General features: G+C 42.8%; 11 protein-coding genes and 1 long non-coding RNA gene across 41 annotated transcripts; 5 read left to right on the plus strand and 7 right to left on the minus strand.

Annotated features, from left to right (window-relative positions):
* Positions 1-24,688: 24,688 nt before the first annotated feature.
* Positions 24,689-31,170, minus strand: SRSF3 (serine and arginine rich splicing factor 3). The gene is made up of 6 exons (XM_028734003.2): positions 30,973-31,170; positions 30,062-30,269; positions 29,227-29,361; positions 27,157-27,195; positions 25,757-25,843; positions 24,689-25,548 (listed from the first exon to the last, which is right to left on the minus strand). Exons 2-6 carry the CDS (start codon positions 30,265-30,267, stop codon positions 25,521-25,523), a joined length of 495 nt encoding a protein of 164 aa, XP_028589836.1. The 5' UTR covers positions 30,268-30,269; positions 30,973-31,170; the 3' UTR covers positions 24,689-25,520.
* A 5,388-nt stretch (positions 31,171-36,558) lies between these two features.
* Positions 36,559-44,246, minus strand: LOC144327812 (uncharacterized). The gene is made up of 2 exons (XR_013392951.1): positions 42,970-44,246; positions 36,559-40,252 (listed from the first exon to the last, which is right to left on the minus strand). It is a non-coding gene; the product is annotated as an uncharacterized LOC144327812 (long non-coding RNA).
* Positions 37,543-42,716, plus strand: LOC114599218 (parathyroid hormone 4-like). The gene is made up of 2 exons (XM_028734010.2): positions 37,543-37,640; positions 39,961-42,716. Exons 1-2 carry the CDS (start codon positions 37,552-37,554, stop codon positions 40,349-40,351), a joined length of 480 nt encoding a protein of 159 aa, XP_028589843.2. The 5' UTR covers positions 37,543-37,551; the 3' UTR covers positions 40,352-42,716.
* Positions 44,247-44,383: 137 nt separating the features above from the next.
* STK38 (serine/threonine kinase 38) lies at positions 44,384-63,504 on the plus strand. The gene is made up of 14 exons (XM_028734002.2): positions 44,384-44,529; positions 46,672-46,807; positions 48,891-48,942; positions 49,334-49,456; positions 50,280-50,363; positions 52,329-52,452; positions 53,660-53,814; positions 54,673-54,775; positions 55,393-55,454; positions 56,503-56,620; positions 57,340-57,463; positions 58,611-58,706; positions 58,887-58,981; positions 59,756-63,504. Exons 2-14 carry the CDS (start codon positions 46,677-46,679, stop codon positions 59,884-59,886), a joined length of 1,398 nt encoding a protein of 465 aa, XP_028589835.1. The 5' UTR covers positions 44,384-44,529; positions 46,672-46,676; the 3' UTR covers positions 59,887-63,504.
* A 643-nt stretch (positions 63,505-64,147) lies between these two features.
* KCTD20 (potassium channel tetramerization domain containing 20) lies at positions 64,148-81,250 on the minus strand. Its single transcript, XM_028734011.2, has 8 exons — positions 81,084-81,250; positions 74,640-74,842; positions 73,376-73,646; positions 72,020-72,122; positions 70,909-71,029; positions 70,309-70,506; positions 69,093-69,203; positions 64,148-68,024 (listed from the first exon to the last, which is right to left on the minus strand). Exons 2-8 carry the CDS (start codon positions 74,827-74,829, stop codon positions 67,732-67,734), a joined length of 1,287 nt encoding a protein of 428 aa, XP_028589844.2. The 5' UTR covers positions 74,830-74,842; positions 81,084-81,250; the 3' UTR covers positions 64,148-67,731.
* A 3,625-nt stretch (positions 81,251-84,875) lies between these two features.
* ETV7 (ETS variant transcription factor 7) lies at positions 84,876-96,998 on the plus strand. The gene is made up of 8 exons (XM_028734012.2): positions 84,876-85,184; positions 88,790-88,913; positions 90,033-90,197; positions 90,743-90,865; positions 91,442-91,675; positions 92,471-92,613; positions 93,599-93,699; positions 94,419-96,998. Exons 1-8 carry the CDS (start codon positions 85,179-85,181, stop codon positions 94,534-94,536), a joined length of 1,014 nt encoding a protein of 337 aa, XP_028589845.2. The 5' UTR covers positions 84,876-85,178; the 3' UTR covers positions 94,537-96,998.
* Positions 96,999-98,763: 1,765 nt separating this feature from the next.
* Positions 98,764-115,476, minus strand: NFYA (nuclear transcription factor Y subunit alpha). 18 transcript variants are annotated; one of them, XM_028734015.2, is made up of 11 exons: positions 114,862-114,970; positions 113,354-113,407; positions 111,525-111,643; positions 110,466-110,552; positions 107,508-107,654; positions 106,068-106,199; positions 105,799-105,904; positions 104,500-104,666; positions 104,077-104,250; positions 103,123-103,224; positions 101,988-102,166 (listed from the first exon to the last, which is right to left on the minus strand). In XM_028734015.2, the coding sequence occupies exons 3-11, from the start codon at positions 111,597-111,599 to the stop codon at positions 102,098-102,100; spliced, it is 1,059 nt and encodes a 352-aa protein (XP_028589848.1). In that variant the 5' UTR covers positions 111,600-111,643; positions 113,354-113,407; positions 114,862-114,970; the 3' UTR covers positions 101,988-102,097. The 18 variants fall into 18 exon arrangements, with proteins under 18 accessions (XP_028589859.1, XP_028589855.1, XP_028589856.1 ...); XM_028734026.2 differs by lacking the exons at positions 101,988-102,166; positions 113,354-113,407 and adding an exon at positions 98,764-100,510 and having other exon boundaries at positions 114,862-115,019; XM_028734022.2 differs by lacking the exons at positions 101,988-102,166; positions 113,354-113,407 and adding an exon at positions 98,764-101,828 and having other exon boundaries at positions 110,466-110,549; positions 114,862-115,018.
* On the plus strand, positions 115,434-159,121 carry OARD1 (O-acyl-ADP-ribose deacylase 1). 11 transcript variants are annotated; one of them, XM_077928882.1, is made up of 7 exons: positions 115,626-115,644; positions 116,218-116,278; positions 118,666-118,810; positions 119,157-119,215; positions 120,497-120,609; positions 157,060-157,146; positions 158,973-159,116. In XM_077928882.1, exons 2-7 carry the CDS (start codon positions 116,252-116,254, stop codon positions 159,004-159,006), a joined length of 465 nt encoding a protein of 154 aa, XP_077785008.1. In that variant the 5' UTR covers positions 115,626-115,644; positions 116,218-116,251; the 3' UTR covers positions 159,007-159,116. The 11 variants fall into 11 exon arrangements, with proteins under 11 accessions (XP_077785003.1, XP_077785005.1, XP_028589868.2 ...); XM_077928883.1 differs by lacking the exon at positions 115,626-115,644 and adding an exon at positions 115,705-115,723; XM_077928884.1 differs by lacking the exon at positions 115,626-115,644 and adding an exon at positions 117,369-117,489 and having other exon boundaries at positions 115,734-116,278; positions 158,973-159,121.
* APOBEC2 (apolipoprotein B mRNA editing enzyme catalytic subunit 2) lies at positions 124,780-134,819 on the minus strand. Its single transcript, XM_028734032.2, has 3 exons — positions 134,444-134,819; positions 126,604-127,151; positions 124,780-125,149 (listed from the first exon to the last, which is right to left on the minus strand). The coding sequence occupies exons 1-2, from the start codon at positions 134,596-134,598 to the stop codon at positions 126,611-126,613; spliced, it is 696 nt and encodes a 231-aa protein (XP_028589865.1). The 5' UTR covers positions 134,599-134,819; the 3' UTR covers positions 124,780-125,149; positions 126,604-126,610.
* On the minus strand, positions 144,938-151,943 carry TSPO2 (translocator protein 2). Of its 2 annotated transcripts, none has more exons than XM_077928888.1 (4): positions 151,688-151,943; positions 149,847-150,061; positions 148,343-148,481; positions 144,938-146,661 (listed from the first exon to the last, which is right to left on the minus strand). In XM_077928888.1, exons 2-4 carry the CDS (start codon positions 150,017-150,019, stop codon positions 146,482-146,484), a joined length of 492 nt encoding a protein of 163 aa, XP_077785014.1. In that variant the 5' UTR covers positions 150,020-150,061; positions 151,688-151,943; the 3' UTR covers positions 144,938-146,481. The 2 variants fall into 2 exon arrangements, with proteins under 2 accessions (XP_077785014.1, XP_028589877.2); XM_028734044.2 differs by having other exon boundaries at positions 149,847-150,069; positions 151,688-151,942.
* Positions 159,122-162,152: 3,031 nt separating the features above from the next.
* BAK1 (BCL2 antagonist/killer 1) lies at positions 162,153-200,347 on the minus strand. 2 transcript variants are annotated; one of them, XM_077928889.1, is made up of 7 exons: positions 200,194-200,313; positions 184,278-184,365; positions 183,629-183,743; positions 169,613-169,748; positions 169,372-169,515; positions 165,598-165,778; positions 162,153-165,179 (listed from the first exon to the last, which is right to left on the minus strand). In XM_077928889.1, the coding sequence occupies exons 3-7, from the start codon at positions 183,708-183,710 to the stop codon at positions 165,072-165,074; spliced, it is 651 nt and encodes a 216-aa protein (XP_077785015.1). In that variant the 5' UTR covers positions 183,711-183,743; positions 184,278-184,365; positions 200,194-200,313; the 3' UTR covers positions 162,153-165,071. The 2 variants fall into 2 exon arrangements, with proteins under 2 accessions (XP_077785015.1, XP_028589866.1); XM_028734033.2 differs by lacking the exon at positions 184,278-184,365 and having other exon boundaries at positions 200,194-200,347.
* A 1,433-nt stretch (positions 200,348-201,780) lies between these two features.
* On the plus strand, positions 201,781-214,141 carry LOC114599226 (uncharacterized). Its single transcript, XM_028734045.2, has 6 exons — positions 201,781-203,496; positions 204,940-205,052; positions 206,094-206,194; positions 209,849-209,958; positions 212,545-212,641; positions 213,832-214,141. The coding sequence occupies exons 1-6, from the start codon at positions 203,021-203,023 to the stop codon at positions 213,841-213,843; spliced, it is 909 nt and encodes a 302-aa protein (XP_028589878.2). The 5' UTR covers positions 201,781-203,020; the 3' UTR covers positions 213,844-214,141.
* The last annotated feature ends 22,045 nt before the right edge of the window (positions 214,142-236,186 follow it).

Raw genomic sequence — 236,186 nt, forward strand, 5'->3', positions numbered from 1 at the left:
CTCGCTGCTACTATGCACTGGTAGAAAAGACACTTGTTGAAAATCTGCATGCCGTGCAGCTAGGCCCTCACCTCACTGAGAAAACCCAGTCATGGTTAATTGTATCATTTCCAGAGTGGCCAAAAAAGAAAAAAACGGGTTGGGGGGGACAGAGGTTTGCATAAAGTGTATATACTACTTTCTATGAAGAGATGCAATTTTAGAAAGAATTACTGTAATTTAAACAGAAACGCATCTCACCATAGTGTTGACCTGTGTGACTGCTCAGTCTGCTGTCCAGCTGCTAACAAACATCATCGTTGCTGACCCTTATTAACTGCTCTTTATCTTTAAAATAGACTTGGCCAGGCAATGCTTCAAACAGAGGATGCCTTCAAACAGAAGACAGCCTTCTGCAAAGTATGGCACAAGGTCACACTAAATACTTTTTGTCTAGCAGCCTCTGCATTATTATTTTTTTAAAGACAGCATTGGAGTGGGGGCAGAATTTCTAACTGCGCAGGACTCTATTCTCCACTGTGGACTGGGATGAGGTAAGCAGCAGAACTATTATCTAGACTGCTTTTTCCATATCTAATGCAACATTGGTTCATGGCTAAAGAACCCCATTATCTTCTATTTCAGAATACGGGGGAAATCAATTAAATCAGCTGGTAGCCAGATTTTGAAAATTGGCTTCCAGGGATAAAAAGTGAGCCTTCATAGTAAAAGTGCCTGGATAAGCAGCTTTCAGAGCGAAGTGCTCTAACAAGGAACATGTTTGGGCATGTTATACTAAGGAGGCTGCATCCTGATGAAGTGGCCTTCTTCTGAGTTAATAATAGTCCTTGTTTCAAAAGTAGAATATGCTGCTATGATCACAGCATCCAGATAAGATGCTAGACTAGAGTTGCATTGATTGTGGCACCTTTGTGCTCATCAGCTGAAATTAGGGCTGCACATTAAGGGTTCGATTTACCATACCTGAGCCTGTGTGTGCTTATTTGTGGGTTGATGGGACAGCTACTGCTGTTCTCACATTTGTTGGCGGCACAGCACAGCCCCTGTGTGTTTAACAGCTTGATGACAGGTAGAAATCCGACAGATGCAGCATCCTCTATCATTGCAATTCCTTTAAGATGTGGCATTTCTGCCTGCTGTGCAGCTTTTCTTGAGGCACAAGGGTTTGGCCAGGTGCTAATTCTATTAATGTCCAGGCTGTGTAGATGAAGAGAGACTTGTGGTCAGATTGAAGTTGGCCATTACCATCTTATAACAATTACGGCAGGATGCAGCTAACAAGACCCATCAGTGGAAGTCCTGGGCAAGCACTTCCACTTGGACAGCAATGCTTTCCCCCCTTTCTTCCCCCTTCATGTCTAACCACCCCCCCACACACAAATTGGGATGGATGTGTTAGGTGAATCCCCAGAACAGGATGTGGTGGGTGGGATGTGGAGGGGAGGGGAGGGGAGGGGAGGGGGATTTTCCATCTGGCAAGTTGAAATGCTCATGCAGTCAAAACGTTCGTCATAGTGCGAGATTGAACCCCGCCCATAGATACTACATGCTGTGGAATAAAACCTAGCAGGAACTATTCTCCTTAGAGCATTTCAGGCCTGTGAAGTGTCCCCATTATTTCTCCCTTGCATTTAAGTTTTTGATTTGACTCAGTCAGTTTTTAATGGGCAAGTTAAAATTCCAAACCCAGCATCGTAACATGCATAGATTGCACGGGTACAAAGAAAGAGGCTTTAAGACCAATTAAATCTCTGCATCCTTTGCATTTAATAACTGCTCAAACCCCACTCCGTGACTGGCTCCTTTTTGGTGCTGCTGCTGTAGGACCTCCCCTTGGCACAGGGCCCTGTGGAATAGAGCAGTGTTTCCCAAACTTTTTTGGGCAACGGCACACCTGTTTACTGAAAAAAAATCTCGCGGCACACCACCATTAAAGCCCCGCCCCGTGACGTCAGCGCGCAGCGTCACGCCGGGAGGGACGCACGAAAGCTATCCTATGTAAATACGGATTTAGCCTCGGTTTGCTCTGGCTTTGAAGCTAAAGGTTAAAGGGGGGGGGGCAGAGAGACGTGTAGACCCGTTTGCTTAGAAGTAGGTCCCCAGTGTTTCCCCATGGGGTCCCAAGGAAGAGCGGCGCCACCCGATTGGATTTCCTAAACTCCCGCCCTGAGCGCTGGAGTTCCGCGTAACCCAAATTAAACCCGGTTGCTTACACTCTGTCCAGGAGGACGCACAATCCCCGCTTGACGGATGGGTCTGTTCCAAGGCTGGCTCCGCTGGCAAAGCCGGCTTGCTGGACGCCTCTTGGCAGGGAGAGAAGCGGACGGACGAGTTTTAAGAGGCTCTCCGTCGCTCCAGAAGAAGGCAGGGCGAAGATTTCAAGGGGCATCGCTCCGGCTGCTCCCTCTCCCGCCGCGCAGGAGCGATGCCTCTCTCTGGCTCTCCCTCCGCGCAGGCTGAGGGAGGGAGGGAGGGGCGCGTGTGACCCGTCTCTGCTGGGAGACCAAACCCAGCGAGGCAGAGTCGCGCGGAGGCGCCCAGGCAGCGCTGCCGGCTGCGAGGAGGAGCGCCAGGCAGCAGCAGGAGGCGCGGCCTCTCCTCGCCGCCGCCGCCCCGCCTCTCGCCGCCCGACTCGCCCGCCTCCCTCCAGGCATCTCGCGGCACACCAGCCGATGTCTCACGGCACACTCGTGTGCCGCGGAACACCGGTTGGGAAACACTGGAATAGAGTTCCCTTATTGTGCCCAGTCAGTGCCCTCTCACTCTGCTAAACAGAGCAGAGAAATTACGCCTTAAAATAAATTAGAGTAGAGGGCATGGGAAAGTGTTAATTTCATGCCAGAAACTCTTGCTACTACAAGCTAGCAACAAGGGATATTGTTGGTATTATCATTATTATTTCACACCATTTGAATGCTACCAACAAAGTCAAAACTCTTATGTGTAGAACAATAGCAGGTGCTGTCCTGTTTTAACTTTTAAGAAAATAATATTATCACATGCCTAGGACACATTGTGTACTAGAATGTGGGAGATGTGCTGCTTTGAAAAACTAGGCCATCTGAGCCAGATCTACCCACTGCTCACATATCCTCTTACTCCCAGCTGCTCCATGGTGACTTTATCTCTAGAGCTGTGGTTCTTAAACTGAGAGGCAGGCCCCCACCCCTCTTGTCTGTGAGTCCTGGAAGACCTGCTCCTTGCCCTGCAAGCCTTTCTCCACCCGGCCTTGAAGGACAGGACCGTGACTGACTCCAGCTGCAGAAGCTGAGGTTGCTGAAGACTTTTTGACTGGGGTCATTTGTTGTTGCTCTTTTAAATTTTCTTCCCCTTTGTTTCTTTATTTTAAATATTGTGATTTATGTGAAAATATTTCAGTCTGCTTGTGTACTTTTAAATGTTTATGACTCATTTCGTTATGTTGCTGTTATGTGATGCTTGGTTTTTCAGGTTGTAATCTGCCTTGGCATGGCATACAAATAACATTATGTGTGCATGTATGGTAACACAAGGCATTTGAAGGCAGGCAAATAATTCAAGAAGGGAGAAGCTCTCACAGTGGGCCCAGCCAGATACCTCTTTCTATCCAGCAACGGAGTTATGCCTGACAGTCACTCAAATAAGGCAGGCCAAAGGACAAGATGTCGTGTGTCCCCCACCCCCATTCCACTTATAGATGCCAACTAGCCTAGCTGTTGAATATCCAACCAAGAGGAATGACTGCCCTCCAGTGTCTGCTGCCTGAGGCACTTGCCTTGTGCCACCTGATGGTAGGGCTGGCCCTGCACAGCAATTCATCCCATTTGTGATTCCAGGCAACCACTGTTTAGCGCAGGGGTCTGCAACCCACGGCTCCAGAGCCGCATGTGGCTCTTTTACATCTTTGCCACGGCTCCGGGGCGGATACTAGCGAGGGGAGGAGGCGCATTGTGCGCCCCGACACTCCTCACTGTGGCGGGCGCTGTACTGGCTGTGACGTCGCATGGGGGCGGTGCGTGCGTTAGTCACGCACCGTCCTGACATCACCTTCCCGCCCGCTGTCAGATCGCGGCTCCGGAGATATATTTGTTTTAAATGTCGCAATGGTTTTGCGGCTCCCAGTTGTTGTTTTTTCTTCGGAAACGGGTCCAAGTGCCTCTTTTTGTCTTAAAGGTTGCAGACCCCTGGTTTAGCGGCATATTGCCTCCAACAGTGGAGGCAGTATGTAGCATTTGTGGCTTGTGGGCCATGGATAGATTTATTATCTTCCATCAATTTGTCTAATCCTTCTTTAATGCTGTCCAGATTGGTGGCCCTCACTACTTCTTGTGGGAGCAAATTCCATCCTTTAATGATGGGCTGTGTGAATAAGTACTTTCTTTTGTCTGTCCTGAATCTTCCAGCATTCAGCTTCCTTGAATGTCTGCAAGCTCTTTTGTTATGGGAGAGGAAGGAAAACTCCTCTCTACCCATTTTCTCCACACCTTGAACAATCTTAAACACCTCTGGAGGTTCAGCGTTTGAAAGCAGATATATCACCCTGTGGTGAAAAGAAGCCCTTGTCTGCTGTGTGTATTGTCTACTTGTCCCTGTTAAAGCAATCTTAAAATGTACATTCAGAGGTAGAAAAGGCCTGTTGCTCACAGATAAGGAATCAAGGCATATTTCCTCTAGCTTAGAGCCCAGGGCCATTTCCTAGTCAATTACTTGTTGGGCTATAAATGAGCTGGGGTTTGGGGGGGGGGGGGAGAGACACTTGTGTATTCCCAGTCACTTTCTCCTCCCTGCTGAGAATTTAATCTGAATACAAAAGAGGCATTGTTACATGTAAGAGGCATGCTAAGCCTATCTACTAGACAGCAAAAAAAGTCACTACAAATTGCAGGATGGGTTTATTGTTATAAGGTGTTGAGAAGTTATCTTTTCCTCATCCTGGAGTTCTTTGCCTATTTAGGGCAGCACCAAGGCCTTCTTTTTGTCTTCGCTTTCACATGTTGTGGGCAGCATGGATTGTTTGTAGCTCTGCCAGGTCACAAGCAGCTGCATAACTAAGTGTCTGGTAGTTTGGGAGCCTTTCATACTATTCAAACAGTTCACTTCCATGTTTTTTAGACCCTGTTTGCCATGTCCCTGTCATAAAGGTCTCACTGTGAGCATTTTTGTATTTTTCTTGCTGCACTGTTATGAGTTATCTGGTGACTGATTAATTTGATTGGCTATTAATATGCAGTGTTTCTATTCGCCTGCTGTTCTATGACTAGACTATTTAAACTCTGTTATAATTGGTGAATTATAAGAGTGAAATTCTGGAAGTTGTAAACTGCTTTGAGCAATGTTGCCATGGAAAAATGGCATACAAATAATCTACCATGATGACAATGCAAAATAGTGTGTTTATATCCATTTCCCCAAGACAGGGAAGTCCTAGGGTAGCATTGCATAAACCTCTGAGCCTCTTGGGTCGGCGGTTCAAATCCCCAGGATGGGGTGAACTCCCATTGCTCTTTCCCAGCTCCTGCCAACATAGCAGTTCAAAAGCACGCCAGTGCAACTAGATAAATAGTTACGGTAGTGCTGCGGTGGAAAGGTAAACGGTGTTTCCTTGCACTCTGGTTTCCGTCACAGGGTCATTAAACATTTTTTTTTAAAAAAAACTTCCCTATACAGGACTGCCTTCAGACGGCTCAGGGGTCGGATAACTCTGTACCCTCCAACATTTCTCCAATAGGGGCATCCTAAGGAAAAGCGGGACATTCCGGGATAAAATCAGAAACTGGGACAGCTTCTCTAAATCAAGGATGTCCCTGGAAAATAGGGACACTTGGAGGGTTTGTGGGCAGGGTGGGGTAAGTAGTTGTGGGACTATGCCTTGCAGGTGCCAAAATAAGTTTAACAGTACTATGACTTTACCTCTTAATTTGGCAAGGGAGGACATTTGCTACTCTACCATAGGCAGTAAAATGTCTCAGCTGGTCCCCTGCCTTAGATAACCAAATATTAAACTCCTAATATTAGTAAGGAGGAAAAGAAAAGAAAAATCCTAAATGTCATATTTTAGTCCTGGCCACCACAGAAGCCAGTAACAGCATTTGTGTGACGACAGTCCATAAAGTTTCAGTCCATAAAGTTTGGTTCTTCTCGACTTCAGATTATTTGTTTGATTGGGCTTGTGTAAATTTACTCACTGGAGAGATTAGCATGGGATTTAAAAGGCAGCCTTCTGCAAGAACAGATCGGATGTGGAGATCTGCAGTCAAGCCCTTATGCAAGGTTAGATTAAACGGACATTCCAACATCTCAGAGGGAACATAGCAATCTCAAAGAGACAGAGGCAGAAAAAGGCTTTGTGGATTCATTCTGCCAGATACTTTGCAAATCTTTATTAGCGATCGGAAGTAGACCTTACACAACAGCTCTACACCCTTGCCCAGGTTGTTAAAAAGGCTTGGCCTGCTCATGCATAGAGCAGGGAAAGGGAAACTGTAGCCTCCAGGTTGCTAGACTACAGCTGCCATTATCTGTGTCTATTGGCCATGCTGGTTGGGGCTGATGGGAGTTGGAGTTCAACAACATCTGGGAGGGTCATGGATTTGCTCTCCCTGGCCTAGAGAGATCTCTGGCTCATGAACTTTCAGGACCACACTGACAGCTCAGTCTTGGGCTTCAGTTTCAGTTCAATCCTATGCTTCGGTTTCAGCTAATGCCAGGAGCCTTGGAGATCTTAAAGAAGAAGGACTTCATGCTGGCATACTACAGGGTTACACCAGCGCATTTATTATGGCGGTGTAGCCCTACTTGCTGACGCAATTCTGCTGAGGCTAAAAGCCAAGGGACTTCAGATCTTAAGCTCTCTTTCACCTTCAAGATGATGTCACATTACGTGTTTGGCACTGTAAGTATATATGTCCCATAATGTGTCTACAATATATGATAATACAATGCATACCTGAATGGAAGCAACTGAGCCAAAACTGATTTTGGCTCTGTGTCTTGTTTTCATTTCATTACACTTTGAGTTGTTTAAAATGACCAGACTGTGCCATTGTCAATACTGTGCTCACTCTGAACGCTATCAGTGAAAAAACCATGTAACTGATACCTGACTTAAACAACTGATTTTTTCCCACTCAACTGTGGGTTAGGTTTACTGTCTATCTTTCCATCCAAATGCACGCTCAGAGTAGGGTGGCAATATGATGATGGGAAAGAAGGCCTCTGCAGCTTTCACTGTTGTGTAGAAGAGGCATAGTTTAGCTGCTGAAATTCCCTCTTCTACACAACCATTAAAACTGCAGGAGCCTTGTCCTCCCCCATCAGGGCAGCCTAGCTCAAAGTGGGATGCAAAGTCCAAGAAAAGCAACAACACCACAAAGTGAGCCATTTGGAGAAGCCAGTAAACTACAATCCAAGGAAACAAGTGAGTAGCAGCAAATGTCAAATGCCTGCCTGAATATGAAGGCCAATTCTGGGTACTAATTGCTCATCTTTCATGCAGACACTCCTCCTGAGATGAAGGTGGAGATCAGCTGGCAAACCAGTCAACCTGGAACCCCACTTGCCATGCCTGTTTTTTTTGTTTTTCATTACAGTGACTGTGTAGAAGATGAGTAATCCTCAGCTCAGCAAGAAGACAGTCCTGGAGGGTGGTTCTGCACCAGAGGAAAAGAAGATTCATTGGGAGAGGAGGATTCAGTCAAACATGTCTGAACATATTCCTTTTGCCCCTTGGATTCTTCTAAAGTTTTGGGTCATTTTTAAAATAAAAAAACAACAACAAAGCTGCAAGTTTTTAGACCAAACAGGATGTATTGGGACTGAAGGAAGCTTTGGTGAATTTTTAGTAAGAGTCCTGCTGGATCCACTGAGTCCAGCATCCTGTTTTTCAATCAGCTATGTGCCTCTGCAAAGCATCAACACTAAGAATTGTTGTCAGTCCAAGGTGAAATCCGGCTGCCCACCATGTTCTATGTGGCACTTGGTCATGTGTGATTTCAGTACCTGCACAGCCTTCATAGGCAAGATCCCCTTCAACAAGGCAAGCAAGTACAGTGGTACCTCGGGTTACAGACGCCTCAGGTTGCAGACTCCGCTAACCCAGAAATAGTACCTCAGGTTAAGAACTTTGCTTCAGGATGAGAACAGAAATCACGCGGCGGCGCAGCAGCAGCAGTGGGAGGCCCCATTACCTAAAGTGGTACCTCAGGTTAAGAACAGTTTTAGGTTAAGAATGGACCTCCAGAATGAATTAAGTTATCAACCTGAGGTACCACTGTATTAACAGCCACAGATGGAAGAGACAATATATCAGGATGGTTCAGGGCCCATGAGGTAGGGTGAAGTAGCCGCCTCAGGTGGTGAAAGCTCAAGAGGTGGCGCCCACATGGGAGGCCCACCTGCTCCACCACTTTCATCACTGGCAGAGAAGCAGCACCAGCAGTGGTTTCAGGCAAGATTTTACAACATTGCTCGAAACCACTGCTGCTGCTGCTGCTCCTACCTTGCAGGTGCTGCCGCACAACCTAGGTAAAGGAGGTATTGGCAGTAGAGTGGCACGGCTAAACAGGACATTCCCTTAATAACTATGTGGTAAAGGAAAGACTGAGGGAAAATATCTACCCACCACCTTGCAGGACATCTTTGGGAGCAGAAAAGGCTCAGGAGTAAACTCTACACATATCCAGAGTAGAGTTCTTAAGACAGTTGGATGGTGCCTTGTACGCCTCCAGTGTAGTGTAGTGGTTAAGAGCGGTGGACTCGTAATCTGGGGAACCAGGTTCGCGTCTCCGCTCCTCCACATTTGGGCTAGTCACACTTCTTTGAAGTCTCTCAGCCCCACTCACCTCACAGAGTGTTTGTTGTGGGGGAGGAAGGGAAAGGAGAATGTTAGCCACTTTTATCCTTTGGGTAGTGATAAAGCAGGATATCAAATCCAAACTACTACTACTCTTCTTCTTCTTCTTCTTCTTCTTCTTCTTCTTCTTCTTCTTCTTCTTCTTCTTCTTCTTCTTCTTGAAACTCATGCAGCCCAGCTGGTGCCAAATGTATTGCTCTGCTTTCCTTTGGACCAAATTGACAAATCCCAGGACCTCCATACACACTGCCCAGGCTTGCGACCCAGAGAGGTCCCTTCAGTGCCGCCAAGACAGTAAAAACAACGCAGGATGCAGCAGTTACGAGTTACCGGTCTCTGCAGCCACAGCAGGCACTGTGAGTCTTCATTGGTTTGACTTCACACACACACACACACACACACACACACACACACAGCCCAAAGGCACATTCCATTGTCTCTTGAGACAGATGGATGCCAACAAGAACAAAAAGGAAAAACTCAAGTAGAACTTCCTCAAGTAGAACTTCCTCAGGTTCTTTTATCCCAGGGCAAAAATGTGTGGCGTCAGCCAAGAATCAAAAGCTTAACTGGATGGTGCTCTACAAGGCCTTCTTCATACGTAAAGCAGTGGTCCCAGCACTACTGTGTGTACAGAGTTTGCAAGCATGTCAGCATTCAGTCCTCCTGGGCTGTGGATCACTAGTATTCCAATCCTGCCCATGTTGGCAAAGGAAGCCAGTTTAAACCAGAAATAAGCACCATAAGAAACTGCATGGATATGTTTTTCTCACAAGTCAAGCATCACATTAAAATCAGACTCCAGTTCTGATTTAACATGTGACTGTGTGTGTGATATATATAAACATAGTTATAGTTAAAAATGCTTCTGTCAACAATTCTGTAACCACAGAGAGTACCGTAACTACAGCTTACTGGGAATCGAGAATGGAGTTACGAGGTCAGAAGGAGTTGCTTGTAAACAGGCAGAAACTTCTCCTTTTCCACATTTACCACTGGGGAATAAGAGTACACTTGATTTTATTCAGTACTGCCTGCATTTAAAGAGCAAACCTAAAAGAAAACCAAGTCATTCCTAGAACCACCTGATGAATGGGGCCAGGCTGTACTGTAGCAACTGATTGAAGAGGCATATAAAATACATTTTTTTTAAAAGATTTTGAAACTATAGTTCACAATTCCTACGGGCTGCTATGCAAAGGAACTATAGCCCTGGAAGTGTGTAATTGTGCAATACATTGAAATAATCAGTTCAGTTAGAAAACAGATTATTAACAGAGTGGGGCCTTTTACACTTAGGGTCTATTTTACAGTCCTCTATCTGCAGTTAAGAACCATAAAAAAGGAGAACGGGGGACGTGGAGGTGCCTGCCAATAATTTGATAACACCTTGATAGCTGCGATGATGAAATGGATTGTATTTCTATTTTTAAAATAGTACTTATTTCTAAATTTGTATCAAAGTATACACAGTAGCCTTCACAAAGTTTTTGTAAGTCTTTGTCCTCTTATTTTGCAATTCTTTAAGTAGCCACCCTGTTTACATTCAGAAATTGGTGTTCCATGGCGCTCTGTAAGACTTTAAAATCCCTATTCTTGAAGAATGACCCATCTACACCCAAGAAGAGGTCATGCACCAACAGGCTTGGGGAAATTCCCAAGGTTTGCAGAAGTATGACCAACGTGTGGGGGTGGGAGTTTAAAACCCACAAATTTGTAGGAAAAAGAATCCTAAGAAAGAGGACATAAAAAACCACACAGTCCAGTGAGAACTGGGTGTGCTTAGTGGCCACGGAATGCATACAGGTGTGTGTGTTTGTGTTGAAAACTAGGAGAGAATGGAACGAAGTAGCCTGGGACAGGATATGGCTGGCTGAAACCCTGCACAGGAGCACTTATTCACTCAGATTCTGTGACTCTCAAAATATATCCAACTATATGTGAGCTGCCTACTGCCTTCCTTCCGTAAAAGATATTGAAAGATGACATTTCCATGTACCCAAGCAAGAAAACAGCATAACAAGGTTCCAGACAGGACTGCCCCTGCCCCCTGCTTTTCCTCAACTTCTGGTAGGGCAAGGATCAGAATGGCTTGCTGGGGGGAAATTGTCTGTTTAGCTTGGCAGTACAAACTCCTGTATGCCCCCAACCACTAAAGCACCTCCCCTTTGAAACTCCCTGCATGTTGGTATTAGGCAAGCACCTTCACTGTGTTTTCGGTGTCTACTAAAATCTTTTTTGCTTAAGCAAGCCTATCCAGACATGTAAAATTTGACCTGTGTTTTAATATGTGGTTTTATTTTACAATGTATATATTTCAAAACAGCTGATTTTATCTTTTAGAAAAATAGGCTAACCTGTTTTTTAATTGTCAACCTTTAACGCCTATTTTAATTAAACCACTTAAGGGTTTTTTGAATTCGGTCAAGTAAGATAATGGAATTGTAGAAATGTAGCGTGGGAACATGAGGGTCATCTAGTCCAACCCGTTGCAATGCAGGAATCTTTTGCCCAACATGAGGCTCGAACCCACAACCCTGAGATTAAGAGTCTCATGCTCTACCAATTGAGCAAAAAATAAATATAATTAGGACAGGGGTGGGGAACCAGCAGCTTTTCAGCTCCTACTCCCATCAGTCCCAGCCAGCATGGCTGATAGTCAGAATTGAAAACAGTTGCTGACCTGGGGGGGGCACCTGTCCCCACCCCACTTTAGGACAAAGCTGACAGGATGTGATCCCAGCACATGTATGTGAAGAGACTCACTGAAGTCACCAAGACGCAGAGATGAGATAAATGTGTACTTCCTGCTCGCGAAACTGGTCTCAGGAAATTACCACTCCTTACGAAACGGTATTGACTTGGGAAAGTAGCAGTAAAACTGTGTCTTTAGACAGGATTTACCAGCTGGTTCCAGATTTGATCTGGATATCATTCAACCAGTTAAAATCATGTGTCAATTGCCAGCAGTGTGATCCATCCACAGGAAGCCAGCAACTATTTTGTGGGTCTTAACCTGCCATATATGAGTTTCACTAGCTGAAAACCCTCTTTATTTTGAAGGTTTCACTACCCCGACCTGAAATGCCCAAGAGAGTATCCTGTATCTTTTTTCCGAAGAGGGAGAGAAAGGCTTCCTGCTAGCGAATCTAATGTTTCACACCTAGTCTGCCAAATCCATGCATAATGTGATACTGTCAACAGCGGGGCTTGGGCTCTTAAGGCTGCAATCCTAGGCACATTTATCTGTGTTCCAGCCCCATTGTGCTCTGTGGGGCTTACCTCCAAGTAAACACGCAGAGGATTGTGGCACAATTCTCTGGTGGAATTTGTTATCTCTACTGACAAGCATCTTTTCTGAAAGCAAGGAAACGTGAACTCATGCTTCAGCAAGAGCCTAAATGAATCCAGTGTTCGGCTGAATGGTGCTTACATCCGAGGGAAAAATGTTTCCCAGTCAGCCCTTTGAAGCGCCTCTATTAAGTGATTTTATACTAATAGGATTTTCCCATGAAAGAAAGACAAGAATGACAAAGCACTGAATGCTTGATTAACTCTGCCCCTCTAACTAATTTGGATCATGTTAATTGACTCCCTCCCTGCTTGGCCATATTCAGCCATTGTCTGCTCCATTTATGAAGGCAGCTTGATGAGACCCAAAATGCACCAGTGTGTAAACAGAGTTCTGCCAAACACAGGGTGGATGAGACATTCTCCAAAGCAAGTTTTCTTGGCTCCTGGTGACATTGCTGGACCCAGGCAGTCTGCTTTATGCATCCGCTGAATTGCTCATTTCATTCTTACCTCCCTCCCTTTCTCCCCATTCATTTTCACCCAAACTTGTTTCTGGGCTCATTCACAGTCATTAACGTAATTGCTCCGGGAACTTTTTCTTCTTCTTCTCCCTGTTTGTGGCTGGCGGAGATTTTTGGCTCGCAGAAAAGAAATGTCATTGTTCCTGCATTCAAAAGACAGCAGGGACTACCTGGGCTTTTCTTTCAACATTTTTTTTTCTGCTGACTCACTCCAATTGCTGAAGTTTAATTACAGCTAAGCATATTGGCTGCACCTGTCCCATTCACAGCTGAATGCTGGGCGCCAGAGGCTGCGGCCACGTGGCTGGGGGTTCCCTTTTGCCCTCCGCATCACCAGCTTGTGAAAACTGAGGGGCTTACGCACCAATAGGTGACCACAAAATTGCAGCCACAGTTGCTGAATGACTCCTAGGCTGCAATTCTATCCTCACCTGGGAGTAAGTCCCCTTGCACTCAGTAGTGCTTACTTCTGATTAGACATGTATGGGCTTGTAGATTGCAGCTTGTTTCAGCTGCCACGTCAAGCCAGAAAATCCCATGAGAACTGCCATAAATCACACAACGAACACTTTTATGGTGCACAAATTACTGTTTTAATATTGTGTATGTAAAAAAAAATGTAGAAACAGGTCCCTGAAAAATTAAAATTAAAGGCAACCTGTCTCATGAAGAATCCGAGAACAAAAAGCACCAAAACCAGCAATTTTAAAATTAATGTAATTGTAATAATAACAAACTATTATTTATAGTTTGTCATATACCCACCAATTCCAGAAGATGTTGCTTCCCAATCAGGGTTACAGTCTTTCAACCATTGCAAATGGAGTTAGACTTTCAGGTTTTTCTTCATCACTTAGCCTTAGCCAAGGGGCAGTTTTATATTTGCACATCAGGCTAGATTCAAGTAATGAATCCTGCTAGAAGAAGCCTGTGCAGGACTTCCACTAGTGCAATGAATCCTGCTTCCCCTGTCCCCGCCCCCCGCCCCCCAGATCAGCATTTGGAAGTAGAAGAGGGGGAATTGTTCCTTCTGGGAAGTTGAAATGCTCGCACTGACAAAACTACTACCATAGCAAAGGTAAGGTAAAAGGTAATGGACCCCTGGATGATTAAGTCCAGTCAGAGGTGACCATGGCGTGCGGTACGGTGCTCATCTTGCTTCAGGCCAAGGGAGCCGCCCTTTACCTTCCCACCACAGCGGTACCTCCTATTTATCTACTTGCACTGGTGTGCTTTCAAACTGCTAGGTTGGCAGAAGCTGGGACAGAGCAACGGGAGCTCATCCCATCACATGGATTCGAACCGCCAACCTTCCGATCAGCAAGCTCAAGATGCTCAGTGGTTTAGACCACGGTGCTACCCGCATCCCTGCTACCATAGCACTATGTTGACAGGGTCTCTATGCCTTAATACAGGGATGGCACTCCAGATGTTGGGTTCCCAACTCCTATAAATCCTAACCAACATGGCCAATAGTTAGGGATGCTGGGAGTTGTAGGAGGGCTATGCCCAGTCATACAGATATTAAAAGGCGCAAAGAAAAAGCTGACCATCCTTGAAGCCCAATTTAAATAAGTGTAAGTGTGTGTGTGTGTGTGTGTGTGTGTGTGTGTGTGTGTGTTTGATTATGACTTACCTGCTGTGTTTCTAAACCTTTGGAGGTATCAGATATAAATGAAATGCATGCAATAGGAGCACATCAGTGTAGCATACATCCCAGCACTCAGTAAGCCGCTGTGACCAGATTGCAGAGCTCTTCATGGGTAAAAATCACTCACATCTGTTCCAATTTGGACATCATGTTAGCAGTAGTTTCAGATGTACTTTCCAGTTTGTATGAGAATAGGATCTTTGAAGTGTTTAGGGCAGTCACCTGCACACTCAGTCCTCACCCATCAGAGAACAGCTGGCCAAGTGCATAAGAAAAGTGTGATCCAATGGGCTATGGTACCTTCAGTGGGTGAATAGTTCTACCAGAAAACTGTTGAAGAAGATTGTTGTAAGATTGTTGAAAGGGCCCTGTCTGATTGAATTCACCATACTGGATAATTTCTGGCCAGTCACCAATTTATCTTGGGGGCAAGCATGCAATGGTGTCTCCCTGCCAAAGGTTTGTGGAGGATCAATATAAATTTCAATCTGATTTCTGGCCTGACTTTGGTACTGAAATGGATTTGGTGGTTCCCAACTCTTTTTTTTGCCCTCGAACCACTTGAATATTGCTTGACAGGCTACTTAATGATTATAATGTTGTAGCAATTATAATGTGCTATGCTAGATGCTGTATGATTTTTAATTTTAATTTTACCAACACTGCGTAGACCACCTGAATGAAGCTCACAGGCCACAGTTTGGTTACTGCTCTAGGAACTAGACCCAGGGAGTCTTGTCTCTGGAGGTCTGCTGGACCTGTCAACAGCTTTCAGTACTATCCACCACAATATGGTTCTCATGGACCTGCCTGGGATAGACTCCGCTTGCTTGCGGTTCCAGTCCTTAATGGAAACACACAGTTCTGAAAGATGGTGCTGAGGACGACTGCTCATCTTGTCTCCCATGCTGTTTAACATCTATATGAAACGTATCAAGATCTGAAGATTTGGAGTTCACTGCCATCAGTATGCAGCTGTTGCTCAGCTCTCGTTTCTTCTTTCCATCTTAATCAAGGAAAGCCATGGAGATTCTGAATCACTGCCTGGAATCAGCAATGTTGAGCAAAGGTTAACAAAGCAAACGGGGGTTAACAAACTGAAGATTAATCCAGACAAGTCAGAAGTGTTCCTGTTGATAAAATAACCAATTTTGGATGAAGGAGCACTCTCCTTAAAGTTCGCAGATTCAGCGTGCTCCTAGAAGCTTTGGTGGCAGATGTATCCTTGATCAATTTTGCCTAGCTGAATCTGGTGCTCCAGCTACATGGGGCTACCATTGCAAAATGTTCAGAAACTTGTACATAACATTGCTGTGAGACTTCTGACTGGAGCCAGTTATCAGGAACATGCCGAGCCTTTATTTTTACCTTCATTGTAGTTTGATTCCAGGTCCAGTTCTAAACACTGATCATCTACAGCAGTGTTTTCCAACCGGAGGCCATATTGCCCTCTGCCCACCCCCACCCCCCGGATATTTCAAGGGGGCCACAGGTGAAAATCACATAAATGGGGGGGGGGGGGCACAGCACAAGGCTAGGAGACCACAGAAGGAAGTGGGAAGTGATGGGGGGAATATTTTTTAAAAAATAAAAAATCCTGATTGACTGGCTATCCACTTGGCCAATCACAAGCGGGTACGGGGGTGACCCTGACACTCCTTTTTGCCATGTGTGTTTTCCTGGAGCAGTCCTGGTTTCTTTCTGGTGGGAGAGGGCAATTGCTGAGGTTCCCGTTTTGACCAGTAGAGCCAGCAATCCAGAACCCCCAGGTCAGGTAAGTGCGGTGGTGGGGTGGCAATGGGCAGAGCTGGGAGAGCTGCTTGTTGCTGCTGCCAGTGCTGGGCCCAGTGGCAGCCTGGGCCTGACTCTGCAAGGTGCAGGGTGCAATCTACCCAGCGCCTAGCAGAGAGGGTTGTCTGTTGCTGCTGACTTGCATCTAGTAAATAACTAAGAAAGCTGCACTAAGTTCAGTGGGCCTCACTCCCAGGGCTCCTCCAGATGGCAAGATCTTTTTGCACCAGTTCAGTGAAGATCACTTGCTTTTTAAAATTCTCCCATATATACGGAACTCCCTGTGCACCTTTTGGACTGTATCCATAGGTTTCCCCCTCTGTGTCAAATAACTGGGGTCAAATAAGTGTTCTTTCTTTTTTTTATAATACATTGAAGATGGCTCTCCCTTGGGAGATTCTGGACTCTCCTTCCCTGGAGGTTTCTGAGCAGAGGTTGGATATTTCATGGATATTTTAGCTGAGTTTCCTACATTGCTGACCCTTGGGGCCCCTTCCAGCTCCATGATTCTATGTTTTTATGCTTATTTCATTATGCTCTTGTCATTTTACGTAATTGTATTTTGTATAAATTATAAAAAATATAAAGAAAGCATGCTCTCTTTACAAACAAAATATTTAAATAGCTATCTTTCTACCGGTAGGACGGGGGGGGGGGGGGATGGGCGTAGCCAGGATTTTTGTTGGGGGGGGGCAGAACTTCAGATTTGTATTGATGTTTTCTTATTTGGGGGAGCTGCCCCCCTTGCCTACGCCCATTGGGGGGGCACAGGGTCGGAAGGGGGCCACAGTCGGAAAAACAAACATGATCTACTAACTGAGCTCCGTGCAGTGGCGTAGCGTGGGGGGTGCAGGGGGGCCGGCCGCACCGGGCGCAACATCTGGGGTTAGGGCAAATCCATTGGTTAGGGGGCGGAAATTACTTGCCTTGCTCCAGGTGCTGACAACCCACGCTACGCCACTGGCTCCGTGTCTTGCTGATAGCAAGGGGCTCAGTCAAAGAGGACAGAAGAGAGAGGGACAGAGGGAAGAAAAATAATTATCTTGCCAAGGCAAACAGCGACTCACAAAAACTGAAACATCTATGTTGCACAGTCATATGCACAGTAAGTTGCCAACCACTCCATCCCTCTGCTTGGCTTCCAAAGTCTGAGAAAAGGAACACATTAAGGTACGGTTACCAGATTCTTTTCAATGAGTCCGGGGACACCTTTTTTTGTTTTTAAGCTGAGTGGCAACAGGGAGTCAGTAGTGGGGATGGTGAGGCAAAAGACCCTGGGCCCAGGCACACATGCATATTGTATAAAGGTGCAAAGCCCTTCTTTCGTACCCTGTGACAGCCGCCTGCCCATGACTCCTGAGCCTTCCCCGATCTGTCAAAACAAAGGGGAAAGGAGATCTGTACCGCCAGACATCCCTGGTGGCGGCGGCAGAGAGCAACTCCAGAAGCCAGCCAGAGCCAACTGCACTACCAGGCTGGCTCTGGGCTGCTGAGGAGACGGGATTTGTCTGGGGACAGATTTGCAAATCTGGGGACTGTCCCAGGGAACCGGGGACATCTGGTAACCCTAGATTAAGGCCTTCCAATTTAAAGTTCCAAAAGGATAGGCACTAAAGTTAGGATAGAAAAATCTCATTCTGCAGTTTGTAGGTCTTAAGTTGGGAGTGCAGGATGGGTTTTGCAGACTTAATTAAATTGCCCTGGGTACAAAACGTGTTCCTGCAAGGACTAACCTTCCCCATTCTCTCCATTTTCCATCCAAGCTGGAGAACTTGAAAGCTTGCTCAGTGAGGAAAATGACTTAAGGAAAATGACTTTCAAGAAAAAATCCCTCTATCTCTGGACCACTGGCCTAGTTTAACCAATCCAGAACAGCTGTTCTGTGATGTTTCAAGCACCTCTCAAATACACAGGACGGAATTTCCCCCTTTGATGGGTGTATCAAATGTAAATAAGAAATCTCTCCTAGTTCACATCTCTTATTTTTGTACCTTCTTGGGTTGTTGTAAAGTATTAATGGCTCAGCTTCCTTGGTGGGGAACCTGTCTCTCTCCAGATGTTGACAGACTCCAGCTTCCACCAGTCCCAGCGAGCATGGCAATGGGAGATACAGTTCAACATCTGGAGGGCCCAAGGTCCCCTGCCCATGTGGAACGCCATGCCCCACAGCGTTCAAAGATGGCCCATCATAACTACAATGGGTACATCAAATTAAAAGATACTCTTGCCTCTCCTCTGAGTATTTGGATAAAAATTGAGATGATGTCATCCTTTCTGTCTATTCAGGTATCTGCTATTGAATATCAAAGGTGATCCTTCCCCGTTAAGAGTTTCTGTCTAGAGCCGGCTACTTAGGGAGCAATGTGTTTTGGTTTTTTAAATAACAAGGGTGGCGCTGTGGGTTAACCCAGAGCCTTGCTGATCAGAAGGTCGGTGGTTTGAATCCCTGCGACGGGATGAGCTCCCATTGCTCTGTCCCAGCTCCTGCCCACCTAGCAGTTTGAAAGCATATCAAAGTGCAAGTAGATAAATAGGTACCGCTCCAGCAGGAAGGTAAACAGCGTTTCCATGCGCTGCTCTGGTTTCACCAGAAGCGGCTTAGTCATGCTGGCCACATGACCCGGAAGCTGTACACAGATTCCCTCGGCCAGTAAAGTGAGATGAGTGCCACAACCCCAGAGTCGTCTGCGACTGGACCTAATGGTCAGGGGTCCCTTTACCTTTACCCAAATTCTTCAGTTTGTTTTTTTAAAAACCGAATGTATATTCCAAGGAATTATCCCATGTGTGCTATACCTCTTTGCACTACATGCTTTAACTAAGTGCAGGAAAACAGTAAAACAGGCTGAATTTGCCCAGTGATAATTGGGGATTTAACAGGTAATTGCACCATCTCTAAAGGAAAAATAACACCTAGTTCTTGGGAATTCCTCTCTCACTTAAGAATTAAGAATTTAGAGGTGTTGAAATTAGCAGGCTGGAGTACTGCAGCTGACTACGCCTAGGGGATGCTGGACATTTTCCGTAAACGGACCAACATGACTACCTATCAGAGGTATATTTATTTTATAAATATGTGTCTGCATTGGTTAGTTGCAGTTGTTCCTAGGAGACCAGGTTACATAGAGGTGTTTAATCCCAGCTGTTGTTTGCTGATCACCACAAACACGAAGAAACTACCACAGATGTGTCTTACGTGACCAGAACAAGCCTGCAATTTTCCTTCTGTTACTCTAACTTCCAGGATCATGTTATGCCTAAGGCTGTGTCAACAGCCAAGCTTATATGTAAGAATGCAGCTGACTGTTTTAAATTGTCTTTAGTCTGAAGTTAATGGAAAAACTATGCTGTCTGCTTTCTATGATGCACCCAGACTCCCCAGGTGGCAGAAAGGAAATTTCGTTTCTAAATTAGGAACTGTGGCACATTAATAGATCTGTAAGCGAGTGAACTGTAACTGCATGGCTGTCCGAGACACGCAACATCCTTCAGCACCTATGAGGGACGCAATAGGGTACACTACTGTATTGATGCCTGGTTGAAGTGGACACTAATCCAGGCAGCTGTTTCTGGGAGCCAATCGCCATTATAAATCCCCACAGTAATTTAAAAAGCCATCTTCAGTGCCATTTTAATTTGCCACAAAGCCTTGCACCAATGCTATGTGCTAGGTAGAACTGCCATTCAAGTTCATAATCTTGCATCCCACCCCCACCAAATATAAACTGGCATGTCAGCCTCCCTCCCATGATTTCATGCCACGTTAAGGCTTTCAAGGAGCAGGTAGTATGAATAGAGCACACAGACTTGATGCCTTTTGAAGGTGTTTTAATCGTAGTGAATTAAACAAAAAATGACCACTATCCATATCCCATATACCGATTTAAATGAAACAAGGTGCTCACCAAGATTTTGTCTTTTTAAGTCAGCGACTGCAGTTTTCATGCTGCTAGGAGCGCTCCTAGCTGCTTTGAAACAAGTGAAAACCAAGATATACATTTCTTTAATAACTCAACAGGGAGCTGTGAAGATGTGGGTGGAGTATCACTTCCCATTTGGTCCAGGCACCTGCGATGCTCCTCAGACGGCTTCTCCCATCTCCAGTGACAGCCAGGTGCTCCAGTTCAGAATGCCAAGCACTAGGACTCTATCACTTCCTTTTGCAGTCACAAATATGACCATTACCTTGCTAGAATATGTGCGGGAAGTGGTTAAGCCCAACTGATTTTAGAGTAGCAACACCACCGTAGAGTTCTTTTGTCAAATTTATGAAGAACGTGTTAATATTTGAGGTTAGTGAAAACTAGCAGCTGTTAGCATTCCAACTGGATGCCTCAAGCAACTACTCCTAACAATGGTCTTTTACAGTATCTAAGATGGTGGCAGCTACTATATTATATTGCATTAGTAGAAGAGTTTAGTCCCAACAGCAAAGTTGCAGTAACTAGGCAGCCATGCAATTTCATTTGCCTAGTGCCTCCAGCAGTGCCTGGGTAAGGAGATAAAAATTCTTAAAGGACATCTCACTAGATGGCCTTAAAAGAGGTTTCTCAACATATTTGACTCACCTCTGATATAGATGAATCATTTTTTCTTGTCACAAGGGGCTTAATCTTGGGAGATTTCTGGTCTGTGACCATAATAAATCCATTCATTCAATCTTGGGAGTATTCCTTCTCTATTCAGCACTAAAACACAGCTAGTTTTTTTAAAAAAAGAAGTATCCTGCTAACAACTGTCCACTGCAGACTGAATTCAGCATGGAAAGAGTATCCTCCTGTTTGTAACAGGAGACTGCTTTTCACGCTGTCGGTAAAATCCACTGTGCCACTCCACCCCTACATATGAGCTGACTGGGTTCCACAAATTATCACTTTGGCTTACTAGCCAAATCTCAATTTTTCCTTGATTCCTACAAAGTATCTATTCTAGAGGAAAAGGAGTTGTTATCTTGTTTCACTAGTGCTGGAGACATGGATAAACCAGAAGAAATGCCTGCTTTTTCATATTCAAACCACAAGCACATGCAAGCAACTCCTAAATTACTTGGGATTCTTCTTGGCAGAAGGCAAGGGACACTTACATAGGTTTCCCATATCCAATGCCAAGTGTATCCCACACAACTATAAACAAGCTTATACTGTATCTTTATATTACCAAAATATTAACACTGAAAGCAAATACACTAAGTCATGCTTTTATTTAAGAGATTTTAATATTGCAGGTAGTTCACGTGTGCTTATAATGTGTCTTTCCTGGCAATCTGCTTAGAGTATGGTATTCAAAGTGTGTACACGCATACCCAACAGAAGCTGATCTAATTAAATATCTTAGTGTTATGGTACTGATTTATTGATACTAGAAGACCACAAAGAATTAATTGACTAGTTTCAATTAGCATGTAGCATATAAAAGAATGTAACCCCACTGCAGTTTATCGTAGAAGCCAGAGGAAGCAGAATTGTTCCATGCAAGGTCCAGGAACTTCTTAGGGACTAGTCTTGGAAACTCAAAAGCCTTTTTCTCAAGGCCCATCTATCTGCCCTTCACACAAATTCCTGAATCTACTTACACTGCCCTCTAGGATTTATTATCTTCAAAGATTTGCAACCCACTAGTATCTCCTTCCCAGTCAGCTTTCCAGCCCTGATTCTTCCTTCCCCCAGGATGACATTTTAATCCCATTCTCACAAAAACTGTGATATTGTTGACACTTTGTTCTGTGACCATTTGGAATGTTTGCCACCAGAATCTCAACCTCCATTGGAGGCTTCGGCGTTGTAAAGTGCAGTACAGATGAAGTAAAGTGCAGATGGTAGTTTGTTCAGTCAATATTCATCCAGTCACATGGTTTATGGTCTTCTTGCTCTTGATTGTACTGAATCAATGATTATTCAAGCATGAAGGGAACCAAGGAAAACAGCACTGGAAGCTCTGGTGAGTGTCCAGACAGCTTGTCAGTTCCTGCTTGTGTACCATGACTCTTACCTGCAACCACATATCCTCCCCAAATCCACACACACACACCCGGTGTTGGAAGAACCTCAGTACAGACTCATGGGGTACTGGTGGGGGAAGAGTTCCATTGCTCAAGTGTATATCCCTAGTTCTGCACTGGATACAAGCCTCCATATTCACACACCAAGGACATTTCTCTTAATTAGTGAACTTCTCAGATTTTGCCATTTAAACTTTACTACCTTGTTCCCTCTAACAAAAACAATTAACTGTTCTGGAAAGCTATCTACAAAGAAAATGTAATTTGACCAATGTCAAGAGAAACAGGCAACCTAATTACGCAGATTATGCCTGCATTCTGTCAAGATGACCAGAAATTGGTCCCCTTACTGGTTAAAGGTTTTAGTGCATTTGTGGATGAATTCAATAACCAATTCAACCTGAAGCTAGAACTTCAGATAGCAATATTCAAGTTGTGCCTACACGTCTGTCAATTGTTAAAATATGCATACATTACTTTGCAATCACAGCTAAGGTTTTTATATAACCTAAAAAGCCATGTCATTAGCTTCCTACTCACAGTATTAATTCAGTATCAAAACTCACCATTTTCAATGTCCGATATAGCAATTTAATTTTCAAAAAATTTAGTCCCACTAAATGTATTCCACCTCACGTTACACCTAAAAGGAGATTTAAGGTTCCAGCCTATGTACCTAATCACCAGTTAAGAGCTTTTTATAATGGGTTTTGTTTTAAGCACACTGCTTGTAATAAATCACATGGTTATGAAGTTAACATCGTTGTCTCCTCCACATATGTAAGAGTAAGGCAAGCCAGAAAGGTATGGATAGGTTACCACTTCAGGAATTCTTCTGTGGCAACATTCTTTGGGTTATAGCGCCAGGGCATACCTACAGCTATATAGCACAAAGGCTTGTCATTACAATTACTTTGCATGTTCTACTAGCAAACATTACTGCTGTAGGCTGTCAAGTAACCATTTTTCAACCACAGAGTATCTCTTAGCTACTCAGTAGGAGCCCACAATAGCAATTTTAGTTTATTACAACTTTATGATGCATATCCAAAGAAACCAACTGCTGCCATGTGCCTAGGGCAAGAGAAAGCAAACATCACTTGATGGTACAATTTCTTCTAAAAGTAGAATCAACTGTTTGTATACTATTGCCATTTTGTGAAGAACGATGCACTTCTCTGTGGACTTAAATTGCCTTGACAATGAGATGTTGAGTTACATTGAAGAGTACATGTGCACCTCTCATTATACCCCAAACTCCCTTAAATTTCAATACCAATTTGAGAATGTGACTTCTTCCCCCTTTGTATGCTTACACCAGTTGTTTTGGACACAGTGGGAGTGGGAATGCACAATTCACATCCATCATAGGTACCTGCACAGATGAGCATCACCAGACCCAGATGCAAGATTGTCAGGCAAAGGAAACATTTGTACTGCACGAAGAATAAAAAGGGGATCAGGAAGCCACCAGAGGTAATCATTTTTAACCAATAAATTTACCAGGAGGATTTAATGTGCAACTCTTTTGGGCTGATACTCTGCAGTCCCTCATGCTCCTCACACAGGTTTCAGAACCTCTATGGTACAGGGAGCTTACACACTAAAACTACTGAGCTGGATGTTTACTACATGGCATAGTGCAGGCACTTCTAACTGTAATTTGACATGCTTTAACTATATCCCTTCCTTCACATTTTCCAGCAAGGCTTCTGATACCTGGGTTACATGTGATATGACCCATGTGCAAAGGTTCAAGGTAGTACATAAAAGTGACTCATGTGGAGTCTTGAGTGTTGTTTTCATAGGGTTTAGTTCGCAATTGCCCCCTCCAAGCCTGTCTCCCCAAAAAGACACCTACTTCAACAGCTCATTCTGCTGTGAGTTTGTTTTTTTACAAATGCTTTATCCACATAGGTTGACAAGGCACAATGGAACTCTGCAAGACAAGTCTTTAATGAAGCGTGCATTTCCCCTTTTTGAAGCCGTTTAGGATAGAATATTAAACATTAACAATCTTTGGATGTCCATGTAATTTTCCTTAAAAGGCTAGATAATGAAATTAAACCAAATGTTTTCAAGTAGTATGGATTTAATCTAAAATTCACAAGACCAATTATTTTCTGGGCACAAGACCAATGGATAAACGTTGCATGCAACATTTGTTTTAATGCAGAGCATTTAAAGCTTTGTCGGCATTACAAAGCTTAATTTTTATGCTTAACTTGAATCCCTGCATAGCAAGTTCACTTTTGGTATACAAGTTTGAGTGCTTCATTACTAAAATGAATGCTCATTGGAGTGCAGCATGCTAAGCCAATCATTATTGTAACTTGTTGTGAATGTGTTGTAGTAAGTAGCCATGTATTACCATAGATGATGACTGAGACAATTGCCTCTAGGTATTTTAAAAGGAACTATGTGTGGTCTGTTACTTACATATGAACGTTCTCTGAATAGCTCTTTATCCAAACATTAACACAGTGAAATTTGATTATGGCTTCAAATTCTTCACAATAACAGATTTGAATTAAACTGTACAAGTCCATCTGAATGTTATATTTGCACGAAAGTATGTCAAAATACGAAAGTTAAATACTTAGAACGATTTGTAACCAAAATTTTAATCCAAAGATCTCAAAGAGTTTACAGTGACATGACAACTTATGCACAATAAGAAAATTTCGCATCTACAATGTACCCTTATGCACCCAAATCCTTTAAGCTAATCATCTGTTCTTTTGGTCTGCTCTATAATGAACAGATTAGGCAGTTCACATTTCAGCAGTAAGTACTGATCCACACAAAGATACAAAACTTAATCTACACTTTTACATGGTAGAAGGTAGTTCTGACTAAACTGGTATAAATCAGAACTTGTAAAACAGTATCAAAAACATAGCTCCTACAAGGCTTTCATAACCCCTTTGCTTACTATTGGTTTTATCCTGTCCATTAACCCTGCTCTCACCTTGCATAGATTGCCCATTTGTGATTGTAGCAAATGCTCAGGATTAAAAGGTCATGTGTGTTGTGTACTTCCTTTCAAGTTAAATCCTGCAGATTCCAGAACACAATATTTATACGAAGAACATTTGCCACTTGCATGGCTTTTGAGGTTTTATTTGGTAAGTCTATGCAAAGGTTATTAGCTAAACATTAATACAAATCAAAGTTATGCTTAAGGGTACATTGTAAAGCAACAAGTTATTACACTTCATATGACCTGCTCAGAACCATATACAGATTCACAACTGTTACATTTGTCACCTGTTACAAGAGACAAGAAAAACAAAATTTGACAGCTAAAACATTTTAAAAATGCACCAAGCTTATGAAGTCTTAAAAGAAAACAATGTTCTGTACATACTCCTTTCACATACTCCTTTCTTCAGATCTAATATGACTTCCTGTACACTTGCTGTTCCTGAAGTTCTATTTCCTGTCATTTGACCTGGAACGGCTAGAGAGAATATACATTGAGATTCTCAGTCAAACAATGGAAGTAGCTCAGTATTGTTATTTAAACATACACCTGAAATTTCAACTAGACCAATTGACCTATTATAAGGCTTTTAATTAGTGCACTAGTGAAAATGACATTTCTCTAGTAAATATGCTACAGAATTAAACTCTGTATTCAGACATTAAGGTTATGGAAGTGTTCTTACCTACGAGATCTGGAAAATGAACGGGAAGGCTTATGATTTCTCTCCCTTGACAGTGATCTCTCTCTCCTTCTATCTCTAGAAAGGGACCTATAAAAGGAATAATCAGGATTTCAAGAGAATATATTTTTCATGCAATTCTTGAAAAACAGCATACTCAAATCTCACTCCTTGAATAACCTTTTTCTTGTAGCTTAAATTCATATTTTTAAATATGTTGCAAATTAATGGCTATAACATACTAATGTATGTGTACAGGTTTTACTTTCTATTTGAGCAACATATGGTATCAATGCATTAACTAGTACAGTGCTTGTAAACATGCTTGAAAATCTTAATTTATGAGGCACATTTTAGAAGAATATGTAATTCATCATTGATACTGGATTCAAAACGAAAGGTATTTTAGTTTATCACAACATTTGATGGCAGAAAAAAAAACTTTTAAATTGTTTAAAGCTGAATTCAGGTTGTTGTTGTTGTTGTTTAGTCGTGTCCGACTCTTCGTGACCCCATGGACCAGAGCACACCAGGCACCTCTGTCCTCCACTACCTCCAGCAGTTTGGTCAAACTCATGCTGGTAACCTCGAAAACACTATCCAACCATCTCGTCCTCTGTCGCCCCCTTCTCCAGGTGCCCTCTTTCCCAGCATCAGTGTCTTCTCCAGGGAGTCTTCTCTTCTCATGAGGTGGCCAAAGTACTGGAGCCTCAGCTTCACGATCTGTCCTTCCAGTGAGCACTCAGGGCTGATTTCCTTAAGAATGGATGCATTTGATCTTCTTGCAGTCCATGGGACTCTCAAGAGTCTTCTCCAGCACCATAATTCAAAAGAATCAATTCTTCGGCGATCAGCCTTCTTTATGGTCCAGCTCTCAGATTAGACTATACTTTAATAAACACATTTGGCATGCATTTTACACAGCATACTGACAACTGTGCTGGCTAAGTACACTTTCAAAGGAGTCAGAAATTTATGGCACTTCAAGCGTATAATTCAACTATCCTTTGGGCTATGAAATGTCACACCTGTGCCATCTGCTTAAGGGGGTGGGGAGTCCCTTATTCTATAAGCACTATCTAGGCCAGGGGTCAGCAAACGTTTTCACCAGGGGGCCAGTCCACTTTCCCTCAGACTTTGGGGGGTGGATGGGTGGACTATATTTTGAAAATAAATAAATAAAAAATGAACCAATTCCTATGCCCCACAAATAACCCAGAGGTGCATTTTAAATAAAAGGACACATTCTACTCATGTAATAACATGCGGATTCCCGGACCATCCGTGGATTCCCGGACCATCCGTGGGCCAGATTTAGAAGGCGATTGGGCCAGATCCGGCCCCTGGGTCTTAGTTTGCCTACCCATTATCTAGACAACCCAAATGCTGCACCAATAGTTTACCTGCTGCGGCTGCGGGAGAAGCTTCTCCTTCGTGGAGATCTACAATCAAAAATAGAAAAGTGAGTATTTTCATCAATTCAACATTAGTGGAGCGAGGCAATTCCCAACTTGTCAAGTCACTGTTGGGCCCAGTGAATGTGCCAAATAACATGGCACTCATCGTCCAGCAAAATGGAAAGATTCAGGCATTAAAAACTCAGTGTGATCAGCACGCTTCCAACCATGAGTTTGCTTTAACTAACACCATGTCATAAGCAAACCTGTCCAATGCAGCACTTCCATCTCAACTAAATCCACTGCCTAGAACACTATACTAATGTCCCACAAGTAGTCCCAAAATTGGTATAAACCAGTATTTTGGAACCCATGCAAGGTAAAAGTCCGCAACAGGACACAAGGTACCAAGTGAAAGACTAACGCACACCGTGACAAAGCCATTAAACACCATTAGAACTGCATATTTGTGAATGTAAAAAATTAAAATGTCATAGTGTGTTTAGTCTAAAGAATCTTAGTTTGCCCAGTTTATCCCAAAAGTAATTGTTCCGAAAACTGTTAGTAAAACAGTTTAAAGGTGAAAGGAGTTGGCAGATTTTTGCAAGGAAGAACTAAGTTAGCAATTAAATGTAGTTTGCCATCTCGCATGCAAATATACTGCAGTTTAGTTTCTTATATTAAGTTTCCTTAACACCCTTAAAAGTTTTATTCAAGCAACATATGTATGTTACCACGAAATTATGCACAGCCAGCCTTTGATTGAGAAAAAGTAATTACTTATAAGCCGCTTACTCCTTATTTTTACCAGCAGTAAACTGTATAAGCAGGAAAAACTTACTAGTTTTTGGTTTCAACAAGCTAGAAATGGTGAGGTGAGGCTGCCGGACTGACTGCCAAGAAGAATTTGCTGAAAAGGTTTTGCCAGATGTTGCGTTGTATTTAGTTGGTTGGCGAAGGGGGTGTTGTGGATTTTTCCTGCTTTTTTGTTAGCCGAAGGCTGCTGCTGTAGTTGTTGTGAAGACATTTGGTAAATAAACAGCTGAGCTGATTGGCCGGGAATGTGTGGGCGGTCGAGGTGGCTGCTGCCGATTTGGTTAAGGTTGGAGAGAAGGCTGAGAGAAAACAGCATGCTCGGGAACCAAAGGGCGGTGCAACCTGACGACTGGCCATGCCTGGGTCATGTGAAACGACACCAGCCAAGCTGAATGGGGCGCGCTGGTCACATGACGCTGAAAGGGCTAGTTGACTGGCTAATGCAGACTCAGAGGGTGGTGAGAAGAGACATGATGGTGACTCTGTAACGGGTTCATTTTTATTAATAGATGGACCAAAAAAAGCATAAAAAAATGAAAAACAAGCCATCAGTACAACCATCTATTAGCTAACAAATACTCCTATTGTGTTCTACAGTGAAAGGGAACAGATTTCACTCTCTTATCTTGTATGGACTTCATTTACCTGAAACAGGCTAAAATCAGCCCTTGCAGATATAAAGACCTTAAGTACGACTAATAAACACCCAACCAATCTGTCAGGGTCAGAGAATGCATTACTTGTAAAAACCTGCTTTATTTTGAAATTTATTCCTGCATAACTCAAAAGTTGGTCATATTTCAACAGATTTACTATTGTCAGATTTAGCTAAGCAACTGTTCATTGCTTCAGCATTTTTAAAACAGTTGCCTGCCTGGCATCATTGTGCTAAAGTTGAAAAATCTCAAGTGGGTGAAAAAGCCAAGCTGTTGTATGCAATGTTTACAACAATGGTGTAAAGAAAAGCAAAAAAAAAACCAAGTTGGAATACTGGGAAGAAAAAGAAAGTGACTAGAAGATGAACAGACTTCAGAAGGAAAGATGATAATCCGTGTTAGAGGGCACTATCAACTGGTATAGACACCTAAGGATAAAAGTCAGTGTTCAACACAATGTATCCCTCTAACACATATTCAATGCTTTAAAATTCTGTGTCTGGGTAGGTATAGACAAGCATATATATATTTTTTTAAAAAAGTCTATTATGCCAAATGGTAATACTGCCAAATATTACTATACAAGTTCTTTGCTCCTAAATACCTGCGGCGAGGTGGAGGACTTCTCCTGCGATAGTCATCTCGAGGACGTCTACCCCATGAGGGAGGTGGACCACGGTTCCGACTACGTTTTTCACCATTGGAGAGTTCCACCCTGACACGACACCCACAAAGTGTTCTAAAAGAAAAAGGGAAGGGTTGTTAGTTCTAACAGCCTAATAAAACTAAGCCAGACACTTCAACTAGTGCCCCTGTATTTCCCTAGTTATTTAAACTTCAACACAAAACCATACCAAGTCAGTCTAATTTTGTTTTGTTTAACTGAAAATTATAATGGGGACCAGTATTTCACTCCTAAGAAGCAGCCAGCACTTAAAATTGTTTTGATCATATAGAACGCATATTCAGCTTCAGCTATTATAGATGTCAAAATAAAAATGTTTTTAAATCAACATGAGTGAAATTCAGCTACAGTCTGAGCCATTAAGAGCCTGCAACGTTAAGCATATTTCCATTTAAAAAAAATATTACATGTTTGAAACAGGGCACTAAGAATACAAGAGCTCACAACCAGTGTTTCCAAAACTTGGTAGCTGTGCAAAATCTAGAAGCTCAGGAATAATATGCAACATGTTTTAACTGTACTCAAAATAAACACAAGCAAAAGATTACATTTCACACAAATTTAACAGACTGTTAGTAAGAATTACTTCCCAGCCCCACTAGCCCCCACTGAAAATCAGTTCTATTTCTTTTGGATCTCCAAATACAGAAGCCAGGCTATTTGTGACCAATTTTCTTTTCAATCAAAGCAGCATATTACATTAATAGATCAAAGTATACACACAAGCTCAACCCAAATGTAAATGAATTTTTACCTCCCATCTAGTTCTCTGACTGCATCAGCAGCATCACGTGGGTCTTCAAATTCAACGAAAGCAAAACCAGGGGGGTTCCTAGCAACCCACACACTACGTAGTGGTCCATAGTAGCCAAAAGCTCGCTCCAATTCAGTTTTATTGCCATTGTTCCCAAGGTTACCTACATAAACCTTGCAGTCCAGTGGACACGAATCACGATGCATCTCTGGAAGACATGCAAGGAAAAACTTGTTTGCCTTCTGTTCATATTTATTAGTTAGGGAACCTTTTGGGTTATAAGGTATTTGAAACAGGCTCATAATTTTGAAAATACAGTGCAGATGATTTGACTTACAACGCATAACTATTCATACATTTAAGTCCATCTTATAATCTACTTTAGAAATATAATTCATTGTTCCAAGGTACTAATCATCTTATATTGAAGACCCATACTCCGGGCCCTTGAAACACAAAAGCGAAGTCAAAATTAAGAGACCTCGATTTGAGGGCATCCAGGGGTTGACAACTGGTCTTGGAAGGGCGTGTTGTGTTTAGATCCCCAAAGCAGGTCTCCTTCAAGGCAGCCTGTGGTGATTTGAGCTGGGCCTCAGGTTCCTCGCTCACGAGGCGGCGAAAAGGGCTTCTTACGCCTTGGTAACTGGCGCGCCTACTACTGAGAGGTTTCCCGCCCATCGCGGCGGCCTCCGGCCCTCACAATTCTCCCTCGGTTCGACTCGAGCTTGCGCATATAATACCCACCACGCCGCCCCTCACGCTCAAGCAGTCCGCCTCCCCTTTCATCTCCTCCCCGGGACCAACATCCCGGCGGGAGACCTGACGTTACTTCAACCACACAAAATGGCGGCGGCTCTTTGTCCGCTGCCGCAACCGCGAGGCCTTCCATCCCGACCAAGCCCCTCCCTCACCGGCTGCCGGGCCAGGAGTGTGACCGACTCTCGCGAGTAACCGCTACACGGTTTTATGATTATTAATTTTCGGTCGGCTCCGCAGTCTCCCTCGCTTCTCGCCCCTCAGCCACCGAGCTCGATCGCTGCGTCGCCCGTTTTCCCGCCAAGACTCGATTCCGCCGCCTCTCCCACTTCGTCGCACTGGACAAAATGGCGGAAGGCGCCTACACACCCCGAGTTTATATACGTCCTGCCCATCTAGCACGTGACCAGGATTCTCACCAATTGCACGTCGCTTCTCCGGTGATCGACGGTTCCTTGCGCCCTACCCCCTTTCTCAGAGAGATGGCTCCGCCTCAAGGAGCGATCCTTCCTGACGCTTCTTGTTCGCTTAGTAGTGCCTGCTCCTATTGCCCAGTAGGCCGGGCCACTGTCACCGTGGCAACCAGAGAATAGGTGGGACGGGGAGGGGGAAAAGAATGGGGCCGACAGTGCCTCTCGGAGGCTCAGGGCTTATAGTGGAAGCGTGTGGGGCGGGAGGTGTCCCAGTACTGTATTTACTAAAGGCCGTTGGGGTTTCGCTCAACTGCTCCATTTCCACTTCGACGCAACCGCTTTTCAAATTTCCCGGATGAGCTCTTTGTATTAAAGGCCGTCCCTATTTTAGAAGCGCGGCATCTCTCGCTTCAGCTTTAACCTGAACCCGCACTGGATTGTGGAGGGAACCCATCTCGCCATTAATCCTTAAACGGGAATTTAAGGCGGCCTCAGTTCTGATTCTTTTCTCCTAACGATTTACAAAGTGGGGCTTGTTTCCGAAGAGCTATGTTTTCCCTTTGCATAGGTGTTGCCCATCCCAGGTGCTGTACGAAAAAGGCTATAATTTTGCCAAATGTGCTGTGACTTTGTTCCTAGAGGGGTTGCTAGATAAGGACCCCGTTCCCACACCTGATCTGGCTTCAGCTGGATTCAGAATAAGAAGGAAAAGGAACCGGATGCTGTCGGAGCGAGTGGTACCTCCATTCTGTGTTCGGTTAGGTGGGATGCAGGCCCTAAAGGCAAGTGTGGGATGGTTATTGCCCCTCCTGTGACAGATGAGGCAGTCCGTTGGCTGGCAAGTTGTGCGGAGAGGTGATGAGGGCAAAGTGTTTTGGGATGCTACCTGCCAACTCCTAGGAGCCGAGGTCCCCAAGAGAATATTTCGGGGGCACCACCCCCGCAGAAAGTTGATGGGCATTGCCCTTCAAATAGTGTGGGTGTGCCCCATTTAATTAATTATGTGGGGAAGGGCTTACCTAGGTCCCCAAATATTTCATTCAAGTTGGCACCCCAGTAATCTGACAGTTTTTGGCCAGGTATACAAAAGATGAGTGAAGCAATTTTCCCTCAGTGGGGCTCAAAATCCCACCTGTTTCCCAACCCTGAGTCCTGTGTAGGGCACCACTATGGGATAGTCCTAGCAGTGTGTGATAGTGTGTAGCTGTGGTTCCCCTTTTCGTGTGTCCTCCTAATAATAATAATATTCCCTGAGCGTATTAAACAGGTAGTAGTATGTGTGACCCTGTCGGTCTGCCACCTAGTGGCAAGCAAAGAAACCTGTCTGCTTTTCTGGAGATAAAAGCCTGTCTTAACTATTTCCCCCCACTTTTCTATCCGAATAATCCATAGCTCCTCTGCTATTTTGTCACCCACACAGGAGTGCTTTCTGTTGTAGAGTAGTCTGAAGTTATTCTAGGTTAAAACCCCAGAAGGCCACAAGGCCTATAAAGATATCAGACATATGGAGGCAACTAGTTTTGTGTTTCGCATGAATGCTATGTAAAAAGCTGGACATGTCACATGCTCTTAATATAATTTTACGAGTTAGGTGGGGTAGGTTGTATGCCTGAACTTCCTTCTAATTCCTGGACCCAGCATTGATTCAATTTCTGGAATAACCAGGTTAGGTTCCTGGTGAGGTAATGGCTCATTAGGTAACAAAGGAAGTGGTTCTGTGCCAGATAACAAATACGTGGGTCCCCCACTCCCTTTGTCGGAAAGACAAAAGCGAGAATTGAGAGTTGAGTGATGTAAGCTAGAAGCTGGAAGACAGAGCTATGCCTGATTTCTGTCTCAGGCACAGGTTGTTGCTTTGTTATTGTTTAGTTGTTTAGTCGTGTCCGACTCTTCGTGACCCCATGGACCAGAGCACGCCAGGCACGCCACGTTGTAAATATGTAAATAAACCATTGATCCTAAAGACACCATAGTCTCTGCTGTCCCTCATTCCAAGGAAACTGAAACTTGGGTAAGCACTTGGTCATTGAAATGTACATCAAATGCAAAACATTTGGTAGAGAAAGGGAGGCATTTTCTTTATTTGAAAGAAAAGCATTAACAATTTAGAGAAATATACATACCATTTTAAAAATAAGAAAACACTGATTACGTAAACGCTCATACCTAGAAAGCTTATACTTAGTTGGTCTTTAAGGTGCTACTGGAACATCTTTCAATATATATTTTTTAATCTTCCATCGTTATTTATTACGACAGACCAACATGGCTACATTACCTGAATCATTGATTACGTACGTTATATCAAACCATAATATCTTGCTACAAGTTCCCTTACATTGCCAGAGGCTCATGTTCTTTGGTAACTATTTAATAAAGTTGATGTGCATAGCATAGAAATTGTCTAATTATTTTGATATGCCGACACATAATGGGCCAGTTTCTCGTTCAAAGCCACACAAGTTCCAGAGCTGCTGCTGCCAGTCCAACTTAAAGTTTGCTTTCAAAATCCTCTACAGCTTTTCTGTGGTGGATTTAGCCACAGTTCATATAATCACATCTTTATGGAGTCTTCAAAGATAAAAATGGAGGGCAGGTTTAGGATTTAGCATGGATTTTTTTGTCCTGCAATATGCTCCACATCTTTAGACACTTTTATCCAATCCTGGGATACTCTTGAACCCAGTACTGGAAGCCAGCTTGTAACCATCTGGTAACTGTATTATTCAGTGAAGGCCAGCACAGTTTGAAGCTTCCATAAGTACTACTGCGGGAGTTAAAAATGCTGCTGGATGCAACACCCATTCTCTAAAAGTAGAGCTGCTGAGATATTTCCTATAATGCAATTTCCCAAGGGTAGTGGAATTGAGTAGCCATGGCAGCACACTTTGTCTATGATAGAATGCTTTGTCATTCAATGAACATCTTTCAATTTCTCTGGCTGACATTCACTTGCTCAGACAAATGGAATCATAGTTCTTATGATAATGGTAGTTGCCCCTCAATTACATAAAGGTGGCTATAAAGATCAGATGTTTTAGACTTGGCTATGGCTAGTGCTTATTAGCCTGGAAACACGTAACTAGAAAGCTCTGCTGTGGCAGACACATCATTTACGTTAACTTTTTGGGTGTCCTGGAAACTAAAAAGAGATCACAAGAGGTTAGCAACCAATTTAGCAACCTCAATTTAAATCTTTAATTGGTTACAAGTTTTGACCTTTTCAATAAATGGCTCTTACGCCAGGAACAGAGTTGTTACAAAGCTAGAAGCCTGTAGTGATTATCTGATGAACACAATGGCTCAAAATAAACAATTCCAGCCCCAGATGGTACAAGGCAGAACCAGTTAGGTCTGTAGATTGGTATTTGGCTAAAACTTTTTATGTTATTAACATCATGAAAACAATCCTACATTTAACTGTAGCTGCAATAAGGCACAAACAGCTATACCAATATGACTGCATAGAAAATATATATGACATTCAATGGTGTCCATATGCTATCAAAATGGGCTTTCACCCATGCTTTCCTGTCCTCTCACCCTCACCTTTCAGCTCCTGCAAACTCCCAGAATCTGTGTTGGACACTTTGGGAATCACTGAGTAGATGGGCAGTGGGCAGGCACAGAGGAAATCCTGTTGTGTCAGCAGAAGTCCAGGTTGTGAAGTACTGGCTCTGTTCAGGCTCGCTTAGCTGCTGGTATTATATTATTTGCTCTGCATTTCTGTTGTCTTATTTTATTTGTGCCGTAATTCTTGAAAGGTGCCTTGGAAATCCAAATCTGAGAGGCAATACTGCAAGTGGCTGCTGGTGATGTCCACTCTCTGCTGACTCTGGCCTAAATGGAAGTAAACTTGTGCCAGCCGCAAGTGGCTGTGCCATGCATATGCTGTTGCCTTCACCACTGGACTATAGAGGGGGAAAGCAGCCAGCAGAGGAGGGACAGGCCTCTGATGCACCCAGAGAAACTCACCTTTGCCACAGGGAAGAGACTGATGTGGGCTTAAAAGCTTCAGGAACAGGAACTTGCTCTGAAAGGGTACTGTACTGGGAAAAGAAGCAGACTCATTTACCTGGCAGTGCAGTGGAGGTTGGGGCAAGGGGACAGGAACCAAGGGGAAATAGAGCTGTGATTTATTTATCTATGAAGAGAACCCTGTCATGGGAGGAATGAGGGGTTTGGGGAGCTCTGAAGGTGCTGCTTTGAGCCTAAAATCCACTAGATCAGGCATCCCCAAACTCGGCCCTCCAGATGTTTTTTGGGACTACAACTCCCATCATCCCTAGCTAACAATACCAGTGGTCAGGGATGATGGAAATTGTAGTCCCAAAACATCTGGAGGGCCAAATTTGGGGATGCCTGCACTAGACAAACAACTATAAAGAAGGAAAACTGAGAACGTCAAATAAACAATAGATGAAGGCAGTAGAATTCTTTTCTGTGCAAGACTGAGAGGCACATATGTAAGATCAGTTCTGATGTTCAGAATAGCAGGCTGCTGCCTTATATCAAAGCTCAAAGAAGAGCAGGCCTGCCAAGATAGCACCGCTGGGAAAGTATTTAGGTGAGCACGCACAGCCCTGCATCTTCTGACTCTAGCTATGCCCCATCTCCACACATTTCTGATCTGTGGATGGGCAGTGACATCTGCTTATGCAGCATCTGGGGAAAGTGTTGCATGTATAACAGCAAAGCCCCATCCCGTTACGCCAGAGAGATATTATGGGTCAGTTTGCAAGTTACTGTTGGTAACTTGCAGGAGACTTCACTGGGAGCATCCTGAATATTTGTTTGCCATTGAGGCTGCCATAGTTCAACCAAGACTGATAAACATCAACCCAAAATTTGGGGTGGGCTGTGTGAAGTATGTCTTTAATTTCTACTGAGCAAGAAGTTTTATTTATGCTTCTCCATTTTTAGTTGAATATATTAATATCCCACTTCATATTTCCAGGCTGAGCCCTGGCACTGAAGGCATATTGTGACCATGAAACCATTGTAAATCCTGGTCCAATTCAAAATCTGACAATAACATGTCAAGAAGAGGAAGATTCCTCCTTGCCTTGTTCATATGCTCAGTTCTCCACTTCTCCAGCTGCCTTCTATAAAAATCAAGCTGATTCTTTCCTTAAAAATGTGGTGCTGATCCAGAAATTATATCAAAAGTTATCCAGCAAGTAATGGCTGGAATAAGTTCCCCAGTGATAAAAAGTCTCCAATTCTTCAGCCTTGCTATTGATCCCAACCTCCATAGCATGATTTTACGATCCTATGAAAATGACAGGGTGAGAGATATTTCAAAAACAGGAGGTCCCAGTGTCTTAATCACTAGCCAAATAGTAAACTTTATTGTCCAAGGGTGATTGTCTCTGGGAGAAGTACATCTTTCATTTATACAAGGAGGAAAAGATCTTAGTCATAGAATATGATGCGCAGCTCATCCTATTGTTAAGTGCAGCTACAGAACTATAAAAGAAGCTAGGAAGGCGCACACTGTCATTGCAGGAGGAGGCTCACTAGAGATCTGCTAGCAACAAGTAAGACTCCACAAATCAACTTTACCATACTCCAATACAAGAAGAAATAGTAAGTACTCTACATTACACTGCTATTTTTAACCTGTTGGGCTTAAAACTCTATATACACTTACCAGGACATAAGCCCCATTGAACTTATTTCTGAGTAGACATGTATAGGGTTGCACTGTTAAATATTTTCTTTCAACTAATATTTAATTAAGATATTGTCGGTTATATGTAGCTATACAAATATATCTCAAATATATTATTGACAAAATCTGTCAATAAGTGATTACAGTACTGGAAAAACTGAACCAATGGCTTGTGCCATTCAGGATGTATTTTGTGTATTCACATATTTCTAGAAAACCAGTTCTGGTTCAGAACAGAATATTTGTTTTGTTCCCTCCAAAAGCAAACAATTTTATATACATATTATGCTATTGATTTTCATAGGCTATACTACCCTGAGTGAAGATTGCAGTAATATATTTATGACAGGAATATTTGGAATACATATTTAAAAGATGGTTTTCTACTGTTTCAAATTAAAACCTTTTGTGTCCTAATATACAAATAAAATACACTATGGGATTATTTGGCTTTTGTTGTCACAGTAAATATGAAAAGGCAAAGAATAATATTTTTTTAAAAAAATATATATTTCAGGCCAATACTTCCTATCTGCCACTATGGTTTAATTTTACTATCCATTATTTAAGTGGAATATGTTATAGCTGCAAGTTGTATTTCAATGTCCATCTTATTTCATCTTGTTTAATAGTTTACAAGACAGAAGATGCTTTTGTCCCAAAGATATCTACAGATGGTAACATTTTTGTCCATTTTTTTTCTTGTTTGGTTTGCAACATGTCAAGAAACAAAAACGTAAGAATATTTGTTAGTTAAATTTTTGATAAGCTGTATTTTACTATGATGGGTTTTTTTGGGGGGGGGTTTACTGTGTTGACTTTTGGATGCAAAATGATAACATTGCAGTAATGCTTTACAATATAATGTATTTTTCTGAAGGAGATCACTGTGCAAACATATGTTTAGCATCGTTTGTAATTTTTAAAATGATTTTTCTTTAAAATGTGATACATTTGGAAGGTGCTTTTAAAAATAAGATTATCCTGTACTGAAAGTCACAAGATAGCAAAGGGAAAGGACAAAGTCTTCTTGTTGTTAGAGCTTTCCAAGATGGTTCCGAAAACCATAAAGTGATCTTCTGTTCATTCCTAGATAGTGATGATAAGGGCGAGAGAGCTACCTCTTTTAACACGTCAAAGCACAAATCCATAGCAAAATCAGAAACAATGAAGACAGCTACATATGTTATTCACATGTCTGTCCTGTTCACATATATTAGCCTGGTTTAGACATAATGGGAAACCCGTTGCTCACCACATGAGTGAGCCCACATGAACCTCAGGCTCACATGGTCTGCTGGTCATAAGGTTAGTACCTCTTGCTACAATCTCTCCAGCTTGGGCATAAAGAGGAACTGCGGCTTGTTTAAAAATGGAAGCTTCCAATCTCCTTGTGGCCACAGGAGATACATAGAAACCTGAGACTCATACAGGCTCTTTCATGGAGTAGGAAATCATGGTTTCCCCTTATGTCTGAAACAGGCCAAAGCATGTGATAGTCTTGACATGAAAATGGTTGCATGGAGCAGGAAATTATGACTCCCCCCCCTTTTTTTTAACCTCCCTGCACTCCATCAGTCCAGGCACTTTTCTCCTAGCCCAGTTTATGGAGCAGGGAGCACACCACAACTTTATTACAAAGATGGAGCACACACACAAATACAGTGGTACCTCTGGTTATGAACTTAATTCGTTCCACAGGTCCGTTCTTAACCTGAGGTACCACCTTAGCTAATGGGGCCTCCTGCTGCTGCCACGCCACCGGCGTGCAATTTCTGTTCTCATCCTGAGGTAAAGTTCTTAACCTGAGGTTCTACTTCCGGGTTAGTGGAGGCTGTAACCTGAAGTGTTTGTAACCCGAGGTGTTTGTAACCCAAGGTACCACTGTAATAAAGAAATGTGACTGCCATCATCATGTCTAACATAGGACACAGGAACATATTTATAATGAATCTGACCACTGGTCCATCCAGCGAAGCCCTAACCACTCTCCAAGGTTTCAGGCAGGAGAGAGGTGAGGCAGTGGGGAGGTCGGCGTGGTTCAAATGCACTGGCAGAGCCAATCCGATGCATTTGGTGGTGTGTTTGCACTGCACTGACCTCTATGCCACTCTACCCCTCAAACACAGATGTTGGGAGGTCTGGCACCATCCCCATCCATGCTGTCCATAGAAAGTATGGGCCTCAGTGGGCTCTCTTTGGTAAATGGTACTATAATGAACAGACAGGATTTGTGAATAATAGCTAGCTATACCACCTTCATTTTACACAGCAAAAAAGTCACTGGATAGAAACTATAATGCAAGAACCTGAAACAGCCATGTGAACAGTGACAATGCTAATATGCTTGTACTGTAATCTGTCTTTTCATATATTAGGTTAAAGTTGGTTGTGCATTTACCAGTGACTAATCTTTACTGAATTTTAGGTTTCCCAGTTTGAAACAAAACTCCAAGTTCAACATTGAAAACTCATCTAATATTTGTGAGAGGGTAGCCATGAAAAGAGTTCTTAGCAAGAGATAGGGAAATAAGAAACATCTGTACAAATTCAGACATGAAAAAAATCAATTCCATTGAATTCAGTGGAACATATTCCAAAACAAGCATGCATAGAACTGTAGCCTTACAGTCCAATCCTATACGCCTACTTAGAAGTAAGCCCTACTGAGTTCAATGGAACTTATTCTGAGGTAGTGTTTATAGGATTCCAGCCTTAAAGAATTACAAATAAAGGCAGATGAGGAGCTGTGGGACAATGACTTTGGGGAGCTTTGGGGACTGTCAACTTTGCATTGATCAGTCCAATTCTACAAAGAAAATAATGAATGCAGATGTCAAACGTCTGAAGTGGTCGGCACTGGTTCAGACCCCAGGAATACCACACACTACTTTTGCAAGCACTTAGATGGCACCAGATAGTTCAACAAGATTGGACACAATCCCTTAGTGATCTTGGTTTCTTCATCTTTAACTAATATACTTGAAATGTTTTCTTCCTTTGTTGTGAGTGTGTTTCTGCTTCTCAAGCACAGTACTGGCTTTTTCACATTTCAGTAAGAGAGGAGTGGCAGAATTCCAGTTCTTGCATAACAAAGGAAATCTGCGTGAAGAGTTAAACCGACTGATTTGGCTCCACCAAGCTATGGGAGGAGTGCACACAGCCGTGGGCAGGGACATCCCGCAGGCACACATTGTGTGGACCTCACCAAAGAACCAAGACCTCTCCGATCTCTCTGATGGAACTGGCAGAGAAGAGTCTCTAGAAATGATGAAGCAACTGCTGCTGGGATTGCTGGAGAAGGAAGAGCCTGTAGCTGTCCTCAGGAAAACAAATGTGTTGCAGTATCTAAAGAATGTAAAGGGTAATCAGGACCGGCAAGACCTTTCTGACATATTTCAAGGGGGAGATCAAGATGGCAAAAGAAATCTCAGCACCCAGACATAGATTTCCTGACCGAACCTATTGCAGTCCATCTGCTACTTGAGATATATACACTGAGGGAGATCAAAAGAAAAGTTGATTAACAAAGAAAATGTGCGTTTGTGCCATTTACTACTCCTTCGCATTGTTGAAAGGCCAGAACATTTCCCCCTTATTCCGATTATTAAACAGGAATGTGCAGGGCTTAAAATTTTCCCTTCTAGATAGCACAAATATTTTATAACTGTTAGCAATATTGCCAGGGGCTATATATTATTATTGCTACTTCACTCCTTTGCATTTGTTGAACAATATTATTGAGGTATTTGTGCATGCAGGTTCTGCTGGGGTACGTGGAAAGTATTCACTCTTTGTCCCTTATACTCATTTCCTGCTTCCACCACCTATATAATTACTTGAGGTCTTTTGTGCCTGTTCCCCTTTAGCAATGTGGGTTTAAGTTATAATAAAGCACATGGCTGAGAAAACACCTAGGCTGGAAAGCAAATTCAAATGCTCTATAATACATTTTTTTTCATGTAAAAATGCATACTTCTAAATATGCACCCCTGGTTCTTTGAGCATATTAATGTTGTCTCCTTACTGCAGAAAGAATACGTCTTACAGTAAGATTGGAATCTTAGGCAAACAAGAATAAGACCCATTGAACACCATGGGACTTACTTTTGAGTAAACATGCATTGGATCAGGCTGCAGCAATTATGACCTACTTAAGGTTTTCAAAAGGAATCAAGTCATCCAGAATAATGCCTCAGCCTATCACCCACATCTAGCTGATTAGAACACTTAGTAGAAAAGCCCAAATATACATATTTTCAAATGTAAAAACATTCTGCTGCAACTCTGAAGATGTGGAATTGAAGCAACCATTGCAAGTAACTGGTTAGCTGCTTGAACAAAATATTTCAGATACTACATACCTCTGGAAGAAGTATGCTGAGGGTTCCCACTTTCCAGAGGGATGCAAAGGTTTTGTCAGAAGAGTTCCAAAGTCTATTGGGCTCAGTCAGGAGGGCATCAGACTCTTAATCTCAGGGTCGTGGGTTCGAGCCCCACATTGGGCAAAATATTCCTGCATTGCAGGGGGTTAGACTAGATGACCCTCATGGTCTCTTTCAACTCTACAATTCAATGATAGATAAGAGGTGCAGATTGCGTACCTTAAACCTAAAACACTGTGATGTGTGAGAACTAAATGTTGATTGTTCTGTTAGGTTCCACACAAGTGTTGGTAATGCAATTGGCATTAAAAGCGGGTTAAATACAGCTTCCCGGGAAGTCTCTTAACAGCCCTGCATCCAGGTTTCTCCTAATCCTAGGAAAGTAGGTAATTATAGGGGTCAACTTTCAGAGACAATGCTGTTAATTTACTCTACCAGAATACAACACAGAAACCATATTACACAGATGGTGAATGTAACAATTTAAAATTGGCTCTTACTGATGCACAACATGAAGTTCTGTTGTACACCACTGACATTCAGTGTATAATCAACGTTTGGCCATGAGCAAATCGCAGACTGGTTAGATTTTGGTTGTCCAGGCACCAGATACTAAACCACCTTGCAGATTTTGTTTTGGGGGACTCTGCCTGAGCGTCTTATTACTTAATGTGGGACAAGTTTGTTTTTTCTTTCTTGCTTGTTTTTTTCTTTTGCAAATACATTTGTATTTTATATCTCAACTTCCCTCTGGAAAATCTCTGAAGGCTATCATAAGTAGAGGCTGGATCTGGCCTTCACATACCATTTTTGTCATGAGCAAGGAGACTGGTTTCTTAGTTTCTAATGCCATATTTCAGATCTAAACTAGTTTGGGGAAAACATATACAAAATTCTGAATGCAGAATTCTAAATACAATTATTAGCAAATAAGTCCCATTGAATATTCCCAAGCCAACAAGTGCAGGGCTGAGATGTTATACAAAGCCACCTTTGTGCATTCCAAAGGAGTAATAAATGGCAAGAACACATTTTGTCCTTCATATTTAATAATAATATGTTAAACAATATGTACAAATGCTAAAATACATATGTAGTATTGCTATAGCTTTGTTATTCGGGTCACCGAAAATATTCAAGGTCTCAGTTACTTTAAATATAATGCTTAAGCTGTCTTAAAATAATCTTTTGATAATAATACAATGTTGATAGATCATATTTTACAGTGATCCATTTTCAACAAACTGTCCATCCTCAGTGTTATGGAACGCATTAAGATACATGTTTTTTGCATGAAATTTATCAAAATGTTGCACATCATTAATGCTGGAAATCTAAATAAAATAAAGCAAGATTATATTTTGCTAATAGCTATGCATTTTTGAAGAAAATGGAAAAGATATTAAATGCCATTAAAATGAAAAAAACACTGGATAGCTATGTTGGCAACAACAGGGACTTCCACAGCTATGTACAATTTGCTGTCACTGTTCATCTGAGTTATAATATTATCCTGTAAGTGGATTTAAAAGTAGAATTGGAATTTTCATTTGAGGCTATATACAGATTAGCAGCTTAAAACACAGCAAATTTGTTCTCCCCACTCCCCTTCAAGTCACTTTTATACATTTACATCCGAGAAGGGGCAGGGGTGTCTTCACTCTATGCATATTACAGTACCTGTTTGGTTTCCCATGCCTGCAGCTTCCCGCAACTCCTATTCATGAAGCTGTCAACTCTGCATGTGCAACAGCAGTCTCAAATATACACACCTCACTTAACCACAAAGTGGTGGTTGCTTATTTTAAAATTCAGTCTTTAGGGCATCAATTCATGGATATTAACGAGTAGGGACCAGAGGTTCTTCATAGGGTTAGTAGACACAGAGTATGGTTTATGGTATTTATCCAGTCTTCTATTAGTTGCATAAATCCTTCCATTGTCTATAGTCCTTCCCTCAAGTGTCTGTCTCAGAAGATAGATCATCAGGACAAAGAGAGAGCTGAAGTAAAATACTGCCCTTTGCTTTTTAAAGAACTTCCATGTTTTTTTAAAAAAATTCAACAGAGGTGGCCAGGCTAGCCTCTTGCAGGAAAAACAAGTCCTTTGGCACTTTACGTACAAATTTATTTTGGCATAGGCGTCTGACAAAGTGGGCTCTAGTCCACAAAGGTGTATGCCGAATAAACCTGGCATATGGTGTTTTTACAGTGCCACAATACAAGCAATAAAAGCAAACGTTTTTGGTGTGATCTGATAAAACTAGTGAGCATCACTATTTCCCTAATTGTGCAGTTCCAATGTCTGGAAAAGCAGGGAAAAGCCAAATGCAAGAACTGTACAATGATCGGGAACAAGGCAGGTTCCTGTCTCTTGAAAAGACAGCATAAGAACTCGGATCTTTTGAAATTAATACAATCTTTATGTGGATTTGGGATTGTGGAAAAACACCCTGAGGAACCAACGAACCTTCCTGACCTGCTTTCCACATATGAAAGCGTCGATTCATCCCTAACTGTGAGCTCTGTGGGTGGAGTGTCCTTAAAACAGATATTTTTTTCCTCTTCTGAATAAACGTGCGTAAGCCCAGGCTCGACGGTGACCGTCCAAAACACCCGCGCAGTGCGATCCTAAGCGCGGAAGCCAACATACTTCCCAGCAAAGCCGCTAAAACCCCGCAATCCTCCCCTTCCCCTCCCCTAACTTGGGGAGCAAACGCCCGTCGTGCCGCGTTTACTTCCGCGTAAGCAAGCGGAGGGCGAGGCGGAGGAGGAGGCCGCCGCCTTGCGCCGCCCGGGAAACAGTTGCCGACTTCCTCATATGCCGAAGGAGCGGCGCGCAGCAGCCACGAACCTCCCGGCCCGCTCGCCGAGGCGCTAGAGCGGCAGCCGGCGCATGCGCAGCGCCGGAGGCTAGGCAAAAGTGCGGCGGCCCCGCCTCCTGGGGCTGCGGGCGGGGAACGGGCCATCAGGCGAGCCTCGCCCCTTGAAGAGGGCGGCGCCGCGGCTGGGAGAGAGAGAAAGAGCTCTTCTGCGCATGCGGGCTGTGCCAGAGTTTCCAGTCGGCGCTTGTCCGGTCGCGGGCTCCAGCTTTCCTTTGGGGTGGGGGCGGCTGAGCGGGGAGCAAGGGGCGGGGCTCGGCCTCTGGGAACTGCTGCTCCCCGTCTCTCTCCGGTGTTGGTCGGCTGGGAAGGCGTTGGACGGCGGGGGCTCCTCGGCGCTGCTCCCAGAAGGGGGTCTGGTAAGCGTCTTTTCCTCCGGTGTTTGCTCTTAACCCCCCCCAAAAAAAGTTATTCCTCCCCCCTCAGGCTGAGCTGCCTCCCGGGGCGCCATCCTGTCCCGCCCCCTCTTGCCAGGTAGGTACTTTTGTAGCATCCACAGAGGGGAGGGGAGACGCCTCAAGTTGTCCCGTCCTCCTCTTGAGTCTCCTGCCTCCCCCCTCTTAACCCCCCCCCCATTTTATTCTTCTTGACCACATAGATTCTTGCTAGGTTTTTAGCGTGACGCCTGGCTCTGCCTTTCCTTCCTCTGTTTACACCTGCTCGCCTCTTCCCCCTCGCAAACTTCTTCTGTGGAAAATGGACCTCGTGCTCATTTTCCCTTCTTCATCTTCTCCTTGTCGTTTCTGCTGGCGAGTGAGGCTGACTTGAGGAGAGGGAATTGCTCCCGAGTAAATGTGCCTAGGAGTGGAGCAGCTCCTTTATAGTTGTCTCCTGGGATTCTAAGACATTGTATAAGCCCTACATGTAAAAAGCACAATTCTTGCCCCTTCCCGCCCCCAAAGCTCTGGGAACTGTAGTTTGTTAAGGGTGCTGGGAATTTGCAGCTTTGGGAGGGGTAAGTTGCAGTTGCCAGGATTCTTTGGGGGGGGGGGAATGTGCTTTGAATGCTTTGCTTTGAATTCTAGTAGGCCCCACCTGTGCTGTATAAAGCTGTACCATGCCACTTTAAAACATCTGTGGTTTCCCCCCAAAAGCATCCTGGCAATTGTGGTTTGTTAAGCATGGTCAGAGTTGTTAGGGTACCCCTATTCCCTGCACAGAGCTACAATTCCCAGAGATCCTGAGAACTGTAGCTCCTTGAGAGAAACAGGGGTCTTCCTAACAACCCTTAATACCTATAACAAACTTTGTGGGACGCCATGGCTGTATCATGTGGCATGATCCTGTAACTGGCATGATAGGCTAGGTACACTGCAGATGAGCCATAGTGACACTCTGGTTCTTGGGGATGATGATAATTTTTCTAATGGGAAATTTCAACTGGCAAAAAGGAGCTGCAGTTGCCTAGTATCACAAAGAGATAATTTATATTTTGTACAGCTTTTCTTGGAAGGGAGTGCACCATAAAACGATTGCATTCAAAGAGCCATGCGAGCAAAATACTCTAATTAGTTCAAAGAATTATTTTATATAACCTTTGTTTGGTTAGAAGTTCTGATGAAATTGGGAAGATTTTAAAAGCAGTTACAATTGTTAACTAAAGCAAACGTGTAAGAGCTAATTGGTTCTAGGTCGGCTAGTTACACTGTGAAGAAAATAGGAACAGAAACTTTTGTCTCTGCTGTCACACAAAGGAAAAATACTGCTTGGGCTATAGTCAATGAACACTTGCTTGGAGGTAAGCTCCATTGAAGTCACTGGGACTTATCTCCAAGTAAATTTGAACTGAAAATTACTGATTAGAATCTTAGTTGGAAGGATTAAAAACCATCTAGTCCACTTCTACTTAGGTATATTATCTGCTACTCTAGTTATCTGCGATAACTAGGTGGCCATCCATCTTGTGCTTAGAAACCTCCAACAGTTCTTTACCTTGTGTGGTAGCCTGTTCCACTGTCTAGCAGTTCATATGGTCAGGACATTCTTTCTTTCCAAAGTGTAATCAATATTCCCTTTCCCTAGGCTCTAGAGCAACAGAAACAAATTTGCTCAGTCTTTGTTGACAGCCCTGCAGATATTGTCTGTTACTCAATAGAAGCAAGTTCCAAGGAAATAAATGTGGCTTGTGCTGTGTTTGTAAATACTTTTACATGGAAATACGTACTATGATTGGTTTAAAACATGTTGGTAGAATTTTAATTGACTGGAGATGAAAGTAATAAGAGACTTATCATTTGTAATGTAACCTGAAAATGTCACTCAGAGACTTAGTAGTTATCGCATTTCTTTCCTCCTTGTTCATAACTTATGTAGAAAAACAGGAAGTTTTGCAACATTGTGGCCTTTTACACTTGTCGCTTCCAGTTTGGGCATATTGCGTTTTGCAAAGCTTTTGTTTATTTTTAAACTGGCTGCTTTATTTAAATTTAAGCCATCATGTAGTGTAGATTTTTTGCTTCAAGGTTTAGGATCACAGATATTTTCTAATTTCTCTCTTCCAGGAACCATGGCGATGACTGGCCCAGCACCTTGTTCATCTATGAGCAACCACACCAAGGAGCGAGTTACAATGACAAAGGTGACATTAGAAAACTTCTACAGTAATCTGATTGCGCAGCATGAGGAACGAGAAATGAGGTAAATATCCCAGCTTCGTGAAAATGGAAGTAATGTTATTTTCCTTATATCAAGATTTAAGAAACAATGGATGCCACAAATACGCTGATCATCTTATCCTGCTAAAAGTTTTTATAGCACTTTTAAGTCCTCAAAAAGCCTTTAAATATTTTAGTATGATGATTTTTTCAGTGCCCATGCTATCCTCTTGTTGTGCATTTCAAGAAAGGCATATGTTGCAGATGCTTGATGAAAACTAGTAGCAGCATTTTCCTGGAATGAAAGTTGTTTTTCTCTCTCTAGTGTTATGTTTTATTTTTATTTCAGTGTGTCCAGTATAAACAGTTTTTATTGCGAAATGCACTTGGCTCTACTGTGTACTATAATCAAAAGCAGCCTCTCTAAACACATTTTACTCCTTCCTGGATTTCATTCCCTTCTAAGTATTGTATTTTATATTTATCTGTAAAATATATTAACTACTTCCTGCTACAAGTAGTGGTCAAATGTGCTCCATAAAAAAAAAATTAATGCATAAAACCATTGTTCCAGTTTAGCTTTCCCTTATTTGAAATATTTAACAAACACCCCTCTCTTCATTCTGTTGAATGCCAATTGGAACATAGGTCCTTGAAGGTGAAGCCACTGCTGAAAAACACCTCTCTGGTAGTTACACATTTCCCTTCCCTTGGTGGGGAAACTCCACCAACGTCTCTATAGATGTTGTAGTTGAAAGCTTATTAGGCTTATCAATGAGAAGATCAGTTATAGAAATAGCTTGTCACTGCTGCCAGTCTTTTACTATTACATCCAGTCTTGTGAAATCTTTGTTAGGACATGCTGTCAGTTCACATGGAATAACATTCCTGCATTGCAGTGGGTTGTACTAGATGACCCTTGGGGTCCCTTCCAACTCTACAATTCTATGGTTCAAACCGTGAGGTACATTTGATTGTGTGTGCTTGACTGGTACCCTAGAACAGTGGTTGCTTTCCCCCACCCCGGATGATATTGGGGGACCACTTCAGGTTAGCTGATGATCTTGAGGGGGGGGGGCGCTTCATATTTCCCCCCTGTGTGTTGTATAATTTGTAATGTATTGTGCTAGATGCTGTATTATTATTTTTTGTTTTTTATTTCTTATATTGTATTTTTTTGTATTACAATTTGCATTTTATGGAATTCAAATTATAATGCAGTAAAATATAATAAAAGAAGCAGCAATACAACACAGTTTAAAATCAACATAATAATTTAATGTGGACATTCTGAAGACCACCTGAATGAAGCTCACAGGAACCCTTGCCTCAGAATTCTATCGTAAGGAGTTTCAGTTCTTTTGAAATACATTGCCTTTGAGCAATTTTCTTGAAAGGCCTTGCTAAAATCCATCAGATCTACTCCCTTCTATATCCTCCCTAAATTTATCCAGCTTTTTGTTTGCATATACAGAATAACTAAAGGTTTATTAAGCTGACAGATTGGTTAGAATTGAAGAGACTGATCATTTTCATAGAAATGGAAGTAGTTTATAGTCTAAGAAGCTCTCTATAGTGTTTCAAAGGTCATTTTGAAATGAAGTCCTTTCCACTTTTTACATTCTACTGTTCCACCCAGTGACAAATGCAGTTGTGTTGTGCATTATGGATTGGGTATTAGATTGGCAGCGATGATGTGGCCTCTGTTTTTGCCAGCTATCTCCTGTGAGCCCTTTCCCACCACAGACACACCTTGACCTGGCAGTAAGATATTTGATGGTTGATCTAAATCAGGTCTTGATACCTTCCAGAAGTCGCTCATCCTGCAATCAGTTTGTTTGTACGTCCTTTTTATTATAAATGATTAAACTCTTCTCTTGTTTCGTGCCCCTTTTCTTTACAAAAGACTTAATTTGTATGATGCAAATGCATGATAAGAGCAAATTTCCTGTTCGTTTTGCAGAAGTTCAAGCAGAAGCAGGGTGTTTATCTTGATTGCTGTGTGCATTGAGAAATGAAGCCTTGGAATTCAGTGTTCCAATTCCTGGCAGCTCTATTCTGTCCTGAAGTTGTATGCATGAACTTGTGGAGACCTTGTTCAAAAACTTTATTCTTTTTTTTTCCAGACAGAAGAAGTTAGAAAAAGTTATGGAAGAAGAAGGCTTAAAAGATGAAGAGGTATTGCATATGCTGAAACATGCTTTCTTGGTCTTGTTTCTCATCACCCCTGTATTATTATTATTATTATTATTATTATTATTATTATTATTATTATCATCATCATCATCATCAATAATTTAAAGTTATTACCTGCCCTTCACCCTAAGGTCACAGGATGGATCACAACAATTTAAAATACAACATTAAAAATAGTTTTAAAACATACAATTATGGAATGCAGCCACAAAAAGAAGGGAGGGTCCTAAGAATACACCTGAGGTGTCAAAGACCAGAGTAAAGATAACAAGCTTTTGCTGTGAATGATTCTGGCCTAGCTGTTGATTAAAAAAAAATAAAATAGAAAATGACATTAACCTTTCCCCCCCTCCTTTTTTTGAACAACAACTAGAAAAGAATGAGGAGATCAGCACATGCCCGAAAGGAAACAGAGTTTCTGCGCCTAAAAAGAACAAGGCTTGGGTTGGAAGACTTTGAATCTTTAAAAGTAATAGGCCGAGGAGCATTTGGAGAGGTAAGAGTTCAAAATGAAAAAGACTTCTAAAAAGTATAGACAGCCAACTTCTGACCCTCCAACACCATCAAAAGCCTCTTATCACCTTGTTATTAAATGCAAATACATAGAGTTTGCTTTCAGGGCAAGTATCCCATCAATAAAGGTAGTTTCTACACTTCTGAAAAATATATTAGTAATTTTGAAAATCCTCTTAAAGTAATGGACAATTGGTTGATTTGTTAACACAGTTGGTCAAATGTAGTTTTATGCTGAGCTCCCTAACAGTTATCTGGTAACACCTGTTTCCTACATGTAGTTATTTACAGAATTCAGGTAATGCTCTAAGCAGCAGCAGTATCTTACTGGCTTTTCTGAAAATTGTCTAATGGCTAACGGTATAATGTTGTTTTCCAAACTTAACTATCTTAATATACTGTGTCTACACCTTTTCTAAGTTGCTCTGTTCCATTGTAGTGCTATAGTAATAATATTCTGCTTTATTTATACCCATTATCCAAATATTTTAGGTGTACCTTAGGCCTGTCTCAGTTATATGTGTTCACCATATCTCTTATTGTAATTTTTTATGAAGGGTAGCATTGTCATGAATGTTAGCCAGGAAGGAAAAATAATAATTGACTCAATGCCAGATAGTGTTATGCTCCATAGCAGCTGAAAACTAGATATACTACACTAGTAGGTACAGCAGGCTCTATATATTGTTCAATCATCTCCAAAACAGATCACTTTCCTCCCCTAATTCTCCTTTCTGTAACTGTTTGTCTTAAACAAAATGGCTAAAGGGGTTTTAATATGTGCATTGTTTTTGCACAACTTCTAGGTTCGGCTTGTTCAGAAGAAAGATACAGGGCATGTGTATGCAATGAAAATACTACGGAAAGCAGATATGCTTGAAAAAGAGCAGGTAAATACTGATTCCTAATGAGAGTATGCAGATGTCAAAAGTAAGAATGTGCAAGCAATGTGGAGTTCTTCTTTTCTGCTAGAATCATTACACTCATGATGAGATATCTTAAATTATCATTTTGTGGGGAACTTTGGAATGCATGGAAGGCAGAAGAGAACCTTCTAGGAAAAAGAAACTCTGTAATCACCAAATGGAATGTGGTAACTTTTATTAGGTTTTTCCAGCTTGTTGATGAGATGTTTTTGAACCTGCATCTCCAACTCACCATCTTTATCTAAATTTAATTGAACATTTAGTATTTATTATGCAAAAACTGCAGTTGTATGCATAGTTATTAAAGAGTAAGTCTTAATGGGACTTGTTCATAGAAAGCCTTCATGGGATCATGCTGTAAGTCTTGTCTTAAGAGTTTTGAGCATCAAAAGTTGAATACATGTGTGCTGATCAATTTTCATGCGTGTTCAGGTATGAATATGATGCTATAGAAGAAAAAATGAAATTCAGAATTCTTCCCTTAACCATTTAAGCCTTTGACTTAAATTCCACTTGCATGTGTCTTGGTGACTAAGTGCACTTTTGTCTGTATTCCATGCCTGATTTAATTTTGATGCAGGCAACATGGAGCTTGTCAGAAGGCACTTACCTATTTAGAGGCTTCAGCTGCAAATTAAGAAACCCTTTGCTCGCACTGGTGGATACAGTGTTTTCACACTAGCAATATTTAATTATTTTAGGATTTATAATCATTTTCTCCTTCTAAAATGGAGATATGAGGACAATTTATAAAATATAAAAACCAATGACTCATTTCAAAAGGCATTGCTAAGTCAATCCATGGCTAAGCATGAACAAGAAAGTAGGTGGGAACTTGGATGAAAAATCGTAGCCGCTCTGCTCTTCCCTTGTCCTGCTGCTGCCACACTACCAAGAGCCAATTCATAATTTGAATTAGCCTTGCTCAGGGTTTCTCTCTCTCCACAAACCACGAGTGGTAAGCCAAGAACAAACATGGGCTGCAGCTCATTTGTCTGGAAACTGTGGGCCTGGGTTTGGACATAGCCCTAAGCCAAACTATGGCTTAGCTCTGAATAGCACAGCAGCAGGACCAGGAGAGGAGCAAAGGGGTCATGATCTTTCCTCTAAATACTCACACACTCCCTCATTCACACTTAGCCATAATTTTACATACTGTAACTTACAAACCAGGCCAATGCCAGTATCAGTAAAATAGCAGCAACAAACGCCAAAAAACACATAAGCTTAAAAACAAGGGCTTGCTAGAAAGGTTTTCAAACAACAGGAAACCAGCAGAACAGGATATAAACCTAATCTTTCTGGGCAGGGAGTTAATATACCGGGTGCCATGACACAAAAAGCAGTTTTGTATAGTGGGTGGTAACACACTTCTTAAGGCAACAGAATGCATAAAAGGGCTTTGCTAGATATCGGAGGGCAGAGAGACTCAATGGGAAGAAAAAGTGCTTTTAGACAACTTGTCCTAAGCTATTGTGGGCTTTAACCTAGAATTACACTCAGAAACAGACCAGCCACCAGTGCAGCTGATAATAGCAAAGGGGTAACATGCTTCTTAAATGTAGTGATGGTCAAATCTTTAGCAGCAGCATCCTGCGTTAACTGAAAGTTCTGAACATTTTTCAAGGGCAGCCCCAACTGAGCCCTCTTAACTAAGTGGCTGCTGCTGGTAAGGGGAGGGATTTGCTCATTTTAAAATTTTATTTCCTGTTCACAGTTTGGGTGGGTTTACAGCCCATTGCCTGTACCTTGACTCACTTGACTGGGCAGCACCTGTGCTTCTGGCATGCACCATTCTGCAATTTGAAATGTAACTAATATTAAAAATAAGTTGCCGTTTGGGGACCTATTGGGTTATGAACAACATTTGCAAATATTGTGTAAATATTTCTTTAATTACAACTTTTGTTTTAATGTATTCATCTCCAGGTTGGCCACATTCGAGCAGAACGTGACATTCTAGTGGAGGCAGACAGTTTGTGGGTTGTAAAAATGTTCTATAGTTTCCAGGATAAGCTGAACCTCTACTTAATTATGGAGTTTCTGCCTGGAGGTAATTATTTTGAACTTCTGTGTCATCTAATATTGCTTGATATTATTGTGAATGCTGACTACATGGCAAGTTATATGCCCCATTTTGAAATGCACTAGTCACTGATTTCAAGGGACGCGGGTGGCGCTGTGGGTAAAAGCCTCAGCGCCTAGGGCTTGCCGATCGAAAGGTCGGCGGTTCGAATCCCCGCGGCGGGGTGCGCTCCCGTTGTTCGGTCCCAGCGCCTGCCAACCTAGCAGTTCGAAAGCACTCCCGGGTGCAAGTAGATAAATAGGGACCGCTTACTAGCGGGAAGGTAAACGGCGTTTCCGTGTGCGGCTCTGGCTTGCCAGAGCAGCGATGTCACGCTGGCCACGTGACCCGGAAGTGTCTCCGGACAGCGCTGGCCCCCGGCCTCTTGAGTGAGATGGGCGCACAACCCTAGAGTCTGTCAAGACTGGCCCGTATGGGCAGGGGTACCTTTACCTTTTAGTCACTGATTAGCATGTATTGAACAAGTCACAATCTAAAGTGATGTACCCATAGACTATAGTCAAACTATAGGAAAGGCAGTTTTGAGCATATGAAATCCACTGATAGTGAAGGAGTCCTACTCCAGGTTGACTTTTGCTCTTTATTGTTTATTGGTCAGGGTGTTCATGTGAGTTTTTGAGGGAGAATATTACTGTTTTGACCAAATGACCTATCCACTTTACTGCTCAATAACTTTTCAGAGCTATATCCAGACTTTCATTTTTACTTGTTATTGACAGAAATAAGTTGAGGTTGGTTCATGTAGGAATTTGATAAAATTGTATTTATTTATGCTGAAATTAGAAACATGAACTTGTTAGAAGGAAACTTGGTGAAATTGAGGGCATATTCAAAAGGCCATTCTGCTATTTTAGGCTGCTATATTTATGATGGAATGGGCATCTACTTTTGGCCATTTCAGAATCCTTTACCAGCAGTTGCAAGGAGTAACGCATGCAGATTTTCCAGGACATAATGTAATTCTGTCTATGATGCTATTTTCTTGCCTGTGTAGGAAAGAAAATAGACTAAGTAGCTATTTAAGAAGTAAATGAAATAGCTCTGAGGAAAAAGAGACTTGGAACAGAAGATGGTGTATCTTGGAATTTAGGCCAAGCTAAAAGAACAACCAGATATGGCATTACAAAGAAACTGAATACAACTTATCTTCACTTCCTGTTCTCTGTACATACAGGTGATATGATGACATTATTGATGAAAAAAGATACCCTAACAGAAGAAGAAACTCAGTTTTATATAGCAGAGACTGTGCTGGCTATAGATTCAATTCATCAGCTGGGTTTTATTCATCGTGATATCAAGCCAGATAATCTCCTGTTAGACAGTAAGGTACGAGTATTATTTACTGTAAGCTGTTTCAGGGACTGTTAAAAATATTTATTATTAATTTATGAATCCTCTTTTTCAGACATCACAAGGCGATTTCCAATCATACAATTAAAAATGGGGTTGAACTAGATGATCCTTTGGTTCTCTTCCAACTCTGCAGTTTTATGATTCTGTAATAAAGATAGGTTTGAAAACAATATAAACACACAAGGCACAGATCTAATATTATTTTATTACTACTGTGTTAATTTACTTTGGAAACCCCAGGGATGGAAATGGGAGACTAGTGCTAAATATCTTAGATGCATAAAAATGACCACCTGCTCAGAGACCTTGTTGCCACAGTAATGTGTGGTATGTCATGCATGAGCCAGAAGAAGGTACCTCCATCAAATCCAAAACCCAGGAGGCCTCAATAGCATGTGTTTCCCATACCACCACCCAGACTAGAGAGAGAAATTATGGAGTTCTAGTTAGGATTCCTGGCATTCATGCTTTGGGTGCTGAAGAAGGTTTATTTTGGTTGTGAGTTTTTGTTGTTGTTCTCCTGCTTCCTGTACATGTTCTCAAAATTTCTTAAGTGAATCGTTCCATTCATGCACAGTATGGATCACCAAACTCTCTCAGCCACAATTACCAAAGGTTCCGAATGAGTTGGTCAGATAGTCATTTTATCTTGCTAGAAACCTAAGATCAAGGCCAGTTCAGGCTTTTAAGACCATGGTCAAACATTCAGTACCTGAACTCCTTAGAGGTTTTGATACAATCAAATGTTATATAAAATTTGTTAAATAAAGAAAATTTTAAAATGAGGTTGCCTTGTATCTCTTTATTTTGTGCTTGTTTCTTAACATGTAGGGCCATGTGAAACTATCCGACTTTGGTCTCTGCACTGGACTTAAGAAAGCACACAGAACAGAGTTCTATAGAAATTTGAGCCACAATCTTCCTAGTGACTTCAGTAAGTTGTGTTGTATCTAAAACTTCTTTTGAGCTTGTTGCTTGGCAGAAATATTGATAGGCTTGCAGTCTTAAAGACAGGAATCAAAATGATAAATGGGACGAGGAGGGAGGGGAGAAGAAAACAAGCAACCTTGATAATCAGTTCTTAAAATTACACAGAGTTCTTATAATGACCAGCTTGAATATAAACAGTTGAGGGGGAGCCAAATGGCACTGGCAATCTCAACGGACTTGATGAAGTGACTCTGTAGGCTCATATCTCCCTCTGCTGCAGCTTGATGGAATGACTGCTGCTAAATGATATCTGAGGGAGGCCTCAAAATACCGCTTTTGCAAAAATGCAAAGCAAGATAGATACCTACTGAAGATTTTAAGTGTAGCCACCAAAGAATAAATTGTAACTAGAAGGAATTCTAGCTCTCTTTCACATACTCACCCTCTCATGTACACATGCACATTTCTGGGTTGTATGGGGGTGGGGAGAGGGAGCATACTGGGATTCAGGGGAATATGTTAAAAGTAGGGAACTATTGTACAAAAATGTAAACATCATCAACACTTCATTAAACCATTAAACGCAAAGGTAATAATACACTACCTGTCTTCTATCTTTAGCTTTTCAGAATATGAACTCCAAAAGGAAAGCAGAAACTTGGAAAAGAAACAGGCGGCAGCTGGTAGGTATTGCTCTGTCTAGAGATTCTTCCCTCTGTGTAGAGATCATGTCATATTTTGTGTTTAAGACCTTGAAGATCCAGCTGAGAAATCAGTATGTAATGCATACTTGTTTCGTCTCTGCCACTTGTTCTCATCTAGGGAAATAGAACCATAGAGTTGGAAGGGATCTCAAATGTAATTGAAGGCTTAGATCAGGGGTAGGGAAACTTTTTGGCTCCACAAGCCTGATCTTTATCAGGATTTATTTTGCAGGCCAAATTTGGCAGGTGGGATCGCTCAACTGTCAGTCACATGTCGTCACTATGGCACACGGTTGATAGGCAAGTTGTGTCTCCCTCCTGTAAAATTACTTGTGCAGGGTTCCCAAGTGATGTTGGATGGTTTTTTACGGGAGGCTTAAAAGCCACACGACTGTTTTATACTCCAGGTGTCAGGGGTTAAAAGGGGGAGTATGGGGAGGCTTGCAAAGAGTAGCACTGCTTCCTCCAACTTGAGCAAGGAGCAAGGTGCACTTGGTTGGGAGCACTTCTTGCATCATAAAAAGAACAATTGAGAGCTCACTTTAAGCTCCTTTGAAGGCCCACCCTTACTCGCCTCACAGCTGACATTTTATATAATTTTGACTTTCCCAAAACAGCCTGGCAGGCCAAATGGGGAGACCTGGGTGGGGGGAGGGACACGTTTGGCCTGCAGGCTAGAGCATAGCTGTCAACTTTTCCCTTTTCTTGCGAGGAATCCTATTCGGAATAAGGGACTTTCCCTTTAAAAAGGGAAACATTGACAGCTATGGGCTAGAGGTTCCCCATTCTTGCTTTAGATTGCTCAAATAATAATTTCATGGCAGCAAAAGAGGCATAGTAGGACTTTGTTTATGGCCAGAGTATCGCATTGCCCTCCAGCATCCTGAAGTTGAGACACAAACAAATTTGTTTGTAGACTTGTTAATTGACTGCAGAAGTCATTGTTCCACATATTTTTTCTCGATATTCCCTATGATCATTGATAAGATACAACAGAAAATGCGTAACAGATGATGTTTGATTACAGGCCTTCTCTACAGTGGGAACTCCAGATTACATTGCTCCAGAGGTCTTTATGCAGACAGGCTACAATAAGCTTTGTGACTGGTGGTCACTTGGGGTCATCATGTATGAGATGCTAATTGGTAAGAAACAACCATTCATGTATCTAAGAATAAAAAAATCTGATATTGTGGATCATTGCCCCTCACCTAGCTTCTAAATAGTATGTTATATATAATACTGCTTTTCTTCTGCTTGGCTACTTTTAGCTGGATTTTTATATGCAATTGTGGTTCTTGACCTTAAAACACCGTATTTTTCGCCCTATAGGACGCATTTTTCCCCCTCCAAAAATGAAGGGGAAATGTGTGTGCGTCCTATGGGGCGAATGCAGGCTTTCGCTGAAACCTGGAGAGCGAGGGGGGTCGGTGCGCTCTCCAGGCTTCAGGAAGCTATCCACTAGCCATGGGAGACGCAGCTCTCCCACGGCTAGCGGAGAGCTTGCCGGCACCCAGAAGCTTGGGGCGCGCTGAGCTCAGCACGCCCCAAGCTTCGGGCTTCGCACAGCGCTCCGCTAGCCATGGGAGAGCTGCGCGACTTCGCGCAGCCCTCCCACGGCTTGCGGATAGCAGCCTGTTCTGGGGGCTGGGGTCAGGGGAAGCTTGGGCTTCCCCCGCCCCAGCCCCACACCTGGGGGGGGGGAATAATTTTTTTTCTTTATTCCCTCCCAAAAAAACTAGGTGCGTCCTATGGGCCGGTACGTCCTATGGGGCGAAAAATACGGTAAAACTAAGAAGGTAGAAGATGATAGCTGCACTTGGACTTCATTAATCACTAATCAGAACTTTCATAACTTTCTTAGGTTACCCTCCTTTCTGTTCAGAGACTCCTCAAGAAACTTACAAAAAGGTGATGAATTGGAAAGAGACCCTAATATTCCCTCCAGAAGTTCCAATCTCAGAGAGAGCCAAGGATCTTATTCTAAGGTACCAGATCATTATCTGCTGTCATCAGATACAAGATTTCTCAACATTCAGTCTGCAACTTTGGGCTACCGCTTAGTGATCTTACAAAAATAAGAGTTAGGCTTCAATATTTTAAAAATTGTGTAGGTAGTTTTTGAAGTTGCTTAGGCAAAGCATCCCTGTTCTCTCCTTATTTCATATTGCTTCTTACTTTATTCCTTTTTGTAAGCACTTGCAACAGTTGTCTGCCCCAGAGAGCACATAACTTGGGCAAATGCTTTAGCCTAGGTACCCACAAGGAACCCCTCATCATCCACAGCACCATTGCTACTTCATGGTGGGTTTTCAGGAATGTGGGAACCTCTCCTGTGCTGCCTCCAGCTTCCTTGGCCAGCTGCATAAAGCAAGAAATTTATTCCCTTATGTATTGTGTATGTTGCATTCTCCCTTATGTTGAACCTCCAGCAAAAGTCAGGATAGAGCGAGAGAGACTTGTGCGGCTTCTAAACTTCCTTGAATCCCAGTTTTAGAGGCAACTTTCCCCTAGCTCCTAATGTTCTGTGCACTGGAAAATATTCAGTGAGTGTCTGAACTCTTGAGTTGCACAGAAATTCAAAAGAGTATTCTGCTTGATATGCCTGGAAGCAGTAGCACGTTAAACAGAACAGGGGGAAAAAGAAGAAACAAAGCATTGAAATTCTTGCAGTTTATTACATTGCCAGATAATGAAACATTGGGGAAACATATATCATAACAAGTGGTATTAAGCAGTCCCTATCTCACTGGAAGAGACACAGAATTGTAGTGGTTTGATTAATATGGCATAAAAATGTTCTGGACCCTCACAACTTCTCAGTAATGCACAAAGGGCTTAGGAAGGGGAACATGATGCCTTATGATCAGATGCCTGGAGGAAAATCAGAGTAATGCAGCTATTGGATGGGGAAATAATGTGAAATGGCTTTAAAAACAACGCTCATTAACCCCACATAGATACTAAGGTTTTTTTCTTCCAGCATATAGAGACCTGTTCTAGAGGCTTCCATTGAAAAAAAAATTGCATTTACTTTGAATTCTATTTGTTTTACTTTCAGTTGTTCCCTTTCCCACTTAGTAGTTCGTTTCCCCACTTTTTGAATATTCTATGCTGCCTTTTTTGTCTGTGCAGATTTTGCTGTGAATGGGAGCACCGAATTGGTGCCCCAGGTGTTGAAGAAATCAAAACAAACCCCTTTTTTGAAGCCGTTGACTGGGAGCATATCAGGTACAATGTTTTATTTCTTCTAGGACACTGTTCTTTAAGTTTTTCTAATTCAGTTGCTTAGTGTGCAGTAATTCCCTATGAGCAAGGCAAAGTTTGAACTTTAGAAGCACCACTGACATAGATTTTGATTTTTGGTACTTACTTGCATTATAAACTCTAATTGAGAACAATTCTTAATAGGGAGAGACCAGCGGCAATATCCATAGAAATCAAAAGTATTGACGATACTTCAAACTTCGATGAATTTCCAGAATCTGATATCCTTAAACCAGCAGGTAGATATTTCCACTTTGGATTTTATTTTATTTTTATGTAGAGTTTTAGCTTTAATCTCTCTCCCAGAAGTAGGTATTTCATATAAAATAGTTCATAGTCTACTACAGGCTCAGTTTTGCAAATCCTCATGCTCTCACTTCCATTATGTTTGAGCTTGACCTGCTGAAAGGGTTTTGTCTAATGTAAGAAGCACGGTCCAAAATCCAATATAGCCAGGTAAGACATCACAGTTAACTGCATGTACTCTGGTTAACTCTGTGTTACATTGTGGCCAAAAATGTCTAGTGACCTAATTTTGGGTTTTTTTCTGCTTCTGGTATTGTTAAATCATTTCCCCCCTCTTTATTGATACTTTTGGAGCATTCTCTGGTAATACAAATCTGGAAAAACTTACAAAAGTGACATGAAAGTGTCACAGGTTTGGTTTAACCCAGGGCAAAATATTTTAATGAATAAAATTGTCTTTGAGAGGAAGCTTCTCAAAGTAGGTTCTTTCCCTAACTTTCTCAGCCACTTTAGCATATGCTAGACATGATGTTCAGGGCTTTCAGTAGCATGGAGAATGATGGCTTGGCAGAACAGATTTGTAGAGGCTACTCTGAGGTGTCTTTACATTTGGCTGTCTGTAATTCTAACGGAAACATTTGCACTTTTGAAATAAACTGAAGGAGTCCAGGGTTTTCCTAAAATGTTCTTAATGCAAAGTTGTGTTCTGTTAAACTCCTTAGTTATTATTAATAACCTAGTACCTCTATATTCTTTTTAAAAATCAGTGACCACAAGCAACCATCCAGAGACAGACTACAAGAACAAAGACTGGGTCTTTATAAATTATACCTACAAGCGATTTGAAGGCCTGACAGCTCGAGGAGCAATACCTTCATACATGAAAGCAGGAAAGTAGTGACTCACAACAAAACTATTCCTGAACCTTCATTCTTTCCTGTCAGCACAAGTTTTTTCTCCTATGCTTCATAAACTTTATCTGAGGCCTGTGAACTCTTGAGAAGAGTGCAAAATAACATCATTATGCACAGTGTTTACATTTAAATGGATTTATGCATTGAAAACTTCCACAAATGGCACTTATGAGCCTGCCTTTGCAGATTTTATTGCAGAAATAGGTTATTCTGGCTTTAGTTAAAATTCCTAAGACTGTTACTTCAAGAAGGAGAGTGCAAGCTTTTATTTACATTGTAGAGTATAACATAATTGTGGTTTGGTTTTTTTTGTATCTTCTGTTTTACAAGTGCTGTGCAAAGGTACAGCACAATTCTAAGGGCTAAGGTATTGTACAGGAAACAGAGCAATAACTAGTATGAGGTAGACCAAATTCTCAGAAGCTTATCCTATAGGAGGGCAAAACCTGTATTGCCTTAATTGTCACTAGTGTGTTGTATACTTAGTTCAAAAGCCTTTTGGATAGCAATTTTTTCAACCCAACAATGGCCTCAAAAGCTGCTGCACTTTACTGTTGGTACTAAAATAGTAATCCTAAAGTATTGAGCTTTTCCCCCCTTCTAAACTTCAGATTTGGGGAACGTTACGCTTTTTTACAAGCATTGTCAAGAGAGCTAAAGATGATTCCTTGTGAGATTTATGTAACTGCATTCTACTTGGTAGTAAGAGAGAAATCACTGTTAATAGCATTATTAGGATACCATAGTTAATACTGTGAAAGGAGCCCTGCTTTTTCAGATTCTTTCCCTACTTCTCACCCTCAAGACTTTGATTAATGAAAGCTTAGGAAGTTGCTGCAAGCAGAGAATTGTAAAATAAGTGTTTAGCTAGTGGCATAATATACTTTGGAGCTTTATCTTTCTGAAGCTTGGACGCAGAGAGCCCTGAAGTGCCTTTTGGGATAACCTAGGAGTGCTCTACAGGAAGTAATGGGATCATAGTGACTGGTTGTTCAAAGGATCTGCATGGTGCAGTTCTACGTCTTGGGCTGTTGCCATTAGGTGGCACTGACCCTCTGAGTGTTCTTGAGATTCTTAAGGTGGACCCCTGCCCTCTCAGGCTCTGCATGATACATGAGACTGCCATCATTTGGTGTATCTCATGTAGTTCACTATATTGTTAACTATCTTTGAAATCATTTGTTCAAGACAATGTTAAGCTCCAGACTGAGGATGGGGGCAGGTAACAGTACAGGAGGAGACCTAGTGCATCTGGAGCCAAAATGAAGACGGGAAAGCCAGAGGAGGAGACCTAAATATGATAGCTTGGGATGGTCCTTATACATCAGGCTATGTTACCGGGCGATTTAGTAAAAACATTAAGCTTTCCTTTAGTAAGGTGCTCTGATGCCCAAATAGGCTGGAAGAAGTTGAAGTCCTTTGTTCTTGTACAAAGGTCAGGATTCAGTTGTAATTTAGGAGATAGTCGTCAAATATTATTGTTGTCTCTGCCTTTAGGAGATCTGATGAAGCCTGCAATATTTCAATAACAGGTGTCTTAGTCATTTTCACTGAATGTGCATAATTATGCAGTAGTTCACTTGTCCTCTGATGGTTCATCTGTCCTTATCAGATCGGAGTTTTAGCAAATTAATTGGAGGGATTAATGTGCTAAAACATTAAAAACTGTTTTAATAGTGGTTGTTCTCCAATCTGCACTGTTACACATACCCCTCACTGGTAGGCAGTCTTATGTACTGGTTTGGAACCCCCCCCCCCAAAAAAAATCATTATACCATGAGTGTTTCCTATCTTTCTTAGTACTCCTATAAATCCAGATAGATCCTGGTCCTTAATTAGTTTTCTAGATGTGGCAATGCACAGAAGCTTCAGTAAGAAGGTCACTAATAAAATATTTTGCATTAGGCTTTGTCCACAAAATGTATCCAGAGAAGAGGCTATAGGGAGGTAACTCTTATTCCTGCTTTAATATATCCTCTGTGCCTAGTTTGTAATTATTACTGTGCTCCAATGACGTGTCCTACACATGGTGGGGCTAGAGTTTTGCTTACTGGTTAGATAATGATGGGTTTAAAGTTAAATTTCTGGTGCTTGCTGAATGTTGAAAATATGTAGCATACATAACTGGTGCTTTAAAAGCCTTTTTAAAAAAAAAGCTGTAGAAGGTCTCAGGATAACCTGATTGCCTAGAGAGCTGCCCAGCCAATAACTTGCACAAAAGGGAAGAAAACAAGATTCTTGCATGCCTCTTTGATGTTTCCTTTTGCATTATGACCATTTAGCAAAACATCTCTGTGCCACAGTGTGACAGATGAGTGCAAGCATTGTGTGTACATGAGTAAATTGAATTGCAGTACAAGGTGTAATTTTCTGTCTTCTACTGTTGGGAATTTTTGAAAGATTTACTTTGTGTATTGTAGTGAGAATGAATATAGCATATTGTTATAACTGAGGTCGAATCCTTGTTCCTGTAGTCTCTGCAGCAGCCAAGAGCATAGTTGAGTTGCCAGAGGTCACCCAGTGTGCTTAATTAACACTGCCAGTGCAGTGAATGAAAGCTCCCCACAAATAAGGACATTATGCATCAACAAGCTTATGGAAATGAGAATTAAGCATTTGGGAACTTGGAACATCAGTCTGTGAACCATTTTCTTTTGGGGGGGTTAAAATCAATGCTGCCCTCTCATAGCAACATTATAACTTGGATTCCTATGGTATTGCTTTTTAAAAAAAACACACAACAACACTAAAACAGGAGTATTAACTGAGAAGATCATATATTGGCTGTTGCAAATAATGCTGGCTTCCTTTTAACAAATTTTTTAGAGAGCTTCCGCATGAACTCTGTCACTGCAGTAAATGTCCTCTTTAATCAGTTAAGTAGTCTGTTGGCACTAATTTAGAGAATTAAGGTTCTCATTTAACCAAGATCTGAAACCTGTGTTTAAATCCTGGTTAAACAGGAATCCCAATAAGCCTTAATGACCATTGTAAGTGTCAATGCTTAATGCCAATGCTTAACCACAATTAAGGGAGTGCACAATCCACAGGTGGCTGCCAATCTCATGTTCCTAGCTCTTGTCACCCTGCAGCAGCCCATAGTAAATTCTAGAGAAACTGTTGCCTTTCCGGGGTGGCACATTTCTTCTTCGAAAGCAGTTGTAGATCTAGAAGCCAAACAATTACACAGCTTACTCATAATGCAAGTTCGTATCATTTTTCTGTTTCCTGTTCTATTGAGGTATTTAGTAGCGCTGATGTCTCTCTGGCACAACAAAAAGCTGCAAAATGCTACATTTTTGGCGTGTCTGGGTACAGGAGAAAATTCCTGGCTGAGACTTAAGATGAGCAATGCTGCCAGTTGTGTGTGATTATTAGCAGAGTATTGCACTTAGGTACTGCTTAACCAATGTGCCTGGGTTCCGCCTTATGGCCGATTAAAATTGATTTTGTATCTGCATACAGCTGTAACTACTTGCAGTGTAAAATTTCATATGCTTTGTACATGATTCTGGGGTTTTGTGTGAAGACCAATTTTTATGGAAGTGTCTTTGCATTCTGAGCTGTTTAAAATACTTCCTCAATAAATGTAGTTTTGCTAATGTTTTGTGAGTTATTTGAATTGAAAAGCTTGTTGTTTGCAACAGATGACACTGAGGTAATCAAAGGGGGTGCCTGGATGTATTTGCTAAGTGTGTTGATTAGGTGCAATAAGAGTGAATAATAAGTAATAGATATGTTCACTTATTCCAGTCGCTGAATTCCTCCCCCCCCCCCCGACATCTTCATTGAAAGTTGAAAAAGTACATAAAAAGAAAGTGTCTTAAAAACCCTTTTCGTTATGCGTGAGAGCACTTATGAGCATCCTCCTTCTCAGGCATGCGTTTTGCAAACTTCTGTTCTAACATGAAATATCTTCAGGGTTGCTTCACGTGTGTTAAAGAGTTAGTGGTGGCACCAGGTGTTTCCTGTTACATGGGATGTGGCCATATACATTCTTTATACCATGTGTACACACAGGTGGGGGCTGGGGCCAGTGTGGCTCCCTCTGGAGAGTACAGGTAGGGGCACACTGTTCTTTAGCATCAAGGTAATGCAAAGAAAATGATTTTCCAGACCAATATTCAAGTTGACTAGAAAAACGACAACCAAAGGGACAACACAGGATTAGAAACATAACACAGCAGATAAAAGGCAAATCTTTGAAAACTAAGACGCAGGACGTAAACAACTACCAGAAAAGTATTTAAAAGTTTTTTATTTAAAGGTATGATAATGTAAACACTGAATATTGAACAAAATAAAAAAGGAGAAACTTGTTTTTGTGCCTTTTTAATTACAGATAACGGAAGAGGAAGTAAATCACCCCAGAATAGAAACATCCCATTAGTCCAATATTCCTAGTTGGACAATGCTATATAATACTTTATTTTTTTATTTTGCATCAGATATAAATACATTGTTTCTTTGGGAAAGCAACCTATTATTTGTGAAAAGCTTTTAGTGGCTTATATTGGCTCTATGAATATTTAGTTATAATTTGGAGTGAGTGTAATCTTTCAAGTCAGGTCTGACTTCGTTTGCAATGGGCATTCTTCAAGTTCATTGGGGTTGCCTCACTTTTGAATTTCTTTGTTTTTGGAATCCTAAGAGTTACCTCTCATTTTCTGTGGCAGTTGTCTTTGTTTTTGCTTATACTAGTGTGTCTGCTGCAGCAAATGTAAAATGTGAAGGGCAGCTATATGTTCCGTGAACATGCAGCAGACATGATCATGTTGTTATAGCCATTGTGGGCTCAACATGCATCCCTGAATGTCTAGAAAGGTGTATCTGACTTTGAGCACTTTCTTTTGGAAACACCAATGTAGCTGCAGCAAGCATGGCTACTGTATGAAATTGTAATCTTCCAAGCAGCTACTCTGAAAATTCCTAGGTTAGAGATTTTATCAAAAATTCTCACCACCCTCACAGGTAAGTAGTTTCTGCAAAGGACAAGCACATCAAACCAGCTGTAAAAGTGGTTCAATTTTCTAGCAACATTCAGTGCATTCGTGGGAATGGCTCTTACACAGATGTGAGAATGGCAAAATTAGCTTACCCAAATTTTTGAATTTAATACTGGAAGTATTCTCCAATAATTTGCATGCTGGAGCTTCTTTCAATGTTGACACCTGTCTATAAATCACTCTATATTTTTCTAATTAAATATTTCTAAAAAAGACCATCTTGCCTTGTGGACAGCACAAGTAGTGCAGCTTTTGAAAAACGTTGCTGTAGGCACTTTCGTGAGAGGTTGAATGGCTGTTTAAATAAAATAACTGGATCAGAAATGATAAAAGCTTCCAGTTCTAAGGCTGCAAAACTATGCACACTTTCCAGAAAGCCCCATTGAACATAATGGGGCTTACTTTTGAGTAAGCATGTATAAAATTGTGCTACAAGTCTGTTTTAACATCTTCAACAGTGTAACAATAGCATAGTCCATTAATCTTGCTTGGAAATAAAACCAAAAAGTTTTAATTGAAAATTAAAAAGACCATTTGTTACATAAATTAGTGACCTTGGGCGATTCTCCCTTCACTGGAAGTATTAACTCGATTTATTCTGACTCTGGAAAGCTATCTCCACTATCTGGCAATATCTATTCACTTAATTCCTCTAAGCAGATCCCAAGTAGATGGCAATCAGCTACACATTTGTTCTTTTGAGGCTCTTAAGATAGAGATATTTGGTCCATTGATTTTTTTAAAAAAAGTATATAATTGCAGGTGCTGATAGTTGCAAAGTCCTCTACATGTTAATTCAGACCAGCATTATACACAACCTGTTCTAAAATCACACTTAGGTTGCTGAAAATTCAGGACTTCAGGTGTGTATTTGCTTTCTTCTGCAGTAAGATTCTTCATTTGAATGTGTCAAAAGTTTTTTCTCTACCTTGCGGAGGGTGGGCTAAGCTTTTGAAGCACTTTAATGTAATGGGCAGGTATACCGTAACTACAGTGCATAACTCATATAACAGCCAATTCCCATTCAAACTACCAGCATGTTTCCCTGAGCTTAACCCATCAAAATCTCCCGGTACACCAGGGGTCAGCAAACTTTTTCAGCAGGGGGCTGAACCACTGTCCCTGAGACCTTGTGGGGGGCCAGACTATATTTTTTGGGGGGGATGAACGAATTCCTATGCCCCACAAATAACCCAGAGATGCATTTTAAATAAAAGGACACATTCTACACATGTAAAAACACACTGATTCCCAGACCGTCCTTGCCGAATTTAGAAGGCGATTGGGCCGGATCCGGCCCCCAGGCCTTAGTTTGCCTACCCATCCTGTACACTGAAAGCTAACATACTGGTGAAAAGTGCTAGCTTTCTTCATGTTAGGAACTTTTAATCTTAGGGCATATTTTATTATAAAATCTTAAATCCCACCAAACTTTTTAAAAAAACATTGCAAGGTTGGTAATGATCCAAACATCCTAGCACTGAAGAGCAGCATCCCCTCCCATCAACAATCCTAAATCATAATTTCTATTGCAGCCATTAAAGCTAAACATCATCCAGAATCAAGACAGGCATTTCTGCTACACACACTGTGAAGTCGTACAGCCCCTGCAGCACTAATACCATGTGCTGTTGAACATTTGAAGAGGTTCAATATTATATTTCATGCAAGTGGCAGCAAGATGAGAATCCTGGAACGGAACCAAGGAAGTAACACAAAATAGAGAAGATTGGCAGGGCTATGCTGAGAAAACATTGCAATGTTTATGCAATACTGTACATCTGTACTGCGCCTGCCAAGCACTCTGCACTTGGCTTTGTTGCTGAATCCAGGATTCAGCACTCACTGTAACCTTAAAAGATATTCCTACTAATTTACGACAGTCATAATAGAGAGCAAGTTGCATACAAGATGTAGAGAGACGCTTCTTCATCTGTATGGCTGAATATAAAGAACTTTAACCCTTTTCCAGAAGACTTGCAGCACAATCCTATGCAAGTTTAGTTGAAAGAAAAGTCCCACGCTTTTCAATAGTAAACTTGCCTAAAATCACAACTTTTATGGGTTTCACTAATGCAATAACTTTGTGTCCGGTTCTGTTAGGTTTTTTTTTTTTTTTTAAAGTATTGGGATGGCAGAGCAACTGTGCCTTGAGTTGAAAATGCAGCATTTTGGAGTGCATACTGGTATTTGGTTTCTTGAAAACTGATGACTCAGAGTGAACTTGTTTGGTATGCCTCTGAAATCAGAGTTTTCAATCTCTTCCCAGCAGGTGCTGGAGATTAAGAAGCAATTTAAGGAGTTGGTGGGACAGCTACTGAAAAGGAAACTTAAAAAGCAACAACACTGGACTGCATAGGCTATCCGTTGTGTAGCTGCACCCAACTGATGGGAAGCATAGTTTTTTTATTCTTACTGGTAATTGTCCCATGACGGTGAAGTCATTATTGCTATAGAGCTTGGCCTATTTGTAACTAAGTGATGGCTGCTAAACATTAACACAGAACTGTATGTATATTTACACCGTATTTCAATTCAATGAGAACATTTTATTTCTGTTCTTTGACAGGGTGAGATGTAAACTTAATTCCCAGAGTCCACGTTCTCATTGGAGAATACTTGGGAGGCCTCAGCAAATGACGTAATAACACTAGTCCTTTCTACTTATGTAGAGTGTATTTAGAGAATAGAGCAATTATGGTAATGCAATAGCTTTTAAGAGATCCACTTGTATGAAAACTAGCAGCAGGCCGATCTGGATATTCAGTCCTGAGCCAGTCAATCAACCAAATCCATTTGAGAAAACACTGCACTTTAGCTACATTATTCTGGAAGCTCATTAGGATCCATTTGAGAAAATGGTGCATTCAGTCTGTCAAGTTCATCCACCTGGGGTGGGTGATGCAGCATAACGTCCTGGTCTTCCGCCACATCTTCCCCCACCGCCACGAGGTTTGTTAGAGATTTGCTTCTAACGCACTGGAAGTCAACATGGCGACTCTTTCCCTCTTCCTTTTCCCACGACATCTGGATGAATGGGCGTTGCACATAATTATAGATAACTTCCGAGCGCCCTCCAGGCCTCCTCTTCACTTTCTCTTTACAGGTGGGGTAACCTGAAACAAATATTTTGGCACTGTTAACCATCTAGGCCCAGGCCCAGGCCCTGTGAGCAGCCCAAAGGAAGAGAATCCTCAGAGTTCAGACTAGGACTGTGCTGATGAAACTGTACAGGCTGTATACACAACACTGTTTAAAATGGATTCAAGGTGTCCCATGGGTGCATGTTTTCCATGCCATCCACATGGCATTGTCCTCATCCAAATGACAGCCTGTGCTCCCTGTCTCTCCGACATTTAATTTCAATTGTCCTGGTCTGTGGACAATGCAGTAATCAAGGGGGGCGGGGTAGGAATACAGTATAAAACTGACTGTTACCCAACTGCAGACGAACTGAAGCACATTGTGTCAGTGTTGTTCTTGTTGTGTGTGTGGCGATGTTTTGCTGGGTGTCTTCTATCAACACCCCCCCCCCTGGGTGCAACACATACACACAGTTTTTTTAAAAAAGTAACCTGCCCTGCGCAAGTCCAGTATACCTGAAAACGTGTATCTCAGAAATACAATAAAAATTGGCAGTGCACACAAATGAACAAATACTGTGTGCGCTATTTGTGCAGTATGGACTTCAGGTTTCCGGAACACAAGAAGGGTGAAGAAGTACTAACTGTGAAGAAGGGACAACAAAACATTGTACATCTGCCTCCTAGAATGGATGGAAAACACTGAGGCAGAGTTCAATTGAAAGCACTCATGTGGGTGAACAAACTTCCCCAAAGCACACATGGAAAAACAAAATCTGAACAACCCACGTGTGCATTAACACTGGTGTGTACACAGCCTTCAGCCCAGGGGTGACTGCCAAATAGCATCTCCAAATGAAACACAGCTAATCCCAGGGCTCTTGCCAGCAGCGTCAGATACAGGCAACGTTTAGGGCTCCCTCCGCAAAAAAAGGTTAGTCGTGAAATTGGTGACTCAAAATCGAAGGGTTGCAGAGCAGCAAAGTTAGTACATGGGTGACTGAGCTATCTGTTAGTAGACCCAGTAAATGCAGAGTTGCTACAGGAAATTTCTGGCTTCTTTTGAAAAGCTTTTGCTATTCAGAAAACACTGTTACTTGCCTTCAATGCCAATTCGGATGTTTTTCATGCCACGTTCTTTCAAAACCGTTTTTGCTACATCCCGATTCTCAATGTACTTGAAGAATCTGTAGAGCTTAGAACTATACAGAACTACAACAAAGAAAATAATATTTTAAAAATCTGGCTACGGTAGCAGTGGCTAGTTTGACAGGTTAGCAGTTTTTTTAAAAAATGAGGGAGGATGGTTAAAACCTTTGACACTAGCAATTTCACATGTTCTGGGACGTTCACTGGTTCTAAAATCTGTTTTTTGCCATTTTTTAATTAATATTTTGTGTAAAACCACTTAGAGGTTGATTTAATTTTTAACGGTATAAGAATCTTGTTAATTAAAAAAAATCGCAATAATACATAATAATAATGCCGAATAATAAATAAACAAACAAATAATCATCTATGATATTGAGCACCATTTGCTAGAAAGGCAGGATACACATTTCTTAAATAATATTGGGTTGCATCCTGACTTCACCTTCCACACATGGAACATATCCTTCTGCCCATTGAGGGAAGATGACAGGTCCACCTCCCACACCAAGCGGACGTTTGAAAGGCACAAGGGGAATTGGTAAGTCGCCTCTCCCACCTCAATCCAATTTAATACATAATAATAAATAAATATTCTGCAAACCATTAATAATAGCAATGCAAAAATTTGCTTCAGAAAGAACTGCTTTCCCCTCATGGCAAATTTGCTGTTAAGAGGGAGGGTGTGATGAATTAAGATGCTTGGATCCTGTGCAACAACATATCAACCAAAATTACAGATTTACTACATGTATAGATTATGGGGTTGGTAGGCACTCAGCCTACAATCTTACATCCAGCCATAGTTCTTAAACACTGTAATCAATTGGACTTTTATGTGTATAACCAGACACTGAATGCAAGGATTTTTGGGAATGAGCCTCTGCACAAGGCAAAAAAGAAATTCCTATCCATTTCTTATTCATTTAACAATTTTATATTATCCTTATAACACTTTTAAAAAGTTAGACAGTAAGTATACAGTTCGGAATTTTTTTGGTTGGTATAAATGACCCCCATTGTAACTGCATTTTCTTTCTTTTTTCAGCCTTTGCTAAGACGACACGCACCATGTATACCACGTGGTGGCCTAAGTTGGTTTTTAAAATAACTTTCTATAAATTGTATTATTTATATTTTTTTAAAAAATTAAATGCAGATCCCTTACTTTGTGAGTATTCTTCTCCCATTGGAGGCGGGTAGTCTTCATCCCAGTCCACGATGTCTTCATCCGTTAGCACCACAATGTGACACTCGCGTTCTCCCTTCTTGGCATTGCCCACCATTATAGGCAAGATCAGCTCTTCCAGATAGCAGTCAAACTGCTTGTGAGCCCCATCGTTGGACAGCTCATGCAGTAATGCACCTAACAGGAAATAAGTCACATGTGAGCCCTTTGCCTCCAGCTGGAAGGACATTAAGAGGAGCGCTGCTGCATCAGGCAAATGGTCCATTGAGCCCAGGATCCTGTTCTCACAGCGGCCAACCAGGGGCCTCTTCTGGAAAACCCGCAAGCACAAGATCACTCTCCCCGCCTGCGGTTTCCAGCAACTGGTATTCAGAAGCATTAATGCCTCTGACCGCGGAGGCATAACATAGCCATCATGGCTAGTAGCCATTGATACCTTCTTTCAAAGCCGCCTAAGAGAAAGTCAGAGACCCAACTCCCTACGTCTCAAATGCCACCCTGACTAGCAGGGTCTGGAGCGGAATGGCCCCGGCATGCGCAGCATTTACCCGCCGCTCCTTCGAGTTTGGCCACACTTACTTAAGTCTTGACATTTGATTGTGTTGAAATCAAAGTTGATGCAAAGGTAGTCGCACGTGTCTCTGAGATCCGGAATAGAAATCCCATCGGGACAGTTAATGATTCCAGTTTTGTAATAATCCTGAAAGGAAAGCGCAGCTGTGTTTATTATTGCTCTTGTTTATTTCACTTGTATCCTGTTCTTCCTTCCAAAAGTATGGAGGGATGCACCCAGGGCACCAGGCAGCCTCCCATCTGGTTATTGACTAGGGAGTTCGGCTCATAGAACCGTAGAGTTGGAAGGGATCGTGAGGGTCATCTCTGCAATGCAGGAATCTTTTTGCCCAACTTGGGACTTGAACCCACAGCCCTAAGATTCTCGTTCTCTACCAACTGAGCTATCTCATTATTCTGATCTAACACTGAAAATAGATTAATGTGTCTTTTAAATCATTGTGTTTGTTTTTTAAAGCTCAACATTATGAATTAGCACCATATTCTACCATGACACCAGAGCTGGCACCAAGGATTGACATAGTTGCCCCATATTCCATCAGAGCATCCACTGATGAGAGTCCCTGGATTCTCTCCTTCCCTTCACTATTGCAACCTGCTTATTCACCTGCCTCTCACTCTGGCCTTCGGGGGGATCATCAAGCAAACAAAAATGGTGGAGAGGAGGAGGTGCAGGAGCTGCTGCCTCTTTGCTCATTGGCTGCCCGGCAAGCGAGCAGGTGGGAGCAATGACAATGAGGTGGCAGAGGAGCAGCAACAGCTGCCCATAATGGCCATGAGGCGGTAGACTCACTGAGGGAGGGGGCCACCACTGGGGGTGTCTTGTCCAAGGACATCCCCAAACCTGGAGCCAGCACTGCGTACATACACCATGAACAAAAAACATTACTAGTTATATGGGACAAAGCAGAAAGTGTTATTCCCAACAATACACAATATAAGTGATAGGCGCTGTCTTAGAAGTAAGAAATAGGAAGGAAACGAGAAAGAAACAGATCTATAAATAAAGCAGAAGATACATGAGAAGCTCAAAGTTCCTTTGAATGTGAAGGCAGGGATAGGAACTTTACAAACTGGAGGAAGAACCCTACTTCTGCAACTCTGAGGGCTTCCTCACCAGCACAGTCCGGAACACCGTGGAGCTAATTCCATCCGCAATCTCATATTCACCCTTCTCGTTCGGCCGAGTGAAGTTATATTCTCGTCCTGGTCCAAACATTCTGAAATGATAATCCATACATGGGTTTAAGATGGCTGTCTCCAAATCCCAGCTGGTGTGTTGAAGTAAACAGAGCACATTGAAACTATCTAAATAAAGAACTATGTCAATCATGGCAAGTGTTTCTTTGAGAATGCAGTAATTATTAAGCCCTTTATTAAGGAGATGGATGGCACTTTACACAGCTGAGAAAATGGCATGCAGTTCTCAAAAGTTCAGATGTCATCATCTGAGAATGAACTGTGTGCCCACATAATTCCATTTTGCCCCTGCCTTCATGCATCCAACTTTGGATATCCTTAATTTATATCCTTAATTCCTAAACCAGGAAATGAGGGTTTACATGCTGCCTTCAAACCTGGATACAATCAGGATCTGACCACTGGACGTGAATTAAAATAATCTAAAAATGTGTTGAGACTGGCTATGTCTCTTCATTCACAAAAAAAACAGCCACGGGGAGGCTGCGGGTGAGTGGGAAGGAATCTAGATCAGGATGTTGTTACGGGGGTGGGGGTGGGAGAGCTAATGTCCCACACCAGCGTCTTGCTGAAAATTGCCCCCATAAGCTGCTATTTGCTCTATTAAAAATAAAACACAGTTGGGACAGGCACCAGTAACTGGGGGCAGAGGAGAATTAGAAAAGGGTTAAACCGCTATTCCTCTCTTTATGGCTGCTTTTTGTAAATAAAATGAAAATGTATAAAAGCCTCTTGTGGTTTGATCATAAGACAAGGATAGGGAATATGTGGTCTTTCAGATATTGCTGGACTACAACTCCCATGGTCCTTTAGCATTTGTCAGGCTGGCTGGGACAGACAGAAGTTGTAGTTCAACAACCTCTGGAGAGCTAAAGGTTCCTTATCCTTGCCTTAAGATTGCTCATATCTAGACCAGTGAGTGGCATTCATCACATAATCTTTGAGATGTCTCATAAGGTGAATGTACCATGAACATCTCCAGTGGAACCTTCATTCTGGTCCCTCATGCTAAACCCGTTTCCTTGGGAGTTATCTGATTTCACTGGAATGCATTAACAAGTTAAATGCAAATAATCTCATGAAGTGGAACACCTTCAAATTCCAATGGGAATGATGAGGACAGAATTCTAAAGCTAGGTGGCCTTCCAAAATTACAAAGCATCCTCCTAACCCTATTCAGACTGCAAAGCACACCCTATCAGCAGCAGTAGCGATACACTTTGTTTCCATTTAAGTAGTCTGCAAGGTTTAAAAAGGTAATGAAGACACTTACCTTCCTAACATAGTATCAGGATGAGCTGTGAAAATCTGGGGATTTACGACAAATCTAGTGCCATCAACGACAAGAGTCACTTTCTCTGGCGCTTGGACTTGTGTACTGTTGTTCAAGCTGCTACAACCACTCCCAAACTGCTCTTGGCTAGTAGTGTAATATTCGAGGTTTCTTTTACTCCCCACTTGGAAGAAAATGCCTTTGGTGTCTTCAAGAGCGTTAGAACACTGAGGGCTTGCTGGGTGGGAAGCGTATCTGAACTCTGCATGATCTAAACACAGCAGATGAAAGCCGCAATTGAGTTAAATGCATTAGACAGATTACCAAAAAAAAGAGCGATCTATAACAAAAGTTTAATAACCAAATAGGTGACAATACAATGCTAAGAGAATATGCACCACTGACTTAGTAGATTACTAAAACACCCTGACACATCTGTAAACAGCAGTCTATGACACACAAATCAGCCATGTAAGCACAATCTGATCATACACATACAGGTATTGGTATGTTCAAGTTAGCACACTCACATTCATTTTAGCAACCATGCTCTCCTTGATGATATTTCAATCTATTCTTCCTTCCACCTGTTTTCTGTCCCATTCCCCCTTAGTCAGCATCCATGGCCAGTAAGCGCAGTCTTCATAGGACTTGAACATACTGTTTTATTTTTTTATGTGTAGGGTGGGAAAGTCCCCCCTCAGCTTCTGCAAACCTTAATGTTCCCCCAAACCTTGGCGTCCCTCTAAGCCTGCTGATACCTCCCCCTTGGGCATGGGTGGTGCTGTTTTGGCTACACATGCAACAGACATTCACAGCCCAGTTATTTTTAACATTTCAAACACCATCTATGTGGGAAGGAGGAGGCTGATCATAGTGAGGGAAGGGGTTAGGGTTAGCTTAAAAATAAAAATTCCCTCCATCCCATGCAGTGATCCCTATGAAAATTCCATTTCCTCCCTGTGATATTTGGCATAGGAGGGAGGCAGCTTCCTCCTCTACAAAATAACAGCTTGGTGGGGGTGATTTTAATTAGGGCTGTGGCATGGGAGGAAAGAGCTTCACCCTTTCATGTGTCATGGTCCCGATCCTGATTCAGTCTCCTCTCCAAAGCTGCTGATTAAAACAAATAAACAACAACAGCAACAATATAATGATGCAATGCTCAAAAGATTCATTTAGTATCATGTGTAGTTGATCTGAAAAGGATCGAGGGGGCTGTGCTGCGCGTTGCACATTCTACAGCAAACACTCCTGACTTTACCATGATTTCTGCATAGTGGAGACATGGTAATGGTCTGCCCACACTGTTTCTGGCTGCTTTCTCCTAGATCATGGATTGTAGAAGTCATGTTTTCAGTCAGCTGACAAGATTCTTGATTGCTTGATCGTTCCATTCCAGTGGCACGATTAATACTCATTTGAGGCATCCGTAATTCAAAGTGACTGCCCATCTGGAGAAAAGTCCTGTAAGGAAGAAATGGTAATGAGGGTTACATCTAGAAGAAAGTTCTCTACCTGATGTGGCCTAGGGGGAGTGGCCCACACCTATGTCCCATCAGCCCCAGCCAGCAGGGCCAATATTCAGGAATGACGGGAGTTGCAGTTCAATAACATCTTAAGAGAACCAGATTCCCCATCCCTGCCATAAAGTTTACTGAGCTTGCAATCCCTAGCACACTTATGTGGGAGTAAGCCCACTAAATTCAGTAGGACTTAGTTTTCAGTATATATTTGTAGAATAGGGCTGGTTTGTTAAGGACAGCTAGGAATTCTATGAGGGGGTAAACTAAAGTGCCCAGACCTCTGAGAGAAATATTGCGCTTCGAATGTGCTTTAAAGTTATAATGTGTACAGAAAAACCAACAACAGTGTTCCTCTGTCCAGTTTTAATATAGGAAACAGCCGTTACCACATTGCTTGGTGCTGGGGGGGCAGGATATCCTAAGGCTTGCTGTGTTAACTGCCAACATGGACCACAATATTACATGAACAATATTTAACACCACTCTGGAAGTCTAATGAAATGTCCAATGGCTTTTCCTATTCTGCATCTAGCGGTCTAATGTTAGCAAGACTTAATCACACTGTTGACATATTATCCAGTTTCTGTATACATAACCTTAAAACTGTGCCCTAGAAACATAATTTGCACCAAGAGACGGAGGGGGACTTGAGGTCACCCTCTGAACACCACTGTGTCCCCCCCCCCCCTTTAAACACAGAGTTACTCACTACGTGGCATATAAAAAGTGTGTGGGCTGCAATGGTTTTTCTTCTAGAGATCCGCCTCCTTATCCCTGCATCTCTCACTCCTACAGTCACCCCTTATCCTTATTTGACATCTGCAGCATCACAGCCAGGGCGGGCTGAAACCAGCAGCAAGAGGAGCTATTTTCGGTCAATAAGCACCAAGCCTTCAGTAGTCAGTGGTGTGTGTGTGTGTGTGTGTGTGTGTGTGTGTGTGTGTGTGTAAGGAGGACTCAGCTGAGCATAAGAAATTGTGCCTTTGGAGATGGGGATTGTGAGTGAGGGAAATAGATCAGTGGAGAATGGGTCATTCATTGTAAGCACACAGAGTTATGCAAAACAGCATGTTTGCATTAAACAAGACCTCCTTTGACTTCTTGTTTTCACAGGAAGGTTTGTAGTAACTGAGGCTGTGAGCACCCCTCCTCCCAATTAACTTGGCATCCAGCGAGCTCTGGGAAGCAAGAGTACGTATGTCACAATCCCTTATCTACTTGGTTGTTTCTTGAGAAACACTGTGTTTCCCCTCAAACCAGCTTTGATCCAAATTGAGAGAGAGAACAATGTAGCTGTCATTGGCAGTATTCCCCAAAGCCTTTCCTCCCATATTTCTCAATAGGGCAAAATAACACAAACATATGTTGTTCAATTCAAAAAGATTACTGTATTTTTCTCTCTATAAGGTGCACCAGACCACAAGACGCACCTAGTTTTTGGAGGAGGAAAACAAGAAAAAATATATTCTGCATCTCAGAAGCCAGAACAGCAGGAGGGATCGCTGCGCAGTGAAAGCAGAAATCTCTCTTGCTGTTCTGGCTTCTGGGATAGCTGCGCAGCCTGCATTCGCTCCATAAGACGCACACACATTTCCCCTTACTTTTTAGGAGAGAAAAAGTGAGTCTTATAGAGCAAAAAATATGGTAATTGTCAATGAAGTAACTACAAATTATTAGATCCTTTAGAAACGATGACAACAACAATGCTAATTATGTATATATTTCATTTTTTTATCTCACTTTTCCTCCAGGGAACACAGGGCAGCAATAGATGCCCTCCCCTTTTATTCACAACCCTGTGAGGCCAGTTAGACAAGAGGCTGCAGACACATCACTGGCTTATAATGGACCTAAGTTGTTCTTTTTCTCAATTCAGAATGAAGCTGGCTTAGGGGGAAACACATCAAAATACAGTACAGTGGTGCCCCGCAAGACGAATGCCTCGCAAGACGAAAAACTCGCTAGACAAAAGGGTTTTCCGTTTTTTGAGTCGTTCCGCAAGACGAATTTCCCTATGGGCTTGCTTCGCAAGACGAAACGTCTTGCGAGTTCTTGCGAGTTTGTTTCCTTTTTCTTAAAGCCGCTAAGCCGTTAATAGCCGCTAAGCCGTTAATAGCCGCTAAGCCGCTAATAGCCGTGCTTCGCAAGACGAAAAAACCGCAAGGCGAAGAGACTCGCGGAACGGATTAATTTCGTCTTGCGAGGCACCACTGTATTTCGTAAGAAATGACAGGATAGATACAGAATAGATATGGGTTGTGCCTAACACCATGTTGACACTGCTTCCCAAATCAGCAATGGGAGCACACTGGATGCAGAGCAAACAGGAGTGTGTACACAGCCTGAGAGAGCATGATATGTCCAAGGTCATGCACAGTGCGGGTGAATGGCGAGATCTGAACCTCAATCCAGGATTCTGCACTGGCATGTGCAGGAATTTCTGATCTAGACCCAAAATTCCTTACCATCACAGCATCACAGTCCCTTGTACCCCATTCCTTCAAAAACACAGGAAGCAACAGCTGCATTGGGAAGGAGACTTCTGCAGCTTGAGCAGGCCTGCACACTGCTCTTGATCCTTGCTAGTCGAAGCCGAGATAGCCGATCCTTGCTATCTAATATTCCTTTTGCACTTACATCTCAAAGTGTTTCTAGTCATCTCCTGTCATTTCTTTTCCCCTTTCACGATTACCTTGCATGCCTTAACTCCACTTTTCTATGTCCAGGCTTACTATTATTAAAAACATTTAACTTTTGTCCCCTTTCTTAATTTACATAGTTTATCCTTCACAGAGCTATAATCCCCAGCCTCTTTAACAAACTGCGGTCCCCAGGATCCTCTGTGTGCTGGATGCGATTTATATATATCGTGTGGATCAGTCTATCTGCCATCCATTTCCTCTCTTCCCTTCTCTTTCTGTACTCTTCTCTCGACTCCATCTTCATTCTCTATCCAGTTCTGGCTGCTAAGCATGAGAGAGCCAGTGTAGCATAGTGGCTTGAGTGTCGGACAAGAACCTGGGAGAACAGGGTTCAAATCCCCACTTCACCATGAAGTTCACTGGGTGACCTTGGGCCAGTCACTGCCTCTCAGCCTAACCTACCACACAGGGTTGTTGTGGGGACTAAAAATGAGGAAGGGGAGAACTTTGTACGTCACTTTGAGCTCCTTGGAGAAGATGGTGGGATATACATGCAATAAAACCATAAGTATGCGCTTGAAACTGTGCATGTGGGGAATAGCCACTGTTCCAACCAAAAGGCTATGGTGTCGTGAGAGAAACTTTGTATAGATAGCAGGCTCTTCTTTTATATCTGCATATGCTCGATTGATTTAGTATGTGTTGTAGTCTACGTGGGCTTGGATCCGATTCCAGAGATTGTGTGAACAGTCCCACCCTCTTTCACTCACTGCAGCTCCCTATCCCACCACCTCCGGCAATTATTTCAAATGCAATTATTTCAAAAGATAATATGAAAGGGTATCCGGCCCTAAAAATGCCATAATAAACCTAGAAATAAACTTCAGTACTGAAAATGTCACCAATTCAGTTATTGTGCAGTGCAAAGCTCATAAACAGCTCAATGCAAAGCAACCCAGCCAGATGGGCGGGGTATAAATAATAAAATTATTATTAAGATAACAATCAATACAAATTTTAGATGAAACTATGTGGTTATACTACCCACTCCAGCAGCTAAAATCCTAACAAAACCAGGCAAATCCACCCTAGAACCAGCAGAAGCCAAGAGAAGAACTATACACAACTGACTGAAATGACTCCATTTGTTTATTTGATGCATACACCCTCTTTTCTCCATGGAGTTCAGGACAGAAAATACATGGTCATGTTTTCAATGTGACTCATGCCCTGTTTCCCCATGTTTTTCCTTGCAACGATCCTGAGAAGGTCGTTTACACCAAAAGCTAGGCCCAAGGTCACCCAGGACTTCATGGCGGAATTGGAGATTTGAACCTCGGTTTCCTGTGACCTGGTTCAACACTTCAATCACTTTCCACAATAAAACCTAAATTCCCATAAGTATAGCTAATGTGGGGCAGGGGTAAAATAGGAAGATGTTCTGTTGTTAAAAAGACATTCTAGATTACACTAGAAAGAAAATGAAGTTCACATCTTCATCTTGCCATGTGAGATAAAACTGGTGACTGCAAGCAATTGCTCCCAGGCTCCAGAATTCCTCTCTGAGGAAACTGTTTGGCTTTCTGGCTGCTTCCAGATGAAATGTTTATTGTGCTTAATTTGCACAAATTTTGTGGCGAGATTAGACTGCACCAGCTATTTATTGGGTGTTTGTTCCGTTTGTTTCTGGGGAAGTTATAGGACCACTGCAAAAAGCAATCATTATCACACACTTTGCCACTGCATTTCCCTACGACTTTCCTTATCGCAAAAAAGTCTCGATTTTGGGGAAGCGGTTTGCTGCACAGTAACAAGCCAAATATTCCAGCCTGATTTTGTTGTTATGTGATTGAATCCCACCTGAAAAAAGCACCCCATAATGTCATGAAAATCCTACTGTTTCAGAAGTCATTTGGGGAAACGGTATACTGATGATGCCCTGATATTGCAAATTGTTACAACTGTACTAGCGATTTTTTATTTTAAAGTATTTTATTTATTTTTATGACGTTTTAGGACAGTGTGGCATTTAAGTGATCAGTTTGTGTTTTATTTTTTATTTGGTTGCGTGTGTCTATGCACATGCATTTTATTAGCATTATGTTCAAGCGACAGAAAAGCAGAAAAGGGACGTTCTCCTGGCACCTTTAGGCACTGGGCAAAAACGTTCCTTTTTAAGCAGGTCTTTGGTGGATTTCATTGACACCCTACGTCCTTTTTTTAAAAAATGGGGGGTGTTATTGGGTTGTTTTTGTTTTGATTATATATTTTGTGGTTTCATATTTTGATTTTGTTCTGAAACCTCTGGGTGTAGGGCGGTATATAAATTCAATAAATAACAAAAATAAATAAATAAGGAAGTAAATATTTTAAAATAAATTAACAGTGGGAGAGAGCTTTCCTAGGAGCGGCATCATGTCAATTATGGCATCCATTGTTACATGTAATAAATTTGCTCAATGTTGGGGAAAATAGCTTCTTTTCCTTCAAGGAAGGAGTGGTTATGAAAACTGTTGGGAACTGCAAACAGGTGTGGTGGAGAGACAGGTGTCCTTATGGTGTCCTTTTATGGTATATTGGAACCAACATGATGCAATGGCAAGAATCCCTGGGATTCCTCAAAAACACGTTTAAAAATAAAATAGAATTAAAATAGAAATGTAATTGAAATTAACAGAAATAAAATAGAAATGTAATTGAAATTAGTAAGATTTTAGAACACAGAAATAAAGAAAATCATCCAACCATTCTAGCACGTGGGGTGCCACCTAAATTATATAATTCAGTATTTGAACAATTGGCATTAGTAACTGTATTATAAATTCATATTGTTATAATGAAGCTATTACTGGAATGTAATTGAAAACTAATAAAAAAATATTATATATTAAAAAATAGAAATAAATAATTAAAGGTGCAGCACACAAAACAAGTGGAACAGCTATCCTATTTTTTTTCTCCATGGGACAGAACAATGTCCCATGAACCTACGGGGACTGCAAAAAAACAAACCACCACACTGTAAGCTGTTTATGGATTGTAGAAGACCTATTAACCGATTTCGATAACATTTTAACAAAGGATTGTGAGAAACTGTACACAATGCTTGCTGCCGGGCTTTACGCTGCTCTCTGGCAGCTATCCAGAGGCCTGCACTAAACATGGAGCAGGGACTTCGTTCCAGCACAAAATAAAACAGGATGTTTTGTATATGCCAAAGCAAACAATTTTGCCTTTACCTTTTATAACTACACACACTGAACTCTTCCAGTTCTTAAAAATGCCAGTTTTTTGACTTCATCACAATTCTTATTTTCACACATCTTAATTATATAATCTGCATTTAAGACACCAGAAACCTCACACATTTGCGTGTTTTTGCTTTCCATTTTTTAAAAAAATGTTCTAAGTTTTGGCTATAATCACAAAAGCTCTGAACAATTGAAACACTGATCTAAACAATATCAAATTCTATTACCGGAATCAGGTTCCCATAGGGACGGATACATTTTGAGAGCAAATTAAATATCGTCTACTTACCTAGATGTCAGAAAAGGGTCCCAGCTGATCGAAATCAGGTCAAAATCTTGAAATCTACATTTAATAAAGAACGTGGACAAAACCAAGAAGAATAGCTGACAGTTAAAATTGTTTGTGCTCTTGCAATCGAATTCTCCACCCCCTATCTAAGCCCAGATGGTGAGTCATGTACATACTTCAAATTAAGAGTCCCTGCCCAGCACATACAGAAAACAAGAGATGGCATGCCTATAGCCAGAGCCTGGAGTTTGCTCAGATACAAGGAAATAAATAATATGGACATTCCCGGAACGTCTTAAAAACATTAATCTGAGCAAGTCAGTTTTGCTCTCTACCCGAGAACCTATTCGTTGCTGTATTAACCCCTTCTTGACTCAACATTGTTAAGGTTTAAATATCTTAATTTACCAAGAGAACAATATTATTATTAAATAAATAAATAAATAAATTCATATGCCACCCTCTCTACCTGTAGATCTCACGGCAGTTCACAGCATAAAATTACAATATAGAAAATACAAAATGCACAATAGAAATAAAAACAGAAAGAAACCAATAACCCACAACACATTTAAAAGGGCATTGGATGTCAATCAGCCAAAGGCCTGATTAAAGAGGAATGTTTTTGCCTGGCGCCTAAAGGTGCCCAGAGAGCTTCCCTGGGGAGAGCATTCCACAAACAGGGAGCCACTGCAGAAAAGGCCCATTCTCATGTTGCCACATGGCACATGAAGAAGAGCCTCAGAGGGTGGTCTCATGGTCCAGGTAGCTTCATATGGAGAGAGGCGGTCCTTGAGGTATTGCATCCAAACGGAATCAACAACTCACATTCCCAAAAGGGAAGAATCACAGGAATAATCAACACACACATGTAAAGATGTATATAGACCATTATATGTCACGAGCCCTTTCACATTCTGTTATTTGGAGAGAAACTTCTAGACATGCCTGAAAATGGCCACAGCTGCAAACCCACCCACACAATCAGATCCACCCCTTTAATTTTCACATAAATGAACTAGGAATAATGATCACTCTCGTGATTTAGACGCAATTGCAAATGCAGCTTGGACCATACACGCCACGGTACACATTGAAAAAGTGGGCAAAAAATGATGCTATTGTTCACCAACTTGAGGGTCATTTCCCATAATAATTACGTATCTTGAAATACTTTCCATGCAGGAGATCACAAGAATCCCAATCCAATTATCTAATAATATGGGACAAATTCCCATGCCTCAATTTCACTGGGCTGGTTCAGACATAACACAAAATTTAGCACTGCATAAATAAGCCTAGGTAAGTCTTAGGGCTCAAATGCACCCCCTTCTCTTCTGGTGTCTTTCCTCTCCTGGCTATGAAGAGATGAAAAGCTTTCACTTGCATTTTAGAAGAACCGTAACTTGCAATGTCATCTAAACCTAGACAAACAGTGGTTAATTACAACTATTGTCGGTGGAACAAGCAGTTTCCAACCATTGTTCATGAAGTCAGTTTCATAAGCTAATATAGTACGTTAATCTTGTTGGTTTAGGGTTTGGATGACATGCTATATTCCAGTTAATCTAACACCGTGGGTTGAAGCTGGCACTCACCTGCCCATAGGTACTTTGGAGATGCTGGCAAATGACAACTGAGCCTATGTGTGTACAGGCAGAAGGGATAAACCATCAATAAGGGCTTCCTACCACACATTCATGTGGGGAAACAGATATGTGCATTCATTATTTCTTTTTCTTTTTTAAAAATTTAATAAGTTTTTATTTGAAACGGAACTTGTTTATTCTAATAGGAGTTCTGATTTTTCGATATGATTTTGCAAGTATCTTTTAAACACCTTCCAGTCCCTATCTATCTTTTCTTTTGAAATCCTTCCAATTTCTTCCATTGTTTTGGATATATTGTAATACTCCAATAATTTGGCAAGCCACTCTGTTTTTGTCGGTATTATACCACTTTTCCAGTTTTTCGCAATCAATAGCCTTGCTGCTACTGTTGTGTATAAATATAAAATAGGTCTTATCTTCTTCCTTTAGGCTTCCTGGTACTATTCCCAATAGAAAACCTTCTGGTGTTTTCCTAAATGAGTATCTAAACATTTTTTTCATTTCATTATATATTATTTCCCAAAATTGTTTGATGTTTAAACAATTCCACCATATATGAATCATAGTACCTTTTCGCGTGTTGCATCACCAGCAGACATCGCTACAATTCATTATTTCTACAATTCATTGCTGTGCATTCATTATTTCTAATGAAAAATGTGTGAAATTCGTGCCATGGGGAAATTTGTGTTACAAATTGGGTTACATGTGCTTTTAGGGTGCTTAAATCAATTAAAAGGGTAACTAATCCACCAGTTGATGGAAACTGCAGGAGGGGAGAGCGCTCTCGCACTCAGGACCTGCTTGTGGGCTTTCCAAGGGTACCTGGCTGGGCATGGTGAGAACTAGATGGACCCCCCCTGGCTTGATCCAGCAGACTCTTATTAAGCTAAATTGGGCTTACTCCAAGGTAAATAGGCAAAGATTGCTGCCTACATATTTACCTCAGAGTAAGCCCCTTTGAACTCAATATATTTAACTTCTTAGTGTTACTCTGAGGAGTTGGAAACAGCTGACTTCTAAGCCATGGTCACAACCATGGATTAAGAGTTACACAAATCTGGCTGTTAAAGATTGCCTTGTGTGCCTACCAGAGTTTTAAAATTAACATTTTAAATCTTCCCTAGTAGGTACAGCGCTCTCCTTTAGGTTTCACAGAATCAAAGAATCGTAGACTTGGATACCCCCCCTCCCCATAACATTCATGACAGTTTGGGGGTATATGTTGTGAAAACCTGGGCACCATTTTCAATAGAATCGTAAAGTTGGAAGGTACAGTCCAGGGCTGGATTTACATACAGTGGTACCTCAGGTTACAGACTCCGCTAACCCAGAAATAGTACCTCAGGTTAAGAACTTTGCTTCAGGATAAGAACAGAAATCGTGCTCCGGCGGCACGGTGGCAGCAGAAGGCCCCATTAGCTAAAGTGGTGCTTCAGGTTAAGAACAGTTTCAGGTTAAGAACAGACCTCCAGAACGAATTAAGTACTTAACCCGAGGTACCACTGTATAAGCTAAACAATCTATAACTTAGGGCCCCACTCGCTTGGGCCACCCCAAAAAAATTTAAAGGGGAAAAAAGGGGAAAAACCTGGATGTACATTTCCAAAATATAAGATAAAAAACAAATAAAATAAAACCTACATAAAGCAGTGTTTTGTGTTGTGTAGGCTCCTGTGATGTAAGTAATGGGCCCCGTCTGCTCCATAAAACATCACTGGTTTGCTCATTTATATATACTATAGGGTGCCTACATTCTGCATGGACTGGTTGCATGGCAACATGCGCAAATGGCTTTAGATACATGATAGGTCCATAACTTACCATACATATAGCATATGTACAACAACAAAAACAGCGGCCCTGAAGGTACCCCAAGAGTTATCTAGTCCAACCCCTGCAATGCAGGAATCTCAACTAAGACATGCAAGACCGATGGCCACCCAACTTCTGGTTATCCAGGTTTCGTCCATTGCACAGTCAAACTGATTGATCTGCCTTCTCCAACTAACAACCGCATCGTGGCAGAAGCTCTGCTGAGTTTTTGTTTTGTGGGGGGGGGGTGCATAAGCGTTAATCCGTCCCTCGGAACGCTATGCTATGTTAGCCTTGAAAGCACCGCGGGACTTTTCCTTCCAGGAAAGCAACGCTCCTGTTTGTCCTTTAAGCGCACTTCTTTCAGAAACCCTCTTCCTCGCCGCTGGCTGCGCACAACGAGGCGGGACCAGCCGGCGCACAAGCGGCTGTGGGTGCTCTGCGGACTGAACTCCATCAACCTTCGGATCCGGCTTCTTTCGTTTTCGTTTCCCGGAAGGGTAGTGCAGTAATCGGAGACCGCGATCTCCTGCCTTTGCTTGCCAAGCAGGGAGGGAGAGAGAGGGAGGGAGAGAGAGGGCGGCGAGGATCAGGGGGCAGAAGACTTGCTTTGCACCCCGAGCGCCCCAGCCCCCGGAGCAGCGGCTCCACCTTCCACTTCCCACCTGTAATGCAGGTAAGTAAGAGATGCTGGCAGCCCGTGGGACACCCGCTCTGCACTCACCGGACCCTCTGTACCTTTCCCCCCCTTTCAGTCCTCTGCGTCCAGTCTCCCGCGCCAACTCCGTTTTCTTTCTCTCCTCTCTCTCTTAACGCGCATCCCAAGTTCATCGCACACGTGGTCCCCATAAGCATCCCGAGCCTCAGGTTGTATGTACCTGAGACCCTCCCACTTCCCACGTTCCTCGTGGACAGTTTCAGCTCCCCAAGTCCTCACATAAAGTTTTCTGAGTTGTTTCTGTTAATTGGCTTATTTCAGGCTGGAGAAACTCTGGAATTCCCCCCCTCCCCCCCTCCCCAGTTTATTTCACAAGAGGGAAGGGAAATAAGCTAATGTTCTAGGAGAAGCATTTTGGAGGAGAAAACTGGAGGGCCAGGGAGGGGTATAATCAACTTAAAAAAACAAAACAAAAATGTGTGTTGAAACTTAAACACTTTCTTTTCTTTTTCCCTTGGCTGACAGGCTAAAGCTTTTCGATTGTTTTCACCAAGTGACAAAGACAATTTTGGGCTGGAATATGTCATTTGTGAATGTTGTGACTAGGCTGGAAGAGGAAGAGAACATTTTTTAAACCCAGCATTTATTCTTAGGCAGTGAAGATTGTACATTTGAGTTTCATATATGGGGAAAGCAAAGAGCAACTGGAGCTTGTTCTTGAGGATGTGCGGCCACGAATGGAGAAATAAAGTATTAGCTGGACAGTCTGATTAATATTCTGCAGCAAGGGGGGGAAGTGTTTGGTTTTGGTTAATCATTGCTGTTGCCATGCCTGAAGAATGATTAATTTGGACCATTATTTAATTTCCTCCTCTACATTTCTCTATTTTATTCATCTTTTTAAAAATACTTTAGAAGTGAAGTGTAAAAATGGGTGGGTATCTTTCAGTTTTATTTTCACTGGGTGTTTGAATCTGAAACACTTTTTAAACTTGTGTAAAGAGTGCCTTAAGTGTGGTTAAGGCTAACTATAACAGCAGATTGTCTTGTGGCACCTTCAAGACTTAACAAATGTATTGTGCTTTTTAAACACTTAATTAAATGGATGATAGACTTCAGTTCACAACAGCTTGTTCAATAATGTATAAACAATACGCAATAAGGTGCTGCTGATTTTTTTTGGGGGGGGAGGAAGATAACAACCAATTAATACAACTACCTCTTTGCTAATTAAAACAGCTAACAAGCCAGTCTATGTGTGTTCAGACCGTTTTTAAAGACACATAGACTTCAGTCTATTCAGAATAGACTTCTTAGTGTCAGTGAGAATACACAAGTATTTGAGGATTTGAGACTTAAGTTTCAAATACTGATATAGTAAAGACTTAATAAATCCACAGAGACATAGGTTAAGTAGCATAAAATATGGCTTAAAAATAGCTATAGTATCTGACATATCAGCCTCAGGTTAGCTTTTTTTTAAAAAAGGTAAAGGACCCCTGACAGTTAAGTCCAGTCGCGAACGACTCTGAGGTTGTGGCGCTCATCTCGCTTTACTGGCTGAGGGAGCTGATGTTTGTCGCAGACAGTTTTTCCAGGTCATGTGGCCAGCATGACTAAGCCGCTTCTGGCGAAACCAGAGCATAGATCCTGTTTATTTCAAAGATGGAGTCACTCATAACCTTCGCTCTCTTCCATCAAAATCAATGAGACCTAAACTTCCTTAATTTTTTCTGAATCATTGCCTTAAGTTACAAAGTGCTTTGCATTTATTTATATTGCATTTCCCTCTACAACCACCCTGGTATCTATTATTCCCATTTCACAAAAGGTGAAAACTGAAGCTGTGTGTATACGCCATATATTTAAAACACTCACACCTGAATCGTGGGAACTGTAGTTCACCCCTAGTAGAAGCAGCACCCCATAAAGTACTTAGTATTCTCTGGGGTTTTTTGGGGGGTGGACTTTAAATGTATGGCTTATACATAGCCTAAAAGAAATTGCCTTGCTCAAAGCCACATGAAAAACACTTTGCACAGATGTATCCTATGCATGGAGACTATTATTGATGAGGGCTATGGTTTCAATGTCTGGATTAAGAGACATATAGCGATTGTGACAGCAGTGTAGTCTCTCTCTCTCTCTCTCTCTTTTTTTAGTTGAGAAGAAACAAATTTTTTCTTCAGATCTAAGTCTTGCCTAGAAATTACACGTACAGAAACATCCCTTCTGTGCTTGAAATTTGGTGAATTACTGCCAAAGATGGCTGTGTACACACCAGAGTGTTAATACACACGTGGGTTCCCCAGATCTGATCTGGCCCCCATGGGGTTTTGTGCACTTTCAGCCACATATGAACTCTTTAAGTTGATTTCTGTCGAAGGGTTCCCATCTACATCAGTAGATAGTGCTTGATGGGATGTATTTGCATGGTGTGCTGCTGTCCTCTCCCCCCAGTCACTATTTCCCCACCCTCCTTGAGTTCTGGAAATCCGAGGTTTGTTGTGGGCAGGTACTATATTTGTTTACCTGTGTGTGTCTCCTTTTGAGATTCAAGTTTTCTGATATATCAGACTTGCACAAAACAGTTTTCTTTAAAAAGTGTGTGTCCTTCCCAGCCATGCCAGTAGCTTGCCCTTCCAGAGTTCTTCAAACTTGAAGTCCATTCTGAGTCCATTCTGAGCATGCCTGCAGGTATTGGTTTGCCTGTGCACTCAGTATTTTATTATTTTTATTTTTAGATGCAAGTTTTTTGATATATAGCAGATTTGCACAAAAGAGTGGGTTAAAAAATAATATGTGTGCCATGCGATATGAGTAACTCTTCACCAGCCTTTCCTGCACTGTATCATGATCGAATGGCAGCAGATTATAATACAATCACCATTGCTATTCATAAAGTTCTGCTATCCATTTTTATCTCATCCTCCCTCTGAGGGGATCAAGGTAGTATTTGTGGGGTTATGTCATTTTATCTGTGCAACAAATCAAGGGTGTGGAGTAGGCTTGGACACAGTAAGTAGCGCAATATCATCCAGTGAGCTACATGGCTTAAGTCAGAGGTCGGCAACGTATGGCCCATGGGCCAGATGCTGCCCACGAAGACCGTTTTAATGGCCCACAAGCTGCCCCTGAACTGAGCCGCCCGCTCGGTCAGTTCCCCACCCGCTGCGCTAAACCAGCGCGGCGTAGAGACTCTCCGAGCAGTGTCGGAAATCATATCTGCGCATGCACAGATACCGAAAATCGCATCTATGCATGCCCAGACACTGGAAATTGCTTCTGCGCAGGCATGGTTTCTGGCGATTTCTGGCGCCGCAAACATGCACAGGTGCGATTTCTGGTATCGCACTGCGCCAGCCCGGCCCACGGATGATCTCTGTGGGGGTGATCCGGCCTGTGGCAGGTAAGCCTTGCCGACCCCTGGCTCAAGTGCATGGCCCTGTCCATCACCCAACAAACGTCCTTCTACACAGCTCTCATCATCAAGCTGCCATCCGAACAGGTTCAACTTGCTTCTGTATAGCACAGAGTGATATAAATGTTGCAGTGGGGCATGATTCAAACATAGGGAATCCAGTTTGTTCTCCACATCTTCGGTCTGTTTCTCCTTTCTAAAGGGTGAAGTGGCAACTGGTTCTTCAGGTCCTGTGGCAACATCTGCTTTGCCCCTGCAATTCCAGCCCACATCTGTTCCATCCTTACTCTACGAGGGACAAATCTGCACATTACCAGGCTGCCTCAGTGAGTAGAAGGGTCATGATGTAAGGGACTAGTGACCAATACAATTTTTTTAAAAGCAAGACCTGCAACAAAATGTTTCCAGTGTGAAGTGCTCCTGTTTGGATACTCCATTTCATTACTTTTCTCATCCACTCTTCTGTCCCCCCATAACAAACAGACCACACTCATTGGCCAGTGAGCGTGATCTTCTTTTTGGGGGAAGGGCACCCCACACAGGATTTCCCCTGTGAAGTTTGTACTTCTGCAAATCTTGAGTTCCCCCCAAGCCTCCTGATATCTCCCTTTTGCAGATGGATAGTTTCATTTTTGGCTGCATAAGCAATGACACTCGCTTCTGATCATCAGTTCTCATATGTACGAATATTTTTATGGAGCAGACCTGGGTCAGGTGATGCACTGGTCAAACACACCTACTGCCTGCCACATTATTAAAGCACTCCTGGTGTAAATGAAAACAGACGTAACATTTTAAGAGTGGAGGGGTTGGTCTGAAAGCACTCTCAACATTTTCTGTGCAAAGGCAACTTTTCTTCTGCTGGGGTGGGGAAAATAAATTTTCTGGAATTTTGCAGCTTTTCAGTTTGAAGCAGGTAAAAGCTTGGGGAGGCAGGGAGTGAGGAGTGGCTGGACAAGAATGATGGCCGAACCAGCATTCAGTGGCTTCCAGCCCACCTTTTCTTTATGGACGACATCTGTCTTCTTCGCCTATTAAGGCAAAGTGATCATAAGAACGTCTTCTGATGTGAATGAGAGAGAAAGCAGAAGGGGAACTATTGTTAAATGAGATTACACTCTAATGAACTTTTCATTCAGTTTTAGAGATGCAGGAAATAGAAAGCCTATTTACCGTAAGTGCATGTCTGAAGCCAGCCTGGCTCAGGGTTGTGTATTTTGATATGATACTTTATACTATGAGGATGCAGAATTGATGCACAATTCAGCATCCTAAGGACCTTACCCTTTGTTTTCTAAAAAGCAATTTCCTGGCCCACATGGCTGTGAATATAAACTTGAAAATGTATAAGAAATACATGGGGAAATCTCAGAAGCTGGTTGGCAGGGGGGAGGGGAGCATTGCCTTGTTATTTTAATTTAAACATCAGTCTCCTTTGGTTGCAGGAATCCAGCCCTCTCTGTGGAGCAAAGATGATGTGAGTCACTGGCTGAGATGGGCTGAGAAAGAATATTCACTCAGGGAAACAGACGAGAGCAAGTTTGAAATGAACGGGAAAGCCCTGTGTATTCTCACCAAGGAAGATTTCAGATTGCGGGCTCCTAACTCAGGTTAGAAATGTTTCCCCTTAATAACGCAAGGGAAATGAAGGATTTCTTACAGGCAAAGAGAATTAGAAAGGCTTGGATGTAGCTACAACACTAAAGGGAACGCGCGGAAATAATGTGCAAAGCCTCTGCACTCAAAAGGTGACAACACCCAAGGGCAGGAGTAAAACCATTTTGAGTAGGTCAAATACTTGGTTGAGTTTAACGGTGGATCTCAGTTTCTCAGGTACTCAGTAAACTGGGCTTCTGGCTCGCAAAGCAAGATGGAAATTCCTGACCGACTAGGATGTCTTTCGAGTCACCAAATGTGGACTCTTCTTCCTTGGAGGATTTTAGTTGGATGGTCATCTGTCAGGGATGCTTTAGTTGAGATTCCTGCATTGCAGGGGGTTGGACTAGATGACCCTCAAGGGTCCCTTCCATCTCTACGATTCTATGAAAATGGTGCTTAGGTTTTCACAACATATACCCCGAAACTGCCATTAATGTTATTTTTGGGGGGATATGCATAACGTGGGATTGGTCTTTCTCTATTTCTTTTCCCACAGGAGATGTTTTGTATGAGTTGCTCCAATATATTAAGACCAAGAGGCGAGCCCTTATTTCTAGCCCTTTCTTTAACTCTGCCCTTCGGGATGCAGAGCACACACAGGCCCAGAGCGCTCCAGAAGGTGAGTGCTATGGAGTTGTGGATTCATCTTGGTCAGTTACCCTTGGCTGGTACTCCAGCAGCCGTGGATTCAAATCTTGGAGTCTCACATGCTAGCAGGCAGAATCTAGACCTTAAAAGTGGGAGGGGGGGGGCAAGGCTTAGAGAACCTGATCAGCAAAGTGAAGGTTCAAGTACAACCCCTGACAGCTCCAGTTAAAAAGGTCTCAGTCAGTGGGACACAGCACGAAAGGAAAAAGAGATGGGGAGGAAGGAGGAAAACCAGAAAACTTAAACACCAGTTCTTAAGAGTTCAAAAGCTTAGCTCTCTAACCACAGAACTGATAGCCTGTTGCAACGATGCCAGGATATTGGATCCAAATAAAATAAACTGCTTCCTTCAGTTTTCTTCTCTACTGAGATAATCTTTGGGATTCTTCCCATAGGTGCCAAAGTCCATGCTAGATACATAGTGCTAGAAAAGAACTTTAGCCAGTTAGTCTGTCATAGTTGCTTTGGGTCCTGGGCTTACTTTTGTTCATTTCGTAGTATTCAAGTGACTGAGAATATACTGAATGAAGCCCTGATCTCCTCACAGGCGTGAGATGTAAGTTAGATGGTCTCTCAGCTGATGGCCATTCACACCCGACAGAAAGGCTGATCATCCCTACAAGTCTTCCAAGCCATGCAGACCCGACTAGATCTCCAACCAAGATCTTCTACAGCCCTGGGCCCATCAGTCTCTCTGATCATAATTTGGGGATCAATTACAGGGGAGATATTATTTGCTCGTTTCCTGGGACACCAGCTCCAGTCAGTGGTAAAATTGCCGGTAAGCATGAATTTTCTGTGTTCCTTAGCTCCGTTGTCATAAATCAGATAATATTTGTAATTTCTGTGGCACCTTTTCTACAAACTCAGAGCGCTTTATTTGATTTTTTTTTTTTAAATTATAGACTGTGTTTCAAACAAAATGTTTCCCAAAGAGGTTTACAAAAATATACAGAAATAAAACAGAAGACAATTTTGAAATATGGGGAGTAGGCAGCGCTTTCAAAGGGAAATATGGGAGGGGTGTGTGGATAGGCGGCACTTTCAAGGAAGAATAGGCTGGTGGAAGGGAAGGCTTCATCCTCTTCCCTTGCCCTGTTTTCAAGCTCACTATGAATATCTCCTCAGGGCCAGGCTCTCAAACTGGAAGGCTAAGCAAAGCGAAACACAGCCAGGGGACATTTTCAGAGGATAATTGGTGGGAGAGGTCAAGCACACATCCTACCGGCTTGCTGTTTCTCTCCTATAAAAGCTTTCTTTGCTCCTGGATTACCTCAGCAAACACTGCTATGGGAACCTGTGTTTTGCTGAGGTAACATTTAGTTCCTCTCTTAGCTGCAGGCCGCACAGGGGCAAATGCTGAACTTTTCACCCACCGAGAGGAAGAAAGGTCTGCTATCGGGCACAAAATTGCAGCGTGGTAGCCCTGCTCTTCCTCACATCATTGGTCACTTATTTGTGGTAGCTTGGAAATGCACCCTCACCTAAATGATGATACAGAATTGTTCAGTAAAGATGCTAACTTTTGTCATCCCAGCTGATTGAACCACAACCCTCTTTTTCTGCTATACTACAGACTGCAGGTTACTTTGGGATTACGTCTACCAGCTCCTCTGTGACAGCCGATACGAAGCATTTATCAAATGGGAAGATAAAGAGGCCAAGATATTTCGCGTTGTTGACCCCAATGGACTAGCCAGGCTCTGGGGTAATCACAAGGTACCCAGTAAGCTTCTCATGTGGAATTATGTAGATGCAGATTTTTATTTTAATAAAAGTTGTTTGGGCCGTCCCTAATCCTGGTGAAACAACTGAACAGAAGGGATACTTGCAGGTTTAAAAACCCGACTAATAAAAACAATGTACCATATAAATGTTATTATTGAAGCTGCCTTTAGGGTGCATTGTGTGAGCAGACATATGGGGATATCAGATCTGCTGGTTGGCAAGAGCTCCTAGCTGACAGATCCATACCCAAGTAAGTACCCCTAGAGTACTTACTCATGTGGGGATCCCTTGATTTAGGTACAATGATCAGGCCAATTTTTTTACTGGAAAAGTTGGAAGATTGTCTTAGATTTAAAAAGTGGGTAAATTTATTTTACCCTGCCTTGGAGTTTCCACATTGCCATCAACAACTATTCTTCTTGAAATAAAGTCCACTGTCTATAGATCTCAGCAGGTGTCCTGTTCAAGCAGTAAACATGGTTTACCAGGTTATTTTATTCTAAATTCTTAGCTACAATCTAAGAGGGATTGCAAGAGGGAGCTTGGTGCGCAGAGCACTAAAATTCTAAATGCAATCTGTTTTAACTGTTGCTAAAAGGACTCAGGTTGCAGGAATGGGAAAGAGCTGCTCCTGATACGATGATGAGCCACAGCCAATTGGAATAGACATCACTGGGCTAAATGTACTACTGATGTACACTAAGGCAGCTGTTTTTTAAAAAAATCTTATTAACTCACACTTTCAAATGAAGTTGCTCGAACCATTCGTTGCTCAACTCTGTTTAAAACAGCACCTGTTGCAATTTATTACGTTTGGAATTGAGTGTTCAAGCATCTAGTCCAGTGACCACCGAACTACGATTCTGCAGGAAGATCCTATGGTGCTTTTTAGCTAACCGAGCTTAAACCATTCCTATTGCAGTCAAAGGAAATCAACTGTCAGTTGAACAAAACCCATAATCTTTTGAATTTACAGAATCGCAGGAACATGACATATGAGAAAATGTCAAGAGCTTTGAGACATTACTATAAACTCAACATCATCAAAAAGGAACCTGGGCAGAAACTCTTATTCCGGTAAGAAAATAAGAGTTCAACCTGTAAAGTGAGCTCAGTGGGGAATTACTGCAAGAGAACTGCACGTTAGCAGGGTGGGTATTGTTTGCTGCATAGAAAGTGCTCTGCTCTCTAGTGGAGGAAAAGGATGGGGGCAATTTGGTTGTGTCCCACCTGCATCGGGGAGATGTTGTGCACCACAGTGCAGATCTACTCAGCTAAAAGGTATGAAATCTTTTGAAAATTTGTGTTGCTCAGTTATGGGACTTTTCCTTGGTGGCAAGGAACTCTGAGACAGCAGGGTTTGAGCCAAGGACCTTCACCCAAAGGATGAGCCCCTTAGTCAGCATGGAATCCTCTATGTGATGCTGAGATGCAGACCAAGTTGCATGTGACTTCAAGCAAGCATGCTTACTCTGGCCATTTTTATTTTACAGAAAAAATCAGCTATGGGGCCCAGACCTACAGTGTGCTTCCAATCCAAACTGGGGACCCATACCAGTTTTCAGAAGACTGCTGGTGTTGGTCCTTAAACTGGATTGGAAGCATGTTCTGGATCTGGTCCCTAACCACTGATTTTTCTACAAAATGGCTAAGTTAATCTCGTTTCCTGGGATACTTTAATGTGTTGTTTGGCCCAATGACTGTACCTTAAAGAGTTGGGTTGGGAGTGGGCTTGAGAAACAAATGGGAATATGTATTAGCTCAAAGTGTGCATGTTTGTTTCTTTAAAATTCCAGATTCCTGAAAACTCCTGGAGAGAGAAAACCTGACAAGTCTAGCGAATTTGAGCAGCTGGACAATGAAGAGCAGGAAGGAGAGGACTGGAAAGAAGATGTGCTGGAAATCTCACCATAGCACATTTGCCAAGCCACAGAAGCACTTAGAGGCTGCGTTGTGCAATGGAAAAGCTTTAAATGACTGGACGATGTGAAATAATGTTTCGGGGCTTGTGTAATCTGTTGCTTCCTACAGCTCATATTAATCCACTGGACCTCTGCTGCCTTAGAATCAGACCATCAGCTTTTAATCTACTGCTGAACTGTAAGCAAACCCTGTCAGCATTTCTGTTTGAAAATGGCAGTGCTCAGAATCACATATCTATAGCCACTGCCCATCTTGTTGCTGGGTGATTTGTAAGCCACTCTTTCACAGACCAGCGCCTTAAGATCTATAGATCCATAACCCCATAATTCTGTTATTTTTTTGATTTTGTGTGTGTGTGTGTGTGTGTGAACACTCTCTCTACATTTTATAAAAGTGTGGTGGTGTGGCCCATCTAGTACAGCATCTCAGATGCTCATGGGAAGCCCAAAACAGAACCTGAGTTCATCAGCATTCTCTCCACTTCCAATTCTCTGCAACTAGAACAAGATAACTTGCTTGGCCAATATACAAACACTACATAAGCTGATTGGGACCATTAGACTTAAAATATTTTCACATACTTGGTTAAGCCATTTGAGTAGCAACGATTGCCCTCTCTAAAGTGGAACATCCTGAAACTTGCAAAACCAGCTCCCCAAACTTTCTAGAGTGGCCCTTAGATGTTTTCAGTGTAGACCAGGGGCCGGTCCACTTTCCCTCAGACCTTGTGGGGGGCCGCACTATATTTTGAAAAAGATAAATAAAAAATGAACGAATTCCTATGCCCCACAAATAACCCAGAGGTGCATTTTAAATAAAAGGACACATTCTACTCACGTAAAAACACGCTGATTCCTGGACTATCCGCGGGCCGGATTTAGAAGGCGATTGGGCCGGATCCAGCCCCCGGGCCTTAGTTTGCCTACCCATGGAGTAGACAGCCAATTTAATAATGACCCTGACAACTGCTAATGTAGATTGAAATCCAGATAACTGTGACTTTGACAATATATTATTTCTCAAATTGTTTTCTTCTTTAGCTTTGACATTGCTATTCTAATTTTCTGTTTGCTTTTTTACAAATGGGGAGTCCGAGAGATAAAATAAAGGTACTCTTTTAGCATAAGCACAATGTTCCTCCCAGCCGCACAAGTACAGAACACCATCCTTCCATTACTGTGCTACGGTAGGAAGAATCAAGTCAGTCTTCCAGAAACATTAATAGCGAACTCTGAGCCTTTTGTTTGCAATTCTTTTTCTGTGAAGTGCTTTCTTTTTGAAAGAAAGAGCGAAAGAAAAAGCTGCTTTTCTCTTATCACTATCAAATATTTAATTTCCAAACTAGGTGGTTTTCATTTCACAGTTGCTGATAATAACTATATTGAACTCTGATCTGGCTTAGGTTGCATGCTTCTATTCCTGCAAAGCCATTAGTGGCCCTGGATGAGAATGCACATTCATGGCTGCATCGAAAGATGCATGCAGCCAGTTCAGTAAGGTCTAGATGAGCTCTGCAGTGTGGATGCAGATGCTCATCTGAAGCAGTGACGGCATTAGTTTATTTTAGACTCTGGACCAATTGGTCTTACAGCCCCTCCTCCTCTCGGATGGTAGTGTATATTGCTTCATTTTCTTCAAATTCTGGTAAGGCACTCTCCCTTGGTTTGCCTTTGGGTGGCTTTCCTGCTCATTCTGCCCAGCTGGGTCCTGAACATACACCCCAAAGGAACTGATCTGAATGTACGTTACTTTCATGCATGTAATCTTGCTTCTCTCTTTGATTTATTCAGGTGAAGGGAGTGGCACCCCAAACTGCAGGGCAAGCCACACTGGGTGGGGGGGACCCAAAGTCTCTGCAAAGTTCTAGGGAGCAGTAGGATCCCAATAAGGCTGGTTATGTGGGGGTTAGCTCCACACTGGTTATGTGGGAGTGACTGTACCCTTGTTAGTTACATTAGTGGCTTGTGTCCAGTGCAAAATAAATGAAATGTGAGACAGTGGTTGGGGCAACCCAGTCAGATGGGCAGTGTAGAAATAGCAAGTTATTATTATTATTATTATTGCTGGGGAAGAAGGGAGCCCAGAAAGAGCTGCTGATTTCTTATGATGTTGCTGCCCTGTGTATGACTTTTGGAAGATGCCACAGATCCAGTGCTACTACTCTTCTAATGCTTGTTTTGGGATTAATACCTCAAACCGCAGAACCTCACATTGCTGCAGCAGGATCTCTGCATACCTATTAAGCAGAACTGCATGGTATGTTAAATGGAGGGTGGAGGAGAATGTGGGAATGAAGCTTAAAAGGGAAGCAGAATCTGGATGGATTTGAAAAGTGCAGGGCTGGGTTTAGGGATGAAAGCTCATTTTGCATTTGAATTCTAGTGATTCTTATCTGAATTAAATACAGCCTTGATCTGTTGCAGCAGAAAGAAGATTGCTGCACTGATACCTAATGAGGATATGGACTTTGTTTTTCAAAATAGATGGCACTATAAAATAAAACGAACAGGAAGCATGAATCAAAGGATTTCTTGCGTTTGTAAATAACACATTTTAGGCATGCAAGCTGATTCACCATTCATAGGGGAATTTTGTTGTTGTTGCAACATTCCTGTTTTACAGATGAGAATCTGAAGCTGAAAGGCAAGGACTTATGAGAGCTAATGAGCAAAAACTCCATAGTCCCAAGTTTGGCTCACTATTCAGTGGACTACACTAGCTTGCTCAACAATGAAGTAGAGTTAACAGCAAATAAAAAAATACTGTACATTGCTTTATACACTTTCATAATCAGTGTTGTTCAAACACCATACCAAACTGCACTTGGTGCTATAGAAGTACTATTATTTACTACTATTATGCAGCAAAGCATCTGAAGCTGCTGCTAAGAAGTGAAACCTTCTGTCCACATGACAATGATGGGGAACACACAGGAAACCATAGTGGGGTAAACCTTGTCAACATTGAGAAGACCTGTTTTCCTTAAAACGGATGACCTGTTTCCACAGCTTAGAGGCATTCTACACAGCTACACACTCTATAATACAGAAATGTGTGTGGACTCTTCAGAAACATAAGTTGATCCAATTAAAAGATATTACCTTGCATTTTCATTTTTACTGACGTAACCATGACTTCTCAGACATTTATTTCTTCTGCCAATTATTCCCTCAGGAACAGTTAAGGGTGGGTGGAAGATAAGGAAATAGAAGTCCAACAGAGCAAAGCCACAAAGTTTGTGTGGCACCAAGCTGCAAGAGAAGCAAGCTCTTGGACACAATCTTTCAAACTCCGAATTCCAAAAATGTCTCTTGTAAACCTTTTTTATTACATAATCTATATTCCATTATAGTTTGTGAAATTGCAAACCCCATGAACGAGAGGTCATGCAGCGATATTTTATAAAATGGATATACACCCATATATCAGACCCTAAGTTGTTATACTTCACAGTGGTTTAAGTACATGATTAGATGACAAATTCATCTACTAGGCTCTTGTAAGTATTAGTTATCCATACCTGTTTTATATATCCTATCCATCAATGCTAGACTTTAATATATTTGTGTGTTATAAACTTGGAGGGATAGGTATCAGAATAGCTACTGATGGGTCAGAAAATAAAACAAGAGCAGCAGGAATTTGTCACCCTGATTCAACTTGTGCCTCAAGCTGACGCCTCATGTCTGAGACTGATGTGATGCAGCTCTTTCTGAATTTTTCCACTCCAAGCTACGGGTGTGGGCTTTAAAATTTGAATGCTTCCTCTCTCTACACCCCAAATCCCCTTGCTCATGTGGAAACAAACTTCCGTTTCCCAGCACGCTATTTTGAAAAAAATGGGGCAGCAATCAGATGGTGCACGCCCACAATGCAATCCAGTTGCTCCTATAACTTCGTTGGAATCCATTAGCTGCACTCAAAGCCTTATGCTCAATGCAAACTATAGCATATTAAAAACAATGCATGTCCAAACTCTTACTATACCCCTAGACTGCAGGAGGAATTCAACATCATGCTAAGGCAATTGTTTCATCATGAGGGCAAGCATTTCACCTTCTCAGGATGAATGATACCCCACCCGCTGGCTCTGGTGTTTAGTTATTTATTTCTTCTCAATTGCTGAGCAGGAGTGCAGTCCCAAATGATGCATGAGTGATTATACTGTAAGTGATTACAAATAATGATAAATAGTAATCAGACTCGAAGTCAACAGCATATTTTATAAACATTTTATTGGCTGAATAGTGTACACAGTACTTACAGTTGTATCTATTAAAGACAAAATACACTTCAAAATGCAGCATAAAAAATTATAAACTTTTGAACTATGTACAAACTTTGCCTTACGGTTTCACAAATATCAATACTCCAATCCCCATTCACAACCCAAGAAACTGATTTTTTTTTTTTTTACATGCAAAATATTTGTAGAAGTTTAGCCTTGGAGGTTTCTACGCCAACCCTTATGTATCAAACCGCTTTAAATGGGCTCAATGTTCCAGTGTTTTATAGGTCAATAGAAGAATTTACATTTCCTTCAAACCCACTCCAGCTTTATCCCTTAAGTCTATCCCCAATTAAATATTTCATAGCCTGATTTTTAATTTCCAATTAAGAGTTTGCACTTGACATTACTTCCGCTTTTAGTTTTTTATCCAGGAACAGAACATTTTGCAACACGTTGCAGTTTGAGACTCCTAATATTAACAAATATTTTGAAATAAGTTTGAGCTACACACATGAAGTCTAAGACATTGGTATAATAGATCCTATCAGGACATTTTACACCATTACAGAAAAACCTAACTATAGACCAAAAATTAAAAAGGTGTCTGCACCATCTACATATAGGTATCAAAGAGCATTTTTTGTTTTTGTTTTTAGGTTGAAAAAGGTAGTGATGGCTTGGTCTTTTTAAAGATGCAAATGTCATATTATGATTTTACACACACACAGAATTAGGAGAACCTTGATTCCCTTAGCATCCCAGTCTGCAGTGATAAAACTGATAACTGAAAAGGGAAACACATGGAGAAACATCTTTAATTCAGACTATACAGTATTTCCTCCTCACCATGTCTATCAGTATCTCAGAACGTACCAATGCTTTAGATATTTACAACTGAAAAACAGTATTAGAAAAAAGTATTCACTGTTCCTTCACTAAGACTGGATATTTTATTGTAAAACCAGTGAAAAAACACACTAGATGACATGGAAATAGCCTGTTGAAGAAAACTACAATGGTAATAAAAGGCACCCAGGATGCTGGCAAATGCAAAGAAGCAAACAGAAAGGCTAGTGGGGATTAAAAACAAAAAGGTTTAGAAACATGCAACCTGCACGAAGGCTTAAAAGGATAAGTGCAGTTGATACAAAAAAAGCGCACATCTTTGCTTACAATAACTTATGTTAGAGCACTGGAACACCATGTAAAGCATGGTGATAAATAGCTTAAACTCTGCTCCACATCTCACTTTACGTTGTTTTCTCCAAACGCATTCTAGAGTTTGACATCACACTTGCGTATCGGTTGTCTTAACATTTCATTGGTTGGAATTAAGTTAGCCAATCTGAAAGCTGCACCGTTCTAGTCCACTGGATAAGCAATCTTTGCTGATTTACTAGTACCAATTATTTTCTCTCAAATCCACTCTCCTGAATTATTATCTTTTTATGTCATGAAAAGGGGGCCTTGTGAAGGTGCCCATATCCAAGCTATTTCAAATCAAGTGACGAATGAGTTCTACTTTTTAAAACTAGGGAGAGCCACCCTCATGGCACCTGTTCTGATGCCATGAGATCCCTCTTAAAAACTTAACAGTCAACTTCCAGGCACCTTCTTTTTTATGCAGCCCCTCAGTCTTGCTACTGTAGTTCGTCTCCCATCTTTCAGAGACGAGCCTCCTCCAATCCTCCTTCACTCTCAATCTCGGTAAGCAATGCAGGCTTAAACATAAGCCTGTGAATATAAAAGAACATAACATAGTGCTAGCTGGACCTCATGGCATTGCCCAAGCAAGTAGCAATAAGGGAAGAAAGAAAATCTTGGGAGAAGCGAAAAACGTAGCAAGTGATGCTTGGCAGAAAGAAACTCCATTTCCTTTTTTGTCACTTCTCGTAATGATTAACAATCCAATAATGATAAACATAATGATAAACAATCAAAATGAGGAAAAAGTCCCTCAGAACAGAAAACGAAGGTTACAGAATTAAGTGCCATTTTACAGAGATGATTAAATAAAAAGCTTGAGAGGACTGTTCACGTTAATTCTCATGGACAATGCAATGTGAGCTACAGGAGGATGTTAACAACATAGGGTTTGGTTAGGGCAAAGTATGTGTCACATCCTGACTAATGCTCACAACACCGTATCTAATGCTCTGATATTGGAGAAACAACTGCACCAAAGACAGTGGCAGTATGTGCATTTCAGAAGATGTGCATTTCTCAGCCTGCAGGAACAGCATGTCAGTGAACTTTAACTGACACACATTACTAGCTCTGACACCAAGATCTATCCCCACCCCCTTCCCCCAACGACCCATGACTGTCCCCTGGGCCACTATACAATTGCTCTGCTATCCATTGGAACATGCATGCATTACCCCAAGTCTTCTAACTTCCCAATACTTTGTGATAATGGATTAATTCTGTCACAAATAGTTGGCGACAGTTTACGTAGGACAGTACACTGAGAAAAACTTTGTGTCGTGTCAAGAGTTCAATTACAGAAGATGCTTCTGCAGTGGAAAGATGCGTTACCAGAAGATATAAAATCTGAGGTTGTGGGGAGCAGCGGGGACCAAGGCAGCTACATTGAGCTCTGGCTGCTTCAAATATTAGCATTCCTGTGTGGTTCAAGAGCCATGGCTTCCAAATGGTGTAACTAGCCCTATTTCAACCTGCTAGTTATTGCTGAGGCAGTGGCAGTTTCAAGCTGTGCCACACTTATTGTCAAGGATGTTAAAGCTCTGTTGAGTCTGACTTTTCAACTCCCTGGTCTGAACTGGGTGGGTTCATAGGTGTTTCCATGTGCTGAGTCCACTGCAGTTAAAAGTCTAAGACAAACCACTCACTGAGAGTGTGGCATTTGTTCTTAAAACGAGAACAGGCTGTGCATATGGCAAATTTTCCCATTCAGAAGTTTGTTTGATAGGTAGGATAGGGAACAGCTCCAGAGACACAAGATATTAGTCCAGACGCTCTGTTCTTTAGCTGGCTGTTAGGATACTCTAATCATCTGTGTCATTGCTTCTTCGTTTGCCTGGCTAGGATCCTATACAGATGAGGAGGGGGGAAAGAACAGTTTTGTAACCTGCAGCCTCTTCATAATAGCATTTAAATACAAACAACAACAGCCTGCCCTTTAAGGTAGACACCCAACTGTTTAGTGCTGTGGCTATAGCACTGAACTCGATGTGGAGGAAAGCGTGGGTTTGTTTGTATTATTTTTTCCCCCGTTCTTCATCATAAGGACTGAAGGTAGGTTTAATTATACAATTCAAACAAGTAAAACAGTTCTAGACAAATGCAGCACTGCTTAGGTTAAAAGCTCTCTCTTGAGTCATCATTCTCTGCATTTCTGAGGGTGTCAGAACTACCAAAGGAGTCTCTCTGAAAGAAGAAGTACCTAGTAAGAGTTTTGTGCTACAGTTTACATTTTGAAACATGTCAGTCATACAAACTCCTAATAGACTTTGGCCTATCCGGAGCAAAAGGAATCAGAATATTTCCAATCAACCATGATGCAGCCCATGTAGCTAATAAGCAGCAGTCAGACTACTTCCCCACCTACCGTGAAAAGAAAAAGCAATTCTATAAAACAAACCAGATTAGCTTGTCATCTTTAAAACTGGGGTTGAATCTTATCAGTGACAGCTTCAAGCCACAGTTTTGTTGGTCACAAGCTTGTCTGTATAATGATGCAACTACTATTGTACAAGAGCATTATTATGTTATTTTAAAGAGTATATTAGAAATTAAGAGTATTTTGTGTGTGCCAGATTATTAAGTGGTATGCACCAGTGCTCACAGTTATATGTCCCAGAAAGTATAGCCCCCAAAACTTGAAATGCTGAACCATCCCAGATCAATTCTAGTCTTTAACATAAGAGGAGTATTTTCTAAAGTGGATCACATCTCCACAGAGGGCAAAATCCAACATTGCATTAACTGATTTCCACTTGTTCAGCAGGCCTTCACCACCCTCTCTTCTCCCTACAAAATCTGTTTGATGGTCCCACAGATCTCCAGAGCAGACTGTGAAGGTGTGCAGAGGAGATGAGATGGTAGCGAAGCCCTACTTACTGCATGAACAGAAGTCTGTTCTGCTTTTGCATAGACAGCATTGAATACCACCCAAAGTTACTTGTAACTTAACAGGGTTGGGAGATCTCTCTGAAAGCCTCAGTGGGAACCAGGAAGAATCACAAGCACTTTGAAACTAGGTCTGCAAGCTTAGCAAAGTTATTAGAGATGTTGCACAGAGGTTTTCTTGGAACTGGCTGCAAATAAATTGGGAGCATATGTATGCAAACTCTGATTAAAACAAAGAGGAAAGTTTTGCTCACCTGCATGTGGGGGCTATCCTTTTCTTTCGGTGAAAAAAACCGTCCACCTTCCCCCCGCTTCCTTGCCATGGCATGACGATGTCGGGACTCATGCAGGTATTTCTGCACAGAAAATCATAAAGTTGTAAGGATCTAAGTGATCCCATATGTGCATGTGTGTGACTAGATCATCCACTTTGTACCACAAGCAGAAAGCAGGCTCAAAATGCAAATGAACCCTTCCAAATCTACAACAAGGAAATGCAGTGAGACACAAAAGCCCCACTCCAGCTCATTGAAAGCAATGGAACTTTAGTTGTTCTAACCTGTTGTGTTAGTTTCAGCTGGACTTTGCCACAACAAAGATCTGATGACTTGAGGTCAAAGAGCAAACATCCCCCCTACCTATTCTTTGCCCCCAAATGAAACCAAGAGGGGAAAGAACACTCCAGTCCCCTGCTCAAACTTCTAAGAACATGTATTAAAACTTTCAATCTAATTGAAATTAAATTTAAATAAAATAATTTATCTCAGTTTTAAAATAGTTATGGCTGTGGCAGCCTGTGCCATGTCCCCATGCCTCAAGTTGATGGGGCTATCAGGGAACCATCAGCTGCAGCAAGTGTAAAGTTGTTCTCCACATTGACCAGATGTGGTTCTCCTTAATTTCTAGGAGAATAGCCCTTTAAACAGTGAGCTGCCAACCAACATTTTCCAAATCAATAATTTATACTATGTCTAAATGAACCCAGGACTAATTCTGCTTCGGTGCTATAAGGAAGAAAGCTTCTGGTGGCCAAGTCCAGAAAGCATGTTCTTTGAGCCCAGTATGATTAAAATATTTGAAGTCTACTGTAACTAAGCAGAGGAAAATGAGAGGAATTTCTATAATAATAGGAGCATAGGCAATTTTAAGGACACACAGTAAATGTTACTCTTTCTCTGCCTCTCATGAACGTTAGATCATAGCCTTACCCTCCTCTCTTTTGGAATTTTCCCTTCGGCTTCCAGCTTAGCTCTTGCCTGCCTCCTCTTCAAAATCCGATGGTACTGTTTCGCATTCACGTACAACGGCTCCTCTTCAAGCATCTCAGCTCCAGGCAAAGGTATTCTCTGGATGGCTGGCACTGATCCAGCACCAGGTACCATCTGCATCAAGGGAAGGAAAGAGATTGGTTAAAATGAATACATCTCTCCGCACCATATTCAATTCAATGTAGTCCTGAATATACATTACAGAAAGCCAAAGATCAAATATAACTTCCTAAAATATATAAACCCCTGCTTCCATTATGAGCAAAGCAAAAGGCTGCCAAGTGGAATAAATCATTTATTCTACAGATTCAGTGCATTAAATTTAGCAAAGAAATGGGGTAATTAGAAAAAGGCAATACGCACCATGACCATTCCACCTGAATTAACCACATTTCCAGCAACAGGCAGCGTCACAGTTACAGTTCCTTGTCCACTGCTGGTTGTGTTGGTGTTGGCGCCAGTCTGAACTATTTGTGCTCCAGCCAAACTGGCTGCTGGGATGGTGATCATGCCTGTAACAGGGACTGTAACTTTAAGGAACAAAAACAAAAACATACACAAACACAAAGATGAAGGGAACATAATTAGTCCCACTTCGGATTTTATTCACTCTGCCCTGAAATTTGCCTGTGGATTTGAAAAAATGAGATTTTTTCCCAGATATATTAATAGATTAATCCACATCCATGTGCTCCTCATACAACACCAAAATAAAGACTTCTGCCTTCCCACCCTCAGATAAGAATGCAAGAGATGGAGTATGAAGATTTTAACTTCCGCTTGGTAAATAACTGAATTAACACCACCACCGCAAGAGGCAGCAGCGTCTAGATTGGATGGCTTTAAAAGGGAATTGCATGTTCATTCATGAAGGATAGGCATATGAAGGACTATCAGCCATAACTGAGAAATGGGACTTATCTAAAAGGTAAAGGACCCCTGATAGTTAAGTCCAGTCGCAGATGACTCTGGGGTTGCGGCACTCATCTCACTTTACAGGCCGAGGGAGCCAGCGTTTGTCTGCAGACAGTTTTTCCGGGTCATGTGGCCAGCATGACTAAGCCGCTTCTGGCGAAACCAGAGCAGCGCATGGAAACACTGTCTACCTTCCCACGGGAGCGGTACTACTTGCACTTTGGGGCGTACTTTCAAACTGCTAAGTTGGCAGGAGCTGGGACCAGGCAATGGGAGCTCACCCTGTTGCGGGTATTCAAACCGCCAACCTTCTGATCAGCAAGCCCTAGCCCAGGGGTAGGCAACCTAAGGCCCGGAATCAGCGTGTTTTTACATGAGTAGAATGTGTCCTTTTATTTAAAATGCATTCAGGGGAAAAAACCTATTTTGGTATTTCAGGAGACTGGGACTTGTAAGTTTCACTTCAGAAACCACACAATAGACACCATGGGGTAAACATCCCACACTCCTTCATAATTGCACACTCCTTCCTGAGTATACAAATGTTGTAACTATGAAGATAGAATTGTAGGTTCTTGGTACAATGATCCTTACAAAACAGGGTTAAAAAGTTCATCAATTTTAATGGCATCACCTTGGTGCCTAAAGGCTATAAAAAGGCAAACAGTATGAATCTTGCTCTGGTAACCGTCAATTTTTTTAAAAAAAGAAAGTGAAATAGTATACTGTGGCATGTAGAATTCCTACCTTGTTGAAGAATTGTTCCATCAGCATTAACGGGTTGATAGACAATTGTCTGTCCCTCTGCCGTCTGGGCTACTTGTTGTCCCTGAACTGCAATTTGTGGCTGTGTCTGCAAATTAAAAACATCCCATGAGATGAAACACTAAGCAATGCAAAACTACAATGCCTTGGGACTTCCTAACTTCACATTGCAATTCAGATGTGCCAAGATCAGCATTCTTGTTCGTTTCATTTCCCTCAGTGCCCCCTGCAATCTTCCTCTTTTATGTTACCTGTGTCTGGCCAGCAGTAACTGCTGTCTGTGGCTGCTGGATGATGATTTGCTGAGTCTGGCCCTGCTGACCCTGAACTTGCACTGCTTGACCACCCTGAATCTGAATCTGACCAGGCTGGACCAACTGAATCTGTGAAAGGAAGAATCAGCAGGACAGAATAATCAGATAAATCTAATAGATCTAAACTTAATATTGACAGTATATATTAGGCTAAGACAATCAAAACATGTAAAACCAAATCCAGTACTGCTACCTTTAAAACGGAGGCAGAAATTACTTCCGCTCAAAGATAAAGCAAAGATGGGAGATTCGTCTGTGCCACTTACTATATCCCATCAGGACTGTAACAATGGGACTATTAAAGAGCAGGGCTAGAACAATACTTTAAAATCCTAGGAGCCAGTTATCACATTTCAGCAACAAAATCTCTCCCTTTCAGTCCTAAGCAAACACGACCATGCATATGATACAAGACAGTATTGTAGATAAAGCAACCAGCTTGAAAGAAAAGTGGCAACTTCTTTGTCTTCCTCTAATATAGAACTGAAAAACTGGGACCCTAGTGGTGGGAACAACCCAGAGAAAATCTACAGCTGGATCAGAGGAAGGCTTAAAAAACAAAACAAAAAACTTTTCATTCTCCCAGGAGTGAAACGCTACAAGGGCAAGTGGCAGCGGTTCTCTCCACTAATACTTTCTTAAGCTATTGCTGTCTTTGCTGTTAGACCATAAACTGGGTTATTTAGTTTCCAGGCAGGTGGAAAATCTTTTATGTATACTTGAAAAGTTTTTCTTCTCTATATTTCAGTTTTCATATTCATTTTTAACATAGGAAGGTTCTACCAGTAAAGGTCCTTCCCATCATTTCAGCACAGCAAGACAAATATTTCTTCTGAATGCACCTCTATATGGCAAGAAACTAAAATTTATGAAATCCATTAATTTCTGCAAAGCAAGGCACATTGGAGATGTTACTATGAAGAGGTGCAATTCAGGAGCAATGTTCACAATGCAAAACTTGGTAAAAATTGCTGTGACTTTATACAAACACTACTGTATGAAACAGCTAAAATTATGTTAAGAAATGAAGGTCTCATCTAAAGCCAACTTCCTGTAATATAATTCTAGTATATATCATATTTTTGTAGAAAGTATTTCTCCATACAACACATAATTCCCATATTGTATTTGCCCCCAGCAGCACAGATGGTTCTTAAAAGGAATTAAACTAATACATCAAGAATACCAATAGCTGCTAGCTGAGACAATGAAGAATAGAGCCTGTGTGATCAGCAGCATCATATATCTGATCACCAGATGATGAGGTCAAACAGCAAGTGATGGCTGCCTTTGTTAATGCACTTAGTGAGCTTCCTTGTGGTATCCAGCAAGCCACTGCTGGCTTTTATTACAGCTCATAGATTTGGGCATACTGACCTGCTGAAGTCCTTGTGATCCTGAAACTGGAACTTGCATAATGGTCTGACCTTGACTCCCAGGTACAGCCTGTACCATGATTGGCTGACCAGTTGATGTGATCAGCTGGCCTCCACTCACTTGTACCATCAGTGGCTGCCCCTGGACCTAAAGAAATGGACAAAAGGGAGAACCACAATGAAATAGAAGTCCAATAAGCCTCTTGCATCATGCATTATGATCTACCGTTCAAGCATTGTGCAGAAGGCCCCAAACACAGCAGTAATGAAGTTTCATTCATGCATCACCTTAGGCTCAAACTTCCAGCACTGAAGACTTTAAAATGTTTGTTTCAAGGAATTTCTCAAATGCACAATTACATCAAATCTAAGAGAAAGAAATAATTCACCACCAATGGCCTACATAGCCAGAGACCTGAAACTCTGCAAGGAACTCAAGTTTGCATATCTCACTAACTCATTAAACAATATATCCCTCGGCACATCAAATGTAGCACAAGGCAGCCTTTGTCAACCTGGTGTTCAACGGATGCTGTGGACTACAACTCCCACCAGCACAATGATGCGAGTTGTAGATGAAAACAGCTTGAAGGCACCACATTTATGAAAGCTGACATTAGCTTTCACAGGCTTCAGTTTTTGGCAGTAGCTCCACATTGTCTGTAACATGTAGTTCTGCCCTTAGCCATGTTGGAAAAAAGGAAGACCATATCCAGCAAGACCAAGAGTGTTTTCACCTTTGCCCGTCTTATGTAGCAGTTTGCAACATGAAGCAACCAGAGCTCTGGGGAGAGACAAACACTACCTAATCACTGAGGTTTCCAGGCAACTCACATAGTAAATAAGTATTAATAAACTGGATATGATATGATTTCTAAGAAATATTTTATATCATTTAATATAAATGAACCCCAAGAGGTTTAAATAAAATATCCAAAGCAAAATATTACTACTTACCATAAAAATAAATAACTAGATCGCTTAATACACCTATCAACAGAACAGGGCAGTAAACTTTAGAATCCAGGGGAAGCCTGCATAAAAGTGTGTTTTCAATAAGTATTTAAATAGAACTACTTTCCAGCTCATGGACTGCAGGTGGGAAGATGTCTCAACCTGAAGGCCAGCCTTTTAGATGTCCAAAGGTGGCATTCCACTGATTATGTTATAACCAGGAAAATCTTAACAAACTGATCATTAATATGTATAGGGGGAGGAGATCTGCTAGGCATCCGGGTCCAAGGTTGTTTGAGGTTGTATATGCCAACAACAATATATGAACTCAGTAGTGAATAGGCAAACAGTTCCAAGTAGTCCCTTGAAATTATGAGAATGGAGTATGACACATATAGTACTCTAATTTGTCTTTAGGAGCTTTGATTACTATGCGAGCTACCTTGAAACCTCAATTGTTAGCTTGTGCTGTGAGGGAAAAGCCAGAGTTTTATGGACCATTATCCTGACATAAGAAATATTCTTATGATGAATGGGCTTTGGACTAGTTCATGTAGAGTTACATTTCATTTAGGAAATGAAAGAGTAGTCGAAAACAGAAGAAAAGAAAGCTAAAGTGAGATGTATATTGACAAACATATCTGCTGTAGAAATCAACAAAAGTCAACTCTACCTTTCTCAAATTCTTTTTTTTTTTTTTTAAATATATATTTATTAAAGTTTTTCACATAAAACATATATTATATAAACACAAATCAACATTGTCCATTTAGCATCTTTCAATTGTTACATAAGACTCCCCCACACCTCCCACATACACTTGCATCATTATTAAATTAGTTTCAAACAAATTATTATTTTACTCATAATCTTGATTTAGTTAGCATATAATTCATCCTTAAATCTAATTTAGTGATAGACAGTTATTTTCGGCTCTGGCATCCGATTCAGCACTCAACCAAATTACAATATTTTTGTAAATAAGTCTTAAATTTCTTCCAATCTTCTTCCATCCTTTCTTCTCCCTGGTCTCGAATTCTGCCGGTCATTTCGGCTAACTGCATGTAGTCTATCAGCTGCATCTGCCATTCTTCCACAGTGGGTAGCTTCTGCGTTTTCCAATTCTTGGCGATCAATATTCTTGCTGCTGTTGTTGCATACTCTACCTTTCTCAAATTCTACAATAAAGTTTTCCGCAGTCTTAGAATGACAGGTTGGAGAGCAGAAGAGGAACAAAATATAATCCAGGCGAAGTCAAGCAAATGCAAGCAAGCCATTTTAATTAGTTCACCACTCAGAATAATAAATTACTGAATACTAATTCAAATGCTCTAACAAGCAAAACAACAACAACAACCCCAAGTCAATTCAAGCCAAATTAGAAACAAACAACACCATTCAAGAAAAGAAATAAAAACATCCACAGCAATCCTGGCATATTTAACCAAATGAGATGATGTTCACAATGACATTAATAGTTTCAGAGCACAAACCAGGGTTTGAAATATACCTACAATGGATGTCATTTGTTTTTGTTTCATTATTTTTTTTTAAATCTAGTTTACAGATTTTCTGATTAGAACAGAAACAATCCATTATCTATACTGGTCAGGCAAGATTTTTTTATTTTATTTAAAAAAGTGTGTCTTCTTCAAACAATGGACTGGGTGAGGGGAATCTGTCACTCTCTCAACATGTATAATTTCATCTAGATTTTCCTTCCCAAAGAGAGGCTATAAGAAAGGGTTACTCATCTTTGTATTTGTGAAGTAGAAGTTTCATGGATCTGGACTTGCTGCATGCATTTTTATCTGCAAGGTCAGTTCCAACCATGTTAACTCTCATGTTCTCTACTGTTAGCATAAGCCATAACCGGTTACAGAGCAAGTAAACTGCCACTATTTTTCTGTTCCTATTTCAAGCCCCAGTGCAAACACAGCATCAAACATGAGGTGATGGGGTGATTCATGCAGTGCTCACATAAACACAAGAGATAGGACACCACTACCTGGAGGGTCTGGACTTGCTGGCCTGAGGCAGATGCCACCTGGGCCTCAGTCTGCAACTGGACAGCAGTGACACCGCCCTGCTGCTGGGAACAGGAACAGGAAGAGCTTAAAACTTTGGAAGGAGGAAAGGAAGAGTTCAAGACAAGAAATAGCCTTACTGCAGGGAGAAGGACAAGGAGTCCTGTGAAGGGGAGCTATCTGGTTCACCTCCAGTGTTTGGACCGAGACACAGGCTGAAAAAAGAACAACACTGTACTGCTGCTGCCCCCAGGATAAATATAAAAGCTCTTCAAAGTTCCTTATAATGAGCTGCAGGTTTCACGAGGAGCACAAAATAAATAAATAGCCCACTGAAGGTCTTTATACTCTCAAGAATAATTCTGAATACTTTCTCACTGCATGGAGCCTATATCAGTGCAGCCTTAACATTGTGGTGTCAGGACTTTTCTCAGAAAAAAGCACATACACATAAGAAAATGGTAGCAAGGTAAGACAAAAGGAAGTAAAAGTCTATTATATTTTCCACTTCAGCACCTATTCCCTTACCTACATATTGCTACATTGTGTTTTAAAGCTTAGAGTTGGGTTGAAGGACATCTTAATACAGTACTACACAAACAGGATCGTAACACCTTTACAAAAATGATCAAAACACCTACCTACTACAAAAAAATTAAAGTCCACAAAGATTTCATTGAGTGATGCTGATGTCACTTAAGACTGCATAAGTCACTAACTATTCATTTTTCCGTACACTATAATAAAATTTCATAAAAGTAACAGCTTACACACTGTTGGAGAAAACAAGAACCACTTTGGGGACTGGGTGGGAACAATCTGGAAAAATACAAGTTTGAAAGACAAAATGTCCTGCAATTATTTATTGTGCTGCATGTTCTTAATATTTAAAACAGGTATGGAGTTTTCGAAAACACACACACATATACCTCTGAGTAAAGTAATAATTAGCAGTGAAGAATCTATTATTGTTGACCTCTAAAGCAGAATTTAAGAACCAAATGCATGAGTTAGCCACCCCAAGTAATTTTCCATACCTGTTGCTGAATTTGTCCAGCCTGCACCACAATCTGTTCTGTTGAACTATTGCTGTTTGCTGTGTACTGCTCCATTGTTTTTGTAGTGCCAATCCTCTATTCAGTCCTCAACTGGAAACCTAAAAAGCAGAGAGAATTTCAAACAATGATCAAGATCTGAATTCACTTATGATAACTACAAATGTGTTAGGATACCTGAGCAGAGTCCCCCTTTCCTTCAAATAATCCCAGTGTTAAATAAACTTTAGCACAATACATTTGAGATAACTCTTGTGCAGCCAATACAAATAGTGAATGTGGCTATGGAAGGGCATTTCAGAAAGACAAACTTTCATATTTCTTAAGTGGTTAAGTTTTATTTTTGTTTTCTATACAGTTTGGCTTAAATTTTTCACTTAAAAGCACCTTAGGCATAAAAGATTTTGGATTCTGCATACCCAGATCGTTGCCTGGACATTTCATGTAATCTGCATACTACAAGAGCCTGTCATTCTGTATTCTTGTGCTGTTTTTGTATATTAGATAGTCTGTTCTTCTTTTATGCTGCTGCTGAGATAATCTGTATTTATTGTTTATCTCTAATTATTAGGATTGTATTTATATAATTAATTTGATGTTTATGCTTTGCAGATATTATGCAGATATGCTACATTTGTGTTGTATGTTGCAAACTATCCTGTGGTCTTCTGATGAAGGGTGGCATTTAAAAAAAAAAAAAAACAACTTTTATTGATTTACAAGGCTCTTTACAACTTAAGAACCCCAATACGTTATATTCCTGACCAGTCACTGAGGTCTTTGAGAGATTCACTGTTAATGCCTTTCCCACTAATGGTTCAGATACACATCTTGTCCACCAGGAGCTGTAACCAATTCTGTGGATCAGGCAGGACCCCTCCCTACTGAACATCTGGTGTTTGGTTAATACGTTTTCTGTAGGCAATTTGAGTTTTCTGATCTTATGGTACACTGTGTAGAAACTGCAGTATTAAGCAACATTTACAATTTAAAACACAAAACACTATTTCCATGGCCTTAACCCAACAACCTCCTATCCAACAATTTCCTATCTGAAAATTCGGATACAGTCACCACCACACCAGGTGACAGACTGCATTCTAAAGTATTTCAAAGTAATAAAGTTTATAACATGCTCTGTAATTTTCTCTTTAAAAATGCCCTGTTGCAAATATTTATAATGCTTTCAACAAGACTTGCACCCAAGATGATGCGACAGAGAATTTGAAGCAAGGATTGCCAGAAGCGATGTTTCAGGCAATAGGATTGGGGTGGGGATGTAATGCATGCTCTCCTAGCCCTGTTCCAGTGCTACTCAACTGTGGAAGCTGCACCAGCAGCAGGGCTTTTCTGTCCTACAGGTAACACAAGCACAAGACTACATAGCAGAAATCTATGCCGCAGCTCTTCCCAAAATTGGGGCAATATTGATCTGGGAAGGAGTCCATTGCATATTCTGCTTATGTGTTGTGGGCCTCCTGATGATACATTAGCAGTGGGTAAAGAGTCACCTTTCAGGGGGTTCCATGCTGCACAACTAATGTCAGAATGGACTTACTGCTTCTGCTTCTATGGTAACCTGGAAGCAGCTCCAACTATGGAGTCTCCTGTACCTTCTTCCCTGACTACCTACTTGCTGATCTACCTCCTTCTTCTTTCCCCCTCAGCATTACTGCTGGCTGGAACCCAAGCAGGGCTAGGAGAAACCCACTGTCAAAGGCAGGCAATCAAACCCAGCTGTTAACCTACTGGAAACTGAAAGCTGGAGATAAGAAGACATAAATTTACTCTAAGCTTAAACTCACACTCACCAATTGGCAGCAGATACTAGAGCAACCTCCAGCAGAGCCAAGCTGCAAAGTAAACTGTGAACAAGCAACAGCAGGATCAGAAAGGTGTGATAGTATTATTTGGGTGGCACTTCAGTTTTTCTGAAATGTTCACATCACCTCAGGATTAATTTTGGAGTTAGATAAGGACGCAATACAAACACCTGCATAGCAGGCTTAAGGCAGCAGCCTAGCCTCTGCTGCATCCACAACACTACTGTTCATGCTGGTAAGGGAGAGAAGGTTGTTGAGCCACCTGCTAGACTGAGATAATCCAATGAATCCTATGTTGGTTCAGCCCTGCCCCTGCTTGTATTTCCACTATTTCCAGCAGTAGCTTTGGCCTGTCAACTGTTTGGGTGGGTGCACTGAGGTCCTCCCTTGCTGGTAACTAAGCTCCCTGGAGGTACACTTCCACCTCATCCAGATGATCTCCAGAACAGCTGATGATGAGCCCATGCATTCGTTTAGACAAAATTTGGAGAGTAAGACCCCAAAAGATGGCAGGTGCAGAATTAAACCATCTAACTAAGTTGATACAAAATATATGCCAACTGTGTTTCATCTGAGATGTCGGATGAATGTGACACTTCCTATTACTGCCAAGTCTTCACCTCTTTCTTTGTTTTCGGCAGAAGAATGTTGCAGATTTCTCATCTTATGAAGATAGATCGAGTACCTGGCAACCACTTACTGCCACAACTCAGGGTAGATTACATTTTAAATTTCAATTCTTACATTCTCTAAGATCAACACAAAGATCAATAAACTACATCTTGAAGGCAAAAAAGCAAGAAAAACATTGCCTGAATATCACGTTGGCAATGTCTATCAATTGCCTACAGCTATGGTTAATAGCTTTCCTCATGAGCAGCTTTTTAAAAGAACTCTTCTCCAAGTTTAACTAGAATTCTGAAGTTATAAACATATCAGAGAATACATATAGCTCCCATCACTTACAGTTCAACCCTAAATCATATAATGCGTTTTGTTCCATGTAGGTATAGGAAACTCCATTGATTTCTACTAGATTTCATTCTTACATCATTCATAGGATAATGAAATCATTATCACAAAACCCAATGGAAAAATAATTGAACTGCAAACATGTAATTCAGGCAGATGACAGATCACTCCTTTGTAATGCAAACATGTCAGCTAAAATGAAGTTTAATGCAGAAGTTTTGTTTTTTGCTGTAGAAAGGACATCACCCCCTCATCTCATCAAATTCACACAAAAAATTGAGGCTAAGTTTCTAATATGAGAGAAGAAAGCATGCTATTAACAGATACTGAAATCTAGCATGACAAATAAGGGAGAGATGCCTGCCTTTGTGTAGCGAAAGGCCCTAACACTTTAAGTAGTGGGTCTCAGCGAAGAGTACTTTTTTATGACAAAGGCCAGAGCTGGGCCCAGAAACAGGCAGGAAGGCTTCGCAGGGGACCCTGAGCCCTTTGGTTGCCGTGATCAGCGTCCGAGCAAAACTGACCTCGTTGGGCAGTGGTAGGCAGCCACACGCAGGGTGACGAGTCCCGCACTGGGCACAGCCGTGTCAGCTTGGAGGGAGAACCGGAGGCCGCTTTCGCCCTTCCAGGAAAGCCACCCCCCCCCATAACGCGACTTCCCCTGGACTCCCCACACTTTCCTCCTCAGCAACCTCACCCCCAACCCAGCGAGGGCCACAAAAGGGCATCCCAGAGGTTTCTCCGGCGGCCCCGGGAGCACCGCGCCAAGGGCGGAACGGCACCGACTATCCCTCCTCGTCCTCTCCCCATTGGGGTGACCCTCCCGGCTACCCCATCCCGCCTCAGCGCACGATCCGGGCGCCCAAGGGGCCACGTCCACTAGCTGCCCCAGCGCTCGCCCAGCCCTAGCCCGCGCGCGGCCTTCTGACTGGCCACTCGGCCCCGCCAATCCCGGCTCTTGGGCCGGCGCTCGGGGGCTCCATATTGGCTGCTCGCACTCACCGTGCCTTGCTCCCCCGGTTCGGGTCCCGCTCTGATTGGCTCCGCCACCGGTCCCCGAAACCCAATCAGCGCCTCCACTCAGCCGCCGCGCAAAATGGCGCCCAACCCCCGACGCCCAACAAAGAGAAGACGAGGGTGGCCTCCGCGCAGGCGCCGCAAGAAGAGCTCCTCCCGCCGAAGCTTGCGCTGGTTTGAAACTCTGCGCGCACGCGCTGTTGGAACAGTCGTGCGCTCCCTCGTTAAGTCGCCTCGTTGCCTTCTACTTTTAGATAGCTTCTCTACGCATGTGCAGGGCAGGATAATTGGTGTGTGTGTGTTTCCTATGGTAATTTGTGCTCTGAGGCGACACCATAGAGTTCTCTGCCTAGAAAGGCATACGTATAGGTAGCTGCCATTTTGTATCTTACGTTTACGGGAAACTGGAGGGCCTCCCCTCCGCCGGCCAAAACAGGCTGGAGAGCGACGTTACACGTTTGCCCTTACACGTTCTCGGTGGCGGACAGCGCCGCTTTTTCCCGGAGGGTGTTAGTAGCTACCGCTTTTGAAACAGGCGGAGGCGCCTTCCCTTGTGGAGACGCCTAATAGCTCAGCAGCCGTTAGGACAGGTAGTGGGAACGGGTCAGGGGGACGCTCCTCGTTTTTATTTCGCATTTACCTCAGAAGGCTGTAGGCAGAATAATTATACCGAAACTCTTGCGAGGCTATCTGTAACGTGTTAAAAAAAGCCCCCTAAAGTAAAGCCGGGGGGAGAGCCCTTATTTGATAACACACCTCCCCCCAGAGTCCCCCGTGCCTCGATTCGTATTTATTGTTTGGGGGCTGCTGTTGCCTGTCATTCCTGTTCGTTTTTCCCATAGGAATTTTCCATTTATTTCCAGTCTTTACACCTGAAGAAATCTTGGAAAGCCCTCGATGCTTATGGCTGCAAAAGGAGAGCGAGTGCGTAGTGGAGTCTTTTCCCCTCCATTTGTTATAGTTCAGCAATTCTGTTTTGCTGGTATTGGTGCCTGCTGTTTTAGTTCTCGTAGCAGGAAAGCGGGGTATCTTTATTGTAATTATGTGCAATCCTTATAGTTGTGATGTAAGGAGGCGAAAGTTTAGGTACTGTATTTGGTTTTGATGGTATATTAAGCAAATGTATTCTCAAGATTTACAATTTGCTTGGTACGCTACACCTGATAATGAATATAGTACTGGACTCGGTTGTTTCCCTTAACACAGCTTTGCCTCGAAAGCGCCGAGAAAAGGTTCTCAGGTTCACTGGTGCAATATTGGAGCCGTACAGTTTTGGATCCTGCCTGCCTGTGACTGCCACCTAATGGGCTCGTCAGGAAACTGTTCACTCAATTGGCAGTCTTAAATCTAATATAAATAGGCACTTCCCCATGTGTTGAACAAATCCTCTCGTAGTCATTACAGTTGTCTTTCATAGGTGGTGATCAAAAGTATTCTATTCATTTTCTTGTAAGCTTTAGGTTACAGTACAGTAAATGATAGAATAAGTTCAGATCGACACACAACTATTCACAATCTGACCGTTGATTATTATTTTTGAAATGGTTCTCTGTCAATCATGTTCACCTGTTCTATCCTTGTTGATCCTACACCAAATGTCTTTAATAGAATAAAACACTAAGTATAAAATGGCTGGCATTTTTGCAAGTTAGATTAAAAATGCTACTAATTCTCTTGATGTTTCCCTCTAGCTCACTCCTGTTAAAAAACAAAGCAAGACAAAAAACCTGCCTGATAGCCATGTTTGTTTTCAGCCATTTGGCTGAAATTTTTCATTTGGCCTTGCTGCAAATATATCTGCCAGGTTTTCATAATCCACATTTTATAATGTAGTAAATTTAGAAGATTCAGACTCCTTGGGATAGGTATTTGAGTTTTGAATCAGTGTGATCCTAGCTTCCAACTGTGCTTTGGGCGTTTTCCATTTTGGCCCTATAAAAAATTAATTCTCCCTGATTGTCAGACTTTGATAGCACTCAAAAGAATGCTGTCCAATTCATGTTGTTTTCTGCAGATTGAGGCTGCAATTTGAAGCAAACCCCATTGAGAACAGAGTGGCTTCTGTGTAAACATAATGAGGGTCCGGCTGATAGACATGCATCTTAGTATGAACAGAAGCTCATGCTTCTTTTGTTGTGAGTTTAGCTTTGTCATTCTTGTAGCTCCCTGTGTGCAGTAGATCATTAGCTGGAAATTGTCTGCGACTCCCAGCAGGAAATACTGTGTGGTGGTTTTAGAGAGCTTTCATACTGTTGACATTGGCTATATTGCTGACATCAGGCAGCCAGAGGAAGGCTGGCTATTGCTAGTCTTGAAGTTCTTGTACTGATTTTATGTTAGGTAGTACGGTTTTTATGTTAGGTAGTGCGGGAGGTAGTGGAGGACAGAGGTGCCTGGCGTGCTCTGGTCCATGGGGTCACGAAGAGTCGGACACGACTAAACGACTAAACAACAACAGTACGGTTTCTAAATAAAATCACATAGTTAAAACTTAATTAGTGGCTACTGCATTTATTGTGTAGTTGTATAAAGACTTCTGGGTTTCAGATGAATCAGGGAATACCCCCCCCCCCCCGTTTATAGTGAAGGTTTGCAATTTTATGACTGGAATGTGTTCTAACTTTAAATACCAAGTACTGTACTATGAACTGGTAAATGATATGAGAATACTCCAAGTAAGTTAAATCTATAGAAAGAGATGGATAAATTAATTAGCTATCTCCACAGTATTTATTTAGTTCTAACCAAGGTTTCTTGTAAGCAACTCCCATTTGTTTCAATGAAGCCTTCAGGTAAGTATAAGTAAATGATACTGAACTCACTGGGAGTTATTCGGAGTAAATATAGTAGATGTTATTAGATTTCTTATCAACACTTTACCATAAAGTTCCAAGATAGGTAAAAGATTGTGCTGCAAACAGATTTCAGAATTCTTTAGTCCTAGCACATGCCTAAGTATAAATGGGACAGGAATGCATTGATGTGGATACTGGCAGCACAACACAGTGCATGTTTACTTGGAAGTAAGTTCCACTGCCTTAAGGGGGATTCACTCCTAGGTGAGTGTGCTTAGTTCTGAGACTGTAATATTTTGCACTCATAAGAACAAGCCTTAATTATTGTGTTGGGACTTACTTGGAGTAAAAATGCACAGGATCTAAGGAAGGTGTCAGTGACTTAGATGGTGGCACTCTTTGTGATACTGAATGTTGCCTGGTGTTCTGACTCAAATGCCTTCTTTCTTTCTTTCTTTCTTTCTTTCTTTCTTTCTTTCTTTCTTTCTTTCTTTCTTTCTTTCTTTTGATCCCCAGATCATGTACATAAAGGGGGACCTTTTTACGTGTCCTGGAACAGACTCCCTTGCTCACTGCATTAGTGAGGATTGCCACATGAGTGCTGGCATAGCTGCCATTTTCAAGAAGAAGTTTGGTGGTGTTCAAGAGCTCTTGAACCAGAGTAAGTAGTAAAGAAAAAATAATGCCTAATGTATAAAAAATAGAACCTAGGTTCTTAATAAGCCATACCTTGGAAGTCGAATGGAATCCATTCTGGAAGTCCGTTCAACCTCCAAAATGTTCGAAAACCAAAGCGCAGCTTCTGATTGGCTGCGGGAAGCCAAATCAAATTATATATTGCCTACTTTTTATGCCCTTTATGAATAAATGTGTTGAGGTGTGTGTTTTTGTTTGTATGTATATGTACGCAAGCATGCATTGGGGAGTAGGGTGCCAAACTGGGTCTTTGACCCAGTTGACAAAAAACCTAGTTTTGGCTCTGTTAAATATGTTCTAATTTGTTTTAGAAAAGAAGACTGGAGATGTGGCTGTTCTGCAGAGAGACAATCGATATGTGTACTATCTGGTAAGAGCAGGGCACATGATAAAGGTTTGGGTACATGAACTGATTTTAGCAGGGAGATATCTGTCTGTATTAGTATTTCTGCTTCTTCGTTTGTGAGTGAAAGATAAAAACACCCTTATCTTAATGACCTAATCTTGCTGCAATGCAACTTCAGCAACAGCATTCACTTACATAGGCCTTTCATTAAGAGTTCAAGTGCAAACTGTTGCAGAAATTGAAGTTGCTGTTTGAGTGGTGTGTTATTTAGTAAATTTCAGAGTAGTCTGTACCATCCAGTATTCAGATGATCACAAACAATACCTTTGCTTGAAATCTTATTTGAAAACACACAGTGATTCAAGAAGTGGATGTATTCACATTTGTGTTATATCTGTCTGGAGCTAAGTTGGCAACTGTGCTAAATGCAATTTAGCATGATATATTTCTTCCCTTTTAAAATATCTCTTTATATATTTACATAGACAATTAGCTGTCTTCTCTTTTTGCTGTTATACTATGCTTCATTAACAGGTTCCTGGCGGTCTTAAATTTGTTTGTTTATTCATTTGAATCATATTCTCCAAAAACACTCAGGAGCTGAAATATTTGCTTCCTTGTTTGTAAATTGCATTTGTAATATGAAGTATGGCTGGATTATTTTGTCACGTTCTTTAAAAACAGCTATTTACAAATAGGTATCAGCAGGAGTAGTATGGTTAAAATTTTGTAACAAAAAAAATGTCTTTTCAAAACATAACTTTGCAGGAGCCTTTAAAAATAAATAAATAAATAAAACAAACATAAATCAGAATATTTACCTGCAGAATCTCATCGCAGGGACCAGGTTTTAATGTGTGTGTGGCAACTGTAATGCCATTTACATGTCCCACTGACACTGATGCAAATTGCAAGTACTTAGTTTTGAGACTGCAACCTGAAGGCCCAGATTTTAGCAAATTTTAACATGTCTCAGTTTGCTAGTCCAAGCAGCCAAATTAATGATCTAGATTCATGTGATCTATGGTTAGTATCAACAGTATTGGCTAAAAGTACCTAATAAATGAATGAGGCAACACAATCCTTTAAGTGTCTACTCAGAATTATATCCCACTGAGATCACTAGTCTCGGGTAATTTTGTACAAGATTTCAGCCTAAGACTGCAATCCTAAATATGCTTACTAGACAGTGGGGCCTGTTGAATTCAGTGCAACTTATTCTGAGAAGGCACGTGTCACATGGGATGTAAAGATGCCGAATCAAAAGTATGGGTAATCTGCACTTAACCTTGCACTTGCTTTCAGATTACAAAGAACAAATACTTTCATAAACCTACCTATGGCAATTTACAGAAGAGTCTGGAAGCTATGAAACTCCACTGCATGAATAATGGCGTAACTTGCATTTCTATGCCCAAGTAAGCAAATTTGATACTGGAAAATTACTGCCACATATTTTGGAATGTTCATGTGATACATATATCTTATATAGTAAAATTTTATTATTCTTTGGAAAATTTCAAATGCTTTAAAATGTACAGTGGTACCTCGGGTTACAGATGCTTCAGGTTACAGACTTCGCTAACCCAGAAATAGTACCTCAGGTTAAGAACTTTGCTTCAGGATGAGAACAGAAATTGTGCAGCCGCGGCAGCGGGAGGCCCCATTAGCTAAAGTGGTACCTCAGGTTAAGAACAGTTTCAGGTTAAGAATGGACCTCCGGAATGAATTAAGTTCTTAATCAGAGGTACCACTGTACTTTTTGACTGTGGAACTGAAATGCATGGTGAAAAGCAAATTTCCACAGTAAGTCCCAAAGAGCTAGGAAACAGATAGGTCTAGTTATTCCTACCTTTTAGATATGGAAAGAATTTCGTCCTGTGTAAAAGGTAGCTACTTGAAACATCTAAATATAGTAACTATTAGGGAGTTACTAGAATTCATTACAGTGGTACCTCGGGTTACAGATGCTTCAGGTTACAGACTCCGCTAACCCAGAAATAGTACCTCGGGTTAAGAACTTTGCTTCAGGATGAGAACAGAAATTGCGCAGTGGCAGCAGCAGGAGGCCCCATTAGCTAAAGTGGTACCTCAGGTTAAGAACAGTTTCAGGTTAAGAACGGACCTCCAGAACGAATTAAGTTCTTAACCCGAGGTACCACCGTATTCTATATATATTTACAGATGACATATGTGTGAAAGAAATGACTTTTTCTACTTCGTTTAAGTTTACAGTCTAGAAATTATGGAGGAGAAAATGAATATATTTGAGGCCAAAGTATAACACTATTTTGGAGCAGATTTATGCTTTTTGAGAAAACTCTGCTCTGACCACCTCTGAGTTCATAAAAATATTGTGGAAAACAATAGCAATTGTCAGAACCAAAGCCCGGAGTATTATATAGATGATATGCTGAGAAATCTAGACATTAGTAATATTTAGATGATCCAATAATATGTCTGTTTTAGCTTGCTAACTTTCTTGCATTTGAGTACATACTCTGCTGCAGTTTTGAGAGCAACTAGTTGTTGATTTTATTTTTTGTTGCATGTGTAAATGGATGTACATCTTGTTCTGATCTTTCATTCAAATCTTGATTTGGTTATTGTTCAGCGGACTTTGTGTTCTCTTTGCATGCCTGTTCCCTCCCTCTCTTTTTAGTTTATGGTGACCTCTAAACTGGGTGTAAGTACTTCCACTTCAGATTTGGAGACATAATATGGTTTGCAGTAATCATAGTTTGCCTGATATGGATGTTATGGCATACTATCATTACTGTAAAGCAGGAAGCAAGAGGAAGCCAAAGCATGCAGAAAGAGGAGAAAATGCAGCTGCACATAGCATAGCCCATTCATGATGTCCTGACCATGATTTCTCCATGACCTCAGAACTGGGCACCAATTCATGACTGACAGATCTGGTGTATTCATTTTGTGATGCTATTTGTATGTGAGACTAGTAATAATTCTAACTGGCTTTGCTTGGGAGCAATTACGAGTATTTTGATTAAACTTTATGATGATTCTACAGAATAGCAATTTTTAGGATATTTCTCAAGGGTGAATTGACAAGAATGAATGTGTGGGAATACTTGGGCATTCTTTATCTTCCAGGATTGGGTGCGGACTTGACCGCCTGGATTGGAATAAAGTTTCAACAGTGCTTGAAGAAGTATTTGAGGATACAGATGTTAGCATTACAGTTTATTCCCTGTAATTATTAGGGCAGTTGCTTTGTTATACTGTTGTAATTGTGCTTGTGACTGATTTGGAATAAGATGACGGTATGATCTTGTTTCAGTTTTCTTTACTCTTGCAGACATTTCTCACCATTATTAGTGTCCAAGTATGGACAGTGTTCTGTAGAAATTTACAATTGGATCTTTCAGGGATGTTTATCTAGCCAGCAGATGAGTGTGCTTTACTCAGCAGACAAACTTACAAATTAAAAACAAACAAACATAAAGGCTTTGCATAGATGTGTTTTGGTTAGTGTAGCACTTTCTGCTATACAATCTTGTGTTTCAGAATAATGTGAAAACTATGGGACCTCAGTGGTTAACTGTTGCAGGTCTTATATGCTCTGTTCAAAGTACTGTACTGTAATTAGATTTTCCTATTCTGTGTAAATAAAATACCTTTTCCAAGAATGAGTGAACTGTTTAATTTTGAACTAGTGTTGTATCTCCTTGTGTACATGCAAGGTCTGATATGTACATCTACTTCAGGGCTGGATTTACGTTTGATGAGGCCCTAAGCTACTGAAGGTAATGGGGCCCTTTATATGTCCAGCTGTTCTTTGTCAACAACAAATTGTCACTGTTTTTTGTGTGTGTTGAATATATGCTATATGGTAATTTATGGACCTAATAGGTATCTAAAGCCATTTGCACATAACAAAATATGTATTTTATCAAAGTAATTGTTGAACTGAAATACAATTAAGAAGAAGTTTATCTTTTATTTTGGAAATGTACACCCATGGGTTGTTTTTTCCTTTAAATTTTTTGGGGGGGCCCAAGAGAGTGGGGCCCTAAGCTATAGCTTGTTTAGCTTATACGTAAATCCAGCACTGATCTACTTCTATTGAAATTATTGGGGTATCCTGCATATGTAAGAGCTCTGTGCATATTGGCATACATGTGGAATTCTGGATCAGTTCCATTTAGTCCATTTGTTTCATAAACCAGGTATTGCTGAGCAGCAAAGGAACATATCAATATTAAATAACATGATTAAGCAACTATTAAAAAATACCTCTTATATATCTGACATGGGATTTTTCTAAGTCTTGCCCAAAACTCTACTTCTGCAGCTCTTGTTCTTGCCATACATGCTCAGAGCTTTCAAGGTTGCTTCTTGCAGAAAAATAAAAGCTCCTATAGTATATATTAAAATAAATGTTGTTTCCCTTAGATCTGTATGTGCAATAAATATAAGAAGATAGGTATTATCCAACTAGTATATTTCATTAAATTAACTGAATAGTGTGTCCCTGAAAGGATATAGGTACCAGAAGACAGAAATTGTGCAAAAATAAAGAAATGCTCTGGGAGCAATTTTTTCTTTTCCCCATATGTTTAATATGGAGAATCTCACTACTGTGGTCCTCTTGTTGAAATAATCAATATCCCTTTTATGCGCTCTTCACATATTTGTATCACAGAGCATTTTGCAGTACAGTGATCTTGGAAGGGAACTTGTAAATCTTTATAATCGCTTTATTAATTAAGAGGTCTATGCCAGTGGTTCCCGAACTATTTTTCTCATGGACCACGTGAAAATCTCAGAGGGTCTTGGTGAACCACTTAATATTTTTTTTGCCTGTTGTAGCTCACTGTGCTAGATGCAGTATGCATTTTAATTGTATTTTTACAGACACATCATGGGCCATCTGAATGAAGCTTGCAGAACACTGGTTCCACAGTTTGAGAACCCCTGGTTTATGCTATTACACATTTCTCATCATATTGTAATACATTCTGTGATCTAGAGCAGTGTTTCCCAACCTTGGGCCTCCAGCTGTTTTTGAACTACAATTCCCATCATCCCTGACCACTGGTCTTGCTAGCTAGGGATGATGGGAGTTGTAGTCCAAAAACAGCTGGAGGCCCAAGGTTGGGAAACACTGATCTAGACTAGAGAACCCCTTTAGGTAGATGGAAAGGTTTATGTAGGTCTACCAGAATTTTGGCACCCCTCTCTCCTATGAGCTGTTCCTTGCTTTGCTTCAGAGGTACATCAGATGTTTCCCCAAACTGGAGCTGGTATGGAAGAATGGCCATGCTGAAAAGAAGGACTCAAGCTGCCACACGTTTCTGGATTGGGACCATTGTTTTTTACCTTTGGGGCGGCAATCCTATACCACTTTACTTGAAAGTAAATTCCATTGAATGTAATGGGATTTCCTGCTGGGTAGACATGTAAGGAAGCCGACTGTTCAAACAAGTGAATCTGCAGAGTGTATAGCAAGATTTGGGCATAATTCTAAGTGAATTGTCAGATAGCAAGTGGCTGAATAGCAGGACCTACATATACTTATTTTATGCTCTCTTAAAGAAGATCTGAATTGATAAAAGAGTACCACATTTGCTAAACTTATTTAATTTGCATTATTGTTTTGGTAAGGAGCTCTTTGGTGTGCTTTGACTTCTTTGCTTAAAGTTTTCAGTGATGAAAAGCTTTGCACTGCAGATTGTTAACTTCATTCCATATCATAATGCTTTTTCCTCCCATGTGAGCAGCAGCACTGCAGGTTTATGTATTTCAAACAACCAAATGCCTACATGCAGCATAATAAATGTATTTTTAGTCAGCAAGGCGACATGTCAACCAGAGACTTGTGGTGTTGTTTTTCTTTTTCAAAGCAGCTCTGGAGGACTGAAGGGGGAGTCCCAGATGTCAAAGTATATCATGTTTGTCTCTCCATAGGGTTGGCAAACTTCACACACGCTGGCCCTGGGGAGAGAAAGGGAGACTTGAGTTGCTTTTCTCAAATGTACGGGGCTTTATTGCTCAAAATAATCAATGCCTCGCCAGTTTGTTCCTCTTGCATAATGGACAAAATGATATAAAATAGCTCTCCTTTAGCTTGGGGTGGGGTGTTTGCCGGATGTATTTCTTCACCCCTTGCCAAGTTCCTAGAATAAATTCCATGTGGCACATCTTGCGTTTTAGAATAAGGGTTTGTCTTAGAATGGGGTGCCTAAGATTCCTGTTGACATTTTATATGGAAGCTGGTATAGGACTTTGATTGTATACTGATGAGGTTCCAGATGAGGTTTGCTGTAATGTCATGTGCCTGCTTTATTAGTTTTCCATAATATTTTAATCTGTTTTCTTCAATGCCTGTTTTAAATAGATGGGATTCAAAGTAATGAATCTGAACTGCAGGAAAAATAATGTCTTTTGAAGTATGCCTCTAGAACTTGTTTGTTGTATATTGTGATGTATAATATAATAAGATTACCTGTTCCAACAGAGCAGCAGATACAGCCCAGGGGATGGGGCCATAGCTTAATGGTAGAGCACATGTTTTGCATGCAGCAGGTCCCAGGGCTCCTCTTGAAAACCTATTTATTGAGCATTCATTCTGATTTGATGGCATAAAGCTAACATGGAGCTTAGGCTATGTTTGTTCTCTTTTGAACATTAGTTCTGCTTTGCTTCTGGGGTGGTTATACGACAGTGAGCATTCATCCTGAACTGCTTATAGGTGTTTATATATCTTCCCGTTTCTCATTCATTCATCCAAGATTTTTCAGTGCATTTCCAACTGCAAAAAGTCTTTTTTTATGTGGATTTGTCACATTTGGGTGACACAGTGTATTAATCCACTTTAATTGCACAAGCCTAAATTTTCAGTATGTGCTTGAATCCCTTCTGCAAAATAGTGATGGTCTGGAGGCATGCCCAGTTATAATCCCTGGCATCTCTATGTAGAGCTGGGAAAGGCTCTTATTTGAAATCTTGGAGAGCCACTGCAAGTCTGGCTGTTGGCTATGCTGGCTGGTGTTGGGCGTGCAACAACATCTGGAGAGTCACAGGTTGAGATGGTTTGAAGCCAACTTTCTGTTCAGATGCTACACTCAGGGCACCTGCAAAAACTTCTGCCATGTGGCAGGGCAGTTGGTCTTCCACATATGCACAGGAGCTTTGTAGGGTATCTGCCATACAGAAATAGTTTTGATAGGCATCTAGACCTCTCATGGAGCTTATGAAATAGACTTCAGTATGGCTCTTCTGAAATGGGGAAAATTAAAAAAATGTCTCCAGCTCTTTGCTTTATCTTATTAACATTGGATAGAACAAAATGTATTTTTTTCATGAGTTAGATGGTCTGGGAAACTACTCTAAAAAGGAGAAAGCTTTTTGAAATTAGTTTTCAGAATTCATTACGGTACTGTACTTACTTGAACCTCAGTGCAAAACTTCAGCAAGCTTTTCTTCATAATATAGGAAGTTCTCTTGAATGTCCTCCCAGGGTGTAAATGCCTTAGGTTCCTCACCTTCCTCCTGCTCTACAAAATTCTTCCATACATACTCAAAGTCTTGAGGCTTCATGATTCTCATTTTACAGCCAGCTGCCTTCAATTTCTTCAGAGCAGCTTGGATGTCAGGCTCTTCCCACATGAAGAGACGGCCCACTACAATGGAGAGCTTCAGGTTCTTGTTCTTCTTCAGTGCCTTAGTTATCTGCTCAGCGCAGCCGACGCAGGGGCTAGAAGAGACATACCAGGTAACATTGTAGCGTAGGCCAGATTCACACGTAGGCAAGATGGTATTGAAGAAGGCATCTTCTGCATGGGCTGCTGAATGTTCATCCTCCAGATAGCCCCGTAAGGTTTTTGACTCCTTGCCTTGAATCTCTATGATGTAGCACAGGAAGGTCTTGTTCCGGCCTGAACTGTATTCTACATTCTTGAACTGGAACTTGAAAAAGAAGGCTGGAAGCCGTTCCCTGTATAAAAGAGTGAAAGAAAGCCTCAGTGTTACACACCTAATAACACACAACCCCCTTCATCCATTAATTTCAGAGTTATTGGTGGTGTTAAGGTAATTTTGTAACCATGCTATTCCCTTTAAGGCCTGAGACATAGAAGAATTGGGCAATGACTAAATTTCCTGAAGATACAGTATTTAATTCCATGTTCAAGTAATTTGGAGGTTTATGGTAGAAGTTGGTGAAAAAGCTTTGGTAGGGAGTTTTGGTAGCAAGGGAGTTGCTATTGGAACTGGGGAAAAGTTGGAGGAAATAAGTCGTCAGATGTTTCCAGCTTAGAGGGCAGGTTGTGTTTGCATCAGCTGTTTTTCAAGTAATCTGTTGCTGATATACACAAGCTAATTTCCCCTTTTGTGGTTTTAAAATGATTTGAAAGTATCTACAAACTATTGGTGAGCTATTCACCTGCCTGCTCTATTTTTCTGTATTCATTTAAATCTACTGGTTATTAAGATTTTTCGCTTCTTCCTTTACTTTTCTAGCTCCTTTCCTGTATCCAAGATGCCTCATCTTCAATTACTCTTGGTGTAATGCACGCAAGTTAGCACTTAATCCCAGTACATATTTTCTTCTCTCCCTCCATCCCATAGTGAGATTTGTACCTCAAAGAACCTTCTCTGACCTTTCTGCAGCAAGCTTAAGTTCAGACTCTGATTGACTCTATGGGTCAAGATTTGGAATCTTCCATGATAGTTGCCTTGTAGAAGCTAGTCATTCTATTGTGTGATTTTCAGCTAATGGAAGCCAGCATGGGCTCCTGCTAGCACAACAGGGCTTCCTCCCCAATCTCCTCCTGCATGCCCCCTTTGAGTGTGTGAGAGAACCTCCTGAACAGCGCATGGGAAGCAGAGAGGAGGATGTTGTCTGGCAAGCTGGAAAGCTTGCACTGACAGAACTATTGCCATAGCACTACATTGAATTTCTCCCACTGAAGTAGGAGAAGCATATCAAACCAGCTCTGTGTATGTCCATTCTTCTGTGTGGGGCTTCAACATTTCACTTTGCTCTTTTAACAGAGTATTAAGTTATATGATCTAAGTAAGTGCATCCATTTATCTCTCTCAAAGTCCCATCTTGTAAAACTGGGCTTTGCTCCACTGTATTTCCTGCCAGGTGAATTCATATTTCTGTCTATGTACCAGATGTAAGAGGCTCTTGGCCTTCAGAGGCTCAAAATGTAAATCAATCAATTTCTCTTTAAGGTGCCATTGTTTGGTTTGTTAGTTTACCACAGGAAAGACAGTACAGCATCTTTTATGGAATTGCTCAGGTTCACTGGCTTCAAAGCAAGGATAATTTAACATGCAAAATGAATGGCAATTTTTTTAGGTAGCATTAGGGTATACTAGGGGTTGCAGGCTGATATGGTGGGCTTCAACTCCTATCATCTCTTATCACTACTCAAGGTGGCTGGAAGTGATTAAAGTTGTAGTCCACAATATTTGGAGAGTGCTAGATTGGCTACCACCTAGACTTTCTTGGATTTTAAGTGCCCGGTACACCCATGAAAACTGTTTGCTCATTGTGGATGCCAATATAGTTGCACTGTTTGATGTAGTGCTTATCTCTATAGTGTCTGCTATGTTCTGCCTAATTGCACATAAGTGCAGAGTGCATATTCCAGTGTGTGTGGATTCTAAACTCGGTGCTGGAAAATATCTTATACAGATCTTGCCTCAAGGCTTTGAAGCCTCTGTCCTTAGCAATCAAAAATTGTAGCAGATTGCTCGTGCCCCCTGCAGCTCTGAAACGCTTAGTTATTCATCACTGAAAGGGCAAGGGGAAAAGAAACCACACGTCCCATAAATCAGCACATACGCGCACGTCTGTGACATAGTTGCCTTTCAAGCTATCTTGTGTGCTGTTCAACTTGCCCCTAACAATAGCTGTTCTCTTCTAACCTAATAGTGATTCAGAATGCTCAATGGACTTCTACAACACATTAAAATTCATAGTTCATTGCAGTTCTGAGGCTAGAAGGGACATAATAGCTGGCTGACTGACTTACTCCCCCAGTTTGCTATGTGAGGTTATTTCTTTATTGCACATTTCTGTTCATTTAACGAGGACTGAGCATATTATATATGTGAGTGTTGGGAAATACATATATCCACGTTTTACCAGTGAAGAAAATGAGCTATATAAATCTTACTGCATTGGATGACTCCTTGAAACTAGAAACTAGACATTTGGATATTTAAAGCTCTGTTGTAAACGTAGTTAAATCCTCTCTGTGTTACCTTGTCCCCTTACAGGAGTACTTTTAAAGTTATTCCCATGCAAGGAATACTTGTGGAAAACATTGGAATTGAAATTCCAAGTTGATTTATGAGGTAGTGCTGGTGAATTTATTGTCCTTAAGATATCTCCTTAAAAAAAATATCTCATTGATTTGCGGTTCTAATATTCAAATGCTGTGTATTCCTTCTACAAGATGAGTCTGGAAGCACTCTCTTAGATTATGGTGATGCGCAGCAACCCACTGTAATAGGCCCTATTATTTTGTTTATATAATTTTCTAGCTTAACTCCATTTGTGAAATTGTCTGAGAAACTAGTAATGTAAGAGCCAGTATGATGTAAGAGTGTCAGATGATGACTTGGGGAGATCTAGGTTCAAATCACTATTCAGCTGTGAAGCGCACAATTTCTTAGCTTAACCTATTTCACAGGCTTGTTGTAAGGACAAAGCTCTGTGTGTATGGAACTGATTGAACACTATGAAGAGCCAAACAACGTGCTGCTTGCTGTCTTGAGGGACTTTGGAGCCACAGTATCAGGTATCCTCATGATCATGACAGCAGTCTGCCACTGCCAAAGAGAAGAGAGCAGGATTTGCACTTTGTGTTATTCCATCCTTTGGGCTGAAGCTATTTGTCTGATGGTTTAATTTCCATTGCAGAAGGATGCAGTGCAAATTAATGTATCTGTAGGAGTCTCATGAAATGTACATGGCAGCTTTAGGAAGAGTTAGAACACTATAGAAAGGGATAGGAGGATATTCTTAATTATAAAGATTGGTCAGATTCTCAGTGCAGGTTCCACAGCTGCTGCACCTGTTGGGGACAGCATCAAAAAAAACTTGGCAAGACACTGTGAAGCTTTTCTAATCTACAAATGGCAATTGAAATGCTTGAACTGCCATGGGATAATTAGGCAGAAATGCTGGTATGTTTGGTGTTTTTAATCCCCTCATTAGCTAGATGACTGGCTTCATCAGACTGAAGCTTATAAATAAATAGGAAATTTGATCTGAGATTTCTCTTTGCAGCTGCAGGGGTTATGTTGTCTTAGAGCGCATGATATTTAAAGAATAAAAATTCTGAAAGAAAATGCCCTGCTTGTTTGGCTGCAGATATTCAAAGCTTTGATGAGACCACTGAATTCATAGTGTATCCTCTTATATTTGGTGCATGCAGACTAAGCATGTGCTTGGGTACCATCTAAGAAGGGGCACAAAAACAGATTTTTTTAAAATAAAGAATTTGACATTTGACATTTTTTTTAAAAAAAAGGTAGACATCATGGGGGAAATCAGGCATTTATTAGACTTTCTTGCATCCACTCCACATTCTTCCCCCATTTTTCTGTTTTATTTTTTATTCCTTATCACCACCTAAACCAGGGGGCATAACAAAGATCAAAATAATGCAAGGAAATAAGATCCCATCATATGTTGCAATAAATCTATGTTTTATTTTTGATGTTTTTTGAGTTCTATGTACCGGTACTTGATTATATTTTTTCCTTACAGACACACACATGTGGGTGGGGGGATATGGTTTAGTATTCTTATGTTGAAATACATATGGGGGCACTAATTTTTTCAGTGCATAGGGTCTCTAACGGTTTTAATCCAGCCCTGCTTGTATTGCCTAACCTTACCCATGGAAAGCAGTTAATTGAACTTAGAACTGGTTTCAAATTTCAGCTCACTATGAACTCCTTTGATCTTAGGCAAATAATACTTTTTTACCTTCTGCTTCTCATTTGACAGAGATGAGAACAACTTTGGAGGTACCAATTGCAGTTCATATGAATATGTCACCGGTGTATATTTTCTCTGCAAGCCTGTTTTGTTTCAAACCTATATTTAGTTCATTTTCTTAAAAAAAGTTGAAATTGAGCCTAAAAATCAGCAACAAGAAATTCTTTGGAAAGAATGCTTAAATATTGTAATACTAAGTGGCAGTATCGCTATCTGAGCCCGTGAACACGGATGTCTCTCTGAAAGACTGGGCATGCTACAAGATAGTAGTTTAAATTATACTGGCAGAATGCCTCACCTCATGCAAAGGCATGATTCCACTTAGCAAAAGCATTACAATAAGTTACAAACAATGAGCATCTTCAGAACAGAATATGAAGGTTTTAGTATTAGGCTTTATAGCTTTGGATACATGACCTTGCTCCAGTGAACTTCTATTGCTAGTGTTTGAAGTCGTGTATGTGTGATGTTGGCACAATCCACATCCAACCTGTAGCTTCCTGAGGAATGCTGCTGTTTGATGTCTTCATTTAAACCAGCTTCCATCTGTCCAATTTGGAAATGTAAGCCACACTCCCTTGGTTAAACTGAAATCTTTACATTTTAGACAGCCGTTATGCATGTGCTGATGACAGCACGCGAGCAGCTTTATGAATAGGAGTTCCGGGGTTGGGTGGGTTGCAGGCATGGGGAAGCCAAGCAGGCAGTGGGCACCAGGTGAAGACATCTCTGCCCATCTCTGGTATGTACATCAATGAACAAGTGCAACTTGAAACACAGCAGGGCAAAGCAGCCTTGCTACATTTTAAGCTGCTAATGTGTAAATTGCCAGAGTTCCTCGTTGTTTAGTCAAGACCTACTACCTGATCCTTTTAATTGAAGATGCCAGGAATTGAAGCTAAGACATTATGGATGCAAATGCCCTCTAGACTGCCACTGAATTACACACTATCCCTTCTCTGCACTGGAGTGGGATTACTGTGCAGATCTGTTAGAACATCTTTGGTTTGGACTAGATGGAATTGTTGGTGTTCATTCTTACAAAACTGAGGTTATAGCTAGAGCTGAAATAGTGTATCCTGTTTTTTGTAGTACAGCAGCAGTAGTAGTAACAATAATAATGTCCATCTCAACAGCATTATTATTTTTAATAATCCAGTATTTGCACACAGCTATAGTGCTGTGGTGCAGTGTCATACTAGGAGTGTCAAGATCCCGATCTAAATCCCCACTTTGCCATGAAGCTTACTGTGTGTGAGCCTGAGCTAGTCATTGCAAACCTAACCTAACTCATGGAACTGATGTGAAGATAAAATGAGCAGTCATGTACACCGCCTTGAGCTCCTTTGAAGAAAGACTGTGTATAAATGTCAGAAATACAATAACACTGCCCGTTCCCAACTCCCCAGAGGTCCATGGTTCAATTGCCATTTTAGTAAAGCTATCAGAACTATTTGCTTTGTGTCACAATCAACTGATAAACAATTGGAATAATAGAATTGTAGAGTTGGAAGGAATCCTGAGGATCATCTAGTCCAAACCCCTGCAATGCAGGGGTGTGCAGCTGTCCCATACGGGGATCAAACCTGCAACCTTGGCGGTATCAGCACCAAGCTCAAACCAGCTGAGCTACCCAGGCTGAGAGACATGAGACACATATGGTAGCATGAAGCTGCTGTTGTCATTGATAAGTAAATTTATATACCACTTAATGCCAAATAGGCTTCTTAGTAGTTTGTATAAAAATCAGTTGTTCAAGTATTAAAATATGTATAAGCATTCAAAATTAAAATACACAATAAAACGATATAATTGAAACATTAAAATAAAAACATCCATAACTGAAATGCGCAATGAAACAATTCCATCTGGTTGCAAGATCAAAGACATGCCTCTGTAAACAGTTGTGTCTTTAATATATGCACCATGATCCTTTATGGCACAATCCAGTGCATGTCTGCTCAGAAGTTAGCTCCAATGGGACTGCCAGGTAAGAGTGTAAAGTAGGATTACAGCCTTGGGCACCTAATCCCAAATAATTCAGCAATTAGTGGTGTCAAAAGTTTATATTTACAGTTTCTCTTGCTGCTATTTCTGGTAGAGACCAAGGAATGAATAACATTTAGTCCTTCAACCATAGCTCCACCCAGAAGTGGCTTAACTCCATATAATAGAATGAGATGGTAATACTCATCAAAAGAGCATAAGTGTATGAAACTTGCAACCAGGAGCCACCTAGACTCTGGATGGTAACAAAGCATTGTCTTGGGGATTAGCACCTTGCCCTATTCATCTGCATTTAGTTGGGTGGGCCTCATTCTTTTCCTCTGCAACACCAGTACAGAGCATAGCGTAAAACAGTGTTTCAAACTCAAATTGCTAGCTAAGCTATTATTACTGCAAATTCAGATCCTTGTTTTACAGTTTATGACCACTTTTGATTTGTTTTGGGAACTGACTATCGTGGCATAGAGATCATGGTAAGAGGATAAAGGTGTATAATATTGATGAATTCCTCACTACATATTGTAGTTGAAGTCTTAAGTATCACACTTATATGGTACTGTGATAAATATTATTAATGCTTAAAGACAGTGGCTCAAAAGGTTTTTGTAGATGAATCAATCTCTATGATTAAAGATTTTCTGATTGCATTATATGCCTGCTGTATTGTATAAAAACCCGTTAGATCTCTCAGATGACTTAGCGTTCACCTCTGCTATTGGTCTTTTTAAACAATTTGATTTTATCTGCCTAGATACGAGCCAAAAATTGCAGCTATAACTCTCCGTTTCAGAGCTGGAATAGATGCAAAGTCCCTCTAGTCCTACTCAGAAAGTTTCCTCTTTTTTCATTTTAATGAGGCTGCATATGTGGAAAAGGTTAACCAAATGCATGACATTCTTGCTGGCTCGTGGGAGGGCACACAGCCGGCAACCTCTTGCAATATGATTAAGCCCACAGGTGAGCATTCCCCCCACTGAGGGACAATAACAGTTTCAGTGCCATAAATGATCATCGTAAAATAAATACTTGCTGTGAGTTCATCCTGCTTGAATAACATTTAAATCTCTGTATTGCACCACAAAGCTTAGAAATAATATGGGTCGTCGTTCAGAGCAGTAAAACCTTGAACCTGAGGCAGGCCCCTTTTTAAAAAAAACAAAACCCTGCAAACATTGCGGCGGCCAACTTCTGCAAAAATATTTTTGTCTTCTGTGTTTTTTGCTGCCGTTGAGTATGGGATAAAACAGACCTCTTACCCTGTTACAATTTCGAAGGGTGGCAGTTCCTCCAGCTCCTGTGGCTTTTCGGCCTCCTCTGCATTCTCTGCGTTTTCTGCGTTCTCTGCGTTCTCTGCATTTTCAGCCTTTTCGCCATTCTGGGAGGCTTGCGGCTGCTCCTGCTTCTCAGCCATCCTGTTGCAGTGGATGTCCAAAGGCTACAGCAGGGCCAAGAGCTGTGCTTAGGCTTCAGATGCAGAAATGTGACAGGAGGTGGTGGTGGGGAGAGCTGGAAATTCCAGCCCTAGACACAGTTGTCAGGAGCTATATATGGAATGGCAGCAACGACAGGGTTGGGTGCAGGCTAGGATGACTCCAGCACTCTCGGATGTCACCTCTTCACTTTCACTCTGGCTGTGGCCTCTCCCTTGCCTCCCTTTTATATTTTAAGTATGAAGTGACGAGTTCAGTGTGGGCGGATGATGGATGGAAAATCCTGAATGCAGAAGTAACCTATTTATCCACAGCCATGACGGAAAACTGGCTTCAAGCAAGGCTGGTCACTGACCAGTGTCCCTGGACAGTACGCCCTCCTCCTGCCCTTGAGGGACCACCGTTCCAGACTAGACAGGAGGAGGAAGGCACAATGCCATTGTTAGCTTTTTAAAAAAATGGACTGGTTGTTGAGCCAAAGATCGATGGGGCCTTTTGTTGAAACCTTTACATACATATGAAAATTGTATCTCTTAAAATGCCTGTTTTCATAGGGCAGGGATGTGGCCTTCCATACATTATTGGACTGCAACTCCCATTAGCCCAAGGCAGCACGGCCAGTAGTGAGGAATGAAGGGAGACGTGACCCTACAGATGCTGTTAAAGTTAGCTACCTCTGTTGCTCGGTCCCAGCGCCTGCCAACCTAGCAGTTCGAAAGCACCCCCGGGTGCAAGTAGATAAATAGGGACCGCTTACTAGCGGGAAGGTAAATGGCGTTTCCGTGTGTGGCTCTGGCTCGCCAGAGTAGCTTCGTCACGCTGGCCGCGTGACCCGGAAGTGTCTGCGGACAGCGCTGGCCCACGGCCTATAGAGTGAGATGGGCGCACAACCCTAGAGTCTGTCAAGACTGACCCGTACGGGCAGGGGTACCTTTACCTTACTTACCTCTGCCCTAGGGAATATACTGAAAAACAGACTGAAAGTTGTTTGGAATCAGCACCACATACCAAAAGTATGTTGGGGGAGATGTTCTGCTAGCGCAAAATAATCTGAATGATTGAAGTTGTTCTCAAACCTGAGAGTAAACCCATTGTACAGGGTCTGCCTTTTGTTGAGGAGCTATGAAGTTTCCAATACACTGGAATATGATAGCATTAGTTAATAAGGAATATATAGGAGAAGTATTATGTCTTTTAGGTGGCTGCTTTTTCTTCTCCACAGTCAGTCTATCTGGAGATGTTTTGCTCAGGTGGAATTGCAGTGAGAGGACTAGGACCAATACTGCCGTGGTGCAATTTGATATTTAAAAAATGAATGTAGATTGGGGCAAAGGGAAATGATACTGATGATGATGAGTTGAGAATAGGAGCCTGCTTGAGGCAGGGAATACGCAGCTGGCTTTGAACAAGTATAAAAATGGCTAATTTTTTTGAACCCAGTGGTTTTGGGTCCAGATCAGGAGGAAGTGATGTGAAATGTGCAGATTTTGCCTATTGGAGCTCAGTAAGCTGTACATGCATTCAGAAAAAATATATAGCTTGCCTACAAGCTAGTTTGACCTGCAAAAGTTTGGGGTGTCTGCATTGCTCTGCCCTGAGCTATCCAAAACTTCCTGAGGATGGAGATTGCCTTGAATACCTTTCATTTAGAATTTAGACTATAAAGATTGAAAAATTCCAACATACATTTTTATAATAACACATGCAAGACAATATTTGAAATAAGTTCATACTGGATTTTATTTAACAGTTAACTATACGTTTTGCTCTCTTACATTTTTATTTCTCCCTACCCCCTAGTTTGTTTTGTTGGGAACCGCACAGCAGCTCCCCAGTGTCCAAAACCCTTTTCAACTCTCCAGTGTTTGACAAATGTCCTTCAACAAATCAAGTTTTCCTGCACAGTATAAGTATTTGAGAATATGTATTCCTCACATTCACACTTCACAATTTATGAACATAGTACGAAAAGTGGAATTATCAACAGGGAGCAGCTTTGCACTAGCAGAAAGCATTTCTGCTCTTGCAAGGCTAGGCATTCTGTTTTCACTGACCTGTCCCTATCTACTGCAGCCACTTCTCTCCCTGCTCCAAGCTGCTCCTGAGAGGTGGGGGACCCTCCAGAACAATATGTATCATGATGCAGAGTGTTGCAGAGGATCGGAGGATTCGTGAAAATTGGGTGGATGCACAGAAGTGCTTTCTACTTGCACAAAGCAGCCAAAGGCATTATTGGACAAATGATATAGAACCCAGCATCTTTAGAGATTTTTGCTGCTTTAAAAAGTTGAGCTGCTTCTTTAAGAACAACAAAATTCCATTCATACCTATATGAGATTTCCGCCCATTCCTTTTAACTGTTTTTAAAAAGACCACTTACACAGAAACTTACACACCAATTGGTCTGTGGCATAAGCAGCAGTGATTTCATTGGACCTCTGTAGCAAGCAGACGTTGTGCACCTGACAACTGCCTCTTGGACTGGGTTTTATTATAAAAATGAGACAGAGACAACAGGGGCTAAAATGCAATCTATGATCAGCTTTTGTCAATGGTATGGAATACTTTCCATAGGAAGCATATTGTTTTTCTCCCCTCCCTGGTTACTATGCACCCCAGACCAATCACTGTCACCTTTGACATTTTAGGGAGGAATTGTGGGGATGGGAATCCTGAGCTGATGAGTGATAACTCTTCCATACCCCTTCTCGTGTCCCTCTGACCCACTTTATTTTTGGAAGCTCTTGACTGCTGGATTAATCAGGGTCCCATCATTCTTGCCGCTTTAACTTTCACTGGAGCCAGCCAAGCTGCACGAATCAATGCTGAGCTTTAATCTAATCTTTGGAATGTGGTGCTGGGATTGTGGCTCCATCTCTTTCCCAGCTGCTGCTGAACTCCTTCTAGGGCAGTACTCTGCCTCTGTGCAGGCAGACACTGCACAGGAAACAACCGAAATTGTGCAGTGCGCAGAGAACACAGTGGTGGTATGCTTTGGATTTGGTGTAGAAATCCTCGTTGTGTTTGGTTCATTTATTTGAGTATGCAGCAGTGATGAACTGAAAAAACAACAACTGCAAAACAGAAGGATGCCTCTGCAATACCTTTATCATTCCATGAAGGCAGTCCAGGCGATGGGCATATGACATGTAGTTAACAGGAGGCTATGCTATGGACATGTTTCAAACTAGAATCTTCCTCGTGGAGATTTTATGTCATAAACACGAACAACACTATAGATCAGAGCATTGGAGGAATCTCAAAAGTGATCTAGTTCAACCCCCTACGAATGCAGGGAATCCACTACTACAGCATCCCTGAAATGTTGCCCTGCAACCTCTGCTCAGGAACCTCTAATGAATGAGGCATTGCATTGTGAATCCAACTAATTTACATTTCAGTAAGCTGTTATAGAAAACAAACGAACAATTAAAAAAAAAAAGTATCCATTTCTGAAACAATTTTCAAAATAAATTTAAGCCTTATGCTTTTATGTTGCAATATTGCTTATCCTGACAAAATACTGCTTTACTTTACTGTATTATACAAAGGTTGTGTTTGCACTCCCATTTGCTGTGCACTCACTGCGTTCACATGAAGTTCTCCAAATGCACATGTATCCTGTACTTCCCTATAAAATGCTGCTATTTGATGCATTGCCAGCTTCTCACAGATTGGAGTCCTTGAGCTGTTCCTTAAACTGACATTGCTGCCTCCTCCGTGTGTACAGAAACAGAACTAATCTGACCAGTGCTTTTTTTCTGACACTACTGAAGTAGAGCTGGTGTAGCAATTGTAATGCACTGTGCTTGATGCTGTATGTTTAAAAATTGTGTTTGTACTGTATTGCTTCTTTCATTCATTTTATTGTATTTTATTGTATTGCAATTTGCATTCCACAGGATTCAGATTGTAACAGAATAAAATGCAACTTGAGAAATAAAAAGCAATACAGATACAGTTGGAGGTTGATATGAATATTGAATGCAGACATGCCGCAGACCATCTGAATGAAGCTCAATTTGGGAACCCCTGCTGTACAACTTCATGGCTTGTTGGTCGCAGTGTGCAATTAATCTTAACTGTGTCTGCTGTAGATAAGGCTACTTTAAAAATCACTGTCTTATTAGTGTCTTGCAGCAGTCCAAACTCTCCCCAGCTCTGCCTGCTGGCAGAGTGTCTAAAAACCACAAGTACAAGTCTAATATTCTCCGATGGTCTGTTTATAAGAGTTGCCCTTTTGTCAATGTGTGTGTTTATATCCTCTGCTCATCTGGGTCTACCCCCTAGGATATTTTCTAATTATAAAGGTGCCTACAGAGGACAGCGCCTTGCAATCCAGGCTCAGGAAATATTTATTTGGCCAGAAGCAAAGATGAAATAAGACACTGTCTGTATTGCACATGGTTGGGATGTGCTCTTTAGAATAAAAAGGACAGCTTGTTATCAAAACAAAACGGATCCCTGGATACGTTGTTGGGCAGTGATTCCTCTGCTCCCCTCCTGTAACTACTGCAAGATAAATAAACAATAAACAAGCACACTTAGTAGCAGTAGCAACCAGAGGGTATCTTCCTTTGCAGCAGCCCACCCACCCAGTCTGCTTATTTTCCAGTGATTTCAGGGACAGATTGGCATGCTTTTATACCTCTGTACAGATTTGCTACATGCTATAGAACCATACCCAGGACTACAACAATACAGAGAAGCAATCAGGAGAGCAATGCTGGCACTCTTGTCTCAGGCTGACTTGGATTGTCTTAATTAGTAGGTATCAGTTAATTTTTCTGTGGCACATCAAAGCTACCGCTTATGAGCACCCTTGTTAAATACTTAGAAGGCAAACAAAAGTGTTAATCTAGTGGAATCTACCACTATGTATATTCTTCAACAACCTGATGACTAGGTATTATTTTACAGAGAGGGAAAAGCACACACAACCTGTTAGCCCTTCAAAGAGCTTAGAGAGCTGTGACATTGACATTCGCTTATGCTAGTCCATGAAAAATAAGACTGGGAAATAGCAGTTTAAGGAATGCTGGCATTCATCATTCTTTCCATTTCTGCTTGACCTTAGACCACTGTAGCCAAAGGACATTGAATATTGCAAATAAAAGGAGCTCCATGGGGTGTTGTATATCTAAGATGTAACCACCCTGAGATCTATGGGTATAGAGTGATATATAAATTTAATAAACAACAACAATAATTCTAAACCATTTATATATAAAACTGTATTGGGTAAGTGCACAAATGTGATTTCAACTGTGTATGAGCATCAGGGCTTTGAGATAAGCTACAACTTCAAGCAAATTCTAATCCAGATGTAAGAGCCATGCTCCTCACCCTCCTAGTTCTATATAACAATTTTTTTTGGCCTTGTGACAGGTGAGGAAGCATTGGAGCCTAATGGCAGAGCATATGCTTTGCATTCTAAATATTCCACCAGGTACAATCCCTGACATTTCCAAGTAGGACTGAGAAAGGTCCTTCTTGGAAAAGCTTGGAGAGCTACTGAAATTAAGCTTGTATTAAGCTTGATGAACCAATGGCTTAGCATAAGACATTCTCTCTAAATAATAATAATAATAATAATAATAATAATAATAATAATAATAGGTGCAGTGGAATTTACCTTTTTGCATAGTTTTACAGAAATTTATAAATCAGTATATCTGCTATCTAACCACCCATCTTCATAAGCTCTGTGGAAGCCTTCTTGATTAAAAGGAGGGGTGTAGAGTGATTAAAAATAAGTAAATGAAACAATTTATTTTACATATATGGTTTAATGATTTGATTCAGTGCAAGACTCCATGGTTCTTAAGCAGGAAACCCAAGTGAAGAACTGAGTAAGCTTGAAATAGCATGAAACTGCCTTTAATTTTGGAACAGAGCCAATTGGTTTGTTCAGTCACAAAGTCATGTATGCTTGATAGCTTATTAGAACTCTTCAGATTTCAGCAAATAAAATGCAGGTCATTAACATAAGGAAAGCATGCAGTTTCATATACATTTGAAACATTGATTGGATCGGGAATTGCATGGGTTGACACTGGTGTTGAGACTGTTTACATGTAAAAGTATCTTGGCAGGTAGTAAATGTGGATGTGGTCTTTCAATAAGATCAGCCAAAGCATTAACTTGGCATGGAGTACATTATCTCCCTGAAGGCTGGGGGGAATTGGAAAGGTGTCTTTGTTTGTGGTGGCGCCAGTGGTGTATGAATATCTCAGTTGTATGCCAGCATCAGATGACTTGTCTAGCTTCGGGGCTTGACAGAAACAAAATAAATACAGTGCTCATAAGCTTGCATGTAACACAATGTTAAATGATACAGATATCTTACCTGTTTCGAAATGCCTCTGAATACCAATTGCCGAGGAACCACAGCAGGAGAGGGTGTGCACATCTCCTGATTTTAGGCTTCCCAGAGGCACCACCTGGTTGACCACTCTGGAAAAGAGGATGCTGGACTAGATGAGACTTTGGTCTGATCCAGCAGGACTCTTCTTTATGTTGTTTATTTTAAAATGTCTCCCCTGTTCCCCACTCCAACTATGGTGGTAACTCAGAACAGCTAACAACATAGAAAATCATCAAGACAATATTAAAAGCAACAAGAGATTCTTGTTTCAGCCTCCTAAAAAGACCTGAAGTAGACATGAAGCCACAGGCAACCGTGCTGTAACCAAAACTACTCTGATCCCTGTGCCTGTAGTACTGTACTGAATTACAGTCACTGGGGTTACCTGAAGCAGAATTTTGGAAATTGATTGGAGTATATAGCAGGGCAGGAGCTTAGGATCTACAGGACTCAAGTGGTTTAGGGCAGGCATAGGCAAACTAGGCCCTCCAGATGTTTTGGGACTACAACTCCCATCATCCCTGACCACTGGTCCTGTTAGCTAGGGATGGTGGGAGTTGTAGTCCCAAAACATCTGGAGGGCTGTTTGCCTATGCCTGGTTTAGGGCTATAAAGGTGAGAACTAGCAAGGTGAGTTAAGGCCAGAACAGGTGATCAAGGCAGATCAAATGGGACTGCAGTTATAGGCTCTGTCCATCCCATTCCCAGGCATTAGCTTGGCCAGCAGCATTTTGAACCAATTTACATTTCTGAACACTTTTCATAGGCAGCCCTGTGTAAAGTTCATTGCAGTAGTTCAGTTTTGATGTTCTTGGGGCATGAATAACCATGGCCAAGTCCATCTAGAAATAGTGTTGGATCAAGAAACCCTCTGAAGCTGTGAACTTCCAGCATAAGGGAGCGTTCAACTCCATCTAGCACAGTCTGTACCTCAAGCCCTGGACTAACTGATCTACCAGTAAATAGTACTTCTGTGATCTGGATTAAATTTCACTTTATTCCCTATATCCATTACCTTACTGCCGTTCAGCATTGCTTCAAGATTACCATTCCCTCCCTAGAATCTGTAAAAATGAGAGAGATAACGGTACTTGATTATGGTTATAGCTATCTGTTCATGATACAGGTCAGAGTGGTGTTTAAATGCTGATGTTGCAAACTAAATTTGTTTCGTATAATTTACCCCTTAAACTCTTACCAACAGATAAGAAAAACTCCAAAATCTGTATTAGGGCAATACCTAATTACATAGGTCAACAGAAACATAAATAGTTGTGCAAGCATGCATGTTCTCCAGAACTCTTTTGTAGGCTAAATGGTAAGCAGAGCAAGGGGGTGGGGTGGCATCTTGTCTGGCACCAAACCCATGGAGTTTGCATCTTGTCAGAGAGTTCTGATACAGGGGCAGCCCACTCATGAGGCAAGGTGAGATGACTGCCTCAGGCGGCAGGATCCACAGGGGCAGCAGATCCAGCCTCCAAGGAATGCATTGCCTGCTGCTGCTGCTGCTGCTGTTGGAGCAACAGCTGCAGCACATGTCTTGGAGGCTGGATCTGCTGACAGCCACCACTACATGCACCCCTACCTCTACAGTGGCCTCTTGGCAAATAGGAGGCACTGGTCAGCTCCTCTCACCCTTGTTCCTGATGCAGATCATTATTCCTCACTTGATCCTTCCCTGGTGGTGGGGTTGGATGCCATTTTGTGGTTCTCCTCAGGTGCCAAAATGTCTTGGGCCAGCACTTAAGATGGAATTGGAGAGGGTGGAGCAGGGAGTTGAATGAGGCTTCTTTTAGGTGTCATGTTCCAAACTGGTCTTGGTACAACCCGATAGCTATATAGCACCTAAAAAGTCACGTTTGAATGTCTGCTACCTCCCCTACATTCTGCTTTAAAACTCTGACCAGAGGCAGACCCCAGGCCTTAACATCAGCCAAAATAGTTTTCCTCCCCTTCCCCTGCTGCTCTGCTTACCATCCAGTCTGATGAAAGGTTATGGAGAACTTAAAAACTTTTACTGTTTTGTGATACTTTGGCTAGCCTAATAAAGGTATTGCCCTGATAAGGATTCTGTAACAGAACCAACATAGCATTTGTGTGCCTTATCTTGTATCAGAACAGTAATCACTAGGTGGCGCTCTGGCTCTCTAAATAATCATTGTGCACCAGGACTGGGCAGATTACATGAAGTAAATTCTTTGGATAAGACCAGCTGATCTTTTAAGGGACAGTTTCAGTGTAACATCAGTCACTCTTTCTTATTTTCCCCTTCCCAAGTAAAATGTAAATTCACATATTTGTGTCACCTTTGCCAAACTATAATTGTAAGCACTGTGTTGTCAGTCATTCTTGGGAAAGATTTCAAACCCAGATATTTTATTTAATTTACAGTATTTATGACCTGCACAAGGCAGTATACAGACTAAATTCAAATTATCAAGTGCTCAGAACAGATGGGGTGGTTCAGCTTGTGAATTTGTCTGAGTTACCTGGGTGGCCACTCTTGAAGATGGACCTTTGTTGGATCTTTTAGTCCGACCCAATAGTGGCAACGCTTTTATTCTTATGGTAGAGTGTGTTGCAATGTGAGTTTCTGAGATACGATGCATGGAAGGTGAGATATTGCTATTTTGGCAGATCTTCTTTAGCAATGTGTTTCTATTATTTTTACAAAGTTAAATCACGTACACCTTTGCCGATTGTTTGATTCTGTTAAAGAATGAGTGCAAAGTTCACAATGCTCTACCATTCTCTGAGCCATCGTGCTCTCTAGTTGACTCATACCTTTGTTTAAAAACAAACTTGGATGGATGGCCATGAGTCACCACTGAAAAGCTAAAGAAAACAGGCTCACTTCACCAAGCACGTATCCTGCTGCACAAAACTGTTTACATAATTTGCATCCAGTTCAAACTGGGCTGGAAATGTTCCTAGTCAGAGACATACCTAGTGTCCCTTGAACCCCTGGCAAGGAACTGTATTGCTGCCCCCCCCCCCAAATCTGAGAAGCAGTAGAGGTTGCCTGGACATCAGGAGGGATGTGCCTCCTTGGGGCTGGATGAGACACCCACACTGCTCTCTACCAGGAAGCTGCTCTGAGGACGCCTTTCTGTTCCCTCCTCCATCACCACCACCAGCAGCAGCAGCAGCAGCTTTTCCTGCTAGAGATCTCAGCAGATTCCTCCTGTGGGCAAAGCAGGGGCTGGAGTGTGTGTGCTCTCGAGGTATCATGGGAGGACTCGTGCCCAATAAGTGATTGGGGGCAGGCCAGCACCCCTGGCGGGGTCCTGTTTCACCAACCCCCCTATTCCCTCTGTTCTTGAGTGTCAAGAAGGGAAACACGGAGTTGGCCTTTGACCATCAGTCATGACTTCACAGCAATATTAATAGTAGTATAAAATACAAATCATTGCACTGATTACGAAAACCTACTTACTTCTAGATTCTGGAATAAGGCAGGTTTTTAAAATTAGGACTCCAGAATCCTGTCTCCCCCAGAAGCTTTCCAGAGCACCATTCAAGATCCCATGGAGGAGTCTCCATCACAGAGCAGATGCATTGGACTTGCCAGTCAATGTAGTTCCTGTGATCACTTGTGAACAGTGTCAGAGAAGAGCTGTTGCTCTGTGGTTGTGCACATGAGAAGGTCCATGGTTCAGTCCACAGAATCTCCAGGTAGGTCTGAAACTGTGGAGAGCTGCTAAATCAACATCTATGAGTACTGATCTAGATTGATCAGTGGTCTGACTAGGTATGAGACAGATTCATATGTTCCTACCCACATGGTGGCCCTCAAAAGGCATTTCAAGGCAGTTTCCAGTTTGTGTTTTAAACTGTATATGTGGGTGGGTGAAGGAGTTGATGTTTATGCATTGACCTCCAGATGTCCTGAAAACCAGCCTGCCTGCTCTGCTTAAAGACTCTGTTGCCCATTAGGAAAAAAATCCAAAAGCCACAGTAGGACAATACCTTTATTAGGACAAAGCAAAATTCACAAAGTCATGAGCAAGCTTATGTTCCCCAGAAACGGGTTTTTTCAGGCGGAACTTGCCGGAACTCAGTTCCAGCACCTCTCAGGTGGGCGTCATTGCCATTATAAGGGAACAAAGGAGGCATTCATAGTGAGTTCTGGCGCCTCTTCTAGAAAAATGCACTGCCTGAAACACTTGGTCAGGCTGGATGTTCAACAAAACAATGCAAAGGGGAGAAAAAGCAGAATATGATGTCAAAGCCCCAAAGTCTGCAGTTTGTAGCAGTGTTAAGAGGGCATTGGGCAAACTTCATTACGTAAGCCTCTGCTGGATGCTAAACAGATTTCAGGTTGCACCAAGGGCTACTGGGAGAAAGAAGCAATAATAGCAGCTCCCCCACTTTTTTTAAAAAAAACCACAACTTATTAAATCTATTTCCAAAGGGCTGGCCATGTTAATCTCAAGCAGCAAAAGCAAATATACTATAACTTTTGGGGACTCAAACACATTTCCAGCAGTTGCTCGGTTCTGTCGCCAGCACTAAAACTGAATTCCTTTACTTTAAACAAATGAAAACAAGGCTTGTGAAATTCCTCATCATGTTGCATTCATGTGTAACCATCTGCCCATGTAATAACTGACTTGTAAAAACAGAGCAAACCCTCCTGTCGGGTGAAAATAATTCCTGTTCCATTCTCAGCATCTGAGCCTTTTCATACATTCACCCAGCTATGCCACTGAGTATCCACCTAACAGAGTGCCTGAGGCTATTCCCAACTCCACAAAAAAAACCAAAAACCAGTGCTTAAACATCCACACTTTACATGTTTAGGTGTATAAAGACTTGCACCTCAGTCCTATACACGCTTTCCTGGGAGTAGGCCCTACTGAACTCAATATAGCTTACTTGCAAATAGACATTCGTAGGATTGCACTGCTTATATGCCATTGGAATGAAGCCAACCAAAAAATATAGGTCCTTGCCCCAATGTGTTACAATCTAAATTATGGCACTTGGGGAAACGAATGAAGAGGGGAGGAAATGGGAGAGGAAAAGTTAATGTATGCACCTAAAAAGCAAGAATGTGTGAAGCAACCCTCATTAGTACAACGCATATATGGGTGTTCAACTCTTAATGAGTCTAGTGCACCTCCAGATTTTTCTAAAGTAGTCTTCTAACTACAATTCAGTGAAACAAAACAAAGCTAATCCAAAGTTGTAAGAAGGGCTTATCTATATGTTGCCTGACAACATCGTCTCATTAGGCTTCAATCAATTCAGTGAGACTTTTCCGAGTAAACATGTATAAAATAGTGCTTTGAATGAGGATGGGAACTGTGGTTTTCAAACTCAGAATGTATAACAGTCTTCTTAATATGTGCCATTGCATTTTGTAAAGGATTCCCCATCTCCCAACCCTTAAATGCTAAATGCTTTTGTGCCAGTTAAATTAACTTCCTTCCATAGTACCGGATCTCAGGGTCAAAGGGTTTCGCCAAATATGTCCATTTCCCCAGTTCCTTCCTTATTCTTTCTTCTTTCCCTTTTCAGGATTGTCTTTCCAGATACGGTAGGTAAGAGAAGAAGCTAAGGTCAGCCAGGCAAGGTAAGGCAGCATCAGCAGTGTTGCTGTTTTGTTAATAGGGTACCAGGAATACATCGTGCCCAGCACTAACCCATAAAGAGCCACAATGTCGATCAGGGCCTGGAAAAGAGAAACAGCAATGTCTAAATGATTGACACACTGGACAGAATGCAAAAGACGCAGTCTCTTCTTTTACCACAAGGGTGAGAACGATCCTACACAAAGCAAGTGGCTGAGCACTCCAGGACTGCCCCATCTGCTCCCATATACCTCTCAGGCTTTTCATGCCAGAGCTTTTTGTCAGTGGAAGCCTTGCTCCATTGGCAACTGGAACAAGTTGCTGGTCCCCTCAATTCCCTGCCTCCCTTGCAAAGATCTTTGCACAATGCAGGAATCGGGACAGCAGCTTTTATTTAGCAGGCACTAGTGGTAGTGATGGCGGCTAGCTCAGTGCACAGGGTGGATCCAGCTCATAGTGTTAGAGCAAGGTTTTCCCAGGTGTCAACTATAGAATCCTTTCACCAGATATCATGCTATTGTGCCAGTAGACAGCAGAGCATAGGATGGGGCTGGGTGGGCCATATTCCCTTTACCAGAGCAGGATAAGAGTTATTACCCTTATTACCAAATTTTCCAAGTTGTAATGTCACTTCCATCTGTGCTTATAAATGTTGGCATTCTTTCTCAGTTCCCTAGAGGCTGGAATTTAGCCATCTGAACACTCCAGGCTCTCCTTTTCTTCATCTCTAATGCAGCGCTAAGTGTCTAAATGTGCTAATCCAAACAACTCCTATCATACATATTCTCTTATTAACACTTTGGCATTTTACAGTTTAATAAGGCACATATGAATAATGAGCGCACTGAAGCTCTGGCCTTTGCTAGCTGATTAGGTCAAGGTGTGGTGCTCAGAGCTGCTTATCTCAAGACACACCATTCTCAACTGAAGAATATGGATCACCCCGATCATAACGGTGCTAGCTTCACACCCTTCTTGAGGCAACCAGCTGCTTTAATTTTGAAGGCAGTAAACAGAACTGCAAGGGGCTGATATCACTGGCGGGAGCCAGCTGCAAAGTGGATACAAGCCATGCAAGCCTTTTGCCCCAGTTCATCAAATTCTCCTTGTAACTAAATGCCAGCTACAAACATTATGGAGGACCTTGCTTGAAGACTCATGTATTGTGTGCCCAGGGAACTTTAATCGCCACTAAAACACATTAACATATCTGCCTGCTTTGTTCTGTAGCAGGTTGTGTTGCCCTCTTTTTCTGCTTTACCCTTTGGGAACATGGACAGAAAATCAAGGGCTTGGGGCCAGAGAGAGCAAAGAACAAAGCCGTAAAGGAAGTAGTTCTAGTTTGTTACATTTATATCCTGTTTTTCTTACAGGGAACTTTGCCCCCATTTTCTCTCCACAACAACCCTGTGAGGTAGCTTAAGATGAGAGCTTATGACTGGCCCAAGTTCACCCAGTGAGCTTCATGGCAGAGTGGGTTTCTCCACAGTTCTGGTCTAACATTTGAAGCACTGTGTCCCACTGGCTCAACAACTGAAAGCCTCACTCTGGACCTTCCTAGTTTTGACATTTCTAGCAGAAACTCAGTATATTTTGAGGCCCAGAAATAGTGTGTGCGTTTACATAAACATGCCTGCTAGAGGATTTTTTTTTTTAAGAGTCTGCACATTCCACTGAACAATTTTAGCCCAGCAGTTTCCTAGTCAGCCTCGTTGGAGGTCCCAAAAAGGTAACTGCAATACAGGCAACATAATGGTACAGCAAATGTTTGGGATACATTACCAGCTTTAGGTTGTGAGCTCCAAAGAATATAGGAGTCCATGCCCAGTTCAGTGCAAGCTGAGCTCCATAGAGGCCCAGTGGGACAACTGCTTGACTGTTGAAGCCATCAAGGTCCTTCCACACCAAATATGAAGCATACCTGCAGAAAAGGAAACCAGACAATGCTTTGCTTTTGAATGCCACATTATCAGCTTTGCTTCAGTAGGATTACTACTCTGAGCAACCCTTCCCGTGTAAGCCTTAACACCAGTGAAATGCAGCTTAGATGATGGCTTAGTACCTTTGAAGCTTTTTCAGTAGAAATCTCAAAGATAAGACATAACAAATCTATGGTGCCACCGCACAAGCACTTAGTTTATCAATATAGCTAGAATTTCACTACAGAAAGCCTGCAACTTACATAGGGGTTACATTCTGGGGATTGCACCTAAAGCCAAAATTTTGTACAGTGGTACCTCAGGTTACATACGCTTCAGGTTACAGACTCCGCTAACCCAGAAATAGTGCTTCAGGTTAAGAACTTTGCTTCAGGATAAGAACAGAAATCGGGCTCCGACGGCACGGTGGCAGCAGGAGGCCCCATTAGCTAAAGTAGTGCTTCAGGTTAAGAACAGTTTCAGGTTAAGAACGGACCTCCGGAACGAATTAAGTACTTAACCTGAGGTACCACTGCATAGTCAAAACCCATTGGGTTCAATGGTGGGTCCGATTGCCAACGTCATTTCCCCAGGAACCCAGCCCCCTTTCCACCCCTTTTTAGTTTTTTGCTACACGTGTAAAGCTAAATGTGCACAATATAAATGTGTGTAAGTTGTGGGATTACTCTATTTCCCAGAGCTAGTTTAATGTTGCATCATTTTTGGTTATCACTACCAATCTAGCAGGAGTTCTGAGCCCCCAAGGAATCTGCATTAAAGAAGTAGTGCAGAAGGGTCTAAGATATTAAGTGCAATTCTATACCTGTCTACTCAGAAACCAGGCCCACTTTCAATGGTACTTTGGGCTTAACTCTTAAGAAAGTCTGTTTAGGATTGCAACCTAACAGTCGCAACTTCTGTCCTCCTAGATGGAGACAGTAGACTGGAACATCCTCATTAAAGGCAGCATCCTGACACTACTTAATCCATTGCAGGGGACTCTAGGATAGCCATTCCCAACATGAAATGCAAGAAGGGAGATGGAAGCAAGGAGCCACTGGGTCAGGATTAATTGCAACAGGTAGCACCCACTGAAATGAAGGTACCTGAGTTAGTTGTGTCTATTCCATGGATCTATGTTGAGTGTGACTAACTGGATAAAACCCATTGTGAAGAGGAAATCAGCCAACTAGTTGCTACAAAGGCTACCATGGAAGCAGCAGAGGCAAATGGAATTGCTGTCAGTCTGTTCCCATGTATTTTTTCTTGGACCTAAGTTCCACTGAATTCAGTTGGGCTTGCTTTCTAGCATGTGCTTAGGACTGGAGCCTTGAGTGAAGAGGAAGGGGCTGCCCAGGAAGCCTTACCCCATGCTTGTATACAGTGTCGTCCAAGCAACTGGGAACATTTTATTGGGTGGCCGCCATGACGGTTTCTTCAGATCTTCAAACCACGTGGGTACTTCCTTCCGAGTGAAGAACCAGCCCAGGAATCCACCAAGGTGGGGCAAGGCTGTGAAGCCAAGAGCGTGGACCCACATCCTCAGCCAGACAGTTCTAGCAAATACGGATTGCGCCTGTGCCTTTGAAACTGAAAATTGGTAATTGTACACCATTAGTTATTTTCACATTGGGAGGTACTCTCAACTTAAGATGTGTTTCCTTCTGTAGGTTAAAGCAAATAAAGCAAAGATCTTTTTTCTTGTGTTGGTTAAAATGAGGGACAGATGCAGATGCTCCTTTTCCAATTATTTTTCCTTCGAGGATGCTGTTATTAGCATTTTAAAGTTAGAGTAAGCCATTTTACTATATCAAGAATGCTGTTAAGACCATGGCAATCTAATTTGGCAAATTTATCTCCCCTTAGCAGTCTGCTGCTGTTCTTCAAGTAGGCCACTTATGACCCGTTAGAAGCTTCATGTTCAGAACTAGCATATATGTCTTGCGTATGGGATGCTGGAGACAAAGAATAGGGGGTGCTCATCTGCTGTAGAAGACAAGATGCTGTAGTAGATAGGCCTTGATCATAGAATAGGAAGGGACCTTAGAGGCCATCAAGTCTCAGCTCACTGTTCAATGCAGGATGTGCAATGCAGGTTGTGACTACAGCATCCCTGCCAGACAGCCACTCAAGCTTTATTTAAGGCAAAGCAATTCTCATGCTTTATTTTTTCATTTGGCAAACCCTTACCTACATAATTACACTTAACAACTGTGTACCAGACAGCAGATTCTCTAGTAAGCAGTCAGGGATAATGATCGGAAAACAGATTTAGTGTGCTTCCCCACCCCCTGAAGTATGTCCCATTCATTTCAAATAGTTATAGGATTATAACTTAAGACTTTTTAGTCCCATTGAGAGCCTGGTGTTAAACTAGAGTTTGCTGAGGATCAGATTTCTTATCAAACAGAAAATTCTGATACTGTTTGCCTTTATTGGAGATCAGGAAAAAAATATTTCACACGCCCTGCAGCCTGAATGCTCTGTTAAAGATAGGTGGAATAAACAAGTTATTTTTGATCTCTTCATTTAATTCCATTGGGAATTCCCCATAGGTAAGATGTTTTTTCTTGACTGAAGTATTTCCTGTTTTCAGTTTTGTTTTGTAAAAAAATTAATTCCAGCTCCACAGACAACAGGAATCTTGATTCCCATTCTGAAATTCTAATACGTATTCATAGTCTCAATTTGTTACACTATGATGAGCAGATGAGGAGAATAGGTAACACTGTAGGGAGGATCATTGCACATTTCTAGAATTACAGTAATATTTTTTTTAAAAAAAACTCAGCAACAGCAAGAGAGCCCTGCTGCTGCAGCCTGCGAAAACGCTTTGCACAGACGGCATATGATACAAGCTTTCGCGGACTAGAGTCGCGCAGGAAAGCTCTCCCGCCACAATCCAAGGGCGTTCGGTTGGTCACGCTTCAGGGTGACACAGGGGTCTTTGCTGTTAACGTTTCTAAAAAGACGGAGAGGTGGCTTGGCTTGACCTTCCGCCTCGACGCAGCCCAGCGTGGCTTAATTGGCTGCATGCTGTGTGTGAATGGGTTGGGGGGGTGGGGAGCCATTGCGCCCGTGTTGCTTCTTTGAGAGGTATTCCGTTGTCCGAGCGGATGGAACGTCCCGCTTTGCAACAGAACGCGACCACCCTGGCAAAGTTGCGCGGCTCGGGCGCCCCCCACGCGCCGCCTTTTGTTTCCCTTACCTTCCCGGAGCGGAACTTCGCCTTCTTCCAGGGCGGACGCGAGGAGCGAGCCAATGGGCTTCAGCCTCTCTCGAGCTCTCGTTGTGCCCAAACAGCGGGAGGGAGAGAGCCGGGGCGAGGCGTCGCCTTTGGGAAGAGCCTGTGTGGGTCGGGTTACACAACAGGGACTGCGGCGTGCAAGTACGATAAGGAGAGAGGAGGCGCACCGTTTGTGTAACAGGCTGCAGAGGGCGGGGTACAGCAGCGACCCTTCTCCGAGGCCAGTCACCCGTCAGAGTCAGGCCGGGCTGAGGAAGCGCGCAGGCATCTGACGAGCTGGTGCAGTTCCTAGAAGAGATTCAGAGCTGAACTAGGAAGCTTCTCCTTTAAAAAAAATCCCATCTGCCATAATCAACTCGTCGAAGGGCCTAGGACAGGCCATTGCTCAGTCCTCACTCAGAATATGGTGGTGATAGTAGTGTCCTACCTTCCAGGGTTGTTGTAAAAGCTTGGTTAAGGAGATTCTTAAGAAGAGGATGAGGTGGTGAGCCAGCTCCCAGGCTGTACACCAGGAAGAGAACCTCAGACCCCATTATAACCTCTCCCCAGGTCATCTTCTGCACCACACTCCTTACCAGCCCTTCTTTGCGCCCCTGGTTTTTTACTGGCTGGAATATGTCCTTGAACTCTGATAATGCTTATTGCTCATCTAGATGGAGGATAGAACCTAGCGTCCTGTACAACGGTAACATTTACATTGTTGCTCTGCTCACATTTGCCTCTGGCCCTTCCCACCAATGCCGTGTGGAAGGTTTCACTGGAGGAAATGTGACCCTTGGGTTCCCCACCCTCCTGCTGTACACCAAAGAGAGCTGCTAGCCTAGCCTCGTACCGCTGTCAACTCCCTCCACTCATCTCTCATCCCTCTGGGTTAGCTGCTGGGCATCCGGTGGTCCTCAAAGGGCCAAATTCTTGTTGCAAAGCTTACCAGCCAAGATAATGTCTACAAATCTCTTTGAATGCTCTGGTCTTCCCCAGTTCCCTTCAAACTCCATGCACCCCTTCCCATGCATTTGAAACAGGCCATTTGAGTATTGAAACCCTTGGTGCATAAGCATCTGAGCTGTTGCGTTTGCTGTTTAATTACTGATGCTCTTTGCTGTGCAACCTTCATTAACCATATGCACTTGGGAGCACCTCTCTGCCAAAGTTAGCATAAGCCACTTGAATAAATAACAGCAACATTACAGATGCATGCTAAATGCAAATAAAAGCTAGACATCCATTTCCATTAGCGGCTTGCCTGCAACACAGAGAGCATTAAAGACTCATTCGCTTTGGCTATGGATAGTTATCTAATTTTTTATGCCTTGAAACAAGGCTGATGTGTCCAGATGGAATTTAATATTATTGCTGTTGCACATAATTAGTGTTATGTTTTATTGCACTCGAATGGTGCTAAAGAAAATTATTTGGTGGGAGACATTTGTACTAAGGAGCAGATGTGAGCTGGTGTGATTGTGCAGAGCTTTCTGTAAGTGCCGTTAACTTTCTGCATGCAGCTGTCCCTTCAAAGTAGCAAGTGAAATGCATTAATCCAATAATGGGCATCTGGATGTCAGTACAATGCCTGTTGCGGCAAAGAGCTTGAGCAAGCAAACTATAACGAAGAAGTCTGTGAGATCAGCTTTGGGCAGGACACCTTCAGCAAGCCTCCTCCTTGAGTCTTATCTTATTGCTGTCATTATTGCCACCTGCTGTGAGAGATAGTGTGCCATTCTGCTGAGTGTTTTAGGTATGGGAAGCTGGAATTAGATGTGAATGGGCATTTGCTTCCACAACACAGGGAGCAGAGATATTTTATGTTCTTCAGCATAGATAGTCACTGACTATGGACTATTTATCCCAAAGCAATTTCCTTCATAGGGCCTTTGGGAATAGCTCACTTGTGTTTTCAACTTCTTCTTGAGACAGAAGAGCAAAGGCTCTTGAGATCTTTGCAACGGAGTACTTAATATTCTTCCTTGTTTGACAATAAGCAAGGAAGAACTGATGTGAAGATTGGATGACAAATAACAGTTCTGCTACATCCAAAATTTGTCTGCGGTGTTGGCCTAGGAGAAATCTGGAGCCCCAAGTACTGCTTAGACCAGCTATTGACCCAGACATTAATTACATGTGTTTTTATCGAACATATTTACTCTAAGAGATCAGGGAGGGTGAAAATAAAAGGCATATAGAACCAACACAGAAGGAATTTAGGACAGCATTGCTGGTTCAGTCCTGATTCTCCTTGCAAGGTGCAGTGTCCCAAGTGTGTTGGTGGGAATCTGCACTTGTTATGGCTATTCTCATGTCGTACGAAGGAGCACATGTGATCCATTGTTTGGTATAGATGGTTCTCCAAGTATTGAGGATGAACATGAAAAAAAAAAAATAACAGGGAGATCTGGCATTTGCACATTCTTCTATGAACCCACCTGAAGTTATCTGTTTGGCTAGACCAGACTCAACCAGACCCCATGCTCCAGTCGTGCAAATTTGCTCCAGAGCCAAGATTGCAGTGTCCACAGCAGACAGTTTCATAATGGAATTTCTTTGGTAATGGAAATCACACTGTAGGGCTGTAATCTTAATGCTTCTTTCTGCCTGACTGTTAAGACAGTGTGCAACTGGGTATCTAGGGAAGCAGTTGCTACTGTATTAAATGCAAACTGGAAAGAGCAAACTGTGAAGTTAATGAGAAACCCAGTTTATTTACTAAGGCCATAGGACAATGTTGTGATGAAGGAAGGATGCACTCCCTTTTGTTAGCTCCCTTCTCGGTTGTCAGATAAGTGTTTGCAATATACGTGCATCATTGGTGTTATTTGGATATATAATGGCAACCTGGTCCCCAGGACATTAGGTAAATCTGATTCTCAGTATGCAAACTGGACCAGACCCAAAGGGAACAGGCTGCATCTACAATAGTACAAGGTGTGCTGATCTCCAGTTCTAAAGTGTGGGGCACACATTTCCAGGATCTGAGTTTGGCTTTGCAAGACAAAGGTTTCAAAGACCTCCAGAACAAAATGCTCTCCTTGTGCCATGGGTCATGTAGCAAGCACAGCAGGAGTTGGACTTTCAGCCTGTCATAAAATATATCCGTATCTCAGGGGTAACTGCTTAGAGCTGATTTAAGTATGATGCTGGGCATGTATTAAAAACAGTAGTAAACTTACTTGTGCAAAATCACATGCACCCAGGGCACTGTGTCCCTTCCTTGAATATACAACAAGGATGGAGACCCTGTGGCCCTCCAGACATTGTGGAACTCCATCTCCCTTCAAGCCAGCATCGACAGTGGTCAGGGACGATGGAAGGAGGAGTGCAACAACATTGGGAGGACCACACCTTCCCAATTCCTCCTGTGCAGGTGCCATGAGTCCCAAAGCGTCACTATGCTGAAGAGTGGGGTGGGCAGTCTGAGGCAGATAAGGAAGGGGAAACAAAAAGATGACATAGGGGTGCTGAGACCAGGAAACAGGCTGGTTGAGGCAGGTAATTCCGCTTCCCAGGATGTGACTACTTTGGATGGGGAAGCAGGGTCTCCCTTAGTTACCATGTCATCTTAGGGCAAAAACATACTATATACTAAGACCAGAGGCTGCCACTGTGTAGAAATACCCTCAGACACATTGATGCAGAGACACTGGGGCATATAAGATTAGAAAAGTCTGAGGCACATTTTTTTCTGTCCTGAGCTCACTGGCGGCCCCCATCCTGTTTTATTTTTGTTTTGGTTATGAATGTATTAGTCATTTCGGTACCAATTTCTATTTTTAAAAAATCTCAAAGCAGCCAATAGAACATTACAAAATATCAAAATATAACATGGCTATGAGAGTCAATTACATGCCTTCCCCTTGGGTATCTTTCTCCCCCAGGACAGCTGCTTAAAAAAAATGTCCTGTGGGATTAGGTGAAGGAGGCTCAGATTAATTTGGTGTTAGGCCCATTATGGAGCTATTAGGCATCAGTGAAGTCTGCTTCGGGACTTACATTCCTTCACTCCAATGCTACCTTAGGTGAAAATTTAATTAGGTCTTAACCTTGGCTGTTGTGGAGTTAATAACTACAATTGAGAAGTTTGGTTGACTACCATTATAAGGCTCTCTCTTTTTGTGGGAGGGGGATTGTTAGACAGCAGCTGCCCTTTTTATGAGGGGCATTTATCTTTTGTTATGTTTAACCTTCCACTAAACAAAGAGGGAGAGAGAATCCTGCAGGAGCAAGTGCAGCTGGTAGCATTCTTGGTGTGTATCTTTTTATGGGCGTCTGCTGAACCTGCTATGAGACAGGAAGGTTAAGAATAGACTATGATCCCGCTTAAGTTACAGTAGCACATTGCTCCCCATCTGCCAATGTAATGCATGCTCAGTAGAATTGGACCTGGGGGTTACCAGTGCACTCTTGTTTCTCTGTGGATTAACCTGGTTCCTCAAGTGATGTGGGCATCCTTGGTATCCACAGCGTTAGAATTGTTGAAATAACCATTATTGTCCCATTTCTCTGGGATGCTTGTGAGAGCCTCTTGCAGACACCACCTTATCAGGAGGTCCATTCCACCCAGTGTAGGAATCAGGCCTTTGGTGTTGTAGCATCTACCCTTTGGCATTCCCTTCCCTTGAATGTTAGACAGGTGCCATCTCTGCTTGGCTAGACCAGACTCAACCAGATCCCCATGCTCCAGTCGCGCAAATTTGCTCCAGAGCCAGCACCTGCGAAAGACCTTCCTCTTTTAACAAGCCTTATAAGTTGAGCTCTTTCCTAGTCTGCTTCTGTACTGGAATTGTTTTGAAAGGAGGGGAATAAATTGAACAAATAAATAAAATAAAGTCTGTAGACAGAATGAAAGGGCTTTCATGCGATGAAAAGGCTGGGACACGAGTGACAGCTGTTCCTCTGGCACTGCTTGGCTGCAGTTACATCTCATTGGCATACCAGGGTGCCAGGAACACTTAGAAGGGAGAGATAGTCAAGGGCAATATCCAATGTGATGTGAGCAGACTCTTGCGCATGCAGCAGCACTTCCTTACCCCACCAAAACTGCACAAAACCTGCTCCACAGGGTCGGGTGACCCTCTGGAGCAGAATGGGGGGAGGGCACAGGTGATTCAGGGCAAAGCCAGCTAAAACAACAAATGCATCAGAATAAGGGAGGCAACAGTGCCAGGACTGTTTGTCCAACACTTGGTAACCATGATGACTAGATATGGGGTTAAATGAATGTACAATTTTCTGTTTGGATGCATTTTGTTATCTTTGACCCCTCGGAAGCAACATGATGTGTGGCAAACCTAGTGGGCCAACAGTCAGTTTCACATGCTCCTATATGTCTCTCTGTTCAGATTTCAGCTCTGCCCTGGGCTGCCATGTTTGGACCTCTTTCATTCAGCCTGTTGTTCCTTCAGAAAAGCGACAACCTGCTTTGTAAGGTCAGTGAGATATCTAGCGATCCTCAGCCATTCAGGATAAGGCAGGTGGTATATAAAAATACAGGATTGCGCTGTGGTCTAAACCACTGAGCCTCTTGGGCTTGCTGATCAGAAGGTCAGCAGTTCAAATTCTGCAACAGCACCCTTCCATTGCTCTGTCCCAGCTTCTGCCAACCTAGCAGTTCGAAGGACACTAGTGCAAGTAGATAAATAGGTACAACTGCGGCGGGAAGGTAAACGGCATTTCCGTGAGCTCTGGTTTCTGATATGGTGTTCCGTTGCACCAGAAGCGGTTCAATCATGCCATGCTGGCCATGAGCCAGAAAGCTGTCTGTGGACAAACGCTGGCTCCCTCAGCCTGAAAGCAAGATGAGCGCCACACCCCATAGTCGCCTTTGACTGGACTTAACTGTCCAGGGGCCCTTTACCCTTTACCTTATATTAAGGTAAGGGGCATTAACAGTAATGACAATTCTATAAATCTATAAATGGAAAACTTAATTGGGAATTTTAAACTCGGAGCCCGGTTCTTAAGTCATGTAGGAACATAGAAATTTGCCTTATACTGAGTCAAACTCAATGTATGCATCTAGCTCAATGTTGTCTACCCTAACTGGCAATCCAGAGTTTCAGACTAGTTCTCTCCCAGCCGTCCTTGGAGATGCTGGGGATTGAATCTGCATGCAAAGCAGATGCTCAATCCAGAGTGATGGCCCTTCCACAAAGCTCTACTACCCTTTCATTTTATAGCAGGGGTGGTGAATTTGTGCCCCTCTCCGTATTTCTGGATTACAATACCCCATTCACCATTGATCATTGGTCATGCTGGCTGGGGTTGATGTAAGCTGAATCTCAACATCTGGAGGGCCACACATTCCCCATCCTTACGTTAAAGGGTATGCCTAAATGTTCTCCATTGCCTGATTGAAAATGGTCAAAACTTATGCATTTGGGGAAATGATTTCCTGTGGAAGATTAGCGGTGAAATCAAGTGGAAACTACTGGTGAGGATAGAGTGTCAAGGGTACAGAACAACAGATGCCTACAACTCCAGAGAGAGAGGCAATGAAGGTCTTTACATCCAGTTGGATGGCTAGTTGATGTCTGGAATGACATGGAGATGCATTTTTGGGGGGTTCCAGAATCCTCCATGAGCTCTTTGAGCAGCTGCAGCTGCTGTTAGAGGCAAAGAGCATTAGTGGGAATGACTGGCACAAGCTGGCATCTGTGGCATGAAAATCAGGTGACTTTTAGTTTTAGGACCGATTTCGGTGATGTTATTTGATACTGTGCTTGTTTTTATTATAGCTTGTGTATTTTTATCCAGACTATAAGCCACCTTGGATATTTTACTGGAAGGTGGGATATAAATTGTGTCAATAACTTACCTACCTTGGAATGGCAGTACATTCCACACGCACACAAAAATAGTTGGGTAAGGCAGAACAATAGTGTCTTGCCAGGACCTGTTGGTCCAGTGTGCAACAAAAACATACAAATATTAGTTTGAAATTGACCAGCCCTTGTGTTTTTTTCACATTTGGGTTGACTGTTCACAAGGATGGCCATGGCAGCTTCCAGTCAAAACTCCTACAAATGCAATCCTATGCAGATCTACTCAGAAGTATGTCTTATTAATTTCAATGAAGCTTACTCCCAGGCAAGTGTGCTTAGAATTAATCGTAACCTAAACCTACCTTTTTTGCCTTGGATTTTGTCAGCAAGTAGGCAATGCTGCTTTTATGGCTATTTAAGACTGTTGCCTTTTCCAGTCTTCATTAATTGCTTTTAGCTTCCACTTTCCTTTTATTGTCTTTGTTTATTAGATTGCTAGCGTGGGAAATGCAGGAGGTGAGATGAATGTCCGTGCTTCCGTCTTTCATCCTACACTGCAGGTAATGTTCTTAATACCCAGGCTGTTTCCTGACAGTCTACTGTATTTTGCATTCATCCTGATTTGTTTGCAGAGAGGTCATATGATATCACATCAAACAACTGTTATCTTACGTATTCCAGTGCACTTTCCTGTCACTTTATATACTAAGGAGCCTGGGGTTTTTTTTTGGGGGGGGGGGGTGAGCTGTGCAGAGTGCAGAAGCCACTTCCATTGCATAAGCTAAGCCATGGCTTGGTGTGAACGGCAGGGTCTAGGAAAAGAGATTGCACTCCTTTTGCTGCTGTGCCACACGGAGCAAAGACATTCTTGACTTAGAATGTTGTCTAACCCTCTCCCATAAGCTGTAAACTATAGGGAAAACCAAGATGGCTTCTATAAACTGTACAACTTCATGCCGTAAGTGGGATGACACAGCTTTGGAAGCATAAATCCACTTTTTAAAAAATGTAAAATATCAAAACAAAGCCACTTCCTAAACAGCTCTCCACAGTAACAAAAAAACCCCAGAAACACATTAAGGAAACACCTTGTATTTCGAGCTCATGTTCATACACTTAAATAACATAAACTTAAAACCATCTGTATTTGCATATAACTTTTATTTTGACATATATATTACAGAAACTACCATTTAACATTTACTTAGTGCCAGTAGTGTGCCAGGCACTTCACAATTCAGAAGTACATAGAAGGCATAGCTTTCCAGGAAAACCACCCAGTGCATTCCCCATGAATACCCCACGCAACGAATGCTGGAGTGCTCATTTGGGGAGTGTGATAAGACGCACCTTCGCTGTATCTCCAAAGGCAGTAGCACCACCATACCCCCACGAAGGGGTCAGATCTTGATGGAGGTAGAAAGGCACAATTGTTTTTTGCTTGGTGCATGATGTGATACACGCAAGAAACCTTATATACCCAGATCCAATAGAAGGTCTTTCTTGGCCTTTTGAGACCAGAACAGCAATCCCTTCTAGATGTCTGTGTTGTATTAAACACCACGAGGGACATCTTTCCAAATCCCAAAGCAGTCTGTGTATACAGCAGGAGATATAGCTGTAGACTCTTTTCCTCCAATAAACACTCAATTCAGGATCTGCATTTAGAGCTGGAATTATCCAAACTCTTGGCCATGCACACCACATTGCCATTAAGCAATGTGATTTGAAGAGGACAGCCCCTTTCCCTACTTGTATTTATTTCCCCGGAAGACGTTCTTTCTTCTTCCTCCAGCGATTCACACGTCCAGCAGTGATTCACTTTTTGAGCGATCGCCTTGCAGGTAAGGAGGCAAGATAATGAAAAGCAATTCTGCTGGATGCACCGATATCCTGCTGGGTACCTCTGGATTATTAGCTTCATTCCCTTTGAATCCCTGAGGGCAAGGGGACTATTAAAGCTGGGTGTGATGCACGGAAAATAATAAGCAGCTTCTTAAATAGAATACAGAATACAGGGAGAAGATTCATAGCTACATTATGGCTTCAAGTATGTATGTAAAAACGTAACTGTCATCCCCAAAGATTTCCTCAGTGGCTCATGTAGTTTAGACTGCTGAGCAGTCTACTTGGAGAAGCATTGCCTCTACCTATTTCATGGCTATAAACCCAGAACTGCCACAAGTGTCACCAGGAGTGTTTCCTATGCTCTAGAGGGGCAACCAATTCTATGGCACAGATGGAGATTTTAAGCTGGAAACCCTTGAAGAAATGAGATGGACAGAATATTAGCTAAAGCCTTTAATATATGTTGGGGGGGGGGAGGAAATTCATTGCTAGGTAGGAGACAGTCAAATGCTACTGACCAGCCCCCAGAAACGGTGTTCATTTGGAACCTAAGAGGCACCTGCTGCATCAGACCAGTGGCCCATTTAGTCAGTGGTCCAAACAGATGCCTATGGGAAGCCACAACAGCATGCATCCCTCCTGTGGTTCCCTGGGTGTGTACTGTCTCCGAAACTGGAGGTAGAACTTATCCATCGATAGCCTTATTCTTCATGAATTTGTCTAATCCTCTTTTGAAGCCACACATTCTTCAAACGTTTAAGCAGCATTTCTCAAACCAAGATGCTGGTGAAGCCCGACCTCTGCCTCTACCCAGAACTCTATGCTCTGAAATTTAAAATGCTTTTTCCAGCATAAATTAGGCAAACTTGCACAAATGCTGATTTTGCAGAATTTAGACCGCACTCCTAATCCCATCTACTGGGGAGTGAGACCCACTGAATTCAATAGGATTTACTTCAAAGTATGCATGATTAAGATTGTCTTGTTAGTCTGGTTTTCCTAATCATGGGGTGAAAAAGCTATGGAGGTCACTGGTGCCCCACTGTTAGTAATTAGATATTTTGGTTAGCCACCTCTGAGATTTCAGCAGCATTGCCCATCATTTCAGATGTATCTTCACAGTCAAAAGAGCTTAGATTCTTGCTTATTTTGTAGAAGAATCAATGCTGAGATTCTCAAGAAATTAAATTCTGCATCCAGTACCCTAGCCTGTGTTTCTGCAGCTTTATCATTTACATACGCCATACCTGCATTCACTGTATCATCATTCATATATATATGAATGATCTCCCCTCTCACCGGTCATCGCAAACCTGTACATGGAACACTTTGAAACCAATGCTTTAGACAAGTCAGAACACAAACCCAAACTTTGGCTCAGATATGTTGACGACACCTTTGTAATTTGGCCACACGGGAAGGAAAAACTGGGCAGCTTCCTCACACATCTCAACAGCCTACACCCCAAAATACAATTCACTATGGAAATAGAAGCCAACAACCAACTTCCCTTCCTTGACAGTAACAAGAAGCCGAAAGCACCAGCCTGAAGATGACGAGTGAGACCTCGTCGAAACGTCGCCTAGACACCCCAACTTTTACACGGGAAGACACCCGAGGACACCAAAACCTGCATTCCTGTACCCGTGAAAATCTACGAAAGCAAATATATATATATATATATATATGAGTCACTTATTCAGCAGTTGCTAGCCTGGTCCCAAATGACAGAAGATATGACACGACATGTTTAAATTTGAAGCAACTCAGAATGGTGCAACCTTTTGATCTACACATAATTTCTCCATCAGTAGAAACAAAAATTCCTAAAGCGATACAAAGATTTATTGGAGCAATTCCCGTTCCCAACAGATTCCTTTTCTCCCACAATTTTACTTTGCTCTTCTTTGGCAGAAATGGCTATTTGTTGAAAATACATTGCTGCGACAAATCTCTGTACGCGAGTTCTCATTGCTAGAACTTTTACCATCTCTGTATCCATGGACACTCTGGCTGGTGAAATCCACAGTGGTTGACAGCCACTGTGTGGACCAGCTAGTACCAGGGCCTCCCTGCCTCCTGGATTTGCTTTTTTACTCAAATTGTTTGCCACCCAGCCCTTGAGCTGAGTGGCAGGATGCGTACCTATGCAGCAGGGATGAGCAACCTTCTTCTTTCTTCCCTGCCACGGCCACATTTCCTTGGGAGAAATCTCCCAGGGCCTATATACTGGCAGCGGGCAGAGTCTGAGCCAATGGCGGGTGGTGCCAAAGATCAAAGTGTTTCGCATAAACTAAACAAATAAAAACCACCCTGCTTCAATTTTCACCATGAGTAGTACCTTAGATTCCCAATCTTTTGTAGATCTACTTAGAAGTAAGCTACCATAGGCTTGATAGATTAGATCCACATAAGTGTACTATGGATTTTTTTTTGTACAACTGCTGTTCCGAAAAAGATTCTTTTCCTACTTTAGTATGATACACAAACACACACAGCAGAAGCCTACTGATCTGTTCTCAGACAAATCCCAGTTTTAGCATAGCCAGCGGTAAGGAATGATGAGATGTGCAGCTCGTCGTCAGACTATAGGCTCACTGGAAACAAAATGGGACTTCAGAAAAGTAAGATTGCATTGGGCAGGGATGAAGTTCAGCACGCATCAAGACATAACCACGACAAACCTTAAGGCCATGACAAAGTTAAATTATTGTTAGCCAAATCAAACATTTTAAACAAAATAAATATTGCTGGCATGCACATTCAGAAGAAATCAAGGCGGTGTGACTTTTTTTAAAAAGCAAACAAACAATGTACAGAAAATGCATACATTGCTTCTAAGTATTTGTCTTAAGAGCTCTTGGAAACCAAGAAAGTGATGAAAGAAGCTGCAAAGTAAGCGTTTGCCGTATAGCTTTGTAAAGCGAGGGAAAGGAACCCTTTGTGCTCAAAATCTTGGCTTCACTGCAGTCAATGCAGTTTTATCCTAGTTTAAAAGCTATACAAAACAAGAGTTAAGTAAGCAATGTGGACAGGTTGGTGGGGTGTTGTTATTTTTTTGCATTTTTTTATAGCTAAGCAGGACTCTGCAGCTAAGGACTTTGAAAACCAGAACTCCTTCAAATGGCAAGTTCCAGCTCTGCACATTTGCTTGGAGTCAAGGACAGCTCCAATCGTGCACTTCCAAATCCCATCAATTTCAGTGGGAGACATAAGCACATGCTCAACTTTCACACTAAAACCTGTAGAAAATGCAGCCTGATCTTCTGCATATTTACTCTGATCGGATTGCATTTATTAGGGCAAAGTTAGACAACCTGTGGCCCTCCTTACAGCTCCCATCATCCCTGACTACTGCCCATGCTGTATGGGGCTGATGGGAGTTTGTGTCCAATAACATCTGGAGGTCTACAGGTCCCCCATCCCTCATCCCTATCTTACGTTAGGGGTACCAATTCATGTGCTGACTTTTTGACGCCATTTGCGTCAAAGGGAATTGAAGCTTTGGGCTAGTGATTGTCAAAGGGGTAAATAATTATAACGGAATCAAACAAAAAAATGCCTCCCCCAATTCCTTCAGCAACTTTTTGCCCCCCTCCCAAACTGCATACACAGACTACCTGGTCAAGGTGGACAGCAATAATGCTGGCACGCAAGGAACCAAGAGATCTCTGCTGCATGAAAAGAAGCGTATTCATAACTTCTGCAGTGGCTGGCGCTCTCCACTGACAGAGAAGGATCACTGCAACTAAGTTAAAAGAGAGTGAGGGCATGAGAGTGATCAACTAATGAGTACTGAGCTCTATGCCTGATCAAGGAAATAATCTGGTGGATGACAAATAGGTCTGCATAGACAGTGGAACCTTGGTTTTCGAGCATCTCGGAAGCTGAACGTTTTGGTTTTCAAACGCCGAAAACCCGGAAGTAATTGCTTCCATTTTCGAATGTGCCCCAGAAGTCGAACAGCTTCCACTGTGTGTTTTTCAATTTTCTCAGTAGATTTTGCTGACTGCCCATTGCTCCTCAGTTTCTGAACGTTTCAGAAGTCGAACAGTCTTCTGGAATGGATTATGTTCGAAAACCGAGGTTCCACTGGAATGAAATATTTTAGACATTGTCTCACCCGGCCGCTCCTTCTGGGATAGGCTTTGTCTAGGTGTACATCTACAGATCTTAGAAGGTGCTACTCATGCTGATAACCCAGGAGCAAATCTACATGATCTCCCAATCAGCCACATGATTCTTTCAGCACTAGAAAAGCATAAGGCAGAGGAAGAATTGACAGCTGTACTGAGCAAACAACAGTGCTGTGCATGCTGCTTGACCTTCTGCTTTCTTTAGGAATGGAATTGCAAAAGCTGGGATTATGCTGGCCCTGAGAACGTTCTGGAAAAGGACTTGTCCTTCTTAAGGATTTCAGGGAGGAAACAACATCCCTTGCTTTTCCTCTGGCAACACTGTGAATGTAACCAACCTGTTGTTTTCTCACCCTCCCCCCAGTGGTCTCTTGAAGTAATAAATCGTCTCCCATACTCAGTTCCACCTTTTTAAATACTATGCTGCGGATTTCTTGTGTTTGAAATCTCCATGTGGATGGTTAATAAGCTGGTGTCATATTGGAAGGTGATAAAGAACCATCCGGCTTCCTTTGGTTGTTTCCTGAATCCTCCTTGACAAGTGTCACCTCCCAGGAGCGAGTCAGTGGCTGGGATGCAAACGGCCAGTGACGCTCTCCTTCCCGGTCACTGGTTGTTGAAGAAGCGCCGCATCACAAAGTGGCCCAGCAAAATCACGGCGGCCACTGTCACCACGTACTTCCAGTAAACGTTGCTTAAGTCCAGTGCTGCCGCCTAGAGGAGGAGGGAAAAAATACTGTTACCTGCAGAAATGTTGGGAGGACCCATTCCAGGGGAACCACAGCAATTTCTTGGCATGTATTTCCCCACTCCCTGAAAGAAAAGTTAGATGCCAGGAAGGTGCACCAGCAGCTTACGGAGGCAAGCCTGAGGTTGCACAGGTGCACCAACAGTGTCGATCTGGCACATACCCCCAATGCCCTGCACAGCCCTGATCTCTCCCCCAACACCTTCTCAGTAGACAGCAATGACTCCACTGTTGGGAGGGAAGCAGCCTGGCACTGCTCTACTGCGCCCACTCCTGCCCACCCCAGATCAGTCCCAGCATACTTTCATAGTAAAAGAAATGTGTGTGTGTTGTTTTTTTTAAAAACCAACCCACTCATCTTTGACAGCTCTCTGGTTCACTTACCCATCCTCCCTGCTGGGCAATCCACTGGGCAATGCGGTTTCTAAGCACAAAGTCAGCCATGTAGCGGGCGATCCTGCTTAGGAAGCCGGTCAACCCCTGCTGGTACACATGGATTGCCATCCTGTAGCCGAAGCCCAGCAGTGCTATCACACGACCCCAGTTGATGCCGCTCTCAAACAAACTGCGGAAGAGACCATATTATTATTCTTAGAAAATTCAGGCTACGTTTTATGGCCAGCCCTTTGCTACCCTCTACTGAGGCACAGCTTGTTCGCAGTCTGCTGCTGTAGCATTAAAAGCAACTTTCTGACCTGCCCCCTCACCATTCAACAGCATGCTAGTGTCTTCCCCTGAGCAGTGCTAAGGCACAAGGCATATTTAACAAGACTTTTATATCGTCGAGGGGGGGAAAGGCTGTGTATATGCCTTCAGTCACTCGGATCTTGTTCAAGCTGTTCCTCCCAAGAATCCAAATGTACACAGATTACTAAAATGTAGATACTTTCTATTCAGGTACTTTTCTACAGCTGAGCAGTGTGCGTCCCGGAAGGCCAGCCACATGGGCTTCTCAAGGGCTGCAACTCCTCTGGAAGTGAGGCTGCAATCATTCATTCTGTTTCTAATCTACCCTTCATCATAAAGGGATCCCCGGGCTGTGTACAGCAAATGATAAATACAGCAACACAGCAAATATATATTGGGGGGGGGGGGGACCAGAGACCATGAAAACATCTATCTTACAGTTAAGAATCACGATGAAGAACAATTCTCAGCTCACTCCTCCCCAAACGCCTAACAGAACAAAAAAGTCGTTTACTTGTAGACTACGAAAATGTGTGGCCAATCCACAGCTGGGAGGCCACAGTAGAGAAGGCCCTACCCCAAGTCACCATGTTAGGTGGGACCAGGAGTAGGGCCTCCTCCGCAGATTGTAAGACTTGTGGTGGGAGATATTGGGAGAGGTGCTCCTTCTATAAGGTAAAGGTAAAGGTACCCCTGCCCATACGGGCCAGTCGTGACCGACTCTGGGGTTGCGTGCTCATCTCGCTTAAGAGGCCGGGAGCCAGCGCTGTCCGAAGACACTTCCGGGTCACGTGGCCAGCGTGACGAAGCTGCTCTGGTGAGCCAGCACCAGCACAGCGCACAGAAACGCCGTTTACCTTCCCGCTAGAAAGCGGTACCTATTTATCTACTTGCACTTAGGGATGCTTTCGAACTGCTAGGTGGGCAGGAGCTGGGACCGAACGATGGCAGCTCACCCTGCCGCGGGGATTCGAACCGCCGACCATACGATCGGCAAGTCCTAGGCACTAAGGTTTTACCCACAGCGCCACCCGCGTCCCTGCTCCTTCTATAACATGCAATAAAAAGAGGTAGAAGCATCCCAAGACGGCAGAATGGACTGTCATTTCAGACTGCAGGTGATTATGACTTTTTATATATATATAATATTCATACAAATATACTAATAGTCATACAAATAAAAATGAAGAAACAACTTTGTAATAAATTTCACTTAAAAGCACACACGCACAAATATAGTACTCCCCACCTGTGGCTTCAAATGGTACCTCTCTCCCCTAAATTCTGCTTGAATGCACAGGCCAAGCCTGTACTGCCTTAGCTGTTTTAATTCCGAATTTTAGATTGTTGTAACCTGCCTTGGGACCTGCTGGCAAAGGGTAAGTAATAAATATTATAAAAATAATATAATGAGATCTGCTTCCAAAAGTCATATTGGAACAGGGTTAAGGCTCAGTCACGTAATTTCATCTAAGCAGAAAACAAATTTTCTTCTGTTTGTACAGCTGCAACACCACATTATGTTCATACTGCGAAGTACAAGCACTGGTCTGTGGCAATGAAAAGCACAAAGAGTGATGGGCTGTGGCAAATCCTATCCTCAGTTGCAACCCATGGCGCCATTTACACTGGAGGTGCCCATAATCTACAGTTGAATAACCCAGCAAATAAATCTGACCCTGTGTTCAAGGGCCAGCAACATGGTCGAAGGAAAACAGTGTTCACTCTAGAAGCAAAGCAGCACATACTTGGATGCCTTTGGCATCCAAGAAGAAAAGGGGGGAAAATAAGACTTGTGAAAGCTGAGAATTGCTATCCACATAAACAGCAAGACACATCCCATATGATGCCTGCTCTGGCACTTAAATCTTCAGGATAGCTCTGCTCTGGGTACCACAGTCTTTAGGGGGAAGTAGTAGGGCCTTTTCTGAGGTGGCACCATCTATAGAACTATGCCACCTCTTTTTGCAGGATGCTCCGAGACGTTTGCCAGTCAACTTGGCTAATATTTAACTGAATTTTACATGCATTTCAACTTGATTGTTAGCTGCTCAGAGAACCCCTTTGGCTGACTGGCAGAATAATAAAAAAATCACAACAGGATTATCATTATTTTTGTGATGGTTGTTGTGTTTTTTTAAAAAACCAGAATTATAAGACAAAATGAGACTTAAACATGGAAGCATGTCTCATTAGGTTGCATAACCTTGAAGATTTGTATGCCATTGTAAAAAGCTCAGCAGGCATAGTATGGAATGGAGAGAGTTCACACACACATCATCACTGAAAGAGAGGGAAGAGAAAGCACTGTAGGTTAATTTACCTGGTTGCAGTACACTGACCACCTCAAGGTGGCAAAGGGGTGAGAGCAACGCTGCTTGGCTTCCCAAGGAGGGGAGAGCAGGAAGAGAGGACACAAGAGACAGTTAAACAACATTCACAGGGAACGAGTATGGGTGCACCCATCTATAGGCATGTATGCGCTGTGGGTCAGGGAGCAGAAAGAGAATTATGAGGGAGACCTCTGACCCAAATCCTTCTTTTGGCAACTGACCACCGTGGACAAGCTCTGGGCCGCAACAAAGCTGCTTGTTGCCAGACCACCTATGGTAATTTCCCTACCTGCCTGCTGGTTTAGAAAGAACTTGGCAAGAGGGAATGGGTTGATCCCTTCACTTTGCAACATGGCATGGGGAGGGTCCAGGTGTTTGGCTCACTACTTTGAGCAGAGTTTCTGCAAAACCTCCTACCTTGATCACACAAGTGGCGTGAACATGCAATTAAAGCTGTGTGGGTCAGAAAATGACAGTCAAGATGGAATCCTTGTAGTGGCAGCATTTTTTCCTTAATAAGGACCAAAAATGGGTACGAAGTCCCTTCCTAAAAACTGCAGTTACATATCGAGTCCACACTTACTCCCCTGTTTTAATCACCCACTTTTCTGTAATGACTTTTGTGAAATATGCTACTATTTGCAATTCTTAGTAACTTTTCAGCCGCAAGAACATCGTAAGACCCGGAGGACAATAGCCTGATATTTATAAATGAAACAAGTACGTTTTTAAAGTTGCTGTCCTCCAACACCAATTGTTGTTATCATTATCATTATTCTTTTTCCAGAGAATGTGAATGCAATGACCCAAATCTCTCTCTATACGTCTTGCGTATGTTTAATTATTGTTCAGTTATACTGTTGTCCTTTATTTCTTTATTGTTGTAGGTTATTGATGTATATGTTTTTATTTAACTAAATAGATTTTTTTAAAAAAACACAATCTCAATTAAAACCAAAACAACTTCAATAAAATCAAAGCAAACTACATTAAAGCAACAAGCCCAAAATTTGTCTCAATCTTCTCCCTCTTCTTATGAGGGAACCTAACAGAGCAACATCTGAGAACTCTTCATATCAGAAAACTGAGCCAGCCTCTCACTTTTTGGGGAGGGAGAAGTAGAGTCTGGGAGACCTACCTGGAGGCTATTTTGACGAAGTACTCATAGGCATTGTCCCTGGAGGGCTTCAGTGACTTCAGCATCTCAGAGAACTCGCTGTCATACCGTGCATTGATGTCATCCCCTATGGTGGCCAGGCGCCTGCCCACTTGGTTGTTGATGCTGCCCAAGAGATGAATGACCATGTTAGACATGCCTGTGGAGGCAGACTGGCATACGGCTTGTATTTTGGGTATAGGTTTCAAATATGTGCTCTTACTTGTCATGCTCCGGCTGCATCACAGCTATTTCTGGATCTATTGGCATTTCCTGCCCAGTCTGCTCCTGCTCCTGTTGGTATCGATAGAAAACATAGCTCTGGAAGACCTCTTCTGTCTGCTGTGCCACCTGGTCTTCTGCAAAAGGGCAACAAGGAGGATAAGAAAACAGGCACCTCCATCTAGAGCAGAACATGTGGCATTCCAGATGCTCCAGCTCCCAGGAAATGCAGCCTGATCTTCTGCATATTTACTCTGATCGGATTGCATTTATTAGGGCAAAGTTAGAGAACCTGTGGCCCTCCTACCTGACCACTGGCCACACTGGCTGGGGCTGATGGGAGATGGAGTCCAACAATGTCTGGAGGGTCACGGAGTCCCCATCCTTGCTATATATGGGAGCTGAACTCAACTGCCTTCTCTCACATGAACCTGGCCACCAACTGAGATCTGCTTTCGAGACCCTTCCCGGGGTTTCCCCCTTTGAAGGCTAAGCAAGTAGCAGTAGGAGACAGGGCCTTTTCTGTGGTGGCATCCATCCAAGCTCCTTCCCTAAAATTCACCAGCACTTCATTTTCTATCTTTTAGGTACCAGCCCGAGCCCATCCTGTTCTCTTGTGCTTTTAATGACTTTAATAAACTGTATTTAAGGTCCTTAAAAAAATTATTTCTGCAATTTAATAATTGCTTCATCTGCGTTGTAATATGCTAGTCTTCATGTTTGTCCATTCTGTGAAGGACTGAACTAGACATGCCATTCAATTGCCCCAATGAGAATTTCCCTTGGAATGCAAATAGCAGGTTTGGAGAAGTGATTTTTGCAGCGCTGGTAGGAAGAGAAAGAGGTTTAGAACAACAGCAACACTCTTTAACCCCAAGGGTCCAAGGTGCTCAGGCTTCCTTGTGGCTGCTTATTTATATAACAAAAAACTTGCACACTAAGTTGCATCTAGTTGGCCCCAAGGTGAACTACTTTGAGGCATCAGATTCCTGATCAGCTGCACCTGCTGAATTTTCTTCCTCTGCATAACTACTTAAAGGTGCAGGAGCCTTGTCCTCTGGCACAGGGACACCCTTAACTGTTGCACATATACCAAAGCAAAATTTCACTGGAGAACAATGGCAGCGGTTGACTCACATCCGTTTTGAGGAATCCCAAATCTCAGGCTTGTATCAGTTTAGCAAATTTGCACTTGGATTTAATTACTCTAATCTCTTTCGGTTTCATGGAACTGGGCTGTTTCCAGCTAAGCACCGCCTGATTCAGTGTAGATTCACCCCTGGCAGAGATTCACTTCTGGTTTTGTTACAGGTAACAAGGAAAGACGGGAAACCGACAAGGTGTGGCATTCTGGAATTCCGTCTACAGATACAAATGGAGCAAGGAGGCGGGGAAGATACTGTTGTGGTTTTAAAAAAAAAAAAAGGAAGACTAACTGTTCTCTGACACTCCAGAGGTGTGGCTGTACAGACTTGGAAAAATCCAACTTTTCTAAGGTCTACTGCCTGAATTGTCACAGTTGTGAAGAGGATCGAAGCTGAAAACGCAGCGGCTGAGGACTGAACAACTAAGTACAGTGGTACCTCGGGTTACATACACTTCAGGTTACATACGCTTCAGGTTACAGACTCCGCTAACCCAGAAATATCACCTCGGGTTAAGAACTTTGCTTCAGGATGAGAACAGAAATCGCGTGGAGGTGGCACGGCAGCAGCAGGAGGTCCCATTAGCTAAAGTGGTTCTTCAGGTTAAGAACAATTTGGACCTCCGGAACAAATTAAGTACGTAACCAGAGGTACCACTGCAATAGAAACACGGAGAACGCCAATTTACTGATGGCACATCCATGAAGCTCTATAAGGAATGAGGAACCTGTAGCTCTTCAGATGTTGGTGAACTACAACTTCCATCAACCCTGCCCATTGGCCATGCTGGCTGAGTTTGATGTGAGTTGTGAGTCCATCAACATTTATAGGAAGATCCCTGCGACAGCTCCCTCTTTGCTCTGCATCAGAGCCCAAGCTAGACATTCAGCAGAGAGGCGAGTCTGGAAAGCTCTGTCTTTACTCAATTCTCCTCTCAGCATTGGGCTTTCTTTAAAGCTGCAAAAATCCTGTGAAAGGCCCTAGGGACATGTCATACCGGAAATCAGGGTTTAATGCAGGCCTCTGATGCCTCAAAGTAGAAGGGAAAGGAAGACCACAATTTGACAGAGAGAAGGTGGGGGTGGGAGGAAGGAGTCAACTCTTTCCCCTGCGCTCACCCTCACCCTCCAGCTCCTATTAGCAGGCAAGCAGGAGCCTTGGAATCCCAGCTTATGGGGTGCAAACAGCTGGCAGGGGAGTGAAGCGAAGTGGGAAGGCAGGGGGAGAGATGCTTAACCCTTCCCCACTGCTGGAAATTCAGTCTTCTGCCAGCTATTTTTTTCCAGATGTTCAATGGAGATCTGGGTCTACTGCCAAATGATTAGGTTAGGCTATGCACCCAGACTGCAGACACAACCAGCGAGATTAGACAAGGCACATTCCATGGATTTTGGACAAGTACAGTCAAGTGCAGAGTCTGCTCAGCAAGGATTTTACCATCTCCACTCAGTTTGACTTTCCGTATTGGGAAACACGAGGGTGCACACCTCTGTTCATTTAGTCAAATGGACAGCTTTTAGACTAGTCACATTAGCATTCCCAGCTTTAACTAGGAAGTTCAGAAAGGAAAAAGGTTCCATCCCATCTTTCAGCAAGAGCAAGCATTTCTTTTTACACTGGGGCAAGGGCAGGGAGCTGCCCTCTTTGTGCCTGGGCTGTGGTGAACGGGGGAGGGGACACCGTTGGCTCTGTTCGCTTGCCTGATGTCCTGAGAGAGGGAAAGGGAATACAGGGCTGAAAGCTAAGGTTAAAGATGGTGACTGGTTTAAGTGAGATGGTCTTAGGCCAGTCAACCACCAAATATTATATATTTAGCGACTTTTCTCCCTTCTGTAGTCTTGATGATTGATTTATTGAACCTATAATAATAATAATAATTAAGCTCAACAACTTAGGTCAGGGGTAGGCAACCTAGGGCCCATGGGCCACAAGCGGCCCACAGGGGTCCTTTAACCGGCCCATGAACTGCCCCACGAACCACCCACTCGGGAGTCCCTGTGCACTGCGCTAAACTGGTGCAGTGTGGGGACTAGCTTCCGCGGTGCCAGAAATTGCGTCTGTGCATGCTCAGACTCCGGAAATCACGTCTACGCCGATGCCGGAAATCGTGTCTGCGCAGATGCAGGAAATTGCGGCCCAGGTGTGAACCGGCCCAGGCGAGGTAAACCTTGCCGACCCCTGACTTAGGTGAAGCCTCCCCCAGTCAATCCAATGGGTAGATCACTGCCAGATTTTTTTAATAGTGGGAGTAGATCGTAGTCTCTTGGGAGTTGGACATTCCTGGCACAGTAGATACAGCACTGACCTGAGGAAACCCCAGTTGAAATCTCAGCTCAACCATGGAGTTCACTAAATGACCTTATGCCAGCCACTCTCAGCCTCACCTACCTCACAAGGCTGTTGTGAGGATGTGGGGAGAGGGGACCATGTGCTCCATCTTGAGGACATCACAGGAAGGGCACCATAAAAATGTAGCATCCTTACTGAAGTGTGTGAACCTCATAGGCCACTTAGCCCATGCACATCAAAGGCAGCAATCCTAGGCATGTTTCCTTGGGAGTAAGCTTTGGTGAATATGGGACTTACTTCCTAGTAAGCATGCATCGGATCTTGCTAAAAGACTTCTTAATACAGAAGAGCTGTGCCTTCCAGAGAGCCAGTGTGGTGTAGTGGTTAAGAGCGGTAGTCTCGTAATCTGGGGAACCGGGTTCGCGTCTCCGCTCCTCCACATGAAGCTGCTGGGTAACCTTGGGCCAGTCACACTTCTTTGAAGTCTCTCAGCCCCACTCACCTCACAGAGTGTTTGTTGTGGGGGAGGAAGGGAAAGGAGAATGTTAGCCGCTTTGAGACTCCTTAAAGGGAGTGAAAGGCGGGATATCAAATCCAAACTCTTCTTCTCTTCTTCTTCTTTGCCTTCCTCTCATGACCCTCTGATGGGGCAAGAGCCATTTGGGTCCAGAAGCAAGTTTCCTGCACAGATTGCCCTCCTAAATCCGCCATCTATTAAATGGAGGTAAAACTATACAGTGCTCCTGAAATCTTACACACATTGCTGAAAACTTTGGCGCTGTTGGCTCCAGCGTGGCCAAGTGGAAGTTTACCGTATTTTTCGCACTATAGGACGCACTTTTTCCCCTCCAAAAATGAAGGGGAAATGTGTGTGCGTCCTATGGTGCGAATGCAGGCTTTTGCTGAAGCCTGGAGAGCGAGAGGGGTCCGTGCGCACCGACCCCTCTCGCTCTCCAGGCTTCAGGAAGCTATCCCAAGTCTTGCAAGCCCGGCGGGATGTCCCGCGGGCTCGCAAGGCTTGCGGGCAGCAGCCTGCACCCAAAAGCTGGGGACAGCGGGGAGGCGCAGAGCCGCCACCCCGCTATTCCCCGACCTGATCTGGAGGCTGGCGGGGGGAGAAGCAAGCCTGCTTCTCCCCCCCCAGCCCCACAAGCTCGGGGGATAGGGGGATGGCGAAGCGCCGCCATCCCGCTATTCCCCGACCTGATCTGGAGGCTGGGGGTGGGAGGAGCAAGCCTGCTTCTCCCCCCCCCCAGCCCCACAACCTCCAGATCAGGTCGGGGAATAGCGGGATGGCGGCGCTCCGCCATCCCGCTATTCCCCGACCTGATCTGGAGGCTGGGGGTGGGAGAAGCAAGCCTGCTTCTCCCCCCCCCCAGCCCCACAACCTCCAGATCAGGTCGGGGAATAGCGGGATGGCGGCGCTCCGCCATCCCGCTATTCCCCGACCTGATCTGGAGGCTGGGGGTGGGAGGAGCAAGCCTGCTTCTCCCCCCCCCAGCCCCACAACCTCCAGATCAGGTCGGGGAATAGCGGGATGGCGGCGCTCCGCCATCCCGCTATTCCCCGACCTGATCTGGAGGCTGGGGGAGGGAGAAGCAAGCCTGCTTCTCCCCCCCCCAGCCCCACAACCTCCAAATCAGGTCGTGGAATAGCGGGATGGCGGCGCTCCGCCATCCCGCTATTCCCCGACCTGATCTGGAGGCTGGGGGTGGGAGAAGCAAGCCTGCTTCTCCCCCCCACCAGCCCCACAACCTCCAGGCTTCAGGAGAGCCCCACCGCCAGCCCCACAAGCTCGGGGGACAGCGGGAGAGGCGCAGCGCGCCCTTCCCGCTGTCCCCCGACTTGGCTAGAAGGCTGGCGGGGGGAGAAGCCTGCTCCTCCCCGTTGCCAGCCCCGCAAACTCGGGGGACAGCGGGAGAGGCGCAGCGCGCCTTTCCCGCTGTCCCCCGACTTGTCTAGAAGGCTGGCGGGGGGAGAAGCCTGCTCCTCCCCGTCGCCAGCCCCGCAAACTCGGGAGACAGCGGCAGGGGCGCAGCGTGCCCTTCCCGCTGTCCCCCGACTTGGTTAGAAGGCTGGCCCAGCCCCGCAAACTCGGGGGACAGCGGGAGAGGCGCAGCGCGCCATCCCGCTGTCTCCCGACATGGTTTGGAGGCTGGCGGAAGGCTTCCTCCTCCCCCAGCCCCGCAAGCTCCCAGAGCGATGCCAAAGCTGCGCGCAGCTTCGGCATGGCTCTGGGTCCCGTTCTGGGGGAGGGGGAAGCTCGGGCTTCCCCGCCCCAGCCCCGCGCCTGGCGGGGGGGGGAATAAATTTTTTTGCCTTTATTCCCCCCCCCCCCAAATCTAGGTGCGTCCTATGGACCGGTGCGTCCAATAGTCCGAGAAATACGGTATATTAGGCTGCAAATCAGGTGAAAAGTTAACTCCGTGCTGTATGCAGTGTTATCAAATCTTTCCCCGGCACAACTTAAAACATGACCACAACAAGCTCTTTAGGTGGCTGCAAATGATTTTATTTACCACTTGGAAACTTTACAGAGGTGCACATGCTACCACAAAAGGAAACCTGGTCATTTGTAACAAGGAGTGAGAAGTGTATTTTTTACCACCAAATCTCCAAACTTCAGGGAAGCAGCTATGAAGTAGCAACTGAAACATCATGTGACTGGATGCTACATTTCCCGAACTGTTATCTGCAAACCATGTTCAAGTTTCCAAGAAGTTAAACAGTCATTTGCATCAGTTAATCAATAACTGCATTATAGTATGAAGATGCAAAGTGCCATGGAATTCTTAAGCATAACTTTCGTTGAAAGAGCCCTTTCCCCTACCCCTGGCCTTTTTAGGGTCTAACTCTTTCATGAGATGGAGGGAGCAGGAAGGGGTGGAAGATGCTTCATCAAAGAGTACATTCAGTAGGTTAGGCTGTTTAAAGTGAACATCTAAGCAACTGTCCATTCAGTAAGATATTAGCCATGTTTGCCCACCATAAGCCACAAACCATGACTTACTGTGTATGCAATGTATCCAATTTATTCCTTGCCGCTAGCATTGTGAGGAAACAACCCCTGATCCCTGGCTTAGTATTATACTGGAACTAAGAACTGTGGTTAACAATGATCTGAGGCCCAGGTTTGCTCTTGGCTTACCAACAGTGGTTTGTGGGGAATGAAACAAAGCAAGACCCATTTTCGACTTAATGCTAAGCCAAGGATTGTGGCTTGATTCATTCCAACATTAATGGGGAGGAGGGAAGTTGAGTGAAATTTATTCCTTTATGGTATGCCACAGTTTATGGTTTACAGTAACATGAGAAGGCAGCCATAGTCTATCCTGCTCTGCACTTTCCATGCTGTTGATGACCCAAGGCACAAATTTCACCAGAATATCTATGTGAATTAGGGCTGGGCGACATCTGGTTTTCAACATGATATATCACCAGCTAAACTTTGTGATATAGTCATACCTCATGTTATGTTTGCTTCATGTTACGTTTTTTCAGGTTGCATCCAGCGGAAAGGGTTGCTTCCGGGTTTCGCCGCTCGCGCATGTGTGCAAAATGACGTCACGCGCATGCACAGAAGTGGTGAATCGCAACCCGCGAGTGCGCAGACGTGCCGCTGCAGGTTGCGTTCCTTTCATGTTGTGAATGGGCCTCCGGAACGGATCCCGTTCACAACCAGAGGTACCACTGTACTGATAAATCACAATGTCTGAAATAAGGATGGAGCTATGTAGAGGCAATGGCTGGCTCCACGGTTTTCCCCACATTGTGATTTTTGTGTAGTATACACAAATCATGATTTACAATATATTGCAAGGTCAAAAATATGACATGAACTTGAAAATGGTTTTGGATGATGTATTGATATATTGCCCAGCCCTAATGTGAATAAGGTAAGATTGCCCATGGCTGGCAAACCATGATGGGTGTCAAGCAGCTCGCCAGGCCAGCCTAGATAAGGCCATGCTGATCCTTGCAGAGGGCAATGCCAACACTTAAAATGGCAGGGTCCCTTTTAAGGAATAGTGATACCATGGCGTCCTAAGAGAGACATCTGTTTATACAAACGTTAAAACTGCATTTGAAAGCAGAAATGGGCATTGTCAATAAATCAAACAATAAAAGCCTTGCACCAGACCAGTCCTGGGTGGGGTCTTGTGAAAATGAAACCATACAGCTGACTCATCTCAGGGTACAATTTGGTTGCAAACATTCTAACCACCCACAAGTTGCAGACAACGAGAATGAAAAACACTCATGTCTTCAAATATTGTTCTTTTTTTTTTTTTTTTTTTAAAGGATTCCTGTATCTCTATCCTCTTCTGGAACAAGAAGCATCCAGTACATCATGGCAAACATAGCCAAATGAAAGCACACTTTTCAAAAGGAAAGCAGCAGAGTTTAACCCTTTCACCCCTTGCCACAATCCTGATAAAAATTCTGCTCCCCGTGAACTGCTATTTCAATCTCCTGAACTCTGCAGCTGCTCACAGGGGCCAGCTACTGAATATTTGCTATAGAGAAGAGAGATTCTAGCAACACCCAATATCCTATGTGAAGCAAAATCCAGAGGAAGAACTTATCTGCAAAGTTATCTTGCAGGTGTTCCTGATAATGCCCCTTTTCAAGCCAAGCTCTCTAGGGATGCCAAACCTTGCCAATACTAGAGTCACTTAAAAATCAAAACAAAACTCTGATAACCTTTAAGGTTCCCAGAGAGAGATCTGTTTATACAAAGGATGACAAGCTATTACATTGTGGGATGTGAACCACACACCAAAATTTAACTGTTGCAAAAGGTATACCTACAAAGGAGTTGATCTCTCACCTTAAGTGAGCAGTGGTTTCCAGCCCAGCTCTGCATATTCCGGGCAGCTGATGGGGCTGGTGCACACACTGCTCTCAAGGTAAGGCTGAACCACACATTAAGCTGCTTACAAATGTTACACAACTCCAACATGGAGCTGGTGGTCAACAAAAGAGGTTTAAAGACTCTCTCAAGGTAAATCTTTAAAAAAGTAGTATAAACACCGACAACTGGGAAACACTGGCCTGTAAGCGCTCCAATTGGAGAACAGCCTTTACAAAAGGTGTAATGGGCTTTGAAGACGCTCAAAGTCAGGATGAAAGAGAGAAATGTGCTAAGAGGAAGGCATGTTTGGCAAACCCTCACCGTGATCAACTCCCACATGGAAACCTATGTCCCCACTGTGGAAGGATGTGGGGATCCAGAACTGGCCTCCACAGTCACAGACCCACTGTTAAAACTGTGTTTATGGAAAACAATCTTCTTCGGCTATGAGTGATTGCCAAAGAAGAAGAAGAAGGATGCAACTCTTGTGCATGAAGGACGGGGAACCTCTGTTCTGCTGGCCAAACATGGCCCACCACATTTCCTGTAAACTACACCCACCGTGTGATGTCAGGCAAAGTCACGGCTCTGACATCAATATGATGTCAGATAAAGTTAGCTTGCCAAGAAGGGAGAGATAAAGATCTGGCCAAGCAGTTCAAAAAGGTTCATCACCCCTGCTATGAATGGTAGATAAAGAGGAGAGAAAACACAGGTGTGCTTTGTAGATGCCTGAAACACCTCTCTTTTTTTTTGCTATACACAATAACATTCCTGTAAGGAGTTAGGAGCTGGGTTTATGTTAAGAAATACACTCTCTTCTTCTGCTCCATGCATCTGCTAGAAGCTTTTTCATTTAATCTACTGGTGTATTTCAGTTGAAACCAGGCTGTTTCCCTTTGCACAAATCTAGCTGAATTGTAACTGTTGACTCACTAACACTGATGAGTCAACTGAGCACCGAACAACAACAAATTTCATACACGGGGAAAGCAAACATCAGAGGACATAACCTGAAAAACGCCTAGGAACAAAGGATTTCAAGGAAGAGGTGGCAGCCTTCGAGTGACCAGAAGCGACCAAATGTGCTTTGGGCTCGGCTGAGTAGATGAAATCATGCCTGGTTCACACAAGAAGGCAGAAATCTTGCTTTGTAAACACCAGCTTTATAAACAGGACGTGGTCAAAATATAAAAGGTTTGGGGCAACCTATTATGCGAAGTTAGCAAAACCTTTGAAACGGAAACTATTTCTATTTTCAAATCATCACGAACTTTTCCTGTTTTGCTGCTCCATTTTTCATTTTGTTTAAAATAAGATTTAAATAGAAAGGCACAATGCCTCAGGATGCCTTCCTGCTCACATGCTATGTTGAAATGAATGAAAGCAGCCCATGAGCACACTTGTTATGCAATGTCACTGTTTTCCTGTTAGACTGCACTCTTTCAGAGCACAATCCTGTACTGAAGTTCCATATACTGTAACAAACAGCCTTTTCCAACCTGGTACCCACCCAATTTTGCTGCTTCCAGCATCCCAGCTATTGACCATGCTGGCTGAGGCTGATGGGAGGGATAGTCCAGAATATCTAGTGGGCACCAGGATGGGAAAGGTCGAGCTACAGGATTCGGCAGAGCACCACCACCATCATGCCAACAGAACTTCAGACATGCTACTGCTGTGACAGATATACCCATGAAAGGGCTGAAATGGGGCAGAGTCATGGGGAGAACATGGGCGGCACAGGGAAATAGTGTCATGATTAAAATGCATTTTGCACCTCTAAACATTACTCGAGTAAGTTGGCAACCTTAATAAGCAGGACCATTAAGGCCAATTTGTGTATTTGTCAACCTTGTTTACGCTTTTGATATATTCATATAGAATGCTTTTTAAAACATGAATCAAATCTGCATATTCTGTTCTATCCTTTTACTTTTAAAAGGTACAAGTAACTTGTGCTTTTGTGGGGTACTTTTTATTTCTACAAATTGGATTTGTGCACTGCCTCCACTGGAACCTCTAGGTTGCTTACAAACATAATCTCAAATACAAAATTCAAAGTGCATCATTGCATTTCTTCTAGTTCACAATTCTCAGCCATTGGTGTGACTTCATACCAGCCCTGAACATGGCACATGTATGACATGGAGGCCACAGAGAAAAAAATTAATTATAGCCATTCCCATAATGAGGACCACTCCTCCCACAGCACCACAACACATCAGAAGATATGATGCAATTCGAGCAGTCAATCATAACAGCATCACTCTATAAACTCTGGATCGGGAAGCAAAGTACCTGTCCTGAGGCTACATCTCTCTCTAGACCCACATTGCACACACTTAAAGCTCACTCCAGTGTTGAGATACAAGGAGAAATGGCATTTTGCACACACTAAAAGAGGAATTTGCAGATAATAGTCCGTGCACAAACACATCCCAAAGAGCAGCAGTATATAATGCAAGAGCCATAGAAAAGAGAGCCTGTCAAGGGTGGTGAAGTGGTTAGCATGCTGCAATTTGGCTTATGCACAGTTGCCTAGGAGTAAACTGTTGAACTCAGCCACGATGCAACTTGTAGAAAAACAAACCACTGAGCTTAACACAAGCCAGCTTTCATTTTTAATTAGACGTGCCAACTATCTTGCAAAGAAATATTGACATCTGAACTGCTAGCGGGAAGCAGGAGCCCCATCCAAGGAAATAATTGCCTGGCTTCCACCTGATTGTTTCTTTCATTCTCTCTAACTTCCACTATACTAAATCTGTCACAAACTCTCTTACAATATTAGAACTTGGGGACATTCAACAATGCTGAATGTTGGAAGATCCAGGGCAGACAAAATAAAGTGTGGATACTGCTGTGATACAAATTATACAATGTAATCCTGTCTAAAAAGATAAAGCCAAAGCAAAGCAACATAGAATTGTACATGGGATACTATTGACAAAGCTACAACGACTCATTTGCAAGTTCACAAGTAGAACAGGTTAAAATGTGCATGAAGGCTCACCACTGAGGCAAGTCTTTGCAATTGAACATTCCTTCCCCTGCCTGCACCAGAGCTTTGGGAGATTCCACATACACACCTTCCAAGCTCTGATCCTGTGCAAAGTATTTTGCTCATCAGGAGTGTGCCCAACTCAAATACAGTTGTACCTTGGATCCCGAACACCTTGCAAGTCAAATGTTTTGGCTCCCGGAACGCCAAAACCCGGAAGTGAGTTTTCCGGGTTTGCAAACGTTCTTAGGAACATGAACGCCTGACGCGGGTTCTGTGGCTTCCAATTGACTGCAGGATAACTATGGGATGATGAAACAATGTGCTGTGGACCCCTATCTTAGACACATTTACTAGGCAGTAAGCCCCACTGAATGCAGTAGCGCTTCTAAGTAAACACAGGAAAGGGCTGTAGCTCAGTGACAGAGGATCCGCTTTGCACACAGAAGGCACCGGGTTCATTCCCAGCATCTCCAGGTAGGGCTAAGATAGTCTCCACCCTGAAATCCTGGGAAGAACCTTCCAGTCAGAGTAGACAAGACTGAGCAAGCTCCTGTGCACAAGTCTCCAAAATTCATAGGAAGCAGTAACTTTCCTGGGCCAACCCAAATATTACCAAGTAGTGAGCAAGCTTTCAGGTTCTCCAGCACTCTTAATCAGGACAGAGACCATAAAGAACATTTTAAAGGGTAGGGGACAGAAGCTGGCTGATGTTGAACAACAGAATCTGTATTTACATTGCAGTCAATGGACAGAATGTGGGAGAAGGTAGGAGATGCTTACTCACTATTTTGTAACAGTTTGGCTTTCTTTTTTAATGAGTCTACCAGGCTACCTTCATATGCTGTGAACAAAATTGTACTATACCACAATTACCGCTCTGGAAATTATTCTAAGGAAAAGACTGATGTTGCAGAGAAGGATCACACTTCTGAATGAGGAGATAAGGATTATCTCCCAGTCTTAACTGTGTGGGTTAATTGTCCTGGTGTAATAGTGAGTATTGGACTAGGAACTGGGAGACCAGGACTTGAATCCCCACTCAGCTGTGAAGCTCACTGGGTAATTTTGGACCAGTCGCTGTCTCTTAGCCTAAGAGGGTTGTTGTGAGAACAAAATAGGGAAGGGAGAACCGTGTATACCACCACTTTGAAACTCCTTGGAGGAAAAGTTAGTATATAAATGTAATAAACAAACAAGCAATGGTAATATTTACATCATGAACTGGGAGGGACACTTTTTCAGTTATTATATACTTTCCATTTTTCAATCTCTCTCTTTTTATTTAATTATGATTATTTCCCAACACAGTGACTATGTAATGATTTTTAGAACGGCCACTAAGAAAGACTGCTGAAAACACATTCAGCATTTTGAATTAAGTTCAGTCTTGGCACTTTTAATTATATTGCACTGATTCCTTTATAACAGGCACATTGGAAATTTTGGAGAGGAAATAGATGACAGCTGCAGCCTGCACCTTCCACTGAATGTACTGAATCAGGGATGGGGAACCTGCGGCCCTCTAGACATAGTTGGACTCCAACTCCCATCAGTTACTACCAGCATAGCTATTGGTCAGAGGTGATGGGAGTTGTAGTCCAGAAACATCCAGAGGACCACATGTTCCCATGCCTGTATTACACACCTTCACCCAGTCCATTCAAATAATGTAGGGAATCTAGCCCTCTGTTTTTAAAATCTGCAGCAAGTTCTGTTTTGTTGTACTTAATGCTAGGATTATTATTATTTTTAATAATAGCTTTATGTTTTACTTTGCATCTCAGTTGTGTTTACTCAACTATATGTTACGGGATGGCATACAAATGTCATAAACAAACAGTCGCATACTGACTTGAGTGTAGCGTTAAGTATTTAGATAATTGTTATAAATCAGTGGTTTCCTGTGCACTGTTGTTACATAGTTAAAACGAAACAGGCCTCTCTTGTAAGTATCTAAGGAAAGGTTACCTGTGAACTCCACACACATACCAAAGGGAAACAAAATCTTTTATCCCCCATAATATTAGAATCTGGAGACATCCAATGAAGCTGAATTATGGGGGATTCAAGACAGACAAAAACCAGAAGTACAGAGCAGAGGTAAAGTACAGTGGTATCTCTGGTTACGAACTGAATTCGTTCCGGAGGTCTGTTCTTAACCTGAAACCGTTCTTATCCTGAGGTACTACTTTAGCTAATGGGGCCTCCTGCTGTCACCGAAATAATTTCTGTTCTCATCCTGAGGTAAAGTTCTTAACCTGAGGTACTACTTCTGGGTTAGTGGAGTCTGTAACCGGAAGTGTCTGTAACATGAGATACCACTGTATAGACTTTGCTGCTACAAGACGTGCTGATGGCCAACATCTTAGGTGGTTTTGAAATCGAATTAGACAAATCTAAGGAAAGCTAGTCAGGATGGCCATAAACTAAGCTACCTTTCATGATGAGAGGTAACCGGTTGCCTGGGAACGACAGCAGGAGAGGGCTCTCATTTCATGTACTGCTTTTGGGCTTTCCAGAGGCATCTGATTGGCTGTTGTGGGAAGCAGAAAGCTGGACTTCAGATAACTCTTTGGGCTAATCCAGCAAGACTGGTTTTATGTTCTTATAAGGTCAAAACAGACCTTAAGATCAGCAAAGGAAAGCAATGGTTGAGGATATAGTTCCACTCATCCTTTTACAGTAATCAAAGCAAAAGATCCAGATAGTCACATCTCTTACCTGAGGCAACTTCCAGGGATGATCTGCGTCTCTCTGTCCTCCTCCTGTTTGCTGGGTCACTGCTATTCCTCCTCGAAGCCATACTGGAGGGGAGCTTTGGGAGAACAGCGTTAATCTGCAAAAATTCAAGGGTCAGAGAAACCAATTTGTTAGTGTTGAGAGTCAAAAGTTTGGACCTGGATGCTAGAAAGAATCCTTGGGTAATGTGACTCACTGTGTGATTGCAGCAGCTTCCTCTTCCCTGAAGAGCTCCACCTCTCAGTAATTTGACTCTCTGCTTTTCTTACTCACCTCCAACTCCCCTCAGTCCTGTGAGTCTCCTCTCCCACTCCTTAGAAAACATTCTGTCTCTCTGTGTGTCACTATCCAAGCCTTGTTCCTTAACCTTAACTGTCTGGCAATACTCCCTTATCAGTGGAAAGTCTGTTGTCAATTAAAACTTGAGGTCCCACTAACGTAAAACATTTCATAGACACTCAGGATGATTTTACACATGCCAGAAATAGCATCTTTATAAGACTCTAATTGCTAAACACCTGGCTGCTGATGGGAGAATTTGCTGGGACAATAGTGAATAGATTGAGGACATTGGGCTTATTTCAATCATAGCTGTTTGCCTTCAAGTAAGCTATTAGAATCCTCCACTTACTATTCATAAATTCTGAGACAGGCACTCAAAGTGTGCCTCAACAAGGCTTTCGAAAAGCAGATCAGGAACCCAAGATGCCTATGGACACCTGCAACAAAAAAATGCAGGGAAGCTGGATTTCGTTTTAATGCAGGTGTCCAAAGGAGAACAACAAAATAGTTCTATGTTGAAATAGCATGAAGAAAATATGCTTTAACTGAAGATCTAAATGGATGTAACGAAGCCAAAAACTACAGTTGCAATACATGAATTTAAAAACAGATGGCTAACTGCCGACATTTTGGAACAAGCATTCATGCAGAGAAAACTACCATAAAGTCCACAAGTATCATGTCTAGATAGCTCAGTTGGTTAGGGCGTGGTGCTGATAACATCAAGGTTGCAGGTTTGATTACCATATGGGACAGCTGTGTATTCCTTCATTGCATGGGGTTGGACTAGATGATCCTTGAGATCCCTTCCAACTCTACACTTCTATGATTGCGGATTAAAATTTCAAACTGTCAGATGCATTTCAGCCACACTGGTATTCTTCAGTGACTTGAAAACAATCAGGAACCTCAGTATCCTCAACTCCAGGAGCTGAAGTATCGGATGCAGGATTCTAGTCAAGTAATAACAGAGCTACTGGAGAATGCTGCTGAAATCTATGCCTTGCTCATCATGGCCATAGTCTCATTTAAGTCAATGCCATTTTAACCAAACAAGGATTTGAAGCCATTTGAGCAAACCAGAAGTGGCTGAAGGTTATTTCATGCCCGCTATTCAAAATTGCATTATATTACCTTAAAAAAAATCAGTACAGGGTGGTGTAGTAAAGGTAAAGGACCCCAGTCAAAGGCGGCTATGGGGTTGCGGTGCTCATCTCGCTTTCAGGCCAAGGGAGCTGGCGTTTGTCCACAGACAGCTTTCCAGGTCATGTGGCCAGCATGACTAAACCGCTTCTGGCATAACGGAACACCGTGACAGAAACCAGAGGGCACAGAAACACTGTTTACCTTCTTGCCACAGCAGTACCTATTTATCTACTTGCACTGGCATGCTTTTGAACTGCTAGGTTGGCAGGAGCTGGGACAGAGCAACGGGAGCTCACTCCGTTGTGGGGATTCGAACTACCAACCTTCTGATTGGCAAGCCCAAGAGGCTCAGTGGTTTAGGCCACAGTGCCACCTGTGTCCCTAGGATGGTGTAGTATCAAGGAAAGAGTACATAACAACCAACATAGCTAATTGTCATCATTAGTTTGATAGTACAACATGCTTTACACATATACCATATTTTTCAGTTTATAAGATGCCCCCTATTTTTGGGGTCTCAGATTTAAGAAAATGGGGGAGATGTATCTGTGTATAAGATGCCCCCTAATTTTTGACATTATTTTTTAGGGGGGAAACCTAGTCTTATACATGGAAAAATACGGTACTTTAAATGAAATAAAAACCCAAGACATGTGTCCCCTTATCATGAAGGGGTCACAGACAAACCTGTGCATTTTCACCAACATTTTGAAAACCTTCTACTCTCACACCCCCAGTTCAAAGCAGAAAAGCCACTGTTTCTTTGCTATCCACAAGTATCAATGTGTGTGGAACAGCTTCCATTGTCTGAGTGTCCAGATAGAAAGAACCCAGAGAAATGGGAACCAACAATGCAGAAACCAAGAGTGTGTACACCGAATACTATATGCATATGCTTCAAGGAGAAGTAAAAAATATTTAAGACCAGAAGTATTCATAGTGGGAAAACAAGCAGGACCTCAAATACAGCAGCTCATGTTGCAGGGAGAAGATATGAGATTTTCTTCCATTATCTCCTATGCAGCAAGAACCTTAGAACATAGATAGAAGTTGTCAATATCAATGAAAGGCAAAGGACCCACATTTCTGCATTATATTTAGCATTAAAGAGGCCATTCCATTCCTCAGTTACCAAGAGTAAACCTCTCTAATGAATAGTATGGTTAAACTGTAGCCGCCTACTCTTGGCAAGGCATTTTATGGTTGCCAGAAAACAAACAAACTTCAGGCTCCCTGCTAATTTTACATAAATTTAATACATATGACTCAGCAAGGGCAGCCCTTCAAGGCACTGGAGAGAAACATTGTCACCTGCTGACATTTGCGGCTCAGATTGCTTTTAAAGACACAAAGGCTGGAGCAGGGGTGAGGAAAAATGTAACCCTCCAGATTTTGCTCGAGTCCAATTGCCATCTGCCCAGTTAGCATGACCAATGGGCAGGGGGGATGGGAGTTGTAGTTCAACAACATCAGGAGGGCCAAAGGTTCATTGTTGCTGGTTTAGTGTTGAACTAGGACTGGGGAACATGTAACAGTTCCACTTCTCACGAGATGCGCTCCCCTCATGGAAGCCATTTTGGTTGAGGAAACTGCGTCCATCTTGTTTGAATGCTACAGTTGACAACTGAATCTTGTCATGTGCACAGGCAGCAAAATAGACACATGATGAATATGCAACTTCCACATAGGAAATGTCAGTTTGTGTGAAGCAGCCATAAACCAAATGAAAGTGGTGATGTTCATTAATGTCTAGTTGTCCTCAGTTTGGTTTGACATACTGAGATCAACCTTTGACCAGCCTAAGTCTGGGATCAAGTAGCTCCACAGTGAATCATCTTTCCTGTGGAGGCATCAAGCAGCAGTACTAAAACCCACTTTGTGGGTGGGGGTGGGGAAACACACTTAATGGCTAATTGTGCTTATCTACATGATAAAGGGGAAAGAGTTAACTCCATTGTATGTTTTGAAAAGCTCACAATGGCCAGTAGTGGTGGTGGGAGCCATAAAATAAGGGAAATGATCTCTTGTATAAGAAGAGTTAATGTTCAGATTGTCAGAAGGATGAGCATTTTTTCAGGGATAGGCACTGTGGGCAAAATTATTGCAAAATGTGTTTGTGCTGAAAGGTCATGCTATATCTGCCTGGTACATGAGGCTGCTACCTTCTATTTCTGGCAGAGTTTTCATGGATGGCAGGCAGAAATCAACAGAGGAGAGGAGAAATGATGGGTAATGCCGGACCTGTTGAATTTCATGCAATTGGAAAGTACTAATTCCGCTTCTAACAAATAATACTGAAGCACAGAATCAGTGTTTGGCTATGATGGAATTAAGACTGCTGTGTCTTTAAGAGCTCTGCAGCAGGGAGAAATTAAAAGAGATGTGCAGATTTCCCTATGATTGCAACTCCATGCAAAAACTTTTTGGCCGCCCACTGAATTTCCTTGTCATTAAGTTTTTAATGAAGGGGTGGAGAAGCGTTAACCCTCCAAGCATTGCTGGCCTACAACTCCCTTCATCCCCGACTACTGGTCACTCTGGCTGGGGCTGATGGGAGCTGAAGTCCAACAACTTCTAGAGAGCTTCAGCTTCCCCAGTTGTAACAACAGAGAGAAATGAACAAGGAATTGCTGAGTGGATATTTCCTGGAAAATCTCTCTCTTCCTCTTTCACCCATTCCCGCAGCTTAAATAAATAAACCAGATGATTAAGAGAGAGACGGGGAAACACTGGAGGTAATGAAAGAAGCAGGTCAAAGAATAGAGTGTGATACCTTATTTTCACTCAACAATCTAACGCCGTTACTTTCATTCTGACAGGATCTCTGTGCAACTATATTTTAAGCTGGAAAGAGAACAACCTGGTGGATTATAGACCTCTTAGCTTGATTTGAAAACATGAGAAGCTGTAAAACGAATCACCAAGCAAACAGTCTGCAGAGGAAAATGGACTTGGATGTGATTAAATGATGGCACACCAAACTCCTGCTGCAACGCGCAAAAGACATAACGAACTTCTGAAAGGTTTGTTGTTTTTGTTATTATTAGTCCCACCTGCCCTTCACCAGCAGGTCCCAGGACATGGTACAGTATTTTTTAAAAATCAGTGTTTAAAAGTCAAAACTAATAACAGTCACAGGAGAAGGACAGGTCCTGAAAATACATAATTCAGGGGTCAAAGGCTGGAGCAAACAGGTATGTTTTCAGCATACATCGGAAACTATAACGAAGGTGTAAAATGCATCTCTGTGCTGACGGAATTCCACAAGCTAGGAACTGCCACAGAGAATGTCCTAGCCTAGGCCACCACCTTCAAACTTCAGTAGGCAGGGGAACTATCAAGAGGACCAAGAAGGAGGGCAAGCAGTCTTTCAGATATGGAGGGGAGGGGGATGACAAAAAGGACAGTGGGCTCCACCTGTTGATGGCATTTTACCATTGCACTGTGGAGAGCGTATTAACCTATGGTCTGTGTGTGTGGTTTGGGAGCTGCACGGCCAGGGAAAAAACAATGCTATCCAGGGTTGTAAAGACTGCAAAGAGAATAATTGGGTGCACTCTTCCCACCTTAGATCAAATCTATGCTGCCAGGTGCCATAAGAAAGCGGCAGAGATAGCGCAGGATAGTACGCACCCCGGAAATGATGTTATCAGAAAGGCTACTTCATAAGGTAGATCAGGGGTGTCAGACTCAAATTCATCGGGGGCCGCATCAGCAGTTTGGTCACCCTCAAAGGGCCGCTAGAGCGCAGACGTTCTCTGGCTTGTAGGCTGCGGTGCATGCGCTGAAGAGGCGGCTTTCTTGTGTAAAAAAAAAAAGCGAGAATAAAAGGTGAAGGCCGCCGGCGGCTACACGGGCCACATGACGAGGTCTGGCGGGCCGGATTCGGCCCGCGGACCTTGTGTTTGACACCCGTGAGGTAGATGATCCTGAGGTTCACCTAGTCCAACCTGCACCAACAGATGGCCAGCCAACTTCTGCTTAAATAACTCCAAGGAAGGAGAGAGTTTATAACCTCCCTAGGAAGACCGTTCCACTTTCTAACAGTTCTTACAGTCAGAAAGTTCTTCCTGACGTTTAGTCAGAATCACTTTCCTTTTTAGTTGAAGCCATTGATTTGAGTCCTACTTTCTGGAGCAGGAGAAAACAAGCTTGCTCCGCCCTCCATGTGAGACCCCTTTAGATATTTGAAGGTGGCCATTATATCTCCTCTGCCTCCTCTTTTGCAGGCTAAACATACCTAGCTGCCTCAGCCATTCCTCATAAGACTTGGTTTCCAGGCCCTTGGTTATCTTGTCGCCCTCCTAATACTTCTACAACTGTGTCACAACAGTGTTCAAGGAATAGTGTCTGCAATGAATCATTCTACATGTTGCATAACACCTCCTTTGACAGACATAAAATGTACTGTTTGATCTTCCTAAAACAAAACCAAAAAACAAAACAAAACCATGCAACACTTGAAAACATGTCCGTGGAATTTTCTTATTAATGTTTTGACCATTTCAGCATTTTTTTAATGCCTTTAATATTTAATATAGTAAAAAATGTTGTAACCCGTCCTGGGACCTTAAGAGTGAAATACAGGGGGGAAAACAAAGGGAATAATAATAATACCCTCTACATGAGTTTTGTGCTACAGATTTTCTGTAACTTGTGTCTTCCCTTCCCCTGGCACTCCAAAACACTTGCAGTTAAAATACATTCATCACTATTCTAGTTATAACTTGTGCTGTTAATCAGAATCTTAATCACTGGAAGTTAATTCAAGTTTTAACTTGGTGTTGCAATTTTTGTTAGCAAATGGATCTTTCATATGCCAAATACAGTATTCTGTGCTGCTGAATTAGCTCTCATCGGCTGACTAAATCTTTTCTGGTACAGGAACTGGTCATACACAGATTTTCTTTATTAGTAAACTCATAACTGTTGCCTGCTCAATTATGACTGATGATTATTTGCCTAACGTCATCACCATGCATTGTACTTTAGACAGTATACAAGGACAGGGCCCTGCCCCGTCTGTAAATCATTTTGAATAATGCTAATTATAATAAGCACCTGTATATCACATTTCAAGGACTCAGAAACATATTCACGGACATAAAATAAGGGGCACACAGAAATGAAAATAATAGGGAGAGAAAATGTTCCCACCAAGAACTCTTCAGGTTTGTGTAATTAAGATAAGACCCTTATTTGCATAATACTTCAGATCACTTTTCATGGATTTAACATGCTGTCAAACGCAGTGAGGAGGGCTAGGCAATTGGAAGTAGTGGGATTTCCCCACTCTTTCCAGAATTCTAACATGTCTCAGCGACTGTGTGTTGGAAAGCAAGACCTCGTAGTTATTTTAGATTAATTAAAATGGACCACAAGGTTGTAACTATATGTATGGAATCAGAAGGCGGCCAGTCATAAGAGCAAATAGAGGACTGACGGCATCCTCATTTTATGTGTATTCATTTAAAATATTTTATATTCTGCCCCTCCCTCATAAAGCCACACTCTGGGCAGCTGGTATCAAATTAAAACAACCCAAAGAACACATTACATATGATCAAGAACCCACAATCAAACTGGACTCAAGCACTCAGACAGCACAAGTTCTAATGTTAACCAGCTGGGAACGGGTTAATCTAGGGAACACCAGTGATATTTGTTTCCACAGAGGAAATCAAAAGAGTCAATTGCCAGAAACTAGAAGCTGGCAGAATGGATGTGGATGCAGCAGCAATGCCAGGAGATTGCAAACATTCTGATCTTATCAGAAAGTGCGTGCCATGTAGGCACTCTGCCTACTTGGTCCCAACTATAAAACAGACCTTTGCCCTATCTATGTTTCCATTTCCCACAGTATGTATTTATTACACATACACACACATACAGGCGCACGACTTTGCAAACTCTTCCTTCCGCATCCAAACCCCTTAGGCAAAATTTTCTTTTGTCAAAATATGTAAGCTCTTACATAAGTGATCCATTAAAAAAAAAAGCAATATGGAAACAAGAAGCAAATTTGGAGCACATTTGGAATCTAACAAACCTTGTAATAACCAGTATTTTTTAAAAAAGAGAATAGATCTCTAAAATAATATAACACAGATCAATCAGCGTTAGCACCTTAAATTGGACCTGGAAATAAACCGGCAACCTGTACAGCTGTTTTAAAATGAGGCGCAAAGCCTAAGCATAGGCAACTGAAAAAAGCTGTATATTGCTTCTCTGTTTACCCTTGCCCACACTTCTCTTCCAGTCCTCTGTTATTTCATCTGTGTTAAAATTTAGCTTGTAAGCTCCTCAGGGCAGGGACCTAACCTTCTGTGCTCTGAGAAGCAACATGCATGACAATAGCGTCATAGTGGTAATATATGAAGCTGCTATGTGATGTTGATAATAACCCAGAGCAGATGTGAGTTCCAGCAGCTCAGGGTGATTCATTTTTCCAATATGCAGAAGGCTCACAATTGTCAGGTTACTGACCTGACAAGAGATAGCCACTGAGACATCCCATCAATACCTCAAGTTAGCCACATTCAAATTCATTTCCTGCAAGCATAAGTTCAGTCTGTGGGGTCTGTGTTTGCAGAGAATGACAAATCACCTCTGGTGGGTAATCCTTTTCTAAGAAATGCATATATGCTTCCTTAAAACAAGCAAGCAGGCCATTGGGCCACCCCCAATCGATAAAAATACATAGCTAACCGAGGCTCTGCCCCCCCAACAAAAGGCCTGGTACCCCAACAAAAATCCTGGTTACGCCTCTGTATTATCCTGCCCCCTTCCTCTACTTTATCATAGTATATCACAGGTTCTATCAATGGTTTGCTACAAATTGCAAGGAAATTATATGGAGAAGATAAGCAAGTCAAATAGGATTCTCAAAAGAGCTTGGAATTCAAATTTAATGCTGCTTTTAAAAAAAGGATTCCAGTTTTCTCAGGCCATACAGCTAGCCAGACAATCTCAGAAGTTAAGTGTGTGTTTGGAATGTCCCAAGTCTTGGCTACGCACATAAAGTGATTTATTGCATGGAAGGGCCTGAACTGTCGATTCCAAACAGTCCTTTATAAAGGAGCAATATTTCTCGTGGATGAAATGTAGTAAGGCAGATAACCAGAAAATTATCTCTTCAAGGGAAAGGTTAAATGCGACTGCGTGGTGGGTCCCAACTTGTGCCATGTTGAACTGCTTACCATATGCATTATCAGATCACTGCAAACCTAACAAAATGTGAGTTTGGGAAAGTGGCACATCAGACAGTCTAGTTTTGCAAAGTGGTGGCTCATGCTGGGAGCTGCTGTGCAGTCAAAAGTTACGCCGCCATTGGGGCATTGGGTTTACTGTACTTTTTATCTGTTTCCTTTTCTTGTGTGTTCATCTGCAGGAGGAACACATCTCATGGTCCTTCCTCTCTGCTCTGTTAGGGCTTTTAGTCTGTAGTGTTAACATGCAACAAAACAACAACACTGCAAACTGGCTTATAAGTATAAAACCAAATTTACTAGAATAATAGCTAGACTAGAGATAGACTTGTAACCATTCAAGCAACAAACATACTAAGGTGCCATGTGCAAAACAAAGCCTGGAGATACTGTAAACATGGAGTGGATAAATGTACAACTGTATCTTAACAAGTTACATGTGCAATAAATGTTATACAGACTAGATAAATGAACCGTTCAACAAGTCTTGAGTTGGAAACACAAAGCTGTATGCATGGATCAATCACAGGAAGGCAAATCAAAGCCACCACCCTGGTGAGAATAACGCAAGTGGGCAAAAGGAGACCTGTTCTCCAGATATATTACAGGTTTTGCTACAAGCTTCATTAGTCCGAAAAACCAGTCATACAAAACGGTTTGCTCAGGCCAACTCAAGACCTATTGAACATCTCATCCAGTTCAATCTTTGAAAAACAGCTTTGAAAAACTTTTTCATATTCTTCAGTGTGCTACTCTTGCCATTGTGGAGGCACGGGGTTGCCGTTCTGTGATTGGACTTACACTACTTGTTGAATGGTCTACTGTATGAGGGCAAGAATCACACCTCTTGCTCCAGCCCTGCCCATCACTGCTATGTGGCCCCTAGGAGGTTGACCATGAGAGACTGCAGGACTAGGGAACAGACCCTATTGAATTCAGCAAAGCTTACTTCTGAGTGAGCTTGGTTTACCTAGGGCTACAAGTCTTGGTAGCTGTACACAGAGGACATTTACATTCACAGAGTCTTGAAAGGGGTGCACAGCTTTCACCCGTTTAGCCCTGCCTTCACTTCCATTTCCTTTCTCTGTTATTTCACCTGCCTTGGATGAGCCCCTTGGGACAGAAAATTGTCTTCATACACCATACACACAGATGAAACGACGTCAATAAGGTCATGTCACAATAGCCCAAAGACCACCTCCTTCCCTCTTGGGTGTTAAGATCAGGAGGACTCCTCTTGGCAGTTCCACAACCTTCAGAAGCTGAAAGGGGGCATTCTCTGTGGGAGCTCGTAGGTTGTGGAATTCCTTCCCAAAAAGGTGCATCTAGCACAGGAGTAGGCAACTTAGGGCCCGGGGGCTGGATGTGGCCCAATTGCCTTCTCAATCTGGCCTGCGGGTGGTCCGGGAATCAGCGTGTTGTTACATGAGTAGAATGTGTGCTTTTATTTAAAATGCATCTCTATTTGTGGGGCATAGTTATTTGTGGGGCATAGGAATTTGTTCGTGTTTTTCCCCAAAATATAGTCTGGCCCACCACATGATCTGAGGGACGGTGGACTGGCCCATGGCTGAAAATGGTTGCTGACCCCTTCTAGCACCCTCACTATACAGCTTTGATGATATGCTAAAGATGTACCTCTTTGCCCTGGCCTTTGATACCCGAGATATGTGTTTTGGGGAATCATCCTATTCCTGTGATGCTTCAACTGCTTTCAATACTGAATTTTAGATTGCTGCAATCTGCCCTGAAGCCTGCTGTTGAACGCCAAGTAATACATTTAGTAATAATAATGTATTTCAATTACAGTGATATGTAGAGATACACATAAAAGAGAACATGGACCTGCGTCCCTGCTAGGTGCTCTTACCTTTGACTAAATTATGAAAAACCATTCACCACTAAAAAGAGGGCTGGAAAACTGTTAAACATGTCAACTTCAGAGTTATGAAGAAACATTACACTGGCATCCTAGAAGGTGATGTAACAGTGGGCGCCTTCTGTGCCAATTTTTAAACACCTGCTGAAAACCTTTCTATTCCACCAGGCCTATGCAGGCAATTAAGACTACATCCCTCACAATGGTGTTTGTTTTTAATTTCTTTTTGTTTTTAACTTCTTAGGGTTTGGTTTTCTGTTTCTATATTGTTGTAAATGGCTGTGATATATTTTTATGATACATTGGCATATAAATATTTTCATAAATAAATCGATAAACTATTTCAGAACCTTGCAATAACCTGCCCACCCCAACCCAGTCCTGATAGCAAAATGCATTATTTCATTGTAACAGTTTCCAGTGAGGTAGACATGTCAGTCTGTTGTAGCAAACATAACAATGAGGCCTTGTTGCTTCATCAGATGCATAAAGTTGTTATCTTCAGTTGGCAGGTACTTGGGTATACAAAGAAGAAAGTAAACAGTGAGATCAAGTGGTAATGAAATGCAAAAAAAAAGCATGTGACAATTATATTAAAGCTTAAAGGCAAGTTACATGAAAGGCACACATCAAGGATTCATTGACCACACTCATCTTCCAACTTGATTTATGCTATAATGTCATCCCCACCCTTCGGCATTCTACATGGACAACTGGGCCAGTCTCTACACATAAGAGTACCCTGGCACAAATCTTACATTCAGCAAGAAGTAGAATACAATGGTACCTCGGTTTAAGAAGAGTCCTGTTTAAGAACGATGCGGTTTATAAACTCCGCAAAACCAGAAATAGTGTCCTGGTTTGAGAACTTTAAAGGTAAAGGTACCCCTGCCCGTACGGGCCAGTCTTGACAGACTCTAGGGTTGTGCGCCCATCTCACTCAAGAGGCCGGGGGCCAGCGCTGTCTGGAGACACTTCTGGGTCACGTGGCCAGCGTGACATCGCTGCTCTGGCGAGCCAGAGCCGCACACAGAAACACCGTTTACCTTCCCGCTAATAAGCGGTCCCTATTTATCTACTTGCACCCGGGGGTGCTTTCGAACTGCTAGGTTGGCAGGCGCTGGGACCCAACAACGGGAGCGCACCCCGCTGCGGGGATTCGAACCGCCGACCTTTCGATTGGCAAGCCCTAGGCGCTGAGGCTTTTACCCACAGCGCCACCCGCGTCCCGTTGAGAACTTTACCTTGGTCTAAAAAGGAATCCCAACAGTAGAAGGGCACCAGCGGTGGTAGGCCTCATTAGGGAAAGCACACCTCGGTTTAAGAACGGTTTCGGTTTAAGAACGGACTTTCAGAACAGATTAAGTTTGTAAACCAAGGCACCACTGTATTTCAACTGCTCAGGGCATTCTGCTGCTGCCCTGAAAAGTTGTTTTTAAACAAAGAGAGACTCCGGCATGAAACTGACTACAAGTTATCAAGAATTTCCATTTGATTATATTTTGCTTTAATAGGGATTGGGGCTTTCTGTCCCGCTATGAATATCAATGATTGCATTATTACTGCTGATGTGAATTATCACTACTCTTATTTGACATACATTTACTCTGACGTGGAATTGTCATAGATAGTACTGTTTGCATTTCATTGCCATTTGATCTCACTGTTTACATTCTTTTCACAACATCATCTAGCCCATGAAAGTTTTTGCCATAATACACTGTAGTACCGTGAGATCTTGTCTCTGTTTTATGCAAATACACGTGACTGAGATTCTTGCAAAATCAAAACAGAAACTGCAGAGATGAGGCCTATAATGGTTCAGTCCTATATAGGTCTACTCAGAAGTGAACCCCATTGAGTTCTTGGGAAATTCCTCCCAATATTTCACTATAAATAACATTAACAAGGAAAACAAAAAACATCAGACGTGATCACTATCAAATGACAATACAGTGGTACCTCGGGTTAAGTACTTAATTCGTTCCAGAGGTCCATTCTTAACCTGAAACTGTTCTTAACCTGAGGTACCACTTTAGCTAATGGGGCCTCCTGCTGCCGCCACGCCGCCGGAGCACGATTTCTGTTCTCATCCTGAAGCAAAGTTCTTAACCCGAGGTACTATTTCTGGGTTAGCGGAGTCTGTAATCTGAAGCGTCTGTAACCTGAAGCGTATGTAACCCGAGGTACCACTGTATGTGTTATTTTTCCATCAAAAATGACTGGCTTGGCATCTATACACACTGCGAGAGATACATGCTGAAGTTTAGGGAACAAATGTAATTTACCACAGTTCATTAAGGAACATTTGAGGAATTTCAATCCTCTCCAACCCACCAGTGCACTAACTCCTAGAGGACACCGCAGTTACCACATGGGAAGATTAAGATTGCATAAATACCATACATTTAAAACACATTACCCCACACAAGAATCCTGGGAACTGCAATTTACCCCTTCACAGACCCACAATATCCAGCACCTTTAATAAACTACAGTTCCCAGGATTCCTGGGGAGTGTGTGCATGCTTTAAATGGATGGTGTGTATGCAGCCTAAGGCATTGGTAAAGTCGTGGGTGTGTGGGTGTGGGTGTTATTTGCCACTATGCAATTACAATGTATCTATAAACATAAAAAACTCTTTAGAAAAATGCAAGCCTCTATATACAATTAAGAGTCATATAAAAGCACCCTTAAGGCACTATGTAAAAAATTGCATTTTTGTTTTGAACTAATATTATATTTTGAATATATATATAGCCCATTTCCCTATATCCCAACTTCTCTTGGAATTTCTGCTCATTTGAATAGTCAATTTCTTCTTTGGTTTTTCCAACAACTTCAACGTTCCCCCAATTCAAATAGGATTTCCCCCACTACCTTTTTCTGTACAGAAAGTTAGGACAACTTTATACCATAGTTAGTTAACACAGAATATTTATCTGACATTATCACTCAAAATGCCTACCAGAGCAGAATGCCCTTCTCAAGTGCAAATTGTGTGTTAAACTGGAAGAAGAAGAAGAAGAAGAAGAAGGAGGAGGAGGAGGAGGAGGAGGAGGAGGAGGAGGGGGAGGAGGTTATCATTTGTACCCCACCCATGTGACTGGGTTGCCCCAGCCACTCTGGGAGGCTGTGTTTTGTTGTTCCTAAAAAAATCCAGTAACAGCTATGCACATTCCAAAGAAGTCACCTTGTTACCTTCTAGGCAGCAAGTACCACTGAAACCAAAAGGGCCAATTATAAACATTATTACCTATGAACCACTTCATGAACTGTTCCGTAATCAGTGCTTTTTTTTCTTTAAAAAATATTTAGGGGTACTCTCATTTTGACTCAAGAAAATCACCATTTTATAGTTCCAATCGGGGAAAATAAATACAGTACATGGAAAAAAGTACAAAGATTCACAAAATGTTTAGGGGTATGCGTACCCCTGTGTCCCCCCAGAAAAAAGCACTGTCCGTAATCAATATGCATAGGAGCCAGTTGCAGAAGGGGCTGAATGTGCAACTTTTTCAAGTTCTTGGTCAAGGGAGTCAGCCCTTTAAAACATGAAAAGAACAACCTTGGGGACCTTCCCCCCCCCACTTTATTATTACATATCCACACAATAAAAGTGCCACTGTTAAGACAAGCGTTAGGGTCAGACTGAGCTGTGGGTCTTGCCCCACCAGCTGCAGATCAATGGGGGGGGGGCAAAACACAAGAGAAAGCTTTAATCCACCTCACAATTCAAACTCTCCAGTTGTAGCTGTGGAGCAAGAGAAGCATTTGTTCCTCTTGCACGTTGACAGTGCTACACAAAGCAATCACGTAGCTGCCACGGAGGCACATTAATATAATGGCATTAGAAAAATGGGGAGGATGCACCCTCTCCTAGATCCTGCATCCTCAGGATCACACCTGGGCACTTAGTGGTTACAAGGGTCAGACCTGGAAGGCCAGGGCTCAAATCCCCACTTGATCATTACTCTGGAATAACTTGAGGTGCTGTGGTTTGCCAGCAGGGCCAGATTTAGGTTTGATGAGGCCCTATGCTACTGAAGGTAATGGGGACCTTTATATGTTCAGCTGTCCTTTGTCAACTACAAATTGCCGCTGTTTTTTGTGTTGAATATATGCTATATCGTAATTTATGGAGCTAATGGGTATCTAAAGTAAGGTTACCAGACGTCCCCATTTCCCGGGGACAGTCCCTGGATTTACAAATCAGTACCCTGACAAAAAAAAGGGATGAGGGTGGCGCTGTGGGTTAAACCCTAGAGCCTAGGACTTGCCGATCAGAAAGTCAGCGGTTTGAATCCCCACGACGTGGTGAGCTCCCGTTGCTCGGTCCCAGCTCCGGCCAACCTAGCAGTTTGAAAGCATGTCAAAGTGCAAGTAGATAAATAGGTACCGCTCTGGTGGGAAGGTAAACGGTGTTTCCGTGTGCTGCTCTGGTTTTCATGGAACTTTGAAGTGTCAGGCATAGCCCTATTGGCTTTAGCCCAAACGTAGCAGAGTTTTCCTGCACAGCGAAGAAGCTAGTTGCGGCAGTAATGACAAGTCAGCTAGACTCAGAATAACTATTTACAGGATTTATTAAAAGAAGAAAATAAAACCAGCAGAGTTTCTGCATACAAAACAAAGCAAAATAAATCCTCTCTTTCTCTCTCTCTCTCAAAACCATACAAAGCACTTCTACTCCTAACAACACCTCACATCAAACTGAGCTAGCAATCCCTAGATAACAGAGTTGAGTGCTGGTCGTTAACGAATCAGAGTAAGCAGTTTCTAGGTCAAGCAGACCTGGGCTTTCTGCCAAGAGTAAATTGACACTGCCTTGAGTTAATTGTCTGAAGCCAGAATCTGCAAGTTTCCCATGAGAATCAATTAACAGAAACTGAAACAGAAACTGAACAGGTTTGCCAAAAGTGGCTTAGTCATGCTGGCCACATGACCTGGAAGCTGTACGCTGGCTCCCTCGGCCAATAAAGCGAGATGAGCACTGCAACCCCAGAGTCGGTCACGACTGGACCTAAAGGTCAGGGGTCCCTTTACCTTTACCTTACCCTGACAAAATCCTATCATTCCTACTGAAGTTGAAAAGTGTCCCCGGATTCATTGGAAAAAAATCTGGTAACCTTAATCTAAAGCCATTTGAACATCACAAAATATGTATTTTATCAAGGTAATTGTTGAAGTGAAATACAATTAAGAAGAAGTATATTAATAGTGAAATAATTATGAAGCTCTTAACTTAAAACGATTGGGGGCCCATTACTTACATCACAGGAGCCTACACAACACGAAACACTGTTGCTGTATGTAGGTTTTATTTTATTTGTTTTTTATCTTATAAAATGTACATCCAGTTTTTTCCCCCCTTTAAATTTTTTGGGGGCCCTCAAGAGAGTGGGGCCCTAAGCTACAGCTTGTTTAACTGCAAATAGTACTAGTAATAATGATAGCCCACATGCGTGCGGTGGGTGAACACCCACACACACCCGCGCGCGCGAGAGAGAGATCGTATTCCGGATGTTTAAACCTTGCCAGATCTCAAGTAGCCGCGTCTAGGGGAAAGGAGGGGAAAAGCCAGGCGGAGAAGCCAGCTCCATTTCCCTGCAGTTGCAGCAGCAGCTCCCCGAGGCGCTGCTGACTCCGCATTTTTCGCTCAGCTCCACGCGCGCACGCGCGCCCCGCTAGCCGGCCGCAGCCGAGACCGCCGGTCGCTTCCTCGCGTCGGCGTGGCGCGCCCAGCAGTGCGGCTCCCGAGAAGCGACCTGGCCCGGGAGCGCGGGGTCCCTTTCCCCTCGCGGCCCCTCTCCACCGCCAAGCCAGGGGACCCGGCGGCGGCCTCGTCCCTCGCTCTCCCGCCTCTCGGGGACCTTTGGAGAATTATGTCCTTCCGCTGGGACGAATAAACGCCTCCGGCTCCGAGGAGGAGCAGGCGCCCAGCGCCAGCAGCAGCCGCCGGACCCTTTTGCCGCCCCGTCCATCCTGCAGCCCCCGACATGTCCCCCGCCGCCCCGGACTTGCTTCCACTCACCCGCCTTCCCGCCGCGCCCCTTCCCTCCGGCGAGCTGTTCCTGGGGTTGCGCGGCGAGCTCGGGATGCGGCGCCGCTGCTAGCGCATCCTTCTCTGGCCGCCTTCCTGCTGCTTCTCGGCCGCTTCCTCCGCTGCGAGGAGGGGCGAGGCGAGAGGAGAGAAGGCGAAAGGAAGGCGGCAGGCAGCCGGCAAAGCGGCCGATACGCAGCTCCCTCTAGGGTTGCATCCTGGTAGCCGCGAGATATAATATGTACTGTACAGTATTATTAAAAGAGAGAGAGAGAGAGAGGTAGAAAGGTCCGGAAAGAGTTTATTCCCACCCACCCCCTCCGCCAGATTTCCTGCAAAACCACCTCTGCGAAGGTTGATGTGACATATTTGTTATAGGTGCGTCAGATGTTACTCAACGAGAGTTGCAATGTGATCTGACACAGGATTCCAACATTTGGTACTTGACATCCTCATCCTCATCATGCTGTTTAGCATTCATTCATTCATTTCATGTATAGTCCACTTTTCCTTCAAAAAGGAATGCGGGTGGCGTTGTGGGTTAAACCACAGAACCTATGACTTGCCAATCAGAAGGTCTGGTTTGAATCCCTGTGACGGGGTGAGCTCCCATTGATCGGGCCCTGCTCCTGCCAACCTAGCAGTTTGAAAGCACGTCAAAATGCAAGTAGATAAATAGGTACCGCTCTGGCGGGAAGGTAAACGGCGTTTCCGTGCGCTGCTCTGGTTCGCCAGAAGTGGCTTAGTCATGCTGGCCACATGACCTGGAAGCTGTATGCCGGCTCCCTCGGCCAATAAAGCGAGATGAGTGCCACAACCCCAGAGTCGGCCATGACTGGACCTAATGGTCAGGGGTCCCTTTACCTTTCCTTCAAAGAGCTGAAGCTTGCACACGTGAGTCTCCCCCTCCTCACAACAAGCTTGTGAGGTAGGTTAGGCTAAGAGGGAGTGACTGGTCCAAGGTCACCCAGTGAGCTAAATGGATGCCCTGTGATTTGGACCCTATGCACACTCACCACCTGAAACCCCTAAAACAGCAATTTAACATGAATTTTACTACCTAATGAGACCACTGACCGATAAAACGAAAGCAATAATCAATGTACAGTGGTACCTCGGGTTACATACGCTTCAGGTTACAGACTCCGCTAACCCAGAAATATTACCTTGGGTTAAGAACTTTGCTTCAGGATATGAACAGAAATCGTGTTCTGGTGGCGCAGCGGCAGCAGGAGGCCCCATTAGCTAAAGTGGTGCTTCAGGTTAAGAACAGTTTCAGGTTAAGAACGGACCTCCAGAACGAATTAAGTACGTAACCAGAGGTACCACTGCACTGTACCATAAAATAAAACAGTATTGTAGATCAGGCATGTTCAACTTCAAGTAGGCTGCTTCCCCCGAGGGGGCAGTGATGGGGGCAGGGTGGGCGGGTGCACAGTTCTCTTTCCTCCCCCCCCCCCCAAGCCAGACCTTTCTCTCCACTCCCCCCCCCCCAAAGCAGCTCTCTCTCTCCTCAAACCAGCTAGGCTGTGGAGCTCTTCTCAGAACACTGCGATTACAATGGGGAACGCAAATTAGCAGCACAACAGTAAAAATGGAAGCTCAGGACACAAAACAGAGCATGTTCGACGTCCGAGGCAAAGTTCAGAAACCGGAACACCTACTTGCGGGTTTGCAGCGTTTAAATTCCATGTTGTTTGTGAGCTAAGCTGTTCAAAAACTGAGGTACCACTGTATAGGTGAATCTAAAAAGCCCGGGACACAAATTTTCACAGCCCTCTAGCAGCTATGATGGCTAATTTAACAGTAGTAATGTATTTAGTATAGCATTAACTCTGGAAGTGTATACTCAGTTCTGACCAAACTAAGCCTCCTAGAGCAAAATATACAGGTTAAAAAGAACTGCCATTTTTCATCTGCAGGATGTAAGCAGAAGGTCCTGGGTTCAATCCCTGACATTTCCTAGTAGGTTTGGGAGACACTCCTCTCTGAAATTCTGGAGAACTGCTGTCAGTCAGTGTAGACAATACTGATCCAGGTGGACCAATAGTCTGACTTGTTATAGGGCAGTTTTCTATGTTCTAATGCACGTTTTCCAGAAAACACAATTATAAATTATTCCTGTCCTAGTTGAAAGTGTGAGTCGTGTTACTGTTTTGCATAGGAGACAAAATATTTTGTACCCAGCACTGTTTGGTCTTGGCTACAAAATGAAATTCTGTTTTAACCATGTTTGAATGCTGGAAATGGATCGAAGCACATTGACCTTTGCAAAACACGCACACGCTCAGCATAATTTAACATGCATAGCATCTGTACTCGCAGTTAGCGCGAGCCACTGCCAGCAAGAACAGACACTATTAGGCTAGATGGACAAATAGCCTCATCTGGTATAAGGCAGGTTCCTCTGTTTCAATTGAACCACCTTTCCCTGATTGTAGCATTGTTCAAATGTTACTGGTTTGCTCTGAGAGTTATAACTTGGGCCCAGTGCCCTGAGACTTTTTACAGATAATAAAAATGTTTGGAGCTGTAGACCTGCACAGATATCCCCAAAGAGCTCTTATTCCATTCCTGGCCATCTTTTAATCTGTTAATTTGTTGTTGTTAACTGAGCCAGGAGAGCAAAAGGTGAACTCTGGATTGCAAAACCACTGGGTGATCTCTCTTGTGGCTCCGCCCCTTCCAAGAATTCTAGAATCCTCAGAAGATTCTGAGCAGTTGGCTTTTCAATTTGAAGCTCTGATTCCAATCTGTTGAGACGAGCAGCCACCTTTGGGTGCCAGAGCAGAGTTAGCCTGCAGAAGACCAAAAACCGATGGATACTCTCACAGCTTCCTCTGTTTCCAGCAGGCCCTGGGTGCTCCAGTTCTTCAGAAACCTCTTTGGGAGCGGCAGGCATGTCACACAAGAGGGGCAGAGACCCAAGGCAAAAGACGAAGATAATGCCAAGAGTGAACTCCTGGACTCTCCTCTGCCCGAAAATGGGCTTGAAGCAACCTTGCCAGGCCAAGAGCCTGATGCCACCAAGACTTCTCCCAGTGAGATCTGTGGGGGGTTGATGGGCAGCTGCCCTGAAGAGCTATCGTTGCTGAAGGAATTAAGTCTGGGAGACACTACCCCTACAAATGAGAACAAACTGCCCGCTTCATTTCACTCGGCTAGGATGGAGATGGGAGACTCAGATGGCTTTGTTAACCCCATGATAAGTGGCTTGGCCAAGGATCCATGTGAGAAAGTTCCTGTCACGGGAGAGAAGGAAGAAGAATCTGATGACAGGGAGACGGTGGGAAAGTGAGTGTCACCAACGTTGAGGCCAAGTCTCAGCACACAGAACAGTGTTTAAAACTTTCAGGGTGGTATTCAGCTAAGTTTTTCTCGGAGTAGACCCATTGAAATTAATGAACATGACTAAAATCCTCTTCGAGTAAAACTCAGTTATTTCTAATAGGATTTAACATCCGTTCAGATTGCTTCCCATACAGGAATGTGTGAAAATATATGGGCAAATATTGCAAAGCCCTTCACAAAAACCACTTGTGTTAATTGGCTTCTGGCTGTATTACATGGGTACTAATTAGGAATGGAATTGCTCATTGACTGTTCCGGCTGTTCTTGGCTTCAAAAGGCTGAACACTTAATTTTGTGCTAAACTTTCCATGAGGTTGATTATCACACACTGAGCTGAGATACGTGGGGCTTTGCCTTGCTAACTGAAGTTCACTGTATGAGATGTTAACCATAAAAATGCACGTGGAAGGAAGGGTTACTACAGTTGGCAGCCAACCAGAATTTCACAAGCTTGACTTGTTATCATTTAGACTGCCTGCCAACAGCAGAGGATGCAAAGTCAGAAAAAAATGCAGCAGAACTTGATTTAGCACATCTGTGTGTCTGCAGGCACAATAATATGAATGCATGTGCACTCTGTTGTTAGATGGAGATCTGCTTTTGCTGCCTTGCAGATGAACTCAATACTCTTCCCCTCAGCTGAGCGATTGTCTGCTACCTTCTTCCAGGTTGCTCAAATCATATGGAGACAGGCTGAAAGTGAGGCCTTTGGACAGAAAAAGGAACATCTCTGTTACAAAAAACCAAACCGCTTTGCACATGCTCCACCTCCAACACATTTTACTCTGAAGTTGTTTTTCGAGGGGAAAGCCCTTTTATCATCTTAAGAGGAAAATGGAGATCTGGACATGCTCAGAAGCGCTTGGCTGGAGGTGTCTGGATTTTTGAGAACAACATTTGCAATCCTAGAGTTGCACTTAAAACCTCCCATCTGTGTATAATGAATAATAATTAACAGTTAATAATTCAATTTTAAGTAGAGGTATTTGCATAAGCAGTGCTGCCATGAATAATTCTTAATGTAAGATTTCCATGTGAAGAGGTTTCCATAATCTCTTATTACGAACCACAGATTATCATGGAGACTAACTACTTGGGTCTTTTAGATACAGACTGAAGGCTTTGTTCATGCAGTCAACTAAAGGGCTTGACTTAGAGACAGGCCTCATCCCAGGAAATTCTCTCTTAAAATTTTAATCCCCTCAACATCATTGCTTTTATTCACTACAGTAAATCCACCTGTCTGTGGCAATGTAGCAATTATCATTGCTGATAAAGATGTGGCGTTTGGGTGTAGATATTAGGGTGGGAAGAAAAAAAATGATGAATGAAGCACTAATGTGGATGTCCCCTTCTTCTATGCAATAATTGTGTGTTTGACTTTAGGGATGAATTTCCCCAGGTCCTATGTGCAGATGATGGAGCTGCCATGTCTGCTGGATCCATGACTGATGTTAAAGGCTGTAGCGCTGAAGAGGAAAGAGAGCATCTACTGAAAGGTGAGGGCTGGAAGAAGATTCCCACTCACCCATATGGCAGCTGCTGTCCAACAGCACCTTTACCCCACCCCCCAAGCTGTCATGACTTGATTGTTTTCATACTATTCAATACCAGATGTCTGAGGTTTGAGACATGTATTTCAAGCAAGCAGGAGGCAAACCTTACAATCAGGAACACCCAGTATTATGTCAGATGGCCCATTAAAGATGGGTAAGAACTACAGCTGCAGTTCTTATTAGGTGATTCCATTGAATTATATTGCGCAGAGGCTGTATTCACACCAGTAGATGCTGGTCCAGTGGGTCAAACATTGCAGGTGTCCAGATAGCTCTGAGTGAGAAGATTTCACTGACAAAGGTTGAGAGCAGGCTGAAGCCTTTTATGCAGGCATAGGCAATCTTGGCCCTCCAGATGTTTTGGGACTACGACTCCCATGAACCCTAGCTAACAGGACCAGTGGTCAGGGATGATGGGAAGTGTAGTCCCAAAATATCTGGCGGGCTGAGTTTGCATATGCCTGGTTTTATGTTTCCAGACTACCTCCTCCAGGCTCTCCTCACTTGTGGGGAAATTCAATCAATCATTCTATATGTAAGCCGCCTTTCCTAAGTTAAAACAATGCCCAAGGTGGCTTACGACATATCAAAAGTTAAATAACTACAAGCATAACAGAACCCCACCCCAGTGTAATGTATCTTATCTTACACCACTGATCTGGAGAGGTACTATGGGAGGCATTTGTTTTCTCAGACTCAGGGGAAGGTGGCTGTGAGGATTTGGGCCCTGACCCTACAGGCTTTAGTAGACTAAGAGATTCTTCTGGAGACTCCTGTCTCTCACAGCCTCAAGCATAGTGGTCTCCTGATCTGCAGCAGCCAGTTCAGAGCCCTGCTTCTTGACCCGATTCTTTAGCTGGTGCCTGTGCAGCCTCAAGCTCTGTGGCTGAATTGCTGCTGGATTTAGAGGGCATTCTTGTACAACCCACCCTGGTTATATGGAGAGACTTCATGAGTTAGTGACGTGGCTTTTCTTTTAAATAGAAGATGTACAAGAAGGGGAACCTCCAAAAGCAGACCTCTCTCCATGGAACAGACTCCTCAATATGTACAAGCAGCGCCGGTGGCTTCCTGCTTCTAAAGGGGTAAATATGCGACAGGGAGTTGTTTTGGGGTTTTTTCCCTCCCTCTCTGCAAGTGGCATTTTTATATCGTAAGCAAGGATAAATATGTGATTTCCATCAGAAGAGTGAAGGTAACAAAATTGCATTGTGAGCTGGCCTCTAGAATCCCCTCTAGAATGCAATGTGAATTTGCTTTGCTTAAAAATCAAAAGATAGGTGGGATTTGAGAGTATCTATGCTAGCTGCCAGTGCCACATATTTATTTTTATTATTTGTTTAAATATAACACCCCACCTTTTCATCTATCAGCCCACAAGCTAGCTCACAATAGCTATTATCATCCAGTGAAAATGTTAAGAATGAAAAAGGAACAACACAGCAGTAGGAATCAGTAGATCTAGTAGCAATCAAGACAATAATCAGCAAAATGGCAAGCAACAATACTTGACTTGCAAATGGAAACTATCAAGGAGTCTTGATATTGCAAGTGGTAGCTCCTCCATCAAGAAACTGTGTCCAGACAGGGACAGTTGTCATGCCTGTGATCTTGTGGTGCTCAATAAATGTTAAATTATAACAGCAGACGTCTTAGAGATATTTAAGAAATCCTTGAAATAGGGTATTGGAAAATAATTCAGGGCCAGCAGTCATAGCCCTTCAGCAATAGCCCACTTCATCAGCTGCATTAAGTGCTATTATTTGTTGGCAGATATATACCCGGGTGTGGGGGGATGACAACCGATTAACAGTGGAATAAAAGACCATGAAATGCAAGAGATGTACAGCATGTGACATTTCTATGCAGAGCTCAAATGTATGGATGTAATCCCAGCGACCTCATTTTAGCAGTGCTAATTTAACACCCATATTGGAAGGGAGACCTTGATTCAGACTGAGTCCTAAACAAATGCAATCAAATACACTGATTAGCTCCGCATTAATTTAAATTCTAGTTTCACACTGGAGACTCATTTTAAAGTTGTTGTTGTTGACATATCAGCAGCCGAGTGTCCTAAAAACTAAGATAGAGACCTAACATCAGCATCTGACTTCCTTGGGTAGCTGCGTGCTAAAGTCTGTCTTCCTTGGGCCCCCTCAAGAGCATTGCTCTGGTAACTGCAATTTGGTTGCCATCAGTGGCGGGTTTAGGAGCACAACTGGTTTGCCCACACTGGGCACTGAACTGAGAGGGCACTGGAGGCGGCACCACAACCATGACTTAGAACAGAAGGTGAGAGGCAATGAGGTGCATGTGCCAAATTTTGGTGTTGCACTGGGCGGCACTGAAATTTGAAAGCCCAAAGTCTGCCACTGGTGACATCCCTTATATTACTTTTCCCACAATGCCCTGGACATGTTTCAGTCCAAGCAAGCAAAAATCAAGAGTGGAAACTATTTCTCATTGCTACCATCACCATGCTTGGAAAATCTGTTCTGTCAGTTTCTGCCTGTGAGTCAGCTGTTACATGCCAGCATCACATGACAATAAACCTAAACAGCACTTTTAAGCATTCAAATAGCTTTGTATACATTATCTCAGTTAGCTTACAATAACGCTGAAAAGTAGGGCAACCTTTATGCCCTCATATTGTGGGTGTGGAGGGCAAGATCTGAAAGACAGTAGCATGATTAAGGCCACCTCAGAGCTGAGGTGAAGACGGGGGATTTCCCAACTGCCTGTTTTCTTAACCACTGTACCAACACAATGCCTCTGCCTATAAAAACAGCAAGTAGCTCCAGCCAAAGCAATGGCTTTTGCACATGTTTCTCTTTCAATCCTTACCACACAGATAAGCAAGCGCTTGTGCAAAGGGCTTTATCATGCCTATTTTTAGTAACATGTTTTGCAGCCACATGGAAATGGCTTCATAAGCATCTTTTTGCACCATATACATTGCCCTCAACACCGTTAGTGCCTAATGATTGGGAGTGCTTACATAGCTGGGTATTGCAGCAGAATTACAGTAGGTAGTAGTCAGTTACCATAATTAGTCATAATTTTAACTATTCTGTTGCTTGGCGCATTGGCTTTCCAACCAGAGGGAAAGGGGAAGTTTCATATAACAGCCCACAAGACTTAGCACAAGCCTAACCAGGTCTACTCAGAGGAACTGGGCATGGAGGAAAGGGTTAATTTCCTTCATGGGCACAAATCACCTTGTGTATGAGATAAGCAAGCAGGTGCAAGGTCAGCAAAGCTGGTTGTTATGGCTGTGACCCAGTGCTGTCTATATAAGTGAGCAAGGCACGTCAGCTCATTAGTCAGTCAGTGAGCCTTTCTGTGAGTTGGAGTCTGTGTTATGTCTTAAAGCTGGAGCAACAGAGATACTTTGTCCTTATCTGTATCTGTATCTGTTTCTGTATCTGTACAGTGGTACCTCAGGTTAAGAACTTACCATAATTTGTTCTGGAGGTCTGTTCTTAACCTGAAACTGTTCTTAACCTGAAGCACCACTTTAGCTAATAGGGCCTCCTGCTGCAGTTACGTCACCACTGCGCGGTTTCTGTTCTCATCCTGAAGCAAAGTTCACTGTATCTGTATCTCTGTATCGCCGCCAAGGACTGTGTTACTGAAGTCTAATCTTCTACAGCAGTAAACTATTTTTGCATCTTAACATGGCCCTGTGGGGTGAATGGAACTGAGGACAACTTCCAGTACATGGGTATCTCGCCTCAGATTCCCACCACAAACCTGGCCTTCTGGTAGTGAAGTTGTTGAAACTTACTGGAAGTGGGAGGGGCAAGGTGAAGGGGGGGGCTGTGTTATGCCAGCACATTGGTGGAGCCAATCTGGTACTCCCACCAGTGCACCCACACAGGGGGTCTGTCTGCTCTTTTTATCCTGTTTTATATTTTCCGGCTGTTTACTTCCCCCTCCCCTTCTGGGTTGAACACATGTAGGATATATTGGTGGCCATTCTTCTGGCAGAGCAGTGGCACATCTTCTTCCTTAGCATACAGTGGTACCTTAGGTTACAGATACTTCAGGTTACAGACGCTTCAGGTTACAGACTCCGCTAACCCAGAAATAGTACCTTGGGTTAAGTACTTTGCTTTAAGATAAGAACAGAAATCGTGCGGCAGCGGGAGGCCCCATTAGCTAAAGTGGTACCTCAGGTTAAGAACAGTTTCAGGTTGAGAACGGACCTCCAGGTTAAGTTCTTAACCTGAGGTACCATTGTAATAGGTGCATAGGGTTGCTGTGTTAGGCTGCAATCCTAAACATACATACTAAACACAGTGGTCTTCCGCAGAAATGTGCAGAACAGTCCTAAGCATGTTTATTCAGAAATAATTCTCACCAATTTCGATGGAGCTTCTTCCCACAAGAAGGATTTCCTTCTTATGCAGGCATGTCTTTCTGTCAGATGCTTGTTTCTTTCCGTTTTAATCTTGTAAGTTTTTGGTCATTTCATTTTTGCAACAGTCCATGACTAATATCAATAAAATTGAACTGCACTCATGCAGTCCCAATAGAATCAGATTTCAAACGTCCATAATTGTTCAAAATCAAAATTACATTCTTGGTCCACTTGTGAAATAATATAACACAGGTATTTATGCAATTTCAGAAACCTTTCTATAATTGGATATTAAAACTAAATTCCATTTTATCTTGCCACATCTTCTGAATATGTTTTTTTTAAAATATATACATATATGCACCATCTTCAGGATATTCCAGTACAACCAGTTGTTGAAGATGATCTAATGGTATATGGAATTGCAACACCCAGACCTCATGTCACCCTATCAAATTCCTCTGCAGTTTGCAGTGCTTGTGGGTAAGTTTTTTGTGGTGCTCTTCACCCCCCAAATTCTGAAACATTGAGTAGATGGTCCCCAAATACCAAAATTTGTGCAATGTGATGTTGAAATGTAGAATGTAACAAATGAGAATGAGCAACAAAAGATTGTGGGGTGCCTCTGGCCCCTAAGCAGAGGTTCCAGCTAGGACAATGATGAACCACCAGATTTGTATTCTAAAGAGGGTTCTTCAGCTCTTCACTAAGCCAACTGGAGTTGATAAATGAAAATGAATTGTCAGGTGGAGTGCTGGGAACAACTTTGGATAGTACCACATGTGACCACTAGATGTCACTGTCCAATTTAGAACAAATTTACCGGGCTAAAGTGTGTACTGTATCCAATAGTGGCTGTAAAGGCATTAAAATGCATTACAGTACTTGGATTAAAAGAAAACATCCTGGTTTAAGGGGCAATAATTTGGAATGGAGAATTTATAGTGAGTCACCCTGATACAGAGTCTTTAATTTACGGAGTATTTAAAAATACTTTCTCTTTCTTAATCTGCTGTAAGGATTATAATTAGATATATACGATTGTACATTTTAAATCTGCAATTTGTTGGTGTTGAATATATAAGTGTAAATGTGTATGAACATGAAAGAAATCTTAGTAAAAACCAACCGTGTTGGTGGCAAATCTTTTTGACAAATATGCCATAGGTGAAGTCCAAAGTCTTAGAGAGTGCCACCCTAGTATGTACACATTCCATATTCATCATCCTGTGCCTTTGTGTGAGTCTGCTGAGCTGGGGAACAGGGAGCAGTTGGCTGTGTAGCAGGGGGCGGGGAGGAAAAATGTGGCTCATAATTAATATTATGAGCCTCTCTTATTTGTGCTGCCTATAACACTTGTGCCAAAGGCTGGCTATCCATGATATATTATAGAACTACAGAAAAAGTGAAGGACTTAATAGGACATCCTCAGGCCTTCCTAAATTTATTTTCTTACACAGAATATGCACAGTTATTGATGAGGATCCAGTTGACCTATTCAAAAGCACTGCTGTGGGAATTCAGCTCCCCCCCCCCCCCAATAATATAAATTAAAACTATCCCACGTGTATTGAAATTAAAGGCATTACCACTCTCCTCTTACCCATAGCAATGACTTAAAGGTAAAGGTACCCCTGCCCGTACGGGCCAGTCTTGACAGACTCTGGGGTTGTGCGCCCGTCTCACTCAAGAGGCCGGGGGCCAGCGCTGTCCGGAGACACTTCCGGGTCATGTGGCCAGCGTGACAAAGCTGCATCTGGCGAGCCAGCGCAGCACATGGAATGCCGTTTACCTTCCCGCTGGTAAGCGGTCCCTATTTATCTACTTGCACCCGGGGGTGCTTTCAAACTGCTAGGTTGGCAGGCGCTGGGACAGAGCAGCGGGAGCGCACCCCGCAGCGGGGATTCGAACCGCCGACCTTTCGATCGGCAAGCCCTAGGCGCTGAGGCTTTTACCCACAGCGCCACCCGCGTTCCTTATATAGCAATGACTTACCATTTTGTAAATCTTTAAAAACTATTTCCTTTTAAGTATAACATTGATCTACACCAACAGTAGAATTCATATATGCTCTGTTTCTGTTAAAAAGCAAACAGATGATCCTCTCACAAACTTGGGGTCCACCTGTTGTGCAATTAAAAAAATACGGTTGGATCACTGTGATCGTTGGATAAATAGTGGTACAGAAATTTAAGAACAGGAACAACAACTGATCACTGATCACCCGGATAAACTTTAATCTGCCTTTAATTGGCCTCTAGAAGTGCTACAGATGTGATGAACAGATGATTACCTTGAACTCTCATTACATCTCTGTTTTAATGAGCATTGAAGTACCTACTGATAAGGTACTGTGCTGGATCCTTTTGAGGGCAATTCATAATAGTATAAGAGTTGTCCTTTAGAGAGCAGTGCAGTAAATTAATTTGAAAGCTGCACATGAAGTTTAATCTGTTATAAACTTCTTGTTGTTTTTAAAATAAAGCCAGTGATAGTTGGAGCCCTGAGACTGACTTTTGCTTGGTATACTTTGTAGAAGCTATTTTATTTATAGCATTCAGATTTTAGAGAAAGGAATGAGAATGGCTATTCAGATTCGGACATTGACCCAAGCTATGACCTTAGGGCAGTCACATTTGTTTATTTAAATAAGAGCATTTATAAACAACTTAATATTTTTTTAAAAATCCCTGAGTGGTGTACAACATAAAAACAATAAACAATATCATGAAAACAAAAATACAACACAAACCCAATAAAACAGATATACAAAATGTGTAAAAGCAGGAATTTTGGAGATTCTACAAATAGAAACAGGATCCAATCTTAAGGGTCCAGGAAAACCTAGGCAGGAAGATGTCTTTATGAGACATTTAAAGCAACTGATGGTTGCAATATCAATTTTGGGGTCACTGCCATTGGCTATTCTGTAGCTTGTAGAATTTCCCCAGCTCTCTCTACTTAAGGCCTAACTGGTAAAATGAGAACAGTCAAGATTTTACTAGGTTCCATCAGTGCTAGCAATGCTTCTAATCTAACTTTGTCTCTCCCTGCTCCAATGCAATCTAGGCTTCCTGAGAATGAAGATGGAGAAGGGGCTGGTGACTGTGAGACAGCACTCAGAGGTCCAGGAAGAAATGATGCTGGAAGTCTGGAGCAGCCTAAGGTGTTGTAGATGCTAATACAGTCTGGGAGGGAATGGAGGCTCATAGCACTTTCCAACATTTCTAACTTTTTGTCTTTAAAGTGCTATAGGATTGTCTTTTTTGCTGAACCAGCAAAAGAGAGGGCTCCCCTCTTCTAGTTCTCTAGTGAGAATGACAGGATCATGGTACTCATAGGCGAACCAGGAATCACCTCCATTTCCCTCCTGACAGGGGCTCTGAGCTTTTAACTGCTACATGATGGGCAGAAATTCAACAGCTGCGGCTTCTGAGCACTACTTCATTGCCATGCCATCAAGGATGGCACCTGTTGAATTTCTGCATGCGATACAGCTGTTGCAGACAAATAACCTTTATTGGGGAGGGGGAAAGTCCACAACCCCAACCTCATCAACTGTAACTGTGAATGTAGACAACAACTTTACTTGCAGATGGTAAATTGAATCCCTGAAAGGGTCATGCCTTGATCTTCATGGATGCTGAATTCACTGGGGTTTTCTTTCAATCAGCAGTCAGGACAATGGACTGAGCTCCTTGAGTTTTTTCTTGGCTATTAATTAATGGAGCATCATCTTACATGTCTGCATTAGCAGGGAGAAGAGGGTAGGGGAAGATAAAGGACCAGTGTGGAGCAGTGGCTAGCGTGTAAAAAACCCAAGTTTAAATTACTGCTAGGCTATAAAACTGTCTGGGTGAACATGGACTGGCATTAGCACATGGCATCCTCAGGCATCTGGCCAGTTACTGATGCCCACCCTCTTTTTGTCTGGTGCTCTGATCAACACCAGGTGGCTGGGATTGAGAGCCACTATTTAAATTTCCCACAATGCCCCACAACAATTGGGTATATTTTGGAAATCAAAATGGCAGCTTCCAACCGCACAGCACTGATTGAAGCTGTTACTGCTATCCACCATGGCTGTTGTTTCCAGAGCTTACCAACATTGAAGGAGACCTACCACTGACAGAGGAAGGGACCACCAAGGAGCCCTTTACCAAGGGGTCTTTCAAGCTTAGAGTTGGCTCTGCTTTTGATAAGTATTCTCAAATATTCTTCAGGATGACTGTGAGCTCACAACACCACTTTGAAGGAGAAAGCAGGATTCAAATGTAGGATATCAGTGACAATGGAACTTCAGAGTGATCACTGGTATGCCTTTGTAACATTTTTCTTTCTTTCCACCCTTGTTAGAATGTGCACTGAGGAAACACTGTCGGAGTCGCTTTGAGTCTGCCAACTTCACCCTTCTCCACTTTGCTTGCTGGGAGGAAGAAGGTCTACTAAGGATTGTTATTTGTAACCCACCAGGACTGTTTAAAATTTCTTTCTTTCTTTCTTTCTTTCTTTCTTTCTTTCTTTCTTTCTTTCTTTCTTTCTTGTATAGCTGTTGCCCACTTTCCCCTGTGCTCCCCTTACAAATCCACTGGATGTGTTCGTAGTATATATTTCAGGTTGATGAACTGCTCTTCCACCTCCTCATTAAAGTTTTCCTGTGAATTCATATCTTTTTTGTGTGCTTTTAATGTCACACATGACAAAGCAAGACATCTCTTGAGGCTTCATGAAACACAGAAGGCTCATTCAGACTTCTGCTTGTCTCGCCACTTTCCCCTTGGAAAACCCAATACTAACTGCTGAATCAGAACAAATGTCAATCGGGTTGTCCGTGGACTGATGTTTACTCTGATACAGTGTTAAAGAGCTGGTTTTCCCAGGGAAATCAGTGGGGCAAACAGAAAACCACTTGGATCTGTGCTTTCTAGGCACAGGACAAGCTGAAGGGTGAACTATGTATGGGAAATCAACATAGATATTGACCTCAATATCCAACAAAATCTGAGTTTTTAGACCTATGCATTCTCTTGCTCACTGTTTCTTCGAGGTGTAAAACATCAAATGCCATAAGCCGTTGTTGACTATCAGTGATAGATACTGACAAACATAAAGCATTCAAATAAATGATTGGAAACAAATATTAAGATCAAATATTGGAATATATAAAATACTGATGCTAAGCTGAATATCTACCAAATATTTGGCACTCACATGTGCAGAGAAAAACTTTTGAGGATCATTAGGGAAAGGGCAAATTCTCTTCAGCTCCACTTATTCCATCATTTCTAGTATTTTAACTTTTTGGGTCAGGCAACTGAGGTCTTGTACTTCAATGTACTCTGGGTCCCTCCAGACCTTTTCATTATGCATTCATGATGATTCCTGCTCATGAGGATATCAAGGTGGTCATACACAATCCCAAATTCAATACTGTTTGTGTGTGCAAAAATGTTGGATGGTCACACGCATATCCCATAACTTCCTGGTGAAATCCCGTAATTATATATACCACAAATGTTCTGGTTTATCTTTTTCCCATTTTTGTTTGACGATAGCCCCTCCAGACAGCAATAACGTGGCAGCATTAGAGATGCAACATGGAACAAACTAAGAACAAATTCACCATAAATGCACTATTATTGAGTCAAGAACAGATTGCAGAAAAAACAAAAAAACACTAGTCTGGAGGGGCTTTCTATTATTCAACTCTTGATTGGCAGCTACACTCCAGAGTCACAGAAAGAGATCTTTCCTAGTTCTAAAACCTGAAAACCTTTGTTCCTGCCTCTGTTTCAGAGTGTGGATTTGGACTAGGAAATGGATCTTGCTGCTCTCTTTATACCTTCAGCCTCTTGTAAGAGGTGAACTGTAGGCTAGCCCTTGGCATTTTTAACCACAGACTGTGAGAATTGAGCCGGAATAGTTCTGGCAGCCCAAGGCCTCTGCTAATCTGGGAATTCTATGAGAGGAAACCCACACCCTGCAAACCTGCCAGACGACAAAGCCTTCTTCATACATGTTGACTCCCAGGGGATTGCAAAATAGAGCAGTTACTATTTTTGTACAGGTTTTATTGATTACTTTTCAGGATCTGCAGTTGCTTTGCCCTTAGCTTTGCAGCGTAAGTATGGCTGGCACCCAGAATACGGCTAATGTGTCTATTTCACAAAAGCACATAGTTTGTGGGCTAATCATCTTAGGTGCCATCACTTGTCTCCAAGATATATGCAAAAGCATCTGACTACTGCTGCTACCTATTTTGATTATTGTGTCTCAGAAGACTCTCCTCAATATTGTACATGGTTTCTTTAGACACCAGGCTCAATAATAAGAATTTAAGGAATTATGGAATATTCTTTTCTATATTTGTTATATATGGGGTGTATGGGGTGTTAGGAGAGGTAAGGTAAAGATAAAGGACCCCTAGATGGTTAAGTCCAGTCAAATTTGACTATGGGGTGCTGTGCTCATCTCCCCTTTCAGGCTGAGGGAGCTGGTGTTTGTCCGCAGACAAGTTTACGGATCATGACTAAACTGAGTAGTACCTCTGCTGAGGGACCTGTTGTGCTCCTTCTTGTGTAGTTTGTCTACCTTTGGTCTCCACCATATGTGATGAGCGCAAAGGCACTTTTTCCTCTCTCGCCATTGGGCCCACTCACTTAGAGAATTTGCCCCCACCTCACTGAAGAACCCTTAACCCGAAGGTTTCTTTTCCTTTCCTCTTAAAATTCTAACCCAGAGTATCCTGCAGGGGACCTTTGTGAGGGGATATTTAGTAAGTTGGAGTCTCAGACAGGTTTTCGTTAAATAAACAATAAAGATTTATTTAAGGCAAGATAGCATGTAACACAAATGGATTAAACTTAGGTTACTTCAGGCATACAGTACAATTACACTTTAATTCTTCCTCAGTTGTTTTTGCGTTATAGGTTTGGTACCTTTATACGGTGATACTTTCTTTCAGTTATCCTCTCCCTTTAACAATCCTGCTCCTGAGGTACCTTAAGCAATAGACCCAAGGGCTCTCCACACCCCCTCCCTTCACTGGGTTTGGGAGTTTCTTCTTTTCCTTAGAAGAATCTCCCCCTCCAGACTAGATTTGAGTTCCAAGTAGGCTGTTCCTTTCCAGCTCCTACTTCTCCTGGCTCAACCTCTGCCTCCCAGTAAAATTCCGGTCTATTCCTCCTACAGGACACCACACGCCGTCCTTCACAGTACACTCAGAATGGAAGTTGTTTTTCCCCAGAACCAACTCTCGAATTCACTCTTTCTACCTCAACCTGTCTCCCTACCTATCTCTCGACCTCTCCAACCTCTATTCCAACCCACTCACCCAGCCTTACTCTACCTAACCATCTCTCAAATCCTCTCCTTTTAAACTCTCCCTCCTGGAACAATGGCCAGTCGGAGGCTGCTGTTCATTAACCATTTGCTGGCAGGGAAAAACAAAACGAAACACTTTTTGATCCAACCGGTCCAGCAAAACCAACTTTTTCATCACACCCTGCACTCAGCTCTCTGCTGTGCCTCCTAGAAGCCATCAGTATGCAACAGCAGCCACACCCTGGGAACAGTTTCGACTGGCCAGCTAAACCTGGTGAGGGTAGCGGATGAGTCTCAAACAGTTAGGGACTTCCCCTACATGCAAAGACAGGCTCTGGCAGATGGTGCAGATGAGACCAATAATGGGTCTAACATAGGGTTGCCATATGTCCAGAATTTCCCAGACATAGCCAGGATTTGGCCGTTGAAAACAGTGTCTGGGCGGAAATTGCTTAAATGTCAGAAGTGTAGAAAAAAAGCTCAAAAAACTTTGCCAAAATGTCTGGATTTTCACTTTTGAAATAAGGCAACCCTGGAGTCAAGAAGGTGGTTTCTGCACAAGCTGTAGAGGGAAGTGAGGGGCAGATGGGGCTTGTCAACCTGGGAAAGTAGCCCATCTAGGAGAAGGAAAACTGATCCTACACCTCTGCTGCCTTGTGGGACATCCTACATAAATCTGAAGTGGGGTCCCTAAGATGGTTGGATGGAGTCTTGTATGCCTGGTATGCCTCCTTCTGGCAACTAATGCAGCCAAGCTGGTGCCAAATATATTGCTCTGCTTTCCTTTGAACTACAGAGGTACCTCGGGTTACATACGCTTCAGGTTACATATGCTTCAGGTTACATACTCCACTAACCCAGAAATATTACCTTGGGTTAAGAACTTTGCTTCAGGATGGGAACAGAAATCGTGCCCTGGTGGTGTGGCGGCTGCAGGAGGCCCCATTAGCTAAAGTAGTGCTTCAGGTTAAGAACAGTTTCAGGTTAAGGACAGACCTCCAGAACAAATTAAGTTCTTAACCCGAGGTACCATCCGGGCAGCCCAGGACCTCCATACACACTGCCCAGACTTGTGCCCCAAGGAAGTACCTTCAGTGCTGCTAACACAGTGGTTGGACTTTACCCCCAGAAGCACACTCCATTTTCTCTTGAGACAGACGGATGCTACAAAAATTTCTCAGCCTGAAATATTCTATTTCTGTTTCTATTTAAGCTATAGGTGAGTCAGTGTCTACTATTTTGAGTGGAGCAGGAACCCTATGATTATCAACAAATATGTTGAAACCAAGGAGACGCCTTACAATACTTCATAGTTAAAAAATTATGTATTGTAATGAGTTTACTTGGTTTCAGCATAGGTGGTTCCCGCTCCACTCAGGATAGTGGAGAACTGGCTCTCATCGTCATCAACCTCCCAATATTCTGGCAATAATTAGACTTTAGTCACTGAAACCACTGGTGTTTCTTCTTGGCATTGCACGAAATGACTGTACTCAGGTCAAGAAAGTTCATCACACAGAGGTCCGTATTACTTTTGTGAAGAGATGCAATTCTTGCACGCCTTATTCCCCAAGTACTAAAACCTTGTGAGAGCCAGATGGGGCCAGATTTAGGTTTGATGAGCCCCTAAGCTACTGGAGGTAATGGGGCCCTTTATATGTCCAGCTGTCCTTTGTTAACAACAAATTGTCGCTGTTTTTTGTGTTGAATATATGCTATATGGTAATTTATGGACCTAATAGGTATCTAAAGCCATTGGCACATAACGAATAGGAGCCTACACAACAAAAAACACTTGCTGTATGCAGGTTTTATTTGTTTTTTTATTTTATGCTTTGGAAATGTACATCCAGGTTTTTCCCCCCTTTAATTTTTTGGGGGCCCCCAAGAGAGTGGTGCCCTAAGCTATAGCTTGTTTAGCTTATATGTAAATCCGGCAGTAGACCCAGGTGTGGAATCAGGAGCAATTCATTCAGCACTTCTGCCTTGTTCAAAACTACATTTGCGGCGCTTGAGATATTTCCCAAATTTGTGGTGAAGCAGTTGCCTGCCTGATTCACCACAAGTATGGCTCACCATGCTGATTCAGCATGTCCGTACCGTGTCATTGCAAGCCTTTAGAAAGTGAACTGAGCAAAGGAATGTTGCAAGCCCTAATTTGTGGTTATGTTGAAGCAAGCAGATGAATGCTTCACCATGACTATGGTGATCACTTGTGAGCACAGTACTCTAGCTGGTAGTGGGGTGGAATGGTCCTAGGAAGCCATATATTTACTGGCCAAATATACCATATTTTTTGCACCATAACACTCACTTTTTTCCTCCTAGAAAGTAAGGGGAAATGTCTGTGCGTGTTATGGAGCGAATGCCTGCAGGTGGCGGGGGGGGGGGGATCTGCTGCAGTCGTGAGCCATGGTTCCCCTTCCTTCCCTCCTCCATGGTTACAAAGCATGGTTCCACATGGATCCTCAGGATTTTTGCATTGGGCTACTCCAAACTCACTGTCAGATCACATGTCTGTGGCCACAGCATGAACCACAAAAATCATATATCCACTATTTCGTTTAGAATTTTTTTTTTCTTGTTTTCCTCCTCTAAAAACTACGTGCGTGTTATGGTCTGGTGCGTGTTATAGAGCGAAAAATATGGTATGTATGGGCAACCACAATGCCAGTCTCAAACACATTTCCTTGGGAGTGAGACTGGATTACCAAGTTCTTTTTAGATATGATAGAACCATTGACAGGTGACTCGTACCCATCGTTTTTGCAGAGTGGGAATTTCTTCTGATCCTGTCCCTAACATGAGGAGATGTTAATGAAATTATTGGAAATTCTCATAAGATGGTTTTAACTGGCTGAGAACACATTTCTGTTCATAATGGACATTTTTTAAAATCCTTCCTTTGCTCTAGGACTTTATGATCATGATATAGCTTTCAGCCTTGCTTTTAATATCTCTGTCCTTGACTGGTACATCATAAACTGATGGAAGCACTAACTATCATTTAACATGATCCAGAGAAAAGGCTTAAAATTTAATCTGAGGAAAAGGTGCCAGGTTCTTTGGTGATTCATGGGCACATTTCTCATATTGTGTTTGGAACAAACCATAAAACAGATTTAAGAAATGAGCTACAAAATGGATTAGCTGCTCTTCAGGAACAGCTTAGCTGAACTATAATGTAAATAGGCAAGCTGTCTGTTTTGTTCTAGTAGCTGAAAGGTGATAATAACCTTTTTGTGCTGCTTGTTGCTGTTGGAGCAACCACTTTATCAGAAGCAGTAGACAATTTAACTTTCACTTCCCCTCAAAGAACCCTGAGAATGGTATTTCTCCCAGAGGTGGACTAGGGATCTGTGCTAGAGAAATCACACTGATACAACCATAATTCCCAGAGTTCCTTGGGAGAAGCCATGACACTTGCCATTTTCCAGACTGCTTTAACTTTGTAGTACAGATGTGACTGTAGACACAATCAACAGAATTGAAGTAAAGGAGTTGCCAGTTCTTGATTTTCTCTAAGCATCTGTTATGTACTAAGCTTGGATCCTAGAAGGTAGGATCCTAGAATGCAACAACTGATTGGCCTGCAGTAGCAGCCCAATCAGGCTCCAGGAGGGAAGCAGAATCAACCAATCAGACGGGACTCATTGTGTAAATGTATATAAAGCCTGAGGTTTGGGGGGAAATTCACTCACTGTTTTACGAGCTGCAGTAAAAAGCATGAAATCCCTACATGACTCCATATTTCAGCATCCATTCATACCTAAGGCTGCATCCAAAGAACATCATTCCCCAGCAACTATAGTCTTTAAAATGTAGGGTTTTAGAGTTGATAGTCTGCACCAGGCATAGGCAAACTCGGCCTACATGTTTTGGGACTACATCTCCCATCACCCCTAGCTAACAGGACCATTGGTAAGGGATGATGGGAGTTGTCGTCCTAACACATCTGGAGCAGTGGCGTAGCGTGGGGGGTGCCAGGGGTGCCGGCCGCACCGGGCGCAACTTCTGGGGGGGCGCGCTCGCTGCCTCCGGAATCGCCCAGAGCCCCATGGCAGCGGCTCTCAGCGCTCGCTGCGGAAGGCGCGCCAGGCAGCCCCTCCTCACCGACGGGCAGCGTTCGCCTGCGGGGCTCGGCCAGCGCGCAGGGCTGGCCGCATGGAGTTGCCGGGGAGCCACCGCCGCCTGCCACGCCGCCCTGGCTGCTTCAGCCGCGTCCGACAGCCGGCTTGAGGCTCCTTCCGGCCAGGTCTCCCGATGGGGTGCTGCGGGCGGAGGCTTCGGCACCAAGCGCCACGCTGCCCACCCGCCCCGACGGGGCCCGCCCACCCGTTTGCCCCAGAGTAGAGCCGTCAGTATTAATGACCATGGTTAGGGGTTAGGGGGCGCAAATTACTTGCCTTGCCCCGGGTTAGGGGGCGCAAATTACTTGCCTTGCCCCGGGTGCTGACTACCCACGCTACGCCGCTGATCTGGAGGGCTGAGTTTGTCTATGCCTGGTTTGCACAGTGCCAGTTGTACTGATCCTGCTGGTTTTATCTGGACTTAACCAGTCAACCAGGAGGGGGGAGGGTTCATCCCTGCCACATGTGGCTTGTGGGATTCAGGTGCACTGATTCAGTATTCAGTGTGGCTGATTCAGCCAAATGAAGTACTGTCTGGAAGCACCTTAAAGTCTCAGTGACACTTTCTGCTGCTTAGATTTAAGGAACCTTCAGAGCTGTTTCACACATTCTGATAAGCAACAAAAAGCACTATTTCACAGAATTGTGTGCAAAAGGGAACTTGCATGTCTCTCCCTTGGTAAGTTTCAAATGCATGTGGGACTCATGCACTTTGCCATGCCTCCTCTCTTTCCATGTGTCTTAGAGATCTATGGAAATTTTGCAAATACCGAGGTGCTTCAAATCCAGAATTAGATTTTAAACAGTGTGCAGTCTCCTTTCTAAGAGTCACAAGAAAAAATGGATTACTTACTATCTGTGGGTACTGTAATCTGTTTCCTAGATCTGCATTGAGTGCATCTTACAGAAGTGGCTCCAAAAAACTTAGCATGGTCACAGCTCATTCTGATGTATCCTTTCCATACATGTGTGTTTGTTTTGTGGGTTTACTTCAAGTTGTGATCCTGAGAGTACCAAACATGTTGGAATCAGAAATGTTTAGGTGGTTCAGTGTTGTCCATCTGCAACTGATGTCAGGTTTCCAAGGAGCTCAGCCCCAAGTAATATACTAAACAATGGTTTACATGTCCGAAGAAGCTTCGTACCTGGAAGCAGCTGCAATTGCCGTAATGAATTGAATCCCACAGCAGGTTATTCATTGAATGCTTTCAGGATTCATGCATGTGGCTTTTTTGCAGTGTGATGTTAGCCTTCCCAGGGTCTTCATAGTCCCATTTGACACATATATATGGAAATCTCTTTGAACATTCTAATCAAATTGCATTTCAGTGATGATTGAATAATGATACCAAGTACTTTTAAATCCTCTGGGATTAAAGGTGCCATATGAAATATATGTTACCTTCAAGGCATTTTGTTAAAAGGAAGTGTCATGATCCTGTAAACAAAATTCACTAAATGCTCATTTTTATAGGCGATAAACTGAGAAGTGCGACTCATTCTTCAGTTCTCTCTTATAGTTTACAGCTTTGTCAGAACTTTCTGATTGATTTACTGACAAGCAAGCAAGCAGAGTTTGAAGGCTTCATCATAATGTATAATTCCACTCAGGCAATTATGGAGGCTGAATGAGTCAGCGGATGTTCAGGAGCGGCATTGTCCAGTTACTCAAATGGGCTTTGTCAACAACAGGCTTTTATAGTAGGGTCAAATTTCAGACGAAACCTAGTTGACTCACCTGGAGGAAGTATTTCTCATAGTCAGAAAAATAGGTGGGTTTGCAATCTCAGCTGCTCAGGTACATATAATTCGAATCCAAAGGCAGGCTGCTGTCTTGGTCAATATATATATACATCATATCATTTCATGCTTCTACTTTCAGAGAAATGGGCAATTCTAGGTATCCCCTCTTCCTTTGGAGAGTGCTGGAAATGTAAAGGGTCTTCGTAAGTACAGATGTATCACTTGAGTTGGTTTTAGAAGTATGCAGATGCAAGGACACAGACAACACCTGATTCATAGTAACACCAGCATTGTGGCATTCTAAAGCTAACCTCTCCCATTTAACTCTATTAGCAAAGTTGCAAATTAACCTCAAACTACTGCTATTCAGCCCACCCTACCCCATTCATATATAAACTAGTTTTCCATCCCCAACCGGAACAGGCGGAGGTTGCACACAGTCAAATATTTGGAATAGCAAATGCCCATCACTGTTGACTAAGCATTGGATGGGATCTCAAAGGTCTTTTGGTCCAGCATTGGTGAAGGAAGCCTCTCCGGCACCTGGGGCGGTGCAAATCACCCATAGGGAGGAATGGGATGGGGCGGGCGGCACCCATTCCTGCCCCCCTCCGTTTTTGCTCACCTGCCTCCTTCCCGTCCTCTCCCCAATCTGCCTGCCTCCTCCAGGCGGGAGTGCAGGGTAAGGACATGCTGCCCCCATGACTCCCCATGACCCAGGGGGCGGGGCGATCACGTCCGGCCAGGGGGTGCGCTCTGGCCTGGCGGCCAGGCTGGGGGGGGGGGTGCAATCCAGCATAGCTGCGATCGGGCCCAGCCAGGATTTTGTCACCCCCCTCAGGGATGGCACCCAGTGTGTGCCGCCCCCCCACTCCACCTCTGTGGTCCAGCCCCTTGCTAATGTAGGAAGTCCACTACTGCAGCACCCTTGATATTTGGCCACCCAGTCTCTGCTTTAAGACCTCCAGTGAAGGAGGACCCAACATCATCTGAGGCTGTTTCATTGCTGAACAGCTCATACTATCATGAACTTCTTGATGTAGGGGAAACCTAGAAAGGTAGCCTTTTTGTGTCACAGAATAGTATGGCTGTCTTGCACTAAATTATGCCAAGCAGTTGTCCAGATTCATAAAACTACACCAAGTAGCGCAATTACAACTTCCTAGAGCATGCACATGGATAAATACGGCTGAAACGAGCATTTATCATGTGTGCATAAGTTTCATAGTAAATTGTACATCACATTTTCCAGGCCAGAACTTCATAACAGATGAAGCAGCCCCCAATCCACATTACGGACATTCTCTGTTTCCTTATATTTAAATAACCTCTTTTGATCTAGCCATTTTCTAAAGAGCGGAATGTGATGCTGCCGTGATTCAGCAGAACAAGTGATGAAGGAATAGCGTCCCCCAAATCTAAAGCTTTTAAAACCAGTCTGTCTGTTGTTTTGCCCAGAGGGAAGGAAATTGATTTCCTGTGGGAGCCAAGTGGAGATACGGTTCCCTGATTACTTAGCAGCTAGGGAGGTTGCATTTTCCAGACCCTTGTCCAGCTAGTAGTAACATCAGCAGAAAAAACAAACCCTTAATCTCCAAGGTCCCTCTTCTTTTGAAGTATATGTAGTGGATGAATGAAGCTTACTAGGGCTTCTGGCTGTGAAGAAGATGGTTTTATTCACATCTTCTAGTGGAGGTTATAAGGGACGCAGGTGGCGCTGTGGGTTAAACCACAGAGCCTAGGGCTTGCCGATCAGAAGGTTGGAGGTTCAAATCCCTGCAACGAGGTGAGCTCCTGTTGCTCGGTCCCTGCTCCTACCAACCTAGCAGTTCAAAAGCACATCAAGTGCAAGTAGATCAATAGGTACCGCTCCAGCGGGAAGGTAAACGGCGTTTCCGTGCGCTGCTCTGGTTCGCCAAAAGCGGCTTAGTCATGCTGGCCACATGACCTGGAAGCTGTACGCTGGCTCCCTTGGCCAATAAAGCGAGATGAGCACCGCAACCCTGGAGTCGTCTGCGACTGGACCTAACGGTCAGCGGTCCCTTTACCTTTAGTAGAGGTTATAATAGGGGTGGGAAATCTTTTTCAGGGCCACATTCCCCTCTGATCAGCTTTCTGAGGGCCAAGAGGCAAAAGTGGATGCATGCAGATTTTCGTACCAATGTCAAAATTGGGATGCTTATTTTTTGGTCCGGTGCTCTGTTGTGAGCCAGCTGATTCATGTCAGAGTGTGTGGCCCAAAACCAGCGTCTTTTGGTCCTGAGCTCTTGTGGGAACCAGCTGATTCATGCAAGAGTGAGACCAAAAAACAAGCACCTTTTGGTCCTGCGCTCTGCTGCAAGCCAACTGACTCAAATGCCATTGTGCTGGACCAAAAACTGGGACATACCAGGATGCAATCGGAAGCTGAGATGGCTTCTGTAATTCTGGGATGTCCTGCTTGAATCAGGACAGTTGAACGGTATGAATTTTATCTTTGTACAGTAGGCTAGTTTCTATACACACCCATCTCTGTCCTCCATCCAGACAAGCAACAGGTATTGTCAGAGGTCCAGGGCGCCTTCCAGGCAGGCAAAAGACTTCAGGTGTGAAACAGTGGCAGGGAGTGGTATGGCCTGAGGAGAATTCCAAGGGCAAGAGAAAGAAGCTTGGAGGGTCACAGCCTGGAGTTATATCACTGGGAAAGAGATTGGTAATAATATAAATACTGAACATGGGGTGGTTAGCGATCCCATTACATTTCACACAGAAACTTCCTTCCCTCTTTCTTTTCTACCACTGTTACTTTTCCTTTTCTCCCTCCACTCCTCTTACGAGAGGCCAGGACAACTACCAACAGAACTGCAGCATTAGTTCTAGAACTAAAAGCAAAAGTAGAACCACCTTACAGAATCAAATGTAAATAATCACCAACTTTCATTGTACAAATGGCGTCACTCCTGCTATGCCCCCAAAGCCGGCAGGAACAAAGTGGTCTTAAGCTGCTGCCTGAATGATTGTGCTGTGGGGGACAATCCAGTATATATGAGAGGGGTATGGGGGCTGAACAACAGTAGTTTGAGGTTATTTTGCAAAGTCGCTAACAGAGTTTCAGGGCGGAGGTTGGCATTATACCACCTCTGTAAGGGAGCCTGTACTGAAAGTTGCAATCTTATAATTGCATATTAGGAAATAGAGGTATAATTTATTTTGGAAATGCATATGAAACCAGTGAAGCGTGCCACATAATACCCATTCTGCATTTCTAAGAACTCGATCACTGAGTGTGGCAGCACCTGCACTTTGCAATTCTCTGCCTACTGAGATCAATAGTACTGTTTTTGGCCCCTGCTGAAAACATTCTTGTTTAGACAAGTCTACCCAGATGTTGAGAAAGTTGAGGTCATTTTAATCTGCTTTAGGATTTTAAATTTTGTAAAAGTCAGGTTGTGATTCTTTCCTCGGTTTTCTTGTTTTATCTTTTTGCAAACCGCTTTGAGGTTGTTTTGCTTTTTTCTTTTTTTCCAATCAAGAACAGCGGTGTCTTACCCATAGAGGGTAGTGGTGCGGGGCGCCAAGTTCTGGAGGGCGCCAGAAAAGAGGCGGAGGCTGGATGCGGCGCCTCCTGGCATCAGCTTGCCACCCTCGTGCACCTCCGCCATGCCGTGCCGTGCCGAAGCAGCGCCACACCCGGAGCCTCCATCTGCCATGGCCACTGCGGCATGAAACAGCCAGCTGAGCCGGGAGGTGCTGCGTCCAGCCTTCCCCACTGCCCTCTAGCCGCTGCCTGCCTCCTCCAGCCCCGCCAGCAGTGCTGCCCTCCCTAAAAAAGGATTGACAACTCTGGGAAATGGGGGGGGGGCTGGGGGGCTGGGGGGAGCTTTGCACCACGGCGCCCGATATGCTTAAGACAGCTCTGATCAAGAGGCGTATAAATTTTATGAAATAAAGAAATAAAACCACAACACCCTGCTACTTAACATTATTCCCCCGATAGTGATGGTGTTTGGCCATGTATATGGAGCTGGTGTGACCTTCGCCCTACAATCAATTCATCTTTCAAGGAAGTAGGAAGCACAAGGAAACTATTAAGGGTGTATGTTTACTTCTGATTAAATGAAGGCAAGAGACCTGCGTGCTTAGTGTGGTCCTGACTACGCTGCCAATGGAGTCGCTAGGCATTCAGAGTCTAGTTGCTGAAACTTCTGTGCCAGACGAAGCTGGTTAGGATTTCCAATCCCTACCGGATAATGCCTGTCTGCTTCCCCGGCCAGCCTCACTTTCCATCCGGCTGCGGCCTCCGTCCCACTGCTGGTCGGTCCAGTGGCTGCTAATGGCAGCTGTTAATTGTTCTTCTGTTCCGTGCTATATTTAATTCCCCACTCATTTTTACCCCCCTTAATCGTATTAAAAAGACAGAATTTCCCGAGGGAAGGTTATTGCCTCAACTATGGAAATTTACCTGCAAGTCACACAGAGCTATGCCAAGAGGGGATTGAATGTATTTTAAAACCAGAACTCAAAGTGACTTCATTCCTGAATTTGTTTAACTCTTTATCAAAAAGAAAAGGAGGATTTGGTACCATATCCACCCTGCCCACCCCCTGCCACTGACAATCATTGTCTAATTTCTAAAAAGCCACATGGTTAGGTTTAATTTTATCCAGAAGACAGACTCTAATCCTAAATGTGTTTGCATATGGCTATTTGCTCAATGACATGAGAAATGCACTCCTTACATGTTCAGAGTTTCTTTTGCCTTATTTCTTCACAGTGTCCGGGATTATTGTGCCTGGGGCTCACAACTAATTTTCTGAGGGCCAAACTATATGAGGTACGCCTCTTTCCCCCCTTTAATTAATTACTGGTGGGATGTGTACACCGACACATGTTATCAAGATTGTGGCATGAGGAGAGGGAGGTTTATCCCTTTCTTACCCACCCACAATCAGAATGAAAACCAGTGCCCTGCACCCACCAAGCAGCCTTGAGGTTAGAAAACAGTTTATGAATTTACGGTATATCAGTTATGAATTTAACAAGTCCTTCTGAAAATTCAGCAGCATTTGAGTGTGAATTTCTCGCAATAGACAGATATTTGTAAGCAATTTGTCCTAATATATACATTTTGGGAGAGCAATACTTCCTACAGCATTTGTGTCTGCTATTTTAAACAACAGATGCTTTTTATGCATACTTTAGCATGTTCATTTTTGTACACATTACTTGCCTAGAAAACTGCGTTGCAAATTTCGATGGATGGCTGTGTTTTGGTATGCATCTTGTTTTGGAAGAGTGAATTGGGTAAATTTGCCTTTAAATGTGGAATGAACTGAATTTCTCCCCCCTCCCTGCTCTCAACCCACCATTTACTGGACTTGTGGCTGTCAATAGCAGTCGGGTTCCCTTGCATGTGCCCTGCATTCGTAGCAACATGCACATTTTATAATGTCCGTGGGAGACAATGCGCTGCTATTGCTGCCTCCCAATGGAATCAAGTTGCCAACGGCTATGCTACGCTTGCAAGTGGGCTAGGCTGCCAACCCCTGATAAGGATTGTTCTCCATTGAAGAGTGAGCAGATATAAATTCAGACCAGCCAGCGTGGAAGACTGGGGCAGGAAAACCTCTGGGGAATGGGAGGTTCCTGCACAACATCCTTTTGTCTGGTAACCTCCTCAATAGCTGCCCTGTTTCCTAAAGATTAGCGAGTGGTTGCAATGAAAGTTAGGTCAAGTGCAGCCGTCTGTTGGCCTTGCTGAAAAGAAAGGACTTCAGTGAAAAATACCAGGCCTTGACAGTGGCATAGCAAGGTCAGGTGGTACCCGGTGCGGAAAATTTCTTCTCACCTCCCACCCCTCGCTCGAGTACAAACTGCAGAGACAGACTTCGGCGGAAAGAAACACACACACCGTTCCTTATCCATACGCTCTCCACTACATAGCACCGAGTTCAGCCATGTTTTGTTGCGTTTGTTGGCTGAACTAAAAAGTTTCAATACATATTATGTTGACTTGTTGAGATTAATTAATTGTCAGATGATATTATTAAACTTGTTTTTAATAATAATTAAAAAAAGTGTCATGAGCCCCACCCAATTTTTTTATTTTAAAAACACACATTTTTGCTATTTTGTCACCCCCCTCAGAGATGACACCCGGGATGGCCCACACCCACCACACACCCCTTCCTATGCCACCGGGCCTTGATAACACACAAGGCTATCCCTCTGTATCTCTGTGTGCTTTGTGCCTGATTCTCTCACTACCTGACAGGAATGGCCTGTCCTGTTTTGCCACCTGAGACGAAACAGGAAGTGCTGCCTCCTTGCCCTACATCCCACTTCCGCCATGGCAGGGTCCCATCTCTCACCAAACTCAGCGGCAGCCAGGGCACTCCTCCAAGTGTTGCCAATTGGCTTACCTCGGGATGGGGGGCTCCAGGTCTCACTGAACTCAGGGGAGCTGGGGCGCCCCGCAAATTGTTGCTACTTGCTTGACTTCTCCTTCTGGGGGCAGGGAGCACAAGCAGCAATGTCGCGTACTAGAACCGCCCCTCTCAGTGGTGGAAGCAGTGGGGCAGGTGGGCGAAGTGCCTCTTTTTGCACTTCTTCTGCTGCCTGAGGCGTTCACTTAACCAGGCATAATGGGCAGGCCAGTTCTGTTACCTGCCTATCAGCATGCAGGTGAAATGTCTACAGGCACCTCTCCCTTAGACCGGTGATTTAAAAACCACCTAGTTCCATGAGATGCTTGGCACATTGACTTCTCTGTCACAGAACCCCTGAGTGCTGAAGAGGGTAGCAACAGCACAGGCCAACCCCAATGCCCCTTATGCAGGGCCGTGGGGGATTTATTAGCAAACCCCCATGACAGTTCAAGCTTCAGTGCCCCTGAAATGTAGGTCCACCACTGACAGCAGGTGGCACCCCAACCAATGGCAGGCAGGGCAACTCAATTTGAGTTTTGTCCCGTGTTCTACAAGGACAACACCAAGACTGATGTTATAGGGACACCCCCACGGACTGGCTGTAAGAAAGAAAGGAGGCAGGTCAGTGGGGGTTGACTGAGGACAAACTAAGACTGGTGGGGAAGTGCCCCGTTTGTCTTAATGGAACAGCTTTCACCGCAGCTATGAGTGCCTGAGAGTGAAGCCCCATAATCTCTGCTGACTTTACAAGGAATTCTGTAACACGTGTCAAATTGGTGGCAAAATCCACTGGGCAGGTAGTCCTTTCTCTCTGCTTTCAAGGACTTGCTGCCCTTTCCCTCTCCGATTGACTGCCTTCATCCCTGCATGAGAACCTTCTCCTTTGCATCTCCTCCTATGCAGCACAATATCCCCTGTAACCTGCAGGTGTTTTTTTTTTATTGCCATCCCAAACTTTATTTGGGAACTACAAATGTCACAAAGTGCGGATCTCGTCTGGTGGCTATTTCCCTTCTCTTTTTTTGGTCCAATGATAGATTATCACGCTGCACAACTTCTAGGGGGAGGGTGTGTATGGCACGAGAGATGCTACAGAGAACTCATCCTTCTGAGACTACATTGTACTTCTGGGTTAAAAGCGGAGGGCATTGGGGTGGGAGAAGATTTGTCTCACAGGCCAAGAATTCCTCCTTTTATATTTTCTCTCCCTGGAGAATTCCTTCTCTCCCTGACTTGGCTGTGAAAACAAAGCGTCCAGTGTCTCTTCTGCTCCTTCTAACACAAAGGCAGTTAGAGTCATTTTCACTTTCACATTGCCAGCTACTTCTTCCTCAAATGCTTGCTGGGCAGTGGCTGGCTTACTGATGGCCAGATAACATTGCAGTGCAGAAATACTTGGCTGCACACACTCACTCTCACATGACTGGCTAGGCTGTGTGGTTGCAGTTGTGGCACCCATGGGTGCAGCTGCATCCTCTACGACTTCCCGGGTGCCCATGAAGTCTCTGGCTGCCACCAACCCTCCACTCACTGCACCCTTTCGTTAGCAGGTGGCAAGGCTCGTTCCATTTCCCCCACTTGAAAAGTTTGTCAATTGGAAGAACTTCCAATTCCATGAGTTTTTACAAGGCTCGTATCAGCAGCTGATCAGGAAAGCAGAGCAACTGGGGATAGGAGGGAAAGAGAAATGATCTGAGAGGATGGGAGGCAGGGGAGGGACACAGAGTAGCTGGGGGGCAGGGAGACAGGAGGAGAAATCAAATCACCAGCATGAACTGGGAAGAAAGACTTCTTTCTGAAAAGGTGGAGAACTGCTGCCAGTTAGAATAGACAATGCTGAGCTCAGCTAGATGGATTAAAGGTATAATTCAGTATAACACAGCACCCCCACATGCAGGTGCTGATATTATGGCCTTCAAAAAGCCCATCTTGTATTTCTAGGACTCACCTTCCAAGAATGTACTGCCTCTCTGGGGTGTTTGTTTGACCTCTCCTGTGCCTTTCTCAAGCATGTTTTGCAATGTTGTTTGATGCTCGTTCAAGAGAAATCCGGGGTAGGTCTGTTCCACTCACATGGTTAGAACAATTTGCACCCCATTTTCTTTTCCACCTGTCATTTGTTCCACCCCCAAGAAACTGCTCTCTTTTGTCACTGCCTCTGTTGACATCCGCCCACACTTCTACCCTAGTTGTTATTTGGAGTCTAACCCAGTTTCCAGCGGCTGTGAAAGGAGCCTTGCTTTGATGTGGTCCCGCATGACAGCCATGGTGGGCATCATTCCTTCCTATGTGACATCATCCTGCCAGAGGGAGGGCATCTGTGCCTGAGCATATTGGTGGTCTGTGAAGTTGAGGGAGGACATCTGTTTAAATGCAACGGTGTGAAAAACATGCCGAAACCAAAACTGATCCAAGGAAGGGTGTGCGCGCACTAGGAGTGGGTGGAGAGGCTCTGGTGCCAGAGGAAACTCCAATGTGCTGGGATGGGGAATCCGCAGCTTGAAAAGCTTCCCGTTGATGAACTGCAGCATGGAAAAAGAAGGCAAGCTAGCCAAGAAGAGAGACTGTGCCATGGAGACAGATGACTCTGCTGCCATAACCACACTGAGTCACACCCAGAAGTCTCTTGCAATCACTTCCTTTTCAAAGTTTTCCTGGATCCCCTGGTTAATATACACTGAGAAAGGATGCACATTTATAGTTAGATCCTTTTCCCTTGAATGGTGGGACTGGAGGCAGAGATAGCAGAATGCATGGGGAAAAGAGCAGACAGATGGGAGCAGAAAGGCAGCGTAATGACGACTAACTTGAGGAATCACCCTGCAGCAACGCCCTTCCATGCACCACTTTTCCGAGATGATGTCTCAGCCTCCCCCTCCCCCAAGTTCTCTTTGGGTCACCAAGCTTTTCTGCAAATGTGGTGCATGTTGTTTTCAAGACACCAAGAAGACATATCATGCTTGTGGCTTCTCCTTTCTCTCCTTCCTCTGACATTGGTTCTTCTGTAATCTCCATATACAGTACTCTCATTAATAACCCCCTTGACTCGAGGATTCACTAAGGTCTCTCCCCACCCCAAAACAGGTCTTATTATTATTATTATTATTATTATTATTATTATTATTAGGTTTTATAACCCAAAACAGGTCTTTTAAAACAAATTAGCCCACCAGTTTAAGTTATCCTGAAGCTATAGCTCTTTGTCTCTTTAATTTCTGGCTGGTAAACTTCCAAGATTCAATGGGCTAACTGGAGGTGATGTGGATTAAATGGCAAGGAAAGTGGTCTTGGTTAATGAGTAGCTCCTCAGTATTAGAACTCCCTCCACAAATTCATAACTGTGTCCTCAAAGGTCTCTTTGTAAATGGCCATTATGTTATGCATTCCAAGGGGCATGGATTTAAAACTTCAGTGCAGGCATAGTGCAAATGACCAAAGGCAAAGAGCAGTGATTCATGGTTGAAATATCGTGGGGTTTCTTGTCCATGTTAATGAGAGTTGCTAATTCAGCATAACAAACCTGAATCAATGATTTCTGAAGCAAGATGAGGTATCAAATTCCAGAGGGGATAATCTACTGCTGTAGCAGAAAAAAGCAAAAAGTCTTGTGGCACCTTCAATGCTCACAGATTGATTGTGGCATCACCTTTTGTGGACTAGATGCCATGCTGGCAGAGGGATGAAGTCTTATTCTGTTGGAAGACACACACACGATGGTAGGGAGGGAGAAAATATTGGCACCAAAAAACACGAAATGCAAGAAATCTGTCTCATGTCTAAGCAAAACTCAAATATGCACAAGGTAAGCACAGTTACAATCAATGTAGTGGTAGTTGGTAACAACACTGTATTCCTAGCTTTGAAGTGCTAATTCAGGAGAGAGCAATGTTTTTCAGACCAAGGGCCATCTTTCATTCTGGACAAGCTTTCAAGGGCCACATGCAAAAGGGGAAAAGCGGGCATAGCAACTGATGTAATATCTGCCTTTGTGCAAGAGAGGCACAACCCCTCTTGGCACACTATCTAGAACAGGGAGGTTCAACTTTTCCTACCAGGTGGGTAGGCTTCCAGCAACTGGTATTCAGAAGCATGACTGCCTTCAGCTGTGGAAACAGAGCAGAGCCCCCATGGCTCTGCCTTCTGCATGCAGAGCTTGTGAGATAAAACGTCAGAGTTGGCTGTGGTGTACGTAATGGAAACATGTCTACTCACTCCATCAGGGCCACCCCCCCAGATCCTTACGAATCTTCAGGCCTGGACCATAAATTTGCATAAAAACCCACATGCAAATTTAGGGTGACTTTAGGAGGGAAGCCACCATGTAAGCAACATTTTAAAAAGTAGAATAAAAAAGGGGATAAGGGGCAAAGGCCCTGAAGTCCTTGTCAAAAGGTTAGGAGATAAATGTGACAGCTCTTGAGAAGCTGGGGAGAAGAGAGTGTTCAGTGCAGCTCTTAAAAGCGAGACCCAGTTTCAAGAGCAGCGCCGCAGCTAAAAAAGCAGTGAGTTAATTTCTGACTGATTATTCTCCATCTGGGATAAAAGTTTCTAAATTTGCCCTGCTCTAAAAATGCAGCATTTCCTGACAGACCTGAATTTGCAGTGCCCCTGCAAAATCAGCATTACATGGTCTCCTAGCTCTGCCATATGTGTTGGTGTGTAATAGATCCCTGAATTATATCGAAGTCTAAAAATTGTTTGCATTCTGGAAGAGAAAAGAAGGAAATAGATTTCTATTTTTAAACGTATTTGTTATTACAACAGAGGCAATAGGTAAATTTAAAAGGCAGCACATGGAAATGCAGAGCCATCTGCTGAAGATATTGTGCCTTCCACATCCACCTGGTGCTGATTTTAATGCCTGGAACCAGTGGCGTAGCGTGGGGGGTGCAGGGGGGGCCAGCTGCACCGGGCGCAACATCTGGGGCTTAGGGTTAGGGGGCGCAAATCCATGGGTTAGGGGGCGCAAATTACTTGCCTTGCCCCGGGTGCTGACAACCCACGCTACGCCACTGCCTGGAACCACTCATTTTAAGGCCTGGAATCTGCTCAGAGGTTCAGTGACAGAGGTTGGATGACCATCTGTCAAGAACTCTTTAGCGGTGATTCCTGCATGTAGGGGGTTGGACTAGATGACCCTGGAGATACTTTCCAACACACCAACTCAATGATTTTATGGTGTGTGCAGTCTCCTTCGAAAGATCCACTGTTAATCAACACTGTGGACTATACAAATCAGCAATTCACAGGGCTGACCCAATCTGGCAATTACTGCCTCTGTGTACTGTCAAGAGGTAATTCCTTATTTTTTTTTATAAGCTTCCTATGTAGGGATTTTTAGATAGGTTAAGTGTTATGCTCAGGGCATCCTTATACCTCCAAAATTCCAGACACAGGAATAACCATAGCCAACAGTTTTCTAATTGGCTATAACAAGAGGACTTGCAACAAAATGTTGCAGTGCCTCATCCCTCCTAAAATGAGTAATCCTTTTCAGGCAGGAAGGAAGCCAGCCAGCCATTCCCTCCCCACCCCACTTTCCCCTTTTCTTTTTCTAGATCACTCTAAATACTATGTCTTACTGAGCGTATTCAGTCCTCATTGGGCTGTTTTAAGTTTTGTTGCCACTTGGGATTTTTTAAAACCCCTACCCTTCTGCAAAACTTGTTTTATTTTTTCTACAATCCCTACATTGAATGGCAATGACCATAAACCTTTTTTGAGGGGTGGGGCAGCCCTCTAAACTACGTATTTTATTGAGGCAGGGCCAAAGACCTCTCGGCCCTTAGAAGCTGGATTCTATGCAAGCAGGTGTGCTGTATTTTGCCTGGTGGGGTTCAGGTGCCTTTATTGGTTGCAAGGCAGGCAAAAACTTCGATGGTGAAGCTTTCTTCATCATTGTATCTCCACACTGGGTAAAGCTGCGCAGGAGGAGTTTATAGCTGTTAAAGACACAGGAGCCAAAACGTATTTTTATATGCTGGGGTTTGTGGGTGCAGGCCACCCATAATTCTTAGAACTGTCAAAAGTTAGAATTAATCAAGGTGTGATTAAACTGCCAAACATGGACTTTCCTGGGTTTAGCTCATTCTAACAAGCCAGGCTAGCTTGACAGGTCTTGCTAAGTGGTTCTCAAACTTTTTTTCTTTGGGCCACACTTTCAGAATAAAAATTTGCTCACGTCACACCAATTTTTTTTATTGGTAGGAAATAAATTGCAAAACAAAAAGAAACAAGTCCTAGCAATGTTTGATGCATAACAGAACACAACTACTTTATAGTTCATGGGACATCCAGAAAGTATAAAAACAATGTAGCTACAGAAGAGCACGAATCATACTGTTTCTGGTTAAAACAAAAAAAATTCCTTCCAGTAGCACCTTAAAGACCAACTAAGTTAGTTCTTGGTATGAGCTTTCGTGTGCATGCACACTTCTTCAGATACACTGAAACAGAAGTTGCCAGATCCTTCTATATAGTGCTACTTTAAGGTGCTACTGGAAGGAATTTTTTTTGTTTTGACTATGGCAGACCAACACGGCTACCTATCTGTAACTGTTTCTGGTTGTGTCTGTGTATCTATAAATATGTAATTTTGATACTACACTACACCACGCTGAAATGTTTATGTTTCTTTGATTGTCCTTTAGTCTTCCCACCCCACTTGCCCTCTCTCCTGCCACATCCTTTCAGAACCACTGGTGTAAGCCATTAAGACACAAAGACTAGTGACAGCTCATCAAGGAAACCATCAAGCAAACACTGTCAGACAAGCTGTGTGTTGGTGGGCAGAGACCAAAGGGGTGTAGGATTTCAGGGTGGATGATGTGAGTGAACAGGGAAAAGGCGTCAGTTTTTGCAAATGGCTTGGCAAGCGGGTGGGTGGGTTAGTGGTGGGGGGCAACTTGATGTGGGCTGTCTGGGAGAAGCTGTAACAAAGAGACACAGAGGATGGCCTTTTGCTGTTCTTTAAATCCAAAGCTGCGTTTATTGAGGAAGCCTGGCCTGCTTCGGATGTGAATTCTCTGCAAACCTAAGTTCAGGTTTGTAAAGGTACCCCTGCCCGTACGGGCCAGTCTTGACAGACTCTAGGGTTGTGCGCTCATCT

This window comes from Podarcis muralis, chromosome 5 (genome assembly GCF_964188315.1).
Source record: "Podarcis muralis chromosome 5, rPodMur119.hap1.1, whole genome shotgun sequence".
Classification (NCBI taxonomy): Eukaryota; Metazoa; Chordata; class Lepidosauria; order Squamata; family Lacertidae; genus Podarcis; species Podarcis muralis.

Coding starts and splice junctions, on each gene's coding strand:
- LOC114599218 (XM_028734010.2), top strand. CDS start 37,552: ATGCTTTTGTCCCAAAGATATCTACAGATGGTAACATTTTTGTCCATT. Junction 37,641..39,960: donor ACATGTCAAGAAACAAAAAC/GTAAGAATATTT, acceptor TTCACATTTCAG/TAAGAGAGGAGTGGCAGAAT.
- NFYA (XM_028734014.2), bottom strand. CDS start 111,599: ATGGAGCAGTACACAGCAAACAGCAATAGTTCAACAGAACAGATTGTG. Junction 104,251..104,499: donor ATTCAGGTGGAATGGTCATG/GTGCGTATTGCC, acceptor CCCTTGATGCAG/ATGGTACCTGGTGCTGGATC. Junction 103,225..104,076: donor AAATTCCAAAAGAGAGGAGG/GTAAGGCTATGA, acceptor TTTTCTGTGCAG/AAATACCTGCATGAGTCCCG.
- SRSF3 (XM_028734003.2), bottom strand. CDS start 30,267: ATGCATCGTGATTCGTGTCCACTGGACTGCAAGGTTTATGTAGGTAAC. Junction 29,362..30,061: donor GTCAGAGAACTAGATGGGAG/GTAAAAATTCAT, acceptor TTTTTCTTTTAG/AACACTTTGTGGGTGTCGTG. Junction 25,549..25,756: donor TCATTTTCCAGATCTCGTAG/GTAAGAACACTT, acceptor TATTCTCTCTAG/CCGTTCCAGGTCAAATGACA.
- STK38 (XM_028734002.2), top strand. CDS start 46,677: ATGGCGATGACTGGCCCAGCACCTTGTTCATCTATGAGCAACCACACC. Junction 49,457..50,279: donor GCCGAGGAGCATTTGGAGAG/GTAAGAGTTCAA, acceptor CACAACTTCTAG/GTTCGGCTTGTTCAGAAGAA. Junction 50,364..52,328: donor ATATGCTTGAAAAAGAGCAG/GTAAATACTGAT, acceptor ATTCATCTCCAG/GTTGGCCACATTCGAGCAGA.
- APOBEC2 (XM_028734032.2), bottom strand. CDS start 134,598: ATGGCTGAGAAGCAGGAGCAGCCGCAAGCCTCCCAGAATGGCGAAAAG. Junction 127,152..134,443: donor CCCTTCGAAATTGTAACAGG/GTAAGAGGTCTG, acceptor TCTTTTATACAG/GGAACGGCTTCCAGCCTTCT.
- KCTD20 (XM_028734011.2), bottom strand. CDS start 74,829: ATGGGCAGTCACTTTGAATTACGGATGCCTCAAATGAGTATTAATCGT. Junction 73,647..74,639: donor TCCACTATGCAGAAATCATG/GTAAAGTCAGGA, acceptor TGCTGTGTTTAG/ATCATGCAGAGTTCAGATAC. Junction 69,204..70,308: donor GGGAGAAGAATACTCACAAA/GTAAGGGATCTG, acceptor TCTTTGTTGTAG/TTCTGTATAGTTCTAAGCTC.
- ETV7 (XM_028734012.2), top strand. Junction 90,866..91,441: donor GGCCCAGAGCGCTCCAGAAG/GTGAGTGCTATG, acceptor ATCTCCTCACAG/GCGTGAGATGTAAGTTAGAT. Junction 92,614..93,598: donor GGCTCTGGGGTAATCACAAG/GTACCCAGTAAG, acceptor TTGAATTTACAG/AATCGCAGGAACATGACATA.
- BAK1 (XM_028734033.2), bottom strand. CDS start 183,710: ATGGCTTCGAGGAGGAATAGCAGTGACCCAGCAAACAGGAGGAGGACA. Junction 165,779..169,371: donor TTCGTCAAAATAGCCTCCAG/GTAGGTCTCCCA, acceptor TCTCTTCCGCAG/TTTGTTTGAGAGCGGCATCA. Junction 165,180..165,597: donor TTGCCCAGCAGGGAGGATGG/GTAAGTGAACCA, acceptor CTCCTCCTCTAG/GCGGCAGCACTGGACTTAAG.
- TSPO2 (XM_077928888.1), bottom strand. CDS start 150,019: ATGTGGGTCCACGCTCTTGGCTTCACAGCCTTGCCCCACCTTGGTGGA. Junction 148,482..149,846: donor ACACTGTATACAAGCATGGG/GTAAGGCTTCCT, acceptor CCTTTTCTGCAG/GTATGCTTCATATTTGGTGT. Junction 146,662..148,342: donor GAGCTCACAACCTAAAGCTG/GTAATGTATCCC, acceptor TCTCTTTTCCAG/GCCCTGATCGACATTGTGGC.
- LOC114599226 (XM_028734045.2), top strand. CDS start 203,021: ATGGATACTCTCACAGCTTCCTCTGTTTCCAGCAGGCCCTGGGTGCTC. Junction 205,053..206,093: donor AAGAGAGCATCTACTGAAAG/GTGAGGGCTGGA, acceptor TCTTTTAAATAG/AAGATGTACAAGAAGGGGAA. Junction 206,195..209,848: donor GGCTTCCTGCTTCTAAAGGG/GTAAATATGCGA, acceptor CACCATCTTCAG/GATATTCCAGTACAACCAGT.
- OARD1 (XM_077928877.1), top strand. CDS start 115,434: ATGGCGCCCAACCCCCGACGCCCAACAAAGAGAAGACGAGGGTGGCCT. Junction 120,610..157,059: donor ACTTGCATTTCTATGCCCAA/GTAAGCAAATTT, acceptor CTCTCTGTTCAG/ATTTCAGCTCTGCCCTGGGC. Junction 157,147..158,972: donor GCGACAACCTGCTTTGTAAG/GTCAGTGAGATA, acceptor TTTGTTTATTAG/ATTGCTAGCGTGGGAAATGC.